The sequence below is a fragment of the Maylandia zebra genome, linkage group LG22 (genome assembly GCF_041146795.1).
Source record: "Maylandia zebra isolate NMK-2024a linkage group LG22, Mzebra_GT3a, whole genome shotgun sequence".
NCBI lineage: Eukaryota > Metazoa > Chordata > Actinopteri > Cichliformes > Cichlidae > Maylandia > Maylandia zebra.
Window position 1 is genome coordinate 5,349,645 of NC_135187.1, and position 257,959 is coordinate 5,607,603.

At 40.7% G+C, this 257,959-nt stretch overlaps 13 protein-coding genes and 2 long non-coding RNA genes across 22 annotated transcripts; 4 read left to right on the forward strand and 11 right to left on the reverse strand.

The window, feature by feature from the left end:
• Positions 1-26,403: 26,403 nt before the first annotated feature.
• On the reverse strand, positions 26,404-30,040 carry LOC112429833 (uncharacterized). Its single transcript, XM_076879462.1, has 11 exons — positions 29,810-30,040; positions 29,534-29,712; positions 29,345-29,438; positions 28,610-28,966; positions 28,397-28,514; positions 28,231-28,322; positions 28,015-28,129; positions 27,543-27,644; positions 27,183-27,350; positions 26,902-27,057; positions 26,404-26,666 (listed from the first exon to the last, which is right to left on the reverse strand). Exons 1-11 carry the CDS (start codon positions 29,990-29,992, stop codon positions 26,452-26,454), a joined length of 1,779 nt encoding a protein of 592 aa, XP_076735577.1. The 5' UTR covers positions 29,993-30,040; the 3' UTR covers positions 26,404-26,451.
• A 7,532-nt stretch (positions 30,041-37,572) lies between these two features.
• Positions 37,573-56,850, reverse strand: LOC101465186 (major histocompatibility complex class I-related protein 1). 2 transcript variants are annotated; one of them, XM_024798314.2, is made up of 6 exons: positions 56,648-56,850; positions 53,586-53,849; positions 48,500-48,778; positions 41,979-42,305; positions 40,430-40,534; positions 37,573-38,406 (listed from the first exon to the last, which is right to left on the reverse strand). In XM_024798314.2, exons 1-6 carry the CDS (start codon positions 56,703-56,705, stop codon positions 38,282-38,284), a joined length of 1,158 nt encoding a protein of 385 aa, XP_024654082.1. In that variant the 5' UTR covers positions 56,706-56,850; the 3' UTR covers positions 37,573-38,281. The 2 variants fall into 2 exon arrangements, with proteins under 2 accessions (XP_024654082.1, XP_024654081.1); XM_024798313.2 differs by having other exon boundaries at positions 40,430-40,537; positions 56,648-56,847.
• Positions 56,851-57,408: 558 nt separating this feature from the next.
• LOC112430157 (major histocompatibility complex class I-related protein 1) lies at positions 57,409-62,367 on the reverse strand. The gene is made up of 4 exons (XM_024798315.2): positions 62,218-62,367; positions 61,801-61,917; positions 61,196-61,436; positions 57,409-59,233 (listed from the first exon to the last, which is right to left on the reverse strand). Exons 2-4 carry the CDS (start codon positions 61,834-61,836, stop codon positions 58,917-58,919), a joined length of 594 nt encoding a protein of 197 aa, XP_024654083.2. The 5' UTR covers positions 61,837-61,917; positions 62,218-62,367; the 3' UTR covers positions 57,409-58,916.
• Positions 62,368-64,546: 2,179 nt separating this feature from the next.
• Positions 64,547-68,445, reverse strand: LOC106676554 (major histocompatibility complex class I-related protein 1). Its single transcript, XM_076879239.1, has 6 exons — positions 68,367-68,445; positions 67,584-67,862; positions 66,769-67,089; positions 65,417-65,521; positions 65,216-65,236; positions 64,547-65,131 (listed from the first exon to the last, which is right to left on the reverse strand). Exons 1-6 carry the CDS (start codon positions 68,428-68,430, stop codon positions 65,037-65,039), a joined length of 885 nt encoding a protein of 294 aa, XP_076735354.1. The 5' UTR covers positions 68,431-68,445; the 3' UTR covers positions 64,547-65,036.
• Positions 68,446-72,641: 4,196 nt separating this feature from the next.
• Positions 72,642-75,604, reverse strand: LOC112430240 (major histocompatibility complex class I-related protein 1-like). The gene is made up of 6 exons (XM_076879609.1): positions 75,451-75,604; positions 74,603-74,869; positions 73,898-74,176; positions 73,394-73,714; positions 72,910-72,999; positions 72,642-72,694 (listed from the first exon to the last, which is right to left on the reverse strand). Exons 1-6 carry the CDS (start codon positions 75,494-75,496, stop codon positions 72,642-72,644), a joined length of 1,056 nt encoding a protein of 351 aa, XP_076735724.1. The 5' UTR covers positions 75,497-75,604.
• A 3,857-nt stretch (positions 75,605-79,461) lies between these two features.
• LOC101464610 (major histocompatibility complex class I-related protein 1-like) lies at positions 79,462-87,470 on the reverse strand. Its single transcript, XM_014407258.2, has 7 exons — positions 87,393-87,470; positions 84,373-84,642; positions 83,485-83,757; positions 82,317-82,637; positions 81,082-81,165; positions 80,881-80,898; positions 79,462-80,753 (listed from the first exon to the last, which is right to left on the reverse strand). Exons 1-7 carry the CDS (start codon positions 87,442-87,444, stop codon positions 80,686-80,688), a joined length of 1,086 nt encoding a protein of 361 aa, XP_014262744.1. The 5' UTR covers positions 87,445-87,470; the 3' UTR covers positions 79,462-80,685.
• Positions 87,471-93,762: 6,292 nt separating this feature from the next.
• LOC143414652 (uncharacterized) lies at positions 93,763-137,381 on the forward strand. Of its 2 annotated transcripts, none has more exons than XR_013095309.1 (3): positions 93,763-93,911; positions 126,443-126,546; positions 137,219-137,381. It is a non-coding gene; the product is annotated as an uncharacterized LOC143414652 (long non-coding RNA). The 2 variants fall into 2 exon arrangements; XR_013095308.1 differs by lacking the exon at positions 137,219-137,381 and adding an exon at positions 127,330-128,455.
• LOC143414650 (uncharacterized) lies at positions 112,175-115,472 on the forward strand. Of its 2 annotated transcripts, XM_076879449.1 has the most exons (6): positions 112,175-112,588; positions 113,423-113,661; positions 113,759-113,870; positions 114,186-114,274; positions 114,388-114,560; positions 114,724-115,472. In XM_076879449.1, exons 3-6 carry the CDS (start codon positions 113,815-113,817, stop codon positions 114,751-114,753), a joined length of 348 nt encoding a protein of 115 aa, XP_076735564.1. In that variant the 5' UTR covers positions 112,175-112,588; positions 113,423-113,661; positions 113,759-113,814; the 3' UTR covers positions 114,754-115,472. The 2 variants fall into 2 exon arrangements, with proteins under 2 accessions (XP_076735564.1, XP_076735563.1); XM_076879448.1 differs by lacking the exon at positions 112,175-112,588 and having other exon boundaries at positions 113,174-113,661.
• On the reverse strand, positions 128,259-134,015 carry LOC143414651 (uncharacterized). Of its 2 annotated transcripts, XR_013095307.1 has the most exons (5): positions 133,881-134,015; positions 132,809-132,957; positions 130,514-130,678; positions 130,304-130,436; positions 128,259-128,395 (listed from the first exon to the last, which is right to left on the reverse strand). It is a non-coding gene; the product is annotated as an uncharacterized LOC143414651 (long non-coding RNA). The 2 variants fall into 2 exon arrangements; XR_013095306.1 differs by lacking the exon at positions 128,259-128,395 and having other exon boundaries at positions 129,743-130,436.
• Positions 137,382-139,201: 1,820 nt separating the features above from the next.
• LOC112430158 (CD209 antigen-like protein C) lies at positions 139,202-150,127 on the forward strand. Its single transcript, XM_024798319.2, has 6 exons — positions 139,202-139,354; positions 139,580-139,675; positions 140,843-140,932; positions 143,139-143,278; positions 143,500-143,615; positions 149,458-150,127. The coding sequence occupies exons 1-6, from the start codon at positions 139,243-139,245 to the stop codon at positions 149,618-149,620; spliced, it is 717 nt and encodes a 238-aa protein (XP_024654087.2). The 5' UTR covers positions 139,202-139,242; the 3' UTR covers positions 149,621-150,127.
• A 238-nt stretch (positions 150,128-150,365) lies between these two features.
• LOC101463736 (major histocompatibility complex class I-related protein 1) lies at positions 150,366-169,226 on the reverse strand. 4 transcript variants are annotated; one of them, XM_076879446.1, is made up of 6 exons: positions 169,149-169,226; positions 166,540-166,809; positions 164,282-164,560; positions 163,541-163,879; positions 162,874-162,972; positions 150,366-152,379 (listed from the first exon to the last, which is right to left on the reverse strand). In XM_076879446.1, exons 2-6 carry the CDS (start codon positions 166,733-166,735, stop codon positions 152,267-152,269), a joined length of 1,026 nt encoding a protein of 341 aa, XP_076735561.1. In that variant the 5' UTR covers positions 166,736-166,809; positions 169,149-169,226; the 3' UTR covers positions 150,366-152,266. The 4 variants fall into 4 exon arrangements, with proteins under 4 accessions (XP_076735561.1, XP_023007955.3, XP_004576218.3 ...); XM_023152187.3 differs by lacking the exon at positions 169,149-169,226 and adding an exon at positions 168,320-168,454 and having other exon boundaries at positions 150,366-152,376; XM_004576161.4 differs by lacking the exon at positions 169,149-169,226 and adding an exon at positions 168,320-168,454.
• Positions 169,227-170,900: 1,674 nt separating this feature from the next.
• Positions 170,901-183,384, reverse strand: LOC101464040 (major histocompatibility complex class I-related protein 1). Its single transcript, XM_076879447.1, has 5 exons — positions 182,988-183,384; positions 181,908-182,177; positions 181,100-181,378; positions 172,027-172,329; positions 170,901-171,717 (listed from the first exon to the last, which is right to left on the reverse strand). Exons 1-5 carry the CDS (start codon positions 183,031-183,033, stop codon positions 171,686-171,688), a joined length of 930 nt encoding a protein of 309 aa, XP_076735562.1. The 5' UTR covers positions 183,034-183,384; the 3' UTR covers positions 170,901-171,685.
• Positions 183,385-185,591: 2,207 nt separating this feature from the next.
• LOC106676549 (major histocompatibility complex class I-related protein 1) lies at positions 185,592-192,288 on the reverse strand. Its single transcript, XM_076879296.1, has 7 exons — positions 192,166-192,288; positions 188,408-188,668; positions 187,982-188,260; positions 187,577-187,879; positions 187,199-187,300; positions 186,922-186,939; positions 185,592-186,657 (listed from the first exon to the last, which is right to left on the reverse strand). Exons 1-7 carry the CDS (start codon positions 192,224-192,226, stop codon positions 186,608-186,610), a joined length of 1,074 nt encoding a protein of 357 aa, XP_076735411.1. The 5' UTR covers positions 192,227-192,288; the 3' UTR covers positions 185,592-186,607.
• A 51,628-nt stretch (positions 192,289-243,916) lies between these two features.
• Positions 243,917-245,687, forward strand: LOC143414685 (uncharacterized). The gene is made up of 2 exons (XM_076879517.1): positions 243,917-244,402; positions 245,359-245,687. Exons 1-2 carry the CDS (start codon positions 244,041-244,043, stop codon positions 245,660-245,662), a joined length of 666 nt encoding a protein of 221 aa, XP_076735632.1. The 5' UTR covers positions 243,917-244,040; the 3' UTR covers positions 245,663-245,687.
• Positions 245,688-246,072: 385 nt separating this feature from the next.
• On the reverse strand, positions 246,073-248,240 carry LOC143414684 (uncharacterized). Its single transcript, XM_076879516.1, has 4 exons — positions 247,871-248,240; positions 247,478-247,729; positions 246,821-246,910; positions 246,073-246,649 (listed from the first exon to the last, which is right to left on the reverse strand). The coding sequence occupies exons 1-4, from the start codon at positions 247,998-248,000 to the stop codon at positions 246,390-246,392; spliced, it is 732 nt and encodes a 243-aa protein (XP_076735631.1). The 5' UTR covers positions 248,001-248,240; the 3' UTR covers positions 246,073-246,389.
• Positions 248,241-257,959: the final 9,719 nt, after the last annotated feature.

Consider the following 257,959-nt stretch of genomic DNA (forward strand, 5'->3'; position numbering starts at 1 on the left):
CGACTTGATATCAAAGAGTGCTTGGTCGTCATATACCACAAGAGCAGACACACATTGGCAACAAACACAGAATAAAACAATAGCAACTGCTAAGTAAGTTTCAGTAATTACAACAATGAGAAACTACTTCTTAAGTATGTATGGTGTGCCATACTTGAGGGTGCAAGAACACATAATGCTTAAGTAATCAGTATTGAGAGAGGGTTTACTCTTTTGTGCTAATATTTTGGGTTGAAAGAGGAGTGCTCATAGCTCACACAATCACTTAATCCCAGTTTTAACCCAGGCTATTATAACACAGTTACTGTACATTGATTAATACATTGATTAAAAGGCAAAGTGACAGGATTTGCTCTAAAAGCTAGAGTGCATAGTTATTGTCTTCAAAACACTAAACTGTAGTGTTACAACCACTGCAGTTTAGTGTTTTGTCCAATTTGATGATGATGTTCTCATTTGCACCGGAAAAGTGAAACACACAGACATATTCGAACTGAGCTTTTTCAGCTTCCCATCGCAGTTTGGTGGTGACAGCCTGTGGTGATGTGGCGATCCATGTCACTGTTTGCAGGTCAAATGATAGAAGACTTTCTACATCATGCCCATACTGATTGAAGCCATTTATCTCTCCAGTCTCAACACCCCATTCACAGCTATTCATTCTTTGTAAAATATGAACACCTGAAAAAGAGAGACAGATGAGATCTCAGCACATCTTACAACTGATATCCACTCCAGGTGCCGAGGATCGTTCTTCATAAGGTTTTTAATCCACTCTGTTTTGAGTTCTGGTCCCCTTCCATTGCTGTCACAGTTACCTCCATCATTGTTTTTTATTAATGTTTTATAAAACGTTACTAATCTTTGTCACATTATTGAAATAAATGTGTGGCTTAATTTAGATTTTAAAAAAAAGCGGAAAATATTACTTAGGCTAAACATTTGTAATTCTGTTAAAGATCTGAAAAAATCTACTTCTTCCAACTTACATATATGTTATCGTTAATTGATGCATTCATCACTCGGTAACTTACAGAATCTTCTTGATAGGCAAACTACTTTGAGCTAACAGGAAGGCAACAATAACTCAAACAATCACCCATTACAACCAAGCAGAAGAACATCTTTGAATGAACAACATACTGATCTGAGAAATACAGGGCCAGTCTCATCAAGTGCTGACACAGATACACAGATATATAAATTACATAGGCAAATCTATGTACTGAATGCATAATGTACTGAATATATGATATATATTGATAATAGCCACTGGGGGAGGGGAGCAGCTCTGCTTGCCTTTCTGTAAAGCCCCCACAGGTCACTGCAAAAACCCACAGTATGCTCCGCTTTCTCTCTCCCATTATATTCAGTGTTTTGAGCCTCCCCTGTGTTTGTGCAGCATGGCTGAGTCACGTGATGACACAACAACAAAACACAGCAAAGCACATCTTTGATGAAACTGAAACAGTCTTCTGAACGTAAAAGAGAAAATTGACTGAGAATTGATTTAACCACGCTATTACTGACCAATACCAATGTTGGTATTAATACTATTGATTTAATAATTGGAGGTTATCATTGTGCAGCCAGCACATATCAATACTTACCTAAATTTATTTATTTATTAAGAAAAAAATATGTATATGTAAATAAACTGCTTGCTAAATTATCTTTTGTTAAAAGGGTTGGCATAATAAGCACGTGCTTCACCCAATACCTTTTTGATTAGCCTTGTCTCCTGCTTTCTTGCTTCGTGGTCATTTTTTTCTTCTGTATTCACTGAGACATTTGAATGATAATAAAACCCTCCACTTCTACAGCTTCTCTCAGCAGAGGAATAGCAGAAAGAAAGAAAAAAAATGGACTGAAAGATTCATAACCAAATTCAAGGCCTATACTCTCTGGCCAGTTTAATAGGTACACCTGTTCAACTGCTTATTAACACTAGCATATAACAAAAATAAAAACATAATTAAAAAAAAAAAAGAAATCAAATGTTATGGTGTACACGTCACAATCGCGCCCTCTCTCTCTGACCCAAAAACAGTCATTGTGTATAACTTTAATTTAACCAGGAGAGGGCAGTGTTGCTTTCCTTTTGCGTGATTTACACGTGTTTTTGTTGTTGTACAATATCAACCACCTGGGATCCCAAATTCTTAAATCCACTGCAAATGTAATAACCTTCCAAATAAAGCTGAGCTCTGTGTATTGCTGAATTCTAAATTTCAGTGCTAGACTAAAAATAAATCAAATAAATGTATTGTTTTGCAGATACAAAATATCATTTTAACTCTTTTCAATTCCACTGACTGCAATCTGTCTGAGTGTATAACTGAAATCTAACAAAATTGTAAAAATCTATTTGAGTTAATCTGAAATCATACAGATTAACTGTATGATTTCAGATTAACTCAAAAAATGTAAAAATTAAACATAATTTATGGACACCGTTTGATTTCTTTGCATGTAGCTATATTAACATTTATATATTTAATAAATCATGAAATTAATACGCGCATGTTCTCGTAACAATGCAACTAACTGTTTGCTCTTCATTCAGTGAAGTGAGCATCACACGCTGCTCATATAAAACATATTCTGACAAACAGCCGCACAGCTGAGGAGCCTTTTTTTTTTTTAAAGAAACTTGAGGGATAACTTCCCAAAGTCTGACCTGCATCGGACCATCCGCTCAGTGTCCGTGGTTACCATGGTTACTGCAGAAGCTGCTATGAATTAAACAGTTGTCCCTGAGATAACTTACCGGAGACATGAATGTTTGCTTTTCCTTTACAAAAGAATTGGATGACTTGGATAACTTATAGGAGTATCAGACTCCACGTGCCATGTCCTCGGAAATCTGGACTCGTGTGGATTTTTCAAGGACAAACTGGTAAGAGTCGCACACCACTATACTGAATTAAAGAAGCTATTACTGAAATACACGTGCTATATTATAAACTATGATATAAAACTTAAGGTTTAGTTATAAAGGACACCTTCCTACCTTTAGTCTTATTCATGAGCAGTATCAGTTGTCTTCTAACATCCAAGAGTCTGCACGATGTTACATAGGTCCTAACTAGAGATGGACGGTCCGATACTGACCAAAATTACTGGATCGGATATCGGAGAGAAATAAAAAATGTAATCCGATCCATTAAATATCAAAAAAGCACCTCACAAAACTTGCGACCTGGCGTAACTCGGCTCATAACCGTAGCACGTCGGAGCATTATGCATCAAGTGATAGAGTGGCTGTGGCGTGCGGGACCTGTCACGGTCTGGTTGAGCATTTGGAGCCTCGCCACCAAACCGGCATTTCATCATGAAACTGATTAATGATCAGCTGATCGGCTTTTCTGTCGGGAGTCCATCTCTCTTGTTTGTTTGTGCCAGAAAGAGGAAACAAGCGGCTGAACAACAGCAGCATGTTTAAGCTTGATAATTTGTTGTTAGAATTTATTTAATATTACTTTCTACACCAGGATCTTTTTCTATGTAGCTGACGGCTGGTAACTGTGCAGGGGCGGATCTAGCAAAGTTTAACCAGGGGGCCGATAGGGCATGAACAGGGAAAAGGGGGGCACAAAGATATACTTTTCTTTCTTATTCTCTTTTAAAATGTCTGGCTTTTTCCTTTGGGACGGTACCATCTGTGCATTCTGCAATTCTGTTGAAGAAAGATGTTGAATCTATTCAAATATTGTAGAAAAATAATTGATTTCTGTGCATTTTTTTTCACACTGCATCAAATTAAAGTTGATTACGTCGATTAAGCATCATGAGGTGGGGGGTGGTTCCCTTTTTTTATTTATTTTTTGCTGGGAGTTTGCAACCCTATTAGTTAGGTTGCTTACTCTTTTAAATACCAGAATAGGGAGGATGGAGTAGGTTTAAGTTTATTAGATTCATCAGTTTTGCTGAACTATGGAATATTTTGGGTGCAGTGTATTTTTTGCTTACAGGTATAACAGAATAGCATTAGTGTTTTTTTTAAACTTGAGTTTGGACCCATACAAAATGCAGCAAGATATTAAAAAAACAGTTTTATTGATTATAAAACACACTATATTGGATTCATATCGGTATCTGCCGATATCCAAATTTATAATATCGGTATCGGACATAAAAAAGTGGTATCGTGCCATCTCTAGTCCTAACATGAGGATCCCAGAACCAAAAAATAACCCAAAGGGTTAAAAAGATTTCCACATTGATGCAGATGATGTATATGATTGTGGGACTTGTATAAAAAAAATGTATATGCCATATTTGTCTGTGGAGGTTCTCAGTCATCCAGGTCATCGTAGTCAAAGGAGCTTGCATAGAAAAGCGTCTGGACTTCTTTAAGCTGCTTGAAGACGTTTCACCTCTCATCCTAGAAGCTTCCTCAGTTCTAAGGTCTAATGGGTAGAGAGTCCCAGATTTAAACCCAGTGGGAGTATCCCCCCAAAGAGGGACAAAAGGACCCCCTGATGATCCTCTAATCACGGTGTGCAAACGGGTGTGGGTCCCAATCAGCCAGGGTTTCAGGTGAGCTCATTGTGAAACCTGGCACCACCTTATCATGCAATTTCCTGAGGTCAGATGGCCCAGGAAGTGAGTGGGCGTTAAGGCGTCTGGGGAGGGAACTCAAAACTGGATTATAGATGGCAGACAGTTGGTGTCGTAAACCACCCTCTGTTCAAAGACGTTCGCTCACAGTGAACGTAAATGGCTTCTTTCACTCCTCTTTCAAACCATCTGTCCTCTCTGTCCAAAATGTGAACATTGGCATCCCATTTCACCGAAACAATAACGTAGCGCACAGTGTGACGTCAAAAAAGGCGCACACATTTGACGCTGCGCTTGTCTGGAGGAACGGAGTTTTCGAAAATCTCCACCCTGGCAGGAGGTTTTAAAAATCTCAGTTTTCAGTGACCAAAAACGCCATTTACGTGTGGACGAAAGGTGCAAAAATATGGGTCTTCAAAAATACCCGGGTACATGTGGATGTGTGGACAAAGCCTAAGGCTACGTCCACACTAATTTTTCTCTCCGTTTTGGCCTCCCATCCACACTGAGATGGCGTTTTCACAGATGGAAAACACAGCGTTTTGAAAACACATACATTTCAAAAGGGTGCTTTCCGTGGCAGTGTGGACAGCGAAAATGGAGACTTTCTAAAACGATGACGCATGATGCAGTCATGTGATCAATTAAACTAAGGCTACGTTCACACTGCAGGCAAAGCGCATCAAATCCGATTTTTTTGACCCTATGCCACCCATATCCGATCATGGTATGACAGTGTGAACGGCACAAATCCGATATTTTCAAATCGGATCTGGGTCACTTTCGTATGTGGTACTGAATCCGATACATATCTGATGTTTTAGAAAGCGACTGCTGTTTGAACGGTCATGTCGCATTAAATCCGTCTTTTACGTCACTGACACAAGACAGACGCCAATTATCAGCGCCGGGGAAGCGCCCGAGAAGACATCGCGAACGCTTCCTGGCCATCCCGTGTAGATGTTAGTGAAACTGTTGGAAAGACAACGTGAACATTTTATTTGTACTATATAATCTGCAGATTCTGACAGAAATCTGCAACTATCCTTTGAAGCACCGCTACTCTCTAAAACAGCAATAAGGATCATTATTAGGTTATCTACATTATTATGTAAATAACAAAATAACTTAAAGCAAAATTTGGGAAACGTAAAGTCCGAAGTCTTTCTATTAAGGGCCATCAGTCAAACAATATTGTTTGCTTTGGGTCTAAACAGAGCGCGTTGTGTATGACATCTTCTTTTGCGCATGCGGGCCGCATCGAGCGTTCACACTAGAGCACGTTTGCTGTCACATTTTATTTGTAGTGTGAACAAGCAGACAAAAAAATTGGATTTGATCAAAACATCGGAATTGAGCATTAAGACCTGCGGAGTGAACGTAGTCTAAGATAGCGGAGGGCATTATATAGCAGTTGTTTTGTTTGCTCTCAATTTTGACAGCCTATTAAAGATTAATATCAGTCTGTACATGCTCCAGATAGCTTTTCTTCAAATTCTTTAACTTTCACTCGCTTTTGCAACTTTGTACTTTTGTGTTACTTGCAGCAACAACTGTACCTCATTGTTATTCCATTTAAAAAACTTGGTGCTTTTCCTCAACATTTTGCTGCGACGTTTCAAAGAGCCGGAAAGTAAATAAGCGGCAGACAGAAATGAGGCAGGTCAAATCATCTTGGGTTTCACATATGAGCAGTACTGGAACGTCAGCGTTTTCGGCTGTTTCAATGTGGACGCACAACTCTGTGAAAATGACTGAAAACGCTACTGTGGACGCGGAGCGTTTTCACACACGAAAACGCCTTTCAAATCTATCCGGGCTACTATTAAAAACCAAAACAAACAAACAAACAAACAAATAAAAAAAACATTAAAAGTCACAAAAACCTACAAGGGCACTTAACACCACACACAGTCAAACAAAATACACAAAAAAGTATTAAACAGAAAAAAAAGTATACAATCCTAGTAATTTGCACCCCCACAGGTGAACTGCTGCCTGAGCCAAATGTAGTTGTTGTGATATTTGATCCCAGCGCACTCCAAAAAGGAATGTAGAATAGTTCTGTGGCGACTGAAACAAGTCAAACATCGCTGTAAACAACCATCAAAACGCACGGGAAGGGATCACGAAAGCCCGACTACTTGGGCACAACAATTATAAACCGTCTCACAAAATAAAACTGTAGACAGGACAAGATAGCAGTTCCTTAAAGGAACCTGCTGCAGGCTTTCCCTCATCCTGACACATATCTTTATATGCTTCTTTATATTTTGCTGGGCAAATTTGGTTACCAGGAACAGTAATTTCTTGACAAATGTGCAATCATACAGGTGTGGTGAAAAGTTTAGATTCACTCCTTATGGGTATGAGTGTTATGGGACTTTGGGTTTTTAATGATTTAGCTAAACTGTTTTTTTTTTTTTTACCTGAATTGTATGATTGTACAGTATTGTATCTTTAATGACTTTAAAAAGCAAGAATTGGGTGCACACGTTTTTAATTTACTGAGGAGAACAAATGGCTATATGGCAGCTGTGTCACTGACAACTGACAATCTAAATGTTCTTGCTTAACAATGACTGTAAAAAATCAACATTGATCAGAAACTTTTATTCCTCGTTTATGCAAACAGATTGAAAATTGGAATTATTTCAAATATACAGTTATGTTGTTTAAAAATGTTCAGTATAAATGAGTTTTTAGCTTCAGCCTAAACTGAAAATGTATACACAATCTGAAGACAAATAAAACAAAGCTCAAAATCAAGATCTTTTTTAAATTTTTTGTTTTTTATTATTTCAATTCAATTCAATTTTATTTATATAGCGCCAAATCACAACAAAAGTCGCCTCAAGGCGCTTCAGAGAAAAACCCAACAATCATATGACCCCCTATGAGCAAGCACTTTGGCGACAGTGGGAAGGAAAAACTCCCTTTTAACAGGAAGAAACCTCCGGCAGAACCAGGCTCAGGGAGGGGCGGCCATCTGCTGCGACCGGTTGGTAATTTGTTGGTATTTGTTGGTAATAATTTCATGTGGTCTTTAGTGAACAGTTCCACAAGTTCTTGTTACTCTTCTGGGCTTTTAAATAAAGTGAGTAATCTTCTTTGTAACGCCACCATGTGTCAGGTAAACTTTAGCATACACATGAAAACATCCTAGAGAAGATATTTGGTCTTCTCAATGGGGCCTTACTTTTGAAAATTCTGACAATCATTTTGTCAAGTCTTGGATTTCCATTATTCATTAACCCCAGGACATTGTCAGCACCTCTCCACTTTTCCCGGAGTTCATTGTATACTGTCACAGTGAGATCTTCCATGTTCTCCAAGGAGATTTCAAGATTTTGGGACACAATTTTAGCCCAGATCTTTTCGGTAAGCCTCTGTATAACTTCTTCAGCTGGACGCCATTTCTTCAACCCCTTTATGTTGCTCATTGCGTGCATAACCAGATCTCTGGCAAGGCGTTCCACAAGTTCTCTGTACTCGTCTCGGTTTTTAGATAAAGTAAGTATTCTTTTGGGTAATGCCAGCAGATGTCTGGTGAATGTTGGGACAGTAATATCATCCTCAAGCTCTTCCTTCAGACTTGAAATCAAATGATTTTCCTTGCACTTATGCACTTTACAAAGATTGGTGAAAATGGCTTTCGCAATACTGGGCAGCCTCTTTGGACATAGATCCAAATGTTTTCCCTCAATTTCAGGCCAGATTTTCTCAAGCAGACAATAACAGTTGGGAATCCTTGTGGAGTCTTTGTGTTTAGAGGAGACTTTCTCTAAGGCCCGTGAAACTACCAACTGAGTAAGTGCATAAACAAACATTTTTTCTGCAGACACATCATCAGATGCCAGACTGATGACAGAAGAAGAACCAACTTCTGACTCATGTACAGCTGGAATCACAGGCTTTTCCACGGGACAAGCTTCTATTTTGTCCCAGTGTTTTGTATCAGCTGTGGGCTTTTTCTTCATACAGCTTTTCTTTGGTTCTGCTGTGGCTTGGGATTGTGTGTCCACATGCTGAAGACATTTGCCGGCCTCTGTCTTCAGTTCTGCAGTATCTGTTTTTTTATTATCACTGCAGTTGTCTACAGATATTTCTTTCAGGATGCTGTCTTTTCCTCCTTTTGCCTCCGTTTCCTTGCATTTATCAACGTCTGACTCATATGCAGCTGGCATTGCAGGCTTTTTCATGGGACAAGCTTCTATTTTGTCCCAGTCTTTTGTATCAGCTGTGGACTTTTTCTTCATACAGCTCTTTCTTGGTTCTGCTGTGGCTGTGGTTTGGGATTGTGTGTCCACATGCTGAAGACTTGCACTGGCCTCTGTCTCCAGTTCCGGAGTTTCTGTTTTTTTATTATCAACACAGTTGTCTACAGATATTTCTGTTACCATGTCTTCCTTTGCTCGTGTTACCCCTGTTTGCTCATGGGAATCGGTGTCCACTGACTCAAGACACTCCTCTGACTGTGTGGACACCGGAGCTCCCTTCTCCATGGTTGTCTCTGTTGCATCCACTAACATGGAGCAAAGTTTCAACATGTCCTGTAACAAAGTGGAAGGCAGCTTAGAGTTGCAGTACTCGGGGTTTGACTGCAGAGATCTCCACTGTGGTACAATTGTACCAAAAAAGTACTCGCTTAAGGACTCCCATGTTTCCACTGAGGAGTAACTGTGTGGAGTTGTCATGTTGAAGGTTGTATTTCTACTTCTTTGACTCTGAATTGGAGAAGTGGAAACAAATTGCTGGGGGGTTGATGTTGTGGCAGGTATGTCTGCTCTTTGTGAACTAAATGTGTTTAAATGTTGCTCGCTGTTCTGATGCATGAATGCGCTCTGAACTAAATCGCAGGTGTTTATGGAGTTCTGGAGTTCTATTTATAGGCTCGTGTCCTGTAGGCCACGCCCACTGCCCTTTGATAATTGCCAAGCCCCGCCCACACCGAATGACTGTTGCCTAGCGACCGCTAGATGATAGTAGCACGGATGGGCACAGCCACTGTGACGTCATCCAGTGTTCTTTGATCAAAGAGAAGTAAGTGTTGGCTTTCTTGCTGCTCAGCAATTGATAACAAAGAACCTTGAAATGTGTTTTTAGCTAAACTTTGACACAGCTGCAGCACATTAATAATAATGAGAAGCTACTTAATAATATATATATATATATGTATATATATATATATGTATATATATATATATATGTATGTATATATATATATGTATGTATATATATACATACATATATATATATATATATACATATATATACATATAGTAGCTTCTCATTATTATTAATGTCCTGCAATAAATAGATAAATACAAAGAGGTTTTTTAAAAGTGTATAAGAGCCAAAGTGAATCTTTATGTTTTGTTTATTTATTGTGGTGGTACAGGTGTTTGGATTTTCCTGCACCTCAGGTGATCGCGTGTTATTTACGTGACACAGGCGTACTCATCAGGGAGGAGGTGTTTCTGATCGGGTGTTCACCCACTATTTTCACAACAGTGATGTGTATATATGTGTGTTGTGGGTGCACAAGTATGCATATATGTCTGTAAATTGTATATCTTTTGACGTATTACTGGGGTTAAATAAATAAAAATTACATGCATTATGTAATGTAATTGTAATGAATTTCTGAGGGAAGAAAAAGTGTTGACTATTAATTACTAAATAGTGGAAAGGGGGTGGGATTAAATAAGCTTATGCTTCTTCCTAGTCCTTTTGAACATGTAAGTTACTTATAAATATTGTTGCTTTGTTTTCCTTTTGTTTGTTTGTCTCTTTTTTTCCCTGTTGTTTTTATTTAAACATGTTTAAAATAAAGATTCAATATAAATACAAATGCTCACAAACGATGTAAGTTAATACATGCGCTATTTGTTTTGATTGAAAGCAAATGTTTATTGTTTAAGTTTTAAATAAATACGTGAAACACAAGTGGGACTTAGTATGGCTTATTGGAGACGCGTACAGAAACAAACTCAGCCGGCAGCGGCTTTATTTGTGGATAGAAGTCGCAACAATGGGTTAAGATATTTTCAAGATTTAAATTTAATTGCAGTCCGTGCGTCTGTGATGTCTGGGCGGGCGATGCTTGGACCGACGCGGGACAGCAGCTCCTCAAACTGGGCGAGGGACAGACGGTGGTACCGCTGAAAGTGGCCGTCAGTCAGACGCATCTCCTGGAGCAAGTGGTGAAACTCACCAAACTGCTCACACTCGTGGAGGACCTGATGGACCCAGGTACGGTCAGGACGTCCTTTACGCCGCTGCTCTGCTCTCCACAGTAAATAGAGAAGGGAGACTCTCTCTTCAAACGCTAGATCGACAGCTGCCATCTTGCAAACATACCGTCTGGCACTACTTCCTCCCACATTTCTGGTTCACGCACGTGAAAATTGCATATTTTAAAGTGCGACCAGTTCGCTTTGAATGCGCTTCAAGATGCGAATGTGCAAGCGACCAGCTAGGGGCGTGTGGCGCTTTTTGGTCGCTTCTATTGCGTCCGGTGTGAACACACCGTTAGTTTCTTTTAAATTGTGAACAATAGATTTCTGGTAAAGAATGAAAAGAAAACAAAATTGTAAAAGCCCTTTCATGCTAACTTAGAAGAAACTTGGAGCCTAAATAATATTTCGGGGCGGGGGGGATTGGTATGAAGGTTATATTTTTCACTTTCTGGAGAAAAATTACTGACACAATTTCGGACCATCTGCTCAAGCCCAACAATAACAAGCATTGCCCTGGTGATTGAGGATCAGATTGTCCTCAATGACGTCTGTAATTTCCCTAATGCAGTTGCACTTTTGCTTGGACTCATCTATGCACTTAACCTGGACTATCTTTTTTTTTTTTTTTTTTTTTTTTTTGCCTGTCCCATTTGGTTCTTTAGCCATCAGAATTGTTGTCTGAAGACCAACAAGGATACCCAATGGATTTACTTTGCCAAATGGATCATCGTGGCATTGCCGTATTGGTCCATTTGGTCGATCTTTGTTTTTATTATTTATTATATTTTATTTTCAGATGTTACAGACGGGACAGACATGAGTGAGGGATAGGAAAGGGAGAAAGAAAGAGGAAGGAAAGGAAAAACAGAAGGGGAGAGGGACAGTGAGAAAGGGGGGGAGAAAAAAAATAAAAATCTCCTGGATCACCTGTTGAGAGAAAAATAGAAAACAAGCAAAAAAAAACAAAGCAACATACTAAACACAACACCATCGCATTAATCTAGCTAAGTGTAAACAGCAGTAAATACTAAATATTCAATGTTGTTGTGCAGCACGCAGGACAGAGGTGCTTCGAAGTAGCGGCCAAGAAAGGTGTAATTTGGGTCTACGAGCAGTGAACACCCGTGTGCATACCTGTGTGGATCAGCGCACTTATATTCCAAAGGTTTCTCCATGTAACGATCTGCTAGGGAGTGTGGGGGGGCCACAGCCCCGTCCTCCAGGGTGTGAAGCGGGTATGGAGGAGATCAAAACTCCAGACATCCAGAGGCCCCCAGAACACAAGAGACCATGGAAGACCAACAGAGGGGCAGCCGCGCCACTGTTCCAGTAAGAGCTGAGGAGAGTCCCAGATGAGGGCTCACTCAGCAGCCGCGGAGCAGAAGCTAACCTGGACTATCTAAAGGACTTAAGGTACACTTTTGAAGTAATTCAAAAGGTGTTCGTGGGTCTTGGTACTCAGTGCTCTGCCTGGGGTTCATGCTTTAAAGAATAATTTGCTGAAACAGTGGGCAGAAAAGTGTTCATGATAACAAAATCTGTTCTCATGCTGGTTTTTTTTTAAGTAACCCAGTGCTATGATTTGACCATGATTTGGTCAATAAAGTCATCTTAAAAGTCACTGCATACACTTCAGTAATTATTTAATTTATTTCTTTTTATATTCATACTAGAAAAAAAAGCAATATCTGACTAATATTTCATATTATCAGTTCCATTGATATCGTACAGATAAGAATATTGGTAACAGCATTGTTTGTTTCTGTGGGTATGTTCTTGGTATCTTAGCAGTTCTTGTCATTACCGCTTGATTATAGTACACCTGAACTATCCAGTGCTGGCTCTGCACTTAGGATGTATCATGATTTAATAGTTAGTTAGTTTTTATTTTCATGTGCTATGAAACAAGTGTGTGTTTGACTTTACATGTTTGAACCTTAGGGGTGACACAGCACTTTGTATTGCTAGAAAAACTTTTTAATTGTGGACCCTTTGCTGTCAACTATTTTAATGTTTGATATTGGCAGACCTTAAAGAGATCATAGTTTTGTTTTATGTATGGTAATGTTCAAAGTCTTTGGCCCCTCCACATATCTTTATATTTTGCTGGGCAAATTTGGTTACCAGGAACAGTAATTTCTTGACAAATGTGCAATCATACAGGTGTGGTGAAAAGTTTAGATTCACTCCTTATGGGTATGAGTGTTATGGGACTTTGGGTTTTTAATGATTTAGCTGAACTGTTTTTTGGTTTTTTTTACCTGAATGGTATGATTGTACAGTATTGTATCTTTAATGACTTTAAAAAGCAAGAATTGGGTGCACACGTTTTTAATTTACTGAGGAGAACAAATGGCTATATGGCAGCTGTGTCACTGACAATCTAAATGTTCTTGCTTAACAATGACTGTAAAAAAATCAACATTGATCAGAAACTTTTATTCCTCGTTTATGCAAACAGATTGAAAATTGGACTTATTTCAAATATACAGTTATGTTGTTTAAAAATGTTCAGTATCAATGAGTTTTTAGCTTCAGCCTAAACTGAAAATGTATACACAATCTGAAGACAAATAAAACAAAGCTCAAAATCAAGATCTTTTTTAAATTTTTTGTTTTTTATTATTTCAATTCAATTCAATTCAATTTTATTTATACCGCCAAATCACAACAAAAGTCGCCTCAAGGCGCTTCAGAGAAAAACCCAACAATCATATGACCCCCTATGAGCAAGCACTTTGGCGACAGTGGGAAGGAAAAACTCCCTTTGAACAGGAAGAAACCTCCGGCAGAACCAGGCTCAGGGAGGGGCGGCCATCTGCTGCGACCGGTTGGTAATTTGTTGGTATTTGTTGGTAATAATTTCATGTGGTCTTTAGTGAACAGTTCCACAAGTTCTTGTTACTCTTCTGGGCTTTTAAATAAAGTGAGTAAACTTCTTTGTAACGCCACCATGTGTCAGGTAAGCTTTAGCATACACATGAAAACATCCTAGAGAAGATATTTGGTCTCTTCAATGGTGCATTTCTTATGAAACTTTTGACAATCTCTTTGTCAACATTTCGGTGGCCAATTTTCATTAACTGCATGACAGTGTTTGGATATTTCCACTTTTCCTGGAGTTCATTGTATACTGCCACGCTGACCTCTTCAATGTCCTCCAAGGAGATTTTAAGATTTTGGGACACAATTTTACCCCAGACTTTTTGGGCAAGCCTCTGTTTAATGGCTTCATCAGCCCCTAGAGGCAATTTCCCTGCTTCATTTGTATTGCTCATTGCGTGCATAACCAGATCTCTGGCAAAGCGTTCCACAAGTTCTCTGTACTCGTCTCGGTTTTTAGATAAAGTGAGTATTCTTTTGGGTAATGCCAGCAGATGTCTGGTGAATGTTGGGACAGTAATATCATCCTCAAGCTCTTCCTTCAGACTTGAAATCAAATCTTTTTCCTTGCACTTATGCACTTTACAGAGATTGGTGAAAATGGCTTTCGCCATACTGGGCAGCCTCTTTGGACATAGATCCAAATGTTTTCCCTCAATTTCAGGCCAGATTTTCTCAAGCAGACGATAACAGTTGGGAATCCTTGTGGAGTCTTTGTGTTTAGAGGAGACTTTCTCTAAGGCCCGTGAAACTACCAACTGAGTAAGTGCATAAACAAACATTTTTTCTGCAGACACATCATCAGATGCCAGACTGATGACAGAAGAAGAACCAACTTCTGACTCATGTACAGCTGGAATCACAGGCTTTTCCACGGGACAAGCTTCTATTTTGTCCCAGTGTTTTGTATCAGCTGTGGGCTTTTTCTTCATACAGCTTTTCTTTGGTTCTGCTGTGGCTTGGGATTGTGTGTCCACATGCTGAAGACATTTGCCGGCCTCTGTCTTCAGTTCTGCAGTATCTGTTTTTTTATTATCACTGCAGTTGTCTACAGATATTTCTTTCAGGATGCTGTCTTTTCCTCCTTTTGCCTCCGTTTCCTTGCATTTATCAACGTCTGACTCATATGCAGCTGGCATTGCAGGCTTTTTCATGGGACAAGCTTCTATTTTGTCCCAGTCTTTTGTATCAGCTGTGGACTTTTTCTTCATACAGCTCTTTCTTGGTTCTGCTGTGGCTGTGGTTTGGGATTGTGTGTCCACATGCTGAAGACTTGCACTGGCCTCTGTCTCCAGTTCCGGAGTTTCTGTTTTTTTATTATCAACACAGTTGTCTACAGATATTTCTGTTACCATGTCTTCCTTTGCTCGTGTTACCCCTGTTTGCTCATGGGAATCGGTGTCCACTGACTCAAGACACTCCTCTGACTGTGTGGACACAGGAGCTCCCTTCTCCATGGTTGTCTCTGTTGCATCCACTAACATGGAGCAAAGTTTCAACATGTCCTGTAACAAAGTGGAAGGCAGCTTAGAGTTGCAGTACTCTGGGTTTGACTGCAGAGATCTCCACTGTGGTACAATTGTACCAAAAAAGTAGTCGCTTAAGGACTTCCATGTTTCCACTGAGGAGTAACTGTGTGGAGTTGTCATGTTGAAGGTTGTATTTCTACTTCTTTGACTCTGAATTGGAGAAGTGGAAACAAATTGCTGGGGAGTTGATGTTGTGGCAGGTATGTCTGCTCTTTGTGAACTAAATGTGTTTAAATGTTGCTCGCTGTTCTGATGCATGAATGCGCTCTGAACTAAATCGCAGGTGTTTATGGAGTTCTGGAGTTCTATTTATAGGCTCGGGTCCTGTAGGCCCCGCCCACTGCCCTTTGATAATTGCCAAGCCCCACCCACATCGAATGACTGTTGCCTAGCAACCGCTAGATGATCGTAGCACGGATGGGCACAGCCACTGTGACGTCATCCAGTGTTCTTTGATCAAAGAGAAGTAAGTGTTGGCTTTCTTGCCGCTCAGCAATTGATAACAAAGAACCTTGAAATGTGTTTTTAGCTAAACTTTGACACAGCTGCAGGACATTAATAATAATGAGAAGCTACTTAATAATATATACATATATATATACACATACAGTAGCTTCTCATTATTATTAAGTAGCTTCTCATTATTATTAATGTCCTGCAATAAATAGATAAATACAAAAAGGGTTTTAAAAAGTTTGTAAGAGCCAAAGTGAATGTTTATGTTTTGTTTATTTATTGTGGTGGTACAGGTGTTTAGATTTTCCTGCACCTCAGGTGATCGCGTGTTATTTACGTGACACAGGCGTACTCATCAGGGAGGTGGTGGCTCTGATCGGGTGTTCACCCACTATTTTCACAACAGTGATGTGTATATATGTGTGTTGTGGGTGCACAAGTATGCATATATGTCTGTAAATTGTATATGTTTTGATGTATTACTGGGGTTAAATAAATTAAAAATTACATGCATTATGTAATGTAATTGTAATGAATTTCTGAGGGAAGAAAAAGTGTTCTGTGTTCCTGCAAAGTACAGGGAGCAGGGACTTGACCGGGTGTCACAACTTATATATATATTGTAGCTTCTCATTATTATTAATGTGCTGCAGCTGTGTCAAAGTTTAGCTAAAAACACATTTTAAGGTTGTTTGTTATCAATTGCTGAGCGGCAAGAAAGCCAACACTTACTTCTCATGGTGCATATCTACCAGCTTGCAGTGTGGTTCCTGCACTCCACAGCCTCTTCTGTTCCATGCAAGTAGATTTTCTCCAGGGCAGGAGAAACTATTTCTAAGAAAAGAAACAGACTCAGCCTGTGCACAGTAACACTAATCCTCTTTTTAAATGTAAATAACAAAAGGGCTACCTGACATAGATCGTGTTTTTACTTTGCAAGTTCTTGATTAGGGGTGGGTTTTGATTATCGCCTTTCTGATTTCAATCCATGCTAAATTGAATAAAGTGATATTGATTCATTAATCCCGTGTCGATTTGTAAATTAACGTTATTATGCCTGAAACGCCAGCATCTCAGGTTAAACCTCACAACATGTCGTCAAACACCATACAGCTAAAACAGTAACTGGGAGCAGGTTTACGGATTCTGCATACAAACGTGAACACAGAGCGCGGACCCGACGCGTCAGAGTCAGATTTTGGTGTGTCATCGGGTCCGCGCTGTGTTTGCCTCTTTTTTCTTCGCTGGCTTCTGCAGCTGCGGGTTTCATAACTCTCTGTTTACATCTCTAATTAAGGCTCACATGTGTCAGCTTTCTTTTAATAGATACGAAATGATGGATATATACCGATACATGACCAGAATTGTAATATTTCTGACTGAGGCAAAACTTTCCAGATTCCAATCAAATTGAATCGGATCCTGTATCGAATCAAAATGATTCTACAAATCAGTAACGATGCAGCCCTACTCAGCTTCCTAAGCATTTTCCCTTTCCAGTTCACAATCAATCCCACCCCTAGGTCAAAAATATGTATAGGACAATTGGCTTAATCTAATATTTTGTATGAACCTGTCCAACTGTCCAGTGATTAAATGACAAGTAGATGGAGGCAGGACTCCACAGCAGGGGCATACTCCATAATGTGCTGTGCGTTATCATATGTATAATGTATATATTGCTCACTTATTGTATTTACCAACATCAAGCAGTTATGAGCAAAGAAAGGCCACACCATAGTGCATGTTTAAATAGGGAAAGTTTATTGATCAAAATGTATTACGCAAATACGCATTACATTTTTTCAGCCCCTCAATCGAGTAAACAAAACCAATTACATGTTCAAAGCAACGGAATGGTGGCCCAATATCAGAGAGAACTCCACTCTTGAGTGAGCAGTGATGATTGAGCAGTCCGTTTTATTTTGCAGATTCAAGCTGCTCTTCAAAATATTCGCCACCAGATGTCACCGGAGAGGACTGTGTTGAAAAGCTTCGAGTAATGAACCATTTTTCAATACAAGCTTCAGTGCTTCGGAAAGCTTCATTTGGCCATCACTACCTGTTACTACCACACACCAAATCCGGTCATTGGTACTTCCTGGCTTGTGTAGCCTCTAGGTAACAAAAGCTCAACACTGGGCCTGTCAGGGCTCTGTGTGCGGGCAGGCAGAGATGAGGATCCAAATGCAGGACTCGGAAAACGGAATGCAATTTAAAAACCTCAGCTTTATTGCTGGCAAGAAAACAAAACATGAAGTGATGACTGAACACTGAGACCAAAAAACACACAGGCATAATCTGATGGTATGACGTGACACCGACCATGGCAAAACACAGGGCTTAAATACACAGGGTAGTAATAAGATAAGATACGATAAGATAACCTTTATTAGTCCCACACGTGGGAAATTTGTTTTGTCACAGCAGGAAGTGGACAGTGCAAAAGTTATGAGGCAAAAATTAGAATACAATAAGAATAAATACAGTACACAACTGTACAGAATAGAATAAAATAAATATACAATAAGATAAAAATAGAATACAAATACAAATACTATATACAACTGAGTAAAAATACAACGATGACAGAAAGGATTATTGCACTTAGTATTATTGCATATGTATGGATGTGTGTGCTTGATCAGTTAAAGTCTTTATTATGGAGTCTGACAGCAGTGGGGAGGAAAGACCTGCGAAATCTCTCCGTCCCACACTGTGGGTGCCGCAGTCTCCCACTGAAGGAGCTGCTCAGTGCTGTCACAGTCTGCTGCATGGGGTGGGAGATGTTGTCCAACAGGGATGACAGCTTAGCCGCCGTTCTCCTGTCACTCACCACCTCCACTGGGTCCAGAGGGCATCCTAGAACAGAGCTGGCCCTTCGGATCACCCTGTTCAGTCTCTTCCTGTCCCCAGCAGAGATGCTGCCGCCCCAGCAGACCACACCATAAAAGATAGCAGAAGCCACAACAGAGTCATAGAAGGTCTTCAGGAGTGGGCCCTCCACTCCAAATGACCTGAGTCTCCGCAGCAGGTACAGCCTGCTCTGCCCTTTCCTGTAGAGGGCGTCTGAGTTATGAGTCCAGTCCAGTCTGTTGTTCAGATGAACACCAAGGTACCTGTAGCTGTCCACAGCCTCGATGTCCATACCCTGGATGTTCAGTGGTTGCAGTGGAGAATGCTTGTGCCTGTGAGTGGGCGTTAAGGCATCTGGGAAGGGATCTCAGAACTGGATTATAGATGGCAGAGAGTTGGTGTCGTAAACCCCCGCCTCTGTTCAAAGATGGTCGCTCACAGTGGACATAGATGGCTTCTTTCACTCCTCTTTCAAACCATCTGTCCTCTCTGTCCAAAATGTGAACATTGGCATCCTTGAAAGAGTGTCCTTTATCCTTAAGATGCAGATGGGCTGCTGCCCACTCACATCCTGGGCCATCTGACCTCAGGAATTCGCATGATAAGGTGGGGCCAGGTTTCACAATGAACACACCCGAAACTCTGGCTGATTGGGACCCACGCCCAGTTTCCCACCTTGGCTCAGGCGATTAAAGGATCATCAGGGGGTCCTTTTGTCCCTCTGTGGGGGGTCACTCCCACTAGGTTTATATCTGGGACTCTCCACCATTTGACCTTAGAACTGAAGAAGCTTCTCGGATGAGAGGTGAAACGTCTTCAAGCAACTTAAAGAAGTCCAGACGCTTTTCTTTGCAAGCTCCTTTGACTACGATGACCTGGATGACTGAGAACCTTCACAGACACCAGTTCCTTGGTTTTACTGGCGTTGATCTGGAGGTAGTTCAGCTGGCATCAGTCCACAAAGTCTTGGGTCAGACCTCTGTACTCCTTGTCGTCCCCATCAGTGATGAGGCCGACTATTGCAGAGTCATCAGAGAACTTCTGCAGGAAGCACTGGGTGGAATTGTGGGAGAAGTCTGCAGTGTAGATGGTGAAGAGGAACGGAGCCAGAACCGTTCCCTGTGGGGCCCCCGTACTGCAGACGACCCTGTCCGACACACAGCCCTGAGTCCTCACATACTGTGGTCGGTCGGTGAGGTAGTCCAATGAGGGAATGGGCAACAGAAGGGAGACACAGCTGGGGGAGATCAGGGCTAACGAGACGGGGGAGCAAAGCTGCACACACTAACATAAGACAAAGACTTTCACAATAAGACAGGAAACAAGAATTACTAAACCAGATGCAGACATGACACTGAGAGACAGACTAGACACTGAACAGAAACTGCAACACACATGAGAACCCAAAACCTAAGAACTGATCCCTCACCAAGAATAACAGAAACAGATCTATAATGATAATAATAAACAAAGCACCAGAACATCAGAAATCAATGGAGTTTTCCTGGTTTTATTTTGCTTTTCTTTATTTGTGTTATTCCTTGTTTAAAAGCTGTAATTTCACAGATGATAAGTTTATCACTCACAGCATACGCAGATGTACCACAAACCGATGAAGATCATGAAGACTTCTTTTCCTATTTGTTTAATGAAGATGAAGTGTAACTAATGATGTAATAACTGAGAATGAGAAAGAAAAGTAGTTACTTACACTTACTAACTTTACTTACTAACACTGATACATTTCATTTTCTGATCAACAGGAGGGAATGTCAAAAGAAAATTGTGTATATATGATCAGCTACATGAAATGTGCTCTTTTATTAATCAATAAGCAAATGTCTACGTGACTTCTGTCATGAACTCTTCTGTGATTCCTCTTCTTCTAAGAACATGCAGATTTAGAAAAAGGGGAACCTCAGCTCTGAGTTCTTAGAACAACTCTGTTTTATTTGTACACACACACGAACACACACACACACACACACACACACACACACACACACACACACACAAAAGACAAGTATAAATAAAGCACGCAGACAGTGATGAGACGCAGGTCGTGCGTCCATGACTGCGCTCGCGAGTGAAAGACAACTGCAGTGTTTGTGTTTTCTAACTCAGGTGTCTCAAGCTGAAGAACTGCGGGGTGATTCTTAGAAAAATCCCCTGTCAGTAAGCATGCAGCAAAAAGGACCCTCTGCACTCTACGTCCACTCTTCATTAATTCAGTCCATTCATAGTACCGGACGAAGCTTATGACCATCAAAACATGGAGCGCCAACTCGGTTATGAGCACAATTGCATTGGGTATAAATAAAATAATAAAACAGCTTCATCTAATAATTAAAATGAAAAAATCAATAATTTTCAACCCTGATAGTATCTACCTTGCAGTATCTGCCATGTTAGCAGATGAATATGTCTGGGCTCCAACATAGATGCTGCTGAGTATGATCTCTCCTTCCATACTAATCCACATCAGATATTCACTTATAGACCAGCCACAGAGCCTACTTTGGCTGTTTCGGATTGCGTAAACGCAAAAACTGAGATTTTTTTAAAACTCTGTTTTTGCGAGGAATACAGAGTTCGTCACACAATGTCAAAGGTATGTGCTTTTTTTCACATCACGCTGTGCGCCACGTTATTGTTTACATGAGATCAATTTCTACAATGACAGAGACAAAAAACTGTTAATCTTACTATCTTCTGTTTTTACACGACACACGAAGTTATTTGTCCCAAAAATTTAGAAAGTCAGAGGCGTCAAGGTGCAATTATTTTACGTGTAGTTGTTTTTTTCCTGTGTAATAATGTTCAACATTGCTATCAATACATTCTTCAAAAATGCCTCAAAATGGGTTTAAAACCATAAACAGCTGTGGGATACTGTTTGTCCGTGATTTGGAAAAGGGGAAAAAATTCGGCAGGATCAGCTTGATGTTATTTGTATCCCACTGTAACTTTACTGTATAAAGAGCTAACATCTCCAAAATGTCAGGAGTGGTGAGTCATTACAAGAAGTGTTTGTGAACTAAAAATCAAAAATGTGGGATACTGTTTGTCTGTGATTTGGAGAGCCCAGTGCGTGCTCCAGATGCAGGGAAAACTAATTCTGTCGCAGAGACCTACCTTGGCAGTTGTGCAGGTGAAGCCAAAGGGAAGATATGCTTCATCATATTTTCTAGTCTTTGGCCTGGAAGGAAGTTGGTTTGGAAACATATTTGACGATGTTTCATCTCCTGCTTTGCGTTTGTGTGGGAGCCACGTCAAAAACCTGTCCATTATGCTAGCAGTGTCCAAGCATTCTTTCTTTGCGTCAACACCATCCTTCCAGACCATCTCCGAGACAAGCTTTCCCAGATGAATGTGCCTGATCCCATCTGCCGGTGGATCACTGACTTCCTGACGGACAGGAAGCAGCACGTGAGGCTGGGGAAGAATGTCTCGGACTCCCGGACCATCAGCACCGGCTCCCCTCAGGGCTGTGTTCTTTCTCCTCTGCTCTTCTCCCTGTACACCAACTGCTGCACCTCCACCCACCAGTCTGTCAAGCTAATCAAGTTTGCAGATGACACCACCGTTATTGGACTCATCTCGGACGGGGACGAGTCTGCCTACAGGAGAGAGGTTGAACGTCTGGTGTCCTGGTGCAGCCACAACAACCTGGTGCTGAATGCCCAGAAGACAGTGGAGATTATTGTGGACTTCAGGAAGCACACAGCCCCACTCCCCCCCATCATCCTGACTGACACCCCCATCACCTCTGTTGACTCATTCCGCTTCCTGGGTACCACCATCACCCAGGACCTGAAGTGGGAGCCCACCATCACCTCCGTCATCAAGAAAGCCCAGCAGAGGATGTACTTCCTGAGGCAGCTGAAGAAATTCAACCTGCCAACACGGACGATGATGCAATTCTACACCGCAATCATCGAGTCCATCCTCACCTCCTCCATCACCGTGTGGTACGCTGGAGCCACTGTCAGGGACAAACAGAGACTGCAGCGTGTTGTGCGCTCTGCTGAGAAGGTGATTGGCTGCAGACTCCCATCTCTGCAGGACCTGTACACCTCCAGGACACTGCGGCGTGCAGCCCGGATCTCAGCTGACCCTTCCCACCCTGGACACAGTCTGTTTGACCTGCTCCCCTCAGGCAGGAGGCTCCGGTCCATTCGCACCAGAACCTCTCGCCACAAGAACAGTTTCTTCCCCTCTGCTGTTGGACACATGAACAATAACCACATGACTGTCCCCGCCACTCACACATGACCCTACGCTGTGTCACTGCATCATTTCATGTCTGGCACTGATCACCACCTGCACTCATGTATATATCCTTCTACGTAGCACTCTTAATTCTTATTCTCATGTATATATCTAATGTATATCTCATGCACATATCTTTCTTTCTACATAGCACTTTAATTCTTATTGTTTGCACTGAAGCACCGCAGCAAATTCCTAATGTTGTAAACCTCAACATCTGGCAATAAACCCATTCTGATTCTGATTCTGATTCTGATTCTTTTTCCTTTTCATACCGTGCCCCCCTTGCAATGGCTCTGCACCCCCCTAGCGGGTTGTTGCTAGTTGTCTGTTATGCCCTGCTGTCTTCTAGCTTGTGAAACTGAGGCCAAGGAAAAGGAAAGCCTGTTGGGATGTTTTTAGAGTTGTTTAGTGGGAGCGGTATCAATTTTGTCTCGACAGGTACTAGTGGATAGTGTGAGCCACGGAAGTGCATTTTAGTAGTTTTCTTCCCTTTAGATAGGTGAATTTGTGTTATGCTTTTTTTTTTGGTTGTTTTTTGGGGGGGATATACCACCCTGTGTTGCTGTATCTTTGTATTGAGAATAAAGTTTAAAATTTAATCATTTTTGCATTGTTTCACTTCTTTATATTCTCTCTCAGCTTTATTCATTGTTGCTTCCCAAACCCTCCCTTATACTTCCATCTTGGTGACGTAACAGTGTTTTGTTTCTCCATTAGATTGTCAGTCCTTTTTGTATACTGACCCGTTCTCACTCCCGACGCGTAAAATAATGACGATTTGTCACGTCCCTTAACTTCTCATGCTGACGCCTAAGGTACCCTTCCACGTTTTTATGTGACGCTGTGGGTTGTCAGTTCATGCATGTTACTAACTAAACTTCTTCCCTGGAGTTTCTGTGCTCTCTCATCCAGCAGGTTCCAATGGATCGTGGCTGCTGCTGTGGTCCTGCTTGACATCTACTACATATATTATTACTCTCTGACTTGATTTGATTAATTTATATTACAATGAAGGTGTATAAAGCATGACATGAATATAGAAGATATTTCATCCTAAAAAATTGTCATATGTCACAACCTAAATTGTCCTATTTTGTGTGTGGTTGTCGTTGTTGTTTGTTATGTTTTTCTCCTGACAGTGGCAAAGTGTGGGATGACACATGGGAACCTGCGCAGTTTTACACACAGTAAACCAGGCACCACAGGTCGCAGAGATCGCACAGTTCACAGCTTGTAGTTCAGCATAAAAGTTCAAAATAAAATATTTACTATACATTTCAACCAGTGTCAGTCTCTGTTTCACTCTCTAATTGTGGCTTAAGTACCTAACATATTCATGAATCTGATCGATCAATAATATCTTCCCTGCACTCGATATCTCATAGTTTTACATACTGTATCAGCCAACATTATTGTCTACATCCTCATAAATATAGAAGTGACTTGCTTATTATAACATATTACAAGGTAAAGTAATACTGCACTGCACGTATAGTAAGTAACACCTACTGTGTATGGGAGCCTAAAGCAAAGTTAACTGCACCAGTACCAGCTTCAGAACATATTGTATATTATATGTTTCTACCTTTTTGTAATATGTCATGTTTAGATGCAGTGACAATTGCACATTTGGAGTTGTGGTCATATGTGGTCTTTATATACAGGGTATTAAAAAAAATTGACATTTTTTGCTATTTTTCTTGTTTGTTTGCACAATATTATTGTGTACATATTACATATGTAACATTATTGTTAATATTATTATTAGATATCAAAGATACAATTTGATTGAGGGTTTTCCTGTCATAATTTCAATAAAAATGCAATTACACACGTAAACAATAGGATCAAAATAAACTTTTAAAAAGTCTGTTGATCAAATGCTGATTTTCAAAACATTCTAGAGGAAAACAGAGATAAAATAATCTGAACAGTAACAGTGATCTTGGATGATGATGGAGGCTTCAATGGATTATTCTGTTTCAATCAATAGGTTTGTATCTATGACAATAATTTGATAAGTTTAACAGGTTGGTTTAGGCCTGGCAATACAGCAAATATTCACAAACTTTTGTTTTTGAAGAATGTTTATCTTTTTTGGGATGAAGCTATCTGGCAAAATGAGACAACCCTTTTAACCTAATCTTTATGTCTTTTTTGTGGCTATGATACTGGATTTTGGTTTGATGCATATGCAGGTTACAGCTGGGGAATGGCAGTATGTTGTGGATTGATTTGGCATGTTCAACCACTGTTACACCAAACTCTCTCACTTATAAATTATCTCTCACTATTGGGTTGGTTCCTTGATCAATGCAATACAGAATCATTAATCTGGTTTTATGTAATGTCCTCAAAACATGTCAAAATGAGGCTCACTAGTCTGTGTGGCCTCCACATGCCTGTATGACCTCCCTACAACACCTGGGCATGCTCCTGATGAAGTGGCAGATGCTCTCCTGATGGATCTCCTCCCAGACTCCAGGACTAAAGCATCTGCCCACTCCTGGACATTTTGTGGTGCAGTTGGTGGATGGAGCGAGACATAATGTCCCAGATGTCCTCAATTGGATTCAGTTCTGGGGAATGGGCGGGCCAGTCCACAGCATCAATGCCTTCGTCTTGCAGAACTGCTGACACACTCCAGCCACATGAGGTCTAGGATTGTCTTGCATTAGGAGGAACCCGGGGCCAACCGCACCAGCATATGGTCTCACAAGGGGTCTGAGGATCTCATCTCAGTACCTAATGGCAGTCAGGCTACCTCTGCCGAACACATGGAGGGCTGTGCAGCTCCCCAAAGAAATGCCACCCCACACCAAAACTGACCCACTGCCAAACTCATGCTGGAGGATGTTGCAGGAAGCAGAAGGTTCTCCACGGCGTCTCCAGACTGTCACAAGTGCTCAGTGTGAACCTGCTTTCATCTGTGAGGAGCACAGGGCGCCAGTGGCAAAGTTGCCAATCTTTGTGTTGTCTGGCAAATGCCAAACATACGGCACTGTGTTGGGCTGTAAGCACAACCCCACCTGTGGACGTCGGGCCCTCATACCACCCTCATGGAGTCCATTTCTGACCGTTTGAGCAGACGTGCACATTTGTGGCCTGCTGGAGGTCATTTTGCACAGCTCTGGCCTTTCTTTCCTACCCCACAGTACCTTCCCTTACCATTTGTTTCCTACTCTTTTACTTCTTCTTTGATGACTGTTGTCTTTCTAGATAAGCAATTTCATTTGCTCTGGGGCGAGTCAATGGCTCGGGTGCATTCTGGGACTGTCAGTTCACCAGTGTGCTGGCATGCTTCTTAACAAACACACCACTACAGCAAACATCTCAGTTGTACTTGTTGATTTCTTCGACAAAACACTGAACAAAAAATTTACTTGTGAGTGTGCTGCCTGGTGCTTTTAAATTTTGTGATTATTTGAGCAGCCCAGAAAGCATCCCATAAATTAAATTATGTTATCGTATCTGAACATGTACACTAGTCATTAAATTAGATGGGAAATATTGATTCAGGGTAAACAACTGCACCAAGGAAATTCCATTTTTCTTCTCAAAATGTAAAATGTCTGTTGAAAAATCACATTGAACAGAGATGTGATTAACTTTTTATTTTACCAAACATAACATCAATGATGACACAATCAGTCTTCATCAGAAGTGCTCAAATCACTCTCAGTGGCATCGTCTGGAATGTCCTCCTCCTCCTCCGAGTCCATTTCCAGGAGTGGTTGGTGGCTGAGGATTCTCTTGTACACGTCCTTTACTTTGAGCATTTCAGCTTTCAGTTCACTTTGTTTTTTTAAAACCAGGCTACAGAGTCCCTTCTGTGCATCCTCCGACATGCCAACAAAGGAGGCTGTAAAAAGAACAAAACAAATAAATATGAGAAAAGTAAAAAAAACAAACAACAAAAAAACATCACCTCATAAACACAAGGAATTAGGATGCTGTAATTAAACATTTTTTTTAAAAGGGAGAAGGCAGTGTTAGCTAGCAATCTAGATATAGGTAAAAGATCCAGTAAGACTTTAGCATCTGCTCTTATTTTCAATCGATTCATCAAAAAATTAATAAATAAATAAAGTGCTTACAGTCTGAGGAGATTGTCCCCAACACCACAGAACGCATTCGCAACACTGTCCAGTGATGCCGCATCTCCCTGCAAAGGATCATCTCCTCCTCTCTCAGGCGCCTCACAGCCATCACCTTCTCAAAGACCTTTCTCTTTGTCCGGAGGTCAGCAGCAGCTACAGTTTAACAACATCAGATGGGAAAACATAGCAGCATATTATGATTCAAGAACAAAACATTCAACTACTGCTCAGATACTGGGAGCTTGTTTAAAAAGGATATTTATAAATCAAGAGCTTACGTTCACTTGTGCTCTGCCAGGGCCAAATATCGGTCTGCATGAGGGCATCACTGGATACGATTTGCTTTGTTGGTTCAGCGAGCTTGTTGTAGTCGTCAACAGCAGCCGCCAAGCGTTTCTTCTCAACTAAGATGACCTTGCGAATTCTGTGTCGCCTCTTGTTGCTATCTGTAAATAATCATAAAAAATTCACACCTTCACATAATGTATATAGTTTCATTTTAATCTACACTCATCAATTTGTTTGCTAGAACAAATCACATCCAGCTTAAACAAACCTGGATCTGATTTGATTCTGTTTACAAAGTAGCTGTACAAACTGAGCATCAAACGGTCCGTTTCAAAGAAACTGGGACGTACCATTTTGTCTGTAAAGACTTTGTGTTCGCACTCTGATGATGACGACAAGCTCCTCTATTCGTGCCTGCAACGCTCCAAGGCTGCCATCAGTTTGATCACTTTCTAAGTGAGAGGAATATTAATCAGAATACAGGATGAGTAACAGTCACCAAACTACAGTGGACTCTGTAATCACTGACTTGATGACATTCATTATAAGACATCTGGAGCCTTCATGTGCTGCTATCTCATGATAATCATGAGATAACAAGTATGTTGGTGTTCAGGTTTATAAAACCAACTAGTACGACATCATTTCAACCCAGGTTCTATCCAATTTGATGAAACGCAACAACTCTGCCATAAATTTGCTTTTACAAGGCTTATTTTTCATTGTTTGTTGACACTGTCAGAAAGATCTTAACTCTAAGTTCTTTAATGAGGCCATGGTGGGTCCTATTGTTATACATGAGTGCATTATATTGAGACTCACCTTCAGCCCATTTCTGCACATCGGCCACCCATTGCTGCAGTGTGTCGTCATCCACACCCAGCTCATTTCTGGTCGCATTCAGGCTCTCCACTTGTTCTCTAAGGATCCTTATGATCTAAGAATGCATTCATAAATGTCATTCATATTGACATTAAAAGAGTACTGGTGTTTTCCCCCCATTACCACACACATTAAAATGGGTGTTGAAAAAATGACCTTTAGATATCGCTGGCTCAAAGTGCGGCCCAGTTGTTCCACTTTCCTTTTGTTCCACCCCAAAGCCAGGAGGGTCAGCATGTCTGTTCGCCCTGCATTTCAGTTAGTATACAAATTAGAATTAATGAGCAGGAGACTGAGTGGAATCTCAGACACGGACACACACCTGCTTTAGACATGTACTTCGTTGTGATGGCCGCCCTAGACAGGAAACTGTTTACTTGTTCCACCTCTTCTCCAACTGTTGAACCGGCCCCATCCTGAAACGCACCTCCCCATTTGATCTATAGAAAGGAGGTCACAATACATGACTGCTGAATTCATTCAACCTTATAACAAAATGTCTCAAACTAATCCAAAACTACAAGCTGCAGTATACCTCGCATTTCCAAGTGTGAGCCTTTGCATGCATGACGGAGAGAAAAGGACGCATTGACAAGAGGTTCCTCAGCTCAGGGCACTGCTGAGCCACCTTGGTTAAATAGGGGAAATATTTACAGGCCACATCGGAGCAAAGGAACGTAATATGTCCTGGGACGCTAGCTGCCAACTTCCTCTGGAGAAAAAGGGGGTAAGCAAAGATCTCCCCTCGAAACATGTTCAATGCAGCTAAGAGGACTCCGTGGCGACAACCAGCTATTTCCATGCCCTCTTCATCCAACTTCCCAGTGGACTTTTTGGACGACTCCTTTGCTGCAGTCCAAGATGAAGATCCGCACAACCCTTTCCCCAGGACCTATACACTCAAAGATTTTAACATAAAAGACATGACATGATTAAGCCCTATCAGGGACAAACTTTTTAAAACAAATGCATAACAATTAGCTGAATTAGCCTCGAGTCACACAAGACCTCAGATCTCCCCAGGACAGCACTGATAACACAAAATAAAAATCATGTTGTTTTTTTTTAAATACACATGGTGACAAAAGTAAGTACACATTAAGATAAAGTAAAGTAAATAGTATTACGACAACACCAAGAGAAAAATAAAAAAATATCGACCCATCCATATATGTCCACACACACGTATTTGTATATGGTTACGGCATTAACGTCATTTTAACAAGATTAACGCTAACAGCACTAATATATATATATATGTGTATCTTACATGATTTGTGTGTCTCTGGATGTATTTCACAAACTCAGCAACTTCCTCATCTTTTTCAATGAAGACACCTTCAAAGTTCCCCTGCTCTGAAGTGCTGAACGAACACAGTGACAGTTGTTTGAAAAGAAACATTAAAATACATTTTTCTACAAATCCATATTTGACTTATGTACACAATGCATAACGTACCTTGCATTAGACTGAAAGCGATAAAGCTTGCGGTTTCCATCAACTGAGACGGCAAGCATGTCTGGAGTGCAGGCAGGGCAGCTAAAGCATGGCTCCTTGCACATCCTGTCCACCTCAAACTTTACAGCACTCCATTCCAAGAAACTTTTACTGAAGGCATCAGCTGATATTCGACCATTCTTTTACATAGAGGACATACAACAGAATATTCAAGGACAGTCATCATAAACATTGATTTGCACAATTTCCTTAAACTTAGCAAATTTAGAAACTCACCCTTCCGAAATGGGCTGTTCGTTCATCCAGCATTTTGACAAATGCCTTAAGTGACATCCCTGGTGCAGCCTTCTTAATGTCATAGAAAGACTGAAAGGCATCCATTGAAAACAGGGTGCAGAAATTTAAGGTGCCAGGCCAATATCCACTACCCAGGATGTCCTTAACTGAGGGGGACCACATTAGGCCACAGCTGGTGCAGCTCACCACTGGCAGTGCAAGGTTATAACGGCCTTTAGAAAGGATAAGGATGAATTCAGTCATGGCTCAAAGCATTCATATTTTTCATGTTGTTTTCAAATCGGTCTGGTAAATCCAAACGACCTTTGACAGGTGCCCACATATACTGCGGGCCGAGGGTAATTAAAACCAAGATAGCAATGCACAATTTGCAATAAAACCTCCAAACACATCTATTGTGTATGTAGTGTGTGACAAAAGGGCAACTTACCATTTATGGTTACAAGAGCCACAATTGCGCCGGGTGAAACCTCAACGTTACCTGCTGGGCAGTCACACACATGGTCTGGCCTTTGCACAGGCAACAGCCGAACTAACATTAAAACACACAATATATATAAAAAGAATTAGAAATTAACTGATACACAATAAATATACAATAACAGCACCCACTCATACATAGCAAGAAATGCATAAGACTTAAAAACTGTACCTATTGGCTTGTGAAACTCTGATGAAGGCTGCAAAAACCCTCCTGTTACTGCCTCTCTGTTGTGCAGGACAAAGCGTGTGTGAACTGCAATATCACAGTCAGCACAAAGGAATGGAAGAGGCAGGCAGTCCAGACACCTCACAACTACTTGTTTGCCACACTGACACACACGGTGTGACTGTGGATCCAGAGTAGCTAACATATTGTCTACAAGACAAGGCCTGGCCTCTTTCCACTTTTGCGAGGACACCATATTTCTGATCGCCCAGTGAGTAGCAGCTGACTCAGACGACGTCTCACAAGTCATGGCTGTGTCCTCTTCTCCATCCTCCAACAACTGAAGGAGCTCCTGACGAAGCACCTCAGTTCCATACACTAACAGAAAAAAAATAAAGAAAGGAAGAAACTCTTCCACAAAGTGAAAAACACTCTAGGCAGTATGTTTCTTAGGACTCCACAAAAGCCCTGCATAACTCAACTATAACAACAAATATAAAAGTAAACAGAAATCACAACATATACAAGAAGGTAAAGTACCTTTTGTTGGGTTGACACTGGCAACATAACTAGGTTCTTCACGTGGACATTGATGCTGCTCTGGACACTTGGGGGGGGGGGGGGGGGGATGAAGAATATTTACTTACTGAAATTCTTTGGTGAAAACAAGTTGTGAGATAAAATCAATGGTTGCGTGAACACTGACCACGTGGCATGCAACTAGTACTTCGACTGGTTGATGGTCTTTGAGGAATAAAATCTCCCTGTCTGTCACGTTTTTTCCAGCGCACTGGTCTTGGCTGAGGTTCACTCTGTGCATCATTCTACGCAATTAACAAGGAAAAAAGGGAACACCTAAAATACAGTCTATGATTAAAGCAAAGATTATCAAACATCTTAAGTTAACCAACTTAATTTGACATAAACTTATACACATATATAAAAATGTATTTTAAAAAAATTTCAAATAATATAACGTTTACTCCGTACAAAATATTAGACAAGCGTGTTCCCTCTTTAACAACTGTTTCCACTAAAAATGTTACCTGCATATCTTGAAGGAGTTCGTCAGCAGCCTGAAGCTCTTCCTCCAGCTCGGGATCCTCTGAATCACTCATTTTCAAGCTAAAGAGGAAAGAGATTTTTGCAGAACTCAGTGACATAAACACATAACTAACGCAATTCAAATGATTTTCAGTCTTGGCGCTCCAGTTAACGTTAGCAATTAACGTTAGCATCATCAGTTTGTAAAGAGCTAGCAGAACTCTTAGCGCAAAAACTGCTTTACGCACCATGTGAGGGTATTTTGCAGCACACAAGTCCTTTAACGTTTGTAATAGATTTAATCCATCATCGTTGGATTAAATGGCTAATGCTGCAGTAGCCACGTGTAGTCGTTACCTAGTAAGCATGCTGACGGTAGCTGTAGCCATTTTTAAATACATTACACCGTTTCCGAGATCAGTCACCTCTGTTTGTTTGAAGCTTTTATGAAAAAACTAACTTTGAAACACACATCAAGGTATTACTTTAAATATATGTATTTTTTACATACCTGCATTAGAATCAATCAGTTCCGCCTCATTTTCTTATTCTTATAAATGGGTCTCTCCGTTCTCCCATCAGCCTTTGCTTACACAGGTTGCGTCTGATTGGCTGGAGCCGAGCGCATCCAAAACTAACAGGAGTGGTGAATGAATCTATAAATGTGTTTTACGTGTGAAATGAAAATAATAAACCTAACAAAGGATTATGTACGTTAAATCTGCGCACTTTCAGATCGTGAATCAGTTTGGAAAACACTGTGTGATGGCCACAACATGAAGCGATTTTATTGTTGAATTATCAGTGATACTTTCACGTGTTTTTGTTGAGAAATGTTAACGATGTCATTAAAAGAAAGCATTAAATTAGGGAGAAAAACCCGTTCGCGGAGAGGGTCCCCGGTTCTCCAGTTAGATTGTGCTTCACGTCATGTTTCGCTGTGATGAGGTTATTATTGGAGTAAATGGATGGCTGGAGCCTCTGCTCGAAGCGTCTCTGATCGCCGAGAGCAGGTTCATATTGGAATGAATTGACAACCCACAGCGTCGCATAAAAACGTGGAAGGGTACCTTAGGCGTCAGCATGAGAAGTTAAGGGACGTGACAAATCGTCATTATTTTACGTGTCAGGAGTGAGAACGGGTTGGACAAAATACAACTCCACAACATTACTAGCGCAAAAAGACAACCTTCCATTTATTTTCACTTAAACAAGAAGCTGGTTTTTATGTACATTAAAGCTTTATAAAAATTTAACAGTGCAAATGCAAATTCCTTGCTGAAAGTTTAACCGAAAGGCATTTCCAGTAGAAATGGGCTGAGATATCCTGAGCATAACCATGTATAATATCCACTGAAGTTAAAAAAAAGGTGCTTTGCAACATTAAACTGCAGTGTGCAGTACGTATTTTTCGGACCATAAAGTGCACAGGACTATAAGGCACATTAAGCGAAACAAAGCAGTCAGATAAATCAAACTTTATTAAACTCATTCTTCTTGCTTCCTCCACTTCTGTACCATTGATTCATTAATGTTGAATTCTCTGGCAGCTGCTCTATTCCCATGTTGTTGCAGTAGATTAATAACTAACCTTGTATTGTGGATGGATTATCTCAGTTGTTCTCCTGACTGAAGTTTGGTCCGTTTACAGCATCCTGCCATGCGATTGCATTTGTCTCTAACCATGAGGAACCTTCACGTTAACTTTTATAATCATTATATACCAGCTAGCCCAACTTCAGTAACCCTACAAACGTCACTGCTGTTTAGTTTCCTGTCTTCATTTATGTTGGAAGTGATAGCAGAGCTGTACGTTTGATTTTTTTCAGAAATCTCTCAGTCAGAACATTCAATATCATGCTTAGGTAACTAGCGAAACTAGCGAGCTAACTTCCGCTAGCTTCCTGCTAACTTCTAACTCCGTTAAATGTAATCAATTTTGTTTTCATGGATGCCTGGAAGTTAAACTTCATAGTTACACCTGGTAAAGCAGCAATGCTGATCGTTTTATTAAAGATGAAAGAATTTAGACAGTTTTTAACTCTCAGTGATGCTGCAGTGTTCGTTTGACCTGAAGCATACGGAGTTTAGGACCCAGATTACTCCCAGATTTAAGAGCATCTTAGTCCGACAAATACGACAATAACGACGGCCGCTTGCATGTTCTGCAAAAAAATGTGCTTTGTCGTGTATCTGACGGACAAACACCAAACCAGTTCCACATCACTGAAGTTGCACCATTTTTACAAACCAATTCTGGTTCATCTGTTTCACTCAACAATCGGCCATGTGCGTATGAAAACAAAGGCTCTGCGCATGCGCGTTTTACTCATATTCTATCACGATATTTCATTTTCCTATCGTTGCCTAACATTATACCGGTATTACCGTGAACGGTATAATATGGCCCAGCCCTAAATAAAACAAAAATTTATTTTAGGGTAAGGCTATATATAGATTACCTTAACAATGATATCAGGGAGGGATGCTGTCAGCTTAAGCTCGTCCTGCAGTGCCAGCGTCCTGGACATTAGAATCTCCAGAGTTGGAAGGATTCCAAAATAGCAGTTCTCTTCTCCTTGCAATATGTCTAGTGCAGGGCTGCCCAATCCCAGTCCTCGAGAGCTACTATCCTGCAGCTTTTAGATGCATCCCTACTCCAACACAGCTGAATCAAATGGTTTGATTACCTCTTCAGCATGCCATCATGTTTGGCAAAGGCCTGATAACAAGCCATTCATTTGATTTGGGTGTGTGGGAACAAGGATGCATCTAAAAGCTTCAGGACGGTAGCTCTCGAGGACCGGGATTGGGCACCCCTGGTCTAGTGCAACAGTGAGTGGCTTCAACACGATACAATACTCCTTTAGGAACAGATACTCCCGATCAGTGAAGCATTTGATTCCAAACTGAGTGCAGACAGTATTTAATTCAGCAAGGGGAATGTCAGTGATCCTGGACAGAGCGTCGTGAAATGAATTCCATCGTGTTCAAACAGGTACTATGAGTTTTTTCTTGAAAAAATTATCTACCAACTCTGAAGCAACAGAAGAACGGTTTGCTTTTGTCCACATTGCAGAACACTTTGAAGTTGCACTTCTGTAGATTAATTTTGCCTCATTTGCTTGAAGCCATTTCTCAACATCATGAAAAATTAAGTTCAGTGTGTGTGATGCACACCTTAAGTGTGGAGGGAGAGAAAACTATCCTTCAGATTCTGTGGAAAGGGTCTGCTCAACATCAGTAAATGTCACCTCTTCATCTTCTTCCGATTCCTCATCAGAGTCTGATTTTTGGAACATTCTGAAAGCTTTGATAAAATTGGACCCGTTGTCTGTCACGGTGGCTGTCACTTTAGAGTTCAGTCCATAAGCCGAATGTACTTGCTCGATTTCATTGCCGATGACATCATATGTGTGTCTCCCTCGAACTCTTTTACATGCTAGCGCAGCATGTCCTCGTACAAAAGTAGAAGGATCAATCCAGTGTGCCGTCATTCCGAGAAAACTTTTGTTATGGTTCGTCCAAATGTCAGCAGTCGTGGAAATATATTCCAAACTCTCGAATGTCTCTTTAAGCTCCATTTCCATGTCAGCATAATGGTAAATGGCCTGCATTTGTATAGCGCTTTTCTAGTCCCTAAGGACCCCAAAGCGCTTCACACTACATTCAGTCATCCACCCATTCACACACACATTCACACACTGGCGATGGCAAGCTACATTGTAGCCACAGCTGCCCTGGGGCGTACTGACAGAGGCGAGGCTGCCGGACACAGGCGCCACCGGGCCCTCTGACCACCACCAGTAGGCAAACATGGGGTTAGTATCTTGCCCAAGGATATTTGGCATGCAGCCAGGAGGCAGCCTGGGATCGAACCACCGACCTTCTGATTAGTGGCTGACCTGCCACCTGAGCTACAGCCACCCTTATCTAAGTAAGTAAGTAACACTTATCTAAGTAAGTAGAAAACGTTTTTCGATCATGCAGTGCTGCTTTTTTGCCACACACAGGTATTTTGTTTAATATGCACCTAAAAGATGGAGACTCTACAGTACGCAGCGATAACATCTCTTCCACAACGTAACCTGCAATCATTTTCTTAAGCTCACCTTCAGACACTTTCTGTGTTGCTGAAGTGAAATCAAGTTTCGTCTGCTTAGCAGGAGTTGCCGCGGTGTTATCCATGGATGATGAAGATGGCTCACTCAGAAGGCTTTGTCTGTGCTGCCGTGTCAGGTGCTTCAGCAGATTACTCGTGCTATTGACAGCGGCCGATAATTTTTTCTCCCCAGGACACAGCTTACATATTACCGTAATGTTCTTGTCTGCTTGTTTTAGAAAAGTGAAGTGACGGGAATATTTCCATTTCATAAAACAGGCCCTCGCTTCAGCTGAGTCCGACATCTTCGGCTGTAGAATACGACTATGCGGCAAACTGGCGCGAAATGACGTACAGCTGCACTACAGCGATGTTAAAGCGGCAGAGTTTATTTTTACCTTTAGAAGATAAATTATTGAAATTAAATAATGATTTTCAGCGAGTTTAGTTATTTTTACAATGTAACGCAAGTACATTGTAAGTAACTGTATTTAAAATACCTAAAAATGAACAGTAATTAGTTACTCTACTTTTTCAGTGGAAAAGTAATTTAAATACAGTAACGTGTTACACCCAACACTGTCAGCTGGTCAACCTCACTCAGGCGGACATCCATATCAGCCAACCAAATGACAAGCTCCTCTGTCACGATCTGAGGGGACAGACCGTGCAGTGGTGTGTGTGGTGGACCCAGGTGCGAACACAAGAGAGTAGACCGGAGTAAACTTAAACTGAAAGCGAGCCTTTATTGTGGCTGATGACAGGTCTCAACACAAAGCAGAAACACCGTGACTAAGCTGAACCTAAACTAAACTGGGAAACAGATACTGATAAACTAAGGAGACTAGAGATGGACCGATCCGATATTACGTATCGGTATCAGTCCGATACTGACCTAAATTACTGGATCGGATATCGGAGAAAAATAAAAAATGTAATCCAATCCATTAAATATCAGGAAAGCACCTCACAAAACTTGCAACACGCTGTAACTCACCTCAGAACGTTAGCACGTCGGAGCAGTATGCATCACGTGATAGAGCGGCTGTGGCATGCGGGACCTGTCGGTGGTCTGGATAGCATTTGGAGCTTCGCTAGCAACCCGGCATTTCATCTCCGACAAAGTTATCCCGAGAGAAGTAAAGCAAGTGTGTAAGTCCATCTCTGAATGTTTGTAAAGCATTCCTGCGTTAAGCTTAACAAGCGACTGCCTCTCCTGCTGCTACTTCAATCATGAAACTGCTTAATGATCAGCTGATCGGCTTTTCTGTCGCAAGTCCGTGTCTCTAGTTTGCTTTTGGCCCACTTTGCACCAGAAAGAGGAAACCAGCGGCTGAACAACAGCAGCACGTTTAAGCTTGATCAGCTGTTGTTAGAATGTATTTAATATTACTTTCTACACCAGGATCTTTTTCTACGTAGCTGACGCTGGTAACTGTGCAGGGGCGGATCTAGCAAAGTTTAGCCAGGGGGGCCGATAGAGCATGAACAGGGAAAAGGGGGCACAAAGATATACTTTTCTTTCTTATTCTCATTTAAAATGTCTAGCTTTTAACAAATAATTATCTGACACCCAAAGTTTTAATTTGATGTAAAATGAATAGAAGTTCATTACTGTATATAGTAACTATTAAGTCTAATATATATACCCTAGTAAGCTATAGTACTTTTTCCTTTGGGAAGGTACCATCTGTGCAGTCTGCAATTTTGTTGAAGAAAGATGTTGAATCTATTTAATATTTCTTGAAAAATAATTGATTTCTGTGCATTTTTTTTCACACTGCATCAAATTAAGGTTGATTACGTCGATTAAGCATCATGAGGTGGAGCGTGAGGGGTGGTTCCCTATTTTTTATTTATTTATTTTTGTTGCTGGGAGTTGGAACCCTATTAGTTAGGTTGCTTAACATTTATGCTAAGTACTCTTTAAAATACCAGAATAGGGAGGATGGTGTAGGTTTAAGTTTATTAGATTGATCAGTATTGCTGAACTATGAAATATTTTTTTTTGCATACAGGTATAACAGAATAGTTTTAGTGTAGTTGTTGTTTTAAACTTGAGTATGAACTTATACAAAATGCAGCAAAATATTTAAAAAACAGTTTTGTTGATTAAAAAACACTATATCGGACACAGACGACACGACACAGACTGTATGAAACACAGAGACTAAATACACATGAGGGATGATCAGGGGAAGTAGCCACACATGGGAGCACAGCTGACACACATGAACCTAACGACGGGACAGGAGAAGTGAAACTGAATACACTGACATTGAATACAGACTTTCAAAGTAAAACAGGAAACATGGAGATTAGACATGACATGAACTAAACATAACCACGCAGACATGACGCATGAACCAGGGAGACTTAGTACAGGGGGAGATGACAACTAAGGAACAAAGGACTAAATAGCAATCTCAAAATAAACTAGATGTGCTAAGCTAGGGCACAAATGAATACAAAAGATACATAAAACTCAAACACTGGGTCGCTCGACCCAGGACCATGACATCTTCCCTTTGTGCTTCAAATCCCTCCCACTCTGAGACAAGGAGCTGAGAGACAGAGGAAAGAGTCAATTATACGGAAGAGAGAAAAGTGAAACCGTCCTCAGAAGGTCTGACTCGCTGGCTCACTGGCGTTCACGTCATCCCTCGCTGTTGCCAGCAGCCGAGTCTGCAGGGTGCCCTGGAAGAGCTGAGTTAATGTTCGACTCCTCCTGGTCAGGCTCTCCAGCTGGATGATCCGAGGTCTCCCCTCTCACCGCTGCCTCTGAACACAGAAACACAAATTGCATCTGAAGCAGGAGGTGCAGATTTTTTTGCTATTCTTTTCTAAATCAAGGCTAGATCACGTGGAGGTATTTGGAAAACCTTTTTGGCCAGCGGGCGACTGTTGTCTTGCAGAAAGTCAAATCAAACATACGCGATACACAATCAATTCACAAGAACACATTATAAAAAACAAGTCCAGTTCTTGCATGATTTCAAGTGAATTCTGCATCAAACAGGGTAAAACGAGTGTTTGCAGCAAATGTGAGCACAAAGCCTCACTTTGTACAAGCCTGCTATTAAAGTTCTCCTCTATGCAAACGACTTTCCTGTTTTCAAGGCACAACTTGGATCTGCTGTACGAATCTTATGGATACACACTAAATGAAACAATAGTGTGCACGACTCCAGATTCTAATATGGTCCCAAAAGGCTCACAAAAACCAACGTAGCAATAGCAATAAAGCAAATGTTGAGGCTTCAAAATACAAAGTCCATAAACCAATGGCTGACATGGGTTTTATCATAAGGGTGATAAATATACAGATTTCAGTCTGTCTTAGAGATTTGATGTTCATTTACCTGCAGATGCACTATACGTGCTATACTATACTATACTATACTATACCATTTGACCTTAGAACTGAAGAAGCTTCTCAGATGAGAGGTGAAACGTTTTCAAGCAACTTAAAGAAGTCCAGACGCTTTTCTTTGCAAGCTCCTTTGAATACTGCTGGGTGGTTTGTAAAGTTTACAATAACTAGTATTATCATTATGCTATATGTTCAAAAATATATAATGTACTGTTCTCTCTATGTGTTAAACTCCCTGAGTGTGAACATAGATAAACAGCCAGCCAAACTACTTTTCAAGAGCCAGGAAGGTGAGCGTCCAGAATTCATCAGCAAGTACCTGTATTCGTCTCCACTGGCACTTCAAAAGTTCTTTTCCAACAAACTCGCCAGCTGGAGGTGGTACACCAGGTTTCTGCGTTACTATCATAGCAGGAGTCAGCAGCAGTGGTGAAGAAGGATCGGAGGAGACTGGGATTAATGGCCTTGCATTGATTATAGCAGACACCTCTGCCATCAAGGTACAGAGCACTTCATGAGTCAGGGAACTGTGTTTACCGTGAGACAACATGGAGTCCAGTATCCTCCTGGTTACACCAATCCTACACACCTCCCATATGCGAGGCATGTGGAGGGTTGAACTCTCATGTACAGCCGTGTTCGTAGAGGTATCTCAGGATCTTGTCTTGACTCTGATCATCTTGTCTTATTCCTAATTCAGAACATGCTCCAACAAAGTTTGTACCACAGTCTGACCTCAGCTGCTTCACACGCCCTCTTAAAGCAAAAAGTCTGCGTAGTGCATTGATGCAGCTACTTGAGTCCATGGACTCAATGACTTCTATATGCAGTTGAGTAAAGTTTGACTTATCTGACAGTTTTGTTTCGCTTAATGCGCCTTATAATTCTGTGCACCTTATGGTCCCAAAAATACGGTAACTTCTACCGTCCTTTAGCATGTCCATTAGTCTAACTTTTTGTGCGACGGTTAGCATCTTCCTCTGCCTTTTCTTTTCTTTTTGAGTGCTACCGCAGGTGCCTTTGACGGTGCAAAAAGGTTTGGCGACATTGTTGTGTTTGTTGGGGAGAAAACTTACATACATACAGTACAGCACTTCAGAGTCACACTGTAGAGATCGAAGAATTATGTAAATTTGACAAGTTGAACACAATCTGTACTGTACAGGAGACACAGCACAAGATTGATTGACAATGGTCTGCAGCCTTATAAGGACGCAAAAAAAAAGAAAGTATGCAAAATTGCACAAAGAAAATCAGTGAAACAGCGAGGCCACAAAAGGTGAAACGCATTATAGAGAGGGACAACTATATAGACGTTTACTTTCAAGGTACACTGTTTTTCTGAAATAAAAAAAGGATTTCAAAATGCCAGATGAGTTCAGGTTTACAGTCTGTATCAGAATGCCAGCTGCGCTCATTTGAATCTCTTACCTTTTTTCTTTTTGTAAACAACAAATCCAACAGCAGCCACAGAAAGAACAACCACTGCAGCAACCACTGCAGTGATGACAGCAGTCATCCTGGCATCGGGCGTCTCTACTAAGTAAAAAACAAAATTTTAAAAAGTACATTCAGTTCAGTTTTATTTACATAGCGCCAAATCACAACAACAGTTGCCTAAAACATTATAATAAAATCACACATCCATCCTATAGGTTTCATCTACACTACATATTTCAATTAAGCAGGACAAATGCACTAAAATTATATTACTAACTATGTAACTCATTAGCGGGAGCTCTAGTTTTCACTTCTAACTGCATTCAGTAACATATGCCTCAGTGAAAAGCCATAAATAAACTGAGGATTTTATTAGACACACGTTAGAGACAGTGTTGAATTTTAAAATGTAGAAGTTCACTATCAGAGTTACATGGTATAAAGTGTAAACTTTAAAAAGGGTATTCTTACAAGTTTTAACACCTCACATACTCTGAATCAAAGAAACAGTCAGAAGCCCTCCTGTAAGCCTACCACTCCCAGGGGAAATAGGTGTTGGCTGCAATGTGTGGCAGTCAGAGGTGGAGGCCTTGGGGATCACTCCCCCAAGTGGATGAGTTTAAATCTATCAGGGTACTGTTCACAAGTGACGGGTGAGGGGAGTGAGAAATTGACAGATGGATTGGGGCGGCATCTGCAGTAATGCGGATGCTGTACCAGTCCATCATGGTGAAGAGAGAACTGAGCACCTATAGTTACAAGCTCTGGGTAGTGACTGAAAGAATGAGATACAAATGCAAGCGACAGAAACTAGGGCCTGGCCCCTCCCTTAGAGATGGGGTGAGGAGGTCAGCCATTCAAGAGGGGCTCAGAGGAGAGCAGCTACTCGTCCACATTAAAAGGAGCCAGCTGAAGTAGTTTGGCAACTGTTCCAGGCATGTCTCACCAGATGGAGGCCCTAGGGCACGACACCCTGGAGAGATTACATCTCTTGGCTAGCCTGGGAATTCCTTGGTGTTCCCCCATATAAGGTGGAGCAGGCGGCTAGGGAGAGGGAGGGAGGTCTGACTTCTCTGCCAGACCTTCTTAGTCTGCTGTCCCCCACAACTTGGCCCCAAATAAGGGGAAGTAAGTGGGTGGATGGACATTGAAGCACCACATTATAGACAATACACAGTTTTAGCAGTCATGGGAAATAAATGAGTTGCTCTTACTTGATTGATCGATTACTTATGTTGTTTCTGCCCCTTTGGTCATGGATTTATGTAGTTTGGTGACAAATGTAGAAGTTCTAATATCACATTAAGGGGGTTATGATTTTTTTCTTACTAATATTAACAGTAACAACTTATATGTACAATGAAAGAGAGAGAAAATGATTGTAATATACAATAATTTAAGAAAAAAGAAGAAATTCTTCCCCATCAAGATCTACAAGAGTTATTCCCAACATGAATAGCTATGCCTCCTGGGATCCAATGTAGGATAAACAAATCAAGCATTACATTAACAATATCAGCAAACATAATGTTTCTCTCACCTCCATCATTGCAAAGTATTGTTTTTGCACAGTTTGTTCTGATCACTGTTTTGTCCAGTTTGGTGATGACTTGTTCACTATTGGAGAGCTGAAACACACAGTCATATCTTCTCCAGTCTTCAGGTTTGACTGATGAAACATTCAGATCAACATTCATCTGGAAGGTCTCATCATCGTTGGGGAGGATCTCTCTGTGATCCACACCTTCATGGATCTCTTCTCCATCTTTCCTCCAAAACATCATGACTCTTTTAGGATAGAAACCTGTAGCGTAGCAGCTGACCGGAGAGGAGGGAGTCTTCTGGAGAAGAGACACTGAGGGAAGAACTGTAGAGACAGATGGAGGCAATGCAGGCAGGGGGAAGGAAGAAATAGCAATTAGAAAATAAACCAGATGAGGATACAAAGAAAAACAAAGAAAAAGAAATTCAATAGGAGTATATGTACAGTGTATGTGTTACATATAAAACATTATAGTATCAGCGGAAAATAATTGTGACTGATTTTCTGTGTAGGTTTTCAGGCTTCCAAGTTATGATAGTCTATGAAGCTTGGAAAGAAACTTTCTTGTAGACGTTTCAGCTCTCATCCGAGAAACCAAATGGCGGAAATGTCTCTATGCACGCTCAATCATCGAGGTAAAGTAATCACAAAAAGTTTATCTGTTCATCTGGATGTAGTTTTTTCAGTGGGAGAAACATTTTGTCACTCATCCAAGTGACTTTCACATTCTTAGCTGACTGTAGGATTCCCCAAAAAAACTACATTTGCATAATAACTGAAACTAGCACCACTGAATAACAATGGACCGTGAGGTCAGTTTCATGATCATTAATATGCAAATTGTCATGACTGTGGGGCAAATATTGGAGAGTCCCAGGTATCTAAACCCTGTCCCTTAAGACGGTCATTGACCCACTATTGATTATGTGCCTCGTCACATGAGCCAAAGTGTGAAAAAAAAAGTTATGGGTCATTATTACCAGAGGTTTCAGATGAAAAAAGGGGGTGGCTTACAACACCAACTGTCCGTTATCTACAATGTAGTTTGGAGATCCAGTCCCAGGTGCCTCAACCCCTACTCACATCTTGCATCATGTGGCCTCAATAGGTCACATGATAGGTTAAAGAAAGGTGTTTAATGTATAAAAGCAAAAAAAGTGAATGGTGGCTTGGGCTACTCCAACACAAGTCGATAATTTGGTTAGTGATTTTACACTGTTAAGACACTGAAAATCTGCTTCAACACCTTCTGAAAAAAACAAGCAAAAAGAAAACAACACAGTAAGGAAACTACAAAAGCAACCAACATGAGCATCAGTAACAGTAAATAATAAATATTGAATGCTTGTTTTAGCCAATAATGCGTTTCTTGTCCTTACATGACCCACACCTTTTTTCACAACTTGGGTCATGCGATGAGTCACATGACTAATCATGTGGGTTAGGGGTCAACCCCCACTAGCATTTAAATACTAATACCATTTCGTTTTAGAACTAAAGGAGCTCTTTAGATGAGAGGTGAAACGTCTTCAAGAAGCTTAAAGAAGTCCAGTCGCTTTCTTTCCAAGCTCCATAGATAATTGTGACTATAACTAAAGCAAACATCTGAAAATCAAAACAAAATTGAATTTGTAATTTAAAACAGAACAAGCTATTCAAGTCAAAGAGTTACCAGGTTTCTTGCAGTTATACTAAGATGTAACACTGCACTCTTTAAGCTAAATGTAATCCTAAATAAACTGCAATATGGAAACTCTTTTTCAAAAGAATTTTAACTAATTAATGTAAGAAATCATCAATAAATCTTGGAAATGATGAAAAGGTGTGTTTCTCCTGTGGTCTGAAGTGAAAATGTCTGAAGAGGTGATAAACAGTTAACGTTCAGAAGTAGTTGTTGTTGTATTCAATAACATGGTACGGTGAAAAATATTTTAAAAATTGGCAACAAGAACGTCTGGAAGCAAGTGTTGATCACTTGCTCTCTGCTGTGGTTTGTTCTGTTTTCCCTCCTAAAACTTCAAGCTGACCAGGTTTTAGACAGCACTAGTGAGCAAATGTGTCTGCTCTGTGTCCTCTGGCATAACTTGGTAAGAGGGGAGGAGCGGAGCAGCAGGAAAGCTCAAGGTACAATTACATGTACAGTTGAAACCAGACATTTACATCCTTCTGAAAAAAACACATACAGTAAACTTTTTGGTTTTAGATCAATAAATATTAACATGTTTTTTGTGAAATGTCAGAATAAATAGAGAGAAAATTGTTAGGTATTTTTTTATTATTTTCATCAAAGTCAGAAGTATACACACATCCTTAGTATTTTGTAGAATTGTCCTGAAACTGTTTCACTTGGGCCAAATGTCCTTCCAAAGGTTTTATATAATAGTTTGCTGGCATCTTGGCCCACTTCTCTTGACAGAACTGGTGTAACTGGGTCAGGTTTGTAGGCCTCCTTGGTCGCATTTGTCTTTTCAGTGCCGCTCACAAATTTTCTATGGCACTTAGATCAGGGCTTTGTGATGGCCACTCAAGTACCATGACTTTTGTTGCCCTTAAGCCACTTTGTAGCTAATTTGGAGGTATGCTTGGGGTCACTGTCCTTTTCAGAATCAGATTACTTCAATCAATCCCTAAGGAAATTATGTGGGTTACAGGTGCTCCAAGACAGTAACGGTAACAGACTAAACCAGGGGTGGGCAAACTACAGCCCGCGGGCCACCTCCGGCCTGTTGGGCATTTTATTCTGGCCAGCTGAAGATTGGTGTGTCTCGCGGGGTACGCAGTGTGGCGTTACTCTAATTAAGTACTTTGTGAATGACCACGGCAAACAGTCATGCTTTGAAGCATCTCTTTATTCGGACACACAGAGCTGCAGCTCTCCTGCTCCCAACTCAACATAACAACACAACCAACAACAACCACAATGCAGGACCCAGTACCATATTTAAGTTGGCGGGGCATGATAGCAAATGCAAATGCCATGCAGCTCCCCTGGCAGACTCCCCTGGCACGGGGACCTCTGTCTCCTCGCTCAGCTCCTCCTTCACCGCCGCCGCTCCCGGCTGGAGCAGCCCCTCGCGCGGCTCCCCCGTCGTCATCACTGCCGCCGCTATAATGCTTTCTTAATGTTTTTGTTTGATATGTATGCATCTGGTGCTGGCCTGGCCCATTTTGTAAATTTTAAACTTCAGCGTGGCCCCTGAGCCAAAAAGTTTGCCCACCCCTGGACTAAACTATTAAATAATACAATATGTTACAGAGTTTACACATTTGAGAAATGGCACTAATATATACAAACTGCTCAATTAGAAAAATCAAGAATATTACAGAGGTTGTTGTAAATATCAGGAATATTGACAAAGAATATTACAGAGGCAGAACATTGACATTTGACTCTAACCAGTGAACTTTGTCATTTGCTATTTTATTGTAGAGTGTGTATTGCACTGCAATACACTGTACTGCAGTGCTTACAGTGTTTTAGATGGAGGACTTGTACAGGGAGATGGCCATGGGCAGGAATGATTTCCTGTGTCGTTCAGTGGTGCTTTGTAGTAGTCTCAGTCTCTCACTGAACGTGCTCCTGTGACTAGACAGCATGCCATAGAGTGGGTCGGAGGTAATATCCAGCATTCTCCTCATCTTGGACAACATCTGCCTCTCAGACACCATCCTAAGGGAGTCCAGCTCCATCCCCACAACATTACTGGCCTTGCGGGTCAGTTTATTTAGTTTTGGAAGACTCATTTGCGCCCAAGCTTCATCTTCCTGGCTGATGTCTTTAGATGTTGCTTCAATATGTCCAAATAATTTTCTTTTCTCAGGATGCCATCTACCTTGTGAAGTGCATGAGTTCCTTTTGCAGCAAAACAGCTCCACAACATGATGCTACCACCCCTATACTTCACAGTTGGCGTGGTGTTCTGAGGCTTCAAAGCTTCCCCCTTTTTCCTCCAAATATACAGTTTATCATTGGCCAATGGTTTTGTCAGACCACAGGACATGTCTCCCTGTGCATTTGCAAACTGTATTCTGGCTTTTTTATAGTGGTTGTGAAGTAATGCCTTTCTCCTCCAAGAGTAACCTTTCAGCTCATGGTGGTACAGGACTTGTTTTGACACTGTCTTCAGCCTTCATCTCCACAGGGTCTTTTGCTGTTGATTTACACTTTTCGACCAAAAATCTTTCCTCTCTGAGACTCAGAATCTGTCTTCTTCCCAAGCAGTATGATGATTGTGCATTCCCATATTTTTTGCATATTATTGTCTGAATGGATGAACGTGGGACCTTCAGGCATCTGGAAATTGCATTTAAGGATGAGTCACACTTGTGGAGGTTGACAGTTCTTTTCTTGATGTCTTGGTTGATTTCTCTTGATTTTCACATGATGTCAAAGAAAGAGGCTCTGTGTTTGGGGTGTGCCTTTATTTTCATCCACAGTTGTGTCACCAATTAACTCAAATGGACTCAAACTATCAGAAGCTTCTTAGGCTCAGTAATGAAGTAATGTAATGAAGCTTATGCGGAAATTCAATAAGGTAGGTACTCATCTATTTGCTTCCTATGTGTTAGTGACAAATCTAATCATTACATAACTTCCACTTTCCCGCGCTGTGAAGCTAATTGTAACATGGTGGGTTTAAACCAATGATCTTTCTCCAGGCCTTTGTCAGGCCAATCAGTCCTCACTCCTCGTACTTTAAATCTCACTGCGCATCTTTCAGTCTCCCGTACAGACAGCTTAGTGCAGGGGTCAGCAACCTTTAAGACCCAAAGAGCCATTTGGACCCGGTTTCCACGCAAAAGAAAACACTGGGAGCCGCAAATAGTTTTTGACATCTAAAATGAAGATAACACTGTATATACTGTTTTTTTTTTACCTTTATGCTTTGTGTGAACAACTAAGGTGTGTTGTTTATGAAATCCATGAAGTGCTACAGAGAAAATTACATTTTATTTATGTAATTAACACATTTTGAACTCTTAAAGAAATATAACAAAAGGAAAGACACCCAGCTGAACTAAAATGATCCATGTAGCAAACAAAAACTGTTGTGAGCCGTCACCCTTATACCGCCTTTGGGATTTTGGAGCCTTGACCTGACTTTTAAAAAGTAATTGGAAAAAAAGCTCTATGCTGCTAAAAGATGAAAAATAGATATTTGCAAAATTCTGCCTAAATATGTATTTTATCAGGTTAATGCATGTGGCGGGGCATGGTGTGCAGCGCACCTGCAGGGGAGTCGGACACACCTGAGCGGCACCCGCAATTACGCCTCGCCGCCTTAACGTCTGTGCTCTCTCTGCTGTTGTGTCAGCTCACAGCAACCATGTGTGGTCAATAAAGAGATGCTGAAAAGCGTGTTCATACAAATATCGTCGGTCTGCCATGGTATGCTTACAATGGGACTTCTGCTCCCGAACCTCTGCGCACAGCGTCTGCAAATCGGGGCTGTATTAAGTCACTTTTATCTTTACGCAGGACTGTAAGCTGTCATCTGTGAGGCGTGAGCGGTGTTTGTTTTTAACATAGTTCACGGTGGAGCTGCTGACATAATGTGGATCCGAAGATCCATAATTGGTCTACCTGGGGTTGAAAGTCTCGATAAATGCACGGCGTTTCGGCGGGTACACCGGCTTCTGCGAGTGTGACACTTATTTTGAGCGATGAAGAAATAATAGAATATAATTTTATTTTTATATTTCAATATCACAATAATCTTCCAATTTAGAACTACAAGTTAAAAAAGAACTAACATAAATAAAATACACTTCAGCTAAATACTTCTAATTTAATTTCCCAAACCACGCGTAGCTGCACTATAAGGACTAAAGAGCCGCAGGTTGCCGACCCCTGGCTTAGTGCAATCCACCTCCTCCCCATCTCTGTCTCTCCCTCATCACTCAGGCTCCATTCAAGCCTCCATCTTCATCTCTACCACTAGTACCTAGATTGGCTGTTGATAATACCTATTCAGGGTTGCTAGTAGGGTGCGTCACCTAGGGGGCAGCAGGGGGGAAATTCAGATTGAGGTAGTTAGTTGCTGGGTGAATTCCCAACACCATCTGTTTAAATAAGTTTCTATTGTGGTACCTATAGTGGTAATACTCCTAGGACGAGAGACTCTGAACCCTTGAACGAGAGCCGATCCAGAGTTCTGTACAGAGATAACTGGGATTTGAAAACACATCACAGTATATTTTAACATTAGGTGTACCTCTTGTTTACGCTAAACTAAAATATTTTGCTGCCTTTAAATGGAATGAGCTACAAAAAATGTGAAACTGATTTCATTACAATCTTTTAAGATGTTATATTATCTACAACTACCTTTGCACATGGTTTTCTTAATTTTTGAAAATGTATAATGTGTTCTTGTATTGTTTTTTGTAAACAAAATGATGAAATACAAAATTAATCCCAAAATGTTTTGTCATACAACTGTATTTCTTGGAAGACCATGCAACACAAAATAAACACTACTGCGTCCATGAAACCACATCAGGTTGTGTGACTCTACCTGTTCTCTGCAGGGAGCTGTTCCCATAGGACAAAGACTTCTTCATCCACTCTGGGTAAATGTTAGTGAGGAAGTTTTTCTTGTTTTTTGTTCTACCACTGTCAGCATCCCATCTTTGTTTAGTAATAGCAGCTTCTGGTTTCAGTGCGATCCATGTCAGTCTGTTCAGATCAATCTCAACAAAGTCTTCTCCGTTATAACCGTACTGTGAAAATCCAGTCACCTCTCCAGTTTTTTCATCCCATTCACAACCTTCTCTCTTCTGTAAAATGTGAACACCTGAAGAGAGAAACAAAGAAAAGAGAGATAGCAGTATAATATTTTAATATTGCACATTGTCATGGGTGCACTGCGTCATGGATATGATGCATGGCAGGTAGGATGTGGACCCAAACGCACTCATGGGATAGTGAGAGGAGAGCACACGTGGGATGCATGGTTGGAAAGTATAAATATTTGGGCAGAGGAAGTAAATGTAACACAAGAAACTGAGAATAACAGTTACCAAAATAAAACAAGAAGCCACAACTGATTAGGAAACGAGGGTTAAATCGACATAGATGACTGAAGAACTAGAGAGGGGAACAAGGAAGGAGAAATGCAGACAACGCTGGGACACAAAGGTGAACTAAGCAGAAGCAACGTGTACATCACTAACCAGAACAGAAACTGAAATTAATATAATAAATTCACAAGAAACCACAGAAAAGAGTCCTAAACTTCTAATAAACTAAAGCAACCACACAACAAAGTAAATACTAACTATAACAAGAATGAATCATGAGATACAAATATTAAACTAAATATACACAAAGCCACAACGGAGGTAAAAAGAATAAGTAATCAAATATGAATATGAAGCTGATGGAATTCTGCAACATGTAAAAGTAGGCTTGGTGTGTCAAGATTAAAAGAAAAACAAGAGATCGAAACTGACCACTGACAGAAACTGACAGCGCATTAAGCGATAACTCAAACTTTACTCAACTCATTCTTGCTTCCTCTACTTCCGTACCATCGATTTATTCACGTTGAATTCTCTCACAGCTGCTCTATTCCCATGTTGTTGCAGTTTAATAATGACTAACCTCGTATTGTGGATGGATTATCTCACGTAGCACATCATTATATACCAGCTAGTGCAACTTCAGTAACCCTACAAACGTCACTGCTGTTTAGATTTCTCTTTTAATTTATGTTGGAAGTGATAGCAGAGCTGTATGTTTTAATTTTTTCACAAATTTCTCAGTCAGAACATGCTATATCATGTTTAGGTGGGAACTAGCGAGCAAACTTCCTGTTAACTTTGAACTCCGTTAAATTTAATAAATTCTATTTTCATGGATGCCTGGATGCTAAACTTAATTGTTACACCTGGTAAAGCAGCAACACCAGGGCCGGCTATACGCTGGGGCAAGAGGGGGCAATGCCCCCTTAAACAAACGCCTTGCCCCCTTAAGTCAAACTTTTAAAAGTTGAGAAAGAAAATAATAGATTACCCACAAACTGAATATGAACAAGATTTATTATAGTAGCTGAAAAATCCACTGGAAAAGGCACAAATGAGATGATAGGTTTCACGTCTCGTTCGCTCTATGCCTCCGTGCTCTGCTTTTGTGCAGGCTCACACAGCACTCAGCAGAGAACTGCCACTCTCCCCAGCTAAACATCCATGCGACGCATCTTGCCACTGCCTTCATGTTAGACTCAAGTTTATAAAGAACTCATGTCAAAGTATTGTGGTTAAGTTAAATCCAATTTATTAACCATCCAGCTGCGAAGAACGTACTTTCTCCCATTTAGCTACGGCAGGCACTGAGGTGCGTTTAACGTCTCTCTGTTAATTTGATTTTCAATGAAACCACGATAAACAGGTGTTTATGTTGTTGTTTTTTTACTATACCAACCCATTTTGTAAGTATTGGCTATATTGAGAGGTCTTATTTTATTCTTACTTCATTTTGCAAATTTACTTGAATTAGGCCATCCAATTAAGGTAAATGTTCTGTTTTAATTGTTAGAATCTGATGAGCAATGTTTCATTTCATTTGTTGTTTTTGCTTTTCTGTTTTCCCGAGGGATTGCCCCCTTAACGCGGTCAGGGGGTTTACGTGCCTTAGTGACCATAAAGGCTAGACCAGCAGAAGCCTAGCCTTCAGGTGGGACACTCAAATTGGTCAAGTCTTAGGGTAGAGGCCTGACAAAGTGCAATCCAATTACATGACAAAAACAGTTGTCCAGAGTAAGGCAGCCACAATTACGTCGACTATCAAAATCGTCAACAACTAATTCAGGGGTGATTCTAGGATCAGAGCTTTGGGGGTGCTGAGCACCCAGAGAGCTGCCCAGCCAGGCAAGATAAACTTTATGATGAGACTTCTTCCTTGTCTCTGTCAGTCCCTGCATCCTTAAATGTCTCCAGTTGTCCAGAGTTCTCTCTGACTGTCTCCTTGGTGCATTTAAACCCCTGTTCCTCCCTGTCCTCTTTGTCTGTCTTTATTAAATCATAAGATTCTTAAATGCATCAAGTCTCTCTGTGCCTGGGTCCTCGTCATAAAACATGGCATCACTGTTTTGTACATTTTAACACAATTTAATCCCCACATTTGTGAAAGAAAAGCAAAACACTTTTTTTAAAGTCTGTAACAAAACCATCAAATCTGATAAAGGTTATTTAAATGATGAAAGGAAGAATGGATTGGAATAAAAAAAATACATATCGTAACCTGACAATCATACACAAATATATTGTATTCAATTAGATGAAAAAAAATTACATTAACATGAAAAAAATACTATTAAGATCTCTAATAAAAAGTCCTCTCGCAGTGTACTTTCAACCAAAAGGCAAATAACCAAACCACATGTACATCTAATAAAAGATATAAATATTGAAACACTGATCCAACATTATCCTATTCCTTGACAGATCATTTGATCTTAAACTTTTACCTTAACGTGGCTCCTTTTTTTGAAAAAACTTCCTTGTATCCATTATGAACCTGGCTGTCTCTCTGTGCACACACACACACACACACACACACACACACACACACACACACACACACACACACACACACACACACACACACCAGGAGTTATAAGGTTAATAGGCATCCAGTCAGTTATCTAGTTAGTACCTTTGCACATGCACATATGACAAAATAAGCAGCTTTCAAACAGGACAGTGGTAACAACAGCAGGCTATGGACAATTTTAAATTTTAGATTATAAATAGACTGTATAAATTTCAATGGGAGCAACAGGACGGTCAAATGTCGCTGATTGTACTACAGAGTAGGACAGATTGTAGGGTAGCAAACATCGTTGGGAAACACGTTTTCAACACTGCAGGTTACCTGGTGTAATGTTTTTCAGCTAAAAAAGAAACATGGTCTGACTCCTACCAAACTATATAAAGAGTAACTGAAGGTTAAATGCAGCTAAAATGTCCTGTTTTAAGCCAGACACTTACACCTCTGCTCCACTGCGTCTCAGCTACTGGCAGAAAGGGCGCTAGAACCAGAGCAGGGGAGAGGTGAGCTGGAACAAACCTTCTTTTTTTTTCTTTTCTTTTGGGGGGGGGGATATCTATACTTTTGTTGTTAAAACATTATGTCTCAACCAAGTACTGTATGGTTTTTATATTTTTAGTAGTGTGTGACACAAACAGCAAATATTGCCAAAAAAAAAGTAAGAAATCTTTGGGGGTGCTTTGATTCATTTTGGGGGTGCTTCAGCACTTCCAAAAATGGTCTAAAAACGCCCCTAGACTAATTTAATAGTCTGCGCATCGTTTGAAGCTTTATAAGATCCTGAAAGACGAGGAATAAGTAGTAGGATTTATGAGTGTAATAACGGACTAAAAAAAATGATGTCAGCAATGCATGTACAAGGATGCCAGCTGCCGTTAAGCACCACAGAAGAAGAATAAGCAGTCTCTGGTATCGTAGCTGTGTCCAAATTTAGGGGCCACATCCTTCGGAGGCTGCATTTGTAGGCCTGTTACATCACAGCGATGCGACGAAGACTGTCCAAATTCAAAGACTCCCCCAAATGCGGCCGACAAATGCATCCTCCTTTTCTGCAGATTTGAAGGATTGGTCGGGTGTATTTTTCGTGGCCCAACCTATCCCAGAATTCACAGTGCAGCCCAGCAAATTCGCCATTGTTGGAAATTAGTTTTATTATTACTCTTTTTGGGTCACAAAATAAAGTTTTAAGATGTTTTAGGGCAAGAAAGTAGCTGTGTAAACTTCAAATACCTGCTTGATTTATCAAGACATCACATATTTACAAAAGTGTTCCAACGTTGTTGGAGATGTCTGTTACCGACCAGCTCGATAGCTAGTGGGGGTAGCGAACCCCCCAGTACATCGTTTTCAGACCTCCATGGTTTTGGCTACTCAGGTTAAACATGATATATAAGTCACTTAGATAACTTAAAAACGTTATTGTTTGGCTTTTTTCAGTGTTTTATTTGTTTCAGAGTAAATCGGTTTGGCTGAGATTAAAGTTATAGTTTTCACACAAATGAATAAATGTCAAACAGAGGGTTAGTCAAACTGATTAAACAGAAGTGTGAGATGGTCAAGAATTTACTCCAGTGTCCTGTTTATTATATTTTAGATAGCAAGGAGCAGATGGCTGTGTTTACTAAATTCCATCGAGACAATCTGCTAATTTTATTACAGGTTTAATAAACTATCATCTTGTCTTCATTTTTAGTCAGCACATAACTTTAACACTTAAAGCTGTAAGCTAATGATAGTTATATAAGAGCAGATGCATGCTGGTGCAATAAGATGTAAGTTTTACGTCCAATGGATGTATGAGATTTATATATAAGCTTTTAAAGGAAAAATCTATATCACTGTCTAATTATTTTTTATGCAAAACTCGAACTATTGCTTCATCATCCTTTTTAAAGAACGCTCACACTAACAAGGTTTATGATTCAGTTGGTGAAAACAAAAATAAGACTTCAAAAATCTTTAACTGATAATTAACAAAATAATTTTATATCAATTGTTTTCTTTTTGCTTATTAATTGACATAATTGTTCTAAAAATATATATTACTGCACCTTCACTCTGGAACTGCTCCTTCAGACTAGAAATACACTTTCCAAAGTTTTTCCAACCCTGAAAGCACTCCTGAGTCAATATCTCCAACAGCTCAGTTTCGTTTTCAAGCATCTTCTTCACCCAGTCCTGTTTTGGTTCTACTGTCTTGTTGATGCTGTCACAGGAACCCAGCTGAATGTCATCAAGCATCATAGCACCCATATACTCTGGGATGTTTGGGACTCCAGAGGATGCAGTGACCAGATACTGCAGTGAGTGTTTCACTGTGGAATAAACAATTTTTGTAGTGTTAAATAAAAGTAAATAAAACATTCAGAGAAAATGTCAGAAACATGACTGGTTCAGTATGATTTTTTTGTTTGTTTGTTTCACACAAGGTACACCAGTAATTCATTTCCCATACACAACCTTCCTTTCAATTAAAGTAACACTGTTTCCATGCATGAAAAGGAGAAGGAAGAAGAATAAATTCTTATTGACACCTGCCCCCTATCTGTGACAATATAAGTAACCGAAATTACACTCTGACAATATTCTGCACATAACAAAACAAACTAAACAGAACAATATACTCAACAATGAGCAATAACACCAAATATCAAACTAAAAGGATAATTTATTCTACAATTAAATTCTGTTATTTCTTTATACTGGTTTATCATTTTATTCTTATAGCAGATTTTAAATTGAGAAACATTTGTACAACACTTAAGATGATCATTGAGAGAATTCCAGTTTCTTATGCCTATGACTGTTGGACACATTTGCCTTTGTGTGGTTCGAGCAAACCGATGCTTAAAATAAAATTTCCTTCTGCCATCCCCATTTTCTGAACACAATACAAATAAACTTTGTAACTTAAGAGGTAGTTTTATTTTTTGCCCTAAACATAATAATTAATTTCTGTAATTTCACTTCAAGAAAGGGGACCGGAGGGTGTGTTCCAACTACAGGGGGATCACACTCCTCAGCCTCCCTGGGAAAGTCTATGCCAGGGTGCTGGAAAGGAGAGTTCGTCCGTTAGTCGAACCTCGGATACAGGAGGAACAATGCGGTTTTCGTCCTGGTCGCGGAACACTGGACCAGCTCTTTATCCTCTCCAGGATACTTGAGGGTGCATGGGAGTTTGCCCAACCAGTCTACATGTGTTTTGTGGACTTGGAGAAGGCATTCGACCGTGTCCCTCGGGGTGTCCTGTGGGAGGTGTTGCGGGAATATGGGGTGTCTGGCCCATTGCTACGGGCCATTCGATCCCTATACAACCGTTGCAAGAGCTTGGTTCGCATTGCTGGCAATAAGTCGGACTCGTTCCTGGTGGGTGATGGGCTCCGCCAGGGCTGCCCTTTGTCTCCGGTTCTGTTCATAATTTTTATGGACAGGATTTCTAGGCGCAGCCAAGTGGCGGAGGGCTTTCGCTTTGGTGGCCTCAGAATCTCATCTCTGATTTTCGCAGATGATGTGGTTCTGTTGGCTTCATCGGGTGAGGGCCTCCAGCTCGCACTGGAGCGGTTCGCAGCCGAGTGTGAAGCAGCGGGAATGAGGATCAGCACCTCCAAATCTGAGGCCATGGTTCTCAGCCGGAAAAGGGTGGAGTGCCCACTCCGGGTCGGAGATGAGTTCCTGCCCCAAGTGGAGGAGTTCAAGTATCTCGGGGTCTTGTTCGCGAGTGATGGGAGAAGGGAGCCGGAGATCGACAGACGGATTGGGGCTGCAGCTGCAGTAATGCGGACGCTGCACCGGTCCGTCGTGGTGAAGAGGGAGCTGATTGTAAAAGCGAAGCTCTCAATTTACCGGTCGATCTACGTCCCTACCCTCACCTATGGCCACGAGCTGTGGGTAGTGACCGAAAGAACGAGATCGCGGATACAAGCGGCAGAAATGAGCTTCCTCCGAAGGGTGGCTGGCCTCTCCCTTAGAGATAGGGTGAGAAGTTCGGCCATCCGGGAGGGGCTCAGAGTAGAGCAGCTGCTGCTCCACATCGAAAGGAGCCAGCGGAGGTGGTTCGGGCATCTGACAAGGATGCCCCCTGGGCGCCTCCTGGGTGAGGTGTTCCAGGCATGTCCCACCGGGAGGAGGCCCCGGGGCAGACCCAGGACACGCTGGAGAGATTATCTCTCGGCTGGCCTGGGAACGCCTTGGTATTCCCCCGGATAAGCTGGAGGAGGTGGCTGGGGAGAGGGAGGTCTGGGCCTCTATGCTTAGGCTACTGCCCCCGCGACCCGGCCCCGGACAAAGCGGATGAAAATGGATGGATGGATGGATGGATGTAATTTCACTATATCTTCTAGTTTTAATAATTTCGATTTTATAAACAAACTATTAGTGTGTTCTCTATATTTAACATTATGCATAATTAAGCGCTCTCTTCTGTAATAAATATAATGGTTTCATATTAGTCACATATGTATTCCCCCATACTTCAACACAATAACTCAGATAGGGTAGAAACAATGAAAAATATAATATTCTCATTGTCTTGGAATCTAATATATATCTTACATTACCCAGGATATAAATACTTTAGCCAGGATATAAATACTGATTCAGTTAGCATTATTGGCGCTGGAGTCAAAGGAAATTAGTCTAAAAGAGGACTGTTTGATCGGTGATCAAATGTGACAAGAGAAAAGCAAAACAACGACAAAATTAACCCCATTCTTTTTACTCTGACGAAGATGTTTGACCAAATCTGGTCATCTGGTTTGCATCTGTTTTGCATGCGTTTGTAACATCGACATTAAATTATTAAACCAACATCTATAAAAATGTGTGTAATGTGCGTATTGATCCAAAAACCTTCTAAACACTTGTTCAACGGGGCAAATATGTTATGGCACGAAATATACCACGTTATACAGTAAAGACTTTGCTACCGTCGACGATAATCAAACACAGCTGTAGTTTCCGTTATCACACAGTGAGTAATAAAAAAGGTACTCGTTTTGGTGAGGTTTTTATCCGCAGTTATTTTCGTGAAAATCAGGCTAAAAAGAGCTTTAAAGTAAAGCGAAAGTTGACGCCCTGCTCTGGGTCAGATGAGTTCAAAATATTTTCTCTTTACCTGCAGATGACGTGGAATAAAAAAAGAAGCAACATGAATAAAAACATATTGTCTTCATCGTGATCCTGTAATTACTGCTAGAATAATTTTGCTGTTAATTTTCGCTGAGCGGTTCAATTCTAGAAACCCGTTAGGTTTTATGTACCGTACGTGTAAAAACAGCGTCTTCCTGTTCCTTTCTTTCACAGTAAAAGTCCTCGAAATCAAGACTAGCGTCCAGTGTTAAAAAAGACAGATGTTTTCCTTTTTTTAAAAAAAAACAAAAACAAAAACAAAACGGTAACGTTTATAACATTCTCACGTGCTTAATTCTGACCAGTCGTAGCAGTCCATTTCACTCTCGTTGATCAGCACAATTTTAACCCTTTCACGCATAGTGGTCACTACAGTGGACAGCTATTCATAGGCTGTTTTCTTGTATTTGTATCAGTGTTGATGGTATACTTGCACATAAAGACAACACAATGTATATTATTCATTCATTTGTCAAAATCATAAGTCAAAACATATGTTGTCCATTTAAGTGGACATGTAAAAACATGAAAAGTACATGTTTAAAAAAAAATCAAGTTCAAAAATCTTTTTTTCATGCCTAATGATGAATAAAAATACTTATGAAAAAAACTGATTAAGGTTGTCATAATTCATGCATGAAAGGGTTAAATCACTCTCTGCTGAGCAACCTCTGAACCATGGTCAAACTTTGTATACACTGTCAGTGGGATTTTTTTTTAATGAACTTTATTGAACAAACAATGAGTACAAAACATACAAACAGATGAAGTATACAAAAAAAAAGGACATGAACACACAAAACCAGGGGTAAAGAAATAATTATATGAATACATGCAAAAATTCACATATTTGTATTGTTTTGAGGGCCTTTTTGTTGGTGGAGTCTGATATTGATTTTATGTACAATTCCACATCCTTTAGAAAATGACAGCAATATGATATTTTATCAGAAAACTTACATTTATGGATAAAAAATTTAGCAAAAAGTATTAACAAATTTATTAAAAAAAACATTTATCGCTCTTCTTGGGGAACTTAAAGAAACAGAATAAAACATTTTCTCATCGTAAACTCCCCTAAAATATGGACAAAAACAAACCTGCTAAATTCCTTCCAGAATCTCTGTCTAGAAGAACAGTACCAAAAAAGATGTGTCACAGTTTCTGGATGATCCCCACTGAAAGTGCAATTATTATTTATGTCTCTTTTAAATTTTACAATGTGGTGACTGGCTGGGTAATATTTATGAAGAGTTTTAAATTAAACTTCCTTCACCTTATTTACAGTTAGATATTTATGGGGGATCATCCAGACTGTCTTCCAGTTGATATCCGAAACATATCGATTTCAGTACGATATTATATATGGGAGAGAAACGATATCTTCTTGGAATAAACTACATATTCTCTTATTGTTCCTGGGAAAAGCAGATTTTTCCCACTGCTGACTCAGCTGGATCGGGGAGAGCGACTGAGGTAGATATTGAGCTGTCAGTGTTTTTATATAACATTAAAGTATCTGAGGAAATGACATCAAGCACCACTGAGAATTCCACCGACTGGAAAATGATATAGTGCAAGGAATTTGTTGTATGTAAGTAATTGTCCCTCTTTATTAACAAGCTGAGCCACCAATAGGATCCCATTTTGGACCCAAGTTTCTCCTCCCGGTGGGACAACAATAATTAGACAACAATGCAAACAGAATTTGTAAATGTGAATAATTAATAACACCTTCAGAAAGACACAAGAATGTTCATTAAACTGCCTAGACTAGCATAACAATGCTGGCCACCACACAGAAGGAAATGTCCAGTGCACCGTAAGGCTCAGAATCACTAGTTAAATTGGCTGCTGTGTTGCTTAAGCTGGAAGAGCAACGAGTGATTGTGATTAACTTCACAAGGTGTCACTGATAGGCTTCCCAACAATAGTACTTGTTATTTCTTTATACAATACTGACTAATTGAACTAATTGAAATACATCCATCCATTCTTTTCCACTTATCCTTGTAACAACCACCCCTGTCTTGTTGTTTTCATGCTAATCTCTTCTTTATCTTTCCTGCTTGTTTGGTGTCACGGGTCATAAGTTTGACACCCCTGGTATAAACTGTGAACCTGAAATTTAAACTGGATTCATTTTAAGAATACTAATAACATTGATATCTTGCATTTTTGGAATAAAAAAAGTTATAACTTTATATATACAAGCACTGAATTTGTTTCTTCTTGTCTATTAGAATCTCCATTAGTTATTCAGTAGTAACAGCTGCAATTCTTGGATTCCAAACAAAAACTTTGGTGAGAATGTTCTTCTTGAAATCAGAGACCTGAAACACACACTCGTATCTGCTCCAGTCTTCTGGTCTAACTGATAAAACATTCAGATCAACACTCATCTGGAAGGTCCCATCATTGTTGGGGAGGATCTCTCTGTGGGGCACAACTTCATCGATCTCCTTTCCATCTTTCCTCCAGAACATCACGGCTCTGTCTGGGTAGAAACCTGTAGCGTGGCAGCTGACTGGAGAGGAGAAAGTCCTCTGGAGGAGAGACACTGAAGGAGGAACTGGAGAGTGGGAGGGTGGGAAAGTCAGAGAGTGAGAATGGATGAAAGAAATAATAATGAGAAAGGAAAAACAGGTAAAGAAAGAAGATGAGAATAAACAAGAAATTCAATAAAGAGAAAAAGAAACACTGACAGTGAAACAAGTGTTAGATGAAAAACATGGCTGCAGCAGTAGAAAATAACTGACATGAACTGTGAAGATGTGAAAATCAAAACTAAATCTGTAATTCAAAACAGAGTGAGTGTCACCAGCTTATTAGCAGCTGGATACGGATGTATCATGGCACAATCTAAACTAAATGCAACTTTAGAAACACAGATATATTATCAGTAACTACTGCACGAATGGAAATGTTGAACTCATGAATGCACTAAATGAAAACACATGGGTTCAGTTCATGTAAAATCATTCTTTTAATCACAAACATTAATATAAAATCATGTAAATCCATCCATCCACCAGCAGCTGAAGCTAAAAGAAAAGTTGGAGAATACACTGTTTGGAAAACGCTGAAGAACTCTTTCAGTTCCTCTCCTTACGGGCACAACAGCAGATTATCTACCTCAGTCTCACCTCTCTGTCACACCAACCCTCTGCTTGTCCTTCACTACATCCATGAGGCTCCTCTTCTCCTCCGGCCTGGCACCTTCACATTTAACATCCTTCATCTTAAAATATCCTCTATCCGTCCGGTGCACACGTCCAAACCATTTCAGCTTCGCCTCTTTAGCTTCATCTCCAAACCGCCCTGCCTGAGCTGAGGGATTCATTTTTAATTTTGTCCATTCTGAACATCTTAACATCTTCAGCTCTGCCTCCTGTCTTTTCGTTAATGCCACTGTCTCCAAACCATACCTCATAGCCTGTCTCACTGCCAGTTTGTAAACCTTCTCTTTCAGTCTTGCTGAATGCTCCTGACACTCGTCTCCACCCACTCCACTCTGCCTCTTTCTACCTGCCTCCCACTCATTCACACGTGTATATTCTCTCGTGCTTTAACAGAGTTTCATTCCTCTTTTCCTCAGAGCACACCTCCACCTCTCCAGGCTCTCTTCCACTTGCTCTCACTACAGATCACAACATTATTTGCAAATATCACAACCCACAGAGACTCCTGCCTGCTTCCATCTGTCATATGATCTATTGTACACTCTATCTGGATCCACAAAGACACAACTCGTTCTGAGCTTCTTCTTCTTCTTCTTCTTCTTCTTCTGGCTTTACTTTTCCTCCCTGGTTTCACATGTGTCCAATCAGCTCTGTGTGTGCATGCAGCCGTGTCTCTTCCTCTGACAGTTGTCAGTTTGTCTGTTTTGACTTTGATTTGACCCAGTAGTCGACTCCATAGTCTTTGTTCTTTTCTAGATTCTTTTTTTGGCAGCAGTTTGTTCTGATCAGCTTTCATCAGAGCTCCTGTTTTCTCAATTCAAGTCTGCATTTGAGTTTGTTTTTTTGTTTCTTTTGTTGAAGCTTGACATTTTGCTGCCCATGCAAATAACTGATTATCAGTTATGAATATCTAACTTTTTCAGAGAGGCCCCTTACCTACAAATAAAGGATAAAAACTACCCAATGGATTGATATCCATAGACTTAGTGTAGAACTATAAAGAATATATGTTATAATGTTAAAACTGGAGAAAACCACGAGCGTCCATAATGCTGTGTGTGCTGGTCACCTGGTCTTGATTATTAGAACACTATAAGTAACAGTGCACCACAAATTTCTGTTTCCTTATTTGTGTCTTGTGTCAAACTTACTGATAGAAATGTGAAACTATAATTGTCCATAAAATGTAGCAGTACAGCAGTGTTTGCACACAGCTTCTTTCATTCACCTTCAAAATCATTAAATACAAAATTAGCCTCAAAGCTTTGTCCTTTAAAAGATAACTGTGTTGTTAGAAAGATAACTCAAAATAAAATAAACACCACTGCATTCATGAGGTCATGTGATTCTACCTGTTCTCTGCAGGGAGCTGTTCCCACAGTCCAAAAACATCTTCAGCCGCTCTGGACAGATGTCAGTGAGGAAAACTTCATTTAGCTTTGTTTTATTACTGTCAGCATCCCAGCTCTGTTTGGTAGCGTCAGCCTTCAGTGAAGCCCATGACAGTGTCTTCAGATCCGGTTCAATAAAGCCATACTTCAAGAAGCCAGACTTCTCTCCAGTGCTTTCCTCATATTCACAGCCACTTCTAATCTGTAAGATGCAAAAACGTGGAACGAGAGAGAGAGAATGAACTATGATACATATATTAATCTAAAAGACTAAAATTTTGAACAATTCTGTAAATGCATTGTTTTGTCATGCTTTTTAAGAGATGTTGATATTAGTAAAGTCTGATCATTCCTGATCTCATCTGAGAAGCACAACATTAGAACTTTAAATCTTTCACGATTAGCAAAATAGTTTTCCTTAGGTGTATCTCATGGTTTATAATAATCAGACAGAAGGTATATAAGAAGAAATAACCACATACCGTAACCTTCACTATGGTTGAACTGCTTTTTCAAACTAATAATCCGCGCTCTGTAGGCGCTTGGCTGAATGTTAAAGCACTCACGTTTGTACCACTCCAAGTAAACTGCCTCGACGCCATAAACCACAGCAACACCCACAAACTGTGTGACGTTTGGGACTCCAGCAGATCCAGTGAAGTGATTTATCGGCGAGTGTTTCACTGTGAAACAATCATTTTAATATGTTATAAGATTAGATAAATAAAATATCCAAAAAGTATGAAAAATATAACTCCTGTAGTTATTTTTTTAGTTATTTCAAGTGTGAGCAAAGACCAACTGTGAGACAAGCTTAGCAATAAAAAACTACGTTTAAATCTATAAGAAGAGGATTCGGTTATTATTCCTGAATGTGGGTGAGGAAGTTCAGTTAACAAAGGTCAGACTAACACAACGTTAAAGCAAACGCGCTGCAGATGTGAAAAGCTGTTAGAGCTCAAAGATTCAAAAGGTTTTATTACCTGCAGATGAAACAGAAAGAAAAGAAGCCGCGAGAATAAAGTCATCCTGTCCTCATCTTGTAGTTACTGTTAGAATAACTGTTGATCTTGTTTACTCCCGATGTACCGTTACCGGAAACCCGTTAGGTTCAGTACGTGAATAAAGTTAAAAAAAAAAAAAAAAAAGGTTCAGTGTGTGTGGGATAAGGGCGTCTTCCTGTTCCTTTCACAGGAAAAGTCCTAATTATATAGACACATATACATTTATAAGTGTAGGTCGTTTTCTCTCTTTTATCCTGTCCCTGACATACATGCTAAGTGACGAGCGTGCATAAAATTGTTTCTAAAAATGTAGTATCAGTTCAACACTTTTTTCTTCATAAAGAAATAATATCATTGTTTTGGTTTAAAAAAAATGTAATTTAATATGAAAATATAATAGGCAAAAATTGAAAAGCAGGTTTTATTCCCCATGAAATAAAAAAAAAGATGATTCGTCGACAATAATGTTTCATAATAATAATAATGATAATAATGTGTTGGGCTGAGAATTACACTAAAGACTGAAGACTGGACTCAAAGTGAAACGTTTGGTTATCTGTTGGCAGGTAATCCACAAAGGTAAAAACATAAAGTCCAAATACGAATTATTGAATCATAGGGTTTTCTTTCCGCATGGCTCCTTTCCTCGGTTAAACTACTGGAACAATGCACAACAGCAAACGTATGACATTTTCTTCTTGGTGCCACATCCTCTTTGCTACTCAAAGCAGGACTTACCAGTCTTCCTCATCCCCATTTATTTAGGAATTAACTTTCTGATTTTACACCCTGAATTATTTTCCTGTGAAAGATTTATGTTACAATACTGCCACAAACTCCACACACATAATAATTATCTTGCTTGTTAAATTTCTCAAGTCTGTTATGTCACAAATCCACGCTCCTGTGGAACTCTCTCAGGTCTCAACCACCTGACCTTTGAAATCGCTGTTGCCATTTCCCCTTAACACATACGTGCACTGATGCCTCTACACCACAGAGCGCTCCTTTTATTTACACCTATTTCCTCAAGTCAGTTGAGCTCTACTTTTCTGCATGGATTATCTATTATATTTCACTTTCCAGCCAAAACGTCCAGTTCAGATGCAGTGTCTATTACCCTGAAAGTGATGATATCTTTAACAAACCTCCATGACTCCTGGAGGATCTGTTTCCTCATTCTAACTGAAAATGAGTTGTTTCAAAAAAGGACCATTGCCAATCAAGCTTCTAGCATTCCACCATTGGTTATATCCTTATTCCCACTCACCCAGACTTTGTCACTTCCCGATAGAGTTCTTTTTATTTATTTATTTTGTCAGATACATATAGAAACAATCAAGCCACTCATTTTCTTAACCTTTTATGAGAGGAGGTACACTGGTTTGATAAGCACTCTCATGACTATCTGCACTCTCATGACTGTGTCTTTTGGGAAGGTGATCTTTTGTACAGTTTGCAAATGTTACTAAAAATATTCTTGGTTGAGAGAAAAAGTTCCAGACGTAACATAGATGTGGTTTTAACACATGAGATAAGAAACAACTCATCAAGACAGTTGACAAAGTAGCAAACTTTATGCACCAAATCAAGTGTTAAATCTTTTTACATGTTTTTTTTAAACAGAAACCTGTCGAATTTCTCTCTCCCACAGTCTCTTTTTTTAAGAAATACAAATTCATTTACAAAAGGAAAATAAAAAAGAAATCAACAAGTAAATGCAAAAATGTGTACTTATTTTTTTTTAAATAAATAGTTCCATAACTGAATTATGAAGGTCTGTTATGCAGCCTCAATGAGTTTCTTGTGACAAACTGTGCCAGTTCCAGGAATTCATTAATAAGTGTTAATTGTGTTGTTAACTTTTTATTTGCCACTGACATGTCACAGATTCTGCCTGAGCATACATGTTTCTCAGTTACTTTGAAATGTATTTTCAAATATTTATCAGTTTTCAGAGTTTTTAAGAAAACTTTCAACAACTGCCAGAATTGTTTTGAGGTTTTGATGCAATCTGACACCTGACTCTACAGTGACACCTACTGGCCTCTGTTATCATTGTCATATCTTAATGTTCCATGTAACATGAATTTTACACTCATTATCTATGAGTAGATGTTATCCAGTTTGATCTTCACACTGTCAAACATAGCTATTCCATGTCAGTGTTTTTTATTTTCAAAAGCATGTTTCTCTGATGGACAGTGGATGGACCTCAGTGTCTCTTTATGTTAGAAAACCCAACAATTCTCAGCATTGTTTAAACTAAACAATGGTCAACAGAAAACAGCAGTGTGTGTGTGTGTGTGTGTGTGTGATTCATAAAGAAATAGACACATAGCACCTCTTGCAATGTTTGTAATACCATTAAAAAGGAATTATTTAACTGAGAATATAACTCCATGAAGAAAACAGTTTCAACTTTAAAATTTCTAATAAATAGCAGAGTTGAAAGAAAAAAAAAAATTAAAAAAATGAAATGTAAATATTTTACCTTTATTACTTTTTATTGTTGCTGTTATTATAAGCCAGGTCTCCAGTCATGAAAATATAATGAAAGAAACCAACGTGATGAAGGAGGTGGTTACGTTATTGACCGTCTCTGCTGAATAAATGAATAACCAAAATGGTGCAAGTAAATTATTTATAGACAGAACAGTTAAAATATAGTGAAACATGAAAACTGTTTGACTTGAATGACTGAACAATCCTTTGGATTAAAAAACAAAAAGAGAAAAACGGTTTTCCACAAAAAGTAAAGTTCACATAAACAAACTATTCTTCTTCTATGTGTTCGTTTAACTGAAGATTTGAACATTGTTTTCCGGGTCCTGTGTTTGTATGTGTGGATCTTGTTTCAGTTTCTCCAACAGTTCAGCAGTGTTGCCAGGCACTGTTATTTCCAAAGAAGAAAAATCACTGGTATTCTTTATAAAATACATAAACTGTATATCAGAGTAAAACAAGTTGTACTTACAAGGTGAACTTGAGTTTCTGCCTGAAATAAAAAGAAAAGCAATCATTTCAGGCATTTGTTCTACATTACAATCAAAGTTTCTGTCATATATATTCAAAAATAAAAGTGTCTAATATAAACAATACCAAAGAAATAATATAACTGAACCATGCACTGCTGGTCCTGGTTCATTGATAAACTCGGCTCCTTTGATTCTCTGACCTTTCCTCTTCTTGTAAACAGCAAATCCAACAACAGCAAAAAGGATGAGAAGAACTGGAACAACCACTGCAGCAATGATGGAGATCATCCTGTCAGAGGGATTCTCTCCTCAGTAAAAACAGACAAACAAGATTAAATCTGCAGATGAAGCAGGTTAGAATAAACATATTTACGAGTAATATTAAAATAAAGTAATATTTAAAATATCCTGGAAGAGTAGTTGTAAAACAGCTAACTGATCATTTGTTCTGTTTTGAATCTATCTGATAGTTTTCAGTTTGTTTAGGTAAATGAAGAGTAATTTGTCACATATTTGATACAAATCTCTTAAACTGACAGCATATCTTAAAAACATAGAAGCTTGCATTTGCCTGTAAAAATCTTCTAACCAGATATTTAGTCTGGATGGCTTTGCTGAAAAATCTCTGAGTCATTTTTGAACAGGATATATCCTTCAGTGTTCATATTAAATTAATATGTAGTGTGTGCAATATTTCTAAATTGAGAAACATCTCTCTGGGTGATCCTAAAAAACTAGTTCATAGATTAAATACTTCTCGGCCGGATTACTGACATTCATTATTATCAATTTCCCCTAAATATTTCCTAAAAAGCTTTAAAAAGCTACAGCGAGAATATTGACAGAGATGAGAAAGAGAAACAATATTTCTCTCATAACATACTCTCTACAGTATTTACAAGTAGAATGGGAGACAGAGCCTTCAGCTTTCCGGCCTCTCTTCTGTGGAACCAGCTCCCAGTTTGGATTCAGGAGACAGACACTATCTCTGCTTTTGATAAAGCTTATAGTCAAGGCTAGATCAGGTGACTTTCTATACCTCCTTTAGTTATGCTGCTATAGGTTCAGATTGTTCTAGGAAGTCACATGATACACTGTGATGCACTGAGCATTTCCTCTTTACTCCCCATATATCACTGTAACATGTCATCACATTGTTCTCTTCTTTCTACGTTAGTCTGTGATTTATCTGCTTCATGCTCTCTTATATCTCTTCTTTTCTCTTTCCCTCACCCTAAACCAGTCGATGCAGATAGCTGCCCCTCTCTAAGCCTGTTAAAGTGTTGCTTATAGACAGTAGTTTGATTGCTGGGGTTTTCTTCTTTTATTCTGATTTGGTGCTATGTAAATTAACCTGATTTGAAACTTTTGCAACAATGGGTTTCTTAATAATAATAATAATAACAGTAACAGTTTATATTTACAATGAAAGAGAGAAAATGATTGTAATACATAATAATTAAAAAAAATTCTTCTGTTCCTCCTGGGATTAAATATAGGACAAAAAAGTCAAGCATTATATTGGAGACAGCAAACAAAACGTTTCTCTCACCTATGACAGGTATTATTTTTCCACAGTTGGTTCTGATCACTTTTTTATCCAGTTTGGTGATGATGTCATCGCCGTCAGAGAGCTGAAACACACAGTCGTACCTGCTCCAGTCTTCTGTTGTGACTGATGAAACATTCAGATCAACACACATCTGGAAGGTCTCATCATTGTTGGGGAGGATCTCTCCAGGATCCACACCATCATGAATCTCCTCTCCATCTTTCCTCCAGAACATCACGGCTCTTTGAGGGTAGAAACCTGTAGCGTGGCAGCTGACTGGAGAGGAGGACGACTTCTGGAGGAGAGACACTGAGGGAAGAACTGGAGAGAAAGAAAGAGAAGAAAATATCAAAAGGATAAAAAGAAGGGTTTCATTTTTTCCAAATCTGACAATGTTATAGCATCTTGATAACATCTAATAAATAATTGCAGACATTTATTTGACAAACAAATGACACATTAGAGCATCATCAGTCAAAACACTGTCATACATACAAGACAAAAATGTATCTGGGAAAATTAAACAATAAATAGAAAAGAAATAACAGAGTGGTTGCTGATGCATGTCGTTTGAAAATTCTACTTGTGCCTGAAAATGTTTCTGATCAAACGTTAAATTGGAAGTGTTGATAAAATCTTACAAATGTACAGGAGATCCAGCCCAGTTTCAGTTACTTTCTAAATCATTAAATATGAAATCAGCTTAAACTTTTGTGCCATTTTCTTTTAAAAGAGACCTGTATTATTAGAAAACGATGCAACATAAAATAAACACCACAGCATCCATGAAGCTACATCAGGTTATGTGACTGTACCTGTTCTCTGCAGGGAATGTTTCCCACTTTCCAAAGACATCTTCAGCCACTTTGGACAAGTCGTACTGAGGAACTTGACGGTGTATTTTATTCTATTTTCGTCAGTGTCCCATCTCTGTTTGGTAATGACAGCCTCTGGTTTCAGTACGATCCACCTTAATGTCTTCATATCAAATTCAAGAAAGTCTTCTCCATTGTAAGCATACCGTAAAAAGTTGATCATCTCTCCAGTGCTTTCATCCCATTCACAGCCACTTACACTCTGTAAAATGTGGATGCCTGATGAGACAGAAAGAAAACAAAGACTGCAGTGAACTGCATTAATGTTGTTCATTGTATGAGGCACTACTAATCTCCAAGATTTGAGTATTAATAGTTGAATAATTTAATCAATTGAAAAACATTGCAGATTCAAATTAACGTCTGGTTATTTGTGTTTAAAACAAAAAGGTTTAGAAGGACAAGAGAAAGAAAATGATTCAGCAGAGGAGTCATCTTAGAAGAATGTAAAGATAGAGATATGTATATTTTCTTAAGATTGTTATATTATATTATATTATTATTGTTAAAATAAGTAAAATTGAAATCTTAACATTTTTTAACACAAACTTTTGTATTTTTATGATGGTTTTAAGGTCTCAAATAAGAAAGAGGCCAACGAAATTAAAACTTGAAATCTTTCATGATTAACAAAATAACTTTTTGTTATAAAGTCTTTATTTGCTTTGGTATATCTAATGTTTTATAATGATCTGACATGAGGCATAACAGGAAATACTTTACCTCCAGCAGGTTGGTTGAACTGCTGCTGTAAACCAAAAATCCAGGCTCGGAATAAGTTTGGCATAGTCACAAAACACTGTACAGTCAAAGACTTCAGCTGCTGAGGGTTGTCATCTAATATTTTCTTTGCCCAGTCCTGTCTTGGTTCTAGTATTTTGTTCCTGCTGTCACAGTAACCCGCCTGAATGCCATCAAACACCATTTCACTCAAAAACTCTGATATGTTTGCGACTCCTGACGATCCAGTGGCCACATGCTTCAGTGAGTGTTTTGCTGTGAGACAAACAATATTGTTTTATAATTAAAAATATGCAAACAATGTCAGCAGCCTATAGGTGTAGTCCACTTTGTTTTTTCTAAGTGAGGACAAAAAAAATATTATATTTAGGTTGATCATTTGAAATTCAGTTGTTACTTTAAGAGTATTTCATGGATTAAATAAAGACCTAATCAGTGATCTAGTATATCTAGATAACGAGTGCCAAATTTAATACGGTCCAGTCAAAAGAAAAACTGCTGTTTCATCTCATTAAAGAGATGCAGTGTCAGTTTTGTGACTGACAGGCCAAATTAGCATGATGATGCACTTGCGAGTCTTTGAGTCGTCTACCAGAAGTGCGCTAATGTGTATACACAGATGCAGTTAGTTTATTTCAGTGATTACATAAAAGAACAACTCATATTAGTGGCTTAAATATTGACCAGATGAGGCCACGTGTCCAAACGAAATTAATACAGTGTAAGCGACAGTTTTACATGTTGTTCTCACTGGAAACGGAGGTAAGATGAATGAGAGAAGAAGAATGATGGTAAAGAAAAATCAGTATGGTTTTCTATACAGGTAAACTCATTTGTTAGAAATGTGTGAGGACTTATCCAGAGGAGAGCTGTATTATTACATTGTTATTACTTTTCCACTATTAAACACAAATAGTATATGTGTAACAGCTGTACTATAGAAGAACACAAGACATCTGATATCTGTGGTAATGAAGATAATGTCTAATATGTAAAAATGCGGGGGGGGGGGGGGGGGGGGGGGGGGGGTGTTAAGCTATGGAACTTATTAGTCTATTTTACATATTTTAAGATTCAGACATTAAAATGAAACACTAACACTGTCACGTTATCAGCTCGTTATCAACTCACAGAGCTTGAAGGAGAAGGGGGGAGAAAAAAAAATAAAAATGCTACAGTGCCAATAAAATTCCATTGCTGATCCACGTCTGATAAATTGGTTTTGATCCTGAATCGGTTTTCATCCTGTTCTGTATCATTATTATTCCACAAAGTGAATATTAAAATTTACATTGGGATCATGGTAATTATCGACGCTGACTTATTAAATTAAAACGAAAGTAAACTGGTCGAGGTCAGGTGAGCCTGCTGTCACAGCTTCAAAATTTAAGTTTTTCTTACCTGCAAATAAATCACGGCAGAAGAAAAACAGCAAAAATAACTTCATTTCCTCGTTATCCTGAAAGCAGCATTGGTAACCGTGAATTTGGTGGACGTTGCTTTTGAAAGCCCGACAGAGTACAAGGTTCAGATTCCTCCCCTCTCCTTCTATGTTGCATGTCCACTGATATGGGATTAATAACCTGCCATAAACTGAAACTGGAAGAAGAAGCTTTGATGATTTAAATAAGTCTAATTCCTGTTATAAAAAATAAGTCTTGTAGTATGCGAGAAATTTTATTGTCTCTATGTAAACATTAGGAAACCAGAGTTCCGGAGACTGTTAGGATATCTATTATGTATTATTCCTGTCAATGTAACATTTGGTGCAGTATTGTCAGCCTGCAGACACAAGTGATCCAGTGAAAAGTCACAATACAAACGGTTAATACTATTATGGCCAGAATTAAATTCCCCTCACTGACACAGCTATTTGTCCATTTGTGCTACTTAATTGTATATGACGTTAATTTAAAAAAAAGAATACATATTACATATACATATGCATAATACATATACATACACTTCATATCTCGGAAACGATAGGATCGTGAAAGACCCCGATTCCCTCCCATTTTCGTGCCATTTTGCTGTGCTAAAATAAGTTCATATTTGCCTGATGGTAATCTTTTTTATAATATTTTAGACTTACCCCAGTTCCTTAAATTAGACTAAAATGTCTAAGCTACACAAAAGCGACACATTTGATTCTAAGGACAAAAAATGTCAGTTAATGTATTCCTTTTTATTATGACTTTATTCTGCACTACGTGCTTTCAATGTTTATGTTCGTCCACCAGTTGACGCTACTTGTTTTTATTATTCATAGCAGCTTGTGGTCAAGTTTATAATTAGGTTATGATTAGGTTTAGGCTCAGGGTTAGGATTAGGCGTTCATATTTTAATGCTTAGGGTTAAGGAAAGCATTATGTGAATGAGATGTCCTCACTAAGATATGAAAACGAGTGTGTGTGTGATGTCTAACTTATTTTGTCTTAGAAGACCATTCTTTGAATTATAAACTAGTTTAATAATAATAAATTATGCTAACCTTTTGGAGCTGCAAAAGTTATCCCGGGAGCAAGAACTAAAGTAAAACTAGACTGTACAGCATACAGCAGACTCTGGAAATGATTGTGCACTCTGAGAGAGAAAACTGCTCTCCAGCCTCCTCTGAGGACTCGTCCATGTCAGTCACAGAGGCAGAAAGAGACCAGCTGGACTCCAGCTCTGGCATATGTGAATATGGATAAAGGAGCAACAGGATGGACTTGTCCATCTCCACATTTTGGTGTCCCCACACAAGACTATGTCCTTGCACCCAGAGGTTTAGTCTGGGGACACTACACAGCTTTGATGAGTGACCATGAGTGACCCAAAGTCCAGCTTTGCAGATCCCTCTCATCAGTAAATGTAAGGGCAGTGTGATGTTTTTTGTCATAAGGGTCAAATGCATTAGCATTTTAAGGCTTAAAGAAAAACAGGCAATGACACAAACTTATGGGACAGAGTGCTCTTTGAGATTCTATGAAAGCGATCACTTTATTTTGAGTTTAGCTGTTGTTTATTTAGTCAACAGACGGATCATCTTCCTTTAAGGCCAAAGACTTGTATGACCCGAGTAGCAGGAAAATAACACCAACATATAGAAGGTTGTTGGTTATGACTTGTACACAGTAGCTGGCAGTGGAATGGATACTGTCCATAAAGACCTGGAACAATAATAAGGGCAATGTTTCCTTCTTTTTTTAACATGATCATTGTTTATATAGTAAATATTTAGGGTTTGGAACAGGATTGACCTGTTCTTTGTTTAACCATCCACAACTGTGCTAGTTCTGCATATCTGGTCTCTCTCAGGTGTCCACGGGATGAACAGATGTTAATGAGAGAGTGACTATGGATAAATTGAAGATTTTACAGAACTACAACAACAAAAAAATTTCCAACACACCGAAAGCACGCACGCACACACACACACACACACACACACACACACACACAAAACAGATTAAAAGCAAAAAAATAAATAAGAAGAGATTTATGAAACACTATTGATGGAGTCTGATCTGAATTAGTTTCATCAGTTTGGGAGTGCTGTTGGTAAATGGTCCATCTCCTCTGGTCATCAAACAGAGACCTTGAAATAACCACCACAGGATGCTTTAATAATAATAATAAAAAAAAAATAAAAATCAATACACACATTAACTTGTAGCCAGAGTAGTTCAACAGCTATTGCAATGTTATATTCAAGTCTCTCACTGCTTTGCAATTTTCAGGTAGAAGCTGCAGTCTGTAAGTGTCTGAGTGAAGCCAGCATAAAGTGATTTACAGCAGTCAAGGTGAGACAGACAGAAATTATAAAGATTTCCTTTTTTTAATGGAACATGAAAGCCAAATTTATTTTGACAACAAACCAAGCTTATTTTCAATTTTGAGACCAATGATTAAAACAGCTGGGACTGATGAAGTGTGTCATCTCCATATCATTGGTGAAATATACTGTATTTTGAATGATCTTGCTGATAGCAGTGCACCAGGTTCTTGTTTGACAGGTAAGAACATAATACATGTAGAGCAGATTCTGTAATATCAGACATAATTTATGTTGATGCAGGAGAAAGTGTTTAGAATTATTTAGTAAAAGCAGATTCAGGTTTAACAACTGAATACTCATGCTGGACAGAAATACCAGAAATTGAAGAACTGTTATCAATAAAAAAAGATAAAATAATGAAATGATCAACAATCTTCTCTGCTTGTTACTTGTGTATGTGTTGGTGTGTATATTGGACTATAGGGTGCTGTGTTTGTTCACGGGGCCTCTGGATTCAGTCTCTCTGAGAGTCCATAGATGTTGCCCGAAGCTGTAAAATCCAAAACACACTGTTACTCACACTGCTGTTGGACTTGCTTTTATATGCAACACCATTAATACAGAGTAAATAAGAAAAATAGTTTACTTACTTTGTTCACTTTTTTTTTCTGGAAATAGAAAGGGAAGAAATATTTCAGAACGTCAGAGAAATTCTGTTTTGCAGTTTGTATCAGAGTATAAGCTCTGCTCATCTGAATATCTCACCTCTCTTCTTTTTGAAAACACAAAATCCAATGATGAAGAAAACAACAGAAACAACCACAGCAGCAATGATCATCATGTGCAAGGACCTCTCTGCTCAGTCAAAACAAACAAACCAGATAAAATGTGTACAAGAAGCAGGTTAGAGTAGAAGTAGTATTATCCTAGTTCTAATATAAATCCCATAATGGTGAGGGGAAGTAAATACACCATAATTTCTCAGACTCATATACCATGACATATTTCAGTTCAGCAGAGCAGACACACTAAAATTATGTGGCTGACTTTTAACACCTATTATGTTCCCCGATTGAAAGGCTAAAAATAAATAACCAATGGTTTTATGGATTAGAGACACTGTTGAATTTTGAAATTTATTTAGATCCTGCTTTAGGCGCAAACAAAAACAGGATAAAACATTCAAACACCACAATAACAAGAATCCAGAGTCCAAGCAAACAAAATAAATCAAATGATTTTCCCTCACCTTTTGTAATGTTTTCAACCCAGTTGGTTCTGATCACTGTTTTATTCAGGCTAGTGATGATGTTGTCTTCACCATCAGAGAGCTGAAACGCACAGTCGTATCTGCTCCACTCTTCAGGTGTGAATGATGAAACATTCAGATCAACACTCATCTGGAAGGTCTCATCATTGTTGGGGAGAATCTCTCCAGGATCCACACCATCATGAAGCTCCTCTCCATCTTTCCTCCAGAACATCACGGCTCTGTCAGGATAGAAACCTGTAGCGTGGCAGCTGACTGGAGAGGAGGGAGTCTTCTGTACGAGAGACACTGAGGGAAGAACTGGGGGTGGGGGGTGGGGGAGAGCGGCACGGAGAATGCATGGAATAACATGGGAAAGTAAAAACAGAAAAGGAAAGAGGAACAAAGGTGGAGGAATTGAATCGGGACATATGAAGAAAATATCTGCCCGAAATCAGTCTCATAAAAATAAAATTTAAAGTGTATCAGGTCATGTGATTCTACCTGATTTCTGTAGGGGGCTTTTTGCACTGTCCACATAGGTCTTCAGCCACTCTGGACAAATCTGAGTGAGGAAGTTTTCATTGTGTTTAGTTCGAACTCTGTCAGCATCCCATTCCTGTCTAATAAGGTCAGCCTCTGGTTTCAGTGCGATCCATGTCAGTGTCTCCAGATTGAATTCAAGAAAGTCTTCTCCGTTATAACCAAAGTGTACTAAGCCAGTCAGCTCACCAGTGTTTTCATCACGTTCACAGCCGCCTATCCTCTGTAAAACATGGACGCCTGAAGAGACAGACAGAAAACAGCGATCGTAAAGAGCTGTTATATATTGCACCTTGTGTTAAGCACTGCGATTTTCAAAGGTTTGAGTCCAATAATTAGATGGTCGTCATCATTTTTATTAGCATGAACTAACTGGAACACTGCAGCTTTTAAAGGCAGGCCTGATGTGAAGATCACAGGACCACAAGAAAACGATAAAAGAAGGAAAAAAACACAGAAACCGATTGATCGCATCAGTCATGTGACAGATGTCTTGATTATAGCAACAGCTGTAAAAAGCTGAAAAAGTGTTAAAGTACAATTTTTCAAGGCAAACTCTAAATTGAAAATTTGTCCTTTTAGGAGTACAGAATGTAAAATGTAGCTTTTCACATCAGTCTGTTTTGTTTAGATATATCCCATGATTTAAAATGATCTGAGGTTCACCTTCACTTTTGGTGAATTGCTTCAAATGAGAAATCATGTTTTTGAAGAAGTTTGGCTGTTCCTTGAAACACATGTGATCGTACCACTCCTTCTGCTCAGGACTGGTTTGTAATATTTTCTTCGCCCAGTCCTGTTTTGGTTTTAATGTCATGTTGTTGCTGTCACAGTAACCCGCCTGGATGCCGTTAAACACCAGTACACCCATGAACTCTGGGATGTTTGGGACTCCAGAGGATCCAGTGACAAAATACTTCAGTGAATGTTTCACTGTGGAGCAAACAATATTTATAATGTTAGTGAATTAAGAAAATAAACATTAGCATAATACACTCAGTATGATTAAGGTAACATATTCTCAGTAACATTACAGTAACAGTCACATGAGTCTAACATACTTTTATTTTCATTAAAAATAAAAGTCACTGATCTGGTTTGAGGGTGTTCTGCACAGCAAACCTAAAAGTTATCAAGAAAAACTGTCATCTATCTACTGTGTGTGTGTGTGTGTGTGTGTGTGTGTGTGTGTGTGTGTGTGTGTGTGTGTGTGTGTGTGTGTGTGCGTGCGTGCGTGTGTGTGTGTGTGTGTGTGTGTGTGTGTCTTAAATCATCCTAAATCTCCAGTAAGCAGTAAACAGAGTGCATGTGACAGGAGACGCCTAACTTTGCTGTTCTTATACACCAAGCTGTTTTTTCAGTACTAATAAGAAAATTCTGTCCTGTTTCATGTTCTTATTATTCCAGAAACTGTCTTCTAAACTTCAATTAAAAATGTCAAAAGTGCTTTAAAGTACAATGAAAGTAAAAGCTGCTCAAGGTTACTGCTGTTAGAGATAAAATATTTTTCTTACCTGCAAATAAACTACGACAGAAGATAAGCAGCAAACACAACTTCATCGTTTCTCTATCTTTAAGGTCATAACTATTATTCCTTTTCTTTACAGAAATGTGAATCAACAAGTCGTCGTCCACCGACAGTAAGTGACCAACCCGTGTCCCTCCCCCTGTTCCTCCAGTTTCTCCAGTTAGCACGCTTGTAACCATGGAAACACTTAAATCTGCAGTTCTTACATACAAAACCTTTTTTTTTAAATTGCAATAATAATAAGAAACCATAGAAAGTCTTGTGAAACTATGCAAACTACTGAATGATTTAACATTGCGTTGTTTCAAAGTTTTCATCAGTGTTGCCTAAATTGAAAATTGGCGCAGTTTATGTCTGCAGGGGTCTGCAGAGATGTTTTCTATCTGTTTCCTTACCCTGGACCTGTACAGACGTGCAAAGTACAGACTGGATAACGGCAGTGTAAAACAAATAACCAGCAGGTCCTGCAGATGAACTTGTTGAGCTGCCACAGGAAGTAGGAAGGTTGAATATTATTTTTGTTTGTGGCTTATTGGCCAATATATGATCGCTGAATAGTCTTGTTAAGCAGACTGGACAACAGCGACGCCTTGTGGCAAAGACCCAGAAGGTTCACTCAGTCAATCTGAAAGTAGCTTTTTTAGTGGGAGAAACTTTTCGTAACTCATTAAAGTGACTTCCTCAGCCTTGCCTGGATGATGAACCATGCACCAAGACTTGTGGCAAAGAGTTTAATTACGGTAACATGAGCAGCTCCCTGACATTCATCTCTAGCTTTATTGTCAGGAATCTAAGACCACGATACAATTAAAAGAAAATAGGAATGAATTAAGTTTTTTATTTTTTATTTTTTAGGTTTTTAAAGTAGAGCCTCATCTGGAAGGTCCCATCATTGTTGGGGAGGATCTCTCCATTATCCACGCTTTCATGAAGCTCCTCTCCATCTTTCCTCCAGAACACCTTGGCTCTTTAAGGATAGAAACCTGCAGCGTGGCAGCTGACTGGAGAGGAGGAAGTCTTCTGGAGGAGAGACACTGAGGGAAGAACAACAGAGAGAAAGGAAAAAAGCGACAAATGTTAGATTCTGAATTGTACTCTATCTTAGAAAAAGGAAGCCATATGAATTTCCCCGCTTACTACATCAGATTATGTGATTATACCTGCTGTCTCCAGAAAGCTCCTCCCATAGTGGAAATGCTTCTTTAAAAACCTAGGGCATAAATGGCTTGAAGAGCTTTTATTATGTTCAAATCGGGCATGTTCCATATTCCATCTTAGTTTGGTGATGACAGCCTGTGGTTTTGGAGTGATATGCAGTGATCTGCAGGTCAAACACTATAAAGTCTTCTTCATCATAACCATACTGATTGTATCCATCAATTAGTCTCATCACTCCATTTACAACCACTCATCCTTTGCAAAATATGAACATCTGAAAAAAAAAATAAAGCCACAAAAGCTGCAATAAACCAGTAAGATGTCAGCAGAGGCCATAGCTAACATCATATCTGCAGACACAAAAATAGAGGCTCTACACCCACTGCACTGTTACAGGAACAAAACCAAACTACCAATTTGCGGGTGGAGTGAAAGGCTGATATTTTAAAGAACTTTTACTCTCTGGATTCTTTTGTTTTATTTCAGCAGTGTGGTAGGTTGACCATGACATTTCAGGGCTGCATACATGTCCTGCTAACACCGGGGATAGCCTTTAACAATAAAAAAGAGAATTAAATGAAGCTTATGCCAAATTTTAGTAAGTATGTGAGTGCATACAATCACTATGATAAATTGTAAATGGACTGATTCTTATATAGCGCTTTTCTTTTCTCCCGGAGCAGTCAAAGCGCTTAAGTCGTCTGCCTGCTTTCCCAGGTGTTTAACTCCTTCTCTATTCTTTACATCTTTTCCACTTTACCACACTGTAAAACTCAATGCCAACATCAGCATTGTAGTAAAATAATTTTCATGTCCATCTTCTTCAAGCCAATCAGTCTCCACTCAGCATAGTTTAAATCACACTACTTACCTTTGATCCTCCTTTGCATTCACTTGCATACACCAAGAAAACAAAGGAAGTGATCATGGACTTCCGCAAAACAAGAACTGATCCCCCTCTCCTATCCATAAAAGGTACTATGTGGAGAGGGTGTCCTCCTTTAAGTTCCTCGGCACCCACATATCCGAGGACCTATCCTGGTCCACAGACACATCAGCCCTAGTAAAGAAAGCCCAGCAGCGCCTCCATTTCTTGAGGGTTCTGAGATGGAACAGGCTGCAGACTGAACTCCTAGTGTCCTTCTACCGTGCCACTATCAAGAGTGTGCTGGTGCACGCCATCCCTGTGTGGTACGCTGGTTGCACAACAGCTGACAAGAAGAGACTACAGAGGGTCATCAGAACTGCAGAGAAGGTGACTGGCTGTCCACTCCCCTCCCTGGACTTAATTGCCAGCTCAAGATGTCTCTCCAGAGCCAGGGCAATTATAAAGGACCACCTCCATCCTAACCACCACCTCTTCAACATCCTGCCCTCTGGAAAAAGGCTCAGATCCATCAGGTGCAAAACCAACAGACTAAAGAACAGCTTCTTCCCGAGGGCTGTCAGAACTCTTAATGCAAACTAAGAGTGTGTAAAGACTTCCCCAACACATCCACCCTGACACTGCTGTTGATCATCTATGTGCAACATCTCAGTCTTTCCATGTTCTGTGCAATATTTTTGGCTCATGTGCAATTATTTTGGTCCCAGTCTGTTTCAATGTTTCCTACACATACACCATGTATATAGTTCCACTCACATATGTATACATATACACTGTTTTTTATTTTATTCTATTTATTTATTTAATTATTTATTTATTTTCCGCCTTCGTTGTATATTGGTTTCTCTTCTTCTTACTTTAGCACCTTTGTGGTTCAGCTACCCAATTTCGCTGTGCAAGAAACTGCACAATGACAATAAAAAGCTCTAAGTCTAAGTCTCTATTCTGCCTTAATTTCTGGCATAGCTTCGATTTCATTCAGCTGTGATAGACCATCAGAGTCTAACAGCCAAGCAGCTTACAAGGACATGAACTGCTGCACATAACAAGGCTGATTTACATCGTGGAGCCCTGGTCTCAAAAACTGGCATAGATGTACCTCTGTCTGTAAGCTGGATTTAAGTGCTTCAAGTTTTACCAACATGTTTAGTGGCATCTTCTGTTAATACGGAACATGACGTCATGTGGTTGGTTGGTTGCGGCTAATTGATTTACATTCGTTTATGTTGGCTAACCAGTGGGCGACCTTGCCATGCACCTATAAGGAATGTGGCACATCACGAACCAAAGCACCATCATGAATTGTCTGAAAATCACAACCATTTCTTTGGCCACCATGAGGTGGGGGATTTAGAGACTGGGCACCCAGCAACAATCTGGTACTTGTCCTGCAGACTGCTAAAGTACAATAAACACTCTGTAGGGTCAGCTTATGGAAAGCACCTCATCCTGATGGTGTACTGGGATGAGTACAGCAAGACTGCACCATGGAAGTAGAGAGGTCTTCACAAGCATCTTTAACACATCTTTGTCACATTGCTCTGTTCCCGCCTGTTTAAAAATATCTTTAATATGCCATTACCTAGGGTGACCAACTGTCTTCTTTTCATTTTTCACGTTCTGTCCAGGGCGTCCAGGGGGATTTTCAAGATTGATAAAAATGTCAGTGATTTCCTATATTCCGACAGAGGACCCATGTGTGTGACATCATCCCTGAACTGCTGCTTTGCGAGTTGTTCTGCGCTCACAGACGGGACAGACAGCAACGTGCCTAATGATGTTTAAACGATCCCAAAGCGTAAGTGCATCTTTTCAGATGAACTGCAAAAGAAGTTTCCCTCGTACCAACCTGGTAATTTTTCTTTACCAACTTTGAGGAATCACCAGTCGAGACACTTTTTTAAAGATTATTATTTATTAAAGCATTGAATAATTAAAAAGTATCATGGATCTCTTCTGTTCAGAAAACCACAGATACAGCTAACTTCCCAGAAGTGAGTACTCAAGCTTAGAGGTACAGCTGCTACTCTGTTACACGTGTACTAGATGTTTTTCTCTATTCTTTCATCCTTCACCCAATAACTTGTTGTTTTAGTGACCATGAGAGCAACCGTGGCTGAGATACCTGACGATGTTTATGTCTCACATGGTACCGATGACCCACCTTATCATAGTACTTAGTGTCCCTTTACTTTGAAACTTCTACACTGTCACCATTTCTAACAAAACACTGTGTAGACATCTAAATTCTTAAGCTCTTATTTGCTATAATACTTAACACATGAAAAAATCCGATTTGAGCTGACCTCGTTGTTCTCTTTCCCCCTCACCCCTTTAGTAAAAGCTATTTCCTTACAATTGACACATACTTAGCATAATTCACTCGATTTAGCATTATTTCAACAGGATTTCTTATTTTAAACAAAAATACATTGTTTTCCTCCATCATTCTATTCTTTACACTCACATACAGCGTTTAAGGTGACATCTGCACAGAAAGAGTGCAGATGTGACATTGTGCAGTACACACACAGAGAAAGTCTGGGTTGAAAGGTTATTAGAATTATTTCATTGTAGTGATAATTTTCTTGTTCGACTTTATTAATTCTTGATTATATTTTGATTACGTTTCTGATGTGATTAGAGCAGAAATAACTATCAGCAAAAACACTTACATATAACTCTACATATACCCCCAAAGGCTGGATTTCAGGCCCTTTGCTTAATTTCTGACTGCATCAGGGCTGAGGAATCTCATTCTTCTTTACATTATTTTACCGAATGTTATTTTAACACATTCAAAATAACCTACAAAATAAAAAAAGATTCTTAAAAAACGGTGTGAACAAACGTGTGTCTACTCGTTTTTTCTCAATCAACGACACCCCCACCAAGGAACACGTCTGTCCAGCATTATCCCCCACCACCTGATCATCAGGATAAATACACCATACAAATTATATATACATTATATCATTAATAGCTATAGCAGTGCTATAGGAAATATGATATGATAAAATATTAAAATGCATTTTACCTGAGTTATTACAAGTTAACTTGAATTTAAAACAATAACAAAGGAAAAAAAGATTTTGTGTAAAAAGTCATGTTTACATAAAACAAAACTGAAATAGAAAATCTTCTCAGTTCTTGTTTGTTCAGTGTTAACTGCAGGTGTCAACACTGTGTAGACTCCTCTGTCTGTCTGTGTGGTCTTTCGGAGAGTTCTATCGTGTTGTGAGGAGCTGTTACATCCAAAAGTCCAAATAATAATAACAATAAAGTTAACAATAAATAAAATTAGCACAATATTAATCAAATAATTTAAATCCAGGGTGAGAATACCAGATTAGAGGGGGATAGTGTACTTACAAGAGGAAGGGCATCTGCCTAAAATAAATTAAATAAATCAATAAAATTCATTTTGGACAGTTTTAAATGCCTAACAATCAAACCTTCTCTTACAAAAATCAGAAGTAACAATGTTTAACATGTAGACTATTATATTGCAGAGATAATGAAATTAAGCATTTATGTCTCTACTGACTGGTAAATAAACTTTAAATCTCTTACCTTCTTTCATTTTGTGAATGGCAATTACAGTGACAGCAACAATGATGACAACAAGAACAACCGCTGCAGCAATGATGAGGATTTCTGCTCAGTGACAACAAACAAGATAAAATGTACTGATAAATAAGATGGAATAAAACTGCATCCAATTATTGAAAATATTTTTTTTGACAATTTGTTTGATCATGAAGCCACACACTCAACCTGATGAAAGAAATCTAATTTAAATTGTTCCCTTTCGAGGTCACCACAGCGGATCATCTGCCTCCTTCTCAGCCTGTACCTAACATCCTCCTCTGCTATCGTCTCCAAACCAAACATTGTAGCAGGTCTCACTGCTGCACTGGCCTTTGCTTTGAAATCATTGACCCCAAGTGTTTTACTACATCTGCTCCTTGCATCACAGCTTCACACTCTGCACCGTCTTGAACCAACTTTCTCTAGAATTCCTTTTTTTTCTTCTAACTAATATCCAAATCTGTGGGCCGTACACACTGACAACATTGAGCATTACCTCTTTGAGTTCCAGCTTCAAACTCATGATCCTGTCTGATACTGTTCAGCTCCAGAACACTCTTCACATGCTCTTCTTTCTAGATTACTCAGTTTCTCTTCCCAAATGCACCATGATAGAACAGTTTGAATAAACCTGGCACCTGTTCATTTTACACAAAGTACCTACATTCTCTCTGTTATATCAGCCAGCTTTCTCCCATAATCTCTATATTTAAAATCCCACTCATGATGATGATGATGATCCCATGCATTCTTTAGTGTGAATACTTTTTTGATAACATATGTCACATGTTGGATTTAAATATGGTATGATATCTATGTCAACTCGACTGATGTAACCACAAATGCAGCAATATACAGTGCTTAACAGACACACCATAATTCATGTCACTGAATTTTTAACCCATTTACATGAGCTGTTTTTCACCAAACAAAATGCTCCTAAATGGGCCACAAATAAACAACCAAGGCTTTCATAGACTGCAGATGCTGAATTTGAAACATAGAAGTACTAAACTAATTTCAGCTTGATGGTTTTCTTGAGAATATTAATTTCAGTTTTGTTGAAGTGCTGGAAATTTTTTTTTTTTTTAGGATCTCCATCAGTAATTCCCATAGTAACAGCAACTCTTCTTGGGATCCGATAAAACATTTAAGCGTAACATTAAACATGATCCACAATAACAGCAAACAAAATAACTCAAATCTGTTTGTCTTACTTTGATCATGTCTAATTTTGTTTTTTCGCCAGTTGACGGTTTTATTCAGGTTGGTAATGATGCTGTCCTCAGCGTTAGAAAACTGAAACACACACTCATATCTTTTCCACTCCTCAGGTGTGACTGATGAAACATTCAGGCCAACACTCATCTGGAAGGTCCCATCATTGTTGGGCAGGATCTCTCCAGGATCCACACCTTCATGGATCTCCACTCCATCTTTCCTCCAGAACATCAAGGCCCTTTGAGGGTAGAAACCTGTAGCGTGGCAGCTGACTGGAGAGGAGGGAGTCTTCCAGAGGAGAAAAATAGAAGGAAGAACTGGAGAGAGGGAATGTGGGAAAGAGAAGGTGTGAGAATCGGTGAAAGAAGCAAAGCAGTATACATCAAAGAAGAAGTAAATGTAGTACACTTGTTTGATGAAAAATGTTAATCAAGAAAGACTGTAATAGTAATAAAAAAGTAATAATTTAAAATGGAACAAGCAATTTGAGCAAAAGTTTCACTTTTTGTCCCTCTGTTTTCTGTGCACAGGTACCTGCCTAACTGTGAGTGTGAGATCTGTACATATTGGATGCCTGGAAACCCTTCCTCCCTTGATCCCCTCAATTCCAATAATACTTTTTGTATTTAGTTTGGACCACTGTAAATAAACACACTAAAGTGAAATTTTCCAAGTCTGTGTCTGGGTCCATTAGCCTTGACACTGATGACTGAGGGACTATTTCATGTTATTTAGATTTTGTTTTATTTGTTTGCACACATATGTGTGTACATGCATACATGTAAATGAAGGTATGTGTGTATATTAAGGGTATACATGAACTCAAGGTAGTGACTGAAAGAGTGTTATAGTGGCTACAAATGGTGGAAAATTGTACCTAAGGGGGGAGGAGTTTAGTAAGTATGGGGTCAGAGTAGACCTGCTACTCCCTGGTTTAGACTGCTGCCCCCATAATCTGGACCAGAATAAGAGGCAGAAAATGAATCGGCGGATTTATTTTGATAATTTATTTTCCTTGTGTGTCATTTACTTCCCAGTTTTCACCACTAATTTTCATTTTGATCTGCATAAAACAACACGTTAACACACGTTGCCGTTTTTTTTTTTTTAAAGATCATTAATAGAAAGATAAAGGATGTAGTTTACACACTCATGTGATTCTACCTTTTCTCAGCAGGGTGCTGTTCCCATTTTTCAAATATTTCTTCAGCCAATCAGGACAAGTCTGAGTGAGGAAGATTGTTTCTGCTGAGTTTCCATTAGCATTCCAGTCCTGTTCGATAATGTCAGCTTCTGGTTTCAGTGCAATCCATTTCATTGTTTTAAGATCAAATTCAAGAAGGTTCTCTGCATTATAACCATACTGTATCACACCATTCACCTCTCCAGTGTTTTCATCCCATTCACAGCCTTCTATCATCTGTAAAGTGTTGACAGCTGAAAAGTGAATTAGAAATTAATTAAAATGAATAATATTAATACTGTGAGGCACTGCTATTCTATCTTTGTTGTGTTCTTCCTGTGATTTAACTGATCTGACAACATTATATTGGAAAACAGGCGCAATTCATGAGTAAAAGAAAAAGATGAAGGACAAGAGGAAAAAAAACAATTCAACCATCTAGGGTATCCGTAAGAACCAGAAAAATAATTACAGGCACTTTGAAGGCACTAATAATTAATGCAATTAATGTAAGGCAACTATTTAGAACAATGTGTACATGTATTCTTTTGTCTCCAAAAGTTGATTCTGTTCATCTGAACGTAGCATTTTCAGTGGGAGAAACGTTTCGTCACTCATCCAAGTGACTTCTTCAGTCTCAGCTGCAGGTTTCCCTTTTCTTATAAATGGTCCAGATGAACAGAATCAACTTTTGGAGATTTACTTACCTGGATGATTGTGAATGCAACAAGATATTCTTTTGTCATGCAGTTTGAAGCATGTTCACATTAGTAAAATTTCTGGTCACAATCAAGATGCACAAAATTACAATTTAAAATCTAGAGACTAACAACATGATGTGACATAAAGTATAAGAGAAAATACTACACCTTCACTTTGGCTGGCCAGCTGCTGCCACTTTGAAATCCACTTTCTGAAGACGTATGGCAGTATCGCAAAGCAAAGTTCATTGTACGAATCCAACTGAGCCTTGTCATTATATAATGTTTTTTGGACCCAGTCTTGTCTTGTTTCCAATATCTTTTTGCTGCTGTCACAGTAACCAAACTCAGTGCGTTTAACCTCTGCAACTGCCATAAACTCTGGGATGTTTCGGACTTCAGAGGATTCAGTAATAAAATACACCAGTGAGTGTTTCACTGTGGGAAACAAACATTGATAACGTGATACATTAAATAAGAAAAACAATATAGACATTATTAGAAATATGAGTCATTCATTGTGATTCAGCTTGAACTTTTTTAAATGTAAGCTGCATGCGTTATATGCTGCAGAACGCTGGTTATAAACATTGTTAGATAGAATTTTTTGAGATCCTAATAAATATTTAAGATCAAAAGATGAAATGCAATTTCACCAGCTGTTCATAATCCTGGACCTATTCACATTTTTTCCCCCTAACTGTGGGTGTTTTATCTGATCCACATGGTGGCAGTGTAATTAATAATTTCAGGAAAAAAAATCCTGACAGACAGAAACACACGCATAAATAAATAAATAAATAAATAAATAAATAAATAAATAAATAATTCAACTTTGTCACAATCAGTGGGGCTGACTGTGTGTAGAGTCAAAGGTGGACCCAAATGCAGATGAAACAAAACGTGACTTGAATAACTAAACACGAGCCGTTTATTGAGGCTGGCAAATGAACTGCACACAAAAGGCAAAAGGCAAGGCTAACAATAAACTAAACTGGGTGAGCTAAATTAAATAAAAAGTGACAACAGGAACATGGACCTGACATAAGAAAACTTGACATGAACTCTTGGCCTAGAAACCAAGCAGACGATCTGACAATGACACACTGAAAACAGAGGACTACACAGGAGGTGATTAGGGGACGTGGGAACACATGGGGGAACAGCTGACTGACATGAGGGTAATGACAGGACAGGGGAAGTGAAACTAAATACAATGAGCAAAGAACACACGACTCCTTCAAAATAAAACAGGAAACATGAGACGCAGACATGACAAAACAAACTTGATAACATAAGACACGCAGCATAAAACACAAAGGGTGAGGGGAAACTTAAATACAGGGGAAGAAAACACAAGGAGTCTAATAACCAAATGAACTTCGCTAATCTAATGAACTTAAACATAAACAGCATCCAAATACTGTAAACTAAACCTAAAACGCTGGGTCAACATACCCAGGAACATGACAAACGTAGAATAAATATTCTATTAAAAATAAAGTTCTACTAAAAATAGTTCCTTAGTTCCAATAGTTCCAAATTTATATACTCATAATGAGTTTTTTTAGAGGCAATGAGTTTGCATATTTCTTTTTCTTTATTTCTTTTTCTTTATTTCTATTCTTTTAATATCAATTTTATAAAAATTAATAATGTAACAGCATGATAATATTTTTTCATCCTCCTGTTAGCATGAATTACATATTTGTGTGCATATTTGTACTTTGGTGTTCTGTGGCAGCTGCAGAGATTAGGAATTATCATAGCCAAGAGTTACTTTGTATTTTTTCTTGCTTTTCCCTTTAATGCTGATGGACATGATAACCAGATGCCAGGGCTGTTTAGGGGAAATTCCAGGTTCATCTTTGCTTCCTTTTTCCTAACTTAAAGAGCCACCCCTGGTGACCATCGCCCGATTCTCCTGTCTCATTAAAACCAGGACCATCACAGGTGACCCCCTTGCACCCTGCCCACCACCTGTCCCACACCCCCAGACTCACAAACAGCTTCTTCCTCTGGGCTATTCAGACTATTACCGAACACAACCTTTACTACTTAAGTAAGCTTTACTTAGTTTTTTAGAAGCAACAGGTTTGCATATTTCTTTTTAGTTCTGAGAACTACTTAGCTTTTACAGTGCACTTTACATCATTTAAAAAACTTTGTTGCTATATTCTTTAACATTTTCACTAAAGCTTCTGCTAAACACTTTTGAGACAGAGTCTTTGGATTTGCTAAACTGCAAATGATGAAGAATCATCTGTTTAACAGAAATATGTATCAGGAAACTATTTCACGTGTATTAAAAGCATTCTGCCTAAATCTTGTGGGAGTGTAGGAGTCTAGCAGTGTAAATAAACCATGTTTAAAATATATGTTTTTTATACTACATACCAACCCTTTTCTACTACATCACTAATGGACAGTGCAGAAGAGTTGTAGTGCAAATCAAATTCAATTGTTAATCACTGGCTGATAAAACATGCATTTGTGTTATCCAATTTTTTAATCCTAATTATTTCAGAAAATCAGAGCTAAAATGTTTTGGCTCTCCCAATAAAATAAAGCAAAAGTAAAACCACTGCTCGAGGTCAGATTATATTTCTGTTAGAGCTTGAATGTTTGAATGCATTTCTTAGTTGCACTAAGAAAAGACGCCATGGCAGAAAAGACGCAATAAAAATAAGGTATCTTTTCTTTATCTTTAATGTTAACTATTGTTGTTCTAACATTTGAAAAAATCTTCAGGGCTGGCAGTACTTAGTTTAAACGCTTATCTATTGTTGCATCTGTTCCTGCTTTCACCCACTGAAGCATGAAGTGCTTCACTTGCCTGCTTGCCAATACCTGCCTATGTCCAATACAATGTGCCAAATTCTTTGACTGTAACACAAAGAACCTGACACACAAACTCGAATGTAACAAGTTCAGAGTGAGTCCCAGCATGTATGTATTGTAGCTGGGATGTTTGCTACATCAGTAGATATTGTGATTTAAACCTTCAAGGAGTGCAGAATAAATATCATTTATACAACTGTTTGACTAGCTCTGATGTCGGAGTGCAAGTGAGTTTTTTTGTTTGTTTTTTTTTAAGTTGTGCTAAATCCCTATATACATGTCAAAGTTAGCATACTTTACTAAAAAATAATTTGCTCCAGTAAAAGGATTTTGGTTCATGATCTTACCTGCAGAAGCAATGTGACAGCTAAGGAGCAGCAGCATTAGCTTCATCGTCATATTTAGAAAGATGGAGTTGAAGTGAAGACCTGAGAGAAGAGTTGTGTGGTTTTACAGGTTTGTTAAGGTTTGTTTCCCGGTGCAAGTTTAGTTCACACTATCAGTATATGAGGTGTGCTTAACCTCAGCTGACACTCAGCATACTTGAACAAGGGTTTAATTGATATTATTATTATTATTATTATTATTATTATTATTATTATTATTATTATTATTATTATTATTATTATTATTATTATTGAAAAGGCATTTCTTTTGTGTCCCAAAAAACAATATAAGCATTTATCTATATGTTACCTGTTCCTGCCCGTTTCCTGGAAAATAAAGATGCATCTTCTGATGCATGCATCCATCAGAAAATGATCCAAGATTTTCTCCTAATAATATTAATACATCTATCAAGTTCCTTACAGCTTATGCCATTTAAGACTGCCATTGTTTCATGGGGATAACATAAGTAACATATTTTTTATATACATCTTTCTAGACAAAAGATCACAAAGTGCTTCAAAAAGAGATAACAAGATATAAAACAAAAAAAGACAAAAAGTTAACGAAATGTAATTCTAAAAAGATGTGTTTTTAGTTGTTTCTTGAAAGAGACTACTGAGCCCACAGATCTTAACCTCAGTGGGAGAGAGTTCCACAGTCTGGGGGCCACAGTGGAAAAAGATCTGTGTCCCTTAGTTCCCAGCCTTGTATGCTGTATGACAAGTAGGCCCTGATCACATGACCTCGAGGACCTGCTAGGGACATAGTGCTGTAGAAGTTCAGTGGCGTAAGCTGGTGCGTGTCCATGAAGAGCTCTAAAAGTCAGAATCAGATCCCTATATACATGTCAAAGTTAGCATACTTTACTAAAAAATAATTTGCTCCAGTAAAATGATTGTGGATCATGATCTTACCTGCAGAAGCAATGTGACAGCAAAGTTGGGCTAAATCCATTGTTAAGGTTTGTTTCCTGGTGCAAGTCTAGTTTACATTCCCGGTATATGAGGTGTGTTTAACTTCAGCATATTAGAGCAATTATTATTAATTATTAATCATTACATTTTTTTAAATTAAAAAGGCATTTCTGTTATGTTGTTACGGTCGCTGACCTTTAGTGGCTCTCCCTCTGTGAGAGAGTTTTTTTCTCCTTTCCTGTGTTACAGGTCTGCCTCATGAGCCACAGCTGAGGTGTGTTGCAGCTTGTCAGCCACGGCATATAGTCTGCCATCCTAAACTGCCACGCCCCTGCCACTTCCCCCATTTTGCCAGAGCTGTGAGCTACAGTGCTTTGGGCAGCAAACTTTAGTGTGTGTGAATTTAAACTCTGTGTAACTTTGGCTTTCTTTCTTTTATTGTGAGCAAAGGTGTGCCTTTACAGTGGTAATTAGTTCATCACAGTGGAAGCAGGTAGGGGTTCTCCTGTTTTTGGCTCGACAGGGAGCTCAGCCACTGTGTTTTGTTTTCGGCTAGAGAGTTCTTGGTTTGATTTTTAGTTAAAGGGGGTGTTTTGTTTGTTGTTTTGGCCGGAAGACTCTGAAGATAAGCGCTTCCCTGTGTTCATTTTTACTTCAGTAGTTTTCTGCAATAAATCATGTTTAATGACATGATTTATGTCCCCCCCCTCACTTCAGTCAGCACTTCGTTTTTAAGTGGGGCATATTTTTTAAGTCTAAAAACTACAATATAAGCATTGATCTACTTAAATGGTTAGGTATCTTGGGACAGGGGAGCGGGACATCAACAAACAGACTGTAGCGATGTGGACAGTGTACCAGTCAGTTGTGATGAAGAGAGAGCTGAGCATAAAAGCAAAGCTCTCAATTTACCAGTTGATCTATGTCCCTACCCTCACCTACCCTCATGAAAGAATGAGACCCCGAAAACAATTGGCGAAGGGTGGCTGTCCTCACCCTTAGAGATAGGGTGATGTGTTCGGCCATCGGGAAGGGGCTCAGAGTAGAGCTGCTACTCATCCACATCCAAAGGAGCCAGACTATTGTCTTATAGTCTCATACTGTTGCTTCAGATTTTCAGTGTCTGCAACCACATTAGGCAGTTTAGATTAAAAAAAATAAGCTAGAAAACCAATGTCATTTCCTGTGCTGAGAATGATCACTTCAATTATATGATTAGATTTGCCTCGGTAAATTTGACAATGGTCACCATATCACACATGACCTCAGAATTTTTTTTTTTCATGTAAAACTCTTACACCATTAAAGAAACCCTATAATCCATCGATCCTTGGGTGAGAACACTTCAAAGGAAAAGGAAGAGCTAGCACAATGCACAAACTGCAGGTCAGATCCTGAAATGGACTGGAGGCCAGTGTAGGTTTAACACTCTTTCTTGCCCAACAAAAGGCAAGTTGCTGCATTTTGAACAGCAACAGCAACCCGACCAATCAAGTCCACACAGTTGAGCTTAACAGTTGGGCAGAACTCTTTTGGCTCTCAGCGAAGGCGGTCACACTTTTCTCCTCTCCTGCCCTTATCTTCCCTGCTTAGCTTCTTATGTCCTTGTCTTGTGTTTTTACTTACTTTTCCCTGGAACACTCTCTCACAGTCTGTTCTCTAAAACCTAAAAGAGGAATTATGGATTTGATCACCTGAATGCAATTGAAAGCCCTTCTCAACGAGACGTCTGGGCTCGGGTGAGCCTGACTGCTGAAGATATCTACCTATTCGGAACCATGATAACAGGGTTCTTGCTGATCGGAGCTGGCTTGGCCCTGGCTTATTGAAGAATTAATGAAGCATGGGCAAATGTTCCCATAACTCACATTGCAACACCTGGTCTGTTCTATTTACTTTTTTTTATTTATACATTTGATAAGCATTCCAATATCTTAATGAATACAGAATATAGATCTAGCACAAAGCAAGAAAGCGCGAGATAAAGCTAATCAAAAAGGTATTGGCTGAAGCAAATGTGTGTTATGCCAACCCTTTTAACAAAAGATAATTTAGGAAGCAGCTCATTTACAGGCCTTGAAGCAAAAGAGTAAAACAAAACAAACAAACATAAAAACAAAACAAAAAAAGTCCATCTTAGATGAGTAAGTACTTTAAATTAAATTTCATGAAGATAATCCACGCAAAACAACCAAGAGTTTTAGTCTTATTATTATTATTATTGCTCTTCTAATTCTTGATTTATACATTTTTCTAATCTCTGGTTTTAAACATGTTTTAACCACCAGCAAGTTAGGTAAACCCAGATGAGCAGGAAAGGCAAGATGGATCCACTGAAGCCCCAGTGATCGTTGAGTTGGGAAAAAAAATCCACCTGAATAGCAGAAAGAATTAAACCAACAGCCACATCTCAGGTAAGATTTAGCTCTCAGCAGAAGACCTACACATCTCCCCCTTCATCTGAAAGATTAGATGACAGCAGGCAAGTGAACAAGTGTGCTGGTTTAAACACCAGTAAAGGGGTTGAGGTTTGATCACCCACATTATGCTTTATCCAAGTTTTGTGGGACGACTTGATATCAAAGAGTGCTTGGTCGTCATATACCACAAGAGCAGACACACATTGGCAACAAACACAGAATAAAACAATAGCAACTGCTAAGTAAGTTTCAGTAATTACAACAATGAGAAACTACTTCTTAAGTATGTATGGTGTGCCATACTTGAGGGTGCAAGAACACATAATGCTTACAGTAATCAGTATTGAGAGAGGGTTTACTCTTTTGTGCTAATATTTTGGGTTGAAAGAGGAGTGCTCATAGCTCACACAATCACTTAATCCCAGTTTTAACCCAGGCTAAACTGTACATTGATTAATACATTGATTAAAAGGCAAAGTGACAGGATTTGCTCTAAAAGCTAGAGTGCATAGTTATTGTCTTCAAAACACTAAACTGTAGTGTTACAACCACTGCAGTTTAGTGTTTTGTCCAATTTGATGATGATGTTCTCATTTGCACCGGAAAAGTGAAACACACAGACATATTCGAACTGAGCTTTTTCAGCTTCCCATCGCAGTTTGGTGGTGACAGCCTGTGGTGATGTGGCGATCCACGTCACTGTTTGCAGGTCAAATGATAGAAGACTTTCTACATCATGCCCATACTGATTGAAGCCATTTATCTCTCCAGTCTCAACACCCCATTCACAGCTATTCATTCTTTGCAAAATATGAACACCTGAAAAAGAGAGACAGATGAGATCTCAGCACATCTTACAACTGATATCCACTCCAGGTGCCGAGGATCGTTCTTCATAAGGTTTTTAATCCACTCTGTTTTGAGTTCTGGTCCCCTTCCATTGCTGTCACAGTTACCTCCATTATTGTTTTTTATTAATCTTTTATAAAATGTTACTAATCATTGTCACATTATTGAAGTAAATATGTGGCTTAATTTAGATTAAAAAGCAGAAAAAAAATTACTTAGTTTAAACATTTGTAATTCTGTTAGAGCTCTGAAAAAAAATCTACTTCTCGCAACTTACATATATGTTATCGTTAATTGATGCATTCATCACTCGGTAACTTACAGAATCTTCTTGATAGCCAAACTACTTTGAGCTAACAGGAAGGCAACAATAACTCAAACAATCACCCATTACAACCAAGCAGAAGAACATCTTTGAATGAACAACACACTGATCTGAGAAATATAGGGCCAGTCTCATCAAGTGCTGACACAGATACACAGATATATAAATTACATAGGCAAATCTATGTACTGAATGCATAATGTACTGAATATATGATATATATTGATAATAGCCACTGGGGGAGGGGAGCAGCTCTGCTTGCCTTTCTGTAAAGCCCCCACAGGTCACTGCAAAAACCCACGGTATGCTCCGCTTTCTCTCTCCCATCACATTCAGTGTTTTGAGCCTCCCCTGTGTTTGTGCAGCATGGCTGAGTCACGTGATGACACAACAACAAAACACAGCAAAGCAGTTATGGTTAAGCTGCTTTCACAGACATATCAGACACATCTTTGATGAAACTGAAACAGTCTTCTGAACGTAGAAGAGAAAATTGACTGAGAATTGATTTAACCACGCTATTACTGACCAATGCCAATGTTGGTATTAATACTATTGATTTAATAATTGGAGGTTATCATTGTGCAGCCAGCACATATCAATACTTACCTAAATTTATTTATTTATTAAGAAAAAATATGTATATGTAAATGAGCTGCTTGCTAAATTATCTTTTGTTAAAAGGGTTGGCATAATAAGCACGTGCTTCACCCAATACCTTTTTGATTAGTCTCTTGCTTTCTTGCTTCGTGGTCATTTTTTTCTTCTGTATTCACTGAGACATTTGAATGATAATAAAACCCTCCACTTCTACAGCTTCTCTCAGCAGAGGAATAGCAGAAAGAAAGAAAAAAATGGACTGAAAGATTCATAACCAAATTCAAGGCCTATACTCTCTGGCCAGTTTAATAGGTACACCTGTTCAACTGCTTATTAACACAAATATGTAATCAGCCAATCAGATGGCAGAAAATGCAATTTAGTGTATTTAGGGATCTAGACTTCTTGGAAATATAAACATAGCATATAACAAAAATAAAAACATAATAAAAAAAAAAGAAATCAAATGTTATGGTGTACACGTCACAATCGCGCCCTCTCTCTCTGACCCAAAAATAGTCATTGTGTATAACTTTAATTTAACCAGGAGTGGGCAGTGTTGCTTTCCTTTTGCGTGATTTACACGTGTTTTTGTTGTTGTACAATATCAACCACCTGGGATCCCAAATTCTTAAATCCACTGCAAATGTAATAACCTTCCAAATAAAGCTGAGCTCTGTGTATTGCTGAATTCTAAATTTCAGTGCTAGACTAAAAATAAATCAAATAAATGTATTGTTTTGCTGATACAAAATATCATTTTAACTCTTTTAAATTCCACTGACTGCAATCTGTCTGAGTGTATAACTGAAATCTAACAAAATTGTAAAAATCTATTTGAGTTAATCTGAAATCATACAGATTAACTGTATGATTTCAGATTAACTCAAAAAATGTAAAAATTAAACATAATTTATGGACACCGTTTGATTTCTTTGCATGTAGCTATATTAACATTTATACATTTAATAAATCATGAAATTAATACGCGCACGTTCTCGTAACAATGCAACTAACTGTTTGCTCTTCATTCAGTGAAGTGAGCATCACACGCTGCTCATATAAAACATATTCTGACAAACAGCCGCACAGCTGAGGAGCCTTTTTTTTTTTTAAAGAAACTTGAGGGATAACTTCCCAAAGTCTGACCTGCATCGGACCATCCGCTCAGTGTCCGTGGTTACCATGGTTACTGCAGAAGCTGCTATGAATTAAACAGTTGTCCCTGAGATAACTTACCGGAGACATGAATGTTTGTTTTTCCTTTACAAAAGAATTGGATGACTTGGATAACTTATAAGAGTATCAGACTCCACGTGCCATGTCCTCGGAAATCTGGACTCGTGTGGATTTTTCAAGGACAAACTGGTAAGAGTCGCACACCACTATACTGAAATAAAGAAGCTATTACTGAAATACACGTGCTATATTATAAACTATGATATAAAACTTAAGGTTTAGTTATAAAGGACACCTTCCTACCTTTAGTCTTATTCATGAGCAGTATCAGTTGTCTTCTAACATCCAAGAGTCTGCACGATGTTACATAGGTCCTAACTAGAGATGGACGGTCCGATACTGACCTCAATTACTAGATCGGATATCGGAGAGAAATAAAAAATGTAATCCGATCCATTAAATATCAAAAAAGCACCTCACAAAACTTGCGACCTGGCGTAACTCGGCTCATAACCGTAGCACGTCGGAGCAGTATGCATCAAGTGATAGAGCGGCTGTGGCGTGCGAGACCTGTCACGGTCTGGTTGAGCATTTGGAGCCTCGCCACCAAACCGGCATTTCATCTCCAAGAAAGTGATCCCAGAGAGAAGTAAAGCAAGTGTGTAAGTTCATCTCTGAATGTTTGTAAAGCATTCCAGCGTTAAGCTTAACAAACGATATATGGAGCGACTGCCTCTTCTCTCCCCCTCCCTCTCCTGCTGCTACTTAAATCATGAAACTGATTAATGATCAGCTGATCGGCTTTTCTGTCGGGAGTCCATCTCTCTTGTTTGTTTGTGCCAGAAAGAGGAAACAAGCGGCTGAACAACAGCAGCATGTTTAAGCTTGATAATTTGTTGTTAGAATTTATTTAATATTACTTTCTACACCAGGATCTTTTTCTACGTAGCTGACGGCTGGTAACTGTGCAGGGGCGGATCTAGCAAAGTTTAACCAGGGGGCCGATAGGGCATGAACAGGGAAAAGGGGGGCACAAAGATATACTTTTCTTTCTTATTCTCTTTTAAAATGTCTGGCTTTTTCCTTTGGGACGGTACCATCTGTGCATTCTGCAATTCTGTTGAAGAAAGATGTTGAATCTATTCAAATATTGTAGAAAAATAATTGATTTCTGTGCATTTTTTTTCACACTGCATCAAATTAAAGTTGATTACGTTGATTAAGCATCATGAGGTGGGGGGTGGTTCCCTTTTTTTATTTATTTTTTGCTGGGAGTTTGTAACCCTATTAGTTAGGTTGCTTACTCTTTTAAATACCAGAATAGGGAGGATGGAGTAGGTTTAAGTTTATTAGATTCATCAGTTTTGCTGAACTATGGAATATTTTGGGTGCAGTGTATTTTTTGCTTACAGGTATAACAGAATAGCATTAGTGTTTTTTGTAAACTTGAGTTTGGACCCATACAAAATGCAGCAAGATATTTAAAAAACAGTTTTATTGATTATAAAACACACTATATTGGATTCATATCGGTATCTGCCGATATTCAAATTTATAATATCTGTATCGGACATAAAAAAGTGGTATCGTGCCATCTCTAGTCCTAACATGAGGATCCCAGAACCAAAAAACAACCCAAAGGGTTAAAAAGATTTCCACATTGATGCAGATGATGTATATGATTGTGGGACTTGTATAAAAAAAATGTATATGCCATATTTGTCTGTGGAGGTTCTCAGTCATCCAGGTCATCGTAGTCAAAGGAGCTTGCAAAGAAAAGCGTCTGGACTTCTTTAAGCTGCTTGAAGACGTTTCACCTCTCATCCTAGAAGCTTCTTCAGTTCTAAGGTCAAATGGCGGAGAGTCCCAGATTTAAACCCAGTGGGAGTATCCCCCCAAAGAGGGACAAAAGGACCCCCTGATGATCCTCTAATCACGGTGTGAAAATGGGTGTGGGTCCCAATCAGCCAGGGTTTCAGGTGAGCTCATTGTGAAACCTGGCACCACCTTATCATGCAATTTCCTGAGGTCAGATGGCCCAGGAAGTGAGTGGGCGTTAAGGCGTCTGGGGAGGGAACTCAAAACTGGATTATAGATGGCAGACAGTTGGTGTCGTAAACCACCCTCTGTTCAAAGATGTTCACTCACAGTGAACGTAAATGGCTTCTTTCACTCCTCTTTCAAACCATCTGTCCTCTCTGTCCAAAATGTGAACATTGGCATCCCATTTCACCGAAACAATAACGTAACGCACAGTGTGATGTCAAAAAAGGCGCACACATTTGACGCTGCGCTTGTCTGGAGGAACGGAGTTTTCGAAAATCTCCACCCTGGCAGGAGGTTTTAAAAATCTCAGTTTTCAGTGACCAAAAACGCCGTTTACGTGTGGACGAAAGGTGCAAAAATATGGGTTTTCAAAAATACCCGGGTACATGTGGATGTGTGGACAAAGCCTAAGGCTACGTCCACACTAATGCGTTTTCGTTTGAAAACGCATCCTTTTCTCTCCGTTTTGGCCTCCCATCCACACTGAGATGGCGTTTTCACAGATGGAAAACACAGCGTTTTGAAAACACATACATTTCAAAAGGGTGCTTTCCGTGGCAGTGTGGACAGCGAAAATGGAGACTTTCTAAAACGATGACGCATGATGCAGTCATGTGATCAATTAAACTAAGGCTACGTTCACACTGCAGGCAAAGCGCATCAAATCCGATTTTTTTGACCCTATGCCACCCATATCCGATCATGGTATGACAGTGTGAACGGCACAAATCCGATATTTTCAAATTCGATTTGGGTCACTTTCGTATGTGGTACTGAATCCGATACATATCTGATGTTTTAGAAAGCGACTGCTGTTTGAACGGTCATGTCGCATTAAATCCGTCTTTTATGTCACTGACACAAGACAGACGCCAATTATCAGCGCCGGGGAAGCGCCCGAGAAGACATCGCGAACGCTTCCTGGCCATCCCGTGTAGATGTTAGTGAAACTGTTGGAAAGACAACGTGAACATTTTATTTGTACTGCATAATCTGCAGATTCTGACAGAAATCTGCAGCTATCCTTTGAAGCACCGCTCCTCTCTAAAACAGCAATAAGGATCATTATTAGGTTATCTACATTATTATGTAAATAACAAAATAACTTAAAGCAAAATTTGGGAAACGTAAAGTCTGAAGTCTTTCTATTAAGGGCCATCAGTCAAACAATATTGTTTGCTTTGGGTCTAAACAGAGCGCGTTGTGTATGACATCTTCTTTTGCGCATGCGGGCCGCATCGAGCGTTCACACTAGAGCACGTTTGCTGTCGCATTTTATTTGTAGTGTGAACAAGCAGACAAAAAAAATTGGATTTGTTCAAAAAAATCGGAATTGAGCATTAAGACCTGCGGTGTGAACGTAGCCTAAGATAGCGGAGGGCATTATACAGCAGTGGTTTTGTTTGCTCTCAATTTTGACAGCCTATTAAAGATTAATATCAGTCTGTACATGCTCCAGATAGCTTTTCTTCAAATTCTTTAACTTTCACTCGCTTTTGCAACGTTGTACTTTTGTGTTACTTGCAGCAACAACTGTACCTCATTGTTATTCCATTTAAAAAACTTGGTGCTTTTCCTCAACATTTTGCTGCGACGTTTCAAAGAGCCGGAAAGTAAATAAGCGGCAGACAGAAATGAGGCAGGTCAAATCATCTTGGGTTTCACATATGAGCAGTACTGGAACGTAAGCGTTTTCGGCTGTTTCAATGTGGACGCACAACTCTGTGAAAATGACTGAAAACGCTACTGTGGACGCGGAGCGTTTTCATACACGAAAACGCCTTTCAAATCTATCCGGGCTACTATTAAAAACCAAAACAAACAAACAAACAAATAAAAAAAAACATTAAAAGTCACAAAAACCTACAAGGGCACTTAACACCACACACAGTCAAACAAAATACACAAAAAAGTATTAAACAGAAAAAAAAGTATACAATCCTAGTAATTTGCACCCCCACAGGTGAACTGCTGCCTGAGCCAAATGTAGTTGTTGTGATATTTGATCCCAGCGCACTCCAAAAAGGAATGTAGAATAGTTCTGTGGCGACTGAAACAAGTCAAACATTGCTGTAAACAACCATCAAAACGCACGGGAAGGGATCACGAAAGCCCGACTACTTGGGCACAACAATTATAAACCGTCTCACAAAATAAAACTGTAGACAGGACAAGATAGCAGTTCCTTAAAGGATGGGCCCAAAACAGTGGATGCTGCAGGCGTTTCCCTCATCCTGACACATATCTTTATATTTTGCTGGGCAAATTTGGTTACCAGGAACAGTAATTTCTTGACAAATGTGCAATCATACAGGTGTGGTGAAAAGTTTAGATTCACTCCTTATGGGTATGAGTGTTATGGGAATTTGGGTTTTTAATGATTTAGCTGAACTGTTTTTTGTTTTTTTTACCTGAATGGTATGATTGTACAGTATTGTATCTTTAATGACTTTAAAAAGTAAGAATTGGGTGCACACGTTTTTAATTTACTGAGGAGAACAAACGGCTACATGGCAGCTGTGTCACTGACAACTGACAATCTAAATGTTCTTGCTTAACAATGACTGTAAAAAAATCAACATTGATCAGAAACTTTTATTCCTCATTTATGCAAACAGATTGAAAATTGGACTTATTTCAAATATACAGTTATGTTGTTTAAAACTGTTCACTATAAATGAGTTTTTAGCTTCAGCCTAAACTGAAAATGTATACACAATCTGAAGACAAATAAAACAAAGCTCAAAATCAAGATCTTTTTTTTAATTTTTTGTTTTTTATTATTTGTTGGTAATAATTTCATGTGGTCTTTAGTGAACAGTTCCACAAGTTCTTGTTACTCTTCTGGGCTTTTAAATAAAGTGAGTAATCTTCTTTGTAACGCCAGGTAAACTTTAGCGTACACATGAAAACATCCTAGAGAAGATATTTGGTCTCTTAAATGGTGCATTTCTTATGAAACTTTTGACAATCTCTTTGTCAACATTTCGGTGGCCAATTTTCATTAACTGCATGACAGTGTTTGGATATTTCCACTTATCCTGGAGTTCATTGTATACTGCCACGCTGACCTCTTCAATGTCCTCCAAGGAGATTTTGAGCTTTTTGGACACAATTTTAGCCCAGACTTTTTGGGCAAGCCTCTGTTTAATGGCTTCATCAGCCCCTAGAGGCAATTTCCCTGCTTCATATATATATATATATATATATATACATATATACATATATACACCCAGCACGCCCCTACGGGCGGTTTATCCTTCAAGCTCGGGTCCTCTACCAGAGGCCTGGGAGCTTGAGGGTCCTGCGCAGTATCTTAGCTGTTCCCAGGACTGCGCTCTTCTGGACAGAGATCTCCAATGTTATTCCCGGGATCTGCTGGAGCCACTCGCCTAGCTTGGGAGTCACCGCACCTAGTGCTCCGATTACCACGGGGACCACCGTTACCTTCACCCTCCACATCCTCTCGAGCTCTTCTCTGAGCCCTTGGTATTTCTCCAGCTTCTCGTGTTCCTTCTTCCTGATATTGCTGTCATTCGGAACCGCTACATCGATCACTACGGCCGTCTTCTTCTGTTTGTCTACCACCACTATGTCCGGTTGGTTAGCCACCACCATTTTGTCCGTCTGTATCTGGAAGTCCCACAGGATCTTAGCTCGGTCATTCTCCACCACCCTTGAGGCCATCTCCCATTTTGACCTCGGGACTTCCAGGTTATACTCGGCACAGATGTTCCTGTACACTATGCCGGCCACTTGGTTATGGCGTTCCATGTATGCCTTGCCTGCTAGCATCTTGCACCCTGCTGTTATGTGCTGGATTGTCTCTGGGGCATCTTTACACAGCCTGCACCTGGGGTCTTGCCTGGTGTGATAGACCCCAGCCTCTATGGATCTTGTGCTCAGAGCTTGTTCTTGTGCTGCCATGATTAGTGCCTCTGTGCTGTCTTTCAGTCCAGCTTTGTCCAGCCACTGGTAGGATTTCTGGATATCAGCCACCTCCTCTATCTGCCGGTGGTACATACCGTGCAGGGGCCTGTCCTTCCATGATGGTTCCTCGTCTCCCTCCTCTTTCTTGGGTTTCTGCTGCCTGAGGTATTCACTGAGCACTCGGTCAGTTGGGGCCATCTTCCCAATGTATTCTTGGATGTTTGTTGTCTCATCCTGGACTGTGGTGCTGACACTCACCAGTCCCCGGCCCCCTTCCTTCCGCTTAGCGTACAGCCTCAGGGTGCTGGACTTGGGGTGAAACCCTCCATGCATGGTAAGGAGCTTTCTTGTCTTTATGTCAGTGGCTTCTATCTCCTCCTTTGGCCAGCCTATTACCCCAGCAGGGTACCTGATCACGGGCAGGGCGTACGTGTTGATGGCCCGGATCTTGTTCTTACCATTCAGCTGACTCCTCAGGACTTGCCTGACCCTCTGCAGGTACTTGGTGGTTGCAGCCTTTCTAGCGGCCTCTTCATGGTTCCCATTTGCCTGCGGGATCCCCAGGTACTTGTAACTGTCCTCTATGTCTGCAATGTTGCCTTCTGGTAGTTCAATCCCCTCAGTTCTGACTACCTTCCCTCTCTTTGTTACCATCCGACTACACTTCTCCAGTCCGAACGACATTCCAATGTCATTGCTGTATAGCCTGGTAGTGTGGATCAGTGAATCGATGTCTCGTTCACTCTTGGCATACAGCTTGATGTCATCCATGTACAGGAGGTGGCTGACAACTGCTCCGTTCCGTAGTCGGTATCCGTAGCCAGTCTTGTTAATGATCTCACTGAGGGGGTTCAGGCCTATGCAGAACAGCAGTGGGGACAGAGCATCTCCTTGGTAGATCCCGCACTTGATGGTGACTTGTGCTATGGGCTTGGAGTTGGCCTCTAGTGTTGTACGCCACATCCCCATTGAGTTCCTGATGAAGGCTCTTAGGGTCCCATTGATCTTGTACAATTCTAGGCATTCCAGTATCCAGCTGTGGGGCATTGAGTCATAGGCCTTCTTGTAATCAATCCAGGCAGTGCACAGGTTGGTCAGTCTGGTCTTGCAGTCTCGGCTGACTGTTCTGTCTACCAGTAGCTGGTGTTTTGCGCCTCTGGTATTCTTGCCAATTCCTTTCTGTGTCCCACTCATGTATTGACCCATGTGCCTGTTCATCTTAGCCGATATGATGCCTGACAGGAGCTTCCATGTAGTACTGAGGCAGGTTATTGGTCGGTAGTTGGAGGGGACCGGTCCCTTCTTGGGGTCCTTGGGGATCAGGACCGTCCGACCTTCGGTTAGCCATTCCAGGTGTCTCTCGTTAACTAGCAGCTGGTTCATTTGTGCTGCCAGACGCTCGTGGAGTGCAGTCAGCTTCTTTAGCCAGTAGGCGTGAACCATGTCGGGCCCTGGTGCTGTCCAACTCTTCATACTGGAGACCCTTTCTTGGATATCTGCCACTGTGATGGTTACTGGACCCTGTTCAGGGAGGTTGCTGTGGTCTGCCCTCAGATCCACTTGCCACTGAGCATTGCCGTTATGGGTTGCGTCCTTCTCCCATATGCTCTTCCAGTATTGCTCCGTCTCCAGCCTTGGTGGTGCTGTTCTCTTATTATTGTTCCCTTGCCACTGAGAGTACACCTTTGCTGGTTCTGTGGAGAACAGCTGGTTTATTCTCCTGCCTTCTATCTCTCTGGTGTACCTCCTCAAGCGGCTGGCCAAGGCTGTGAGTCTTTGCTTGGCAGTTTCCAAGGCCTCAGGTATGGACAGCTTGCTGTATTTCTTTTGCACCTTCGTTGTCGCACCTTTCTGCAACTCCGTTAGTTGGCTAACCTCCCTCCGTGCTACTTTGATCTTGCCCTCTAGCCTCCTTCTCCATGGAGGGTACTGCCCCTTGTGGCTGTTCAACTTGTAGCCAAGCATCTCACTGATCAGTGCTGCCGTATTGTAGATCAGCTTGTTAGTGTCGGTAATCGTGGTTGTAGGTATATATACATATATATATATATATATATACACACACATATATACATATATATATATATATAATTAAGTAGCTTCTCATTATTATTAATGTCCTGCAGCTGTGTCAAAGTTTAGCTAAAAACACATTTCAAGGTTCTTTGTTATCAATTGCTGAGCAGCAAGAAAGCCGGATGACGTCACAGTGGCTGCACCCATCTGTGCTACTGTCATCTAGCGGTTGATAGGCAACAGTCATTCTATGTGGGCGGGACTTGGCAATTATCAAAGGGCAGTGGGCGGGGCCTACAGGACCCGAGCCTATAAATAGAACTCCAGAACTCCATAAACACCTGCGATTTAGTTCAGAGCGCATTCATGCATCAGAACAGCGAGCAACATTTAAACACATTTAGTTCACAAAGAGCAGACATACCTGCCACAACATCAACCCCCCAGCAATTTGTTTCCACTTCTCCAATTCAGAGTCAAAGAAGTAGAAATACAACCTTCAACATGACAACTCCACACAGTTACTCCTCAGAGGAAACATGGAAGTCCTTAAGCGACTACTTTTTTGGTACAATTGTACCACAGTGGAGATCTCTGCAGTTAAACCCAGAGTACTGCAACTCTAAGCTGCCTTCCACTTTGTTAAAGGACATGTTGAAACTTTGCTCCATGTTAGTGGATGCAACAGAGACAACCATGGAGAAGGGAGCTCCTGTGTCCACACAGTCAGAGGAGTGTCTTGAGTCAGTGGACACTGATTCCCATGAGAAAACAGGGGTAACACGAGCAAAGGAAGACATGGTAACAGAAATATCTGTAGACAACTGTGTTGATAATAAAAAAACAGGTACTCCGGAACTGGAGACAGAGGCCAGTGCAAGTCTTCAGCATGTGGACACACAATCCCAAACCACAGCCACAGCAGAACCAATAAAGAGCTGTATGAAGAAAAAGTCCACAGCTGATACAAAAGACTGGGACAAAATAGAAGCTTGTCCCATGAAAAAGCCTGCAATGCCAGCTGCATATGAGTCAGACGTTGATAAATGCAAGGAAACGGAGGCAAAAGGAGGAAAAGACAGCATCCTGAAAGAAATATCTGTAGACAACTTCAGTGATAATAAAAAAACAGATACTGCAGAACTGAAGACAGAGGCCGGCAAATGTCTTCAGCATGTGGACACACAATCCCAAGCCACAGCAGAACCAAAGAAAAGCTGTATGAAGAAAAAGCCCACAGCTGATACAAAACACTGGGACAAAATAGAAGCTTGTCCCGTGGAAAAGCCTGTGATTCCAGCTGTACGTGAGTCAGAAGTTCATTCTTCTTCTGTCATCAGTCTGGCATCTGATGATGTGTCTGCAGAAAAAATGTTTGTTTATGCACTTACTCAGTTGGTAGTTTCACGGGCCTTAGAGAAAGTCTCCTCTAAACACAAAGACTCCACAAGGATTCCCAACTGTTATCGTCTGATGGAGAAAATCTGGCCTGAAATTGAGGGAAAACATTTGGATCTATGTCCAAAGAGGCTGCCCAGTATTGCGAAAGCCGTTTTCACCAATCTTTGTAAAGTGCATAAGTGCAAGGAAAAACATTTGATTTCAAGTCTGAAGGAAGAGCTTGAGGATGATATTACTGTCCCAACATTCACCAGACATCTGCTGGCATTACCCAAAAGAATACTCACTTTATCTAAAAACCGAGACGAGTACAGAGAACTTGTGGAACGCTTTGCCAGAGATCTGGTTATGCACGCAATGAGCAACATAAAGGGGTTGAAGGAATGGGGTCCAGCTGAAGAAGTTATACAGAGGCTTACCGAAAAGATCTGGGCTAAAATTGTGTCCCAAAATCTTGAAATCTCCTTGGAGAACATGGAAGACCTCACTGTGACAGTATATAATGAACTCCGGGAAAAGTGGAGAGGTGCTGACAATGTCCTGGGGTTTATGAATAATGGAAATCCAAGACTTGACAAAATGATTGTCAGAATTTTCAAAAGTAAGGCCCCATTGAGAAGACCAAATATCTTCTCTAGGATGTTTTCATCTGTACGCTAAAGTTTACCTGACACATGGTGGCGTTACAAAGAAGATTACTCACTTTATTTAAAAGCCCAGAAGAGTAACAAGAACTTGTGGAACTGTTCACTAAAGACCACATGAAATTATTACCAACAAATACCAACAAATTACCAACCGGTCGCAGCAGATGGCCGCCCCTCCCTGAGCCTGGTTCTGCCGGAGGTTTCTTCCTGTTCAAAGGGAGTTTTTCCTTCCCACTGTCGCCAAAGTGCTTGCTCATAGGGGGTCATATGATTGTTGGGTTTTTCTCTGAAGCGCCTTGAGGCGACTTTTGTTGTGATTTGGCGCTATATAAATAAAATTGAATTGAATTGAAATAATAAAAAACAAAAAATTAAAAAAAGATCTTGATTTTGAGCTTTGTTTTATTTGTCTTCAGATTGTGTATACATTTTCAGTTTAGGCTGAAGCTAAAAACTCATTTATACTGAACATTTTTAAACAACATAACTGTATATTTGAAATAATTCCAATTTTCAATCTGTTTGCATAAATGAGGAATAAAAGTTTCTGATCAATGTTGATTTTTTTACAGTCATTGTTAACCAAGAACATTTAGATTGTCAGTTGTCAGTGACACAGCTGCCATATAGCCGTTTGTTCTCCTCAGTAAATTAAAAACGTGTGCACCCAATTCTTGCTTTTTAAAGTCATTAAAGATTCAATACTGTACAATCATACCATTCAGGTAAAAAAAACAAAAAAACAGTTCAGCTAAATCATTAAAAACCCAATTCCCATAACACTCATACCCATAAGGAGTGAATCTAAACTTTTCACCACACCTGTATGATTGCACATTTGTCAAGAAATTACTGTTCCTGGTAACCAAATTTGCCCAGCAAAATATAAAGATATGTGGAGGGGCCAACGACTTTGTACATTACCATACATAAAACAAAACTATGATCTCTTTAAGGTCTGCCAATATCAAACATTAAAATAGTTGACAGCAAAGGGTCCACAATTAAAAAGTTTTTCTAGCAATACAAAGTGCTGTGTCACCCCTAAGGTTCAAACATGTAAAGTCAAACACACACTTGTTTCATAGCACATGAAAATAAAAACTAACTAACTATTAAATCATGATACATCCTAAGTGCAGAGCCAGCACTGGATAGTTCAGGTGTACTATAATCAAGTGGTAATGACAAGAACTGCTAAGATACCAAGAACATACCCACAGAAACAAACAATGCTGTTACCAATATTCTTATCTGTACGATATCAATGGAACTGATAATATGAAATATTAGTCAGATATTGCTTTTTTTTTCTAGTATGAATATAAAAAGAAATAAATTAAATAATTACTGAAGTGTATGCAGTGACTTTTAAGATGACTTTATTGACCAAATCATGGTCAAATCATAGCACTGGGTTACTTAAAAAAACCCAGCATGAGAACAGATTTTGTTATCACGAACACTTTTCTGCCCACTGTTTCAGCAAATTATTCTTTAAAGCATGAACCCCAGGCAGAGCACTGAGTACCAAGACCCACGAACACCTTTTGAATTACTTCAAAAGTGTACCTTAAGTCCTTTAGATAGTCCAGGTTAAGTGCATAGATGAGTCCAAGCAAAAGTGCAGCTGCATTACGGAAATCACAGACGTCATTGAGGACAATCTGATCCTCAATCACCAGGGCAATGCTTGTTATTGTTGGGCTTGAGCAGATGGTCCGAAATTGTGTCAGTAATTTTTCTCCAGAAAGTGAAAAATATAACCTTCATACCAATCCCCCCCCGCCCCGAAATATTATTTAGGCTCCAAGTTTCTTCTAAGTTAGCATGAAAGGGCTTTTACAATTTTGTTTTCTTTTAATTCTTTACCAGAAATCTATTGTTCACAATTTAAAAGAAACTAACGGTGTGTTCACACCGGACGCAATAGAAGCGACCAAAAAGCGCCACACGCCCCTAGCTGGTCGCTTGCACATTCGCACCTTGAAGCGCATTCAAAGCAAACTGGTCGCACTTTAAAATACGCAATTTTCACGTGCGTGAACCAGAAATGTGGGAGGAAGTAGTGCCAGACGGTATGTTTGCAAGATGGCAGCTGTCGATCTAGCGTTTGAAGAGAGAGTCTCCCTTCTCTATTTACTGTGGAGAGCAGAGCAGCGGCGTAAAGGACGTCCTGACCGTACCTGGGTCCATCAGGTCCTCCACGAGTGTGAGCAGTTTGGTGAGTTTCACCACTTGCTCCAGGAGATGCGTCTGACTGACGGCCACTTTCAGCGGTACCACCGTCTGTCCCTCGCCCAGTTTGAGGAGCTGCTGTCCCGCGTCGGTCCAAGCATCGCCCGCCCAGACATCACAGACGCACGGACTGCAATTAAATTTAAATCTTGAAAATATCTTAACCCATTGTTGCGACTTCTATCCACAAATAAAGCCGCTGCCGGCTGAGTTTGTTTCTGTACTGTGACGCGTCTCCAATAAGCCATACTAAGTCCCACTTGTGTTTCACGTATTTATTTGAAACTAAAACAATAAACGTTTGCTTTCAATCAAAACAAATAGCGCATGTATTAACTTACATCGTTTGTGAGCATTTATTGAATCTTTATTTTAAACATGTTTAAATAAAAACAACAGGGGAAAAAGAGACAAACAAACAAAAGGAAAACAAAGCAACAATATGTATAAGTAACTTACATGTTCAAAAGGACTAGGAAGAAGCATAAGCTTATTTAATCCCACCCCCTTTCCACTATTTAGTAATTAATAGTCAAATTAATAGTCAACACTTTTTCTTCCCTCAGAAATTCAATACAATTACATTACATAATGCATGTAATTTTTATTTATTTAACCCCAGTAATACGTCAAAAGATATACAATTTACAGACATATATGCATACTTGTGCACCCACAACACACATATATACACATCACTGTTGTGAAAATAGTGGGTGAACACCCGATCAGAGCCACCACCTCCCTGATGAGTACGCCTGTGTCACGTAAATAACACGCGATCACCTGAGGTGCAGGAAAATCTAAACACCTGTACAACCACAAAAAATAATCAAAACATAAACATTCACTTTGGCTCTTACACACTTTTTAAAACCCTTTTTGTATTTATCTATTTATTGCAGGGCATTAATAATAATGAGAAGCTACTTAATAATAATGAGAAGCTACTATATATATAAACACACATATATGTGTATATATGTGTATATATGTATGTATGTACATACATACATATATACATATATATACATACATATATATATATATATATATATATATATATATATATATATATATATATACATATATATATATACACATATATACATATATATATATACACACATATATACATATATATATATATATATATATATAATTAAGTAGCTTCTCATTATTATTAATGTCCTGCAGCTGTGTCAAAGTTTAGCTAAAAACACATTTCAAGGTTCTTTGTTATCAATTGCTGAGCAGCAAGAAAGCCGGATGACGTCACAGTGGCTGCACCCATCTGTGCTACTGTCATCTAGCGGTTGCTAGGCAACAGTCATTCGATGTGGGCGGGACTTGGCAATTATCAAAGGGCAGTGGGCGGGGCCTACAGGACCCGAGCCTATAAATAGAACTCCAGAACTCCATAAACACCTGCGATTTAGTTCAGAGCGCATTCATGCATCAGAACAGCGAGCAACATTTAAACACATTTAGTTCACAAAGAGCAGACATACCTGCCACAACATCAACCCCCCAGCAATTTGTTTCCACTTCTCCAATTCAGAGTCAAAGAAGTAGAAATACAACCTTCAACATGACAACTCCACACAGTTACTCCTCAGAGGAAACATGGAAGTCCTTAAGCGACTACTTTTTTGGTACAATTGTACCACAGTGGAGATCTCTGCAGTTAAACCCAGAGTACTGCAACTCTAAGCTGCCTTCCACTTTGTTAAAGGACATGTTGAAACTTTGCTCCATGTTAGTGGATGCAACAGAGACAACCATGGAGAAGGGAGCTCCTGTGTCCACACAGTCAGAGGAGTGTCTTGAGTCAGTGGACACTGATTCCCATGAGAAAACAGGGGTAACACGAGCAAAGGAAGACATGGTAACAGAAATATCTGTAGACAACTGTGTTGATAATAAAAAAACAGAAACTCCGGAACTGGAGACAGAGGCCAGTGCATGTCTTCAGCATGTGGACACACAATCCCAAACCACAGCCACAGCAGAACCAAGAAAGAGCTGTATGAAGAAAAAGTCCACAGCTGATACAAAAGACTGGGACAAAATAGAAGCTTGTCCCATGAAAAAGCCTGCAATGCCAGCTGCATATGAGTCAGACGTTGATAAATGCAAGGAAACGGAGGCAAAAGGAGGAAAAGACAGCATCCTGAAAGAAATATCTGTAGACAACTGCAGTGATAATAAAAAAACAGATACTGCAGAACTGAAGACAGAGGCCGGCAAATGTCTTCAGCATGTGGACACACAATCCCAAGCCACAGCAGAACCAAAGAAAAGCTGTATGAAGAAGAATCCCACAGCTGATACAAAACACTCGGACAAAATAGAAGCTTGTCCCGTGGAAAAGCCTGTGATTCCAGCTGTACATCAGTCAGAAGTTCATTCTTCTTCTGTCATCAGTCTGGCATCTGATGATGTGTCTGCAGAAAAAATGTTTGTTTATGCACTTACTCAGTTGGTAGTTTCACGGGCCTTAGAGAAAGTCTCCTCTAAACACAAAGACTCCACAAGGATTCCCAACTGTTATCGTCTGATGGAGAAAATCTGGCCTGAAATTGAGGGAAAACATTTGGATCTATGTCCAAAGAGGCTGCCCAGTATTGCGAAAGCCGTTTTCACCAATCTTTGTAAAGCGCATAAGTGCAAGGAAAAACATTTGATTTCAAGTCTGAAGGAAGAGCTTGAGGATGATATTACTGTCCCAACATTCACCAGACATCTGCTGGCATTACCCAAAAGAATACTCACTTTATCTAAAAACCGAGACGAGTACAGAGAACTTGTGGAACGCTTTGCTAGAGATCTGGTTATGCACGCAATGAGCAACATAAAGGGGTTGAAGAAATGGGGTCCAGCTGAAGAAGTTATACAGAGGCTTACCGAAAAGATCTGGGCTAAAATTGTGTCCCAAAATCTTGAAATCTCCTTGGAGAACATGGAAGACCTCACTGTGACAGTATACAATGAACTCCGGGAAAAGTGGAGAGGTGCTGACAATGTCCTGGGGTTTATGAATAATGGAAATCCAAGACTTGACAAAATGATTGTCAGAATTTTCAAAAGTAAGGCCCCATTGAGAAGACCAAATATCTTCTCTAGGATGTTTTCATCTGTACGCTAAAGTTTACCTGACACATGGTGGCGTTACAAAGAAGATTACTCACTTTATTTAAAAGCCCAGAAGAGTAACAAGAACTTGTGGAACTGTTCACTAAAGACCACATGAAATTATTACCAACAAATACCAACAAATTACCAACCGGTCGCAGCAGATGGCCGCCCCTCCCTGAGCCTGGTTCTGCCGGAGGTTTCTTCCTGTTAAAAGGGAGTTTTTCCTTCCCACTGTCGCCAAAGTGCTTGCTCATAGGGGGTCATATGATTGTTGGGTTTTTCTCTGAAGCGCCTTGAGGCGACTTTTGTTGTGATTTGGCGCTATATAAATAAAATTGAATTGAATTGAAATAATAAAACACAAAAAATAAAAAAAAATCTTGATTTTGAGCTTTGTTTTATTTGTCTTCAGATTGTGTATACATTTTCAGTTTAGGCTGAAGCTAAAAACTCATTTATACTGAACATTTTTAAACAACATAACTGTATATTTGAAATAATTCCAATTTTCAATCTGTTTGCATAAACGAGGAATAAAAGTTTCTGATTAATGTTGATTTTTTTACAGTCATTGTTAACCAAGAACATTTAGATTGTCAGTTGTCAGTGACACAGCTGCCATATAGCCGTTTGTTCTCCTCAGTAAATTAAAAACGTGTGCACCCAATTCTTGCTTTTTAAAGTCATTAAAAATACAATAATGGTAAATGGCCTGTATTTATATAGCGCTTTACTAGTCCCTAAGGACCCCAAAGCGCTTTACATATCCAGTCATCCACCCATTCACGCACACATTCACACACTGGTGATGGCAAGCTACATTGTAGCCACAGCCACCCTGGGGCGCACTGACAGAGGCGAGGCTGCCGAACACTGGCGCCACCGGGCCCTCTGACCACCACCAGTAGGCAACGGGTGAAGTGTCTTGCCCAAGGACACAACAACCGAGACTGTCCAAGCCGGGGCTCGAACCGGCAACCTTCCGATTACAAGGCGAACTCCCAACTCTTGAGCCACGATCGCCCGTATAATACTGTACAATCATACCATTCAGGTAAAAAAAACAAAAAAACAGTTCAGCTAAATCATTAAAAACCCAAAGTCCCATAACACTCATACCCATAAGGAGTGAATCTAAACTTTTCACCACACCTGTATGATTGCACATTTGTCAAGAAATTACTGTTCCTGGTAACCAAATTTGCCCAGCAAAATATAAAGATATGTGGAGGGGCCAACGACTTTGAACATTACCATACATAAAACAAAACTATGATCTCTTTAAGGTCTGCCAATATCAAACATTAAAATAGTTGACAGCAAAGGGTCCACAATTAAAAAGTTTTTCTAGCAATACAAAGTGCTGTGTCACCCCTAAGGTTCAAACATGTAAAGTCAAACACACACTTGTTTCATAGCACATGAAAATAAAAACTAACTAACTATTAAATCATGATACATCCTAAGTGCAGAGCCAGCACTGGATAGTTCAGGTGTACTATAATCAAGCGGTAATGACAAGAACTGCTAAGATACCAAGAACATACCCACAGAAACAAACAATGCTGTTACCAATATTTTTATCTGTACGATATCAGTGGAACTGATAATATGAAATATTAGTCAGATATTGCTTTTTTTCTAGTATGAATATAAAAAGAAATAAATTAAATAATTACTGAAGAGTATGCAGTGACTTTTAAGATGACTTTATTGACCAAATCATGGTCAAATCATAGCACTGGGTTACTTAAAAAAAACCCAGCATGAGAACAGATTTTGTTATCACGAACACTTTTCTGCCCACTGTTTCAGCAAATTATTCTTTAAAGCATGAACCCCAGGCAGAGCACTGAGTACCAAGACCCATGAACACCTTTTGAATTACTTCAAAAGTGTACCTTAAGTCCTTTAGATAGTCCAGGTTAAGTGCATAGATGAGTTCAAGCAAAAGTGCAACTGCATTAGGGAAATTACAGACGTCATTGAGGACAATCTGATCCTCAATCACCAGGGCAATGCTTGTTATTGTTGGGCTTGAGCAGATGGTCCGAAATTGTGTCAAACATTGATATTTGACATCACAACATAGAGATGAATCTGGCAGGTCTACCAGAACGAGTAAGAGCTGACCTAGAAAAGAACCCAGACTTTGTGGTCGCAAATTCTACAAAATGGGAGAGACACGTAATACATAGACTTCAGCTTGATATTTGACATCACAAAAGAGAAGCGAGTCTGGCATTGATATTTGACATCACAACAGAGAAGCGAGTCTGGCATTGATATTTGACATCACAAAAGAGAAGCGAGTCTGGCATTGATATTTGACATCACAGCAGAGAGACTGGATGTGATGTCAGAAAGATGACTGTGATGTCAGAACCCTCTAAATGTTGTAATTTACAGATGGTAAATGGCCTGTATTTGTATAGCGCTTTACTAGTCCCTAAGCACCCCAAAGCACCTTACACATCCAGTCATCCACCCATTCACACACCGGTGACGGCAAGCTACATTGTAGCCACAGCCACCCTGGGGCGCCCTGACAGAGATAGTTAATTCCAAATGATTTGACTGCATCATTGGGTCTTTGAGTTATGACCCAAACTCTCTATCAACTTTGTGAATAAATTCACGTCCCCCTGTGACCTCATAATTACACCACAGTTCAGATAGCATGAATGAGTCATGAGGTCACACCAACAGTGACATCAGCAGTTAGAACCCGTGACATGGAGCAGGTACCGCCATTTTGGACCTTGTCCTTGCAGCAGCCTGAAAGTGAGCCAATGGAGAGAATAGCTCAGCGCTTAGAGCTCCTCATAGAGCAAAATAGAAGGATTAGTGCTAGGATGGAGAACCTTGAATCAGAGCTGAGAAAGGAACAGACTGAGAATGTGAGGCGTGAAGGGAGGCGTGAGAAAGCACCACAGAGTGCCCTTGCTGACCTCGCAAGCAACGTAGGTCTAGGTCTAGGTCTAGGTCTTGCCATAACGGGCACTATTTTCGGTGCAGTTTACCTGCCCACCCAGATAGCAAGGAGACATTGAACAGATGTTGATTTTCCATCTGAACCATCAGAATCGTCAGGATTGAAATGTCAACACAAAACCAATGTTGAAACAACATTGAAATACTGATGAAACCTTACACTGACATTGAAATAACATTGATTCACTGTTGTTCTGTCATCGTTGATTGTTGATCTATTTATAGTTGACAAGGTGACAACAATCACGTTGAAAAACCATCGATTTATGGTTGAGCGGGAAATTAAAGCTGCTACCACTTGGACTATTCCGCAGCACCCCTATCACATTGGTACATCCCTCCAGGTAACCATTGTCTTGTACAGTAGAGCGGGACATTAGATTTACTCTCAGCGGAATTGACCGGAGAAGGCATCAGTTCATGCACTGCACTGGCCTGCACCACGATTAGTATAAGGTAAGAATGAATGACTTTTGTTCTATTCGTTATTTCCACGGTTGCATTTGGATAACAGTAAAAAAAAAAAAACTTGTTAATGTAAAGTTTCGGATAAAATGTGGGAGCCCGAAATTGTGTCTACTTTCATCTTACAATCCGGCAACAAATAAATTGCACTGCAAACAAAGTCTATCAACAAAGAAAACATTTTCGTTTCATACTTTTCCGTTATATTCCCTTACAAAGCTAGCTTTAACGCTTCGAGGGTTCCTTTGTTCTTGCCGTCGCCTCGGCGCTTGACCCAGACTTTCGCTCTGTAGTTGCTTTTTAGCGTAGTACTACAAAAAAACTGTAAATCTGTGATATATGATTGATAAACGTAAAGGTAACTGTATAAATGTGTTCAATGACTTTGTTACTTTTAATGATTGGAGAGCACCCGCTTCGATTCGCACTCAATTCAAACTTAACGTTGCACGCTCACCTAACTTTACGCTGCACGCTCACCTAACTTGCGTTTGCACCTTTTGTCCACACGTAAACTGCGTTTAGCATTTACGTGTGGACGAGGAAGACGGAGAAAACGCAGCGTCAAAGGTGTGCGCCTATTTTCACGCCACACTGTGCGCCAAGTTTTTGTCTCGGTGCCATGAATTCCTACAATGGCAGACTTAGACAAAATACTGTTAATTTTATTATCTTCAGTGTTTAAATGCTTACATATACGGGTTTGCTTGTAATTGTTGCCTATATACATTTTAAGCTATTATTTATTATTTAGTTCAATCAATAGATCAAGTTTTGTAGTGACTATGAAATATATTGTAATTATCTGTTTCCTGTTTATCCTAGACAGGGCAAAAAAGGACTCCAAATTTAAAAAAAGATAAAAATGAAAGACTGGTGCATTGTGCAGTTTAGCACTGGTGGTACAGAAATAGTCCCTAGATCATGGATAAATGGGGAGAAATTGTCATGGCCTCCATATCCTCCGTGAGACACATTCAGGATCCACGACGCAGTAAAGAGGAGAGTTCATCCTGGTGCAACATGGCTCACCTATGCACCAGTCCGACTTCTAATAAGCCATGGTGGGTATCATCTGGATTGGTGTTGTATAAATGTAACAATAACAAGTTTTTCGTGTCCTAATTTATGTCTGGCCATACATTGTGTTTGTACTTCCAGACACATTTCACGAAGCAGAACGCAGTCTTCAGAAATATCTAAGTGAACACTGTGATATGTCTGACCTTCAGTCCGAAGCTGAAACTCAGACCAGTCATAAAAGAAAGCACAAGTAAAACTTTTTTTATTTCACAAACATATCTTTGATTGCTAAGAATTTATGATCTTGTCTTTTATACATATCTGTGGTGCTTGCATACTGCAATATCACCACATAATATAGTCCAAAAAGTGGAAGCTTGTAAACTTTTTATAAATGCAAAGCCGTGTACACTTGTGCACTTCAAAAATTCCTTGTATACTGTACCTTCTTGCACATCTCCGTTTCCTGTGTGTGTTGTTATAAATCAAACTGTAACTTTAGGAAAAAATATTCCAAAAGCACATTTGTAATTACTTATGACCGTTTTCAACTTTTTTTCTTTAGACCAAATCCCCTGTACACATATAGTGACTCAGAGGATGAGCAGCCCACAAAGAAATGGTTTCCCCAGGCCCCTCGAGTGAAAATACCAGGTAATAAAATACTGTCTAGTGTCTTTGTACATATCTGTGTGTGACACAAGGAAACTTTTGATAAGTTGTCTGTATTCTTAAATACTTAAAAAAATTTTATCTTTTTCTGTCAGACCTGACGAGAGCTGTTAACGAACTCCGTGAGGAGGTCAGAGCCATCCGCAATACCGGCTGCAATGAATCGGTAGATGCTGGGGTACTGCCTCTGGATTTGCCCTTGCACAACATTGAGGAGCTAAACAATGCAGAGCCAGCTCTTCAATCACAAGAGGCAAATAAGGCAATGGTAAGTATATAAAGGTTATATACACTTTGTAACTATAAAGTGTAATAGCTGTCAGATGTGATTTAAATACATAACAACGGCCTGTTGATTAAACACACAAGCACTTGCATACACATTTAAGACATGAGACACGCTAATTCCATCTCTTAAAATGTGTCTATAGGTGAGACGCTTTGCCTTGATTGGAGCCTGACGCAGCAGTTAGGGGCAAACTCTATGTCCGAGTTTGTCTTTGCACAAGCAGTGCAGAAATGGCTCCGATACGCCCCAGATCGTTTGGGTGGTGCAGGACGCACATCATGCAAAAAATTACAAACTTCTGTGAATCATATAAACGTAAATAGGAAACTGTCTTTTAATAAAGTATTTAGCAAACGAAACATGCCTATTGACCTTTTTTTGTTTATTTTTTTTCTCTCTTACATCACATGCAATGCTTTCTTATTTTAGGATATTAATATTGACATGATACATTGTGAGACATTTGGGGTTTTTTTTATAAAGGGTGTCCAATTTAAGGAATAAGTACAATTATGTGTTTAGGTGGTTGAAGTATTGATGGAAACATGCAGTAGTTTAGTATTGGTTAAAATACCTATAAAGAAAGGTAGATTTCCAGTCATGATTTAACTGTTGTTTTAATAAAAAGCAAATATGCGAAAGAGGTGGAAAATCAACACCATAGCTCAACAGTGTTTCAATATCAGAATCTGACATTGTTTCAATGTCAGCAGTATTAGAAAATATAACGTTGAATCAACGTCAGGTTTCAACATTGATTCAACATCAAAACCTGACGTTGTTTCAACGTTAAAAAAGGGTGCAAGAGTGACGTTAGGTCAACGTCACACTTCAACGTTGATTCAATGACACAGCCTGATATTGACTCAACATTGTTTCAATGTTTCCTTGCTATCTGGGCACCTTGATAACATAATAACTATACTGTACTCTCATTTATGTTCATTTTTATTTTGCCCTCACCTCCCAACCAGTCATGACAGAAGACTGCCCCACACTGAGCCTGGTTCTGTCACAGGTTTCTTCCTGTTAAAAGGGAGTTTTTCCTGTCCACCGTTGCTCATAGGGAATCACTTGATTGTTGGGGTTGAATTTTTGGATTGAATTTAATTGCCTTAAACTGAAAATCAAAAATTGAAGTGAGGGGTTGAGCAGGGCTTGTTAGGTGGGTTGTTTTTTTATTTGTAATTTGCTAATTAAAATAAAGAAAAATTATATTTTAAAATATATATTAATTGCTCTGTGTGTTTACTTCAATGAAGACGTGTATTTTTTGTGATAGAAAAATATAAATTGTCCAAAATATTTGAGAGTTTTTAAATTAGCACTGCATGAGTTTAACTGTGGCACAGACAGCTGTCAATCCTGGTGAGTGAGAGTTCAACCTCCAAACTGAACCCAGTGTGTTACTCGCAGAATCACAGATTTACACACATTTACTGATTGTTCTGTAGGGTCTTTAAAATCTTCAGCCCCTTCAGGTGACTGTTGTCTTCTGACTCCATCTTTAGGGTTTAGTTAGATTAAATATTTAACTAGTTAATTCAAGAATGAAAGACAAATTTATAAACTATTTAAACTGACTAAAGTCAGTGTAAATATATGTGGCCAATATTCTAGTTATTATATTAATCATTATAAGTTATTACAGCAGTGAGTTTGAACTCTCAAATCAAATCACTTATTGTCACATCACATGTGCAGGTAGGGCTGGGCCATATTATACCGTTCACGGTAATACCGGTATAATGTTAGGCAACGATAGGAAAATGAAATATCGCGATAGAATGGGAGTAAAGCGCGCATGCGCAGTGCCTTTGTTTTCATACGCACATGGCCGATTGTTGAGTGAAACAGATGAACCAGAATTGGTTTGTAAAAATGGTGCAACTTCAGTGATGTGGAACTGGTTTGGTGTTTGTCCGTCAGATACGCAACAAAGCACATTTTTTTGCAGAACATGCAAGCGGCCGTCGTTATTGTCATATTTGTCGGACTAAGATGCTCTTAAATCTGGGAGTAATCTGGGTCCTAAACGCCGTATTCTTCAGGTCAAACAACACTGCAGCATCACTGGGAGTTAAAAACTGTCTAAATTCTTTCATCTTTAATAAAACGATCAGCATTGCTGCTTTACCAGGTGTAACTATAAAGTTTAACTTCCAGGCATCCATGAAAACAAAAGTCATTACATTTAACGGAGTTAGAAGTTAGTAGGAAGCTAGCGGAAGTTAGCTCGCTAGTTTTGCTAGTTACCTAAGCATGATATACCATGTTCTGACTGAGAGATTTCTGAAAAAATTCAAACGTAAAGCTCTGCTATCACTTCCAACATAAATGAAGACGGGAAACTAAACAGCAGTGACGTTTGTAGGGTTACTGAAGTTGGGCTAGCTGGTATACAATGATGTGCTACGTGTTCGCTAGCGACACAGCTATGTTAGCATAACATAAACAGTGAAGCTGGAGGAAGAACACTAACACTTTTCAACTTATAAACGTTAACGTGAAGGTTCCTCATGGTTAGAGACAAATGCAATCGCATGGCAGGATGCTGTAAACGGACCAAACTTCAGTCAGGAGAACAACTGAGATAATCCATCCACAATACAAGGTTAGTTCAGTTCAGTTCAGTTCAGTTCATTTTTATTTCAAACATTTCAAACATTTGCCTTCACAATCATTACAAAATATCATTCCATTATTTGTTTGAAAAGGAGTAGGCTGAAGTATTTACTTATTTGTCCCTACCCCCTCAAGTTTTACCTCTCATTCATTTAATTTTTTTTTTTGTCTTAAATTAAACAAACAACATATGAAACATATGAAGTAAAACAAAACATAACATACATAAATCAAAAACAAGAAATTAGCAAGCCCCACCACAGTATAGTTTCTTTCATATGAAAAATACAGAATGTGTATATTTGCAGATACACAAGTTATGGAAAAACAACAAACCAAAACAAAACAAAAAAACAAAAAAGAACCGCAACACCATTACCAGCAACATTACCGTCCTGGGTTAACCCCGTTTTCTTCATTCTTATACTTATTTAAAATTAGGTTTTTATATTTTACTTTAAACTGTTTTATGTTTTGACTGTCTTTTATTTCTTCTGTTAGACTGTTCCATAATTTAACTCCTGCAATTGAGATAGACATAGTTCTTAAAGTTGTTCTAGCACTTTGTATTTTTAAATTCCATTTCCCTCTTAAGTTATACCCACCTTCTCTTTCTATGAACAATTTACAGATTTCTTTGGGAAGCAATTTATTTCTTACTTTATACATTATTTGCGCTGTTTTAAGCTTCACCAAGTCTTGGAATTTAATAGCTTGCATTTTGACAAAGAGTGCATTTGTATGGTCCCTGTACCCTACATTATTTATTAATCTAATGGCCCTTTTCTGTATTATAGTTATTGTTTGTGTGTTACTTTTGTATGTGTTTCCCCAGACCTCTACACAGTAGCTCATATATGGCAGTAGTAAAGCACAGTATAAAATGTGCAGTGCTTTCTGATCCAACATATGCTTTGCTTTCCCCAGGACAGCAATGCCCCGTGCCAATTTCCCCCGAACATAAGTAATGTAGTCATTAATATACTGCAACAACATGGGAATAGAGCAGCTGCCAGAGAATTCAACATTAATGAATCAATGGTACAGAAGTGGAGGAAGCTTGAATAAAGTTTGATTTATCTGACTGCTTTGTTTCGCTTAATGTGCCTTATAATCCCGTGCACGTTATGGTCCGAAAAATGCGTACTGCACACTGCAGTTTAATGTTGCAAAGCACCTCTTTTTAACTTCAGTGGATATTATACATGGTTATGCTCAGGATATGTCAGCCCATTTCTACTGGAAATGCCTTTTGGTTAAACTTTCAGCAAGGAATTTGCATTTGCACTGTTACATTTTTATAAAGTCTTATAAAGGTACACTGGTACAGCACATGTGAGTGAAATCAACCCGTTCTCACTCCCGACGCGTAAAATAATGACGACAGAAACACACGCTTCTTTTTTTTTTTTTTTTTTAATTTATGTTTTATTAGTTTTCTTATTTATACAACATATACAACAAATTCAATTTAATCACCGTGAGGGGGAAAGCAAAACCAAACCGAACCACAACAGAAGAGACAAACGGACCAAAACAAGACAAAACAAAACACAAGAATAAACAAACCAAGAAATACAATGACATTATACAAAATCGGGCCTCCCATTTTGTACATATTTCAACCATTTCAACCAATATTCTTCAAAAGAGTCCGCCTGGCACTTTAGCCTAAAAGTTATTCTTTCCATAACAAAAATATTATATATCACATCAATCCATTCATCTATGGTAGGAATATCCTCTTTAATCCAAAGGCGAGTTATGGCCTTTTTGCAAGCTACCGACAGCACACTGAACAAATACTTATCCGGTTTGCATAGATTAAGACTCTCTAGGTTGCCTAGGTACAATAATGCAAAATGAAATTGTACTTTCTTTTGGAAGATTGTTTCCATGACCTTACGTATTTCCTTCCAAAATGGTACCACACGGGGACCTTCCCAAAAAATGTGAAAATGATTTGCTGTTGCATGTCCACAATGCCTCCAGCATGTTGTATTCTGAGAATAATTGGATTTTTGGGCTGGGGTAATAAAATAACGAAATACATTCTTCCAGCTGAATTCCCTCCACGAGGGGGAGCTTGTTACTGACCACTGCTGCCTACAAATCCCATCCCATTCCTCTCCTGTTAAGACTAGATTGCTCTCTGTTTCCCATCTTACTTTAACATATCTTGTATCATGACCCCGTAGATTGATCAGTGAACAATATAATTTGTAAATGATTTTTTGATAGGGTCCATCTCTATATGCATTCTCGAATATATTTATAATCTCTTCATTCCCAGTCGATAACAGAGAATTTTTTTGCTTTTTTTAGAAACACACACTTCTTACCGAAGAAATGAATATTATTTTACAGTGTTGCTGAATCACATGGATGAATTTAACACCTGGACACAGTTATAGGGCTTTGGAGCGTGATGTCACGGGGTTGGGCTTGGAAAGGATTTTGGCCCGATCCGCCATTTTGGAGGTCTAGCACAAGTGAAGAGGGAGCAAAGGCACACACCAACAGCCATGGTTCGTTCTTGCTGTGTGGTCGTCTGCAATGTTCGATCGCACGATCGGCAAGAGAATAAGCTTGAAAAGGGTTTATCTTTTAATTCTTTCCCAACCCGGAAGCAACATGAGGCAGCTCGTGTATTGATGTTACCAAACGAAGGTGTCTAGCCTGGATAGCAGCTGTGAGACGAGCTGATATCCAGTTCTCTTCCATCTCCAAATATCTGTTGATGCTCCTGACATTTTCATTCCGGTAAGTTCGAAATATGTTCATATCACTCTTTATAGCCTATTAGTTTTATTTTCTATGCGCTCTGAGCTCATAGCAAATTAGAACAAACATCCTACTGAGTGATTTTGCAGAACTACCTTCTATTTATAGAGTTGCTAATTATTTGGCATTATTGCAGTAAACCAGCCTATGAAATGGGTGAAACACATCATGACTGGGTTCCAGCGCTACACAAGGGACCTGCTTCAAACATACCACCATGCCAATCAGATTACTTCTTCCATGTGAGAGTGAAGAGGTGACCCTCCTGGATAAGATGGTGAAGGTTTGCTGCGTTTTGGTGAACAGTGTGATAATAAAACCAGGGAAAAATGAAACCTGCTCCTGTTAAATATTCTTAAGTCTTGTGTTGTTAGAATTGCTGTATTTTTTCAAAAGATACAGTAAATAAAGTAATGTTAGTAGTGGGTGATATCATGTAAACACTGTCATGATTTTGTGTAAACATTTTGTCATTTGTAAACTATAAATGACATTGATTCTACATTGTAACTGATGTGATGTTCTATAAGGTGGTTTTAATAAAAAAAAGAGGCAAAAATTAGTTTGTTTCTTTATTCAACTTTTGAACAGTGGTACTCAGTCAGTACATATTCGGTAAATGCAAATTATTTACACGGCAGTGCACTACAGGCATAAATCTAGACCCCTAGATCAAACATTATGGGTCACAACCCACAGCTTTACTGTGTTAGTAAAGTATCCAGTAGCAGTGACAACTCCTCCACAGTAGCAGGTGGGATTTTTCTGTTTTGAGGACGGCTCCTTTTACCTGTCACTACAGATGGTCTGTTTATGTTTTGATTGAGAGCCTTTTTTTGGGCAGCTGAAGAGGAGAAGTCTATCTTATGGCCAACCTCTGGCTGTATATTGGTCATATTACCCAGCAAAACCCAGTATGCAGGTTCATCTGTAACAGTCCTTATGCCACAGATCAACACTGTTGCTTCTACATTAAACAGAAGAGCAGTGACGTGACCAATAAGCCATACTAAATCCCACTTGTGTTTCACGTATTTATTTAAAACTTAAACAATAAACGTTTGCTTTCAATCAAAACAAATAGCGCATGTATTAACTTACATCGTTTGTGAGCATTTGTATTTGTATTGAATCTTTATTTTAAACATGTTTAAATAAAAACAACTGGGAAAAAAGAGACAAACAAACAAAAGGAAAACAAAGCAACAATAATTATAAGTAACTTACATGTTCAAAAGGACTAGGAAGAAGCATAAGCTTATTTAATCCCACCCCCTTTCCACTATTTAGTAATTAATAGTCAACACTTTTTCTTCCCTCAGAAATTCAATACAATTACATTACATAATGCATGTAATTTTTATTTATTTAACCCCAGTAATACGTCAAAAGATATACAATTTACAGACATATATGCATACTTGTGCACCCACAACACACATATATACACATCACTGTTGTGAAAATAGTGGGTGAACACCCGATCAGAGCCACCTCCTCCCTGATGAGTACGCCTGTGTCACGTAAATAACACGCGATCACCTGAGGTGCAGGAAAATCAAAACACCTGAACCACCACAATAAATAAACAGAACATAAACATTCACTTTGGCTCTTACACACTTTTTAAAACCCTTTTTGTATTTATTTATTTATTTTTTTATATGTTAAATGTTTCTTAAACGCACTTTTCTAAACACTATATGACGCAAGGTTTCATTACTCATTCCCAAACCTAACTGACAATCTAAGACCAAAGACCTTGCTTAATAATGATTATACAAAAAAAATAAATAAATAATCGTTGATCAACAATTTTTATCCCTCATTTATGCAAACAAATTGTAAATTGGACCCATGCAAATCATTTAGTCACGTTGTGTACAAGTGTTCAGTATATATGAGTTTTTAGGTTCAGCCTAAGCTGAAAATATATACACAGCCTAAAGACAAAGCAAAGCACAAAATCAGGATTTTTTTTTATTTTAATTATTTATTTTTTGTTATTAATAATTCCATGTGGTGAAATGATTATTACCCAGGTTGGTTAGATTGCCAATTATTTTCTTGCCAGTCTGGCTTTAATTGAGAATCTCCAGAATTAAGAGTTTTGCCACACAATCAGATGCAGCTGTCAGGTAAAACATCCTAGAGAAGATATTTGGTCTCTTCAATGGTGCATTTCTTATGAAACTTTTGACAATCTCTTTGTCAACATTTCGGTGGCCAATTTTCATTAACTGCATGACAGTGTTTGGATATTTCCACTTTTCCTGGAGTTCATTGTATACTGCCACGCTGACCTCTTCAATGTCCTCCAAGGAGATTTTAAGCTTTTGGGACACAATTTTACCCCAGACTTTTTGGGCAAGCCTCTGTTTAATGGCTTCATCAGTCCCTAGAGGCAATTTCCCTGCTTCATTTGTATTGCTCATTGCGTGCATAACCAGATCTCTAGCAAAGCGTTCCACAAGTTCTCTGTACTCGTCTCGGTTTTTAGATAAAGTAAGTATTCTTTTGGGTAATGCCAGCAGATGTCTGGTGAATGTTGGGACAGTAATATCATCCTCAAGCTCTTCCTTCAGACTTGAAATCAAATCTTTTTCCTTGCACTTATGCGCTTTGTAAAGATTGGTGAAAATGGCTTTCGCAATACTGGGCAGCCTCTTTGGACATAGATCCAAATGTTTTCCCTCAATTTCAGGCCAGATTTTCTCAAGCAGACGATAACAGTTGGGAATCCTTGTGGAGTCTTTGTGTTTAGAGGAGACTTTCTCTAAGGCCCGTGAAACTACCAACTGAGTAAGTGCATAAACAAACATTTTTTCTGCAGACACATCATCAGATGCCAGACTGATGACAGAAGAAGAATCAACTTCTGAGTCATGTACAGCTGGAATCACAGGCTTTTCCACGGGACAAGCTTTTATTTTGTCCCAGTGTTTTGTATCAGCTGTGGGCTTTTTCTTCATACAGCTTTTCTTTGGTTCTGCTATGGCTTGGGATTGTGTGTCCACATGCTGAAGACATTTGCCGGCCTCTGTCTTCAGTTCTGCAGTACCTGTTTTTTTTATTATCACCGCAGTTGTCTACAGATATTTCTTTCAGGATGCTGTCTTTTCCTCCTTTTGCCTCCGTTTCCTTGCATTTATCAACGTCTGACTCATATGCAGCTGGCATTGCAGGCTTTTTCATGGGACAAGCTTCTATTTTGTCCCAGTCTTTTGTATCAGCTGTGGACTTTTTCTTCATACAGCTCTTTCTTGGTTCTGCTGTGGCTGTGGTTTGGGATTGTGTGTCCACATGCTGAAGACTTGCACTGGCCTCTGTCTCCAGTTCCGGAGTTTGTTTTTTTATTATCACCACAGTTGTCTACAGATATTTCTGTTACCATGTCTTCCTTTGCTCGTGTTACCCCTGTTTTCTCATGGGAATCAGCGTCCACTGACTCAAGACACTCCTCTGTCTGTGTGGACACCGGAGCTCCCTTCTCATTGGTTGTCTCTGTTGCATCCACTAACATGTCTGCTCTTTGTGAACTAAATGTGTTTGAATGTTGCTCGCTGTTCTGATGCATGAATGCGCTCTGAACTAAATCGCAGGTGTTTATGGAGTTCTGGAATTCTATTTATCCGGTTGTTCAGTCCGACGTCACTAGCAGTGTCTGGGTCTAAACTCCGCTGCAGGTCCATATATCAAACGATCACTATGGCATTACTGAGAGTTGAAAAACTGTCTAAAGTCTTTCATCTTTAATAAAATGATCAGCGTTCTGCTCTACCAGGTGTAACAATTGAGTTTAACATCCAGGCATCCATGAAAACGGAATTTATGACATTTAACGGAGTTAGAAGTTAGCAGGGAGTTAGCTCGCTAGCTTCTATCTAAATACAATATAGCATGTCCTGACTGCGGGGTTTTGGAAACAAATTAAAACGTACAGCTCTGTTATCACTTCCAGCATAAATGAAGACAGAAAACTAAACAGCAGTGACGTTTGTAGGGTTACTGAAGTTGGGCTAGCTGGTATATAATGATCTGCTACGTGACAGCTAGCGACACAGCTATGTTAGCATAATATAAACAAGCTAACTTTTTTTCCACTTGATAAAAGTTAACGTGAGTGTTGTCGGTGGTCAGGAACAAATGTAATCGCATGGCAGGATGCTGTAAAAGGACCAAACTTCAGCCAGGAGAACAACTGAGATAATCCATCCACAATACGATGTTAGTCATTCATATACTGCTGCATGGGCTGGGCTGTAGTTACATCCTAAGGTTTTAAAAACTGAGCTTAAATAAATGATTAGCGGTAATAAAAGCCGAGGGAGGTCAACAGTGATCACTGACTGTTTTAGGAGCTTTTTGAGATCAAATAGAAGAAAATACGTAACATTAAACATGTTAACAACACAAAAGCCATATTAAACACAGACTACTTTAGACCCGGAAGTAGGATTCGTCGCGTCATCACTGAACAACCGGATTGGCTCGTGTCCTGTAGGCCCCGCCCACTGCCCTTTGATAATTACCAAGCCCCGCCCACATCGAATGACTGTTGCCTAGCAACCGCTAGATGACAGTAGCACGGATGGGCACAGCAACTGTGACGTCATCCAGTGTTCTTTGATCAAAGAGAAGTAAGTGTTGGCTATCTTGTGGGCTAAAATTGTGTCCCAAAATCTTGAAATCTCCTTGGAGAACATGGAAGATCTCACTGTGACAGTATACAATGAACTCCGGGAAAAGTGGAGAGGTGCTGACAATGTCCTGGGGTTTATGAATAATGGAAATCCAAGACTTGACAAAATGATTGTCAGAATTTTCAAAAGTAAGGCCCCATTGAGAAGACCAAATATCTTCTCTAGGATGTTTTCATCTGTACACTAAAGTTTACCTGACACATGGTGGCGTTACAAAGAAGATTACTCACTTTATTTAAAAGCCCAGAAGAGTAACAAGAACTTGTGGAACTGTTCACTAAAGACCACATGAAATTATTACCAACAAATAATAAAAAACAAAAAATAAAAAAAAAGATCTTGATTTTGAGCTTTGTTTTATTTGTCTTCAGATTGTGTATACATTTTCAGTTTAGGCTGAAGCTAAAAACTCATTTATACTGAACATTTTTAAACAACATAACTGTATATTTGAAATAATTCCAATTTTCAATCTGTTTGCATAAACGAGGAATAAAAGTTTCTGATCAATGTTGATTTTTTTACAGTCATTGTTAAGCAAGAACATTTAGATTGTCAGTTGTCAGTGACACAGCTGCCATATAGCCGTTTGTTCTCCTCAGTAAATTAAAAACGTGTGCACCCAATTCTTGCTTTTTAAAGTCATTAAAGATACAATACTGTACAATCATACCATTCAGGTAAAAAAAAAAAAAAAAAAACAGTTCAGCTAAATCATTAAAAACCCAAATTCCCATAACACTCATACCCATAAGGAGTGAATCTAAACTTTTCACCACACCTGTATGATTGCACATTTGTCAAGAAATTACTGTTCCTGGTAACCAAATTTGCCCAGCAAAATATAAAGATATGTGGAGGGGCCAACGACTTTGAACATTACCATACATAAAACAAAACTATGATCTCTTTAAGGTCTGCCAATATCAAACATTAAAATAGTTGACAGCAAAGGGTCCACAATTAAAACGTTTCTCTAGCAATACAAAGTCCTGTGTCACCCCTAAGGTTCAAACATGTAAAGTCAAACACACACTTGTTTCATAGCACATGAAAATAAAAACTAACTAACTATTAAATCATGATACATCCTAAGTGCAGAGCCAGCACTGGATAGTTCAGGTGTACTATAATCAAGCGGTAATGACAAGAACTGCTAAGATACCAAGAACATACCCACAGAAACAAACAATGCTGTTACCAATATTCTTATCTGTACGATATCAATGGAACTGATAATATGAAATATTAGTCAGATATTGCTTTTTTTTTCTAGTATGAATATAAAAAGAAATAAATTAAATAATTACTGAAGTGTATGCAGTTAGTTACAGACAATTGCAGCAGTGAAATTCTGGTTTGCATTTCTACTTTTTACATTCACTGGAAACCTCATCTATAACATCTGATTAGAAAATTACCTCATGTTTAACATTTGGCTGGAAAAAATAAGTAAAAGTAATGAAAAATGTGAGGGCTGATTTGAGTATCCTGGTCTCTTCCAGTGCATATTTCCATATCAAATCTAACTGAGGCACCAGCTATACCACATTTCTCTCTTACTTAATGATGACCTGTTCATCAATGTGATCTGGCTTATGTGAATTCGCACTACGCCTTAAAATCTTGGAGTCTCTCTAAAATGTAAGAATTGTTCTCCTACATATTCATGCCCCATCTTAGCTTAAAGATCTCACAGTGCTGTATAACCCCAGCAGAGCACTGAAGCTCCTTCCATCCTTTCTCCAGAACATCACGGCTCTTTGAGGATAGCAACCTGTAGCGTGGAAGCTGACTGGAGAGGAGGGAGTCTTCTGGAGGACAGAAAATGAGGGAAGAACTGCAAAGAGAAAGTAAAAACAGACACATGTTAGATTCTGAGTTGTAATCTACCTTGGAAAAAGAAAGCCATGTTACTTTTTCTCTTGATGTATACATCAGATTATGTGATCTCATTATCCCATTCTTTTAGCAGTGTGGTGGGTAAAATAAATTAAACTGGACATAACATTGATATGTACTCTAAATTCCACTTTGGACTGGATTTCAACAATGATTTATACGGAACAGTTAAAGGCCACAAACCTTGGTTAGCAGTTATATTTTTGACAAGTTAAGTCCTTGTTAACCAGTAGGGAGTATTGCAAAGCGGAATGATTAATGATGCTGCTTCTCCTGTGTCTGTAAATCAAAATATATATTGTGTAGAGGTGGAATATTACAGTTACAACCATTTGGGTCCACTTGAAGAGTTAGAGCAATTAATAAAACTTGTTCAGAGTAATCACCTTTATCCAATGATGAAACATTGGCAGTGGTCTGTTCCAGTAGGACAAAGTTTGAATTGTGAAACTTGAATATTCAATACAAAAGTGCACCAAAGCTGACAGTACCTAGTAACCCATCACCTAATTTTTATAACTAGTTTATAGCTTATTAAATTTTCTATATTTATGGTCTATTTTCTGAAAATTATAGGTAATATATTGTAACAATCAGAGGAAACATAAAAATATATTTTACTTGAAATAGAAAGGACCAAAACATCATGTTAATCCACTGATCTTGGACTGGATTTTATGTAGAAAATAACTGATCATCAGTAGCACATTTTTTTCACACCCATGTCATGTCAGAGAGAAAAGACAGAAAGAAAAATTCAGTGGCAACTACGAAGATGAGAAGAACCAGAACAACCACTGCAGAAGTGACAGAGATCATCATGTCAGCAGGCGTTTCTACTCAATAAAAGATGAGTAAAAAAAAAGTAAAAAGATCATAATGTGTATACAGTAGCCCCTTCCTGTTTTCACACGGAGCATAGGGTACTGTAATCTGTCTGGAAGGTCACATTATGGTTATAGAAAATCTCTCCTTTAGACACATTCATGGATGTCCTTCCATCTTTCCTCCTGAAGATCGTGGCTCTCTCAGGGTAGAAACTTGTAGCTGGCAGCTGACTGGAGAGGAGGGAGTCTTTAGGAGAAGAGACACTGAAAGAATAACTGCTGAAAAAGAGCTGTTTAACTTGTGTCATACTGGGACCTTTCTTTGCCACTTTTTTTTTTTTATTCGTATGAAAGCCATTTCCACCGTGTTGGGTGTAATATAGCGAAACTTGCCACCCGGTTTCGTTTTTGTAAGATTCAAAATTTCAGTCTGATTTTCTTACATCAGCCTAACACGGCTTAGCAGCAAAAATACTCACACTGAACACCCTAGGGACCGTTTTGGGCCCATTGACTTCCATTATAAACGCTATTTTTCACTGCAGAATTATTACCGTTAATGTCTTGGTGATTACTTATGTTTCCGTTTCGTTTTGGTCTATGGGCCTTAGAGTTGTAATTTTTTTATTTGTCCACCGGGTGGCGCCCTTGCTCCACATTTGACCCCGGGCTGGAAAACAGCGGGCTGCTTAGACAGACCTGCGGGAAGCGAAGCCTCATTTCCGGCGTGCAGCAGCGGCTTCGCCCGCTGATCGGGCGGGACCATTTTCGGTCCCTAGGACCATGAGAGGGTGCATTTTTTTTTAGTCAACAGGAAATGACGTATTTGTTGTCACGTGGTATCGGACGTGTGGGCTGGAAAAAGGAGTCCCCGGTGATCGTGCCCCGGTCATCGTCGCGACTTACCCCGGGAAGATGCACTTTTTTCGGCCTAGAGGAGGAGCATTTGCCGCCTGGAGACCATTTTCTGGTCCTGAAAAAAAAAAAAAAAAGGCGATCGAAATGAATGTTGGTGCCAATCTTTAGTCCATCTAAAGGCCTAATTATAATAACAATTGAATATTACCTCAAATGTTTTTTTTGGAAAATATTCAAGTTTTGTTTTTTGGGGCAAAAAAAAAAAAAAGCAGTGCGCTCATCAGAATCAGAATACTTTATTGATCCCTGGGGGAAATTATTTTTTGTTACAGTGCTCCATTTTAAACCAACATTAAGACAAGACAGACAATACGCTAACTAAGAATAGTACAATAAATGTGACGAAACCTGGATATAAAGGGTTAAAATCCGTGAAATGTAATTAAAACTTGACATGAATATTTCAAGGAGAAGTAGGTCTAAAAGATTGGCTAATTTAAAGTGGAATAAAATATTAATATATACATTTTTTATAGCACTTTTTGGGCGTGGTCGATTAGGACCGATAGTGTGTGCATTTTATGAAATGCGCTCCTGCAAAAAAAATAAAAGTGGATCGAAATGAATGTTGGTGCCAATCTTTGGTCCATCTAAAGGCCTAATTATAATAACAAACAAATATTACTTCAAATGTTCTTTTTGGAAAATATTTAGTTTTTTGTTTTTTGGGGCTAAAAAAAACAGGGCGCTCATGTAATAAAACTGGGATTTAAAGGGTTAAAACAACAAAAATATAATTAAAACTTTATTTGAATATTTCAGGGAGAAGTAGTTTTAAAAGACTGACCAATTTAAAGTTGAAAAAAATATGAATATATAATCTTTTTATTGCACTTTTGGGGCAGGACCTTTTTGGGTCCCCAGGGCGCTCACCGTAAGTTTTTTAAAGTATGACACAAAAAACAAATGAATGATACATCTTTTTAAACTGTGTAAATAAATCATGCTCCATCATCTGATGCTATTTTTTCCTTGTAATAACACAGGATTAACAAGATTCTGTACTACACTGATGAAAGCAGAAAAATCCTTCCCAAGTAGTTTACATATAATGACTCTCTACTGAAGATGCTTTGCTGAAATCATAGACAGAGATGGGCAGCAACGCGTTACTTGTGTTACTTGTAACGCGTTACTGTAATCCGATTACTTTTTTTGAGAAACGAGTAAAGTAAGGGATTACTATTGCAAAAACGGTAATTAGATTACTGTTACTTTCCCGTAAGCACGCTGCGTCACTGCGTTACTAAAACCCTGATTTTCTTGCGAGAGTGTCTCATGACAATCAATCAATTTCAAAGAACCTTTTTAAAAATGGTTCTTTAAAGAACCTTTTTTAAAAAGCTCCTTCAAATGGTTCTTTAAAAGAACCATTTTAAAGAACCTTTTTTGAGTGGTTCTTTAAAAAAACCATTTTAAATCTTTCAAAATAAAATGCATCATAAATTGAATTTGAGTAGGGTAAAATAAATACGAGCACAGCATAGACATATATTAATGGTTTGTCATTTTGTAGTTACCAAAAGACAAAAAGGCATTTTAACCCTCAGCACAACATCACTACTAATACATGTCACATATTAGTGTTTTAAACAGTAATAATTAAATATATTGGCTATACTATAAATAAATATATATAAATACTATATCTACAGATAACACAACAAATAATACATGTATTGTTTAATTAATAAAACATCAGAAAGTGATAAAACACATTAGAAATAGCAATAGCTTCATAACAGACCAATAAATCAACACATTTTCATCAGCAGATGTTTGCATGTTCAGTAAAAATATTTCAACAACAAGTTTATGATTAAAATGATCAATGAACTTCAGCCTTACGCTATGTAATGTACGTTTCATGTTGTACTCATGGTCCTTGGTTAGTCCAGTTTAGGATAATGTCTCTGACGTATGTTTCATATCAAATATATGTCATATCAAAACAAGCCCACACCTGCAGTTGTTTCAGTTTTTCACTGGTGTTTCCTGTCAGCTGGTCAACCTCTCAGGCGGACATCCATATCAGCCAACCAAACGACAAGTTCCTCCCTTTGTGCTTCAAATCCCTCTCACTCTGAGACAAGGAGCTGAAAGAGAGAGAAAAGAGTCAATTATAAAGAAGAGAGAAAAGTGAAACCCTCCTCAGAAGGTCTGACTCGCATACCTGCAGTTGACCTGTGATGGACTCCAGTTTGGCGTTCATGTCATCCCTTGCTGTTGCCAGTAGCCGAGTCTGCAGGGTGCCCTGGAAGAAATGAGTTAATGTTCGACTCCTCCTGGTCAGGCTCTCCAGCTGGATGAGCCGAGGTCTCCCCTCTCGCCGCTGCCTCTGAACACAGAAACACAAATTTCATCTGAAGCAGGAGGTGCAGATTTTTTTTTGCTATTCTTTTCTAAATCCAGGCTAGATCACGTGGAGGTAGGGCTGGGCCATATTATACCGTTCACGGTAATACCGGTATAATGTTAGGCAACGATAGGAAAATGAAATATCGCGATAGAATGGGAGTAAAACGCGCATGCGCAGTGCCTTTGTTTTCATACGCACATGGCCGATTGTTGAGTGAAACAGATGAACCAGAATTGGTTTGTAAAAATGGTGCAACTTCCGTTATGTGGAACTGGTTTGGTGTTTGTCCGTCAGATACACAACAAAGCACATTTTTTTGCAGAACATGCAAGCGGCCGTTGTTATTGTCATATTTGTCGGACTAAGATGCTCTTAAATCTGGGAGTAATCTGGGTCCTAAACTCAGGTCAAACAACACTGCAGCATCACTGGGAGTTAAAAACTGTATAAATTCTTTCATCTTTAATAAAACGATCAGCATTGCTGCTTTACCAGGTGTAACTATAAAGTTTAACTTCCAGGCATCCATGAAAACAAAAGTTATTACATTTAACGGAGTTAGAAGTTAGCAGGAAGTTAGCTCGCTAGTTTCGCTAGTTACCTAAGCATGATATAGCATGTTCTGACTGAGAGATTTCTGAAAAAATTCAAACGTACAGCTCTGCTATCACTTCCAACATAAATGAAGACAGGAAACTAAACAGCAGTGACGTTTGTAGGGTTACTGAAGTTGGGCTAGCTGGTATATAATGATGTGCTACGTGATCGCTAGCGACACAGCTATGTTAGCATAACATAAACAGTGAAGCTGGAGGACGAACACTAACACTTTTCAACTTATAAACGTTAACGTTAAAGTTCCTGATAGTTAGAGACAAATGCAATCGCATGGCAGGATGCTGTAAACGGACCAAACTTCAGTCAGGAGAACAACTGAGATAATCCATCCACAATACGAGGTTAGTCATTAATATACTGCAACAACATGGGAATAGAGCAGCTGCCAGAGAATTCAACATTAATGAATCAATGGTACAGAAGTGGAGGAAGCAAGAAGAATGAGTTTAATAAAGTTTGATTTATCTGACCGCTTTGTTTCGCTTAATGTGCCTTATAATCCTGTGCACCTTATGGTCCGAAAAATACGTACTGCACACTGCAGTTTAATGTTGCAAAGCACCTCTTTTTAACTTCAGTGGATATTATACATGGTTATGCTCAGGATGTGTCAGCCCATTTCTACTGGAAATGCCTTTTGGTTAAACTTTCAGCAAGGAATTTGCATTTGCACTGTTACATTTTTATAAAGCTTTAATGTACATAAAAACCAGCTTCTTGTTTAAGTGAAAATAAATGGAAGGTTGTCTTTTTGCGCTAGTAATGTTGTGGAGTTGTATTTTGTCTCGCATCAATTATATCGTCGGTTATATCGTTATCGCAAATTTTCAAATATATATCGTGATAAATATTTTTGGCCATATCGCCCTGCTCTACGTGGAGGTATTTGGAAAACTTTTTTGGCCAGTGGACGACTGTTGTCTTGCAGAAAGTCAAATCAAACATATGCGATACACAATCAATTCACAAGAACACATAAAAAATAAGTCCAGTTCTTGCCTGATTTCAAGTGAAATCTCCATCAAAACAGGGTGACAGAAGTAAAACGAGTGCACAAAGCCTCACTTTGTACAAGCCTGCTATTACAGTTCTCCTCTATGCAGACGACTTTCCTGTTTTCAAGGCACAACTTGGATCTGCTGTACAAATCTTATGGATACACACTAAATGAAACAATAGTGTGCACGACTCCAGATTCTGATCCCTCATCCTAATATGGTCCCAACATAGCAACAGCAATAAAGCAAATATTGAGGCTTCAAAATACAAAGTCCATAAACCAATGGCTGACATGGGTTTTATCATAAGGGTGATAAATATACAGATTTCAGTCTGTCTCAGAGATTTGATGTTCATTTACCTGCAGATGCACTATACGTGCCTGTTCCATGGTTTTTCACAACATTTTGCATATCACTATTTAATACAGGAAGTAGGTGAACTAAAACAAATCATCGTTCTTTGTGAGAGGACCATATTAATGAAACAAACCTCAATGACATCATAGGGATCCCTAAAGATGCTCCTGCTGCTTCTCTTCCTCCTCATCCTAAGCTTCCTTCTTCTTGTCCTCGCCTTCCATCCAATTGTAATTCAATCTAATTGTGTTTCTCCCCCTCCTCTTCCTCATTTTGTTGGAGCTGTGAACACAATTAATGTGAATCTGGATTAATTTGTGCAAACAAGAAAAATCTACAGCTTTTTGGTCAGAGGTGCTCTTGTGATTTAAGCCGGGTAGAGTAGATTTATGTGTTGATGCTACCTGCTTCAGCTCTGGCTGCTGAGTGATATTTACACCCTGGCTGGATTACAAACTTTAACCATGTGCTGAACTTTGGCCCAACGTTGATACCTCTTGTTAGTATAACGACCTCTTCTTAGCTTGTATGTATGATGTATGATGGTGGATAAATGAAATATACAAAAAAATTAACTATATTACAAAAGAACATCTATCTTGGAAACATCAAATGACCGGAGCATAACTTGTCAACTAGTCCGAAACTAAGTTATGCAGGAACAGTCAAAGACACACCTTCTCATGTTTGAAACCATTGTTTGAAAGGTTCTTTGTGGCACCAAAAAAGGTTCTTCTATGGCATCAGTCTAAAGAACCACGTTCTATTCATTTCTATATAATTCGATTAGACAATAAAGAGTTATCTAATCTAATTATTCATTCAAAACTCTTATGCATAGCTGCATTTTATACAGCTCATACAGAATTCAAAGTACAGGTTCATGTGAGTATTTAATGTACGGCTCAGATCTACAGGATTTCAGAGTTTCTAGATCAGACACAGAGCTCACAACAGGCTTCAGGCACGCAATTGAACCACATATTTTAGAAGCCAAAGGTTCAAATTATCTGGGAGCAGCTTCACTTAATTATAACAGTGGTTTTGTTAGGAAAACAGTTTCTGTATACCGGATACTAAATTGCGCTGACGTCAACGGCTAACGTATCTAGCTAATCGCTACTGTTAGCACAACATCAACAGCAAGCTACAATGACGAGTAACAAAAACAAAACAGTAATAAGGTTTTAATGAAAATGTTTTACCTTTTCTAACAGTCCCAGAATCCACAGCTTCAAAGTCCAGCAGGTACTGAAGACTGTTATCCGTTTCGCTGTCACCGTCCGTGAGTTTTTTTTTTTCCCGAAAGGTCAAGGCCCGCCGCTCGCGCACTCTGTCTGCGCATGCGCATCCCAACGACTGACCCCCTCCGTCCGCTCCCGGGAGGTTATAGTATGACGTGTTCTGACGTCACTGTCTCTCTCCCTGTCATTTATTTGGCTCGAAACACATATTAACAAATTGCTCAGTGATGAACAACTACTCAGATCATTTACCTAAGCAGTGCTTTGTCAAAACGAAGTGTGTGTTCATTACACTGACATTCTGTTCTGCAATTGTTATTTACTTGTATTTCATAATTTGACTTTACATACTGCTGGGTGGTTTGTAAAGTTTACAATAACTAGTATTATCATTATGCTATATTTTCAAAAATATATAATAATCTCAAAAGTAATGCCTTGGAGTAGAAAATAGAATAGAATAGAATTCAACTTTATTGTCATTGCACATGCACAGGTACAGGGCAACGAAATGCAGTTTGCATCCATCCAGAAGTGCTTTAGTGATATAGATATATTATATTACATATTATCCATTATAGTAATGCTTTATCAAAATTTATAACTAAAGTACAGTATTTGAATGTGTGTATTGTGTCTACTGTTTGTTAACTCACCATATTCATAATGTGTTTGTGGGGTTAGGGGTGTGTGTGTGTGTGTGTGTGTGGGGGGGGGGGGGGGGGGGGGTTAGGGTCTTTAGGCTTTGGCCCCCCACCCCTGCCACCAGTATATTTTTAAGCAAATATTTCTAGCTTTTATTTGAATATTCAGTTTCCTACCATCTTCTCTTAAAGGGTAATTGCCAGGTATCCCGTCCTCTCCCTTCGCACACACATGCACACAAAGAAAACACACAGTATAATTCACAGCCTCATTATAGTGAATAAATATTTATGCCATTTACACCAAACTTAGATTGCTAAGGATGAAGAACCTTTTGTTCTTTAAAGAACCATTTGTAATAGCTGAAGAACCATCCACAAAATAAAAAGGTTCTTTGATGTATGATGGTTCTTTAAAGAACCATGAAGCCGTCTGAAGAACCATTTAAGAACCATAATTTTTCTGAGTGTAGGACAGACACAGTTAATACAATTAAAACAACAGTCTGACTGTACATGTGAGTACATGAGTACATGTGACTTTTCTATTTTGCTAAAGGGATACTTGGCAACATTATTCGAGTTTAGTTATTGTAAACCATTATTTATTCTATTTGGAATAGTTTTGTTGAGTAAATTCAAAATTGTATTTCTTGACATGATCATGATCTTACCTGTAGATCCAATATGAAAGAGCAAAATGAGCATTATTTGGTTCACCATTGTGTTTAGATAATTGAGTTAAAGTGAAGAAGTCGGAAATGGTTTTACAGGTTTGTTCAGTCTGAAAATGTTTCCTGGTTTCTGTTACATGCTGAGTATTTGAAGCGTATTCTGGTGAACAAATGTTTAATCCAACTATTTCAGAGGTTATTCTATAAAAAGGCTTATGTTCTAAAAGACTTGATCAGTGTTTTTGTGAAAACTCATCGTTTTTCGTTTGGGCCATTTGCATGCGTGTGTGTTTGTTAAAGTCTAAAAATAGGGCACCTTACACAGCACAGATCTTGGCACATTAAACACCTCAGGGTACTTTTTTCTTGTTGGGTTTTTTTTTTCCCCTGTGATGCTTCCTGATTTAAATTTTGCAAATATTTAACACAGAGAGCTTAGCATACTGAATGTGATTCAGTTACTCAGCTTAAGAACATTTAAATATTATACTGTATTTCTAAGGCACCTTTGATTCCATCATAATTTGAATATGTTTTAAATCCCGTGTGATTTAATGCGATACACATTAATGCATTATATACTACGAAGAAAAAAAAATTCTGCCAGCATTGAAGAGGGGCCACAGGATTTGGCTATAAAAGTCGTATTATTAAGCAGAAACATACATAAAAGTAGTTTCTAATTCAAATAGTGTGAATGTTAAGGTTAAATGTTCTGTCATGACGTTTCACCAGATTTCACCAAGACGTACAGCTGTTAACTCTGACTGGAAAACTTCATCTTGGATCCTTTGGCATAATACATCTACACTGTGTGATAGTCAATAGACACGCTCTAATGTTTAAAAGTCACCCTGAGATGAGACCATAACCAAATGTTGTCTGCTGGAGTCATTACTGTATATGATTTTGGGGCTATAGATAAATGAAAATGTGAAATTAAAATGTTTGAATAATGAATCCAAAATACCTCACTAAATGTCCCAGATGAGTCTCAGACTCATCTTACAGTTTACTTGTTCATGCTGCATGATATATTGATTAAATATATCATCTGTCCTACTATGTGCTGTCCAGTAAGGTTGGAAGTCATGCACACAAAAACCTTGAGGAGCTTTCTGTGCTGCCCCCCTGTGGTGACAGTGTAAGTTACTGTTAATATTGGAAGGAAAGGCAGGAGAGACACTTTCAAAGCCTGTTCTGCTCCTATGTGTCTTACAATTTAATTAATAACACATGATTAAACATTCTTTCATAAAGTATTCATACATTTTGTAAACAAATTAGATAAATGTTATAAGAAAAAAATGCCAACCATATTTTACAGTCAAATCTAGTGGAGTTCTTTTTTTCGTCTGTCCCGTTTGGTTCTTTTGCCATCAGAATTGTTGTCTAAAGGCAAAGAAAGATGCCCAATGGATTTACTTTACCAAATGGACCATCCCGGCCTTGCCGTATTGGTCTATTTGATTCACCTTTGCTTTCATTGTTTATTTTACTTTCATATGCTGAACACGGGACAAACTTGACTGGGGAAAAGAAAAGGGAGAAAGAAAGAGGGAAAGAAAAAGAGCGGGGAAGAGGGCCGGTGATAAGGGGCAAAAACCAACAAAACAAACAGACAAAAAATACATATATCAATCACCTGGATCACCTGTTGAGAAAGAAAAAAAGAGAAAACAAGCAAAGAAAAGGAGAGCTGTCATGGTCCCTGTGCCTCACCAGCTGATCCTGTATTAGGCAACATGTTTTTCTCTTTCTCTCTCTCTCTCACCTGTCGGGGCAGTGCTCATTATGGGCTCCCGCCCCTGGCCCACGCACCTGCTGCCTTTCGGGATGATCGCAAGGCCGATTTAAGACAGCAGCACTGTGTCACTTGTCGCTGGATCGTTGAGCTATCAGCGTCAGTCTCTCAACCATTAGTGAGGTAAACTCCGTAAAGTTGTTTCCGTTCGTCATTAACCCCTGTCTCTGTGTGCAGATCTACCCCGGACCTTTCCCTGCCTGCCTGAGTGAGTGGATTTGTGTTTCCCCAGTGTGGGGAGTGAAGAGAGAGAGCCTTTGGAGTGCGTCTGATTCCCGTCTTTGCCCTCACATACCCCGGAACCCTGGACCCCCCTCCCCTCCCTCCAGCACGTTGTAAATAGCATCACCTGGTGTCGTTGTTTAAATAAACTGATTGTTAACTCTGTAAAGATTCCCGGTCTGCGCCTGAGTCCGTTAACTAAAACGTGACAAGAGCAAAGGAGAGCCCCAGATGAGGGGTCGCTCAGCAGCTGCAGAGCAGAAGCCAGGGGGGGTTGCAGTAACGTGCCCGTGAGCTCCGCCTGCAGTCAGCTGTGCCAGAGTAACCGAGCCCCAGGCCGAGAGGCCGAGGGCACCCCACCCCCGAAGGAGCCCGAGCGAGCCCCAGGCTCCAAGCCCCGACAAGCAGCCGCCAGGATTGAGGCGGTGTGTGCCTGGACGCCCACCCCCACACACAAAGAACCACCAATGCACCGATGTCTGAGGGCGTCTGCCACTGGCAGGGGGAGTGGTGGGGGGAGATAGGCCTCCATACCTTAGAGGGCCTGAGATGTTCCCAGAGAGGTGGCGTCTGATACCCGACCTGACACACCAACAGGCACACACAAATACAAACATCCATTCCCACCCTCATGTTTTCACATGCAAATACTCAGCACTCACCCAGCGTGGAGACAGACATAAAGAGACGCTGTACACACAATCACACTGCCCAAGCATACTCTAGACCCCAGGTCTAGGTACCCTTGCCCCTGGAGGGGGAAATTGCACCCAGACCCAGTACCTTAATTTTCAACTTCTGTTCAGGATAATCCCAGTAACAGATTGGAACTGAACCAGTGACCTTGTGCATGTAATTAAAATGTGTAAACCACAAACTACACCAGAAATTCAGTATGAAACTCCCTTCATTGACACAATTCCAGCATTTAAAAGTTATTTAACTGAACTTTTAATCATTTCAAATGTTGTTAGATTCATCCATCTGTTTTCTTACCCAGTTGTCCAGCTTAGGAGGCAGAGTACAGGTCAACAGTCCAGCACAGTGAGATGGACAACCCCACACTCTCACAGCTTACACCTATGACTAAATCAGCAATTAACCTACATAGGTTAACTGGTGAATTACTTAGGTTACCTGTGCAGACACAGGGGAAAAGGTACAAATTCCCCACAGAAAGCTCTACTGAGGGGTAACAGTGATAAGCAAACAGCACCTTGCTGCGTTTGGTGGTTTCAAAGCTAACGCAACTGACAAAAGTTTTCTCTGAAAGCGTTTTGTTGTGTCACAAAGTCTCTACTTCCTCAGTGTTCTTACTTCATTGTAGCTGACTCAATAACTCTTTATACAGTGTTTGTGTCATACATTTAGACTTCAAACAAATGCTAAAATACTTTTCTGGCACAATTTAGATTTTGTAAAAGATTGAAATGTACAATGAAGTAAGGTACCTTGATATATTTCTGTTTTCACTGCAAGCCTATTCTTACTGGAGCCGGTAACCATTGCAAATAAATATGAAATTGTCCTGCATTTCCTGTCCTAATAAGTTTGCCATTTATTCAAGCCTGAAGTGGTCATATTTGGATAGAAGTATCCACATGTGGATACATACATGTTTTTTTTAAAGCACAACAGTTGTTATAAAGAAGACTAGTACATTTGGGATGATGAAACAAAGAAAAATGTTTTATGCCCTTTGTCAGGAGAACCAAATGATGAAGTAGAAATGGACAAAGAGTGAAAATGGGGGGAGAGACAAAACAAAGAGAGGAAAAGAACAGCAAAACAACTTTGGTGTTGAAGGCAGAGTTAGCAGGATGTGGTGAATATCCTGCTTTGTTTGCATCATCTCCATTTTAAGTGTTTCACATTATTTTGAAGTAACATCTTGAAGTTCCTCAATATGCTCAGTTCATTGTAGCCCGACACAGAGAAACACACAGGCAGTGCCTCTTGGCCAGACATCTTATCTCAACATGTCTTCAGAACTGGAAACTGCCCCACATTTTAGAGTGAAATACAGCAGTGGGGCCAATGAAAATGGAGAGGTGAAGACGCAGTACCAGGAAGTTAACTTACCACAAGGCGGTACGTAAAAACGAATCTTCAGGATTCGTGTGTTTGTATTTATTGTTTTAAAACTACTTGGTCTTTAGTGTGACTAGAAGAACACATCATGATCTTGTTTTAGTTCCTATGACTATAACCACATGGTCACCTTATGGTAAATTTGTCATAACAGATTAATTCAATTCAAAGAAAAATTGATGTTTAAAGTCTGTCAACGCTGCTTCATTAATGGTTTCTTTATAGATGGACAAACACAGAAGAAAAGAAGCTGTTTCAGAGCTTTTAAAGTGTGCCTGGGAGTGCTGTATCTTCTGATTCTCGCTGGAATCACGACACGCTGTGAGGAATTTTATTCCAATAACGACGGCAGTATTATTTCCACATTAGATATTTTTAAGCAACATTATTTGATGCTGCAAGTCTACTATTGTTTCCTTCCTCTTCTGACTTCATATTTCCATTTAAAGCAACCACCCTACAGTGTTTCCCCATGTGTGTTACACTGCTTCTGCAATATGACCACTGCTGAGGTTTTTTCTTCTTCTTTAATTGACAATGTAACCAGAGTAGGCGTATCTTCTCTTTATATATCATCATAAACATTGTTTTACAGTCATTTTATTGTTGTAAGCCCACTAAAGAATACTAAGCTAACCACCTTCCTCATCTGACTCCTGAGACCTGTACCATAAAGCATTATTTGGGCTTAACAACAGAACTTCAAGTTTAGTCTTAAGCTTTAGATCTTACAAAGGCAGATCACTTCTTACTGGGGTACCACTGGGTTTGTTTGTGATTTGAGATCATTATATACTATGCAACTCCTTACTGACCAATCAGTTCACTGGGAAATAGCGTGACCATGCCTGATCAACATCTACAAGCACTGGTGTGCTGTTAATAGGAGGATCTGTAGGTCTTAGATATAGTCTAAATGTTTGCTCTTTGCTTGCTCTCACAGCATTTAGCCTCAGATTGGAGCTGCAGCTGAAGGAATAAGGCTAAAACTAGCAACATCAAACAACATCAGACTGTTATTTAAATGGAAATGCATTGTAGTTATAGTCAGTTTATCCTGTGATTCATGAAAATCAAATCTGTGAAACTGATATATCTTCTAACTCACCATTATCATTCATACATCTCTTCTTAATACCACACATACTATACTTTTCCTTTTGAGATACAGATGGTCTGTCTGTGGCAGCTGTTTTATCTGCTTCTTAATCTGTCCATATTTTCCATAAATTATAGTTTAATCCTCTATGTTAAATATTCTAATCTGCTGTTAATAGACCTGTCCATGTTTGTTATTAGTCATATGCTAATCAATGCTCTTAGTCACTTACATACACATGCAGGTTAAAGGAGAGCGGTAACAGTGAATAACAAAATTACTTTGGAAAAAAAACTGCGATGCTGATTTTTACAATAAAAATATGGCTGTATTTATAAAGTTGAATATTTAGATGTTTTTAGTTTTTGCTTTGTTTTATTTCTAAGCAGATATTTCAGTCACTTTGGAAAAAGAGCAGCTGCAGAACAAATACAACAAACTGAACAACAATTACAGCCAACTGCAAACCCAACTTTTAGGTAAGAAAGTTGTGCCTCATGTGCAAATATAGCAGTACTCAGAATTGTATTTTATACTTGTTTTATTAACTATTTTCTTCTTAGGTCATGGAAGTGAATGTATATCAGTTGTAATATACTATCACCAAAAGTGTTCACTGAATTCAGGTGTTTCAATCACTTTTACAGCCACAGGTGTATAAAATCAAACCCCTAGGCATGCAGACTGCTTCTACAAACAGTTTTGAGAGAATGGGTCGCTTTCAGAAGCTCAGTGAATTCCATCGTGGTACCATGTTCAACAAGTCCATTTGAAAATTCCTTGCCACCTTTCTTTGCAAGGACACTCAAAAGCCTGCCATCCATGGATTCTGTCAGTGTTTTGATCTGTTCACCATCAACATTGCGTGCAGCAGCAACCGCAGCCTCCCAGACACTGTTCAGAGAGGTGTACTGTTTTCCCTCCTTGTAAATCTCACATTTGATGATGGCCCACAGGTTCTCAATGGGGTTCAGATCAGGTGAACAAGGAGGCCATGTCATTAGTTTTTCTTCTTTTATACCCTTTCTTGCCAGCCACGCTGTGGAGTACTTGGACGCGTGTGATGGAGCATTGTCCTGCATGAAAATCATGTTTTTCTTGAAGGATGCAGACTTCTTCCTGTACCACTGCTTGAAGAAGGTGTCTTCCAGAAACTGGCAGTAGGACTGGGAGTTGAGCTTGACTCCATCCTCAACCCGAAAAGGCCCCACAAGCTCATCTTTGATGATACCAGCCCAAACCAGTACTCCACCTCCACCTTGCTGGCGTCTGAGTCGGACTGGAGCTCTCTGCCCTTTACCAATCCAGCCACGGGCCCATCCATCTGGCCCATCAAGACTCACTCTCATTTCATCAGTCCATAAAACCTTAGAAAAACCAGTCTTGAGATATTTCTTGGCCCAGTCTTGACGTTTCAGCTTGTGTGTCTTGTTCAGTGGTGGTCGTCTTTCAGCCTTTCTTACCTTGGCCATGTCTCTGAGTATTGCACACCTTGTGCTTTTGGGCACTCCAGTGATGTTGCAGCTCTGAAATATGGCCAAACTGGTGGCAAGTGGCATCTTGGCAGCTGCACGCTTGACTTTTCTCAGTTCATGGGCAGTTATTTTGCGCCTTGGTTTTTCCACACGCTTCTTGCGACCCTGTTGACTATTTTGAATGAAACGCTTGATTGTTCGATGATCACACTTCAGAAGCTTTGCAATTTTGAGACTGCTGCATCCCTCTGCAAGATAGCTCACTATTTTTGACTTTTCTGAGCCTGTCAAGTCCTTCTTTTGACCCATTTTGCCAAAGGAAAGGACGTTGCCTAATAATTATGCACACCTGATATAGGGTGTTGATGTCATTAGACCACACCCCTTCTCATTAAAGAGATGCACATCACCTAATATGCCTAATTGGTAGTAGGCTTTCGAGCCTATACAGCTTGGAGTAAGACAACATGCATGAAGAGGATGATGTGGACAAAATACTCATTTGCCTAATAATTCTGCACTCCCTGTATAATTAGAATTTTAAAAAGTTAGACTGAAGTTTGTATTCTTATCTATTGATATTACTTTATCATTATGTTAATATAACACAAGGTTCAGTTAGCTTTGCACAAAAATAGAAATGTCCTCTAAAGAGCTACTTTTTACTTTCTCAGTTTGAATACATTTCAAAGACTGTACTTTTTTACTTTTACTTGAGTAAAGAAGTTGAATCAGTAATTCAACTTTTACTGGAGTATTTGTTAACAGTAGTGTTTGTATTTCTACTTAAGTACAGAGTGTCTGTGCTTTTGTCAACTCTTACTAAGCTTAGGACCTGGGGATGGAATAGCTGAGGAACAACTATTTGATAAATAGACTCATGTGTGCAACCAGAGTTTGAAGTCCAACAGTATGTCAGTAAGCCTCAAAACGTTGTCAAAATGTGTTTTTTTCCAGACCAAAGGAATGACAAGCTTTCATAGTTTTTCTGAGCTTCTATGACCTTTTCTTTGTCTACAGAGAGTGCTATGGCTTTTTTGTCCTCATAGAAGCTCTATTGAAACAAGTGCACTTTTACAGTCTGGTGTTTTAATGCCATTAAGATTCACTAAGTCTTCCTGTTTACAAGCCTGAACATGTCACAACACATACAAGCAATAGAAGGATTAAAATGTGAAATCTGTTTTTGTATCATGTGTCTGACTTTAAGTGAAGTGTCCTGTCGATTGGGCCAAATTTGGAATGAGCTGTTACTTTAAATCCACTGAGAGGAAAATTTGGCCTGAGAGCAAGGCAGACTGTCAGTCCAGAGGAGCCAACCTGGTGATCATAAACAACAAAGAGGAACAGGTGGGTGTGTTTGTTTGATGCAACTGCCAGAGGTTCTGTGTTTTTGACCATCTGTCCATCTACTGTCTATTGATCTATCTATTCTATAAAGGACAAGAGAAGTGAACTGAAATGTTTCATCTCATTTAGTTTTTCTTTCAGACAAATTCACAACATGATATTACAACAAAAGAAGTACTGAATTATGACTGGCCGAAATATTTATGTTTGTTTTCAATTAGGAATTTATTGAACTGAATATGAGAGGAGAGTCCTGGATTGGTCTGACAGCCAGTTACAAAAGTAAAACTGGGGAACATGAATGGGAATGGATGGATGGATCCCCGCTGACAGAGGCGTGAGACATTTTCCTTTAAATTAAAACCAAAACCAAAAAGTTATTATTTAATACCTCCATGTGTTGGAAGACAGAATGGCAATACATTAAGATAAGATAAGATAACTCTTTATTGTCATTGCACAGTCATACATAGTACAGTAGTACAATGAAATTGGAAAAAACTGTCCTACGTCGGCACTACATATAACACAACACGACACGATATGACACATCACAACGTAACAAACAACACAACACAGTATATTAACTTAGTATAAAAAAGAAGAATAAGTGTATGTGTATTGCACACTGTTATTATTGCACATTAATTATTATTGCACCTTGTTATAAATATAAATATTATTGTTATCGTTTTAAACATTGTTACCTCCCCCTAAAAAGTCCAGGGAGGTATCCAGTCAGGTCAGCTATTTACATTGATCAGGGCTATTGCCCTGTTGTAAAAGCTGTCCTTGAGTCTATTTGTTCGGGACCTCAGCAGCCTGAACCTCCTGCCAGACGGCAGCAGCTTAAACACCCGGTGTCCTGGGTGTGTGCAGTCCCGTAGGATGCTGCGTGCCCTCTTGAGACAGCGAGTGCTGTACAGGTCCTTCAGGGAGGGAAGAGGATGTCCAATGATTTTTTGGGCCATGTTGATTTCCCTCTGGAGTGCCTTTCTGTGTGCTGTGGTGCAGCTGGAGAACCACACACCGATGCAATATGTCAGCACACTTTCAATGGAGCAGCGGTAGAAGACGGTCAGCAGCTCCTTCTTCAGGTCCATTTTTCTGAGGATTCTCAGAAAGTGGAGACGCTGTTGGGCCTTCTTTAAGACCGCAGAGGTGTTAGAGCTCCATTGGAGGTCTGTGTCTATGTGCACACCCAGAAACTTGAAACTGGAGACCCTTTCCACGCACTCCCCGTTGATGCTGACAGGCTGCAGCTCGGACTTCCTCCTTCTGAAGTCAACTACCAGTTCTTTTGTTTTGGTGGTATTGAGGTCCAGGTTGTTGTCTGCACACCAATCTGACAGCCTCTGAACTTCAGCTCTGTATGCAGTCTCATCTCCCCCTGAGATGAGCCCCACCACAGTGGTATCATCTGCAAACTTGATGACTGTGTTGTCTGGGTGGGAACTAACACAGTCATGTGTGTACAGAGTGTACAGTAGGGGACTCAGTACACAGCCTTGTGGAGAGCCGGTGTTGAGGCTGAGGGCTGAGGAAAGATGAGGCCCCACTCTAACTCTCTGTACACGGTCTGAGAGGAAGTCTCTGATCCAGCGGCAGGTGGTGGAAGGAAGTCCAATTTCCAGCAGTTTATCTATTAGTCTGTCCGGGAGTATCGTATTGAAAGCAGAGCTAAAGTCAACAAAGAGCAGCCTGGCGTAACGGCCCTGCACTTCCAGGTGAGAGATGGTGGTGTGGAGCGTTGTAGCAATGGCATCTTCAGTTGATCTGTTAGCTCTGTATGCAAACTGGAGCGGGTCGAGTGTGGGTGGCAGGCAGGACATGATGTGACGTCGGACCAGTTTCTCAAAGCACTTCATTATAACAGGTGTTAGAGCAACTGGTCGGTAGTCGTTGAGGCTGCTAATGTTAGTACGCTTTGGCAGTGGGACAATTGTGGCTGACTTTAGGCACGGCGGGATGCAGGACTGGGACAGTGAAGTGTTGAAGATCTTAGTGAAGACCCCAGCCAGCTGGTCTGCACACTCTTTTAGGACATTTGCGGTTACCCCATCTGGTCCGGTGGCCTTCCTGGGGTTCACTGCCCTCAGTGTGCGCCTCACCTCATATTCCTGCACTATGAGGCTTGGGCTGCTGCTGACCGATGTTTTTGCTGCTGCTGCCTCTGGTCCCTTCACCTCAAAGCGTGCGAAGAAGTGGTTCAGCTCCTCTGCAAGCTCCGCGTTACCCTCAGTCAACGTGGTATTGCCAGGTTTGTAGTTGGTTAAGTGCTGAACTCCCTGCCATACCTGTCGTGAGTTGTTGGTGGTGAAGTGGTCTTCGATCCTTCTCTTGTACGCTGCCTTGGCCTCTCTGATGCCTCTTTTCAACTGAGATCTGGCTGCACTGTACTGCATACCATCACTGGATCTAAAAGCGGCGTCACGTTGCTTCAGCAGGACCTGGACCTCTTTAGTCATCCAGGGTTTCTGGTTGGAATACACCCGGAGACGTTTGTCCACAGTGACACTGTTGACACAGAAGTTAATATATGAGAGCACTGATGTTGTGTGCTCTTCAAGGTCCTGATGTTCGAACACGCTCCAGTCTGTGTTTTCAAAATAGTCCTGCAGCTGATGTGATGCACCTTCTGGCCAGGTTTTCACAGTTTTTGTGACTGGGGGGGCTCTTCTCCTAATGGGAGTGTATGCAGGGATCAACAGCATGGACATGTGGTCTGACAAACCTAGATGTGGTAGAGGGGTTGCTCTGTAGCCTTTTTGGATGTTGCTGTAGGCTTTATCCAATGTGTTTTTCCCCCTCGTTGCACATTTAATATGCTGTTCAAATCTGGGGAATACTGACCTTAAATCAGCATGGTTGAAGTCCCCAGCTATAATGTGCACTGCGTTTGGATGGGAGTTCTGCTGGTTGCTTATTGTCTTGTGCAGCTCCTCCATGGCAGAGTTAACATTAGCATCGGGTGGTACATACACGGCCGTTACCATGACAACAGTAAACTCGCGAGGTATGTAGACGGGTCTGCACTTCACAGTCAAGTATTCCAAATCCGGGGAACAGTGGCTGTCTACAGTCTTTGTGTTTTTGCACCAGCTGTCATTGGTGTAGATGCATAAACCCCCTCCTTTGATCTTACCGGAGTGGCCGTTCCTGTCGTGACGGTGGACCGTGCGGCCTGCTAGCTCAATAGCCGAGTCCGGAATTGATGGCTGCAGCCAAGTCTCTGTGAGTAATATTATGCTGCTGTCCCGTGCACACTTATTGACTGCAATTTGTAATCTCAGTTCGTCGATTTTGTTGGTTATGGACCTGACGTTGGAGAGGAAAATACTCGGAAGCGGTGGCTTAAATGGCTGTTTCTTTAGCCGAGCTAGTGAACCCGCCCTGCAGCCACGCTTTTGCCTCCTTTGTTTACGTTTCCTCTTTGTCTTGCCGCTGGGAAGAACCAACCACGGAGACCCTGGAGCTCTTATTATGTCCTCCGGAATGCTGTGAAAGTGGTGGTAGTCCGATGTAATGCTCCTTGCACAGCGTAATCCCAAACTCAAAAGGTCCTGACGACTGTAGGTGGACTCTACTCGATGTATAATGATAAAAAGCACACACATCCACACAGATACACGTAGAGAAAGTAAAAAACAAAACACCGAACGTGAGGAGCAGTGAGCCGCTGCGTCTGTGCGCGCCGCCATCTTGGGTAAGATCAGCAACCGAATATATGACCCACATTTAAAACCAATGTCTGTAAACAGGCCCCAGTCAGCGAGATCTTCAACGCACACCTCCGGCAGAGCTTCGACAGCATTCCGAGGGAGACTGGGGACATTGAGTCCGAATGGACCATGTTCAGAGTCTCCATTGCCGAAGCTGCTGCATTGAGCTGCGGCCGCAAGGTGGTGGGTGCCTGCCGTGGTGGTAATCCCCGAACCAAATGGTGGACACCAGAGGTGAAGGGAGCCACCAGGCTGAAGAAGGAGTCCTATCGGGCTTGGTTAGCCTGTGGGACTCCGGAGGCAGCCGACAGGTATCGACAGGCCAAGCTGAATGCGGCTCGGGCAGTGGCTGAAGCAAAAACTCGGGTGTGGGAGGAGTTCGGAGAGGCCATGGAAAAAGACTTTCGGACTGCCTCGAAGAGATTCTGGCAAACCGTCAGACGTCTCAGGAGGGGAAAGCGGTGCTCTACCTGCACTGTGTATAGTGCTGGCGGAGCGCTGCTGACATCGACTGAGAAAATTGTCAGGCGGTGGAAGGAATACTTCGAGGACCTCCTTAATCCCACTGACACGTCTTCCGAGGAGGAAGCAGAGTCTGGGGATGAGGGGAATGACCCGCCAATTTCCGGGGGCGAGGTCACTGAGGCAGTTAAACAACTCCTTGGTGGCAGAGCCCCTGGTGTTGATGAGGTCCGCCCCGAGTTCCTGAAGGCTCTGGACGTTGTAGGGCTGTCCTGGTTGACACGCCTCTGCAATGTTGCGTGGAGATCAGGGGCAGTACCTGTGGACTGGCAGACCGGGGTGGTGGTCCCCATCTTTAAGAAAGGGGACCGGAGGGTGTGTTCCAACTACAGGGGGATCACACTCCTCAGCCTCCCTGGGAAAGTCTATGCCAGGGTGCTGGAAAGGAGAGTTCGTCCGTTAGTCGAACCTCGGATACAGGAGGAACAATGCGGTTTTCGTCCTGGTCGCGGAACACTGGACCAGCTCTTTATCCTCTCCAGGATACTTGAGGGTGCATGGGAGTTTGCCCAACCAGTCTACATGTGTTTTGTGGACTTGGAGAAGGCATTCGACCGTGTCCCTCGGGGTGTCCTGTGGGAGGTGTTGCGGGAATATGGGGTGTCTGGCCCATTGCTACGGGCCATTCGATCCCTATACAACCGTTGCAAGAGCTTGGTTCGCATTGCCGGCAATAAGTCGGACTCGTTCCCGGTGGGTGATGGGCTTCGCCAGGGCTGCCCTTTGTCTCCGGTTCTGTTCATAATTTTTATGGACAGGATTTCTAGGCGCAGCCAAGTGGCGGAGGGCTTTCGCTTTGGTGGCCTCAGAATCTCATCTCTGATTTTTGCAGATGATGTGGTTCTGTTGGCTTCATCGGGTGAAGGCCTCCAGCTCGCACTGGAACGGTTCGCAGCCGAGTGTGAAGCAGCGGGAATGAGGATCAGCACCTCCAAATCTGAGGCCATGGTTCTCAGCCGGAAAAGGGTGGAGTGCCCACTCCGGGTCGGGGATGAGTTCCTGCCACAAGTGGAGGAGTTCAAGTATCTCGGGGTCTTGTTCGCGAGTGATGGGAGAAGGGAGCCGGAGATCGACAGACGGATTGGGGCTGCAGCTGCAGTAATGCGGACGCTGCACCGGTCCGTCGTGGTGAAGAGGGAGCTGAGTGTAAAAGCGAAGGTCTCAATTTACCGGTCGATCTACGTCCCTACCCTCACCTATGGCCACGAGCTGTGGGTAGTGACCGAAAGAACGAGATCGCGGATACAAGCGGCAGAAATGAGCTTCCTCCGAAGGGTGGCTGGCCTCTCCCTTAGAGATAGGGTGAGAAGTTCGGCCATCCGGGAGGGGCTCAGAGTAGAGCAGCTGCTGCTCCACATCGAAAGGAGCCAGCTGAGGTGGTTTCGGGCATCTGACAAGGATGCCCCCTGGGCGCCTCCTGGGTGAGGTGTTCCAGGCATGTCCCACCGGGAGGAGGCCCCTGGGCAGACCCAGGACACGCTGGAGAGATTATATCTCTCGGCTGGCCTGGGAACGCCTTGGTATTCCCCCGGATAAGCTGGAGGAGGTGGCTGGGGAGAGGGAGGTCTGGGCCTCTTTGCTTAGGCTGCTGCCCCGCGACCCGGCCCCGGACAAAGCGGATGAAGATGGATGGATGGATGGATGGATGGATGGATGGATGGATGGATGTCTGTAAACAGCTGAGAAAATATTTTCAAAGAGCAGAGAGTCAGCTCTGCCTTCTTTTCATTGTAAGTGTTTAGAGCATGAAGATTTAATATTCATAAAAAACTTGAAAACTGTTAATGTACATGATGATACTCAGAGAAAAGTCTAAAGCAGGTCAATTGCGACAGAAACCTGGAAAATGCTTATAGAGAATCATAGTTATATAAATGTGACAATTGACATGATTTTAGTCTAGTTTAATATAATTTTTTTTTTTTTATCCAACAGGTTTTGGGCGCCAGGCCAGCAGGATCCTGTTCATGGTTTTTCTGCAGTATGCTGTGAAATTAAGGGAAAATGGACACGATCACAATCTTCTATATCCAAGACCTGGATCTGTGAGAAATTATTTTTGACTGATGACATAAGGAAAATTAAAATTTCTGAATAATCCAAGTAGTTCTCCAACTTCAATTAGACATCATTAGTGTTAAATTTCATAAAGGTTTGTCATCTGTTACTCATGTTTTTGTTCTACTGTGAGCAACTTCCTGTCTTCACCACAATGGATCATTTTAATGTTCATATTTTTGACTTGGTATTCCAATATTTTATTGTTTGCTTAGGTTATTGATCATTGGTTTTGGACAGAAGTTTTTTTCTAAGGATGCAGGAAAGATTATCGCTGATTAATATGTATTTTAAGAATTCAAAACATTAAAAACATTGAATTCTTAAAATCTGTTTTTCATTAACTTTTAATGAGAAACAGATTATATGCACATAATAAAATGTTTACAGAATATGCAACAGAGAAAAATAAAATAGAAAATATAAATGTAAACTGTAAAATCAATTGTTTATTTTCTTAATGGAACAATGACAAACACACACCACACACACATATATATGACTGATTTCCTCGTAATAATAATATTATTTCTGCTCGTCTAAGGAGCTTGGAAAGAAAAGCGTCTGGACTTCTTTAAGTTGCTTGAAGACGTTTCACCTCTCATCTGAGAAGCTTCTTCAGTTCTGAGGTCAAATGGTGGAGAGTCCCTTTGTCCATCCTGGGGGGATACTCCCACTGGGTTTAAATCTGGGACCATTTGACCTTAGATCTGAAGAAGCTTCTTGGATGAGAGGTGAAACGTCTTCGAGCAACTTAAAGAAGTCCAGACGCTTTTCTTTCCAAGCTCCTTAGACTACGATGACATGGATGACTGAGAACCTTCACAGACATTATCTCTGCTCAACTAGGGATCATTGGGTACAAGTACTATATGTGAGCCTAGAATACTCTTGTCTACAAATTAGATGTCTATGAGAAAATTGTCCTTCCCTCCCTTTAGACATGTTGTCCATAAAAACCTTTCAGAAATGTATGGTGAGATGACAGTTTTAACGCTTACTGAATCCAACATTATGATCTTTTTTCTTTAACTATGGTCCCATTAGAATGAAAAAGGTCCATAAAGAAAGATATGTGTCGAAGCACATTTGCCCTGTTTCCGTCTGTCTGATTAATTTCAAAAGCCTAATAATGATGGTTATTAATCGCTGTCTCTTCCACATCGTGTCTTTTGTCCGGTCTTGCTCCTCTCACCCCGAACTGGTCATAACAGTTTGTCCTTTGCCAAAGTGCTTGCTCAAAGAGGATCATATGATTCTTTTTTTGTTTTCTCTGTATTATTGTAGGGTCTTTGCCTTAAAATATAAAATGCCTTGAGATGGCTGTTGTTTTTTATTGGCACTAAATAAATAAATTTCAACTGATTTGAAAAAAAAATGTACTGAATTTGATTCGACTGGCCTAATATGCACCGCTTTGACCACGAAGAGGATTCCAACACACAAAATTAATTGTATGTGACTGTAGCTCCTGACACTAAAGAGTCACTCCAGGAGCTCACAGTAGCTGAAATGCAGAGGGGCAGAATTCAGGAATGTCTGGCTGCCTTTCAAGCATGAATGAATTCACTGAGTCCTTTTAATCTCACAGGCTGGAGGAGAACACCATCAAAACATTTTAAAGATTTCATTTAATTGAGAAAGTTTTCTGCAAAAAAAGTTAGTTATATAAATGTACCGCTGTACTTTGTTGTTTTTATGATAACATCTGTTGTCAACATATCTGTGACATACTTGAAGAGAATATTCAACTGAGAAATGACAATGACTCAAGGACTTTGAGCTGCTCTCCAGCAAGTTGTATTCTGAACCCAATGGAGTGGATGCAGAACTCAATAACAGATGAGCCACAGAATTCAGAATGGAAACTAACAGGTCATCAGAGTCAGCATCAATTGTTTTATGAACATTTTCAGTCTTAATTTTCTTGTATTCCTTTCTGATTTCTTCAAAAGTTAAAATATTCAGTTTGATGGAACATTACCAGCAAGCCCTTAAGTTATCTAAAGACCTTAATTAAATATTGCTATTACTTTTTCCAAATATGTACTTTAGAATAATTGAAAATGATTATTTGATAAATGACTGTAAATATGTGGCAAATATGTGCATTAATGTTAATATTTGTACAGAGAAATAAAAAAAAAACATTCAGCTGTTAAATATTCTTTTTATCATCAAAAAAGTCAACCTGATAAAAAAACAAAAACAGCAGGTTTGATCAGTGTGCATATATCAGCAGATCCTTTAGCTCAAATAGCATTAAAGGCATCAATAAACAATAAAAACATTTCAGTCTTTTTTCATAAAGGTGAACACAATTCAAAAAATGTGTATTTATGCCTTCTTTAGCTTAATTTTCTTAATACGAGCTAAAGTTTAGAATATGAAATATACAAATATTTTCTTCAATTTTCCTCATAATGTAATTCACCCAGCTCTTACTTGCAAAGTGCTTCACAGAGCAACAAATTACAACAAATCAATGACACAAAACCATAACAAATGAAAAAAAAAAGTCTTATAAAAGATATATGAAACACTAATGATGGAGACACTCTGACCTCAGTAAGACTGTTCCAGAGTTTGGCAGCTTCAGTCATCTCTGTTTACAAGCTGAAAATTCTAAATAATGAGAAGACCTCTAATCCCAAAAGGACCTGACTGTGACTGTGTTATGTGACTTTTATTTTGGCACAATCAAACAAAGTTTGTAACTCGTGGCACTTTCCAGTGCACACTGCTCTGGCTCCGGTGCTCTTCTCCAGCAGCAGATTCCTCTCTCTGGCCTGGCTGCTACTGAAATAGGGAAGGCATGATTAGAAGATGCTCGCTGGCTGTGACAAACAAGTGTCCCTGACACCACACCCTGAACCTGCCACTCCACTCCTCCACTCTGGCCAAGCCACCAACCACACCCCGCAACAAGCTCTTTTCACAGAATGCTTTAAAAATACATGTTAAAATCAATGTGTAGTGCTGTGTTTGTTTCTGTGGTCTATGGATTCAGTCTCGAGAATTCAAATATGTTGCCAGAAAGGTCCAGAACACAATGTTAGTCCCACTGCCTCTGTTCGGTGGTGTCGAGCCAAACGGACTTTAACGTGTTTTCGAACGAGCTGACGGTTCACTCGTTAAGCTGAAAGAAAGATGCTTTAATCACAGGAGTCACACATGTGTCCACTGTACCATCTGGGAACTCTTCTTGTTTAGCACTCGTAATAACACAAACACTAAATCCTCCTTCTCTTGTGCTGTTTTGTAGCAGTGTGTACACCTGAGACTGTCACCTGTCTGTCTGTCCTGCACTCTCTCTCTTTTTCTTTCTCTCTGATTGTGTAATAAAAGTATGAACGTGTGTTTATAAGTTACACTTGTGTTTGAATCCTGCAGCTTATCACACATTTGATTTCCATGTGTGACAACTGCAAGTGTCCAGAGTGAGGACAGACTGAGGGACCCACTGCTGCACATCATCTGTGAGGCTTTGCACCCCTGATGATCCACCAGGAAAAACTCAGCAGTATGTGAGGAAGAGGAGGAGGAAGAGCCAGCAGCAGCTGACAGATGGAGAGAATAGACAGACTGTTCCCTGTTTGTGAAGGACTGCTAGAAAAGTTGAAAGTAACGAATTGTCTGTCCTGAATCAGTCTTATTAGGTAATGTTAATAAGACTGTTAATAATGGTAATGTTAACCCTTTAGAGCCGATCGGAGCGGGAACGCTCTATTTTGCGTAACTATTTTTAAATCCCAGTAGCACTGCAACCACGTAAGCTAGCGCTAAAATTTTTTTTGCATATGAAACCGGAGGAGTTGTACTTACATCTTATGCCATCAGCTTGTCCTAGGTCACGGTTTCCTTCCACATAAAGCTTTGCAAAAACTGCATAAAAAGCGCTTGCAGGAACAAAAACATAATATTCCAGAAACACGCTTTACCGATCCGATCAGCTGTTCATAACACTTCCTATGTTGGAATAGACGTCAGCGCGAACTTTTGCATTTCCGCCATTACCTGCCCGAGGCCGGAAGTGACGTCATTTTCGCGGAAATGTAGTCTTTTTTGCCATCAGGGCCTCAGGGCCTATACTGCTCTTTTTAAAAGTTATCTTTGACTTTATGACTTTCTGTGTCGTTTCTGGGATGCTTAGGACTCATATTCCACTGCTGGAAATAGTTTATTTTGATGCATATGCTGCTTTTTTGCAAATTTGCAGTATAATATTTATTTTCGTTTTTCCTGCAGTGTATAAAAATTGGTGTATTTCAAAAATAAAACTATGAAGACACTCAAAATAAATTTCCTGTGGTGGGAAACTATTTTGTGCAACTTTTTTGTATTTACAGTTTTGAGGGATAAGCCTCTTAAATTTCTCTAACTACAAATATATGTTAAAAAATCAAAAATGATTTTCAATTTTTTTGTAGTTTATTGCACTTTTTTGCAATTTATGTAATTACTATGCACTTAATGAATACATATTATTAAAATCTGGGCTATAATGGTTGCATTGATGTATAGCAACTTGAAATGCTCCCAAAAATGGCTCCACAGCATGTAAAAATATAATATAAGCTCTGGCGGACTTGGTTCTATGGTAGGTCTTAAAGGGTTAATAAGAAAGTACTCAGGGCCTTCAAGTTAAACACTATGAAAGGCAGCAACAAGTTTAATGTTCAGAAACCTAAAGTATGTATCAGCAGCAGAATGGAGCTAAAAATAAATGTTTGTTTCAGTTCTATGAAGCTTTGAGTATTTTGGATTAGTAGCACTGCTGTGTTTGTTGCATCATATTGCTGTAGTTGTGTATATGCTTTATATATTCTGAGGTAAGTTGATCTATAGTGTTACTATAAGTGGTACTATAAGGATGTTATGTGTTTGTAGACTTTCTGCCCAGTTTGACCCATTTAGCAGAAGTCAGCCTGTTTAAGGCTCTGATATCTATTCTGTATGACTTAAAGCAGTTATGACATGGTCTGATTTTTAGTTACAGAAGAATTTCTAATCTACTGAAGGTTCCTGTGAGCATTGTTGGGGCCATAACAAAAAGAGCTGTCCAAGAGCCAAGGACCACTTGTAGAGAGCTACAAAAGACCTGGAATCAGCAGGTACAATTGCTTCGAAGAAAACAATATACACTCAATTGTTTTCCTTTATGCACGCTCACCATGCAAGACACCATGGCTGAAGAAAAAAAACATGCTGAAGCAAGTTTAAACATTTGGAGAAGCCTGTGAAATACTGGGAGAATATAGTTTAGTCCAGGGGTGGGCAATTCCAGGCCTCGAGGGCCGGTGTCCTGCAGGTTTTAGATCTCACCTTGGGTCAACACACCTCAATCACATGATTAGTTTGTTACCAGGCCTCTGGAGAACTTCAGGACATGTTGAGGAGCTAATTTAGCCATTTAAATCAGCTGTGTTGGTTCAAGGACACATCTAAAACCTGCAGGGACACCGGCCCTCGAGGCCCGGAATTGCCCACCCCTGGTCTAGTCAAATGAAACCAAAATTAAACTGTTTGGGTGCCATAATACACACAATGTCGGGGGTCATAAGGCACTGCATACCTTAAAAACATATCTACAGGAAGTTTTCGGTGGGAACAGTATAGCATGGGCTGTTTAGGTATTTCATGCTTCATATAATTGAAGGAAGGATGACAGAAAAAAAATTGTATTCTTGATAAAAAAAAAGCTTGCCATCTGGAATAAAGACAATTGTATTGATTAAAGTGATTGTTGATGGAGCATTTAAACACCAAGTGTTGTTCTTCCTTCAGCCCGAAGACCAAAGAGTTGGGGTTCTTAACAAGATGAATCAAGGTAATTTCAACAGGACAATGAACCTAGGCACACAGCCAAGGAACCTCTCAGCTGGTTTCAGAGAAAGAAAAAAAGCTGCTAGAATGGCCCAGCCAATCACCTGACCTAAATGCAAGTTAAAATCTATGGAATGAAGTAAAGGTTACAGTGGCTTGCAAAAGTATTCGGCCCCCTTGAACTTTTCCACATTTTGTCACATTACAGCCACAAAAATGATTCAATTTTATTGGAATTCCACGTGAAAGACCAACACAAAGTGGTGTACACGTGAGAAGTGAACAGCAGTTTTCAGATCTTGCCACAGATTCTCGTTTGGATTTAGATCTGGACTTTGACTGGGCCATTCTAACACATGGATATGTTTTGTTTTAAACCATTCCATTGTTGCTCTGGCTTTATGTTTAGGGTCGTTTTCCTGCTGGAAGGTGAACCTCCGCCCCAGTCTCAAGTCTTTTGCAGACTCCAAGAGGTTTTCTTCCAAGATTGCTCTGTATTTGGCTCCATCCATCTTCCCATCAACTCTGACCAGCTTCCCTGTCCCTGCTGAAGAGAAGCACCCCAGAGCATGATGCTGCCACCACCATATTTGACAGTTGGGATGGTGTGTTCAGAGTGATGTGCAGTGTTAGTTTTCCACCACACATAGCGTTTTGCATTTTGGCCAAAAAGTTCCATTTTGGTCTCATCTGACCAGAGCAGCTTCTTCCACATGTTTGCTGTGTCCACCACATGGCTTGTGGCAAACTGCAAACGGGACTTCTTATGGTTTTCTGTTAACAATGGCTTTCTTCTTGCCACTCTTCCATAAAGGCCAACTTTGTGCAGTGCATGACTAATAGTTGTCCTATGGACAGATTCCCCCACCTGAGCTGTAGATCTCTGCAGCTCATCCAGAGTCACCATGGGCCTCTTGGCTGCATTTCTGATCAGCGCTCTCCTTGTTCGGCCTGTGAGTTTAGGTGGACGGCCTTGTCTTGGTAGGTTTACAGTTGTGCCATACTCCTTCCATTTCTGAATGATCACTTGAACAGAGCTCCGTGGGATGTTCAAGGCTTGGGAAATCTTTTTGTAGCCTAAGCCTGCTTTAAATTTCTCAATAACTTTATCCCTGACCTGTCTGGTGTGTTCTTTGGACTTCATGGTGTTGTTGCTCCCAATATTCTCTTAGACAACCTCTGAGGCCGTCACAGAGCAGCTGTATTTGTACTGACATTAGATTACACACAGGTGCACTCTGTTTAGTCATTAGCACTTATCGGGCAATGTCTATGGGCAACTGACTGCACTCAGACCAAAGGGGGCTGAATAATTACGCACAGTGTTTTCGTCCCATTCACAGCCATCTATCCTCTGTAAAATGTGGACACCTGAAGAGACAAACATAAAATAAGATACTGCAGTGAACTATGTTATTATTGTATATTTGTGATGAGATACTGCTCATCTCCAAGGTTTGTGTTGTGCTTATTGTTCAAGTCAGTCCTTTTATTTAACCTAACCAGGATAAAAGAAGTTCTAACTATTCAAGATTACAAGGCAACATAGAAAAAAGCTATCACCATTTGCTATCGCTAGCAAATGGTGATAGCTTTCATTAACATAAAGTTTTGGTTAATCCGAACTGAATAATCAGATATTATTGTTCAGTTCCAATGTTGATACGAGACCAGCATTGTTCTGATGAAAGGAACAACACCAACAAAGGGATATCAGATCGTGAAACTCCCAATGTTAACCATTACCTCCAGTCTCCCTGCTGTCTTTCCATCTCCAAACCATAAAATGTGCCAAAAAGTGATATCCAATGTTCATTGTGTTTTTTAAGTGTAATGTCTTTACTTATATTAGTAAATAGACTTTAGTGAACAGGATTTACAAAGGGATTATATATAAAATTTTAAAATTACCTGTTTTTCAAGTATCTTTAAGACTCTGTGTTATCGTACCTACATTATAACAAACTCAGTCATTTTACACTGTAAACCCGGATAAGTTCAATACACTTAAATCATTTGAGGAAACCGATTCCCTTCAAATGATTTGAGTAATCAACCCAAAACAAAAAATTAACTGATTTAGTCAAGTAAACTTAAAAGTAAAATTGTCACAATTTACTATATTGAGTCATTGCTACCTAAAGTGTTTAAGTATTCAATATTTCAAAAATAATTTGTTTAAGTACAGTTAACTTAATACTAATAGAAAAAACTAAATTGTTTAAGTGGTGCTAATATTACAAAACTCACTTTTTTGCGTAGTGTTTAATTAAAAGCGTCTTTTAATTAAATGTATTATTATTACTAAAACTTAATATGTCAAGGCAAACACACTCAAAACCAAAGACCACTAAAGTGTTTTTTGTTTTGTTTTTTACTTTATTTATAACAAAACAAGACTTTTGTTTTCCTTTGAACAGTATTCCAATTTTTACACATGGCGCTTCTAAGAAGACATTTCTTTCAGAAACAAACACAATATTTCAGTTGTTCCTAGCCACTTTTTGACAAGAATTTATTTTTGGTCCCTGAGGTAGTTTTTTTTGAACAGTAAGTTTTTTGTTTGCACAATTGGACTTCCAATAAAACATTTTCTTTAAAACAATCCTTTTAAACAGATAAAACTGTGTATCACAAGTAAAGAACTTTGGTGCGACACTCTGGGTAACAAGTTGTAACAGTAAAACTTATTTTCACAAATATTTTAACTTGGAAAAATAAAAACTATGGAATAAGGAATGGCCCCAGCGAGACAATGAAATTAAAGGAATAGTTCACTGATTTTACATAATAAGATATGTTCTTACCTTAGCTTTGACGAGTTGATGTGTACCAGTCTTGTCTTTGTGCGTGCCCTCAGTCATGCAAATGGAGCAAAGCCTCTCCCATATATTCCAAATACCTCCACTTTTTGCTCCTTTTAGAAGCTACCGAGCTCCCCCACGTTTTCCCTATTTATGTAAAATTACATGAAAAGTGACACTCTCAAAGTTTAGTTTAACTAAATTTAACGTGTGGATTTTCTAAGCCGATAAGAAGGGATACTATATTACAAGGTGTAATAACACTGTAGGAGCACTTCTTCATCCCCCCAGTAACTCAGTCTATGCTCCAGAGTGCACTAGGGTTACTGCGCGCTTGTAATATAGTGCCCCTTTTCATCGGCTTAAAAAATCTATACGTTAAATTTAGTGAAACTAAACTTAGATAGTGTAACTTTTCATGTAATTTTACATAAATAGGGAAAACGTGGAGGAGCTCGGTAGCTTCTAAAAGGAGCAAAAAGTGGAGGTAGTTGGAATATATGGGAGAGCCTTTCTCTCGCACAAAGACAAGACAAGTATGCATTAACTCTTCAAAGCTAAGGTAAGAACATATCTCAGTATGTAAAATCAGTGAACTACTCCTTTAAGCCCTGGTTTTGCCATCCACTAAAAACAAAAAAAGACAATTACAAACACAATAATGACTTCCTGAACTTGAGAAAAAGCTGCTCAATGAAGAGTGAACATTCAATGTATCTATGCACACGTTGAAAGCTCATTTTTTAGCCTTTGGAGTTTTGGAGGAGGATTGTTTCGTCCCAGATTCAGCATAATCTGCTGGATAAACAGGAATGTATTCTTCATGCACTTTGGGTACTCCAAGTGGAGTGCATAAGTCAGTCCAAACAGGAGACACATTGCCAAAGGAAGACTGCAGATGGAATCCATTACCACATTGCCCTCTAGAAGGATCCCCAGCTGGGAGGGGTTCAGTTCTTGCTCTGGACTTCCGTTTTCACCATTGAAGATGATTCCTATTGGGATTTCAAGGTCACCATCAGCAGCATTCTACAGAGGGGGGGGGGAACTGTGAGTTAACCTGTTGGTGGAGAGTAACACAAGTATAAAAGGTCAAAGTATTGTATTTCTATAAATGCTGTTTATTATTTAAGTACAAGTTAATTGTTCAAATAAAAAAAAAAAACAGGAAAATTTGGGGAATCTGTAAGGCTTATTGTCATTATACAACTGTCAGCTCTGTATGGCGCTGCAGCGACGCACATGTTAATAAAGTAAACTTTACGAGAGGCCGTACAGGTGCAGAGGAGCGGTGTTCAGCCCCTCGAGCCTCAGCGAGGGGCTGAGCACCAGAGCGCGGCTGTGCAGAGAATAATGACAGGTTTATTTGTCCGTGTGAACGGCTGGAGGTGCCCGGCCGTGCTCTGGTCCTCCTCCTCTGACCGGGGCCGGAGTCCGGGGCCGGAGTCCGGACCCGGGCTAACCCTGAACACGGTTTGGATGTGCTCACATCACACAATGGAACCGCGCGGTTTGGATGGACGAGGAAGATGCTAGAACCATTACGCATGAGCAGGGGTTAAGGCTGTGAGGGTTACAGCCTTAAAACATTTATAATAAATACTTTTCACTACTTTGCGGATTTCACTTATTGCGGGTTGTTTTTGGGACGTAACCCCCGCGGTAAACGAGGGTTCACTGTAGATTGAATTAGCGTGCACATTTGCGTAATGTAACATGCAACTATTTTTGCTTAAAGTTGAAATACAAAGATTTAACTCACCAGTTTGCGTGGAGGTTTGAGGAAAAGTACTCCCTATCGACTGTAGACTGAAACAAACATGTCCAATCCCAGGCAAAACCACCAAAAACGACTTGTCTTAATTTTTCCTGACAAACAAGTCCAGACGTCTCTTCGGTTCCAGTGCCGGGAAAAATATGGGAGGGGCAACAAAAACTTAAAAATAGTGAAAGTGCTTTAAAACTAAACATGATCAGTAAACATCAAATTTACTTTTATTATTTGAGTGTTGAGTTTAAAACTTATTCTCTTATAAAAAATTGAACTTAAACTATTTATTAGAATAAACTTAAAATAGAAAGGACCATGTTAAATGTATTCATTTTAGTGCATCACATGCAAAACAATATAGGTTAAGTGCAAAAAGCTTCCACCAATGAGTTCTGTCTGACACAGTTATATGATTTTAGTTTTACAAAGAAAATTAATTACCATCAGTGATTATAGCTAAACCATTTGAATGCAAATAACTTTTGGGATTACAGTGTAGGCCACTTAAAAAGAGTTTCTGATTTCTGCTGCCCTCTTGGCCAGATTACTCTTAAAAAAAGACATTTTTAATGTCAACAAGATTTTTTTAATCTTACTTATGTCTTGTAAACCTTTCCCTTTTACTCTTGCTGTCATTCTTCTGGCACAAATCATTGCTGACACTCGTCTCCACCCATTCCACCCTACCTTTCACTTCTTCTATGCAAATATGATCCAGTCAGTATGCTTTCTCATTTAATTTGCAGGAAGAATGTCATTACATAAACTGACAAGACTGTGTAACATTTTTAAATGTTGATAAAGAAATACGATCTGGTTGAGATATTCCATGTGTTTGTCAAAGCACTCATTAAAAATAATCGAGAATGACCAACATCAGTCTAAAATAAGTGTGTGTAAACAAATGGAAGCATTACCATTATTCAGTCTTTACAAAACGTCTTTAAAAGGCTGAATCAGACATGAAATTTATAAGAACACTTAACTACGCACTTCTGTACCTGTGTACGGGAAACCTTTTATTCTACCCAGGATAAAGAATCAGAGCTGCAAAAGTTCCGCTGTGAAACAACGTAACTGTGAAAAGGACACAAAAAAATCGAAAGAAACACGATCCTGAGATCAGACTGCGATCCAAAATGTAATAGCTTTTCTTGCCTTCAAATAAACCACAACATAATAGAAGCAACAAAAACATCTGCACATTTGATTTATCCTTCACGTTGCGGAGGTATAGAGACATCGGAGCATGTGTCCCGAAGGAAGTCCTCTAATGCGCGTATCGAGCCAGGCTTCTTTACAGCCGAGTGACCTCAGTGACGGCGTTTGAAGCCTCGCTGATTCAGAAAGTGTTATAACGAGAAGGTTTTGTTTTAATTTCAAGTTGATGTGTTGTGAGGTGGGGTACAGGATCAACACCTCCTGATCTTATGGGTATCATTATTATAGACAGGCTTGCTGTGGGTTACTTGTACCCACCTGCCTCCTCAGTATCATGTAAAATGGGTTTCTCCAAATAAGGGAGGTTATTACCAAAAGAGAAAGTGAATCAAGCACATTGGAAAAATTATTTTAATAAAATTGATAGATGTCAGCATCAGCCGAGTATTCCTAAGCACAATCACTGTCCCATTGTTAGAAAACACTGCACTGGTTTTAACATAAACATCTCATGTCCTAAGAAATAACTAGCTGAAACACAGACAGGTTTTTTGACATTGGTAGACCTCTATTACCATTACCTACACATTATTCAAAGTTTCGATGAATGAATGAACCACAAAAATATTAAATTTTTATTTTTGTTCTTGGTAGTGTTTCGTCCCTTCCTGACACTGTTGTAAGAAATCCTTAAGGCCATGTTGGATGATTGAAATGAGAGTAAAACTTTTGACCAGCCTCGAGAAATGAACCTTTTTTAAGAGAATTTTATTATGACCTATGAGGCATCCAGCAAAGATAATTCAAATGATGAAGATCATTTGCTGCCACACTACTTTAATTTTTCAATCATATTTTAATCCTCTGTAGATGTTGAAGTTAACCCTGTTACACACTACTCAAATCTTTCCATTAAATTGATTTTTAATATTATTTATATACATGAATCCTTGTAATCAAGGTGTAGTTCTGTTTTCTAAAGTATTTGTATATGTATATGGTTTAATGAAAAAGTATTTTTACTTTGGATGCTGAAAGTAAAATTGTCTCTCTGTAAGTCTCAGCACACCACTGGGTTACAGTAACTCCTGAATCTAACATGTAGACCAAAAGAATTGAATAGAAATTAAAGTTCCAACTAAATAAAATTTTAACCAGAGAAAACAAGTGTTTCTCTGGTGGATATTCCTTATTAATAGATCACTAAAGGTTGCCAGGAGTTCATTCAGGAGTTCACTGTGTCTCTTATTGTTTCTCTTACTGTTAAGAGACCAATAAATGAACCTGTTCACCATTTTAACTAATTATTGTTATGCATCCAGTCATGATAAATACAAGAAGACAACAAGAGAGTGTATGGATCTTAATAGTTTCTGACGTTTTGTTGTTGTTGTTTTTTTTTTAAACTTCAACATCAAACAATCGTAAAAAGATTAGATTAAAAAAAAGTGTGTGTGTGTGTGTGTGTGTGTGTGTGTGTGTGTGTGTGTGTGTGTGTGTGTGTGTGTGTGTGTGTGTGTGTGTGTGTACACATTATTATTCCAGAGTGCATTTCAGATCAAACGGACAAAATGAAAAAAAGGACAAGTAAAGACAAATATTTTCAGGTTTTAAATGAATTCAGAAATAATTGTCTAATATGTACAACACTGCAGAAAAAATGTAACAATAAACAAGCCTCTGAATGCTGCTACCGCTCTGTTGTTGAAACAGCTTCTGTGAATCGCTCACCTTTCTTTTTGTAAACAACTAATCCAACAGCAGCAATTAGCATGACCACAGCACCCACTGCAACAATGATGGGGATGGGCGTGTCAAAGTGCGACTCTCCTGAAGAACAAACAAAACAGCAGGTTAGAACAGAAGTGCATCCATCCACCTATAATGTTCAACTAGTTAGTCTATGAATCACATGCTGCTGAAGGGAAGTGAAAATACACTGTACTGCGTGTCTATTGATGTGACCATACACACTATTCACTACCTGCACATACAGTAGATGCAGAACACTTGTATTATTTGCCCTTTAAAGATGTTACAGTAGCTCTGTATTTCTGTCTGAAAAACACCTGTAAATGCATTCAGTAACAGCCCTCCGGTTGCAAGGCTAAAAAAAATAACCGAGGGTTTAATGGATTAAACACATTTTGTTGAACTAGTAAATATAAAAGTTCCAAAATGGCTATCAGAGTTTTATGGTCTAAATAGTGAAAGTTTGGGAATGTTGACAGCAGTAACAGCTCAACTATTTGAAACAAGAGAAAAAAATAAAAGCACTGAAAAATTATTGTTTTTTGTTTCTGTTAGTGTCTCCATTGGGTATTCTCACAGTAACCATAGTAACAGCTATTCTTATTCTTCTTGTAGATCCACTGTATCAGTAATGAAAATGAATTACCTGATTTTCTTTTAGATTCATCGTTACCATTTGTGGTTTTACCCCAGTTGGTTCTGATCTCTGTTTTATTCAGTGTGGTGCTGTTCTCAACATCAGAGAGCTGAAACACACACTCGTATCTTCTCCAGTCTTCGGGTGTGAGTGATGAAATATTCAGGCAAATACTCAGCTGGAAGGTCCCATCATTGTTGGGGAGGATCTCTCCTATCGCTACACCTTCATGAAGCTTATCTCCATCTTTCTTCCAGAACATCTCAGCTCTGTCAGGATAGAAACCTGTAGCATGGCAGCTGACTGGAGAGGAGGGATTCTTCTGGATAAGAGACACTGACGGAAGAACTGGAGAGAGGGAAGGTGGGAAAAAGAGATGGAAACAAAAGGACAATCGATGGAAGAGAAACAGAAAAATGGCAAAGAAAGAAATTTAATAGGGAGATATGAACAAAAAACATTGATATCAAACTCACACAACACATCTAGGAGGCTCAGTGGCACTGGCATTTTAAAGATGTTAGGAGGCTAGAAGAATAAAGAAAAATGTCTTGTGGTGCAAGTAAAAAAAGTCTACAAAATAAATCATGTATATCATTTTAGCTTCAGTTTGTGATTTGTTTGTAACCTTGTACTTTTTTTTATAATTAGTTGTTTGTTCTCTGCCCCACTCTCTGGGTTCACATATGCCTTGTGTGTGTGAATAAATACTGTGTAGCCACTAAACTTTATAAGCTCATGTGATTCTACCTTTTGTCTGTGGGAAGCTTTTCTCATACTCCACATACAGCTTCAGATACTCTGGACAAATCTTGGTGAGGTCATTTTCTTTGTGTTTTATTCCAGGTTGGTCAGTATCCCATTTCAGTTTGGTAACATCAGCCTCTGGTTTCAGTGCGATCCATTTCCCTTTCTCCAGATCAAATTTAAGGAAGTCTTCTCCGTTATAATGATACTGTGTCATACCAATAACCTCCCCAGTGGTTTCATCCCATTCACAGCCATCTATCCTCTGTAAAATGTGGACACCTGAAGAGAGAAAGGAAGAATACATTTCAATGAACAATTTTAATACTGTCATTTGTGTAAGGCTCTATTGTTCTCCAAGCATTAGTTTGTTTTGTGATTCAAGTCACACTATCTGAGAACTTTTTATTAGTATAACTAATGGAAGCTAATTGAAATGCTACAGAACTTATAAATGAACCTGATTAATCAAGTTTATGAGAAAAAAGATGGACGACAAGAATAAAACTGATTTAATTCAGAGTATACTCCACAGCCAGCAAGTACGACACAGCCAGGCTTTCTTTGTGAGACCCAACGGTATCACAAAAGTGGTTATCATCTTTCTCTGTTAAGCTGGGCTTCCTGGTTCAGGCTCTGTGTGTGCTCATATTAAAAAAGGCATTTCACAGGTCTAGGGTCAAATGGTGGAGAGTCCCAGATATAAACCTAGTGGGAGTAACCCCCCACAGAGGGACAAAAGGACCCCCTGATGATCTCGCCTGAGCCAAGGTGTGAAATTGGGTGTGGGTCCCAATCAGCCAGAGTTTCGGGTGTGTTCATTGTGAAACCTGGCCCCACCTTATCATGCGAATTCCTGAGATCAGATGGCCCAGGATGTGAGTGGGCGTTAAGGCGTCTGGGAAGGGATCTCAAAACTGGATTATAGATGGCAGACAGTTGGTGTCGTAAACCCCCGCCTCTGTTCAAAGATGGTCGCTCACAGTGGACATAGATGGCTTCTTTCACTCCTCTTTCAAACCATCTGTCCTCTCTGTCCAAAATGTGAACATTGGCATCCTCGAAAGAGTGTCCTTTATCCTTAAGATGCAGATGGACTGCTGAGTCTTGTCCTGTGGAGGACAGGACAAGACTGTGGAGGACAGGACAAGACTCAGCAGTCCATCTGCATCTTAAGGATAAAGGACACCCAGTTTCACACCTTGGGTCAGGCGATTAGAGGATGATCAGGGGGTCCTTTTGTCCCTCTGTGGGGGTTACTCCCACTAGGTTTATATCTGGGACTCTCCACCATTTGACCTTAGAACTGAAGAAGCTTCTCGGATGAGAGGTGAAACGTCTTCAAGTAACTTAAAGAAGTCCAGACGCTTTTCTTTGCAAGCTCCTTTGGTTATGGCTGAGTGTGCTCTAGGTTCTGCTATGAATCTGTGAGGTGACGGCTGTGCATTTAAACTGGGTCCATTTAAAAATAAAAGATTACACTCACAGTCTAAAGGAGATGTGGAATCTCTTTAGTTTCTCAGCAGAAAGGTAAAATTGATTCATTTCATTGATGGAACAGCTATTTTTGATGTGTGGTCTGTGTTATAGTAGATTTAATTCCAGAACTTTAAATGACTAATAAGAAGTATTACAACATCTATATATATTTTTTGCACCACCAAATGAGTACATATGCATTCCTGTGACTATGCAACATAAAGTTTGCACTACTGTAACTGGACAGCTGCACTTCATTCATTATTTTGCTTTGTAATATTACCCCTTTGGAGCTGTCTGACAACTAGGCTATAAATTCTAAGAAACTGAAAAACCGTTGCAAAATAAAACATTTTAAAGACAAAATCTAAACGTCTCTGTCCTTAACCTCCTAGGACCTGGCGATGTGATGTGATGAAAATGTGATGTCCACATATGTGGACATCACATTTTGGGTTATTTAGACCAAAATACTCAATTTTGCTCTACAGGGGCCTGATATCCACTTACGAAGACATTATACTGCAACTGTTCTATCAAAATTTTAAATGAATATCCTCATATGTGGCTCTCATTTTTCTTAAAAACAAAAATAAGGTAAAAAAAAAATCTGGTAATTCTTTGTTTTTACATTCATCGGGCCCCAATATGCCCAAATATCAAAGAGAAATTAAAAATGCATACCATTGAAGAGTTCGGGTCTTATGAGGTTAAAGTAAGAAGTTTTTGTATATTCAATGTTTCATTATCATTTAGGGTAAGGTATAACAGAAATACTGCACCTTCACTTTGATTGAACTGCTGTTTCAAACTAGAAATCAGCTCTCTGAAGAAGTTTGGCTGATCCTCAAAACACTTGTGCTTGTACCAGTCCAGTTGCTCAGGGTGTTTTTTTAAAATGTTCTTCGCCCACTCCTGTCTTGGTTCCAATATCTTCTTGCTCACGTCACAGTAACCCATCTGAACGCCATCAACCATCAGCACACCAACGAATTCTGGGATGTTCAGAACTCCAGAGGATCCAGTGATAAAATAGTTCAGCGAGTGTTTCACTGTAGGACAATGTTTATAATGGTAGCAATTAATTCAGATGCACAAAAAGTATCAGAAATACAGGGAGTGCAGAATTATTAGGCAAATGAGTATTTTGTCCACATCATCCTCTTCATGCATGTTGTCTTACTCCAAGCTGTATAGGCTCGAAAGCCTACTACCAATTAAGCATATTAGGTGATGTGCATCTCTTTAATGAGAAGGGGTGTGGTCTAATGACATCAACACCCTATATCAGGTGTGCATAATTATTAGGCAACGTCCTTTCCTTTGGCAAAATGGGTCAAAAGAAGGACTTGACAGGCTCAGAAAAGTCAAAAATAGTGAGATATCTTGCAGAGGGATGCAGCAGTCTCAAAATTGCAAAGCTTCTGAAGCGTGATCATCGAACAATCAAGCGTTTCATTCAAAATAGTCAACAGCGTCGCAAGAAGCGTGTGGAAAAACCAAGGCGCAAAATAACTGCCCATGAACTGAGAAAAGTCAAGCGTGCAGCTGCCAAGATGCCACTTGCCACCAGTTTGGCCATATTTCAGAGCTGCAACATCACTGGAGTGCCCAAAAGCACAAGGTGTGCAATACTCAGAGACATGGCCAAGGTAAGAAAGGCTGAAAGACGACCACCACTGAACAAGACGCACAAGCTGAAACGTCAAGACTGGGCCAAGAAATATCTCAAGACTGGTTTTTCTAAGGTTTTATGGGCTGATGAAATGAGAGTGAGTCTTGATGGGCCAGATGGATGGGCCCGTGGCTGGATTGGTAAAGGGCAGAGAGCTCCAATGAGTTTTTTGGGTTCATTGAGAACATGGTTGTTGTTCAATAATAAAATTATTCCTCAAAAATACAACTTGCCTAATAATTCTGCACTCCCTGTATAATTCATTTAGTTATCCAGGCTGCATCCTTTCTCTCGCCCAGTGACAGATCAGATAGACTACTAGATTATTCAGTCAAAAAAATCTCATTTAATCTGCACTAACAGAGACAGAAGGCTCTACAGCAGGACTGTGCAGCTTTTAATTTATATTTTGACAAAGATTTGGGGCTAAAGGACCAATGTGGCTGAAACGCATTGCATGTGCAAATTATCAAGAATGTCCAAAACTATTAATATTCAACCTAAATCTTAAAAAAAAAAACTTATTTAATAGGTCACATCTGACATGAATAGAATAGTTACCTTTTACCAAACGAATGTAAAATGAGATTTAAAGCAACTCCTACCCAGTGCAAACATGTAAAAAACTTTGCAGTTCTAAAGGTATAGATTGCAAACTATCTCCTACACGTGGTCAGCAATAGAGTCACAGCAGCGGTGACAATGAAATTCAGTTGTCAAAGTATACCTGATAAAACATGGATCTTTTAAATTCTAGAAAATAAATATAAAAACTGAGTTTACAACATTCGGGCTAAAAGAGCTTTAAAGTGAAACAAAGCAAAAACTCAGCTTTAGGTCAGATGACTCTGCTGTCAGAGCTCAAAGGTTTAATGTTTTTTTCTTACCTGCGAATGAGCCATAGCACAGAAGAATCAACAAAAACATCTTTTCTTTAGCCATAATGTTGCTCTTGTTCCGTCTAACATGTAAAGACCTTTGAGGTTTGTTTAACTTAAGCAGCTATTGCAGCATCTACTCCTGATTTCTGCTCCTAATAATCTGCCTGCACTCGCCCACTTTCCCACATGCCTGTACCTGTATTAGTCTGATATAAACTGCTTCTTTAGAACACAGAATTGGAAGGATCAGTTTTGTTGTAACACACTGAGAGCAGGGTCACAAAATACTTAAAAAACAGTGTCTCTTTATGATATTCTGATTTTCTTCTAATTATGTTCTTTCAGCTGTTCATGTGTCTATGGTTTGTTTAGCATGTATGTATTTTATTTGAGTTATTTTCATAAATTCAAGATTCAGTTTATATTTAAAGAGTGTACATGACCTGCTGTTCAGATAAATAGGTAAATAATGTTTTGATTTATGAATAGTTGTAACAATGATAATAGCCTGATAATAGCCACTGGCTATCAGCAGTCCACAGGGATTTGTCTGCAGAGGAGCAGAGCTCAGCCAGTCTTCTTCCTGCTGATTAGCCAGCTCAGTCTGGCCTTTAAAAAGGCTTCAAAATAAAAAGGCTTTCATGGAAATTTCAGACCTTGTTTTTTTCCATTTTAAAAGCTGTTTTTATTAAGCCATCTGTCTTTTTTAAATTTAAATATATTCTGATCTGTCTGCACTTCCCATCTTGCCTCTACCTGCCTCCAGTGCATCCCAGTTTCACATTTTGTCACATTAAAGCATTGTTAAAAAACGCATTAAATCGATTTTTTTTACCTTAAAGTTCTGCATACAATACCCCATAGTGTAAAAATGAGAAACATTTGCTTAAAATTCTTGCAAACCTAGTTGAAGTCTCAAGTCTTGTTGAGTCCTTAAGGTGTTTTGAGCATGATGTTACAAGCTTGGCGCACCTATTTTGGGGCATTTTCTCCCATTCTTCTTTCAGGATCTCTTCAGCTCCCTCAGGTTAGGGGAGTGTCAGTTATTCTTTAACCCCTCAACAACTAGTGTCTCATATTACACAAACACAGTTTTTCTGAGTTTTTGAGACTTCTGATTTAATGACCAAGTTTCTCTGTAATGCGGAAACAGAGCACGCTGTGGATTAGACCATACCAGCTTCAGCTCATTGATCTCAAACACCCTCTTCTCCACACAATAAACTGCTCTACAAGTACAATTTGTGTGTGTTGGCTCATTGGCAAGAGTTCACTGCTCCATCACTTAGTGCTGCTTCATCTACAGTGCATTTATGGTTCAGAGAGCGTGACACATTTGCAGTCTGCTCCAATCCAGGGACTGCCCGTCTGCCTGCAGTGAGCTGTGTTGCCAGATGGGGGCAGTCTACAGACTACATGGTAAATTCTATTTGGATTAAGAATTATATCATTACAAATCATTGAACTCCATCCAAGCCTCAGTTTTCATCTTTATCACCAACAGCTCCTAGATTGCAGGGGGGCATCTTGTCCTAAATCCTCTCACCCCTGCAATTCTGTTCTGCCATGATGGTTCATCTCAGTCTATTTGCTAAATACATTCATTTCTCTATCACAATAAATCATGTTCAGTTTTTCCACGTGATCTCTTTTTCTTGAACTTTAGTTGATGAGATATTCAAAACCTTCACAATTTTGAGAAACAGAATTTTGAAATTATTCTGTAGAATTTATAAAAACAGTTTTTAAGTGATTGGTGAACCTCTGTCCGTCTATATCTCTGAGGAAGTCTGCCTCAGTCAGTCCACTTTTATGCTCGCCACATCACTTTGTGACAGGGAATCAGAGAAGTTCAGAACATGCAGAGTGGTCAAAAAGCATGCTCGAGATAAGTACCTCAAAGAGGTCTTGGATCAGCAGACCAGACAGCGTTCATGGGCTCATTATAAACTACACGCAGTAAACAGAAAAGTGAAAAGGCTGTAAAATTGCCGTAAGCATTTATACAGTGTGTACAAAGTGTAATTTTCCGGTTGAGCTTTAATCAATGCCTCCGCAGTGACGCCTTCTGGGAAAGAGCTTAATTACATGCATATGATCGGCTGCCTCGTTCACCTACAGCAGTGCCGAGGACACTTAACCACGCATGTGACATTTTGTGTGCATTTATAAAGAAATGATCACATATGCACTTACTGCATAAAAAACCCACACAATGTCCAAATATTTGTTATGTTCTAAAAGAGAAAAAAGCTCTTTAAAAAAAAATCTAAAGTTCACACAACACAAAACACGTTTGTTGATCAGTGTCTGATATGTGGATTTAAGGCCTAACATCAACAATTAACCTGTTCTACAAAATTGTTTTTAATTGAGACAATTTTTTTTCTTAAAAATATATCAGGGGCGTTCATTTCTCTACGATGATAAACATCTTTCTGTCTTTTTTACTTTTTTAGAAAATTGAACAAAAATTAATAAGGTTGTGTATTTGCAGTTTAGCCCTTAATGCTTCTAAAAACATTTTAATAGCGCTTTAAAAAAAAGTCAATAAAGAAAACAAATACAGTAGTTAAGAGATTTATCATTTTTATTTATTTGTATTTTAATGAAAAATGACTGAAAACCATTTTTATGTGAGCAACAAAACACAGGACAGTATCCCCCCCAAAAATCCCTGATTTCTGTCACATTTTTATGCTTTGAGTTTTCTGGCTGATGATTATCACTAAATTTTGAAAATGATTGCGAGGCCGTCATATTTGACATTAAGTTGAATAAAATAATTATCAAGGCAGCCAGAAGGGGCATAATTGCATCTCATCTGCATATCATTATTGAGATACACACTCGTGACACAGATATACACTCATAACATTTTGGTAAATATTGGGGGTGGGGGAATCATAAATTCATTTTATTGGAAAATAAAACAACTTTAAGCAAAGTGTTGCATGACACTGCCAAAAACCTTTGGCCAGCTGATCCAGCTGAAAGCAGTGGGTCAGGCTCTGGTTTGACACTTAAGAACATAATTAATGTAGAGCGACCTTTTAATACCCACACAGGAGAACAGGCAGTGTTGGAGACACACGGGACAGTTCGATGTTTCTGAGCACTGAAACTCAAACTGAAAACTACTAAAAGTTGTTAATATGGATGAAATGGATATTACAGATTCTGACTTGTCTCTTTCAGTAACAACTGAATGATCATATGATGGTATTAAAAATTACTAGAAATTTAAGAACTGTTATTTAGAAAAATCACTAATAAAATAACCATGAATCTTCGGTTCCCTAAACTTGTCTAACTGGAGGGGTGTATCATCGGTTGTAGGGTGCTGTGTTTGTCTACGTGATGTTGATTCAGTCACACAGAGAGTTCAGTGACACTGACAGGAGCTGGAGGGTTAAAAAAATAAAACAATTTCAGTTAGTCCACTTGTGGAATGGCTTTTGTATGAAACATTAGTGAAACTTTTTTTAATTCACAAACTAAAATATAAGTTTTTTTTCTTAATCTTAAGAATATTAACAGCATCAACAGCCTCTAAGAATGTACATATTTTCCAGCCCAGCTTGGATCTCCATCAGTTATTCCCAAAGTAATAATAATAATGAAAAACGAAGCCAGGAAGAAAGATTCAAGCCTCACATTTTAGACAATCCACAGTATCAACAAACTAAATTACTCAAATATGTTTTTCTCACCTTTCCAGTTGGTCCTGATAATGCTTTCATTCAGATTTGTGATGATGTCCTCACCACCAGAGAGCTGAAAGACGCAGTCGTACCTTCCCCAGTCTTCAGGTGTGACTGATAATATGCTCAGGTCAGCATTCATCTGGAAGGTCTCATCATTGTTGGGGAGGATTTCTCCAAGATAAACATCTTCATGAATCTCCTCCCCATCTTTCCTCCAGAACATCACGGCTCTGCCAGGATAGAAACCTGTAGCGTGGCAGCTGATTGGAGAGGAGGGAGTCTTTTGGAGGAGAGACACTGATGGAAGAACTGGACAGGAGGAAGATAGAAGTTGTGTAGAGTGAGTGAACGTGGATGAAAGTAGTATTGAAAGTTGAGAAAGAAAAACAGGTAAGGAAAGGAAATGCGAACAGTTAAGGAAAAACGCAATTTGCAGTATTTCCACACGTCATATTTAACTGACATTACTTTAACTTGAGGCTATGAAACAGAAATGTGTTATTTTGTTAAACACCTGCTGGCTCCACAGCTCCACTTGGACCTCTGGTGGGAGGTACCAAAACAAAAGAAATTAGTTTAAGGTTGTCCACTGTGGGAAATCGGCCTCTTCATCGTCTCACATCCTCAGTAGGCAGCACTACCTTCCCCTCCACTGTTCAAGCATTTTGGTTTGAGAAATGTTGGGGGAAAACTCTGTAAAAGACCCAGGAGAAATAAAGACACAATGAGACAAAGTTACTTTCTTTATCAAACGTGTACACGGGTGAGCTGCTAAGAACAACTCACACCATGCACAGTGGCTTGGTAATTTTTATAGGAAAGACAGTGAGAACAGGATAAGAAAATACAAAACAAATAAAATAAACAACTCCATATGTGGCGCTAGTCTCGTCAGCAGAGAGCTGGGAGAAGGCTGTGAGAGATAAAACAATCTAAAACAATATGTCCCAGAAACAAGATGTCTTTGCTGGGAAAGTCTAAAAAGATCATTCTAAACTAATCTAACCATAGGCAAAGGGCAGACAAAAGGCATCTTTGTACATTTAAAAGAAGGTAAAGAAACATAGAATCATTTTTCCTGTAACATTCCCTCCTGTTTTAACTTATTTTAAATGTATACAACAATTGTCTATGAAGGTTATTTATTAAGTATCTTAGGCAATTTTTTAATTTCCAAAATTTTCAAAATGTCAGCATAGCAGAAATGGCAGTCATTTGGTCTAAAGAATAAAACAAAAGAAAATAATAAAAAGAAAAACATAGTAAATGAAAATCATAGTAAATGAAATAACAAGTGGAATAAACAAGAAAAAATAATAAAACTAAAACTACAAAAAATAAAAGGATGAAAACTAAAATGAAAACTTTGTATTTAAAAAAATGATGAAAACCTAATATGTAAAATGAAAACTTCAAAAAATACAAGGATGAAAACCTTATATTTAAAATGATGCAAACCTTAAATTGAAAACTTTATATGTAAAATAATGAAAACTTCATATTTAAAATGAAAACTTTATGTTTAAAACTGAGAACTTAAAAAAAAAATAGATAAATAAAAGGATGAAAACCTGCATAACCTACTAATGTTTTAATCAGTGCGTGATCACTTGACAAGTCATTTTTAATCACCACGTCATTTATTAGCAGTTAGTACAAGTTCTCCTCTAACAGAATTGCAACGGGATGTTGTTCTTCTTGAGGCACGGCAACATAAGCAGTCTTTGTAGTTGTTATCATCTTTGAAATCATTACTCTTAGGCATGGCAACACACACAACACTAATATGAGCAGTGCTAACATGATGAGACCTAGAAGAAAAAATGGCTTTGCTACAGCAGCCAGCCATGAACCGCTGAACAGCCAGTCAAGCCAGCCTTGTGCTGTAGCTGCTCCAGGTGTGTGGTCAGTGACATATTTTTGCAGAGCGGTCAAATTCTGCAAAGCTTCATAAATGTCTCCTCCAGTTTCGTATCCATCAGGGATAAAAGTGCAACATGTTTCCCCGATCAGCTTGCAAACTCCTCCTTGTGATGCTGTTAGCAGGTCTAGTGTCAGTCTGTTCTGCAGCACCATCGTTCTGATGGCCTGCTGTTCTCCTGCTAAGGCAGTTCCCAGGGTCTTAGTCAAGTTGATGTGTCGTAGCAGAGCATATCGGTTGATTTCCACATGATCCCGCACCTCGGCAACTCCAATGCCGGGGATCAAGCTCTGTAAGAATTTCACTCCACCTCCCCAGATGCGAAACTCTCCCGGCACTCCAGTAGCCTGGATGTGTTGCCAGGCCCAACAGGCACCAACTGCGATCTTCAGGTATGCTGTACGGCCACAGGCCAGACGTCTGCGAGGATAGGGGCATATGGGTACATGCATAGCAGTCAGTTTTGTTATTCAAGTGAGCTGTAGTGTTCATAAACTGCCACCAGAAGTTAGTGGCGTAGCCATGGGGAAACTTGGTGTACTTTCCTTTGTCATACAGTGTCTGCCTTTTCTCCACATAGCGTGACTTGTTGTCCCTCACGGAAGCAAAGGTGAGGAGCCCGGCCATGGTCAGGGCCGCTGCAGTTGATAAGAGCCACCACCTCATGACGACGGAACACACCCTCCTGTCGCGAGTAGACCCCCCGGCCAGGAAAGCTGACCCCTCCACCGGGCGAGATCACAACAAGCGGGCAAGCCTGCCGTCAGCTGTGTTTAGATGGCTTCACTGACTCGCCTGCAGTGACTCTGATGGATCCAGGATGGTCGTTCCGCAATTTTGCAAGCGGTCGGTGTAGTGAGGAGGACTTGGTATGGCCCCTCCCACCTGGGTGTGCTCCAGTTTTTCCTTTGGAGCACCTTGATCAGAACCCAGTCACCGGGCTTTAGTCTGCAAGACACTGGAGAAACATCATCAGGTTGTTGATTATGTACAATGATCTCTTTGTTTTCTAACAGCTTAGACATCCATTCTGCTAATGTGTTTTCTCTGATTGCTTTGTCTATTGGTTGACTGGTAATAGGCAGTGGAAACGGCCTGCCATGAATGATTTCAAATGGAGTTAGTTTATGGGAGCCTTGTGTTAAGCGCATCCACATTTTCACTAAACCCAAACATTCAGGCCACGGCCTTCCTGTTTCTGCCATGCATTTCCTGAGCCTTTGTTTTATAGTGCCGTTAGTTCTCTCTACAAGGCCTGCGCTCTGAGGGTGATATGCACAATGGTGCTTTATGCTGAAACCGAGTGCTTCAGAGACCTTAGTGATGACATCATTTACAAAATGAGTGCCGTTGTCTGACCGTATCAAAGCTGGGATGCCATATGTGGGTATGAAGTGATTGCACAGGCACTTTGCTACTGAAATTGCATCTGCCTTTTTCACTGGATAGATTTCCGGCCACTTTGAGAACACGTCTATAACCACTAGGGCGTATTTTGACCCTTGACATTCGCTTAGTTCAATAAAATCCATATGAATTGTGTGAAAAGGATGAGGCGGAGTTGGAAAACGGCCTCTTTGTGGTCGCAGGTTACCCTGAGCATTATATTTTTGACACGTCATGCATGTTCTGACAAATTGTTTTGCTGAGGTTTCAAAATTTACAGTGTAGAATTTACAGTGTAGAAATGAGAGTATTGTGTAGAATTTACAGTGTAGAAATGAGAGTTGACAATACTGGTCAGTCCCCCCGTTGACAAATGCGTACAGCCATGAGTCACTAATGCCGCCATTTTGTGGAGGAATTTTGGCAACACTGGCTTGCCATAACACATCATTAAGTCGTTTGTCAGAACTGCACCGTGTTTTAGCCATTTTGCCTGCTCTGCTGTGCTTGCTGCTTTTTGTTCATTTTTCAACACATCCAGTGGAATCTGATGTGTGTTTACTGCCATCAATGTCATGTTTGCCTGTTGTGCCGCCTATTTTGCTGCTCTGTCAGCAAAATTGTTGCCTGTAGTAATGAAAGAGTCAGTAGGCGTTGTAAGAGGTTGGCATGCTGGTTTGCCAATTGGTGTAATCATTCCTCTGGTTTTCCAGATTTTTTGCAAAATGATGCACAGCAGAGAAAACATACTGGCTGTCTGTATAAATGGTTATTTGTTTATCTTTGTGTATTTCACATGCGCAACAATCTCGTGTGAAGTGACCTTCCTCTCCACGGTTCTAGCAGGCGTTGTCTCTATGTTATCTGCTGTTTCTGCGTGGCTGTCTGCGGCCTTGGTGTTTGTGACTTTGCTCGCCTCTCTGTTCCTGATAGCCACCTGCGAATTAGTGTTTTAGTCTGTTGTCAACAGTCAGCCTTATTTTTAAGTTACAGAATGCTTCTCCCTTTTTTTGTTTTTTGTTTTTTTTGTTTGGGAGAATAGATGCAACTCTACATTTTCACTTAAGGCAGTTTTAGATAATTTCTAGTTCTTCAAACAATGCATGGATCTCACACATTTCAAACTTTCAAGTTAGGGTTGTTTCCCATTTATACAAATATATATATTTAACTCTGCATTGCTCACAGCTCATAGCTCACAGCTCTAAACCTAGGCATTTTTCAATCATATGCCTAATCACTATGTGTCACTGTGATTCTCAAGTATGGTCACAAGTTCGTTTAAATTCGTTTCCAAAACCAACAAAATAATCAAACAAAAACAAAAAACATAAACGTGTCAGGACACAAAAGAAAAAGAAAAAAAAAAAAATGCTGCCACCCGAACAAGGCAGAAGTCTGCATATGTTGGCGTTTAATAGCATGCAGCCTGTAACATACTAGACTAATGTGCCTGTGTTAATTCAGCTCCATATTATTGTGTGAAGTTTCACTGGGTTGGGAGTGGTTTTGTGTGTGTCACATTTTTGGTGAGCCAATGGCTGGAATGAGGTTGGACTAATTAGAGGCAGGTGTACTTGATTGCACTGATACACTGGTCTACTTATAGCCCACACTACAACCACTGCTGTTTTGTTTTGTCTCTCTGTGCAGGTATGTAATGTGATGAAATCAGATATGATTGGGATGGATTGGTTTTGCGCTATGAATTTTATATTAAGTGTGTCGTTTTGTCTCTCTGTGCAGTCCAGGGCCTATTATATGCCACAGCCTAAAGGCAGCAGAGTTGCAGAGGCTTGAGTGACCACTGACTATATGCTTGCAGGGTGGTGGGTCTCCAAGGACAACTTCTAACCCTGTTAAAGGCAACATGTGGAGTGCAACTTGGCTATGTGGCATAGCTGGCTCTGGCCTTGGGACTGTGTGTTTTTATACAATTCTTAAGTGGGACACTGGACTGTTTTATCTTTTCTCTTGATATATTTTTTGTCAATAAATTATCTTTTAGAATTTTATTGACTGACATCTTTTTGCCCACGACTGAGACGGTTGGTCAGACCTAGAGTCTTTCTTTGGGTGTGTTACAGCAGCTTCTGCTCTAAAAGAAACAAATAAATAAAAAGAAAAGAAAATGTGGAACATGCTCATCAGCTTAGCAGTGTCTACATATTTAATTCAGCTTCTCAATCCTGTAGTTTTAGCTGTTGTCTACAGGGTTTTGCTTATTGGTTGTCATTATAGGTGTGCTCTATATCTCAGCAATGTGTCATTCTAGGATGATAGGTTTCAAGCTGGTCAAGTGCCTCTATGCACTTCATTAGTTTAGTTATTCTCCGTATTGTCTTCATCTCACATGTCATTACACTGAGTTTCAGCAAACCTTAAGCTTGATGCAGACTACTGCTTAACAATTATTCACCTCACATCATAACCGATTAAGGTGCCTCTTCATATTAATATTATGTCATTGTTAATATTATCCTCTTTGTCTTATATAACAGCAATAGCATATTATAATATTTTATCAGTGTGTACCATTATACTACTACTGAGCCAATTTGTTAGTTAGGATCATCTTATTCAGCAAACAGATAATTTTGAATTCATCCAATCTGCGGTCACATTTGTTCTCTCTGTTGCATGGCGGACCAGGCAGTTCTATTATAGTATATTATTTATATTTCATTTTGTATCCATCAAGGGCTTCAGATGACCTGCAGAATCATCCTTTTCCCAAGGTGGAGACAGTTACCTTTTCACACACTGTCCTTGGCTGAACAATGACACAGCCTTAATATACCTTATGTATTTTAGTAAAATATTTTCGTGTGAATTATTTGCTTTATATTCATTTTATACATGCTGGGCATGGTCATCATGCCAACTGTGTTTCATTGTTAATATCACTTTACAGGTTGTTATCCTTGCTATTATTAATTTCAAATACTCTAAAGATAATTTCTACTGTAATTTTCCCTTTGTTCATCTTTATTTCGTACTTTTTATATTTATATCTACTCAGTGGGGTCTGTTTTCAACCCTTTTAAACTACTTCAGACTACCTTGATCTCTAGTTTTCACTTAATAAGGGATTATTAAGTTCTTCCTGATATGGGTGGTGCTGCAGATGCGGCTGCAGGAATGAGTGATGGCTTTCTAAAAGGGTTGTGGGAACTGCACAGTGTCTCGTCTTCTGGTTTTACTAAACTGGTAGTTGAGTTCTATTCTTCTGACTGTTTATATTTTGTTTTCTTAAATCTCTGTTTACAGACACTGTTTTTGTCCGGCGTCTGGACTTTTCTTTTCTCACCACTGCTCGTCAGCAGGAGTGAGTTTTAATTTCACTTGCTTGATTACCCATCTTATTTATGTATTTACTTATTTTTGTTTAAGTAATATATACACGATACAGCTGCTATCACCTTCACTGGTATTAGAGACGAGAGTGGTTGCTCACACGCCCTTCTACTTTCGGACTATTTCCAAAAGCGGTGTGAACTTTACGAGACGGAACTCGACCGTTCTCTCAACTCACCAGCACATCAGTGAATAGCAGTAAAAGAAAAACACAGTAGGAGCAGCTCAGTCTCTTATTGGACCGTGAAAATTCAGCTTGCTCCATTAATTAAAACAATACACACACACACATTCACAGCTTCGACGCGCGCGACCGGAACCCTTATAATAAGGGGAGCTCCCAGAGCTACTTACTCCCTAGACCCAGCTGGGGGAGCTACCCAGAGCTCCCAGAGCTACCAGTCGACGAGCTCCCAGAGCTACCAGTCGACGAGCTCCCAGAGCTACCAGTCGACGAGCTACGCTACCAGTCGACGAGCTTCCAAAGCTACCAGTCGACGAGCTACTTCCGCTATTTTAAATTCCCTGAATTCAAAATGCGCTTTTACGCAAGATTGTGTCAGTGTGTCTGTATCTACCTGGTCAGTGTCGCCGGGTCTGGTCCACCTCGATCGGGTCCCACCACCGTGGGTCGCTTTCTAAGACGTTGGCCAAGACTCGAATTTAACGCTCTTGGTCTTTTATCACACACCTAGTATGTGAGCTGTCGACAGGCGAGCAACGTGGACTGGTCACGGAGATGGGACACGATGGAGGCGATCCGGCTCCGAAGGACCAAGAAATGTTGGGGGAAAACTCTGTAAAAGACCCAGGAGAAATAAAGACACAATGAGACAAAGTTACTTTCTTTATCAAACGTGTACACGGGTGAGCTGCTAAGAACAACTCACACCATGCACAGTGGCTTGGTAATTTTTATAGGAAAGACAGTGAGAACAGGATAAGAAAATACAAAACAAATAAAATAAACAACTCCATATGTGGCGCTAGTCTCGTCAGCAGAGAGCTGGGAGAAGGCTGTGAGAGATAAAACAATCTAAAACAATATGTCCCAGAAACAAGATGTCTTTGCTGGGAAAGTCTAAAAAGATCATTCTAAACTAATCTAACCATAGGCAAAGGGCAGACAAAAGGCATCTTTGTACATTTAAAAGAAGGTAAAGAAACATAGAATCATTTTTCCTGTAACAACACCAAAACCAAAATGCTGCTGTGTTAACACTAAAGGGGACTCCTGTTACCATCTCCTTACTCCCACTCACTCTCTGCACTCCAACTTTCACACTTCTTTATACTTTAACTTTTCTTACACTCGCAAGCTTTGTCGCCTTTTCCACCTGTTTTTCTCCATTACCCTAGAAGCTCAACACAAGATGAAGGGATTCCAGCTTTGACTTCTTCACCACATCCTCCCAACTCTTACTGTCTCTATCTTCCCCCCCACCTGTGCATCTCTCCTCTCCAGTATGATAATTTTTCACACTGTCAAGTTGTGAAAATGGCCTGAGCTCTGTTACATATGAGATGATGAAATAGAGCTGAGGTTGTGCTATAATAAAACTGTTTATGATACAGTTGTTCCACATGTTACATTCAGCTGTTATCAAATTAAAATGAGGCTTTGAGTGAAGGATTTTTTATATTGATAAATGCCTGCTGCTTCTGCTCCCCTGAGATCTCTACTGGGAGTAAGACACAACGGGAAGAGTCGGTCGAGTCAATCAGTTGCAGTCTGGAAACGTGAAAAGTAGGGTTGCCTGTCTCCTGTGGCTTTACTTCCCACCTCTGATTCGCTGATTGTCTGCACCTGTGTCTAGTTTCCCTCCTGTGTGATTGTCTGCCACACCCTCACTGGTTTCACCTGCGTTCACTCCACACTGTGTGGATATAGTCTTCTCCCTGAGCCTCACAGGTGTCACACTGTTTTACCTTCTGTGTGACCTTCTGGCGCTCTCCATGTCCTTTGTGCTTTACTTGTTACTGCTACTTTTATTTTTCATCTGTCTGTAGCATCTGTATGACATCCCCCTTTACCTCTCCATATCTCTTTGGGAGGCAAAGTGAGCCAGTAAATATTGTAAAAGTTGAATAAAATGTTTGTGTAGGCAGCATGATCAGAATCTAGCAACTAAAGGGAATGAGAACCTCTTTGGACGAAATCCCTTTTCTCCTGCTTTTTGGTTGTTAGTATAGGTTTGAGAACTGTTGTTTAAACTTTGTTCGGGAATCTTGGGATTGAAAGAATGGAAAATTACAATCCTGTTAAGTCTAGGCTGAGGATGTAATAGTCAACCTATACATTTTTTCAGAGATAACTATTTTTATACATATATTTTAACATAAACTACTGCATATAATACAAAAACACTGCAGACTACTGCATCCATGAAAATGCTTTGGGTCATGTAATTTTACCTTTTCTCTGCAGGGAACTTCTTGAAGTGTTCCAAACTGTCTTCAGCCAAGTTGGACAAACCACATTGAAAAAGTATTGAGCGTTTCTCAGGTCAGCTCTCTCAGCATCCCATCTTATTTTGGTATTGACAGCCTCTGGTTTCAGTGCGATCCATGTCAGTGTCTTTAGATCAAGCTCAATAAAGTCCTCTCCATCATACCCAAAACGTGTCAGTCCGGTCACCTTGCCAGTGGTTTCATCCCATTCACAGCCATCTATCCTCTGTAAAAAGTGGACACCTGAAGAAAGAGAAAGAAAACACACACTAAAATGAACCTGTTACTATTATTCATTTTGTGAATCACTGCTATTTTTCAAGGTTTGAGCTATGCTCAGATCTGAGCTGATCTGTCAACTTTTTATTAGCATGACTAAAGGAAGATAGCTGAAATGCTGTAACATGTACAAATTAACTTGATGTGATACCTCAAAAATAAAAGATGAAGGACAAGAGACAGAAACTAATTTAACCCAGGAGTAGACATCTAGATGACAAATTATAAGAATCAGAACAACTGTTAAGATACAATTGTTAAGCGCAGGACAAACAACAGTGATTATAAGTGATTGTTTTATCACAGTTTTAAGTATGTTCACATCTACAAGGTTTGATGATTCCTGGATTCAGTGGAGAAGTAAATTTTTAAGACTTAAGATCTTTAATTAGAAAATTAAAAAAAACCAAAATTAATTTACTTAAATCATTTTTGTGTAGGTATTTGTATAATTTGTACTGACTGGTGTAAGGAATAACATAAAATATCACACCTCCAGTTTGGTTGAAATCCTGCTTCACAGTGGACATTGTATCTGTGAAGAAAGGTGGCAGATTCTCAAAGCACACATGAGTGTAATACTGTAACTGCCGAGGGTCTTTGTCTACTATTTTCTTCGCCCAGTCCTGTTTTATTTCCAATATCCTGTTTCTGAGGTCACAGTAACCCGCCTCGACGCCATCAACCATCCCAATACCCATAAACTCTGAGATGTTTGGGTTTCCAGAAGATGCCGTGATGAAATACTTCAGTGAGTGTCTCTCTGTGGGGCGAACAATGTTTATATTGTTAGTATATAAGTCAATAAAACATACAAATATAGTGTGAAATGTGATGCATTCAGTATGATTTGGTGAACGCATTCTCGTATGAGAATCAGTAAAAGTGATGTGAGTAGGTGTGTGTGTGTGTGTGTGTGTGTGTGTGTGAGCATGTAAGGACACAATGTGACAGAAGAAAATCTTAATGTTATTTATATTTTGACAAAGATGTGGATGAAGTTGTTAGTTAACTGGAGTATTAAAGTGGCTTCATTCAGAATAAGACATAATTGCAACTATACAAACAATTTATTTACATTTCACAATCAAATATCACAGACTGTTGGGATCAGAGGGCATGTGAATGTGATTGGCTGCTGAGTGAAACCACCTCTACGGCATATTTGGTTCCACTGGACTCTGACTAGCTGATAGGTAAATAATAAACCTCTGTGAGTAAAGAAAATAAAAGTTTTCCCTTTTCTGAACTACAAAAATATTGATAATAATCAGCCTAAATCTTTAAAAACTACTTTAATGAGATAAATCTGATTTGAACCTTTTATATAAGAAAACCTGACTTCTTTCACACTTTTTACATCAAACCTTTTCATCTGTATCATTTATGATAGTAATGAAAAAGAGTTGTGACACCAGTAAAATTCATACACATGATAAAATATATATTTGTCCTGTTTTATATTCTCATAAATTGATTAAATGAGCATTGATACAGAGTCTATGAACTACCTACAAAAGCAAAACAAACATGCTGCTGTTTACAGATTTGATTAAATGGGGGGTTTTTTTACCTGCAAATACAGCAGGGCAGAAGAGAAGCAACATAAATAACTTCATCCTTTCTGTATGGTTAAAGCTCGAGGATTTTCAGACCTTGAAAATATGATGGACTTGACTTGGAACTGTGCTAGATTCAAACCGTCACCCACCAGATCAACTCTCTGATGAAGTAAGTCCTCCAAACTAAACAATTATATTTGCTCTTACTCTCAGACGGCCCACAGTTTCCAGCCAGCTGTGGGCTCCACCTACAGCTGGCAGAAGAAACGCAAAAGGGAGATTATTTTCACTTATATCATGTCGTCTTTAAGCTGTCTTTGTTTTTAGTTCCCACAGACTTTTCACTGTTAAGAGATGGCGTGTCATTTTGCAACCAACTTTTTATCAATGCTCTATGCTGAAATAAAAAGCCCCAAGCAGGCATGGGTAAGGACAAATCTCTGAGCAAGTGACAGAAAGATGTCAGAAAGCTTGTTGGGACTAAAAGAACTGAAAGGCTCTGAACAGCAGTGGAGTCAAATGATGGATACTCGGCTCCCCTCAGCCGTGTAGATGCAGAAAGTAACAGAAGGTATGGAGTTTGCATGAGTTTAGCTGCTGTTGTTATATGACAAATCTGTAACTAGCAACACTACAAGAGAGTCCAGGCAGGATTAATAATTTAAAAAAAAAACGGAATAATTGAAAATTACACATTATTCCTGTGTCCAGTCACCTGAATTCAAAGTACATATGGCATAAATTTACTGATACACTTATACAGGTCTTTCTGTAATCTTCTATTATCCAGCTCACACTGAGACCATTCTTTCCTCCTCTTTCAATAAGTGTGATGTGTTTTTAGTGAAGCTTTAGTCCTCATAGGATTAGAGTATGGTACGTGTCATGTTTATAGTATACTGTCGTCTTACATTTTACATTTTATAATCATACCCTTTGGGCCAGCTAACTGATACTCTTTTTCATCTGCATAATTAAGATTAAGGAACTGACCCCCCAGCCCATTGTTCCTTCAGTGTGCTGTACCGTTTATAAGATTGGGGAAACCTGCAGTGAGCTGAGACTGAAGAAGTCACTTGGATGAGTGATGAAACGTGTCTCCCATAAAACGCTACGTCCAGATGAACAGAATCAACTTTTGGAGATTTACTTTCCTGGATGATTGAGAATGCATCAAGATGTTTATATTATATATCCTATTTTTCTATTTTAGTTAGAAGACCCAAATGCCATGTTGTAATACTATACTGCTACGGTAGCCAACATTTCAAATGCAGGTTTGACAGGTTTGTGAGTGTACACTTTATCCAAAACCTAGTGAGAGTTTACTCCTGTTTACCACTGAGTGGCTGTAGCTCAGGAGGTAGAGCAGCTCACCTACTGATCACAAGGATGGTGGTTTGATCCCTGGCTTCTCCAGTCTGCATGTCAAGAATGTGTATAAATGTAGTTAGGAAGCACTCAGTTTAGAGAAAGTGTGTGGCATGCCGTATAGAGCACTTTGAGTAATCTGGGAGAGTAGAAAAATGCTACATAAGAATCAGTCCATTCACTATCTGAACAGAATTTTATCATGTTACTTTTGTAGTATTTTGTTCCGCCACATGTTTTTATTACATGGCTTGATTAAGGTACACCTTAGGCTGACATCTGGGGCCAAAGCTGAAACTCTTCTGGCCCACCACAGGACCACCAGTGTGTATGCAACTGGCCCATGTGTGGGCCACCTCTGGCAAACCTGATCTGGACCACCAAAGGGCCGTCATTCTTTGCGGTGGGTGATATGGTACTACAAGGTCATTAAGATAAGATGGGGCCTGATTATTTAAGACCTTGTATGTGAGGAGCAGGATTTGAATTCAATTCTGGATTTAACAGGGAGCCAATGAAGGGAAGCCAATAGGAGAAATATGCTCTCTCTTTCTAGTCCTTGTCAGGACTCTTGCTGCAGCATTTTTGGATTAATTGAAGGCTTTTCGCTGAGTTTTTAGGACTTCCAAATAATAATGAATTACTGTAGTCCAGCCTAGATGCAATAAACGCATGAAACATCTGAGGTTTTGAGACAGTCAACATTTGATATTATTAACCCTCTCAGGCTCAAATTAAACTTTTTGTTGCTAATGCACAACCAAGTCCTGCAGTGGTACGTCTGAGTAAAAAAAACTCAAAAAATATGTATGTGGGGTAATCAGGTTGTTAGTTTTTAACTGTTGGAAATTGGCAACGCCTGCCTCGAGAGGGTTAAGATGACCAAAATGAGTGTCAAGGCAGCTGGGACTGATAACTGAAGAGAGATGTATGACTGCATGTCATTTAGATTAGATACAGTACGTTTTACAATATGCTCTGGCTGAAAGCAAAGGACAAAGGACAGAGACTTGAAAACCACAGTTATAATGGAGAACTGGTAAAATTGTAATTATAGTGAGTTGATTAGTTCCAAAACTACTTCTACAGTTACTTGCTAAAATTTTACATTTTTTATTAAATAGGGAGGCTACTACAAACCTCTGTTGAGATATATAGATATTAACTCAATATTAGAACAATAATTAGACTAAAACCTTAATGCAGAGAAGGTGGCATAATATCATTTAATAACGAACAATGTAATCGTTTGGTATCCGGTTTTATTTTTAAACACAAATTCATTCATGCATTAATGATTCAAAACAAGATTGTGACTGAAGGGGAGTCCAGTGCAGCAGATTCATTCAAAAACACCTTGTAAGAGAGAGCTTTTGCTTTATTGCTAATCTGAACAGTGTCAGGTTGTTTTTACTTGCAGCTTCAGACAGGTTGTTATCAGTGATCATTGCTGATACTCCCATCTGTTAGAAAGGACGTTATCATGCAGTTGTAATTTCATATGACATGATAACGTCCTCATATAAAGCTTTACCTTCTGAGCTAAAAAAAAAAACAAACATTTCCTACATCTCAGTAATGTTCAAGCATCAAGTTATTCAATCAATTTGTTTGTTTGTTTGAATACATTAGACAGAACACAGTGGGGAAGTTATAGTGGGATCAAAACAACAGTTCTTGTTTGAATCAGGTCAGTCAAAGGTGGTCAAAGATTAAGGTCATGTGATCAAATCAAATGTAGTAAATCCCGGGTTAGTTCTTTTCACAGAAGAATAAAATAATAAACTCATAAAATTTTATTTCCAAATGAAAGTCTGTTGCTGTCATCCTTCAAATGTGTTGGTGTCATTTTGGAAAATACCACATACTTTGTGCACTGCCAACGTCTCATTGAAATCACACACTTTAGGTCTAACAAACTGTCATTGTCAGATGCCTTACAATATAGTTGAAACATTTACTTTTGCTTTTTACCAGACTTGTGATACCACTGCATCGATACAGTGACTACATGCTGAAGCAGAATAAAATCATAATTGCATGAAACACATACACACAGCAGCTAGATACAAATATGTGATCATGCACTAATTCACAAAAGGTTTAGCAACCTGTTCACAGTGATCTGCAAAATGTGATCATTACCTGTGCTTAATTTATTCACTGGTGTTTTTAGCATATTACTTTAGAATTGGAAAAGACTGCAGCAGCTGGAGGAAAGTCATACAGACAGTGAAGTGAAGAACTCTTTGCAGGAGAGTCAGCTTTCTGGATTTAGTTTCTCAGACTGCTCAGAGCCATCGTCTGGACCTGGCAGATAACAAATACACAGTTTATATATTTTTTATCCTTTTCAAGGAGATAATTTGTATTGATATTTTGGTTTCTGTTTTAAAACATGACCCTGCTTCCCAACTATGACAGTGAGAGATCAGTGGCATTCAAGTGATCAGAATATGTATAATGAAACTGAATGAATCTATACTTTCCTTTCACGTAAATCCTGATTATTACATTTCTAATCATGCCCCACATCTGACAAATTACAAATGAATAAAAGCAGAGTTTACTTACAGGATGTAGAGCACTCCCCTGAAACAAACAAAAAGAAATCATATCAGTTGTATTTTTTTTTCTTGATTGCACAATTATTTTGTGTCCATTTCATTTTTAATTGATTATTTTCTTCTCACATCATTGTTCTCATGGCCTGTAATCATCTCACTGTGGCTCTGAGCCTTATACAATTACTTTAGAATTTGTGTGTTTGTATCCAAAGTGATCTGGCAGTAAGATTTCAGAGATGAATTCAAAAACTAAACTCAATATTTCTCACATCCAGATTTCTCACCTTTCTTCTTTTTGTAAGCTACAAATGCCACACCTGTGACGATGGTAAGAGTTAGAACAACCACTGCAGCACTGATGAAGGTCACAGTGTCAGCTGGCTTCTCTGTTGAACAACACATGGCAGCATTTTAGAATATTAAACGGAAACTGTGCCGATACCAAGGAATGAGTGAGGAACAACCTGATATGTGTGAAACAATAAATGACACAAAAACATTACTACTCAGTCATTGCAGTTACTCAGATATTAGTTACTCTTCTCATGCTCGCTGAAGTATGAGCAGTACAAGTAAGCATGAGATTAAGAAAATAAATGTTTAGTTAACAGCTTGATAACATTAAATTGCAGTTTTATAAACCCTGCAGGATCCAGACTTACCCCAGTTGGTCCTGATCACTGTTTTGTCCAGTTTGGTGACAATGTACTCGTTTACACCAAAGAGCTGAAACACACAGTAATAACTCTGCCAGTCTTCAGGTGTGACTGATGAAACATTCAGATCAGCACTCATCTGGAAGGTCCCATCATTGTTGGGGAGGATCTCTCCTAGATCTACACCTTCATGGAGCTCTTCTCCATCTTTCCTCCAGAACATCAAACCTCTGTCAGGATAGAAACCTGTAGCGTGGCAGCTGACTGGAGAGGATAAAGACTTCTGGAGGAGAGACACTGAAGGAAGGACTGTAAGGAGACTGGCAGTTTTTATTTTATTCCAACTTTGAAGCAAGCAACACATTTAAATTTTTCAATTTTATTACATTTCATCAAATTCTGTGATTCTACCTGTTGTCTGCAAAAAGCTCCTCCCATATTGCAAATACTCCTTTAAAAACTCAGGGCACTGATGAGCTATAAAGTTTTTAGTTGATTCCAATCCAGGTTTATGAGAATCCCATCTCATTTTGGTGATGACAGCCTGTGGTTTTGGAGCAATCCATGTCAGTGTCTTCAGGTCAAACGCTAGAAAGTCTTCTCCATCATAACCATACTGATCAAACCCATTAATCTCTCCAGTCTCATCATCCCATTCACAGCCGTCCAAGTTTTGCAAAATATGAACACCTGAAAAGACAGGCAGTAACAGTAACTGTGATAAACCAATAAGATGTCAGCACAGCCTATACTGGAAATGACACTTTTACCACAAATAAACAATGCAAATGACGAAATAAAGGCTACAGTTTCACAGCACACTTGTTACTGCTGTACCTTCAGTATGGTTCAAACGTCGCCTCAAAGTCTCAATGGTAGCCTTCAAGAATTGATGACTATTAAGAGATCGTAATCTATACCACTCCAGTTGCTGAGGGTGATCCTTGCCGAATTTAATCCATTCTTTCTTTGGCTCTATTCCTCGTACACTGTCGGAGTAACCTATAGGAACTTCATCAACAAATGCAACAGCCACAAACTCAGGGATGATCTGAGCTCCAGGGGTTTCAGTGCAGAAATACTTCAAGGAGTGTTTTACTGTAAAATTAGAAAGACTTAGAATTAGGAGGGATCCCTTTTATATGCTTTTTTGTATCATTTAAGAAGGTTAAATATGAAGTGGAAATAGTTTCAGATTCAGCATTGTCTTAAAACGTATTGGGGTGAAAACGCACCTAAAACCTACTCACTGATGAAATATCTTAGTGTTGAATAAAATTACATTTCTGCTAATAATTCTTCTGTAACTCTTTATTCCTATTACTCCAAACATACATTGCCAGTACATACAGAAAATCACATTCTAAAATCCACATCTACAGAAAAATTACATTCACTGATAATATTAATGTATCCTACATAGACTAATTGTGACATTTCAGGGGTACACACATCTTCCCTTCAACACAAATCACCCACCTTAAGAGTTAAACAGAATGTTGTTTTTTTTGTTATTGCACTAACAGACAACTGCTTTCATAATAGAAATCCTGTTAGTGGTGCAGAAGACAGTGTAAGATAAAAAGACAAAATAGAAGATACAAGATCAAGTCATCTGTTTTTTAAATAAGTTAACTCTTACAAAGTGTAAATAATTAAAGATGCATAATAAAAGCATCTTCAATACTAACAGGAGAATAAATTGTGCTTAACTTAATTTTTACAGCTCCTATTGAAAGTTCAGTTTGTACCTCTGTATATGTCAGTCAGAGGAGCTAGCGGTGTGGGTATACTGTTATGTACTGATTTAATAAAACTCTGTAGTTCCCAGTTCATCTAGACGTAGTGTTTTCAGTGGGAGAAACGTTTCATCACTCTTCCAAGTGACTTCTTCATTCTCAGCTGACTGCAGGTTTCCCCAACTTTATTGTTAAGTCAAATTGTTGAATGTTGTCATCGGGTTTCTTAAATTTGTAAAGTCTTAGTTCAATCTATAGGATCAAGACATTCCTTTGTCTCTGACCACCTCTCCAGCCACTCTGTGCTGGGGGAGGTTTTATTCTAGATACATCCTATCTGAAAGATCTGTTTCTTGTGATGTTGCTTCCTGCTTTTATGACCCTTTTGGTGAGCAGTAGGTCACACACATACACACACACGTTCTTGCACACACACACGTTCTTGCACACACACACACACACACACACACACACACACACACGTTCTTGCACATGCATACACGTGCACACACATACACACACATAGTGCCTTGTCTTTATAACCAGGGGGGGGGGGGGGGGGGGGGGTTTACGAAGGGAGGTGCTTTTGCTGTGATGTTTATTGTAACAGTTTGTCAATAAAAGGCTACAAGGACAGCTGCTCTTTGAAGGAGTTGGTTTTGGAGACAGTGTGAGCTCCAAGAGCTGGTTCTTGACCAAAGCTTCCCTCATAAGCGAGTAAAAGACCGGTTGAAGATGTTCTGTCTTGTTTTCCGTTCTTCATGAGAAATAAGTTTCTAAACTAGCAGGGCATGTGGAAACACAGACCCAACACTTATCAAAAGTACAATTGCGTAATGACTGAAACTAGCACCAATAAATGAACAATCGACTGGAATGTCTGTTCCTTGATCATTAATATGCAAATTCTCATGACCATTGATCAACAACCACTGATCAATGGCCATGAGTACCATTCACAGAGAGTTGAAGAATAGCTGCAATCACAGCATTTTAAGATGGTGAAAGATGTTTTTTGGATCTGTGTCTTCATTCCACCTACTTCACATACAAGGGTCAGTTCTACAGGCAGAAACATGGGTATGCCATGGGTTCCCCAGTTTCACCACTGTGGCCAAATTTGTACATGGAAGAAGTGGAAAAGAGGGCTTTGCTATCCTACCCTGGAACACCACCAAGTCATTGGTTCAGGTATGTGGATGACACCTGGGTGAAAATTAAATCACGGACAGTCCACATTAACTCAGTGGACTGACACATCAAATCACCTGGGAGGATATGAAAAGGGGCAGGTTAGCCTTCTTAGACTGTGACAATTCCATCAGTAATCATCATCCACTGGAGCAAAAACTAGGTGTCATCAGGACACTACAACACAGAGCGAACACCATCTGCACAGACACAGCGGTCACGGAAGCAGAAAAACATTGCATCAAGAAGGCCCTGAGAAAATGTGGTCATCCCAGCTTGACATTTGTCAAAGCTGGGAAGGAACCTACAGAAAGCTCCAGTCAATCCAGGAGAGAAGGACAACCGCTGCCTAAGCAAAAACCTGAAGTGAAATGGTTGAGACTAATTTTTTCTAAACACCGGGTCTCTGTGGCTCTTAAACCCCAAAACACGCTGCGTCAAAAATTGGTCCACCCCAAGGATTGGGTCCCCCGACACAAACAGAGTAACATAGTGTATGCTGTTAAGTACCAGGAGGATTGCCAGGAAACCAAAACAACCTCAGGCAAAATGGATGGCACAAAACAGAACAGTCACCTCGTCAGCAGTGTTGGGGAGTAACGGAATACATGTACCAGCATTACGTATTTAAAATACAAAATATGGGTAACTGTATTCTGTTACAGTTGCCATTTAGAAAGGTGGTATCCAGAATACAGTTACTTTGTTGAAATAAATGGATTACGCGGCGGTCTTTTCCAGTTTCATATGCAGTGATGGCTGCATATGGCAGCCCATTGTTCATTCAAGTCAAGTCAAATCAATTCAATTTTATTTAAATTCCCCGACAGCCTACGTCTATTGCAGCATAACTAAGGGAGGATTCACCTGGTCCAGCCCTAACTATATGCTTTAGAAAAAAGGAAAGTTTTAAGCCTAATCTTAAAAGTAGAGATAGTGTCTGTCTCCAAACTGAATCCAAACTGAAAGCTGGTTCCACAAAAGAGGGGGCTGAAAACTGAAGGCTCTCCCTCCCATTCTATTTTTAAATACTCTGGGAACATCAAGTAAGCCTGCAGTGAGAGAGCAAAGTGCTCTAATAGAGTGATACGGTACTGGTATGGTATTTTGAATTAAATTCTGGATTTAACAGGAAGCCAATGAAAGGAAGCCAATACAAGAGAAATATGCTCTCTCTTTCAGTGGTGCTATTTTCAGTCATTATGCAAATGTCAGCTGAGACTGAGGAAGTCACTTGGATGATTGACGAAAAATTTGTCCCACTGAAAATACTATGTCAGGATGAGCAGAATCAACTTTCTGGGATTTATTTGCCTGGATGATTGAGCATGCATCAAGATGCGAAAGCACTCTCGAGTGCTTTCCTGTCAGCTACAGTGCAGTTTATAACACCAGGAAGTCACAAGAGAAGACACTTTAAACAAAACATCTTTAAAAGCATATCTAATGTATAATCCCTCTTCTATATGCTTAAATATCTCCCTGTGCCTTTTTGACAATTTAGGTGATGTTATCAGTCCACATCAGTTATTGACACTCTCCACCAACAAATGAGTAAATTAGCGGCAGCTCGTAGTCAAAGTAAAAGAACAAGTCTCTTGCCTTTCAATTTTTCTTAAGGTAAAATAAAATTTATTTAAAATAAGACTTTATATATGATTTTACCTGAAGATGCAGCATAGCAGCAGAGGAGTAATATGAGCACAAACGTAATCTTTTTTTCCATTTTCACATTGACGAACACAAGAAAAACAATAGACCAAAAACAACTGGGAGTGGTATCGGGACTTGTCCAAAGTCCATGTTCTGTTAGGCTGGGCCAAAGTTATCTGAGTAGAAAAAATTAAACATTAAACAGACTGTGTGTCTCCTACATGTCTCCCTGTTTTTTACATGGCATGCACACTGGATGCCACCTGAAAGCATAGAACAAACAAGACAGAACCAAAAATGTGCTTTTAGATACTGTAGAATCATTACACTGTTTTATGCTACATTATATCTGAAACTAAATAACCAAATAAACAATCTGGAACACTCAGTCCAAACACAAGTGCATAAGAGTCCAAGAACATGATTGAGGAGGGCGACCCCGGTCTCGGTAGAACAGGAGTTCATGGTTAAGCCATTCAGGTGGCCGACCAGGGGGTTGAGGGTACAACAGTCCGCAGTTAAAAAGTTTAGGGGGTCGACCCGGAGGTCGACAGCATATCGGTTCAAAGGTTTAGGGGGTTGGCCATGAGTCCAACGTGTCACGGTCCCCGTGCCTCACCGGCTGATTCGTGTTAGGCAACATGTGTTTGTTTTTGTTCTCCCTCTCTCTCTCTCCCTCTTTCCCCTGCCACAGCAGTGCTCACTGTGGGCTCCGCCCCTGGCCCACGCACCTGTGCTCATCATCACACCTGGCGCTGGTTACTACAATCAGAAGGGCTTTTTAAGATGGCAGACCTACACTACTCGTCGCTGGAACGTTGAGTCACCCGCGTTAGTGCTTCAGCAATCTGCCTAAGTCTGTGAGTTTCTTGTGATCTAGTGCTAATTGGATTTTCTGTGTGTGTGCGTAGATTCCCCCCGGGTGAGCGAGAGGAGCGACTGGTGGAAAGGATTGGGATTGTTGGCTGAAAGAGCAGAGTGTGGTTTTGGACCCTTCCCCTTCCCCCTGGAGCCCCGGACTCCTTCCCCGAGCACCTTGTATATATATTCACGAGGTGACACCACTGTAAATAAAGGCACTATCAGTTTCTGCAAAGGTCTCCTGATCTGTGCCTGAGTCCGTTTACAAAACCGTGTCAGAACTTTCCAGCCATCATGGACTCAGCAGGTCGGGACCCCGTCTGTCAGGCTGTTGGACAGGCGCTGGCCGCTCAGGAAGCTGCGCTAGCTTCCTGAGCTAATTTGGCTAATTTTGCAAAACTCTACACACAAATAAAAAAACCTGTCACCTAATTATCAAAACATTTTAGTTCTCTTGCAAAAGCGAACACAGCTAGATTAACCCTTCACACCTTTGTAAAAATGGTGTTTTCGTATCAAACAGTACACACAAGCCATCATCTACTAAGCACACAATGCGCCAACTGCACACTGATGGTATGAATACAAAACACATCTGGCTTTTGCTTTCTCTGTGTACAGATGTCAATTTGAGGTCACACCTTTGTCATAGTGTCATGTAAACATACAAGGATCCAAACGTCAAGTATTGGTGTTTATTCACACTCATCAAAACCAAGACAAAGTCAGAACACAAAATAGGAATTCCACAAATAAAAGGAAAAAAAAAAGACAATCAGCCTACAGCATGTCGTCTTTCTGGGTCCGGCCAAAAAATTTCGTCCATGCGATATCCGCATGCGATATCCTCCAGTCCAAGGCACCGGGGAAAATATCTCCTTGAATGCCGTATCCAGGCCTGACATGATGCCTGGTCAATATCTCCACATGCCTCCTCCATTGCCTGTAAAAGGGTTACCTGTTGATGAAGATGACGGTCATACACTTTCCAGCGCCAGGCAGAGAAGAACTCCTCGATGGGATTCAAGAATGGAGAGTATGGAGGGAGGTTGAGTGCCATGAAGGATGGATGGTCTGTAAACCAGTTGCGGACCAAAGCAGCCCTATGGAAACTAACATTGTCCCATATGATGACATATCGGGTCTGCAAGGTCTCTGAACAGTGAGCATGTCACGCAAGGTGTCCAGGAATGCAATAATGTGTGCAGTGTTGTATGGGCCTATGGTTGCATGATGGTGAACAACACCATTTTGGCTCATAGCTGCACACATGGTTATGTTACCACCACGTTGTCCTGGGACATTGATGATGGCACGGTGTCCAATAATGTTCCTGCCACGTCTCCTGGTTTTACTGAGGTTAAAACCGGCCTCATCTACAAAAAGTAGCTCATGTCCCATTGCATCTGCTTCTAGTTCCATCACTCTCTGGACAAGACAAAACAAATGCAACACATCAGGCCCATGCACAGCACTACAGTATGCACTTCCAAATTCAGAACCAATGACAATAGCTTACCTGCACATAGTCATATCGCAGTTGCTTTACACGTTCTGTGTTTCTCTCGAAAGGAACTCTGTAAATTTGCTTCATTCTTATTCTGTGGCGCGCAAGTACACGACTTAGTGCAGAAATGCTTGCACTGTGTATATTTTGAAAGATGGTGTCATTATCAATTATGCGCTGCTGTATTTCACGCAGTCTTATTGCATTATTGGCAATCACCATGTTCACTATATGGGTCTCTTGCTCTGGAGTGAACATTCTGCCTCTGCCCCCAACATCTGGACGTCTAGCAATTCTGTAAAGTAACAATTTCAGTATTTTTGCATGTATGGTACTGTTGTGTTTCCCATTAGAGTATGGCAGTGCTACAAAGTACTTACCGATTTTCATTTTGAAATGTCCTAATGATGCTTGCCACAGTGTAGCGGCTCAGTTTAGGCTGAACACGTTGGCCAGCTTCCCTCAGGGTCATCCCATGGTTGATGACATGGTCCACTATTGTAGCTCTTGTGTCATCAGTTATTCTGTTTCTTACTCTTCTTACCCTTCCTCTTTCCCCTCCCCGTCCTCTTCTTGCTCCTCCACGTCCTCTTCCTCCAACTTCTTCACCTCCACGTCCTCTCCCTCGGCCTCCTCTGATTCTCACTCTTCTCACTCTTACTGCTCCTTCCATTGTACTCCACATAGACAGCTTACCTGTGGCCTGTTTATAGTGCTTAGGCTGATTGCAAAGTGGACTAATGATCTAAAACAGTTTTCACATGTGAAAGTGTGCCAGACAGTTGGCAAATTAGTGTTAATGATAGCCATACATGTGTATACTTTTGCTAGGAGTGTGTTGGAAATTTGGTAATTGGGTGTTGTGCAGTGAATTGTGCCTACAGTTTTGCAAAGTGTGTGTTACAAAATTGCAAACTGAGTGCAAAGCAGTTTTTGTGCTTTTAGTTTTGCAAACTCAGTGAGTGGTTTTGCTATAAGTCTGAATAGTTTTAGAAATTGTGCTACAGGAATCACAGTTAGGGTTTAAGCATTCAGAAAAAAACTAATAGAGGTTCCGGCGCTGAAGCCGCAGCACTACGCCTGCTCAACTTCAAGCAAGGTAAGCGGAGCATGTCCGATTACTCCATTGATTTCTGGATTTTGGCCGAAGAGACCGGCTGGGGGCCGGAAGCGCTACGAAGCACATTGCTTAATAATGTTCATGAGGAATTAAAAGACGAGTTGATCATGCATGATCTCCCTGCCTCTTTTGATGAATCAATGTCATTATGCATCAAGGTAGACGAACCGCTGCGCGCTCGCCAGGCGACACGGAACTACAACCCCCATGAGGCCACGGGGCAACTTGATGCAGCCTCCTCAGCTGAACACGGACCCTCCCGGGCACTTGAGGGCGCTGGCGGGGAGGAACCAATGCAGGTTGGCAGCTCACATCTCTCTGCAGCTGAGCGCCAGCGTTGCATCTCGGCCAGTGAGTGCCTCTATTGTGGTCGTAAGGGACATATTGCCACCATCTGCCCGTCAAAAGTAAAAGGCCATGCCCGCCAGTGAGGGTAGGAGTGCTGGTGGGCGAACTCAGGCAAGATAAATCTCCTCCCCGCTTAACATTATCAGCCAAGATTTCTGTTCGCTCTGAGTCCAATTCGCTCCCCGTTTTAATTGATTCTGGAGATGAACAAAATTTTATTGACTCTGGTTTAGTCCAGTAACTCGGTTTAAGGACAGAACTCCTGACTTGCCTTAAAGCAGCCTCACCTCCTAGTGCGTTGGTCTCCTCTGAGCAGCCTATGTCCGCCGACTTGTCAAATGTCCCTCCTGTTTACCACGAGAGGTTTTTCGGAAGGACCGGGCTCAGTCATTGCCTCCACACAGACCTTATGATTGCGCTATCGATCTGCTCCCTGGCACCACATTACCAACTAGCCGTCTCTATAGCCTCTCGCTTCCCGAACAAGAAGCTATGGAGAGATATATTACGGAGTCTCAAGCTGCTGGCATCATCCACGCCTCCTCCTCTCCTGTAGCAGCAGGGTTTTTCTTTGTAGAAAAGAAAGACAAGACGCTTCGACCATGTATAGACCATCGCGGACTGAATAACATAACAGTTAAGAACAAGTACCCGCTGCCGTTCCTCACCTCTGCCTTTGAGCTCCTTCAGGGGGCCACAATCTTTAGTAAGCTGGATCTGAGGAATGCCTACCACTCAGTCCGTATTCGCAAGGGCGATGAATGGAAAACAGCATTCAATACTCACCTGGGACACTTTGAGTATTTGGTAATGCCATTTGGTCTTACTAATGCCCCAGCAGTTTTCCAGGCCCTGGTAAATGACGTTCTGAGGGACTTCATCAATCGGTTTGTGTTTGTGTATCTTGATAATATTCTGATCTTCTCCAAAACCCAGGCCGAGCACGAAACCCAGGTCCAACAGGATTTGCAGCGTCTCCTGGAGAACCGATTATTCGTCAAGAGTGAAAAGTGTGAGTTTCATGTCTCCACAGTCGCTTTCCTGGGCTATATAATAGAAAAGGGGGACCTCCGCCCAGATCCAGCAAAGGTCAAAGTTGTGGTGAAATGGCCCGAACCACCCAATCGGCGCCAGCTGCAACGGTTCCTCGGGTTTGCGAACTTTTTCGGGATTTCAGTAAGGTGGCCTTACCACTCACCCAATTAACATCACCCAAGATTCCCTTTCAGTGGAATGATGCCGCCCGGTCAGCCTTTCAGGAACTCAAGAGGAGGTTTGCCTCAGCACCCATCCTGATTCAGCCCGACCTCCCACAGCAGTTTGTGGTGGAGGTGGACGCCTCTGACTCCGGGGTGGGTGCAGTTCTATCTCAACAGAGGGAAGGTAAGCTGCACCCCTGTGCTTTCTTCTCTCGCCGTCTTTCCCCAGCAAAGCGAAATTATGATGTCAGGGACCGGGAGCTACTGACCATCAAACTCGCCTTGGAGGAGTGGTGGCACTGGCTTGAGGGCGCGGCTCAACCCTTCGTCGTCTGGACGGATCATAAGAACCTGGCCTACCTACAAACCGCAAAAAGACTCAACGCCCAGCAAGCAAGGTAGGCCCTGTTTTTCACCTGTTTTCGGTTTTCAATCTCTTACAGACCTGGATCACGTAACGTTAAGCCTGACGCCCTATCCCGGCAATATTCTGGTTCTGAGGACAAGACTGACCCTGCACCCATCTTACCTGCAACCTGCACCCTGGGAGCCATCTCCTGGGAGATTGAGGCGGCTGTTCGGGAGGCTCAGAAGACAGAACCCGACCTGGGAGGAGGGCCAGCCCGACAGCTATTTGTTCCCAGTCGGTCAGGTCTCAAGTTCTTCATTGGGCCCATACGGCTCGTTTCTCCTGCCACCCAGGAACACACCGAACCATTCAGTTTCTGCAACGTTATTTCTGGTGGCCCTCTTTGACCAGAGACGCTCGAGAATACGTCTCTGCCTGTCCAGTTTGCGCCAGGAACAAGTCTACAAACCAGTCACCTGCAGGACAACTCCACCCTCTTCCTACACCCTCCAGACCGTGGTCCCACATCGCACTTGACTTCGTGACTGGCCTGCCTCCCTCAGCAGGTAACGCTGTAATTTTTACCATAATTGACCGTTTCTCCAAAGCTGCCCATTTTGTGGCTCTGCCCAAACTTCCCACGGCCCTGGAGACTGCGCGGTTGCTCACCCAACACGTCTTTCGTTTGCATGGGATTCCGACCTACCTACATCGGTCCGTTTGAGATTCCAGCCCTGGTCAACCCTGTTTCTGTGAGGCTCAAGTTACCCCGTAATATGAAGATCCACAACGTTTTTCATGTCTCTCAACTCAAACCTGTCCGATCCAGTCCTCTGTCTAGCATTTCCAGTGCAAACACTCTTATAACTTGACTTCTTGGAAGCAAAGTTCGTAACATGATCAATACACAGGGATGCTAGGTAATTGTGCAGAGGGATAAGATTTTCTGTGGAAGACTTGGCTGGTAATTTGTCAGTCTTAGTCATTTCATAAACATGCCCATGAACCGGTAAGGCAGTGTCTGTTTCAATATTCTCCTTAGAAAAAACGTGTGGATTCAGAATATAATTACCCACCTCAAGTAACAAAGTTCTTTAAGTCTGCAGGCAGGCAGCCCATAAAACCTAGGTTAGCCATGGCTATCCAGGTCAACTGAGCCCGAATAGCCTCCTTCTCCTCTCCCTGCTTCCCTGCACAGGAAACAATCCAAAGTCCGTGAAGCATGTTAACACAAATCTTAAATTCAAAAAAGTCTGTGAAATAAATGTCCGCTGGGTCCAACATGGTCAGGTCGTTCTGTCACAGTCTGTTGGAGGCAGACTGTGACTGAATGAATTGATGAAAAGGACCCAAAACGCAGACTCCAAGGAACAGGGAACAAAACTTGAATGTTAACAAAAAGCAAGCCGTTTAATGTGGCTGGCAAAAGGTGCAAACAAAGAGCAAGGGAAACTGAAGCAAAATTAGCATGAACCTAAACTGGGAAAACTAAACAAACAACATGAAAAACCTGGACATGAAACCTAGAAACATGGTGTCGAGAACATGGCATGAAGAACAGACGACCTGACAAAGAATGAACAGAAACATACAGACTAAATACACACAAGGGTGATTAGGGGAAGTGGAAACACTTTTGGGGAACAGCTGACACTAGTCTGACATGAAGAGACAAAGGAAGCAAAGCTGACTACACTGACATAGGACACAGACAAAGGAAACATGACACGCAGACAAGACAATATAAACTTGACAACATAAGACACACAGCATGAAACACAAAGCGTGAGGGAAACTTAAATACAGGGGAAGAACACACAAGGAGCCTAATAACCAAATGAACTTCACTAATCTAATGAACTTAAACATCAATATCCAAATGAATAAAATCATCTTGTATTGAATTAAAAAAAACTGTTTCTATGTGTTTTTCTATTAGGAAACAAAGTTCATCTGATGATTTTAAAGTCAAGTTAGGGAACGAAGAAATAAAGGAGGTCAAAGATTTTAAGTTTTTAGGAATAATTTTAGATTCACATCTTAAATTTGACAAGAATGTAAAGAATCTAAGATGGCCAGGGTAATCTGAATAGTTTTAAGTTAATTCTGCACTATATACCTACTTCAGCAGCTCAGTTATTTATGCATTCCATGATATTCTTCATTTTTCATATTGTATGACAGTTTGGAGCCAAGCAGCACCATCTACAACTCAGCCTGCTGTATCCTTATATAAACAATCTTTAAAAATAATGGAAAAAAATTTTTTGGTGGCACCACTGTCACATTTTAAAGAAATATAATCTATTTAGTTTTAAGAGTTTTAATCATTTGTGTTTTCTTAAATTAGTTTTTAAATGTATAAATAGGATCACTACACTTTTTCTGATGTAATGTGTCCCGTTTTTCCAGAGGAAGTTGAAGAGCATTCGGTCAATATCCTTACAAGTTTTGCCGTCCACATGCAGAGAAATTGCTGCATGTCAGTCCAGACAGACCTTCTGCTTTTGAGAGCAATACCCTTCCTCTTAAACTTAAATCTCCCTGCAACCATTGATTTAATTTGGTTTGAGATTTTTTAATAATTGGGGGAAAATTTAGTGAAATTCTGTCTTTTGGATCTTTGCAGATAATCAGACCTAAATGTGTTGCATCTTTTTTAAGTGTTATATTACAAACACTGTGAACATTACAGTCTTTGACAGGTAATAATTAGTGATGTGCGATACCACTGATTTCCTTTCCGATCGGATACCAAGTAAAATTCAGGGTGGTATCGGCGATACTGATCCGATACCGATACTCTGTACAAAAACTTAATGTTTCAATGCATTTATATAATTGTATTATGTAATTGTAATAATAACATAACCATATTGCTTCATAATGATTAGAGGACATCAGACAACTTGTTTTTATTGCTTAAAAATGCAGAATAATCATATAGAAATTAAAAAAAAAACTGACATTGTGCGCTATTTGAGCATGTTGCCTGCCTGCAGCACTCTGCAAGAGACGTCTTTCTCACCCTAGCAGCACCTGTCCCTCTCCTCCTCTTCAGTTCGCCTCAACATAAGCTCATCATATTCTGTGATGTGATTTACTCCGAGGTGTTTGACGAGGTCAGTGGTGTTGCCACAACACCCCACTGTCTTGCCACATATACCACAAACCGCGTCTGGGCTGTTTGTGGAGGTAAAACGCGTCCACACATGACTCTGTTTGTGCTCAGCCATTGCTGTGAGTGTGCACGCCAGGGGCTGCGACACATTTATACAGCCGTATTTCGCATATGACTATGAAAGGCGTAAGAGGAAGTAGTTCCTTCAAATTTAGAAGATCCGAATGATATAGTTTCTTTCCACTGCGTTCATTTTAATGGAAAAAATACAAATTTACCCCAGAGTACTAAAATATCGATATTATAATATGAGAATCGATTCTAGAACATAAATTGCTGGTATCGGAAGAATCGATATTTCAGTATCGATCCGCACACCACTAGTAATAATTGACATTTATTTAAGTTTAGGACCAATCCAGACCCTTTTGAGAAATCCTCTATTACATGTAAAGCAATTGGCACTTGACTGGCATTTTTAAGAAAAATTGTGGTATCATCTGCCAATTGACTGATGACAATCTGTCTGCTATATTTATACCTTTCACAGTGCTATTTGAAATACGAGAGGCAAGAATTTGGGTGCAAAGTAAAAAAAAAAGATAAGGGCTAATCGGGCAACCCTGGCGTACCCTTCATTTAAGACTAAAACGAGAAGTGGTGCCATTATTCATTCTTATAGAACGGGATAAATGAGTCATCAGATATTAATGCTGAGTAGTCCAGAATATCCAAGACGAGTCTAATATTATTGGAGATGTGTCTGTTTGTCATAAATCCAGACTGTGTCTCATCTACAATATCATCCAAAATATATTTAATTCTTCTAGCAATAGCTAGCTCTATAGCTAGCAATAGAGCTAATATTTTAGAATCATTATTTAGGAGGCTTATTGGTCTCCAGTTGTCTATAAAAAGTAGGTCCTTCTTAGGTTGGGGAATTAAAGTAATAAGTCCTTGAGTAAGGCTGGGGGTAAGAGTGCCCCTTTCAATACTTTGATTATAAACCTGCAACAAAAAGGGTGCAAGCTGAGAAGAGAATGATTTATAGAATTCAGCCACCAGCCCATCTGTGCCTGGAGATTTGTTGTTTTTAAGAAATTCAATAGGTGTCAATATCTCTTTTTCAGTAATTGGACTGTCACAAAAAAGCCTATCAGCACTTTTAATCATTTCAACATTATTTACAGAGTCAATAAATTGGGTAGCGACCTTTGCGTTATAATTGGATTCATACAACTTTGAGTAGAAATTACAACAAAATTAAATTAAATCTCATCCAGTTTAGATTGAAAGGACCTAAGATGTAATCTATCCTCCTCCGAGACCTCATCTGGTGGGAGTTGATATATTGCGGAAATTTGAACAATTAGATTTTGAAAACCGCATTGTTCCTCCTGTATCCGAGGTTCGACTAGCGGACGAACTCTCCTTTCCAGCACCCTGGCATAGACTTTCCCAGGGAGGCTGAGGAGTGTGATCCCCCTGTAGTTGGAACACACCCTCCGGTCCCCCTTCTTAAAGATGGGGACCACCACCCCGGTCTGCCAGTCCACAGGTACTGCCCCTGATCTCCACGCAACATTGCAGAGGCGTGTCAACCAGGACAGCCCTACAACGTCCAGAGCCTTCAGGAACTCGGGGCGGACCTCGTCAACACCAGGGGCTCTGCCACCAAGGAGTTGTTTAACTGCCTCAGTGACCTCGCCCCCGGAAATTGGCGGGTCATTCCCCTCATCCCCAGACTCTGCTTCCTCCTCGGAAGACGTGTCAGTGGGATTAAGGAGGTCCTCGAAGTATTCCTTCCACCGCCTGACAATTTTCTCAGTCGACGTCAACAGCGCTCCACCAGCACTATACACAGTGCAGGTAGAGCACCGCTTTCCCCTCCTGAGACGCCTGACGGTTTGCCAGAATCTCTTCGAGGCAGTCCGAAAGTCTTTTTCCATGGCCTCTCCGAACTCCTCCCACACCCGAGTTTTTGCTTCAGCCACTGCCCGTGCCGCATTCCGCTTGGCCTGCCGATACCTGTCGGCTGCCTCCGGAGTCCCACAGGCTAACCAAGCCAGATAGGACTCCTTCTTCAGCCTGGTGGCTCCCTTCACCTCTGGTGTCCACCATTTGGGGTCTTGTTCGCGAGTGATGGGAGAAGGGAGCCGGAGATTGACAGAGGGATTGGGGCTGCAGCTGCTGTAATGCGGACGCTGTACCGGTCCGTCGTGGTGAAGAGGGAGCTGAGTGTAAAAGCGAAGCTCTCAATTTACCGGTCGATCTACGTCCCTACCCTCACCTATGGCCACGAGCTGTGGGTAGTGACCGAAAGAACGAGATCGCGGATACAAGCGGCGGAAATGAGCTTCCTCCGAAGGGTGGCTGGCCTCTCCCTTAGAGATAGGGTGAGAAGTTCGGCCATCCGGGAGGGGCTCAGAGTAGAGCCGCTGCTGCTCCACATCGAAAGGAGTCAGCTGAGGTGGTTTGGGCATCTGACAAGGATGCCCCCTGGGCGCCTCCTGGGTGAGGTGTTCCAGGCATGTCCCACCGGGAGGAGGCCCCGGGGAAGACCCAGGACACGCTGGAGAGATTATATCTCTCGGCTGGCCTGGGAACGCCTTGGTATTCCCCCGGATAAGCTGGAGGAGGTGGCTGGGGAGAGGGAGGTCTGGGCCTCTTTGCTTAGGCTGCTGCCCCCGCGACCCGGCCTCGGATAAGCGGTTGAAAATGGATGGATGGATGGATTTTCTTCTGCTGCCCTTGACTTAGTTATTTTTGCCCCATACTGTCTCAACATTTTACTCATCTCAAATTTAAAAATTTCCCAGTTTGTGCTATAGGAATTCTCAATATTAGCCTTGTGTATAAAGTGTTTTAACAGTCATATGATTTCAGATTTTACAATTGTGTGGCTCAAAAGCGAACTATTTAATTTCCAATATGAGGATCTATTAATTGCAATAGTAGGAAAGAGTTGCAGGTTAATATATATTGCTCTATGGTCCATAAGTGGAGTGGACCGTGACACTGTCCTTTGATAGACTACTTGATATTAACCAGAAATCAATACGCGATTTCCTTGAACCAGACTGGTTACTCCAGGTAAATGATATATCATCAGGAAATTTGTCTCTCCAAATATCAGTTACATTAAATTTATCCATAAATGTTTCCAATCTCAAATTATTCCTAAAATGTTGTGCTGGGGGCCATCTGTCTATAGTGTCATTTAGTGAAACATTAAAATCTGCTCCAATTATTAAATTTGAACTGGGATATTTAGAGAGCCAAAAACTAATCCTTGTATCTAAAGAGTCAATTAATTTATCATTTTCAGGTTTGATATTATAGCCATATAAATTGACAATTATGAAAATTTCCCTGAATTTTAAGGATGTGGCGGGGTAGACTTCGTGGCCCAACATATCCCACAATTCATAGTGCGGCAGTTGGTGTGGATAATTTTGCTGCAGACAGCAGAAGCGGAGCGGCCGAGGAGTAATCTGTTAAAAGTAAGTACTGAATATAATGTCACTTATTTATGTGCAAATGTTTAATAATGAGGAACATTAAAACATTACTGTTGGCCACATGTCGGCAAAGTAATTTGCCATTAGCGATGTTTGTACTTTCAGCGTTTACTTGGTTTTAAAGCCTTTAAAATATAATAATACAATAGCTGACCTTAATCTTACAGAGAATGTGATGATTTTGTGGATAATTAAAGTCAGTCATATATCCACAAACACAAGCTGAAAGTCAGTGAATGCTGCTCGGTTTGCAGTCCTGAATATCACGGCACAAGCAGGATTCACTGCACTGTTACAGTTTTTCTTAATTGGTTTGGTACTATTTTGATAACTAAAGTGTACATTTTCAAATCTCTCAGTACAAAACTCACATTTGATCACATTTGTAACACCACTAGTCATTCTTTCAAATCTGATGTCATGATTTCATTGTATTTGCACATATTTTCATTCCACTTAATCATTGTTGCAGAACATATGATCATTGTGATATATTCTGAGAACATTTGCTTTAATCACCCAAACAAAACAGTAAGATCTTTTTTCAACTTAGTACTTTTACCAATCATTTCATTCAGGAGCAAATAATACAAGGTAAGCGTTTCAAATTGTCCTTGGTGATGAATGAGTGTAACTGAACTGTAAAACTTTACACAGCAAATATTATACTTATGTTCAGGCATAACAAAAAAAAAATTATATATATATATATATATACATATATATCACGTACGCCCTGCCCGTGATCAGGTACCCTGCTGGGGTAATAGGCTGGCCAAAGGAGGAGATAGAAGCCACTGACATAAAGACAAGAAAGCTCCTTACCATGCATGGAGGGTTTCACCCCAAGTCCAGCACCCTGAGGCTGTACGCTAAGCGGAAGGAAGGGGGCCGGGGACTGGTGAGTGTCAGCACCACAGTCCAGGATGAGACAAGGAACATCCAAGAATACATTGGGAAGATGGCCCCAACTGACCGAGTGCTCAGTGAATACCTCAGGCAGCAGAAACCCAAGAAAGAGGAGGGAAACGAGGAACCATCATGGAAGAACAGGCCCCTGCACGGTATGTACCACCGGCAGATAGAGGAGGTGGCTGATATCCAGAAATCCTACCAGTGGCTGGACAAAGCTGGACTGAAAGACAGCACAGAGGCACTAATCATGGCAGCACAAGAACTGTCACGGACCCGGCTCTGGGGACTCGGGGTCCGTGGGCAGTGGGGACTCTGACTGTTATTGTTGTTGTTATTATTATTATTTGGTGTGTTGTCTGCACTGCCCCTGTGCACATCTGTATGTAGGCAGGTGTGTGTGTGTGTGTTTTTCCTTTCTGCTGTGGCCAAGTTACAGGCACCTTCAGCTCTGGGGGCGTGGTCTACCTTGAGGGCTGGCCACACCCGAAGTCCTGGCCGCACACCTGCTCCTCATCTGGGCTCGTCGGGGGAGTTATTTAGATGAGCGATGGAGCTTCCACCGACGCTGGATTATTGCGTTTGACTACACGAGGAGTGTGGGACGAGAAGGAGCAGTGAGCACGGGGAGTGCAGAGACACTGGGGCAGAGAGCACTACACGGGGACTTTTGGGAGGAAGACACTACACGGGAGTCTGGGAAACTGGGGATTTATTGTTGTTTATTTTCACCACCTTGTAAATAAACACTGTTGCACTGAAGAGTCCGGCGTTTGGGTCCTATTTCCCCATCTCCCCACGGTCTGCCAGCCAGACCGTGACAGAATAATCCAGCCATTATGGGCCCAGCGGACTCAAGGACTGTCTCACAGGGGGAACTGCTCGCCCAGCTCTGGAAATACTGTCGGAGCATTATCCAGGCGGCAGATCCACATCTGAGACACATGCAGGTCGTATTTTTCGATGCCTTCCTTTCTTCAACCACCTGTTCTATGAGTTTTCTGGACATTGCAAAGCTAATTCAAATTGTAACTGTGTTGAGGGCTAGCTCTAGCTTTGAACTGTTTGGTTTAGGCTGTCCGGGCAAGGAGGATGCGGCTGCCTCCCTGGCAGCCCTCGCTGCCTGGTTTTTTCTTAATGGGCGGAAGGTTTTCCCACCGCCGCTTGCTGCTCACCTATTGGACCCTCCACTGCAAGGAGGACGGCGCCCTACTCCATCTCCTCTCACTTCTTCAATGACCTCTGTGTCAGCAGACCAAAGACCGACAGTGCTGGTCACCACAGTGAGTAAACCGGACCCTGTCATTTTAACTAATCCAGTCACAGATGAACAGGGGACAGGTCCCTTTGCCCCGCCAACACGAAAGAGACGGCGCCGGCGTCATCCTCGCCAAACCGAAGCTCACTTCACTCCTGTGGTTTGGGAAGAACCAGCTGACTCTGGACTGATCGCACGAGGAGCCGCGGACCCGGTGCTAGAACATGAGCCTGCCACTGCAGACAATCGGGAGGCTGAGATTCTCCCCAGGGCTTCCCCAGAGGCTGAACTGGAGGCCTCAGTTGCCTCCGGCCCCCTGGAAATTGCTGAGCCAGCGGTAACATTGTTTTCCTCTCCACCCTTCATGTTGAACATATCACCCTCACTTCAATTAGCTGCCCAGCTAGTCGGTCAGTCATCATCTGTTCCACCTTCCACATCCACTGCTCTGCCGCCACATCCACCGCCTGCTGCTGCCATGTCGCCATCATCACCGCCAGGTGACCGGTTCAGCGTGCAGGGGGATCCCGCGCCGCAGCCGGAGGAGCTCAGCGAGCCGGAGGAGCTCAGAGAGCCAGCTGGGAGGCCAGCGCCGCTGCTGGAGGAGCTCAACGAGCAGGAGCTCAGCGAGCGGGAGGAGCCTGCGTCGCCAGCTGTGGAGCACAGCGAGCCGGAGGAGCTCAGCATGCCTGAGCGGGAGCTCAGCGAGCCGGAGGAGCTCGGAGAGCCAGCTGGGAGGCCAGCGCCGCTGCTGGAGGAGCTCAACGAGCAGGAGCTCAGCGAGCGGGAGGGGCCCGCGTCGCCAGCCATGGAGCACAGCGAGCCGGAGGAGCTCAGCATGCCCGAGTGGGAGCTCAGCGAGCCGGAGGAGCTCAGCATGCCCGAGCGGGAACTCGGAGGTCCGGAGGGATCCGCTGAGCCAGAGCTGGAGGTCGGCGTGCCGGAGGGGCTCGGCGAGCTAATACTGGAGGAGCTCAGCGAGCTAACGCCGGAGGAGCACTGTGAGCCGGAGCAGCCCAGCGAGCCACCCACTGAGAAGCCCGCACTGCTGCTGACGGACCTCAACGAGCCGGAGGGACCGGCGTTGCCAGCAGAGGAGCTCAGCGAGCCTGGTGAGCCCGCGCTGCCACCGGAGGAGCTTGGAGGTCCGGAGGGATCCGCTGAGCCAGAGCTGGAGGTCTGCATGCCGGAGGGGCCGCCACGTCCTGCAGCCCGGCCGCCACGTCCTGCAGCCCGGCCGGTACATCGGGAATCGTGGGTGGTGCTGAGGCGGGAGCTGCAACGCCGCCGCCACCGGACCCGTGGCTGCCCGCCGGAGCAGCAATGCCGCCGCCACCGGACCCGTGGCCGCCCGCCGGAGCAGCAACGCCGCCGCCACCGGACCCGTGGCAGGCCGCCGGAGCAGCAACGCCGCCGCCACCGGACCCGTGGCAGGCCGCCGGAGGAGCAGCGCCGCCGCTGCCGCCACCGAACCTGTGGCAGGCCACCAGAACCGTTCCGCCACGGCTGCCGGACCCATGGCCGCCCGCCGGAGCTGCTGCGTTTCCATCACGGGGTTGGAGGTGGGCCGCCCGAACTGTTTCCCCACCACTGCCTGACCCATAGCGGGTTTTGCCTGCTTGCGGCCCACTGGGTCGGCCGCAAGAACTGTTGCTGCCACCATGGCAGTGGTTGGACTTTTGAACTGGGGTTTTCTGGGGTTTTTCCTTTCTGCTGTGGCCAAGTTACAGGCACCTTCAGCTCTGGGGGCGTGGTCTACCTTGAGGGCTGGCCACACCCGAAGTCCTGGCCGCACACCTGCTCCTCATCTGGGCTCGTCGGGGGAGTTATTTAGATGAGCGATGGAGCTTCCACCGACGCTGGATTATTGCGTTTGACTACACGAGGAGTGTGGGACGAGAAGGAGCAGTGAGCACGGGGAGTGCAGAGACACTGGGGCAGAGAGCACTACACGGGGACTTTTGGGAGGAAGACACTACACGGGAGTCTGGGAAACTGGGGATTTATTGTTGTTTATTTTCACCACCTTGTAAATAAACACTGTTGCACTGAAGAGTCCGGCGTTTGGGTCCTATTTCCCCATCTCCCCACGGTCTGCCAGCCAGACCGTGACAAGAACAAGCTCTGAGTACAAGATCCATAGAGGCTGGGGTCTATCACACCAGGCAAGGCCCCAGGTGCAGGCTGTGTAAAGATGCCCCAGAGACAATCCAGCACATAACAGCAGGGTGCAAGATGCTAGCAGGCAAGGCATACATGGAACGCCATAACCAAGTGGCCGGCATAGTGTACAGGAACATCTGTGCCGAGTATAACCTGGAAGTCCCGAGGTCAAAATGGGAGATGCCCCCAAGGGTGGTGGAGAATGACCGAGCTAAGATCCTGTGGGACTTCCAGATACAGACGGACAAAATGGTGGTGGCTAACCAACCGGACATAGTGGTGGTAGACAAACAGAAGAAGACGGCCGTAGTGATCGATGTAGCGGTTCCGAATGACAGCAATATCAGGAAGAAGGAACACGAGAAGCTGGAGAAATACCAAGGGCTCAGAGAAGAGCTCGAGAGGATGTGGAGGGTGAAGGTAACGGTGGTCCCCGTGGTAATCGGAGCACTAGGTGCGGTGACTCCCAAGCTAGGCGAGTGGCTCCAGCAGATCCCGGGAATAATATCGGAGATCTCCGTCCAGAAGAGCGCAGTCCTGGGAACAGCTAAGATACTGTGCAGGACCCTCAAGCTCCCAGGCCTCTGGTAGAGGACCTGAGCTTGAAGGATAAACCGCCCGCAGGGGCGTGCTGGGTGTTTTATATATCTATATATATATATATATATATATATATATATATATATATATATATATATATATATATATATATATATATATCTATATATATATATATATATCACAAGCTTCACACATGGCTTGAAGAAGGGAGACATGCTCATGGGGATGGCGATCATACACCTTCCACCTCCGTGTAGAGAAGAATTCCTCAATTGGGTTGAGGAAAGGGGAATATGGTGGAAGATCATGGAAGGTCATGAAGCAAGGATGTGTTTGAAACCATTCCTGAACCAGCTGTGCATGGTGGAAGCTGACATTGTCCCACACAACAACATAGACGATGTCTTCTCCCTGACAGGCCTGCTCCAGTTCATTAAAAAAAACAAAACAAAAAAAAACAACTATCAGGTGTTCAGTGTTGTATGACCCTAGAACTGGTCTACAGCCTACCACACCATCTTCAGATATAGCTGCACACATTGAGATGTTTCCTCCACGTTGTCCAGGGACTTGGATGGTAGCCCTTTGTCCAATAAGGTTATGTCCTCTGCGTCTAGTTTTTGCCAGATTGAAACCGGCCTCATCAACAAAAATATACTTGTGATGATTCACAGCAGCGTCCAGCTCCATCACCCTCTAAAACGATAATTTAGTTTTGTTTGTTTTTTTACAACTAATAGTTGTCAGTACTGTTACAGTAATTGCATGCCAGTCTAGTGTTGTACCTGAATATATTCTGAACGCAGTTGTTTCACCCAGACATTGTTCCTCTCAAAAGGAACCAAGTAAATTTGTTTCATGGAAACCTGGTGCTTCTTCAAAAGCCGGGCAATCGTTGGAAGGCTAATTGATGGCACATTGGCAAAGGTGTCATTGCTGTTCTCAATAGCCTGTTTGATTTCAGACAGCCGTATGTCATTCCTTGCCCTGACCATTTCCACCACAGCCAACACCTGCTGGTCAGTCAAAACACGTGGGTGACCACCACCAGGTTGTCTCCTGTTAATTCTGAGGACAATCATATACTGTGAATATTGAAGTATTACAAATTACATTACTGTAAACTGACAATTACATGTTGTTCATCTATACAATAGAGTACTATATTTTAGAAGTGAAGTTGCTATAGCAGACATACCGGTTTTCTTGGCGAAAAGTTCTGATGATAGAGCTGACAGTTGACCTTTGTAAATTAGGCTGTACCAACCTGGCAGCCTCAGCCATGGTAAAGCCTCTGTTAACCACATGGTCAACAATGATGGCCCGGACTTCATTAGAGATGATGGTGCGTTGTCTTCTGCCTACATTTCTCTGAAGACCACCTCTCTGTCGAGGAGCACCACCACCTCTTCGATGAAGGTTTCCTCTCCCTACGAGTCTATCCTGCTCCATATTTGAACAGTGCAAAGTCTCAAACACAGTTCTACTTATATGGTAACTAATTGTGATCACCAGGGGGAAACAATTAGCAATTAGTATTTCTAGATTGAAAGCTCTTGCAGCAATGTGTAACTTACAAATGACCAGACAACAATCAGTCAAGTTGAAAATCCATGGACATAATTAAGGATTCATTGATTAAACATTAAGATCAGTTGAATTAAATGATAGACAAATGTATTAAACTGAATAATAAGAGATGCAAATCAAAAATTTGATAGTGATAACATTATGAAAGGCAGTAACTGTGAACAAAACATTTATTTAGATGAAACACTTATTTTGTGTAGTGAAAAGGATATTTTGTCATAATGTGTATTGTACTGACACAATTGAAAATATGCTGAAATGTTTGAAAAACGTGCACTTTTGATGATCTGTTGTGATATAAGTACTAAGAGTTTTGAAAATGTACCAATTGCTTGTGAAAACTGCGCCAAACCAATTAAAAATAAAACTGTAATGTTCGCTATGTTATATTGCTGCCTCAGTTCGGTGGTGTTGAGCCAAACGAACTTTAACGTGTGTTTGAACGACCTGACGGTTCACTCGTTAAGCTGAAAGAAAGATGCTTTAATCACATGTGTCCACTGTACCATCTGGGAGCTCTTCTTGTTTCGTAATAACACAAACACTAAATCCTCCTTCTCTTGTGCTGTTTTGTAGCAGTGTGTACACCTGAGACCTGTCTGTCTGTCCTGCACTCTCTCTCTCTTTTTCTTTCTCTCTGATTGTGGAATAAAAATATGAACATGTGTTTATAAGTTACACTTGTGTTTGAATCCTGCAGCTTATCACACATTTGATTTCCATGTGTGACAACAGCAAGTGTCCAGAGTGAGGACAGACTGAGGGACCCACTGCTGCACATCATCTGTGAGGCTTTGCATCCCTGATGATCCACCAGGACAAACTCAGCAGTGTGTGAGGAAGAGGAGGAGGAAGAGCCAGCAGCAGCTGACAGATGGAGAGAATAGACAGACTGTTCCCTGTTTGTGAAGGACTGTTAGAAAAGTTTAAAATAACTAATTGTTTGTCTTATTAGGTAATGTTCAAATAATGTGATCATCCCAGGGTTTTCAGTGTGGGAGAAAGTACTAAGGGCCTTCAAGTTACACACTATGAAAGGCAGAAACAAGTGTAATATTCAGAAACCTAAAGTATGTATCAGCAGCAGAATGGACCTAAAAATAAATGTTTGTTTCAGTTCAGGGGTCAGAGGATGTGTTCGCCCAGGGCGCCAAACAGGCTATAGGACCACCACTGATCATGGGGATCAAAGAATCGGGTTAAATACCCCTCATATGTGCCAGTCTAGAACCAGGTTTATTTTTTTTATTTTAAATTGGATTGCCAGTCATCTCTGTATATTAAAGAGAAAATTAATGAATGTTGATCTTTTTGGATGGCCATTAGAATACACAGGAAATATTATAACCTGTGAGGAACTTTCATGTTCATTAGTTCATTGCAAAACCCGGTGCGCATTTTTTTTTAACCAATTATCTGAGTTCGGGTCACAGGGGTAGCAGTGTGAGCAGAGAAGCACAGACTTCGCCTTCCAGCTTATCTGGTAGGATACCAAGTCATTCCAGAGCGAGTGATATAACCTTTTCAGTGAGTCCTGGGTCTACACTGGGGCCTTTTGCCAGTAGGACATGCCCAAAATACCTCACCCAGAAGGCGCCCAGGAGGCATCCTGAACCACTGCAACTGGCTCCTTTCGATGTGGAGAAGCAACTGCTGTACAAATCCATCTCAAATCAATACGCTCCTAAATCTATCTCTAAAGGCAGCCCATTCTCACTACAGAGGCGTAGCATCCTGACAATTTGTCACATCCAGCGCCGTTCTTGTTATGGTTATGGGTGAAATCAAGTAGAATTACGGTCTCGCGGTAATACGCGTTCCAGCCATGTTTTCCATCTCTAACCCTAACCTTACCCCTGACCCTAACCATAACCTTATCCCAAACCTTAACCAGCACTTTAATGACGTTAAATAGCGTTTTCTGAAGCGATTTAAGTAAAATGAACGAAAATGTGCATATTGATTCCAAACGGTTCTCATGTTTCCTCATTATTCCGATTTCATCATTTAGAGACGTGTTGGGTGCCCGGAAGCGTACCATGTTGAGGATTTGTCACCTAGCGTAAAATATTACATTTTGGGAGAGAGAACATGTTGCTAAAGGAGAGCCCTTTGAAGGAAACTAATCTTCATTGTTCTTGTTTCTTGTTCTTGTCACCTTGTTCTTCATACAGATCTGTGACCATATGTGAGGGTAGGAACCTAGATTAACTGATAAATCAACAGCTTCACTTTTATGCTCAGCTCTCTTGTCATCACCACAGATTGTTACATTTGCATCATGATGGATGGTTCCCCAATCTCACACACCACGCAGTCAACCACAGAGTTGGAAACCATATGCTTCCAGGATGGTTTTCAGTTTCCTACTTTTATGTAATTTGTTTGTTTCTGGGTTTTTGCTTGAAATTCTGTCTCATTCCATTAAAACTATCATAAAAATTTGAGACTGTCCATTTATTTCGACGTGAGCAAACTTATTTCTCTATTTCAGGTAGATGAACCTGAGACACACTGTGATATTTTATGCTTGGTACTGTTTATTGAAGCTATACACATGTGGCAGTACGTTACGGCACCCTGCTGCACAACTTTCCAGTCGGTTGGGAGAAGCCTCATTAGTCAGACTGCCACCACCTGTCCCTCCAGCCTCCTTGGCACTGCCCCCTTGAGCTAACTATCCCACTTCTCCCCTGCAGCTGAGCCAGGGACCACACCTCGATTTCCATATTAAAGATATAAAAGTACCTGAAAGCAACATTTGTGTTGAACTGCCAGTGTCCATCAGGAGGACAGGATGAGGTGGAGCTGGTGTTCATTGGACAGGGTTGTAGGTCGAGCATGTTGGCCACCAGGTAGATGTTGTTATGATGAGCCATACAGCTCAATCTCTGGAGAACCTTTGAGTCACAAAAGTAATTAAATATGATGTGATTCAGATACAGTGGCATGTTGTGAGAGTAGTGAATACTAGGCATCACCAAATTTAAATATATGACTGTGAACCTCAGTGCTGTTGTATCTTTCGGGCTCCGTGCATGGGTTCCAGCTTTCTGTCTGAGGGTCAGGAATGGTTTCCAGGTAGCCAGAAATGGATGGTCGAGTGAAGCTAAATCCATGAATACCATCTTCTGGAAACACCAGGATCTGAGCACCCTGAGAGTGAAATATAGACAGCATAGAGAAAAAGTTGGACTTATTAATCTGTGACCGTTTCATGAGAAACTCGTGGACTCATGGACTTGAGCCTGACAAAGATCACTCAGCCAAACTGTCCATTCTTGTCTAACTTGTCCACTGTTGAAGAAGAATGGACAGTTTCCAGTTACAGGAGTAAATTTGGACTGATAATACCTATGTATTAAGGTATATCAGAAATGAAACCTCAAGGTTTAAAATATTTGTAGCAAATTTAGATGGCAATTTGAATTAACACTGCGGCAGTTTTAGTTAACGTCACATTTTTAGTCACAATTCTGACCTTTTGCTTCAACATGTTTATCAAAAATCAGGGCGTGGTGGATGTAACCACATGGTTTTTGAGTTGCGGCAAAGGTATTGGATTCAGGTGCAAGTGTTGCTATAAGAAGGCTTTTGGCTAAATGTCTGTCATAGACTTCACGCAGCACCAGGATATCTGATGGCAGACCTTCCTCAAGATCACATCTTGCCAGATGAGCCTCCATTCTCTCGGGTAGATTGTTTACGTGCCAGTCTCACTTGCTGTGTTTGATACGTCAGCTGGCAAGTGAGAGTTCTCCAGCCTGCAGAGCCGGCTCTTGGCGTTATGGTCCGGGTGAGTGCTGGGGTTTTCCTACAGAGTCACGGTTCCACCCCTGGGCTGAGTCGCTGTTTTCCTGCATGTCTCCACACCTGCCACCACTTCTCTTCGCCAAGTCTTCAGCTAACCACACCATCCTGTTGTCTTGCACCTCCATCCTCTGGCAATACCCTCCTCTATCCGGAAGCTGGTTTATGCTCTGCAGCTCTTTGCATCACCGCACCCCTGGATTCACTCACCTGCCTGCCCTCCTGTCACAGTACTAAATCGGATCACCTTCTCCTGGAGGACAAAATGCCTCACTCGGACCACTTACCCCTCACTTGTTATTCCTCCACCTGCCAAATGTTCAGAGCCTCCAGGTTGTGTTTCCTGCCCTGTGCCCCTGTACCTATCCCCTTGTCAGAATTCTCTGGTGCTTTTGTAAAATCTAGTATTTCTCATAGTTCAGTATCATTCCTATTTGCTACGGTTATTAAAGTCCCATGTTATTTCTCATAGCTCACAGTATTTTTCATGCACTGGAAAATAAAAGTTCTGTTAATTACGCTCATTCTTGCCTCCGTGTATGATCTGCATTTGAGTCTGGTTGTCTGGTTCGGCCTCGGCCATGACACTTGGTCTGGTATATTGCCCGGGTGTGGCAGGTTTACATGGCCAGCAGGGGCCTGCCCAGTGAGCTGAGGCTTACTACTTACTCCATCAGTGTCTCGTTCACAAGTTCACTCTTGCTGCTCACGGCTGGTCGGCTCTAGGAACGGACATTCAGGTCGCATCCCTAGCTCAGACTGCTGCTGCAGGCTATGTTCCCTTGAAGGTGAGTGAGAGTTCTCCATCCTGTAGGACTCGCTCCCTGGCATATTGCCCGCATGTCGCGGGTTCATGCGGCCAGCGGGGGCCCCAATCAATAGCTCAGTGAGCTACGCTTTCACGCCTCAGTCTGCTCTTGGGGTTCCAGCTTCGGGCCCTAGGAATCTCAGGCCCCAGCTGGAGGCCTTTCAAACATGCAGCGCTTGTGGACAGTGCAGGGCAGTTGCTCAGCTCTGGGGATGGACCTTTGGGTTGCACCCTGAGCTTGGCCTCTGATACATCAGCTGGCGGAGTGAGATTTCTCCAGTCTCCAGCGCTGGCTCTCTGTCTGGTGTATTGCCCACGTGTAGCGGGTTTACGCAGCCAGAAGGGCCCAAATCAGTAGCTCGGTGAGCTACACTTCCTGGCAGTCGGCCTAGGGGCTCGCAGGCTGACCATGAGCCGCTGTTCAGTTGCAGTCCTTTGGTCTGCGGGACTCGCTCAGGCCAGCCTTGCATCTGTCAGACTGATGCCTCCACCCCCCCAGCTCACCCTTGCAACTGGCGAGGCCTTGATCGGTGTGGCATGTACATTTGTAAATAGTTCATTGGTATACTTCACTCTAGGATTTGGTTGCACTGTCTCCTTGCTGGGTGTCTTAAAGAGTTACTCCTTACTAGAGATGGACCGATCCGATATTACGTATCGGTATCGGTCCGATACTGACGTAAATTATTGGATCCAATATCAGAGAGAAATAAAAAATGCAATCCGATCCATTAAATATCAAAAAAGCACCTCACAAAACTTGCGACACGCCGTAACTCGGCTCATAACCGTAGCATGTCGGAGCAGTATGCATCACTTGATAGAGCGGCTGTGGCGTGCTAGACCTGTTGTCTGATTGAGCATTTGGAGCCTCGCTACCAAACCGGCATTTCATCTCCAAGAAAGTGATCACAGAGAGAAGTAAAGCAAGTGTGTAAGTTCATCTCTGAATGTTTATAAAGCATTCCCACGTTAAGTTTAACAACCGATATATGGAGCAACGGCCTCTTCTCTCTCTCTCTCCTGCTGCTACTTCAATCATGAAACTGCTTAATGATCAGCTGATCTGCTTTTCGGTCGCGAGTCCGTCTCTCTTCTTTGTTTTTGGCTCACTTTTCACTAGAAAGAGGAAACCAGCGGCTGAACAACAGCAGCACGTTTAACCTTGATAAGCTGTTGTTAGAATTTATTTAATATTACTTTCTAGACCAGGATCCTTTTCTACACATGTGAGTGAAGTTGGCCCCCCCACCTTCTTCAATTCCAACAAAAGTGGTATCAAACGTTTGTGCTACGTTTGTGCTGCAAAAATTTTCGTTTGTGCTGCTATCATTTTAAAGATATTAATCAAAATTTCTAGAGGTCATCAGAGGTCAACCAGCCCCCCCACATTAATTAAATCAAACAAAATGGGTGTCAATCAACTGTGCTACGTTTGTGCTGGTTTGTGCTGCTAAAATTGTCATTTGTTCTGCTTCTGTTTTAAAGATATTAATGAAAATGTAAAGGTCAAAAGGTCAACCAGCCCCCCCACATTACCCAAATCAAACAAAATTGATGTTAAACGTTTGTGCTACAAAATTTTTTGTTTGTGCTGCTAACATTTTAATAAAATAATGTCTTGATGCGTGCTTAATCATCCAGGTAAGTAAATCCCAAAAGGTTGATTCTGTTCATCTGGACATTTTCAGTTGGAGAAACGTTTCGTCACTCATCCAAGTGACTTCTTCATTCTCAGCTGACTGCAGGTTTTCCCAACCTTATAAACAGTACATTTGCATAGTGAAGGAAACTAGCACCACTGAATGAACAAAGTGCTGGGGGGTTAGTTCCATGATTGTTAGTATGCAAATTCTTATGACCATTGATCAATGACAACTAATCAAAGCCTACTGATTAATGGCCATGAGTACCATTCACAGAAAGTGGGGAATGGCTACAATCACAGCATTGTAGGATGGCGAAAGATGTACCCTTGGGCCTCCCTTCTCAATTCAGAGATGGTCAGCATCCTGACAGCCCGATGGACAAAGCTGTCTGTGTGTTCTGGCCCGGAGGCTCTTCAGTATCCTTCCTGATGGCAGCAAACTGAAGACGCTGCTGAAAGGATGAGTGTAGTCACCTGTAATGGAGACGACCTTCCAAATGAGGCAGGTGCATTGTCATTTTTTCCTGCAGAACCCAGTGCAGGAGTCATACCACACAGTGATGCAGCTGGTGAGGATACTCTCAACTGTGCCTCTGTAGAAGGTGCTCATAATGGGGGTTTAATCTCTTGTGCTTCTCAGTTTGCAGAGGAAGTTGGTCTTCTCCACATTCAGGGACAGGTTGTTGTTGCTGCACCACTCTGCCAGATGGTTAACTTCACCCCTGTAGTAGATCTCGTCGTGGGTCAGCAGAGTGAAGAGAAGGGGGCTCAACACACATCCTTGGGGAGCCCCCATATTCAGTGTTCTTGGGCTGGAGGTGTTGCTGTCAACCCGTACTATCTGCTGTCTTCCTGTCAAGAAATCTAGCAGCCAGTTATACAGCAAGGTGCTGATCCCCAGCAGATCCAGTTTGTGAATGAGAGGGAATGATGATGCTGAAGGCTGAACTGAAGTCTATGAACAGGGCCCTATTTCAGGAAGCCGGTTTAGTGGAAAAACTGAGTAAGTATACCCTGAGTTAACGAAAACTCTGGGTTTTCGGTTTCACAAAGCGAGTTCAGCTGAAGCCTGAGTGAGTCACTATGACGACACACGCCGTGAAGCTAACCTGCCCCCTAGCAGGTTTACTACAACTAACCCTGACTGTCTCCGCCCCTTTGTCGGAAACCTGACAGTAGGAAGTGTCGGACATGGCGTGCTCCTTCCTTGAAGAGCCAGTAGATCGTGAAGCCCAAATTCTCCGCAGAGCTCACCGCCGGGAGAGAGTGATCAGAGCGCGTTTGGACATTTTATCATTACCTGATGATTTTCTGTGCGAACGTTACCGTTTCTCAGCACAATCTATAAGTTATTTGGATAACATCCTCAGGCCATATATTACGCATGTGACACATCGCGGACATGCTCTCAGTTCATTACGTATTATTTGTATTGCACTTCGGTTTTTTGCAAACGGGAGCTTTCTGTATAATATTGGTGACGCTGAGCACGTTTCCAAGGCTACCGTCTGTCGGGCAGTCAGGAATGTTACAGTTGCACTGAAACGTCTCCTGTACTCGTTTGTGGTGTTCCCCGGTCATAGACCCACACGATTTATCAAAGAGGGATGTCACAAAATTGCAGGTATCAGGATGAACAAAACTTAATTCATGATGTGGTGATACTTGGACTACTACTTAAATTTTACATTTATTTTCACGGTTCCCAGGCGTGATTGGCTGTATAGATGGCACTCACATTCCAATCATTGCTCCTTCAGTAAATGAAGGAGACTATGTGAACAGGAAGTCTTTCCACAGCATTAATGTGCAGGTACATAGTTCCCTGTAGCATTTCAAACTAACAGATTATTCCATTATAGTAATGGATGCTAATTTGTGTTCTCTGCACTGTGAAGATCATATGTGATGCTGCCAACATTATCACAAATGTGGAAGCCAAGCGGCCAGGCTCTGTCCATGACTCACAAATATTCCGTGAATGTACACTGAGCACAAAATTTGGACATGGTGAGTTGAGAATACTTTAAAATATATAAAGACCAATTGCTTCAGGGATATTGGACTGAAGTGTATCCTTCTGTCTTAGGAGAGTTCACTGGCTACTTGCTTGGTGATAGGGGGTATCCATGTTTACCCTATTTGCTTACCCCTTACCCTGACCCTGAACCGGGCCCACAGCAGCGATATAATCTGGCTAATTGCAGGACAAGAGCCAGAATTGAAATGACTATCGGAATGCTTAAGGCCCGGTTCCAGTGCCTGCAAAGACTCAGGGTCACCCCAGAAAGGGCATGTGACATTATTGTGGCATGTGTGATTCTTCACAACATTGCCACAATTAGAGGAGAACACTGTCCTTCTGAACCACACATCAGCAGTGATCCAAACCATGAACATCCTGACCCTCCCACGGACATACAAGATGGAAGCGCAGTCAGAGACACCATATGTCACAATCATTTCTTTTGACCCATCACCTCAACATGTTGAAAGACAAAAAAACAGATTTTTTGTTCAACTGGCTTTATTGGTCGCCTGTGTTTCCTGTACACAAAGTATTAAAAGATGTAAACCTCATAAAGTGTCTCTGTTGCTTCCTCCTCCGTAACAGCTGTCAATGTTTCTTCATTATTTTCCTGTAGTAAAGAAATAAACAACATTGCTGTTCTACTGTAAACTCATATAATCTGTGGAGTATTACTCACAACTGCATGTTGGTCTGGCTCAACAGGAGGCTGCACCAGATGCAGTACACCACCACCATCAACTGATAGAATATGAGGTTTATACAGGTCACTTATAACTTACAAGGGACCAAATGGCAATTAACAAACATACCAATCACCTTACACTTCATTGTCATTATGCTCTCAAAGACAACCAAGACTGAGGGAAGGCAAAATCAGTAGGAAAATAACTTCACTACAAAATAATCCATTATGGTGAAGAGTTTATCAGATGAATGAGTAGCACTGCAAAGGTGACTGTGAAGAAAGGATGTATGCACATCATGTATTATTTTGAATTTACCCCTTATGTCGGCACTTGTGTCTTGCGGGGTTATTGACTCAGAGGATGTCCCCGCAGAGATGCCTTCGGCCACAGGGCGCCCACTGTTTTGGCTGAGGGCCAACTGCTCAGCCTCTGTGAGTAGTGGTGGTGGAGGACCCCCACCTGTTTTTCAGGCCTCCGCTTTTTTTCTGTTGGCTATAACGGGCCACATTTGAGCATACAGAGTAAGCAAATATGTACTTGTAATGTGCTCAGATAATTTCAATAAGTGCTTACAGAGGGGAAATTAATGTAGCCTCTAACTGCAATTGATTTACAAACAGACCAAGCACTGTGGCTCATAATACAATTACACCTTACCTGTTTGGACTATATTTTTATATTTCATTTTTACTTGCTGCCAGGAACGTTTGGGGCCTGTTGGGTTGCACCTGCGCTCAAATCACATCACAAAATCAAATGTATAAAATAAAAAATAAAATAACGTGTTAAATGGGTGGAAATCCCTCGATCAATGTTTAAATTAACACTCACGCATTGACTCTGTCGGCTATGTTTTGCCATGCATGCTCTCTTTCTTTTGCAGCTGAGGCTGTGTTACTTTTTTTCCGCAAAATTTGCATGTTATCGGCATATGCTGCCATCGGAATTTCGGCCTCAAGCGCTGTGACATACATTGACCGCACCTTCTTTCCCTCCGTCTCCATGGTGACTCGCTTATTCTGTGCTCCACTAATCAGGGCTTTATGTATCCTCGTGCGCGCACTTAACTTGGGGTTAAAGCAACTTCGCCTTGACTGAACTAATTGTTATCAGCCTTTCTGAAACCGAATATTCCGAGTTGGACAGTTCGGGGTTACTCAACCCTGAGTATCGTTTTTCACTCTGAGTTTTCTAAACCGGCTTCCTGAAATAGGGCCCAGCACTCTGACATATGAGTCTCTAGTGTTGAGATGTGTGAGGGCTGAGTAAGGGGCAGTTGAAATTCCATCATCACTTGAGCGTTTTGACGAAAGCGATAATTTGATTTGATGCATGACTAACCGTTCAAAGCACTTCATAATGATGGAGGTGAGTTTGACAGGACGGTAGTCCTTAAAGCAGGAGGTAGATGACTTCTTGGGTACAGTAATGATGTTGGAGGCTTTGAGGCATGTGGGAACGGCGGTACTGATTTTGTCAAGGGATCTCCACACACTGTCTGGGGATTGTGTCACCACGGTCTGCAGAGTGGGCTTGTAGTCTTTGATGGTTTGTATTCCTTGCCACTGCCTTGGGGCGATTGTGGCTCAAGAGTTGGGAGTTCGCCTTGTAATTGGAAGGTTGCTGGTTTGAGCCCCGGCTTGGACAGTCTTGGTCATTGTGTCCTTGGGCAAGACACTTCACCCGTTGCCTACTGGTGGTGGTCAGAGGGCCTGGTGGCGCCAGTGTTCGGAAGCCTCGCCTCTGTCAGTGCACCCCAGGGTGGCTGTGGCTACAATGTAGCTTGCCATCACCAGTGCGTGAATGGGTGGATGACTGGATATGTAAAGCGCTTTGGGGTCCTTAGGGACTAGTAAAGCGCTATATAAATACAGGCCATTTACCATTTACAAGTATCTTTGCTGTGGCTGATGCCACGTGACAGGTTTGCCCTTGCTGTTCTTTGGCTCACCTAATTCCCGGCTCTGAAGGCTTGCATTTTTCAACCTTAGGAGCATTTAAACCTGACCCGTGAGCCTTGGTTTCTGATTGGCCCGGACAATGATAGGCCTGGTGTCACGACCTGCAGGATCGGCAAGGTGCTGATCAGAATCTCTCCACTCCTAGCCCTCCTTCTCTTCTCTTTTTCCCTCTCTCTCCCCCTCTCTCCTTCTCTGCCCTGTTTTGCAGGGGGCGGAACTCATGGCGGCTTCACGCCCTCGGTCCATGCCTTCCCCGATTGGGAACACCTGGGCCTCATCAGACCAGCTGGTATATTAGAAGGAGGAGATCAGCTGTTCAACGCTGGATTGTTGTGAAGGCTCTAGTCAGTACACGTCTAGCTCAAGTTTCCTGTGCCTCCGTCTGAGAGACTTAACGAGTGTTTCTTTGTTCCTAGATTCCCCGTGGTTCCCTGTGTGGAGTGTGGAAGGAATGACTGGTCGCTAGCGGAGAAGAGAGAGGTTGAACTGAGCGCGTGTGTGATTTCCCCGTTTTCCCTGGACCCCTGCCCCTCACGTCTTGTATATAGCACTAACTGTCTGTACATACACTTGGTGAAGATCTGTAAATAAACCGTCTCTGTTTAAACGCTACTCATGAGTCCTGCGAGTGGATCCTCTGAGCAACCCGTGACACCTGGTCTCTGTGACATCATCGATGCATTTTGAGATGTAGGCAGTAACAGTTTCTGTATATTCCTGAAAGTCTGTGGTGTTGTCGTGTGTGGCAGCCTGTGGTGGAAAAGCAGTGCCTCTGAGGACCCTTCTGGCCACACCTGTACCTGCTTACGAACTGGTTTGGTGATTTTGACCAGGGGCCTGGGGGAACCCATGGCACACCTAGGTTTCCGCCTGTACTGACCCTAATGCAAAATAAGTGGAATTAAGACACAGTTCCAAAAGCAAACACAACTGATCAGTGCTGAGAGTGGTCCTGTTGCTGAGGTTGGGGTGATCCTGTAATCTCTTATGAACTACCTCCAATGCTTCTATTACTGGGATGCAAGTGAAGACAGATGTAACATCTCTCTCTCACTGTCAAATCAAATCAAATCAAATTCAAATTTATTTGTCACGTACACAGTCATACACAGTACGATATGTAGTGAAATGCTTGGACAACTGCTCGTGACCTAAAGAAAACAAAAAAGGAAAAGGCTATGAATAAGATAGGAAATAAATATGAAAAATTAAAAAGGGTAAATTTAACTAGGAAGGAATAAAATATAAATTAAGGTTAAAAATGAAATAACTGTACAACACAAATTAGAATGAAGGGTAAATTTAACTGGGAAGAATAAGATAAAGATAAATATATAAATTAAAGTTGAAAATAAAATAACTGTACAACAAAATACACAATACACAATATAGAACTATATAAGAATGTATGAAGAAATCTAAATATAAATAAATATATACACAATAACAGCAGCTGTACAAGTATTAACCGGAAATGAAGAATATAGTGACCAGTGTTGTGCAAAACCAAAGTCCAGAAAGTCCAGTGTGTGTGTAAGAACCATATGTGTGGGTCAGTACTGTGTGGTGGTGTGATTGAGAGACCTTATCGCCTGCGGGAAGAAGCTCCTCCTCAGTCTCTCTGTGTTGGTCTTCAGGGAGTACACTGTACATGTACTGTTTATAAAATTAGGTAAACATAACCTGCACACAGCAAATTCAAAAGTGTTAAATGTTTTGGTGTTAATAGTCTTCTTGCAAAAGTTGAGTTAATTTTACTCTAAGCAGAGTCACATTCTTTTAATGTAACTCTGAGGTGTAAAATGATAGTAGTTAAAATCGAGTGTTAAAAATGAGTGTTTCTATGTCAAATCTGGAGGTGTTACAATGGAAACATTAACTCTTGACCTCTTAACTCTGAACTCCTACAGGGGCTATGACACCAACAGAGTAAATTCACAGACTCCGCCCCCAGCACGGCTTCAATCGAAGCTGAAGTGAAGCCGTTTCAGAACATTTTGCTCTACATATTCGAGTTGTTTGCCATGCTTGGTAAGTCATTTTTTCAAATATTGTTTCAATTATTATTATGAGCTTTTACTTCTGTGGCTCTTTGGAGTTGAGACAAAGCTGTGTGGAAGGCAGTAGCCATGTTGCTCGGTGATAGCATAATATTCTGTTTTAGCTAGCTGAAAGATATTGTTTGCAGGCAAATACCACAGCCTTGAAAAAAAGCTTGCATGTGAATTTTCAGTCAAACTTTTGGTCAAATACACCTAAAACAATGTCTAGAATGTGAAATGTTGGTATAATGGTGCTACTTGAAGCCTGAAAACGATCGCCCATAAAAAAAAAAACGAGCAAACAGCAGTAGCTGAGGTCCTGACTGGGTTCTACGTTAGCATAGATCCCTCCAGAGTTTTGTGCACACGGTTTAGGTAAAAATGAAAAAGGTTGAGGTTTTACATTTAGTTCAGTATTACCTGTTGCCTGTGTCTTTGTCTTTTGGGAAAATACTTTACACAAGTAATGGCTCAAAGAGGATTCCTTTTTTTTTTTTTTTTTTACTGTGCTGCAATTGTTTACTGGATTATTTGTGCCGTTAATTAGTGTCAACTAATTTTTATTCAATCTCCGCACAGGATATGCTTGTGAAGATGGAATATGAGGGAGAGCAGAAGTGCGTTGAAGTTCCACAAAGGGATGAATGAAGGACATGCATATTGTATTGAAGAAATAAGTGATGAGATGCTGTTATTTGCATTTACCATGTCAGACCTTTTGATAAACAAAATTCTAATGAAAGTGAGAACATGTACACTGTTACATCTTTCAGAAAATGTTTTGATATTGTGGTGCACAGTTCAGAATAAATGTTTTTCAAAAACCATTGCATCCTTTTAGTAAATGTTTATTTCCAAAAGAAATTTCTAGAAGTTCAGAACAGTAAAATTCCCGCTTTTTAGAATGAATTAGAAGATAACTCTTACGTAGTTAAACTAAAATACTCTTTGAGAGTTAATATATAAACTCTTAACACCCAGTGTTAAATTATCAACTCCAGACAGATTTGGTGTTTAACACTAAATCAGAGTTAACGTACCAACTCTCCAAAAAGAGTTAAATTAACACTCTCTGGTGTGGACCCATATAGACACTTTAATAGTGTTGAAATCAAATCCGACAGTGTTAATTTGGACATGCTGGATTTGCTGTGCACAAACAAAATAATTTGCAGGACAAATGTTTGACATCAATTTTGTTCGATTTGAAGAAGGTAGGGGGGCCAATTTCACTCACATGTGTTTATAAGGTTGGGAAAACCTGCAGTCAGCTGAGAATGAAGAAGTCACTTGGATGAGTGACGAAACGTTTCTCCAACTGAAAATGTCCAGATGAACAGAATCAACCTTTTGGGATTTACTTACCTGGATGATTAAGCACGTATCAAGACATTATTTTATTAAAAGGTTTAAAATGTTAGCAGCACAAACAAAAATGTTTGCAGCACAAACCAGCACAAACGTAGCACAAATGTTTGATACCACTTTTGTTGGATTTGGGTAATGTGGGGGGGCTGGTTGACCTCTGATGACCTCTAGAAATTTTTTTTAATATCTTTAAAATGATAGCAGCACAAACGAAACTTTTTGCAGCACAAACCAGCACAAACGTAGCACAAACGTTTGATACCACTTTTGTCGGAATTGAAGAAGGTGGGGGGGGGGGGCAACTTCACTCACATCAGTCTTATCTGTGTATCACTTGATGTTTCCATGCGTCTTTTAGGTGCTCTAGTGCAGCGGTCCCCACCCATATGGAAAAGAAATAGTAAAATCATATATAAATCATATAAGGCTTACATGATTTACTCATGAAAGTGGCCACTTTCTCATTACTTTCATATATTTTTTAGTAAGTATACAAAACATACAAGTTTCATTATATAATTTTTCAAGGGATCTTATATGTGTTTTCACTCTTGTATGCTTTTCATACAAGTTTCATACAAGACAGATAAAACTTTATAAGATTTATATATATCTTTTCCATATGGGCAACCCCCAGGCCTCTGGTTTGTCTTTAAATCATTCAGTAATACATTTACGTGTTCATTTATCAGTGGGTACGACAACCTTCTGCATAAATGTAACATTATATCCCACAATATTAATGTCCCTGTCACGGCTGCCGGGATGAGCCGTGAGGTGTTGTGAGAATGAGGACCCAAAATGCAGGCAACAGACTGATGATATGAGTGACGTTTATTTCCAAAGGGGCGGAGTGACAAAACAGGCAATGAGGCATGAGAAATAACTTAAGAAACCTAAACTGGGCAAACTAAGAGCAAACCTGAAATAATGACAAAACGGGGTGAAGGGCAGAGAGAAGCAGACCAGAGAACCAAAACACCATGAAACGCAGACAAGCCGACAAAGAGCACAGACCGACACCCACTATATATACACACACAAGGAGACCAGGTAATGACACACAGGTAGGAAGCACAGCTGATCCTAATACACAAGACGACCAGAGGATACAAGCTGAACACAGTGACAACAGACACAGACCTTCAAAATAAAACAGGAAATCCACAACACGAACTCAGGGACACGAACAGGGCACAAGGGGAGGACACAGAAAATAAACCTAGAACTGGAAACCCTGAGAATGAAGCCTACATACTAATAGACAGGGGCGATTCTAGGATCAGAGCTTTGGGGGTGCTGAGCACCCAGAGAGCTGCCCATCCAGGCAAGGTAAACTTTACTCGTCACGATGAGACGTCTTCCCTGTCTCTGTCAGTCCCTGCATCCTTAAATGTCTCCAGTTGTCCTGAGTTCCCTCTGATTGTCTCCTTGGTGCATTTAAACCCCTGTTCCTTCCTGTCCTCATCGTCTGTTGTCTTCATCTCCATTATCAGTCATCATAATTTTACCCTCTCTGTGTAAGTCTGCAAATTTCTTTATTAAATCATAAGATTCTTAAATTCACCAAGTCTCTCTGTGCCTGGGTCCTCATCACAAAACAAAATAGTTTTGTACATTTTAACACAATTTAATCCCCACATTTGTGAAAGAAAAGCAAAACACTTTTTTGAAAAGTCTGTAACAAAACCATCAAATCTGATAAAGGTTATTTAAATGCTGCTAAAGACTACTACTGACAAAGAAGAATGGATTTGAATTTAAAAAAAATATATATCCTAACCTTAATTTAGGTCCCAAAGTCAAACGAACACTGCAGCATCACTGAGAGTTAAAAACTGTCTAAATTCTTTCATCTTTAATAAAACGATCAGCATTGCTGCTTTACCAGATGTAACTATGAAGTTTAACATCCAGGCATCCATGAAAACAAAATTTATTACATTTAACGGAGTTAGAAGTTAGCAGGAAGCTAGCGGAAGTTAGCTCGCTAGTTTTGCTAGTTACCTAAGCATGATATAGCATGTTCTGACTGAGAGATTTCTGAAAATTTTAAACATACTGCTCTGCTATCACTTCCAACGTAAATGAAGACAGGAAACTAAACAGCAGTGACGTTTGTAAGGTTACTGAAGTTGGGCTACGTGATCGCTAGCGACACAGCTATGTTAGCATAACATAAACAGTGAAGCTGCAGGATGAACGCTAACACTTTTCCACTCGATAAAAGTTAACGTGAAGGTTCCTGATGGTTAGGGACAAATGCAATCGCATGGCAGGATGCTGTAAACGGATCAAACTTCAGTCAGGAGAACAACTGAGATAATCCATCCACAATATGAGGTTAGTCATTAATATACTGCAACAACATGGGAATAGAGCAGCTGTGATAGAATACAGCATTAATGAATCAATGGTACAGAAGTGGAGGAAGCAAGAAGAATGAGTTGAATAAAGTTTGATTTATCTGACTGCTTTGTTTCGCTTAACGTGCCTTATAATCCCGTGCACCTTATGGTCTGAAAAATACGTATTTGACTTTTTTATTTGGCACACTGCAGTTTAATGTTGCAAAGCACCTTTTTTTTTTAACTTCAGTGGATTTTATACATGGTTATGCTCAGGATATCTCAGCCCATTTCTACTGGAAATGCCTTTTGGTTAAACCTTCAGCAAGGAATTTGCATTTGCACTGTTAAATTTTTATATAGCTTTAATGCACATAAAAAAACAGCTGTTTGTTTAAGTAAAATAAATGGATGGTGTTTTTTTGCGCTAGTAAAGTTGTGGAGTTGTATTTTGTCTCGCATCAATTATATCGTCAGTTATATCGTTATCGCAAATTTTCAAATATATATCGTGATAAATATTTTTGGCCATATCGCCCTGCTCTAAACTGAGTGCATTTGGACAGAGATTCACTTTTAATGTGTATGCATAACATAATACAGATACATAAAAATACACTCAAAAAATAGAAGTCCTTGAAATGTACAAAATATTACCGTATTAAAAAATTAGAAAAATTGAGACACCTTGGCCTATGGTATAATGTATACAATGTATGAAAAGATCTTTACTGCAGATACTACTATGGCTCTGCAGATTTTTTCTTTTCTTTTAGCCTATGTCGCCTCACCTTGAGGTTGGTGAATCTATCTATCACATTTTGGTGGTCAAGTCTCTCAAGCATCTCTTTCTCAACTGACATCACATTATACGAATGCAGCCGACAAATGCGTCCTCCTTTTCCTCGAATTTGAAGGATGGGTCGGGTGTGTCCTTCGTGGCCCACCATATCCCAGAATTAATAGTGCGGCCCAGCCAAACTCCAGTTTCCAACAATGGCGGCCGCTACTAAGTTTTAAAATTACTCTTACTAATCTTTCTGAGTCACAAAATAAACTTTTAACATATTTTCAGGCGAGAAAGTAGCTGTGTAAACATCAAATATCTGCTTGGTTTATCAAGATATTGCATATTTGCAAAAGTGCTTCGACGTTTCCGGAGACGTCTGTTACCCACCAGCTCGATAGCTAGCCGGGAGCTTGAGGGTCACTGAAGCCGCCGAGAATGGCATAACTCCGGGCACATCATTTTCAGATCACCGAGGACTTTCGCTACCTGGGTTAAACGTAATATATAAGTCACTTAGACAACCTAAAAATGTTATTGTTTGGCTTTTTTCAGTGTTTTATTTGTTTGTGAGTAAATCGGTTTGGCTGAGATTAAAGTTATTACATTAGATTAGATAAAATAAAACTTTATTAATCCCCCAGGTGGGTTCCTCCTTGGTTTTCACACAGGTGACTAAACGTCAAACAGAAAACTGATTAAAAAGAAGTATGAGATGGTCGAGAATTTACGCCTAGATAGCAAGGAGCAGACGGCCGAGTTTATTAAACTCCACCGAGACAGCGGTGACGCTAATCAGAAGGCTAGACCGTCCAATTTCCCCAGCCGTTTACTTCCGGCCTACCCAACCTTCCGAGGACCCGGCCCACGTAGACCGCGAAGGCCGGGTCCTCAGGAGGATGCAGCCCATCAATTTGGATTTTTCTCCCGCTGTTGGGTCAGAGGCGGTAAAATGGCTCCTTTAAAGTTGCAGAACCTGCCGCTTCAATTATGTAATGTACCGCAATGGTTCTAAGATGGCGGCACATTACATACCCTTACAGCCTAAATAATGAGGCTGTTTTAACCGACTGATTTGTGAGAACTAACTGCACCTTCCGTAACAGACTCAGAAATACTAACACGCCGAATGAAGCTAATGAAACACCACAATAAAGTGTATCATACAGTCAAATGACCCATTGTCATTTCAAACTGGGTCTATAAAAGCGCTAGGCGTTAGCATTGGGTTGTCAGGGCTAGCTTCTCGAAAAGTCACTAACAACAACTCGGTGAATCACTCAAACAGATGATAGACATTTCAGAGAAGAGAAGCAGCTTACCGCAGCGATCCGGGGGGAAAGTGGGCGGAAGTTCAGAAGTGAGCCAGAAACGTAAGAAAAAAGAGGCGTTCACTGGTAGTGGGAAATTACACAAAATGGACCTTGAGAATGTAAAAAATGTATGTCAATTTAATAATAATTTTACAGTATTTTTTGCCACAGAAAAAAACTAGCAGAAATTAAATTTTTAAAGTTGAATAAATATTTCAAACATGATTATTTAAATTTGAATTAATGATTAAAAGTCATAAATCAATATAAGGTCATTGTGTTAAAATGTGATGTATTAATATAGATTTGTTTAACTGACTGAAGCAATGACAACAGTCATCTCCTGAACACCAACACCAAGTAGGTGGTAAAGAGTTCACCAGGCCTAAAAAAACAAAACAAAACAATGCAGGACAGTCTGCAAAGATGTCGAGTCAGTCAGACATTGTGCAGAGCAGATGAGGAAGAAGTTGTAATCTAAAATGGAGAACAATCATCTCACTGCACTGCAGGACTCAGAGGTTCAGGAGGGTCTTTATCCCCATTGCCATGAGGCTTTTTAACAGCAACTACTCACATGTTCTTCTCACATTTTTTTCTTTTTATTCTAATAAACATTGGTAGTAATCATATGAATTCTGAGCTAAATGGACTTGCCCTGATAGGCTTCAGCCAGCACAGAAGCTAATACAGCACAACACTTAGGGAAGTTGAAAATGACTCGAGTAATTGGAAGTGTTTCCACCTGAACACAGTGAGCTGATGATCGAGTTCACCAGACCTAAAACACATAACAACTGCATAGATGGAGAGTACATACACTGCGCAGAGCACATTAGGAGGAAGTTATGTGATATTAGGGCTGCACGATTTTGCATAAAATGAGAATCACGATTTTTTGGCTTAGAATTGAGATCGCGATTCTCTCACGATTTTCTTTTCCAGTATAAATATTTATTGTATACAGTATAAATTCCAGTATAATAATTCCAGTATACAGTATAAATTCCAGTATAAATATTTATTGCATTTATTAACTGCACATCAACTTCGTAACAGTTGAGACGGAACATAAAAACAATAAATAAACATAAAAACAACAAATGTCTCACTTTTTGTTGTTGCCGCAAAATGTTGTACTGCTTGAAATTCCGTCTCCACCGTTGCTCGACACTGCGTGTATAGAGCAGGTAGTGCAACAATAGAAAAATTGTTGCGGGATGACACTGTGTAGCGTTTGTCTAGGGTGTTGATCATTTTCCTAAATCCCTCGTTTTGCACAGTGTTGATGGGAGCCATATCTTTGGTCAGGTGATAAGTGATAGCCTCCGTAATTTCTTTGTGCCTGCGGGAGTTCGACGGGTATAGGGAAGCGCTGTATAAGGTTCCCGTTATTGATGTTTGGGTGGTTGACCGGGATGGATTTTCTCCTGTCACTTTCTCGTCATCCTTTCTCGTGACGTGCTCTCCGTTGTTTTTTCCCTGCTAATTTTAGCATCACACGGTACAGCTTCTGTATCACGTGGTATAAGGCTCCGCCCTTGTCATTTGTTGAGCAGGAAGAGTGAGCGCTTGTTTTCATGCAGATTACGTCCCGGATCAAAATGCGGTACAATGTCGTCATCTTTTTTTCTTTCTTTTTTTAAATCGTCATTTGGAAATGAGATCGCACATAAGTATGAATCAAGATCGCGATTTTCTAACGATTAACCGTGCAGCCCTATGTGATATACACTGCTCAAAAAAATAAAAAGAACAAAAATAAGACATGCCAGATCTGAATGAATGAACTATTCTTATTAAACACTTTATTCTTTACATAGTTGAATGTGCTGACAGCAAAATCACACAAATTATCAATGGAAATCAAATTTAGCAACCCATGTAAGTCTGGATTTGGTGTCACAAAAAACACTACAGGCTGATCCAACTTGGATGTCATGTCCTTAAAACACATCAAAATGAGACTCAGTAGTGTGTGGGGTCTCCAGGTGCCTTTATGACCTCCCTACAATACCTGGGGGATCCTGAGGGATCTCCTCACTAGTGATGGGTCGTTCGCGAACGAAATGGCTCTTAGAGCCGGGTCTTTGACATGAACGACGCGAGCCGGCTCCTTATCGCGAGCCGTCACGTGGGGTTTTTTTTTTTTTTTCTTTCTCTCAGCCTCTCTCTCCCAATTTTTTTCCGCTTCACTCAGCACGCGAGCCTTGTGCTTTACGCTGGGCAGAGGGGGGAGGGGCGGTAATTACACTCAGTAGCACAGGAACAGAGCCAGAGAGAGAGAAAGAGAGGCAGGGACAACAACATTAGAAAGGTATAGTAATCATCCACAACTATTTTCGGTTGCAGATGATAAAGGATTCAGAAAGTTTATTCATGCAGGTCCATATGACAGAGAATATGCATCTTCTGTTTGTTTTCATATTATAATTTATATTTAATTTTGGACCTGCGACAGACTGGCGACCTGTCCACGGTGTACCCCGCCTTTCGCCCTATGACAGCTGGGATAGGCTCCAGCGCCCCTGAAAAGGATAAGCGGAAGCGAATGGATGGATGGATGGATATTTAATTGTGTTGTGGTTTGCAGTGTTTTGTATTCTTTTCACTTTAAATTTGTAAAAGGAAAAAGCTGAAAATTTAAATAGTTAAAAGTTGAAATGTGAATAGTTGATTTTTGTATTATATGATTTATTTATTACATTTTATGTGGAGTGAATAAATAAAAGTATATTTTTACGGTGGCCCCTAGAGACAAAGCACATACAAACTTCAAATCATGTATGAACTCTGAAGCATGTACAAACTCCAAAACACGTAAAAACGCCAAAACACGTAAAAACTCCAAAACACGTAAAAACATGTACAAACTCCAAAGCATGTAAAAACGCAGAAGCATATAAAAACTCAGAAGCACATAAAAACTCAAAACACGTACAAAAGACAACAGAAGTGCTCCAGGATGCTGGGCGCAGTGTTGAGCCTTTTTTATCTTGTGGCTACACAAGCCAGCAAGTACCAACGACCGGATTTGGTGTGTGGTAGTAACAGGTAAATGAACTTTTTTTAAAAATTATTTGACTATATATGAGTGCCTGTGTATAAATACACAAACAATACACACATGCTTTCAATTGTGTAATTTAAGTGATCTAGTAGCTCTGCTTTGGAAGTTCAGTTCATGCTAGAAATGTGTTTTGGAGTTTGTACGTATTTTGTCTCTAGGGGCCACCGCATATATTTATATATAAACATATATAAATAGAACCACTTTTTTTTACGTTAGTAATTCCTTTTGTGCATAATTTTATATTATTGTTAATAATAAATTAATTAAAGCAACAAAACAACCTGAAGAGCCGGTTCGGAGCCGAAAGAGCCGGCTCTTTTTAGTGAGCCGAACCGAAAGAGCCGGATCTCTAAAAACAGCCGGAAATCCCATCACTACTCCTCACAGACCTGTACTAAAGCATCCACCAACTCCTGGACAATCTGTGGTGCAACATGGCGTTGGTGGATGGAGCAAGACATGATGTGCCAGATGTGATCAATTGGATTCAGGTCTGGGGAATGGGGGGATGAGTCCATAGCATCAATGCCATTGTATGGCAGGAACTGCTGACTCACTCCAGCCACAAATGGGAGTCAGGCTACCTCTGACAAGCACATGGAGGGGTGTGGTGTGGCCCCGCAAAGAAATGCCACTATATTTCAACTATATTTGAACACTCTGGTGGACACTCTGGTGACAGTGGCAGAGAAAAGGACATTAAAGAAACTGATGGACATTATGGACAATGCCAGGCATCCTCTGCACACTGCCATTAACAACCAGAAGAGTCTGTTCAGTGACAGGTTGCTTCTCCCAAAGACAAGAACTAACAGACTTAAAAACTCCTTTGTCCCACACGCCATCAGACTGTTTAACTCCTCTCTGGAGGGGAGAGGGAGGGGAAACAGGAGGACAAAGGAGGGGGGAACAACTAAGCTGTAGTGCCTCTTCACCTCACTGTGCAATACCTTTTGTGCAATACTTTTGTAAATAGTCAACGGTGCAATAGACTCAATACTTGAAATGTGCAATTCACTTGTATTTTTATTTTTATTCCTATTTATTCTATTTATCCCCTTCGTATATTTTATTTATATTGTCTCTGTATTTATATATATGTGTGTGTGTGTATATATATATATATATATATATATATATATATATATATATATATAATATTCTGTAACTCTGTAACTTCTGTCGGTGCTGTGCTTTTTTGGAAATCGAATTTCCCAGAGGAACCCACCCGAGGGATTAATAAAGTTCTATCTAATCTAATCTAATCTAATCTAATATTTAGTTAAAATATAGTGGTTGAAATGTATATATATTATTTAGATCAATAACATTTTATTATTTGGCTTTTTTCAGTGTTTTATTTGTTCGCGAGTAAATTGGTTTGGCTGAGATTACAGCTGAATAAACGTCAAACAAAAAGCTGATTAAACAGAAGTGTGACATGATTGAGAATTTACATCAGTGAACTGTTTTATTTTAAATAGCAAGGAGGAGATGGCTGAGTTTATTAAACCCCGCCAAGACAGCTGGTGACACAAATCTGAAGGCTAGACTGTCCAATTTCACAGCCGCTCACTTCCGGCCTACCCACCCTTCGGAAGACCAATCCCAAGTAAAGGCCAGGTCCTCAGGAGGATGCAGCATATGAATTTGGACACCCGAAACACTTCGATTTAGCAATACTATATTTAGTGAAAATGTTATGATTTAGTAGAAATATTATGATTTAGCAGGTGAGGATCAGCTGTGTTGGATCAAGGATACATCACAAACATGCAGGATGCTGGCCCTTGAAGCCCCTGCTTTAATACATTGAGTATTGTTAGATAAACTCCTGGCCTTATTAATAAAATGTGAATACCTTGTTTAATTGATATCATAACCACCCAGAAGTCTTGACTTGATCATTTGTCCTTCCATAATTATTTGAATAAAACAGCAATTCAAGCATGAAAACAACAGGAATGTTAAAATAAATAATGAATTTAATTTGTTGGCTTCTGCAAAGCTACCAAATGAAATATTGTTCATGGACTTGCCCCCTTTAATACACACAGAAAATACAATATTGAGCTTTGATCTTTGTTTCTAGGTGTGTTATTAATGTTTTCAAACTGTTTAAGAAAAACATATATAATATTTCAGCCTTCTAAATAACACACACATAAAAACATTATTATTTGATGTTGAACATACAGATAGGCAGTTGTTGGCCTACAGGAGCAGTGTTCTTTATCGAAGATTTTAAGTGCTTAAAAAGTCTGTTAAGCTCTGTACAGTGTCGTGTTATTCAATTATACGCGGGTCCACTGTACGATTCATAACCACACTTTATTTTCTTGTTCTTGCTCTGCCCCACATAACATAACATTCTATACAGAAACACACCGGTCTCGCCCTCTAGCTGCCATCAGCCTAACTACACTGACCGGCTGCATTAACATCTACTGTACAATGCAATTACACCACATCTCCCCTTTCTAGAATCAATGGGTAGACTACCATTGACTCACCAGACCTTAGAGGGTTATTCTGCCTCTGTGGCTGGAAGGTCTGGTCCTGCGCTTACCTGTAAGGAATACTATATAATGAAAATCTTAACTCTAATTAACCCGTTAAGTAACACAAATTCTTACATGCTAACTTGTCACACCCCCTGCATTTCCCAACTTCCGAACATGCATATTTGAAAATGACAACCTTTTAGCTTTTACACTTTTACCCATATTGTGCAAACAATACTACGAAAGAGGGGTATTCTTGTATAAAACAGTCCTTTCCATCTTATCCGTTATAAGTCCAATCTGGTTGGTCTCACAACCACTCTTCCGGATCTGGTTCTGGGTGTAGATGGAAGCTCTGGAGAAACTGTCTCTGGCATGTCCGTGGAGCACTGCTCCCCGGCTTCTGCAGATTCTGGCTCCCCATTATTGCTCTCAGTTTGGTCTGGAGAGTGTTTCATGGGAACAAGATGCCGACGATTCCGCCTAATTGTCCCACGAGGTCCCTCCACGAGATATGATCGTGGTGTGGAGTGGCTGCCAATAACGGTGCCGCTGGCTCTCTGGTCTGTTATCCACACTTCTTGGCCTGGAGTGAGCCTGTCGAGGCTGCGTGCGCGATGACGAAGGTTATATGACTGTGCCTCTTTAGTCCTCCTCTCCTTTTCCCTCCGGGTGACAACCACACTATCAGGAAGTGCGGGGTCTAGCAGAGATGGCAGTATTGGCACTGTGGTGTGAAGCCGTCTCCCCATCAAGAGTTGGGCTGGACTATAGCCATTCTGCAGTGGGGTGGCTCTGTAAGCGAGCAGAGCCAAGTGTGGATCAACAGCTTTCCGCAATAGATTCTTGACAGTCTTAACTGCTCGTTCGGCTTCGCCATTGCTTTGGGGATATTTCGGGCTGCTTGTAATGTGACAGAAGCCATACACTTTTGCAAATGTCTCAAAAGCTGCCCCTGAAAACTGTGGCCCATTATCTGTTACCAGCTGCTCGGGGATCCCATGTCGTGCAAAAATCCCTTTGAGATGATGGATCGCGTCCTCTGACCTTGAAGGTGTGAGAGGGGCAATCTCAACAAATCTTGAGGCATAATCCACAACAAGAAGGTAGGTTTTCCCTCTCAGCATAAACAGATCGGCTCCTAGCTTTTGCCACGGCCGCCCCGGATACTGTGATGGCATCAGCGGTTCTGTGTGGTTTTCTCTCACTTGGCAACATGTCCGACAGTTAAGGACAAGCTCATTTATCTGCTGGCTTAGCCCTGGCCACCAAACCGACTGTCGTGCTCGCTGTCTGCACTTAACCACTCCCTGGTGACCTTCGTGCAGTCTGGTGAGCACATCAATTCTCATAGTTGCAGGTATAACCAACCTGTCCCCTTTGATTAGCAGACCATCATGTACGGTGAGGAACGCCCGTTCTGCCCAGTACAGTCTTAGCGCTGGTTCGCTGTTGAAATGTGTGGGCCATCCTTCCTCACACAGCTGCATCACGCGAGCACATACGCTGTCCCTCTCCAGCTCTTCTCTCAGCTGCTCCAAGAAATTGTTGCTAGCTGGCAGATTGTCCATCAACATGTCCACGTAAATATTTGTGCTCTCCAACAACTCCTTGTCTTGAAGTGTTTCTTTTGCTTTCACTGGAGATCGTGAGAGCGTGTCAGCTGTCCACAGGTGTTTGCCTGGTACATGCGAAATCGAGTAGGAATATCGCATGAGGCGCATCCTAAAGCGTTGAATTCTGGGAGGGAGCGCATCCAGAGTTTGTGCCCCCAGCAGACTTAGCAGCGGCTTATGGTCTGTCTCCATTTGAAAGTGTTTGCCAATAAGAAAGTTGCGGAACCGCTCACAAGCCCAGGTCAGACCTAAAGCCTCCTTTTCAACCTGAGCGTATCTCTGTTCTGTTGCAGTGAGGGAGCGTGACGCGTAGGCAACGGGTCTCCACTCCTCGTCCCACCTTTGAAGCAGCACACCCCCTAAACCACCTGGGTCTGGGTGCAATTCCCCCCTCCAGGGGCAAGGGTACCTAGACCCGGTTTGTAGAGTACGCTTGGGGAGTGTGATTGTGTGTACAGCGTCTCTTTATGTCTGTCTCCACGTTGGTTGAGTGTGGAGTGAGTGCATATGAGAGCATGAGGGTGGGAATGGATGTTTATGTCTGTGTGTGCCTGTATGTCTGTGTCTATATGTCAGGTTGGGTATCAGACGCCACCTCTCTGGGGACACCTCAGGCCCTCCAAGGTTTGGAGGCCTATCTCCACCCACCACCACTTCCCCTGCCGGTGGCGGACTCCCTCAGGTGTCGGTGTGTTGGTGGTTCTTTGTGTCTGGGGGTGGGCGTCCGGGTACACACCGGCTCACTCCTTGGCGGCCGCTTGTCGGGGCCTGGGGCTCGCTCGGGCCCCCTTTGGAGGTGGGGTGCCCCCGGCCTCTCGGCCTGGGGCTCGGTCACTCAGGCACAGCTGGGGGCCGGCGGAGCTCACGGGCGCGTCACTGCAACTCCCCCTGACTTCTGCTCCGCGGCTGCTGGGCGAGCCCTCATCTGGGACTCTCCTCAGCTCTTACTGGAACAGTGGCGCAGCTGCCCCTCTGTTGGTCTTCCATGGTCTCTTGTGTTCTGGGGGCCTCTGGATGTCTGGAGTTTTGATCTCCTCCATACCCGCTTCACACCCTGGAGGACGGGGCTGTGGCCCCCCCACACTCCCTAGCAGATCATTACATGGAGAAACCTTTGGAATGCAAGCATGCTGATCCACACAGGTATGCACACATGGGTATTCACAGACGCGGACTAAAGCTTTCTTGGCTGCTACCTCAAAGCACACTGTGCGCTGTCTATCTTGCGTGCTGCACAATATCGTTTATTATTTAGTAAATATTGATATCTATGACTAGCTAGTTTATTGTGATGGTGCTTTGTTTTCTCTATTATTATGTTGCTCTTTGTTGTTTGCTGTCTCCTCTGTTTGTTTTTTTTGTTTGTTTGTTTGTTTTTTTTTTTTCTCCATACAGGTGACCCAGGAGTTCTTTTTTTTTCTCTCTCTCCCCCCCCCCCTTCTCACCGTCTCTTCTCCCCTTTGGTTTTCTTTCTTTCTCTCCCCCTCTTTCTCTCATTCATTCCCCCTGTCCTATTTATTAAAAAAAAAAAAAAAAAAAAAAGCCATACGATGATGCGTCCGCTGACACCTTGCAGTCACGGCTTGGGTCATACATGGCCAACACTGGCGGTGATGTGAGCGCATCTTTCAGGTTCTGAAATGCTCTAGCCTGGTCAATGTCCCATCTCCAGCAGTTTTTCTTAGACAGTAAGTCTCTTAGAGGTTTGTCCCTCTCTGCGAGCTGTGGGATAAACTTTCCAAGCTGGTTAACCATTCCCAGAAAGCTCCTTAACTCACTCACACTTTGTGGCTCCTTCATCTCCCTCACAGCCTGGGTCTTGCTTGGGTCAGGGCTGATACCGCTGGCTGAGAGAACATGCCCTAAAAACGTCACCTGCTGTTTCGCGATGTCGCACTTGTTAATGTTTAGGGTGATGCCAGCTTTTTGGATCCTGCCCAGCACAGCGTGTAGGCGAGAGTCATGCTCTTCCTGCGTTCTGCCCCAGACCAGCACGTCGTCCATGTGGCAAACCACCCCTTCCATACCATCTGTGACCTCTGTGACCATCCTGTTCTGGAAATGCTCCGGTGCTGAAGCAATCCCGAAGGGCAGTCTCTTGAAGTAATAACGCCCAAACGGTGTGATGAAAGTGGTGTATTTGGCTGAGTTTTCCGTCAGAGGTATCTGCCAAAACCCCATGTTAGCGTCCAGCTTGCTGAATATGCTGGCACCAGCCAATCTGCCCAATGTTTCCTCCACCGATGGCAGTATGTACTTCTCTCGACACACAGACTCATTGAGGTGTGTAAGGTCGACACATATGCGTACATCTTCTGTCTTCTTCGGTACCACCACCATGCCTGAGCACCAATCAGTTGGCTCCTCAATCCTGCTGATCACCCCTAGTTCTTCCATACGGGCCAGCTCCTGCTTAACTTTGTCCATCAGAGGCAACGGGATTCTCCGTGGCGTCTTCAAGGAAAAAGGTTGAGCTCCAGGTTTCAGTTTGATGTCGTACGGCTGACGTACTTCACCGAGACCACTGCACAGCTTTGGGTAGCACTTTTTAAGCGTCTCTATAGTTATGCTCTCCAGACGAGCCACAAGCTCCAGCTTGCTAATAGCAGGTCTCCCCAGCAAAGCAGTGTGCAGGTGTCTGATGACAAAGACATCCTCAAGTATTTCTTTGTCTCCCTTCCTCAGTGCAAGCTCACTGACACCAACGACATCCAAACGACTCCTCCCGGGACCCAGCAGAGCCTTGGTTGATTTGTGGAGACTGGGGGGGGTGGTTGTGTCTGTAGAGCTCCTTAAACACCTTAAGGGGTAGGACTGTCACATCGGCTCCTGTATCAATTTTAAATGACACGTTTTTGTTGTTTATGCTTAAGTCGACAGTCCACGGCTCACCCTCACACTTAACACTGCCCAGGAACAAACCATGTTCATCCTCTTCAACCTCATGCACTGTTTTTGGTGCCCTGCATACACGCCTGTAATGTCCTTTCTTTCCACATGCATGGCATTTCACTTCATTCGCTGGACAATCCTGCTTTGAATGGGATGGAGCGCCACCACATTTCTGACAGGTTGGCCCTTTTCTGCCATCTTCTCAGAATCCACGTGTTTTAGCTTGACGACTATCAGTCTGGAGCAGTTTGGTTCTAACAGGCTTACGACTGATTTTATGCACTCTATCTACTGACTTAGCATCGCTAGCCTCACCTCTAGAGTCACCTCGCAAGGAGGATTGTTGTCGCTTTACCTCTTCACTTTGCCTCGCCATGTTGATAGCCCTCTGCAAAGTCAAATCTGGGTCAAGCTGCATGCGTTCTGACAGCCGTTTGTCCGTGAGACCGACAACGAGCCTATCACGTATCAGCTCATCATGTAGCACTCCATAGTTGCAATGTTCTGCTAGCGCATACAGTGCTGTCACAAAAGCATCCACTGTCTCATTGTCTCCCTGTCGGCGCATATTGAATTTGGCGCGCTCATAGATCACATTTTTCTTCACAATGAAAAAAGCCTGGAAACCATCACATACCCCCTCGTACGTTGTCCTTTGCTCCGCTGTTAAACTCAGACCGCGAAGCACATCGTCCGCCTCATCTCCCATGCAGTAAATCAACGTGTTGACTTGGTTTTCCTCCGAGCTGACGTTCAAATTACTGGCGAGACGGAATCTCTCGAACCTCCGTATCCATTTGGACCACTCCTGCGGTTTTGAAAAGTCGAAGGATTCCGGTGGCTGGATGCTGAATGTCGCGCTCGGCCCCGCCGGTGCTCTCTGTGCAGTCTCATCCGCCATATTCTCCCCTCGTTATCCCGCGAGCTCCACCAGACACAGGTTCGTTCAGTCGAGGTTATATGGATCAGTACAGGACTTCTGACACCATGTCGTGTTATTCAATTATACGCGGGTCCACTGTACGATTCATAACCACACTTTATTTTCTTGTTCTTGCTCTGCCCCACATAACATTCTATACAGAAACACACCGGTCTCGCCCTCTAGCTGCCATCAGCCTAACTACACTGACCGGCTGCATTAACATCTACTGTACAATGCAATTACACCACATACAGAGCATGCAATGTAACTGTACATTAGAGAGTGTTTTATAAACCATGTCTTCTGTTTCATTTAATAAACATGAGACTGCTTTATGCATTTTCAGCTATTTACTAGATTTGATCAGATTACAAAACACTTAGCACAAGACTGCAATTGAAACTATAACTTTTAAATATTGTTTAAATGAATGAACATAGCAACATGTAATAAAAAATTATAAACATATATAAATAAAATATAAATAAAAACAATTTAATTCATTCTTTATAATATATCATTTTTCAAACTTGAACATTTTAAAAAATACAAACAAAACAAATGAACTATATATATATTTATTCTGGGGTTTTTTATGTCTACTATTTGTTTTCCTTTGTTTTTTACAGTAACGGTGATCGTGGCCTTCTCAAACTCCTCCTCATAAGGCTTACACATTTCCCCTTCGATGAAGAGGGTTTCTCCAGTTTGAAGGAGAACTTGTAGTTGGGTGGACTGCAGTGCACTGCACTGCTCTGCCGTGGCCACACCAACTATAGTTACTTCTGTCCTTTCATTTTCCTTTGTCTGTCGATACACAAAAAGCATATATTTAATATGGTAATCACGTCTTGATGCATGCTCAATGATCCATGTAAGTAAATCCCAAAAGGTTGATTCTGTTCATCTGGACGTAGCATTTTCAAGTGGGAGAAATGTTTCGTCACTCATCCAGGTGACTTCTTCAGTCTCATTTAACCAATCTTTTAAACAGTACATTGCATAATGACTGAAACTAGCCCACTGAAGGAACAATAGGCTGGGAGGTCAGTTCATTGATCAATAATATACAAATTGTCATGGGCACTGATCAAAGACCGCAGAAACCTGCAGTCCGCTGAGACTGAAGAAGTCACTTGGATGAGTGACGAAACGTTTCTCCCACTTGAAAATGCTACGTCCAGATGAACAATCTTTTGGACCACCTATAATTCTAAACATTTTGGTAAATGACATTGCTATTACATGTTGGTACAAACATATGGCTTCTTCATACCTCAGTCTTTATATAGGAGGTCGTCTGGAGCTGTACACCATAGGCAGAGTGGTGCCCTTTGACGTGGGAGACCTTTATCTGATCTCCCACATGAACATCGAGATTTGATGCCTCCCTCCACAAGGAGACAGTCATGGTATGCCCATCCTGAAATCACAAAAATGACAGAATGAAAGATTTATTTATTAACTAATACAAATCTCAAATATGCCTATTTTCACCATTTTCAATATTACACTTTAGTTGCACCATTACCTGCTTTAGCTGGAGCGTTTGTATAGGCACCTGTTGTTTGCCTACGACAACTTTCCTCACTGCCGAACACTAAAAATTCAATTAAAATATAATGTCAGTTATAGTGATTGCATAAATCTGTGTGTGTACATCTATGTGCTTCTTTCTTGACTTACTACATCTATTATTTTATCATTGTTGTTAATCATAAATCTACAACCATTTACAAAATAATAGCAGTTGATCTTGTTCTCACAATTTTGTGTTTGCTTGACAAGAACAAAATTATTATTTTTACTTTTAAAGACAAAAAAGTAATGGTTTCTTTGAAAACCTAAAGCAATATCAATTCTGATGGAACCACAAATATTTACCTCCACAACCTCCCCTTCCACTGTAATAAGCCCTCCAAACGTTGGGCTCATCTTCAGTGGTGTTGCTGGGGAAGGTGGATCAAGAAGCTCCTCCGCCTTTGTGATGAGGGCCTCTGTGACTGCAAGGGCAGGAGCTTTAAAAAGCTGTGTCCTCGCCGTAATGTTGATTAAATAAGGGGGAGCTTGGCCCCTCAGCTCATGTCCCCTCATCATATAAGACATGCCCTCTTTGACTTTGGATGAGAATTCCTCAAACAAAGTAATTTTTGCCACTGTCTCTCCGTCAGTGATTGCTGCCACCGTATTTTTTTTGGTTAACAGTGGTTTGACCACTCCATCTTGGATATCCCATAGTGATGGGATTTCCGGCTCTTTTTAGGGAACCGGCTCTTTTGGTTCGGCTCACTAAAAAGAGCCGGCTCTTTCAGCTCCGAACCAGCTCTTCAGGTTGTTTTGTTGCTTTAATTAATTTATTATTAACAATAATATAAAATTATGCACAAAAGGAATTACTAATGTAAAAAAAAGTGGTTTTATTTATATATGTTGATATATGTGCGGTGGCCCCTAGAGACAAAACACGTACAAACTCCAAAAAGCACATACAAACTCCAAAACACATTTCTAGCATGAACTGAACTTCCAAAACAGAGCTACCTAGATCACTTAAATGACACAATTGAAAGCATGAAAGCATATGTGTATTGTTTGTGTATTTATACACAAGCATTCATATATAGTCAAATAATTAAAAAAAAAAAAAAGTTCATTTACCTGTTATTACCACACACCAAATCCGGTGCTTGCTTACAAAAGTTCAACACTGCCCCTAGCATCCTGGAGCACTTCTGTTGTCTTTTGTACGTGTTTTGAGTTTTTACACGCTTTGGAGTTTGTATGTGTTTTGGAGTTTGTACGTGTTTTTACGTGTTTTGGAGTTTGTACGTGTTTTGGAGTTTGTACGTGCTTCAGGGTTCGTACGTGATTTCAAGTTTGTACGTGCTTTGTCTGTAGGGGCCACCGTAAATATACTTTTATTTATTCACTCCACATAAAATGTAATAAATAAATCATATAATACAAAAATCAACTATTCACATTTCAACTTTTAACTATTTAAATTTTCAGCTTTTTCCTTTTACAAATTTAAAGTGAAACAACGCAAAACACTGCAAACCACAACACAATTAAATATAAATTAAAATATGAAAACAAAAAGAAGATGCATATTCTCTGTCATATGGACCTGCATAAATAAACTTTCTGAATCTTTTATCATCTGCAACTGAAAATAGTTGTGGATGATTACTATACCTTTCTAATGTGAGGTTGTTGTCCCTGGCTCTCTTTCTCTCTCTCTCTCTCCCTCCCGCTCTGTTCCTGTGCTACTGCTACCGCCCCTCCCCCCTCTTCCCAGCGTAAAGCACAAGGCTCGCATGCTGAGTGAAGCGGAAAAAAAGTGCGATAGGGAGAGGGTGAGAGAAAGGGGGAAAAAAAAAAAAACGGCTCGCGATAAGGAGCCGGCTCGCATCGTTCATGTCAAAGACTCGGCTCTAACGGTGTGTTCACACCGAACGCGATGGACGCGAATAAAACGCCCCAAACGCCCCTAATTTGACGCGTGTACATTCGCGTCTCAACGCGTGTCCAAGAAAAATCCATCGCGCGCGTGAACCGGAAATGTGGGAGGAATGTGGGAGGGAGTTGTGCCAGACCTGGTTTTGCAAGATGGCAGCTATCGAGCTAGCGCTTGAAGAGAGAGTCTCCCTTCTCTATGTACTGTGGAGAGCAGAGCAGCAGCGTAAAAGACGTCCTCGCCGTACCTGGGTCCATCAAGTCCTCCAGGCGCGTGAGCAGTTTGGTGAGTTTCACCATTTGCTCCAGGAGCTGCGCCTGGATGACGGCAGATTCCAGCGATATCATCGTCTGTCACCCGGCCAGTTTGAGGACCTGCTTTCCCGCGTCGGTCCCAGAATCGCCCGCCTAGACACCAATTACAGGCGCTCAATCCCACCTGCAGAGCGCCTGTCCGTCTGCCTGAGGTTAGTAAAAGTGGTCAATACGGTAGTCCTTTATTGATACCTGTGCTAATATATGCTAAACCATCCATTTATACACTGCTAACATGGATGTGCTATGCTAACAGTGAATGCTGTCGGCGTTTACTGATGGCATAGCACATCCATGTTAGCAGTGTATCGTGTATACACTGCTAACATGGATGTGCTATAACAGTGAATGCTGTCGGCGTGTATAAACTATCGTTTATACACTGCTAATATGGATGTGCTATGCTAACAGTGAATGCTGTCGGCGTTTACTGATGGCATAGCACATCCATGTTAGCAGTGTATCGTGTATACACTGCTAACATGGATGTGCTATAACAGTGAATGCTGTCGGCGTGTATAAACTATCGTTTATACACTGCTAACATGGATGTGCTATGCTAACAGTGAATGCTGTCGGCGTTTACTGATGGCATAGCACATCCATGTTAGCAGTGTATCGTTTATACACTGCTAACATGGATGTGCTATGCTAACAGTGAATGCTCTCGGTGTTTACCGATAGCAAACTGGTACTGTTTATAATATTTCTAGTGATACTCAGATGGTCTCATCAAGTCCCGATTTAATTTAATTCGATTTATGCTGTTATCAGTGGTTGAATGATAGCATGGCTGTGGTGTCATAGGTATGCTCTCGGTGTTTGCTGATATCAAACTGGTATTAGGACCACTGTGGGTTAATCTTTGTAGTGATACACACTCCTTTTGTTTATTTATACCTGGTTTAATTTCTGGGATAGTTGAATATTTGTATATAATCACTGCAGACTGTTTTAGATTATATCAAATATATATCATGTAATTATCCTTATAATTACAAAATGTTTTATGTAAGATTTATGTTTTGGAATTTGTAATTTTGGAATTTCAATAATGTATTTTGTAACTGCAGTACACATAATACACATTTTAAACAATTTTGTCCAGGTTCCTTGCCACCGGGGACTCCTTCAGGACCATCGCGTTCAGTTTTCGAGTCGGTGTGTCCACGGTGAGCCAGATCATCCCCCAGGTAGCGACGGCCATTTGGGACTGTCTAGTGGACGATTTCACGGCTGTGCCTTCAACTGAAGACTGGCGGTCCATCGCAGAGGGATTCCAGGAGCGCTGGAACTTCCCCCTCTGTTGTGGAGCTCTGGATGGGAAGCACGTCCAGACGAAGGCACCCCCCAACTCAGGATCCATGTTCCACAACTACAAGGGAACTTTCTCCTTTTTAAAATTTTCTTAATAAATGGATCTCTACTCCAAAATAACCTAACCTCTCTTTATTCTCTTAAGTAACTTGTCTTCACTATGTTCCTATAACCAGTGTGATGCAAAAGTTTGAGCAACCTTATTAATAGTCATTATTTTCCTGTATGAATCGGTTACAGTAAAAAATGTCAATTACATATATCATATAGGAGACACACACATTGATATACACTACATATTTATGTTATTTCTCTTTTTATGTGTTGCCAATATATGCACCTGCTTTATTTAGTGTAAAGTTATTGCACACTTTCTGTAAATCCAGTGAACTGCATTTCACTTCTCAAATATCACTGTGTGTGTCTCCTATATGATGTATTTAACTGACAATTTAAATTGTGACAAATAACGATTTGTACAGGACAATGATGGCTATTAACAAGGTTGCCCAAACTTTTGCATCCCACTGTATCAGTATATTTTGTCATTAGTATAATATGAAATAAATTCTACTTGTGTCAAGTCGGGTGCCAATATTTGCTGTGTAGTAGAACAGAGACATTTGTCATTATAAATGTTTATTTGATAAAATATATAAATTCAGTAATAAAAAGATTCAACATAAATATATGAAATTTAACTATTTACAGAGAGAAAGGAATAAAAAGGACCCAGCTTGGAGTGGAAGAGCCTCAGGGGAGAAGGAGGAGAAGAATAAGAACATTGTTTCTGCCCTGGAGAGCTGCTGCCTCATCAGAAAACTACTGATCATTAGGGTCCAATGTTTCCAAATTTAGCACAGCTGTGCTGTTGTCAAAAACTAATTTATGAATTTGGAATTTCACGAATTCTCGTGTCTGAGGCGGCATGCTCTCCAGAGCAGGAACAAGGCCGAGGAGGAAATACTCTGTTGCAGACGGGCGTGGCCTCTTTAGGGACTCCAGGATAGCCAGCTCCACCGCCGATGGACCATCCTGGGACCCTTCCCTCGACCGCCTTCGAGCTCTCCTCCTCTGTGGGCCTGTAAAAAACAGAACAAAACACCACAAAGAAATGAGAAGGCTGCTACTAGATTGTCATTTTCAAAATTGAAAAAAACCAGGATATGAACAGATTGGTTGTAGATATTTAGTAAAGGTGATCACAAGGGAATCCAAGCAAGTAAAAAGCTATCAGTGCTTGATGTTCATACCTGTGGGTGCAGCAGCAGGAGTGGAGGGACCAGGGACTGGGGAGTCAGGAGAAGCAACAGGGGAGGACTCTGCTGCATGATAACTTGACTCTATCAAGACAATATTAAATGTTAACAGGTTGAAGACAATAGTCATAGAGAATATTATATTATTATATACTTATTATTATATACAGTGGTCTCCCATTTATTGCAGCACATGAACAGTAGTCACAGTTCTCACAAGTTGATTCTCAAAGTGCAAACCTTTGTCGATTTTAAAACGTAAAAGTATTATGCCGCGCTTTTTCTCCGTCTGCGGCGCCACTTTTGTGCGCCTTTTTCGCTCCCGGTGCAGGTGTCTATTTCTGAATGAGGGTCATAGTTATGGGTGTTTTTGTGCTGTTTTTTCTATTGGACATGATGGCTATCAAAACCAAACATGATAAGTTTGGCAAGCGCAGGAGACACGACACGGAGGAGATTTGTCATTTGGGCTGCAGAATGCAATGCGCATCGTTGAAAGCTGTACGGTGCAATAAAAAAAATCAGCGAAAAGGCGAGGCAGTGACGGATGAACAGCGGGACTACTTTATACTGTTTATTAATAAACAAAATATATTCCTGTATGACAACACGCATAAATTAACTGCCTACATTAATTAATTGTAAACATACCTTCTGACTGACACTCCCCTGCTGCCTCTTCGGGCTGTCCCTGGTCCTCGGGGGAGAAGTTCTCCACGGTCCGCACCATATTACCGCTGGTCTCCCGCGGGGTGAGGAAGGGGTCCAGAAACCCCATGACCGCGAAGAACTTCCATCTCCTCCCCGATCCTGCTGCAGACCCACTCCTCTTCTCCTTCTCTGACCTCTTCTCCTTATTATAGGTGTCCCTGAGGCTCTTCCACTTTCTCCTGCAGATGTCCTCTGAATAAACGCATTATCTGGTTAGCGGAAAGGTATTTGTACAACAGTGGGAAAATCGCGGGACAGTAGGCGCGCTTGCTAGCTTTTGCACGGCTTCATCGGGTCAGTCTGAAAATTAAAAAGAAGAAGGAATGAACTTACCAGGTTGCCCGATCTCCTCACTTATGTGTCTCCAAGCTAGGTCCTTTTTATTCCTGTCTCGGTAGAAATAGGAGCTGGCATCGTATAGCTCGGGGTGGTTAGCCACGGCGCTGATCAGCTTTTCCTCCATACTGAATGAAGAATGAAGGGCTTTGGCTGGATCTGCCCCTTTGACCTAGGTCAGAGCCACGTCACCAGGCTCCTGATTGGTTGTCGCGGCGCGATTTGACGCTGGAGTTCAGATTTTTCCAACTCGAGCGGTAGACGCGAAACGCGCGTATGCACAAAGTGCAACACAAAAACTCACGCGCGTGGTTTTATTCGCGCGTCAAACGCGCCAGACGCGCTACACTGACGCGCGTTTCACGCGTTTTGGCGTTTTCGTGACGCAAATCTGCTTCCGAATTTTCGCGGGACCCGCAATCGCGCGTCATCGCGCCTTTCCATTGACTTTACATGTAAACCTGACGCTCTATTCGCGTCCATCGCGTTCGGTGTGAACACACCGTAAGAGCCATTTCGTTCGCGACCGACCCATCACTAATATCCCAGCTGATCACCTGATAAATACATAAATAAAGAAATGTATTTCTATGATCTTACTCCATAGCCACGTTCATACATGTGACCACCCATCTCCCATGCTACAGTTAGCAAACTGCTTGCTAAGTTTCGTGAAACTGGTTCAGTGTTGGATTTGGCAAAATGTGGACGCAAGAAAACTTTCACTAATGAAGAAACATCAGTGGCTGTCCTAGCTTCATTCAGCAAGAGCCCACATCGTAGCACTCGCCACATGTCACTGGAGAGTGGCATTAGTCGAACATCCCTTTGGCGGATATTAGCTACTCACAAATGGCACCCTTGCAAACTCCAGCTACTGCAGTATCTCAACGAGGATGTGTCATGGTCCGCGGCCCGGCGTCCGAGGTGCTGATGGGATGCCCACTCCCGTGGGCGTGGCTGCTAACTCCACACCTGCATCCCATCCCAGGCGATCACCAGGTGGACTATTTAATCCTGCCCAGCCTGCTGCTCCACGCCAGTCCGTAGTCGTCCTTCAGCGATCACAGCTCGGCGTGTTTGAGCCACCAGCCTGTCCACCTGCCTGTCCGGAATTTGGATCACGATCAGCCCCAGCCGCCTCGACCTTTCTGAAGCTTCTCCCCAAGGACCCTCACCCCTCCCTCCGGTTCCCTCAGCCCCGCTATCATCGTAAGACGCGTACTCTACTTCCCCTCGTATACTGCCGTTTTCCCCGCACCCCAATAGTCCCGCTCTCGGCGTTCCTGCGCGATTCTCCTCCCAGTCCCTCGGTTTTTCTGGTTCCGTGCGTTTTTTCCCTTCTACCCTCCCGGGACACCCTCAGTTATAATAAAGTTTATTTTTGTTCTCTCGTACCGCTGTGTGTGTGTTCTGCTCCTGGGTCCAACTTGTGCGTGGAACTTCGGTTCATGACAGGATGACCCAGATCGGCGCACAGAATTTGCAGAATGGGCACAACAAAAATTGGAACAGGACCCTCAGTTCACGCAGAAGATTTTGTTCAGTGATGAGGCAAACTTTTATGTGAATGGTGAAGTTAACAAACAAAACCACCTCTATTGGTCTGACACCCACATTGGATGGATCCCTCCAAGACTGTTGGAACAACAAAAGTGATGGTTTGGTGTGGTATATGGGGTACAACAATAGTGGGTCCATTCTTCATCAAATGGAAACCTCAAGGCCACTGGATATTTGAAATTGCTACATGATGATGTGTTTCCCTCTTTATGCACTGAAGCTGGCACGTTCCCTGGGTTTTTCCAGCAAGATGGTGCACCACCACATTATGGGTGCCAGGTCGGAGCATTCCTAGATGAACAGTTTCCTGGAAAGTGGATTGGTCGTCGTGGGCCAGTTGAATGGCCCCCAAGGTCTCCCGATCTGACCCCCTTAGACTTTTATCTTTGGGGTTATCTGAAGGCAATTGTCTATGGTGTGAAGATACGAGATGTGCAGCACCTGAAACTACGGATACTGGATGCCTGTGCTGGCATTTCTCCTGCGGTGTTCCTATCAGTGTGTGAAGAGTGGGAGAGGAGGGTTGCATTGACAATCCAACATAATCCGGTCATTAAATCTGACGTCACTAGCTGTGTCTGGGCCTAAACTCCGCTGCAGGTCCATATATCAAACGATCACTATGGCATTACTGAGAGTTGAAAAACTGTCTAAAGTCTTTCATCTTTAATAAAATGATCAGCGTTCTGCTCTACCAGGTGTAACAATTGAGTTTAACATCCAGGCATCCATGAAAACGGAATTTATGACATTTAATGGAGTTAGAAGTTAGCAGGGAGTTAGCTCGCTAGCTTCTATCTAAATACAATATAGCATGTCCTGACTGCGGGGTTTTGGAAACAAATTAAAACGTACAGCTCTGTTATCACTTCCAGCATAAATGAAGACAGAAAACTAAACAGCAGTGACGTTTGTAGGGTTACTGAAGTTGGGCTAGCTGGTATATAATGATGTGCTACGTGACCGCTAGCGACACAGCTATGTTAGCATAATATAAACAAGCTAACTTTTTTTCCACTCGATAAAAGTTAACGTGAGTGTTCTCTGGTGGTCAGGAACAAATGTAATCGCATGGCAGGATGCTGTAAAAGGACCAAACTTCAGCCAGGAGAACAACTGAGATAATCCATCCATAATAGAGGTTGGTCATTCATATACTGCTGCATGGGCTGGGCTGTAGTTACATCCTAAGGTTTTAAAAACTGAGCTTAAATAAATGATTAGCGGTAATAAAAGCCGAGGGAGGTCAACAGGGATCACTGACTGTTTTAGGAGCTTTTTGAGATCAAATAGAAGAAAATACATAACATTAAACATGTTAACAACACAAAAGCCATATTAAACACAGACTACTTTAGACCCGGAAGTAGGATTCGTCGTGTCATCACTGAACAACCGGATTGAAAAAAAACAAAAGTACCATGATCACCACCCATCTTGAGGAGTCTGTGGCACATTAGTATATGTGAGGGGGCAAACAGGACTTTAATATCACCAACCATTCCCATTTTATTACGGTGTATCCATATAAATGGCCCACCCTGTACATTCATCACCAAAAAGTGCAAAAAATGCAAATATACATATACATCACAAAGCACTTCTCAATTGCATTTATTGGTTGCAAATAGCCATTAAACCATGTTTTTATGTAAATTTCTATATAAATTACTGACTCTTTTCATTTGTATAGTCAATGACTATTTCTTTTTTTACAGGTACCATCAACAGGGGAGGAAAGGAAAGGAAAAAATCAGAAAAATCTTTAGCCGATGTCCAATATATAAAGTAACGGCTCTAACATAGCCTTACATAATTCAATGCTGTAAATTCATTTACCACAAAATATGTATTACATATAAACATCTATGACAATAAAACAATAATGCAACAAACACAGAAGTATTATTAACCCCAAATAATCCATGTTTATATAAGTGAAGAAAAGAAATAATGACATTCATTTTCATTTACATTATGGAGCTGACACTTTAAGTTTTTGAACGAATATCTTTTCACTGCCTTTTATACTTTTTACTTGAAGGACTTATCCTCTCAGCATTGTAGTAATACACAGTACAACTGCCTGTAAGCTGCGCTAGATTTGTATAGCATAAGCTTAGAAAAACCATCTGTAATTTAATATTTTCCACCACTACCTGCGTTCTAAATGTTGTAGAGGTGTGTGGTTTAGGTGCAACCCTTTTAACCCCACCATAGAACAATCCTGCCAGAGCTTATCTTTATGTTTTTACATTCACTAGTGACATAGCAATACAACTGTTAAATCCTAAAGTTTAATAATATGTATGCATTAAGCCCATAGTAACAACATAAATTGCTATTTAAAAAGTGCAATAAACTTTTGCACATTTTTTAGATACAGAAATTTCAGAGGTATATCCCTCAAAACTGTAAATGCAAACGTTTCCAAATACAGGGGAAAAAAATTCAGTGTCTTCAAAAGATAAACTAACTTTTATGAACTGCAGCAAAAACAAAAATAGATATTTGCAAATTTGCATTATAATTGCAAAATTGCAAATACACTTTGCAAAATACAGTATGTGCATCAAAATAAACTATTTCCAACAGTACAATTTAAGGTTTAAGTGTCCCAGGAACTATACAGACTTTCAATACCACCAGTGAACCTTTTGAAATGGCCCTGTAGGGAAAATAACTACATTACCCGCAAAAATGACGTCACTTCCAGATTTCGGAGTTATTGATTGATTGATTGATAATACTTTATTCATCCCGAGGGATGGCAGACGTGATAGTTCCTGCTAACAACATGATGACATTTATTCCAACTTAGAAGGTTCTGTGAAAAGATGATCAGGTCAGCAAAGTGTTTTGTTGGATTTTAATGTTTTTGTTGTTGCATGCGCTTTTTATACAATTTTTTTTAAAGGGAATAATGGAAGGAAACGGCAAAAGTTGAATGCATGATATGCAACTACAACACCTTCATATGCAAAAAATCTTAATTCTACCGGGACTTAAAAATAGTTATGCAAATGGGATCGCGGGCAATCTAGAAGGGTTAAATAGCTCTATATTTTCTGTGAGATATGTATACCAACGCAGAATGATCACAGATCCATCCTGGCCACCCCACTGAAAATTTCCTGAATCCGCCACTGGAATTGTCATCACTTTTCTCCCTCTTACGTCGCTCCTGGCTGCATAAATGACATAAAAAAATGAACCTAGTGCAAGTCACTTAAATGATTAAAAATCTTTTTTTGAAATAATAGAAGGAACAGAGAACCAAAAGAGTTAAATTAAAAATAGAACACTATATAGATGGTGCTGTTCTTGGGAGCTGTAAGGTCCACAGGAAGAAAAAAAATCAGTTTTAAGTGCTTTACAATCAAACTTTCTATTAAATATGTAAAAAAAAAAAGTCTAACATACATTATGCGGTAGAAATACTTTTACTGAGCACTGCAGATTCTCACTCACTGATGAACTCACCTCTGAATCTCTTTCCTTTCTTCTTTTTGAAAACAGCAACTCCAACGGCAGCACCAGTAAGGATGAGAACGGGTAGAACAACCACTGCAGCAATGATCAGAGCTGTCGTGTTAGAGGGATTGTCTTTCGCACATTACTATGAAAGGCGGAAGAGGAAGTAGTTCCTTCCAATGTAGACGATCCGAATGATATAGTTTCTTTCCACTGTGTTGTTGTATTTTTTTAGTACAACTATATTTACTTATCTCACAAGTCGCTATGATTTTTTTGACGACAGGGACTAGTGGCTTCATTTTGCTCTGCCCTGGCTACTGAGAAACACGATACCGGGTCTCATTTGCATACTAACAGTGATTGGATTTTTAGCTGGGGGGAGGCGGCCGGGTTCTCTGTCTAGCGCTGTGAGCCTGCACACAAACAGAGCACGGAGGGAAAGAGCGAGACGTGAAACCTGTGGTGACGTTTGTGCCTTTTCGAGCGGATTTTTCAGTTACTGTAGTAAATCTTGTCCGTGTTCAGTTCGTGGGTAATGTATTATTTTCTTTCTCTACTTTTAAAAGTTTGGTTTAAGGGGGCAGGATGTTTGTTTAAGGGGGCACTTCCTTTCATTAAAAATTAAACTCTAGCCAAGGAGCTGTCACGGTATGGCCAACTAGTTTCGCCATGTTGTGTGTCACAGAAGGCAGGTTTTTATGATTGTAGGAGCCATAATTGAATGTATTGAATTTTGATGATCGCTGGGTTTTTATTTGTTTGGTTGTTATGGGAGTCACGTGGGTGCTAGCTGTGACATAAATGGGCGTTGTCAGTCTGTCATTCACGGGTTTTGATTTTGACAGAGAGGAGAGGGCTGGGTAGCCGTAGTTTTTGTTGACCGCTGCACAACATGTTTCGCTTCGTTATATTAGAGCCTGTGACGTTGTAAGAGTCTGAATGAGGAGCCGATGACATTACTCTGTAAACTTTCAAAGCACTTTAATAAACAAGCAAACAGTTCCACCTCTCGCATTATTGCGTAAAGTTGACAGCGCGTCAGGCAAATAGGCAGGCTCCATCCCCGGCCTCTAGCGACTGTGGAAGTCGCTACAATGATCCTCAAAGACACACTGCTAGTGAGCTTAACCTGTCTTTCAGTTTCAAAATAGAGGGTTTCAATTACATGGTGTTTGCTTTGTCTGAGAGCAAGAATGTTTTGGTTGTGGTAGAGAAGGGCATTTAATTCGATCCTGTCCAGAAAGGCTAAGAAACACGCAGCCAGCGGTTGATGCAGTTGGAGAGCGGGTGCCACTGATGCCGCGGGCAGCCCCGCTGAGGCTGAAAAACGGCTTTTTATGTGCTGTAATAGGTCTAAGGAAAATGACATTGTGATGAGCGCGGATAGCATAAATATAAACTGATCTGACTAATGAACAGTCTGCAGGTGCTTTTGACATAAGTCAGAAAGATTAAACAACTCTTGAGTCTGTATGTGAGGGTCTTTGTGAGGATGACAATATGTTAGATGAGGATTTGTTGAAATTGTCTCAGAAGAGGAAGAGCTCTGAACCTGTCCACTGCAGTACCAAAACATTAAAAGCTAAGAGGGGAAACAGAACAGGAAGAGAGCAGTATGGAGTCTGAAAGTGATTTGTCCCTGAGCCAGGAACGCCACAATCTGTACTCTCCTGCTGACATCAGGAGGTTCTTACAGAGAACCAAAGGCCTCAGGATGGTAAAGGTGGAGGACTACTTTCCAGACCTGAAGCTTTAGAAAAACCTGGAAATTTTGTTGATGATGTGTTGACAGACCAAGAGATTTATCGTTTAAAGAAACAGATTTTGGAAGTAAGAGCTCAAGCACTTACTGCTGATGACGATGATGGTGTTTAGGAAAATACTTTATATGTCCCTGTCTTTTTTTTTTTACTCTGTCTCTCCTTTTTTATGTGCGAATTCAAAATAGGCACATTAAATTTAAATGGTGCTAGAGATAAGGTAAAAAGAGCTGCTTTTTTCAAGCTTATGGATTTAAAAAAGTTAGATATTATATTGGTTCAAGAAACACACAGTACTGTTGACAATGAGAGTGACTGGAGGAAGGGCTGTGTGTAGTCAGAAGTCCAGCTGTAGTGGAGGTGTGGGGATTGTGTTCGCTTAAGAATTTTTTTTGATACTGTTCAGGATTCTAGTGATGATGAGTATTTGTTTTTAGGTGAGGATTTCAATTGTACTAAAAACGCACTATTGGATAGGAACCACACAGAACCTTTGGGCCAGTGACACACTCCAGGGCTTGGTCAACCCTGGCACAGCCTCCTTGGATGAGGGTGTCTAGTGATAATGGCCGAAACACCCGATGAATCCAAGGTCCACTATTGACGATGTGTCCCAAATCTTAATATGATAATCTAGGTCAGATCTCCTTTTTTTTTTTTTTTCTGCCTGTCCCGTTTGGCTCTTTTGCCATCAGAATTATTGTCTAAAGGCAAAGAAAGATGCCCAACGGATTTACTTTACCAAATTGACCATCCCAGCCTTGCCGTAATGGTCCATTTGATTCACCTTTTATTGTTTATTTTATTTTCACTTGCTGAATACGGGACAGACTTGACTGGGGGAAAGAAGGGGAGAAAGAAAGAGAAAGAGCTGAGAAGAGGGACAGGGGAGAAGGGCAAAAAAACAAAAACCAACAGAATGGGCAGAAAAAGAAAATGCATATATCGATCACCCGGATCACCTGTTGAGAAAGAAAAAAGAAAACAAGCAGAAGAGAACAAGAGTAATAGAATAAACAACATCACAATGATATATGGGAATATGACAGTAAATACTAAATATTAAACATTATTGTGCAGCACATAAGATCAACAGAACACAGTGTGCTTTGAGGTAGGAGCCAAAAAGGGTGTAGTTTGTGGGTGTGATCACCCGTGTGTACACCTGTGAGCATGGACGCGCTTGTTTTTTTTTTTTTAAAAGGTTCCTTCATGTAATGATCTGCTAGAGGGTGTGGGGGGGCCACACCCTCTAGCAAAACCTGCAGACTTACAGTGGAGAATTCTTCATGGCATTGTTGCTGTAAATTCTTTTGTTTCTGTTATTGACGCTGCTGTGGAAGACAAATGTACATTCTGTGAGCAGAGAGAATAGAATAGAATAGAATTCAACTTTATTGTCATTGCACAGGTACAGGGCAACGAAATGCAGTTTGCATCCATCCAGAAGTGCTTTAGTGATATAGATATATTACAATATATATTAGCAATAATATAGATATGTGAGTATATTACAGAAATGGGTCTATTATGGTATGTTATAATGTACACGGTATGAAGTATGTTGTGAATATTCTATGACTATAAGTATGTACAGGCTGTAGTGAGTACAAGCTATGTACAGGATATGAACAGGATATAAATATGAAAAACTATACAGAATATGAAATAAATAACTTTACAGAATCTGAGATATACAGCTATACAGAAATGGGAACTATGGAAGTTGTAAACAGTTGTAGGATTAAAGATTATCGAATGTACAGAATGATTATTTACACAGAGCTATACAGTAGTGCAGTTAAGATAAGTGAGGGTGTAGATAGTTTCTACAGAGGCTATATAAAGTGCTAGTGGTTGTGAGTGGTGGTTCAGTCCATGTTATTATTGTGTGTTTGAGGGTACAGTTGTCCATTGTGGGTGTGTGTATGTTCAGTCCATGAGTTTAACGTGGGTCAGATGTCAGGAGGCAGAGTTCAGGAGTCTGACAGCTGTGGGGAGAGGAGCTGTTCCGGTACCTGGTGGTCTTAGTCCGGAGGCTCCTGTAGCGCCTCCCAGAGGGCAGGAGGGTGAAGAGTCTATGTGATGGGTGACTGGGGTCTTTGATGATTTTCCCAGCCCTTTTCAGACACCGCTTCCTGTAGATGTCCTTTATGGCAGGAAGTGGTGCTCCGGCGATGCGCTGGGCAGTTTTCACGACCCTCTGCAACGCCTTCCGGTCCGAGGCAGAGCAGTTCCCGTACCAGACTGTTATACAGTTGGTCAGGATGCTCTTGATGGTGCAGCGATAGAAGTTCACCAGGATGTCTGAGGACAGGTGGTTCTTCCTCAGAGTCCTCAAGAAGAAGAGGCGCTGGTGAGCCTTCTTGACCAGCTTGGAGCAGTTAGTCGTCCAGGTGAGATCCTGGGAGATGTGGACTCCCAGGAACTTGAAGCTGCTCACACGCTCCACAGCCGTCCCCTTAATGTTGATGGGTGGATGTGGGTCAGCATTCCTCCTGTAGTCCACGATGAGCTCCTTGGTCTTCTCGGTGTTAAGCAGCAGGTTGTTTCTGTCGCACCACTCAGCCAGACGATCCACCTCCTCCCTGTAGGCGGCCTCATCGTTGTCACTGATGAGGCCAATCACCGTGGTGTCATCTGCAAACTTAATGATGGTGTTGGAACCATCAGCAGGTCTGCAGTCGTGGGTGAAGAGGGAGTAGAGGAAAGGGCTCATCACACAGCCTTGTGGTACACCGGTGTTCATTGTGGGTAACTATGTGCGAATGCTGTTTGTTGATTACAGTTCAGCGTTTAACACAATAGTGCCCTGCAGACTGTTCACAAAGCTGAGGGATCTGGGACTTAACAGCCGTCTGTGTGCATGGGTGTTGGACTTCCTCACTGGCAGAACTCAGGTGGTGAGGGTGGGCAGGTGCTTCTCCAACAGCATCACCATCAACACAGGAGCACCTCAGGGATGTGTCCTCTCGCCACTGCTCTACTCCCTCTACACTTCAGACTGTGTGGCCACCCACGGCTCCAACACCATTGTGAAGTTTGCTGACGACACAGTGGTGTTGGGTGCCATCTCCAACAACGATGAGGCGGCCTACATGGATGAAGTGAAGAATCTGGCATCGTGGTGCCAGGACAACCACCTCCAGCTGAACGTCAGCAAGACCAAGGAGCTGGTGGTGGACTTCAGAAGGGGTCAGCACAGAGACTACAAGCCCATTATCATCAATGGAGCTCCAGTGGAGAGGGTGCAGTCCTTCAAGTATCTTGGTGTTCACATCTCCTC

Bases quoted from the DNA above. Each gene is read 5' to 3' on its own strand.
- LOC112429833 (XM_076879462.1), bottom strand. From the start codon at position 29,992: ATGTGGTCCCCCTCAGTTAAGGACATCCTGGGTAGTGGATATTGGCCT. The intron at 28,130-28,230 runs GTCATTTTTTCA...ATGCATTCTTAG, and splicing joins TGAGCCAGCGATATCTAAAG to ATCATAAGGATCCTTAGAGA. The intron at 26,667-26,901 runs GTAAGCACTTTA...TTCTTTTTACAG, and splicing joins GGGGACAATCTCCTCAGACT to CCTCCTTTGTTGGCATGTCG.
- LOC101465186 (XM_024798313.2), bottom strand. From the start codon at position 56,705: ATGAAGACAATATGTTTTTATTCATGTTGCTTCTTTTTTTATTCCACG. The intron at 48,779-53,585 runs GTGCAGTAATAT...TTCTCTCTTCAG, and splicing joins GGAGCAGTTCCAGAGTGAAG to GTGTTCACATTTTACAGAAG. The intron at 40,538-41,978 runs GTGAGAGAAACA...TTTTTTACTTAG, and splicing joins AATACTTTGCAATGATGGAG to TAGAGACGCCCGATGCCAGG.
- LOC112430157 (XM_024798315.2), bottom strand. From the start codon at position 61,836: ATGGCGTCGAGGCAGTTTACTTGGAGTGGTACAAAC. The intron at 61,437-61,800 runs GTGAGTGCTTTA...TGCATCTTACAG, and splicing joins TTACTTGGAGTGGTACAAAC to ATTAGAAGTGGCTGTGAATA. The intron at 59,234-61,195 runs GTAGAATCACAT...CCCACTCTCCAG, and splicing joins CAGCTCCCTGCAGAGAACAG to TTCCTCCTTCAGTGTCTCTC.
- LOC106676554 (XM_076879239.1), bottom strand. From the start codon at position 68,430: ATGCCAAACTTATTCCGAGCCTGGATTTTTGGTTTACAGCAGCAGTTC. The intron at 67,090-67,583 runs GTACAGTCACAT...CTTTCTCTCCAG, and splicing joins ACATTCCCTGCAGAGAACAG to TTCTTCCCTCAGTGTCTCTC. The intron at 65,132-65,215 runs GTAAGTACAACT...TGGAAATAACAG, and splicing joins CAGAAACTCAAGTTCACCTT to TGCCTGGCAACACTGCTGAA.
- LOC112430240 (XM_076879609.1), bottom strand. From the start codon at position 75,496: ATGAAGTTGTGTTTGCTGCTTATCTTCTGTCGTAGTTTATTTGCAG. The intron at 74,870-75,450 runs GTAAGAAAAATA...TTTGCTCCACAG, and splicing joins CTGTCGTAGTTTATTTGCAG to TGAAACATTCACTGAAGTAT. The intron at 74,177-74,602 runs GTGAACCTCAGA...CTGTCTCTTCAG, and splicing joins GCAATTCACCAAAAGTGAAG to GCGTCCATGTTTTACAGAGG.
- LOC101464610 (XM_014407258.2), bottom strand. From the start codon at position 87,444: ATGACGATGAAGCTAATGCTGCTGCTCCTTAGCTGTCACATTGCTTCT. The intron at 82,638-83,484 runs GTAGAATCACAT...CCCTCTCTCCAG, and splicing joins CAGCACCCTGCTGAGAAAAG to TTCTTCCTTCTATTTTTCTC. The intron at 81,166-82,316 runs GTAAGACAAACA...GTCACTGAGCAG, and splicing joins CAAAATTAGACATGATCAAA to AAATCCTCATCATTGCTGCA.
- LOC143414650 (XM_076879449.1), top strand. From the start codon at position 113,815: ATGTCTGACCTTCAGTCCGAAGCTGAAACTCAGACCAGTCATAAAAGA. The intron at 113,871-114,185 runs GTAAAACTTTTT...TTTTTTCTTTAG, and splicing joins AGTCATAAAAGAAAGCACAA to ACCAAATCCCCTGTACACAT. The intron at 114,275-114,387 runs GTAATAAAATAC...TTTTTCTGTCAG, and splicing joins CCCTCGAGTGAAAATACCAG to ACCTGACGAGAGCTGTTAAC.
- LOC112430158 (XM_024798319.2), top strand. From the start codon at position 139,243: ATGTCTTCAGAACTGGAAACTGCCCCACATTTTAGAGTGAAATACAGC. The intron at 139,355-139,579 runs GTACGTAAAAAC...GTTTCTTTATAG, and splicing joins AGTTAACTTACCACAAGGCG to ATGGACAAACACAGAAGAAA. The intron at 143,279-143,499 runs GTGGGTGTGTTT...GTTTTCAATTAG, and splicing joins TAAACAACAAAGAGGAACAG to GAATTTATTGAACTGAATAT.
- LOC101463736 (XM_004576161.4), bottom strand. From the start codon at position 168,374: ATGGCTAAAGAAAAGATGTTTTTGTTGATTCTTCTGTGCTATGGCTCA. The intron at 163,880-164,281 runs GTAGAATCACAT...CCCTCTCTCCAG, and splicing joins AAGCTTCCCACAGACAAAAG to TTCTTCCGTCAGTGTCTCTT. The intron at 162,973-163,540 runs GTAATTCATTTT...TTTGTTCTTCAG, and splicing joins TGAATCTAAAAGAAAATCAG to GAGAGTCGCACTTTGACACG.
- LOC101464040 (XM_076879447.1), bottom strand. From the start codon at position 183,033: ATGAAGTTATTTATGTTGCTTCTCTTCTGCCCTGCTGTATTTGCAG. The intron at 182,178-182,987 runs GTAAAAAAACCC...TTCGCCCCACAG, and splicing joins CTGCCCTGCTGTATTTGCAG to AGAGACACTCACTGAAGTAT. The intron at 181,379-181,907 runs GTGTGATATTTT...CTCTTTCTTCAG, and splicing joins GGATTTCAACCAAACTGGAG to GTGTCCACTTTTTACAGAGG.
- LOC106676549 (XM_076879296.1), bottom strand. From the start codon at position 192,226: ATGGAAAAAAAGATTACGTTTGTGCTCATATTACTCCTCTGCTGCTAT. The intron at 188,261-188,407 runs GTACAGCAGTAA...CTGTCTTTTCAG, and splicing joins ACGTTTGAACCATACTGAAG to GTGTTCATATTTTGCAAAAC. The intron at 187,301-187,576 runs GTAAGTCTGGAT...GTTGTTCAACAG, and splicing joins AGTGATCAGGACCAACTGGG to AGAAGCCAGCTGACACTGTG.
- LOC143414685 (XM_076879517.1), top strand. From the start codon at position 244,041: ATGTGGGAGGAATGTGGGAGGGAGTTGTGCCAGACCTGGTTTTGCAAG. The intron at 244,403-245,358 runs GTTAGTAAAAGT...AATTTTGTCCAG, and splicing joins CGCCTGTCCGTCTGCCTGAG to GTTCCTTGCCACCGGGGACT.
- LOC143414684 (XM_076879516.1), bottom strand. From the start codon at position 248,000: ATGGAGGAAAAGCTGATCAGCGCCGTGGCTAACCACCCCGAGCTATAC. The intron at 246,911-247,477 runs GTATGTTTACAA...TTGTCTTGATAG, and splicing joins AGGGGAGTGTCAGTCAGAAG to AGTCAAGTTATCATGCAGCA. The intron at 246,650-246,820 runs GTATGAACATCA...TGTTTTTTACAG, and splicing joins TCCTGCTGCTGCACCCACAG to GCCCACAGAGGAGGAGAGCT.